This window comes from Mytilus trossulus, unplaced genomic scaffold (assembly GCF_036588685.1).
Source record: "Mytilus trossulus isolate FHL-02 unplaced genomic scaffold, PNRI_Mtr1.1.1.hap1 h1tg000457l__unscaffolded, whole genome shotgun sequence".
NCBI lineage: Eukaryota > Metazoa > Mollusca > Bivalvia > Mytilida > Mytilidae > Mytilus > Mytilus trossulus.
In genome coordinates this window covers 538213-826570 of record NW_026963370.1, presented here as the reverse complement: position 1 = coordinate 826570, position 288358 = coordinate 538213, and the positions used below count along the sequence as shown (strand labels likewise).

At 32.2% G+C, this 288358-nt stretch overlaps 10 protein-coding genes and 1 long non-coding RNA gene across 13 annotated transcripts; 7 read left to right on the top strand and 4 right to left on the bottom strand.

The window, feature by feature from the left end:
- The first annotated feature begins 55490 nt into the window (after positions 1-55490).
- On the top strand, positions 55491-64727 carry LOC134702411 (uncharacterized). The gene is made up of 5 exons (XM_063563314.1): positions 55491-55567; positions 58253-58341; positions 59582-59764; positions 63797-63887; positions 64388-64727. Exons 2-5 carry the CDS (start codon positions 58275-58277, stop codon positions 64584-64586), a joined length of 540 nt encoding a protein of 179 aa, XP_063419384.1. The 5' UTR covers positions 55491-55567; positions 58253-58274; the 3' UTR covers positions 64587-64727.
- Positions 64728-78049: 13322 nt separating this feature from the next.
- Positions 78050-83054, bottom strand: LOC134702418 (spondin-1-like). The gene is made up of 4 exons (XM_063563325.1): positions 82964-83054; positions 81232-81372; positions 80350-80490; positions 78050-79020 (listed from the first exon to the last, which is right to left on the bottom strand). The coding sequence occupies exons 1-4, from the start codon at positions 83034-83036 to the stop codon at positions 79010-79012; spliced, it is 366 nt and encodes a 121-aa protein (XP_063419395.1). The 5' UTR covers positions 83037-83054; the 3' UTR covers positions 78050-79009.
- A 10097-nt stretch (positions 83055-93151) lies between these two features.
- LOC134702404 (uncharacterized) lies at positions 93152-97536 on the top strand. The gene is made up of 3 exons (XM_063563306.1): positions 93152-93218; positions 95298-95333; positions 96269-97536. The coding sequence occupies exons 1-3, from the start codon at positions 93200-93202 to the stop codon at positions 97534-97536; spliced, it is 1323 nt and encodes a 440-aa protein (XP_063419376.1). The 5' UTR covers positions 93152-93199.
- A 2061-nt stretch (positions 97537-99597) lies between these two features.
- On the top strand, positions 99598-106747 carry LOC134702412 (uncharacterized). Its single transcript, XM_063563315.1, has 7 exons — positions 99598-99713; positions 100234-100310; positions 100927-100998; positions 102332-102428; positions 104499-104596; positions 105672-105737; positions 106382-106747. The coding sequence occupies exons 1-7, from the start codon at positions 99620-99622 to the stop codon at positions 106508-106510; spliced, it is 633 nt and encodes a 210-aa protein (XP_063419385.1). The 5' UTR covers positions 99598-99619; the 3' UTR covers positions 106511-106747.
- A 5797-nt stretch (positions 106748-112544) lies between these two features.
- On the top strand, positions 112545-118354 carry LOC134702403 (uncharacterized). Its single transcript, XM_063563305.1, has 4 exons — positions 112545-112636; positions 113226-113294; positions 113592-113840; positions 116303-118354. Exons 1-4 carry the CDS (start codon positions 112547-112549, stop codon positions 117536-117538), a joined length of 1644 nt encoding a protein of 547 aa, XP_063419375.1. The 5' UTR covers positions 112545-112546; the 3' UTR covers positions 117539-118354.
- A 19601-nt stretch (positions 118355-137955) lies between these two features.
- Positions 137956-204266, bottom strand: LOC134702424 (acetyl-CoA carboxylase-like). Its single transcript, XM_063563332.1, has 55 exons — positions 204130-204266; positions 194889-195077; positions 194138-194155; positions 191909-192038; positions 190930-191068; positions 190292-190483; positions 189092-189190; positions 185959-186170; positions 185146-185355; positions 184715-184888; positions 183939-184100; positions 183417-183580; positions 182192-182446; positions 181747-181828; positions 180911-180981; positions 180199-180339; positions 179086-179214; positions 178085-178391; positions 177357-177476; positions 176932-177032; positions 176326-176414; positions 175898-176022; positions 175401-175514; positions 174467-174580; positions 172581-172670; positions 170183-170301; positions 168931-168975; positions 165146-165295; positions 164756-164873; positions 160676-160789; positions 160160-160216; positions 156024-156065; positions 155418-155555; positions 154923-155000; positions 154365-154454; positions 153954-154025; positions 153565-153656; positions 153096-153207; positions 152779-152934; positions 149912-150058; positions 148724-148855; positions 148133-148270; positions 147474-147594; positions 146715-146812; positions 146058-146168; positions 145078-145221; positions 144592-144715; positions 143985-144081; positions 143511-143607; positions 143130-143265; positions 141506-141683; positions 140604-140871; positions 139893-140063; positions 139043-139173; positions 137956-138665 (listed from the first exon to the last, which is right to left on the bottom strand). The coding sequence occupies exons 2-55, from the start codon at positions 195065-195067 to the stop codon at positions 138551-138553; spliced, it is 7008 nt and encodes a 2335-aa protein (XP_063419402.1). The 5' UTR covers positions 195068-195077; positions 204130-204266; the 3' UTR covers positions 137956-138550.
- Positions 204267-206614: 2348 nt separating this feature from the next.
- On the top strand, positions 206615-216816 carry LOC134702420 (putative uncharacterized protein DDB_G0274405). Its single transcript, XM_063563327.1, has 6 exons — positions 206615-207205; positions 210255-210455; positions 212513-212556; positions 213220-213955; positions 214376-214480; positions 216621-216816. Exons 1-6 carry the CDS (start codon positions 206885-206887, stop codon positions 216711-216713), a joined length of 1500 nt encoding a protein of 499 aa, XP_063419397.1. The 5' UTR covers positions 206615-206884; the 3' UTR covers positions 216714-216816.
- A 10880-nt stretch (positions 216817-227696) lies between these two features.
- LOC134702423 (uncharacterized) lies at positions 227697-240791 on the bottom strand. The gene is made up of 5 exons (XM_063563331.1): positions 240702-240791; positions 237289-237423; positions 233183-233263; positions 230216-230317; positions 227697-228711 (listed from the first exon to the last, which is right to left on the bottom strand). Exons 1-5 carry the CDS (start codon positions 240711-240713, stop codon positions 228568-228570), a joined length of 474 nt encoding a protein of 157 aa, XP_063419401.1. The 5' UTR covers positions 240714-240791; the 3' UTR covers positions 227697-228567.
- A 2663-nt stretch (positions 240792-243454) lies between these two features.
- On the top strand, positions 243455-249399 carry LOC134702419 (dentin sialophosphoprotein-like). Its single transcript, XM_063563326.1, has 2 exons — positions 243455-244248; positions 246163-249399. Exons 1-2 carry the CDS (start codon positions 243697-243699, stop codon positions 248965-248967), a joined length of 3357 nt encoding a protein of 1118 aa, XP_063419396.1. The 5' UTR covers positions 243455-243696; the 3' UTR covers positions 248968-249399.
- A 5093-nt stretch (positions 249400-254492) lies between these two features.
- LOC134702422 (uncharacterized) lies at positions 254493-277232 on the top strand. 3 transcript variants are annotated; one of them, XM_063563329.1, is made up of 5 exons: positions 254493-254623; positions 264907-265002; positions 265727-265861; positions 269380-269445; positions 274837-277232. In XM_063563329.1, exons 1-5 carry the CDS (start codon positions 254596-254598, stop codon positions 275019-275021), a joined length of 510 nt encoding a protein of 169 aa, XP_063419399.1. In that variant the 5' UTR covers positions 254493-254595; the 3' UTR covers positions 275022-277232. The 3 variants fall into 3 exon arrangements, with proteins under 3 accessions (XP_063419399.1, XP_063419400.1, XP_063419398.1); XM_063563330.1 differs by lacking the exon at positions 254493-254623 and adding an exon at positions 258923-259199; XM_063563328.1 differs by lacking the exon at positions 254493-254623 and adding an exon at positions 263240-263340.
- Positions 277233-285492: 8260 nt separating this feature from the next.
- On the bottom strand, positions 285493-287093 carry LOC134702425 (uncharacterized). The gene is made up of 3 exons (XR_010104406.1): positions 286484-287093; positions 285975-286053; positions 285493-285602 (listed from the first exon to the last, which is right to left on the bottom strand). It is a non-coding gene; the product is annotated as an uncharacterized LOC134702425 (long non-coding RNA).
- Positions 287094-288358: the final 1265 nt, after the last annotated feature.

Sequence of the window (288358 nt, the reverse complement as noted above, 5' to 3'; positions counted from 1 at the left end):
AATTTTGCATGATCTGTAGGTAATAATGTAAAAATTTACCTAGAAAGTAGAAATTCATTATTTTTATGTAACTTGCACTACATTTTTAATTATAAATGCTCGCTTTGACTTTTCGCAGTGTCTGACACATGTGCAACCACTGAAATTTGAGACGCGACATTCTTTGGTTGCATGTACATCCTATTATTTTCACCGAAATAAATAAATTGCATAATTTCTTATTTTTTTCAACACAATTACAGCTATACTAGTTTTCTTGAGGTTTAATGTGTAGTTCTGATGTAACATGACACCAGTTGGAGCTTTTGGGGAACTAGTAAGTGGTTAAGGGGTCCTTACTTATTCATTAAGCTCTCATACTGGTCTGAAATAGAGATAGAAATAGGGGTTTCTTTACATTGAATAGACCTTATTTTTGACAAAGAATGTATTTATGATGTTATATCAGCAAGATTAAATGGTTTATTCATTTTCCATGCAAATACCATTAGTTGTTAAGATTTTCTGACAGTGAAAAAGGCACAATAAAGGCAAATTGATTATGTAAGGGGACATAATTTAACTTAATGCATACATGAGAAATAGACAAACAGTCAACTTAGAGATGTGTTCTAGTACATGTATTGTCAAACAGATTTTGGAATAATAGTTAACTGCAATCTAAAGACTCTTGTTGTACTATTCTCATAATCTGAAAATGTTTAAAGTAGTATAAGGCATGCTGTAAAATGTGGAATGGACTTTAATACCAGTTTTCATGATTTGGTGCTAAAACTGTTTCTTTCAGTCAGATTAACCATAAACAGAGTTGGCAATCCACTAATTGCTCCTGAATCATCATGTTTGACTTCTGTGTTGATTTGAAACATCATATATTTGGTTTTGTTCACTCCTTAAGTAAAAATGGTAAGATGAAAAAAAAGTGAAAATCTGCCAGATGGGGTAGGGATGTAATGATTCATTTTTTTTTGGTAAGAAATGAGTGCAGACAAGTATTCTTTATTGTAATATGTTCCAAAATAAAAAGTCTATGCATCATAGGTGTCATGACTGGTTTCAAGTTTGTTATGTCTTGGTTAAGGGGGATATTTATTTTTACACTAAATCAATAAAGGAACTTTTTTTACCTATGCAATTTGTAAGTTTATCAATACAAAGTTGATAAAGGGCAACTATAATAAAAACAAGCCTTAAATTCCACCCCTGAGAGTAAAAATTGCTGATTCAGCAAATTTTGCATGATCTGTAGGTAATAATGTAAAAATTTACCTAGAAAGTAGAAATTCATTATTTTTATGTAACTTGCACTACATTTTTAATTATAAATGCTCGCTTTGACTTTTCGCAGTGTCTGACACATGTGCAACCACTGAAATTTGAGACGCGACATTCTTTGGTTGCATGTACATCCTATTATTTTCACCGAAATAAATAAATTGCATAATTTCTTATTTTTTTCAACACAATTACAGCTATACTAGTTTTCTTGAGGTTTAATGTGTAGTTCTGATGTAACATGACACCAGTTGGAGCTTTTGGGGAACTAGTAAGTGGTTAAGGGGTCCTTACTTATTCATTAAGCTCTCATACTGGTCTGAAATAGAGATAGAAATAGGGGTTTCTTTACATTGAATAGACCTTATTTTTGACAAAGAATGTATTTATGATGTTATATCAGCAAGATTAAATGGTTTATTCATTTTCCATGCAAATACCATTAGTTGTTAAGATTTTCTGACAGTGAAAAAGGCACAATAAAGGCAAATTGATTATGTAAGGGGACATAATTTAACTTAATGCATACATGAGAAATAGACAAACAGTCAACTTAGAGATGTGTTCTAGTACATGTATTGTCAAACAGATTTTGGAATAATAGTTAACTGCAATCTAAAGACTCTTGTTGTACTATTCTCATAATCTGAAAATGTTTAAAGTAGTATAAGGCATGCTGTAAAATGTGGAATGGACTTTAATACCAGTTTTCATGATTTGGTGCTAAAACTGTTTCTTTCAGTCAGATTAACCATAAACAGAGTTGGCAATCCACTAATTGCTCCTGAATCATCATGTTTGACTTCTGTGTTGATTTGAAACATCATATATTTGGGTTTTGTTCACTCCTTAAGTAAAAATGGTAAGATGAAAAAAAAGTGAAAATCTGCCAGATGGGGTAGGGATGTAATGATTCATTTTTTTTTGGTAAGAAATGAGTGCAGACAAGTATTCTTTATTGTAATATGTTCCAAAATAAAAAGTCTATGCATCATAGGTGTCATGACTGGTTTCAAGTTTGTTATGTCTTGGTTAAGGGGGATATTTATTTTTACACTAAATCAATAAAGGAACTTTTTTTACCTATGCAATTTGTAAGTTTATCAATACAAAGTTGATAAAGGGCAACTATAATAAAAACAAGCCTTAAATTCCACCCCTGAGAGTAAAAATTGCTGATTCAGCAAATTTTGCATGATCTGTAGGTAATAATGTAAAAATTTACCTAGAAAGTAGAAATTCATTATTTTTATGTAACTTGCACTACATTTTTAATTATAAATGCTCGCTTTGACTTTTCGCAGTGTCTGACACATGTGCAACCACTGAAATTTGAGACGCGACATTCTTTGGTTGCATGTACATCCTATTATTTTCACCGAAATAAATAAATTGCATAATTTCTTATTTTTTTCAACACAATTACAGCTATACTAGTTTTCTTGAGGTTTAATGTGTAGTTCTGATGTAACATGACACCAGTTGGAGCTTTTGGGGAACTAGTAAGTGGTTAAGGGGTCCTTACTTATTCATTAAGCTCTCATACTGGTCTGAAATAGAGATAGAAATAGGGGTTTCTTTACATTGAATAGACCTTATTTTTGACAAAGAATGTATTTATGATGTTATATCAGCAAGATTAAATGGTTTATTCATTTTCCATGCAAATACCATTAGTTGTTAAGATTTTCTGACAGTGAAAAAGGCACAATAAAGGCAAATTGATTATGTAAGGGGACATAATTTAACTTAATGCATACATGAGAAATAGACAAACAGTCAACTTAGAGATGTGTTCTAGTACATGTATTGTTAAACAGATTTTGGAATAATAGTTAACTGCAATCTAAAGACTCTTGTTGTACTATTCTCATAATCTGAAAATGTTTAAAGTAGTATAAGGCATGCTGTAAAATGTGGAATGGACTTTAATACCAGTTTTCATGATTTGGTGCTAAAACTGTTTCTTTCAGTCAGATTAACCATAAACAGAGTTGGCAATCCACTAATTGCTCCTGAATCATCATGTTTGACTTCTGTGTTGATTTGAAACATCATATATTTGGGTTTTGTTCACTCCTTAAGTAAAAATGGTAAGATGAAAAAAAAGTGAAAATCTGCCAGATGGGGTAGGGATGTAATGATTCATTTTTTTTTGGTAAGAAATGAGTGCAGACAAGTATTCTTTATTGTAATATGTTCCAAAATAAAAAGTCTATGCATCATAGGTGTCATGACTGGTTTCAAGTTTGTTATGTCTTGGTTAAGGGGGATATTTATTTTTACACTAAATCAATAAAGGAACTTTTTTTACCTATGCAATTTGTAAGTTTATCAATACAAAGTTGATAAAGGGCAACTATAATAAAAACAAGCCTTAAATTCCACCCCTGAGAGTAAAAATTGCTGATTCAGCAAATTTTGCATGATCTGTAGGTAATAATGTAAAAATTTACCTAGAAAGTAGAAATTCATTATTTTTATGTAACTTGCACTACATTTTTAATTATAAATGCTCGCTTTGACTTTTCGCAGTGTCTGACACATGTGCAACCACTGAAATTTGAGACGCGACATTCTTTGGTTGCATGTACATCCTATTATTTTCACCGAAATAAATAAATTGCATAATTTCTTATTTTTTTCAACACAATTACAGCTATACTAGTTTTCTTGAGGTTTAATGTGTAGTTCTGATGTAACATGACACCAGTTGGAGCTTTTGGGGAACTAGTAAGTGGTTAAGGGGTCCTTACTTATTCATTAAGCTCTCATACTGGTCTGAAATAGAGATAGAAATAGGGGTTTCTTTACATTGAATAGACCTTATTTTTGACAAAGAATGTATTTATGATGTTATATCAGCAAGATTAAATGGTTTATTCATTTTCCATGCAAATACCATTAGTTGTTAAGATTTTCTGACAGTGAAAAAGGCACAATAAAGGCAAATTGATTATGTAAGGGGACATAATTTAACTTAATGCATACATGAGAAATAGACAAACAGTCAACTTAGAGATGTGTTCTAGTACATGTATTGTCAAACAGATTTTGGAATAATAGTTAACTGCAATCTAAAGACTCTTGTTGTACTATTCTCATAATCTGAAAATGTTTAAAGTAGTATAAGGCATGCTGTAAAATGTGGAATGGACTTTAATACCAGTTTTCATGATTTGGTGCTAAAACTGTTTCTTTCAGTCAGATTAACCATAAACAGAGTTGGCAATCCACTAATTGCTCCTGAATCATCATGTTTGACTTCTGTGTTGATTTGAAACATCATATATTTGGGTTTTGTTCACTCCTTAAGTAAAAATGGTAAGATGAAAAAAAAGTGAAAATCTGCCAGATGGGGTAGGGATGTAATGATTCATTTTTTTTTGGTAAGAAATGAGTGCAGACAAGTATTCTTTATTGTAATATGTTCCAAAATAAAAAGTCTATGCATCATAGGTGTCATGACTGGTTTCAAGTTTGTTATGTCTTGGTTAAGGGGGATATTTATTTTTACACTAAATCAATAAAGGAACTTTTTTTACCTATGCAATTTGTAAGTTTATCAATACAAAGTTGATAAAGGGCAACTATAATAAAAACAAGCCTTAAATTCCACCCCTGAGAGTAAAAATTGCTGATTCAGCAAATTTTGCATGATCTGTAGGTAATAATGTAAAAATTTACCTAGAAAGTAGAAATTCATTATTTTTATGTAACTTGCACTACATTTTTAATTATAAATGCTCGCTTTGACTTTTCGCAGTGTCTGACACATGTGCAACCACTGAAATTTGAGACGCGACATTCTTTGGTTGCATGTACATCCTATTATTTTCACCGAAATAAATAAATTGCATAATTTCTTATTTTTTTCAACACAATTACAGCTATACTAGTTTTCTTGAGGTTTAATGTGTAGTTCTGATGTAACATGACACCAGTTGGAGCTTTTGGGGAACTAGTAAGTGGTTAAGGGGTCCTTACTTATTCATTAAGCTCTCATACTGGTCTGAAATAGAGATAGAAATAGGGGTTTCTTTACATTGAATAGACCTTATTTTTGACAAAGAATGTATTTATGATGTTATATCAGCAAGATTAAATGGTTTATTCATTTTCCATGCAAATACCATTAGTTGTTAAGATTTTCTGACAGTGAAAAAGGCACAATAAAGGCAAATTGATTATGTAAGGGGACATAATTTAACTTAATGCATACATGAGAAATAGACAAACAGTCAACTTAGAGATGTGTTCTAGTACATGTATTGTCAAACAGATTTTGGAATAATAGTTAACTGCAATCTAAAGACTCTTGTTGTACTATTCTCATAATCTGAAAATGTTTAAAGTAGTATAAGGCATGCTGTAAAATGTGGAATGGACTTTAATACCAGTTTTCATGATTTGGTGCTAAAACTGTTTCTTTCAGTCAGATTAACCATAAACAGAGTTGGCAATCCACTAATTGCTCCTGAATCATCATGTTTGACTTCTGTGTTGATTTGAAACATCATATATTTGGGTTTTGTTCACTCCTTAAGTAAAAATGGTAAGATGAAAAAAAAGTGAAAATCTGCCAGATGGGGTAGGGATGTAATGATTCATTTTTTTTTGGTAAGAAATGAGTGCAGACAAGTATTCTTTATTGTAATATGTTCCAAAATAAAAAGTCTATGCATCATAGGTGTCATGACTGGTTTCAAGTTTGTTATGTCTTGGTTAAGGGGGATATTTATTTTTACACTAAATCAATAAAGGAACTTTTTTTACCTATGCAATTTGTAAGTTTATCAATACAAAGTTGATAAAGGGCAACTATAATAAAAACAAGCCTTAAATTCCACCCCTGAGAGTAAAAATTGCTGATTCAGCAAATTTTGCATGATCTGTAGGTAATAATGTAAAAATTTACCTAGAAAGTAGAAATTCATTATTTTTATGTAACTTGCACTACATTTTTAATTATAAATGCTCGCTTTGACTTTTCGCAGTGTCTGACACATGTGCAACCACTGAAATTTGAGACGCGACATTCTTTGGTTGCATGTACATCCTATTATTTTCACCGAAATAAATAAATTGCATAATTTCTTATTTTTTTCAACACAATTACAGCTATACTAGTTTTCTTGAGGTTTAATGTGTAGTTCTGATGTAACATGACACCAGTTGGAGCTTTTGGGGAACTAGTAAGTGGTTAAGGGGTCCTTACTTATTCATTAAGCTCTCATACTGGTCTGAAATAGAGATAGAAATAGGGGTTTCTTTACATTGAATAGACCTTATTTTTGACAAAGAATGTATTTATGATGTTATATCAGCAAGATTAAATGGTTTATTCATTTTCCATGCAAATACCATTAGTTGTTAAGATTTTCTGACAGTGAAAAAGGCACAATAAAGGCAAATTGATTATGTAAGGGGACATAATTTAACTTAATGCATACATGAGAAATAGACAAACAGTCAACTTAGAGATGTGTTCTAGTACATGTATTGTCAAACAGATTTTGGAATAATAGTTAACTGCAATCTAAAGACTCTTGTTGTACTATTCTCATAATCTGAAAATGTTTAAAGTAGTATAAGGCATGCTGTAAAATGTGGAATGGACTTTAATACCAGTTTTCATGATTTGGTGCTAAAACTGTTTCTTTCAGTCAGATTAACCATAAACAGAGTTGGCAATCCACTAATTGCTCCTGAATCATCATGTTTGACTTCTGTGTTGATTTGAAACATCATATATTTGGGTTTTGTTCACTCCTTAAGTAAAAATGGTAAGATGAAAAAAAAGTGAAAATCTGCCAGATGGGGTAGGGATGTAATGATTCATTTTTTTTTGGTAAGAAATGAGTGCAGACAAGTATTCTTTATTGTAATATGTTCCAAAATAAAAAGTCTATGCATCATAGGTGTCATGACTGGTTTCAAGTTTGTTATGTCTTGGTTAAGGGGGATATTTATTTTTACACTAAATCAATAAAGGAACTTTTTTTACCTATGCAATTTGTAAGTTTATCAATACAAAGTTGATAAAGGGCAACTATAATAAAAACAAGCCTTAAATTCCACCCCTGAGAGTAAAAATTGCTGATTCAGCAAATTTTGCATGATCTGTAGGTAATAATGTAAAAATTTACCTAGAAAGTAGAAATTCATTATTTTTATGTAACTTGCACTACATTTTTAATTATAAATGCTCGCTTTGACTTTTCGCAGTGTCTGACACATGTGCAACCACTGAAATTTGAGACGCGACATTCTTTGGTTGCATGTACATCCTATTATTTTCACCGAAATAAATAAATTGCATAATTTCTTATTTTTTTCAACACAATTACAGCTATACTAGTTTTCTTGAGGTTTAATGTGTAGTTCTGATGTAACATGACACCAGTTGGAGCTTTTGGGGAACTAGTAAGTGGTTAAGGGGTCCTTACTTATTCATTAAGCTCTCATACTGGTCTGAAATAGAGATAGAAATAGGGGTTTCTTTACATTGAATAGACCTTATTTTTGACAAAGAATGTATTTATGATGTTATATCAGCAAGATTAAATGGTTTATTCATTTTCCATGCAAATACCATTAGTTGTTAAGATTTTCTGACAGTGAAAAAGGCACAATAAAGGCAAATTGATTATGTAAGGGGACATAATTTAACTTAATGCATACATGAGAAATAGACAAACAGTCAACTTAGAGATGTGTTCTAGTACATGTATTGTCAAACAGATTTTGGAATAATAGTTAACTGCAATCTAAAGACTCTTGTTGTACTATTCTCATAATCTGAAAATGTTTAAAGTAGTATAAGGCATGCTGTAAAATGTGGAATGGACTTTAATACCAGTTTTCATGATTTGGTGCTAAAACTGTTTCTTTCAGTCAGATTAGCCATAAACATAGTTGGCAATCCACTAATTGCTCCTGAATCATCATGTTTGACTTCTGTGTTGATTTGAAACATCATATATTTGGGTTTTGTTCACTCCTTAAGTAAAAATGGTAAGATGAAAAAAAAGTGAAAATCTGCCAGATGGGGTAGGGATGTAATGATTCATTTTTTTTTGGTAAGAAATGAGTGCAGACAAGTATTCTTTATTGTAATATGTTCCAAAATAAAAAGTCTATGCATCATAGGTGTCATGACTGGTTTCAAGTTTGTTATGTCTTGGTTAAGGGGGATATTTATTTTTACACTAAATCAATAAAGGAACTTTTTTTACCTATGCAATTTGTAAGTTTATCAATACAAAGTTGATAAAGGGCAACTATAATAAAAACAAGCCTTAAATTCCACCCCTGAGAGTAAAAATTGCTGATTCAGCAAATTTTGCATGATCTGTAGGTAATAATGTAAAAATTTACCTAGAAAGTAGAAATTCATTATTTTTATGTAACTTGCACTACATTTTTAATTATAAATGCTCGCTTTGACTTTTCGCAGTGTCTGACACATGTGCAACCACTGAAATTTGAGACGCGACATTCTTTGGTTGCATGTACATCCTATTATTTTCACCGAAATAAATAAATTGCATAATTTCTTATTTTTTTCAACACAATTACAGCTATACTAGTTTTCTTGAGGTTTAATGTGTAGTTCTGATGTAACATGACACCAGTTGGAGCTTTTGGGGAACTAGTAAGTGGTTAAGGGGTCCTTACTTATTCATTAAGCTCTCATACTGGTCTGAAATAGAGATAGAAATAGGGGTTTCTTTACATTGAATAGACCTTATTTTTGACAAAGAATGTATTTATGATGTTATATCAGCAAGATTAAATGGTTTATTCATTTTCCATGCAAATACCATTAGTTGTTAAGATTTTCTGACAGTGAAAAAGGCACAATAAAGGCAAATTGATTATGTAAGGGGACATAATTTAACTTAATGCATACATGAGAAATAGACAAACAGTCAACTTAGAGATGTGTTCTAGTACATGTATTGTCAAACAGATTTTGGAATAATAGTTAACTGCAATCTAAAGACTCTTGTTGTACTATTCTCATAATCTGAAAATGTTTAAAGTAGTATAAGGCATGCTGTAAAATGTGGAATGGACTTTAATACCAGTTTTCATGATTTGGTGCTAAAACTGTTTCTTTCAGTCAGATTAACCATAAACAGAGTTGGCAATCCACTAATTGCTCCTGAATCATCATGTTTGACTTCTGTGTTGATTTGAAACATCATATATTTGGGTTTTGTTCACTCCTTAAGTAAAAATGGTAAGATGAAAAAAAAGTGAAAATCTGCCAGATGGGGTAGGGATGTAATGATTCATTTTTTTTTGGTAAGAAATGAGTGCAGACAAGTATTCTTTATTGTAATATGTTCCAAAATAAAAAGTCTATGCATCATAGGTGTCATGACTGGTTTCAAGTTTGTTATGTCTTGGTTAAGGGGGATATTTATTTTTACACTAAATCAATAAAGGAACTTTTTTTACCTATGCAATTTGTAAGTTTATCAATACAAAGTTGATAAAGGGCAACTATAATAAAAACAAGCCTTAAATTCCACCCCTGAGAGTAAAAATTGCTGATTCAGCAAATTTTGCATGATCTGTAGGTAATAATGTAAAAATTTACCTAGAAAGTAGAAATTCATTATTTTTATGTAACTTGCACTACATTTTTAATTATAAATGCTCGCTTTGACTTTTCGCAGTGTCTGACACATGTGCAACCACTGAAATTTGAGACGCGACATTCTTTGGTTGCATGTACATCCTATTATTTTCACCGAAATAAATAAATTGCATAATTTCTTATTTTTTTCAACACAATTACAGCTATACTAGTTTTCTTGAGGTTTAATGTGTAGTTCTGATGTAACATGACACCAGTTGGAGCTTTTGGGGAACTAGTAAGTGGTTAAGGGGTCCTTACTTATTCATTAAGCTCTCATACTGGTCTGAAATAGAGATAGAAATAGGGGTTTCTTTACATTGAATAGACCTTATTTTTGACAAAGAATGTATTTATGATGTTATATCAGCAAGATTAAATGGTTTATTCATTTTCCATGCAAATACCATTAGTTGTTAAGATTTTCTGACAGTGAAAAAGGCACAATAAAGGCAAATTGATTATGTAAGGGGACATAATTTAACTTAATGCATACATGAGAAATAGACAAACAGTCAACTTAGAGATGTGTTCTAGTACATGTATTGTCAAACAGATTTTGGAATAATAGTTAACTGCAATCTAAAGACTCTTGTTGTACTATTCTCATAATCTGAAAATGTTTAAAGTAGTATAAGGCATGCTGTAAAATGTGGAATGGACTTTAATACCAGTTTTCATGATTTGGTGCTAAAACTGTTTCTTTCAGTCAGATTAACCATAAACAGAGTTGGCAATCCACTAATTGCTCCTGAATCATCATGTTTGACTTCTGTGTTGATTTGAAACATCATATATTTGGGTTTTGTTCACTCCTTAAGTAAAAATGGTAAGATGAAAAAAAAGTGAAAATCTGCCAGATGGGGTAGGGATGTAATGATTCATTTTTTTTTGGTAAGAAATGAGTGCAGACAAGTATTCTTTATTGTAATATGTTCCAAAATAAAAAGTCTATGCATCATAGGTGTCATGACTGGTTTCAAGTTTGTTATGTCTTGGTTAAGGGGGATATTTATTTTTACACTAAATCAATAAAGGAACTTTTTTTACCTATGCAATTTGTAAGTTTATCAATACAAAGTTGATAAAGGGCAACTATAATAAAAACAAGCCTTAAATTCCACCCCTGAGAGTAAAAATTGCTGATTCAGCAAATTTTGCATGATCTGTAGGTAATAATGTAAAAATTTACCTAGAAAGTAGAAATTCATTATTTTTATGTAACTTGCACTACATTTTTAATTATAAATGCTCGCTTTGACTTTTCGCAGTGTCTGACACATGTGCAACCACTGAAATTTGAGACGCGACATTCTTTGGTTGCATGTACATCCTATTATTTTCACCGAAATAAATAAATTGCATAATTTCTTATTTTTTTCAACACAATTACAGCTATACTAGTTTTCTTGAGGTTTAATGTGTAGTTCTGATGTAACATGACACCAGTTGGAGCTTTTGGGGAACTAGTAAGTGGTTAAGGGGTCCTTACTTATTCATTAAGCTCTCATACTGGTCTGAAATAGAGATAGAAATAGGGGTTTCTTTACATTGAATAGACCTTATTTTTGACAAAGAATGTATTTATGATGTTATATCAGCAAGATTAAATGGTTTATTCATTTTCCATGCAAATACCATTAGTTGTTAAGATTTTCTGACAGTGAAAAAGGCACAATAAAGGCAAATTGATTATGTAAGGGGACATAATTTAACTTAATGCATACATGAGAAATAGACAAACAGTCAACTTAGAGATGTGTTCTAGTACATGTATTGTCAAACAGATTTTGGAATAATAGTTAACTGCAATCTAAAGACTCTTGTTGTACTATTCTCATAATCTGAAAATGTTTAAAGTAGTATAAGGCATGCTGTAAAATGTGGAATGAACTTTAATACCAGTTTTCATGATTTGGTGCTAAAACTGTTTCTTTCAGTCAGATTAACCATAAACAGAGTTGGCAATCCACTAATTGCTCCTGAATCATCATGTTTGACTTCTGTGTTGATTTGAAACATCATATATTTGGGTTTTGTTCACTCCTTAAGTAAAAATGGTAAGATGAAAAAAAAGTGAAAATCTGCCAGATGGGGTAGGGATGTAATGATTCATTTTTTTTTGGTAAGAAATGAGTGCAGACAAGTATTCTTTATTGTAATATGTTCCAAAATAAAAAGTCTATGCATCATAGGTGTCATGACTGGTTTCAAGTTTGTTATGTCTTGGTTAAGGGGGATATTTATTTTTACACTAAATCAATAAAGGAACTTTTTTTACCTATGCAATTTGTAAGTTTATCAATACAAAGTTGATAAAGGGCAACTATAATAAAAACAAGCCTTAAATTCCACCCCTGAGAGTAAAAATTGCTGATTCAGCAAATTTTGCATGATCTGTAGGTAATAATGTAAAAATTTACCTAGAAAGTAGAAATTCATTATTTTTATGTAACTTGCACTACATTTTTAATTATAAATGCTCGCTTTGACTTTTCGCAGTGTCTGACACATGTGCAACCACTGAAATTTGAGACGCGACATTCTTTGGTTGCATGTACATCCTATTATTTTCACCGAAATAAATAAATTGCATAATTTCTTATTTTTTTCAACACAATTACAGCTATACTAGTTTTCTTGAGGTTTAATGTGTAGTTCTGATGTAACATGACACCAGTTGGAGCTTTTGGGGAACTAGTAAGTGGTTAAGGGGTCCTTACTTATTCATTAAGCTCTCATACTGGTCTGAAATAGAGATAGAAATAGGGGTTTCTTTACATTGAATAGACCTTATTTTTGACAAAGAATGTATTTATGATGTTATATCAGCAAGATTAAATGGTTTATTCATTTTCCATGCAAATACCATTAGTTGTTAAGATTTTCTGACAGTGAAAAAGGCACAATAAAGGCAAATTGATTATGTAAGGGGACATAATTTAACTTAATGCATACATGAGAAATAGACAAACAGTCAACTTAGAGATGTGTTCTAGTACATGTATTGTCAAACAGATTTTGGAATAATAGTTAACTGCAATCTAAAGACTCTTGTTGTACTATTCTCATAATCTGAAAATGTTTAAAGTAGTATAAGGCATGCTGTAAAATGTGGAATGGACTTTAATACCAGTTTTCATGATTTGGTGCTAAAACTGTTTCTTTCAGTCAGATTAACCATAAACAGAGTTGGCAATCCACTAATTGCTCCTGAATCATCATGTTTGACTTCTGTGTTGATTTGAAACATCATATATTTTGGTTTTGTTCACTCCTTAAGTAAAAATGGTAAGATGAAAAAAAAGTGAAAATCTGCCAGATGGGGTAGGGATGTAATGATTCATTTTTTTTTGGTAAGAAATGAGTGCAGACAAGTATTCTTTATTGTAATATGTTCCAAAATAAAAAGTCTATGCATCATAGGTGTCATGACTGGTTTCAAGTTTGTTATGTCTTGGTTAAGGGGGATATTTATTTTTACACTAAATCAATAAAGGAACTTTTTTTACCTATGCAATTTGTAAGTTTATCAATACAAAGTTGATAAAGGGCAACTATAATAAAAACAAGCCTTAAATTCCACCCCTGAGAGTAAAAATTGCTGATTCAGCAAATTTTGCATGATCTGTAGGTAATAATGTAAAAATTTACCTAGAAAGTAGAAATTCATTATTTTTATGTAACTTGCACTACATTTTTAATTATAAATGCTCGCTTTGACTTTTCGCAGTGTCTGACACATGTGCAACCACTGAAATTTGAGACGCGACATTCTTTGGTTGCATGTACATCCTATTATTTTCACCGAAATAAATAAATTGCATAATTTCTTATTTTTTTCAACACAATTACAGCTATACTAGTTTTCTTGAGGTTTAATGTGTAGTTCTGATGTAACATGACACCAGTTGGAGCTTTTGGGGAACTAGTAAGTGGTTAAGGGGTCCTTACTTATTCATTAAGCTCTCATACTGGTCTGAAATAGAGATAGAAATAGGGGTTTCTTTACATTGAATAGACCTTATTTTTGACAAAGAATGTATTTATGATGTTATATCAGCAAGATTAAATGGTTTATTCATTTTCCATGCAAATACCATTAGTTGTTACGATTTTCTGACAGTGAAAAAGGCACAATAAAGGCAAATTGATTATGTAAGGGGACATAATTTAACTTAATGCATACATGAGAAATAGACAAACAGTCAACTTAGAGATGTGTTCTAGTACATGTATTGTCAAACAGATTTTGGAATAATAGTTAACTGCAATCTAAAGACTCTTGTTGTACTATTCTCATAATCTGAAAATGTTTAAAGTAGTATAAGGCATGCTGTAAAATGTGGAATGGACTTAAATACCAGTTTTCATGATTTGGTGCTAAAACTGTTTCTTTCAGTCAGATTAACCATAAACAGAGTTGGCAATCCACTAATTGCTCCTGAATCATCATGTTTGACTTCTGTGTTGATTTGAAACATCATATATTTGGGTTTTGTTCACTCCTTAAGTAAAAATGGTAAGATGAAAAAAAAGTGAAAATCTGCCAGATGGGGTAGGGATGTAATGATTCATTTTTTTTTGGTAAGAAATGAGTGCAGACAAGTATTCTTTATTGTAATATGTTCCAAAATAAAAAGTCTATGCATCATAGGTGTCATGACTGGTTTCAAGTTTGTTATGTCTTGGTTAAGGGGGATATTTATTTTTACACTAAATCAATAAAGGAACTTTTTTTACCTATGCAATTTGTAAGTTTATCAATACAAAGTTGATAAAGGGCAACTATAATAAAAACAAGCCTTAAATTCCACCCCTGAGAGTAAAAATTGCTGATTCAGCAAATTTTGCATGATCTGTAGGTAATAATGTAAAAATTTACCTAGAAAGTAGAAATTCATTATTTTTATGTAACTTGCACTACATTTTTAATTATAAATGCTCGCTTTGACTTTTCGCAGTGTCTGACACATGTGCAACCACTGAAATTTGAGACGCGACATTCTTTGGTTGCATGTACATCCTATTATTTTCACCGAAATAAATAAATTGCATAATTTCTTATTTTTTTCAACACAATTACAGCTATACTAGTTTTCTTGAGGTTTAATGTGTAGTTCTGATGTAACATGACACCAGTTGGAGCTTTTGGGGAACTAGTAAGTGGTTAAGGGGTCCTTACTTATTCATTAAGCTCTCATACTGGTCTGAAATAGAGATAGAAATAGGGGTTTCTTTACATTGAATAGACCTTATTTTTGACAAAGAATGTATTTATGATGTTATATCAGCAAGATTAAATGGTTTATTCATTTTCCATGCAAATACCATTAGTTGTTAAGATTTTCTGACAGTGAAAAAGGCACAATAAAGGCAAATTGATTATGTAAGGGGACATAATTTAACTTAATGCATACATGAGAAATAGACAAACAGTCAACTTAGAGATGTGTTCTAGTACATGTATTGTCAAACAGATTTTGGAATAATAGTTAACTGCAATCTAAAGACTCTTGTTGTACTATTCTCATAATCTGAAAATGTTTAAAGTAGTATAAGGCATGCTGTAAAATGTGGAATGGACTTTAATACCAGTTTTCATGATTTGGTGCTAAAACTGTTTCTTTCAGTCAGATTAACCATAAACAGAGTTGGCAATCCACTAATTGCTCCTGAATCATCATGTTTGACTTCTGTGTTGATTTGAAACATCATATATTTGGGTTTTGTTCACTCCTTAAGTAAAAATGGTAAGATGAAAAAAAAGTGAAAATCTGCCAGATGGGGTAGGGATGTAATGATTCATTTTTTTTTGGTAAGAAATGAGTGCAGACAAGTATTCTTTATTGTAATATGTTCCAAAATAAAAAGTCTATGCATCATAGGTGTCATGACTGGTTTCAAGTTTGTTATGTCTTGGTTAAGGGGGATATTTATTTTTACACTAAATCAATAAAGGAACTTTTTTTACCTATGCAATTTGTAAGTTTATCAATACAAAGTTGATAAAGGGCAACTATAATAAAAACAAGCCTTAAATTCCACCCCTGAGAGTAAAAATTGCTGATTCAGCAAATTTTGCATGATCTGTAGGTAATAATGTAAAAATTTACCTAGAAAGTAGAAATTCATTATTTTTATGTAACTTGCACTACATTTTTAATTATAAATGCTCGCTTTGACTTTTCGCAGTGTCTGACACATGTGCAACCACTGAAATTTGAGACGCGACATTCTTTGGTTGCATGTACATCCTATTATTTTCACCGAAATAAATAAATTGCATAATTTCTTATTTTTTTCAACACAATTACAGCTATACTAGTTTTCTTGAGGTTTAATGTGTAGTTCTGATGTAACATGACACCAGTTGGAGCTTTTGGGGAACTAGTAAGTGGTTAAGGGGTCCTTACTTATTCATTAAGCTCTCATACTGGTCTGAAATAGAGATAGAAATAGGGGTTTCTTTACATTGAATAGACCTTATTTTTGACAAAGAATGTATTTATGATGTTATATCAGCAAGATTAAATGGTTTATTCATTTTCCATGCAAATACCATTAGTTGTTAAGATTTTCTGACAGTGAAAAAGGCACAATAAAGGCAAATTGATTATGTAAGGGGACATAATTTAACTTAATGCATACATGAGAAATAGACAAACAGTCAACTTAGAGATGTGTTCTAGTACATGTATTGTCAAACAGATTTTGGAATAATAGTTAACTGCAATCTAAAGACTCTTGTTGTACTATTCTCATAATCTGAAAATGTTTAAAGTAGTATAAGGCATGCTGTAAAATGTGGAATGGACTTTAATACCAGTTTTCATGATTTGGTGCTAAAACTGTTTCTTTCAGTCAGATTAACCATAAACAGAGTTGGCAATCCACTAATTGCTCCTGAATCATCATGTTTGACTTCTGTGTTGATTTGAAACATCATATATTTGGGTTTTGTTCACTCCTTAAGTAAAAATGGTAAGATGAAAAAAAAGTGAAAATCTGCCAGATGGGGTAGGGATGTAATGATTCATTTTTTTTTGGTAAGAAATGAGTGCAGACAAGTATTCTTTATTGTAATATGTTCCGAAATAAAAAGTCTATGCATCATAGGTGTCATGACTGGTTTCAAGTTTGTTATGTCTTGGTTAAGGGGGATATTTATTTTTACACTAAATCAATAAAGGAACTTTTTTTACCTATGCAATTTGTAAGTTTATCAATACAAAGTTGATAAAGGGCAACTATAATAAAAACAAGCCTTAAATTCCACCCCTGAGAGTAAAAATTGCTGATTCAGCAAATTTTGCATGATCTGTAGGTAATAATGTAAAAATTTACCTAGAAAGTAGAAATTCATTATTTTTATGTAACTTGCACTACATTTTTAATTATAAATGCTCGCTTTGACTTTTCGCAGTGTCTGACACATGTGCAACCACTGAAATTTGAGACGCGACATTCTTTGGTTGCATGTACATCCTATTATTTTCACCGAAATAAATAAATTGCATAATTTCTTATTTTTTTCAACACAATTACAGCTATACTAGTTTTCTTGAGGTTTAATGTGTAGTTCTGATGTAACATGACACCAGTTGGAGCTTTTGGGGAACTAGTAAGTGGTTAAGGGGTCCTTACTTATTCATTAAGCTCTCATACTGGTCTGAAATAGAGATAGAAATAGGGGTTTCTTTACATTGAATAGACCTTATTTTTGACAAAGAATGTATTTATGATGTTATATCAGCAAGATTAAATGGTTTATTCATTTTCCATGCAAATACCATTAGTTGTTAAGATTTTCTGACAGTGAAAAAGGCACAATAAAGGCAAATTGATTATGTAAGGGGACATAATTTAACTTAATGCATACATGAGAAATAGACAAACAGTCAACTTAGAGATGTGTTCTAGTACATGTATTGTCAAACAGATTTTGGAATAATAGTTAACTGCAATCTAAAGACTCTTGTTGTACTATTCTCATAATCTGAAAATGTTTAAAGTAGTATAAGGCATGCTGTAAAATGTGGAATGGACTTTAATACCAGTTTTCATGATTTGGTGCTAAAACTGTTTCTTTCAGTCAGATTAACCATAAACAGAGTTGGCAATCCACTAATTGCTCCTGAATCATCATGTTTGACTTCTGTGTTGATTTGAAACATCATATATTTGGGTTTTGTTCACTCCTTAAGTAAAAATGGTAAGATGAAAAAAAAGTGAAAATCTGCCAGATGGGGTAGGGATGTAATGATTCATTTTTTTTTGGTAAGAAATGAGTGCAGACAAGTATTCTTTATTGTAATATGTTCCAAAATAAAAAGTCTATGCATCATAGGTGTCATGACTGGTTTCAAGTTTGTTATGTCTTGGTTAAGGGGGATATTTATTTTTACACTAAATCAATAAAGGAACTTTTTTTACCTATGCAATTTGTAAGTTTATCAATACAAAGTTGATAAAGGGCAACTATAATAAAAACAAGCCTTAAATTCCACCCCTGAGAGTAAAAATTGCTGATTCAGCAAATTTTGCATGATCTGTAGGTAATAATGTAAAAATTTACCTAGAAAGTAGAAATTCATTATTTTTATGTAACTTGCACTACATTTTTAATTATAAATGCTCGCTTTGACTTTTCGCAGTGTCTGACACATGTGCAACCACTGAAATTTGAGACGCGACATTCTTTGGTTGCATGTACATCCTATTATTTTCACCGAAATAAATAAATTGCATAATTTCTTATTTTTTTCAACACAATTACAGCTATACTAGTTTTCTTGAGGTTTAATGTGTAGTTCTGATGTAACATGACACCAGTTGGAGCTTTTGGGGAACTAGTAAGTGGTTAAGGGGTCCTTACTTATTCATTAAGCTCTCATACTGGTCTGAAATAGAGATAGAAATAGGGGTTTCTTTACATTGAATAGACCTTATTTTTGACAAAGAATGTATTTATGATGTTATATCAGCAAGATTAAATGGTTTATTCATTTTCCATGCAAATACCATTAGTTGTTAAGATTTTCTGACAGTGAAAAAGGCACAATAAAGGCAAATTGATTATGTAAGGGGACATAATTTAACTTAATGCATACATGAGAAATAGACAAACAGTCAACTTAGAGATGTGTTCTAGTACATGTATTGTCAAACAGATTTTGGAATAATAGTTAACTGCAATCTAAAGACTCTTGTTGTACTATTCTCATAATCTGAAAATGTTTAAAGTAGTATAAGGCATGCTGTAAAATGTGGAATGGACTTTAATACCAGTTTTCATGATTTGGTGCTAAAACTGTTTCTTTCAGTCAGATTAACCATAAACAGAGTTGGCAATCCACTAATTGCTCCTGAATCATCATGTTTGACTTCTGTGTTGATTTGAAACATCATATATTTGGGTTTTGTTCACTCCTTAAGTAAAAATGGTAAGATGAAAAAAAAGTGAAAATCTGCCAGATGGGGTAGGGATGTAATGATTCATTTTTTTTTGGTAAGAAATGAGTGCAGACAAGTATTCTTTATTGTAATATGTTCCAAAATAAAAAGTCTATGCATCATAGGTGTCATGACTGGTTTCAAGTTTGTTATGTCTTGGTTAAGGGGGATATTTATTTTTACACTAAATCAATAAAGGAACTTTTTTTACCTATGCAATTTGTAAGTTTATCAATACAAAGTTGATAAAGGGCAACTATAATAAAAACAAGCCTTAAATTCCACCCCTGAGAGTAAAAATTGCTGATTCAGCAAATTTTGCATGATCTGTAGGTAATAATGTAAAAATTTACCTAGAAAGTAGAAATTCATTATTTTTATGTAACTTGCACTACATTTTTAATTATAAATGCTCGCTTTGACTTTTCGCAGTGTCTGACACATGTGCAACCACTGAAATTTGAGACGCGACATTCTTTGGTTGCATGTACATCCTATTATTTTCACCGAAATAAATAAATTGCATAATTTCTTATTTTTTTCAACACAATTACAGCTATACTAGTTTTCTTGAGGTTTAATGTGTAGTTCTGATGTAACATGACACCAGTTGGAGCTTTTGGGGAACTAGTAAGTGGTTAAGGGGTCCTTACTTATTCATTAAGCTCTCATACTGGTCTGAAATAGAGATAGAAATAGGGGTTTCTTTACATTGAATAGACCTTATTTTTGACAAAGAATGTATTTATGATGTTATATCAGCAAGATTAAATGGTTTATTCATTTTCCATGCAAATACCATTAGTTGTTAAGATTTTCTGACAGTGAAAAAGGCACAATAAAGGCAAATTGATTATGTAAGGGGACATAATTTAACTTAATGCATACATGAGAAATAGACAAACAGTCAACTTAGAGATGTGTTCTAGTACATGTATTGTCAAACAGATTTTGGAATAATAGTTAACTGCAATCTAAAGACTCTTGTTGTACTATTCTCATAATCTGAAAATGTTTAAAGTAGTATAAGGCATGCTGTAAAATGTGGAATGGACTTTAATACCAGTTTTCATGATTTGGTGCTAAAACTGTTTCTTTCAGTCAGATTAACCATAAACAGAGTTGGCAATCCACTAATTGCTCCTGAATCATCATGTTTGACCTCTGTGTTGATTTGAAACATCATATATTTGGGTTTTGTTCACTCCTTAAGTAAAAATGGTAAGATGAAAAAAAAGTGAAAATCTGCCAGATGGGGTAGGGATGTAATGATTCATTTTTTTTGGGTAAGAAATGAGTGCAGACAAGTATTCTTTATTGTAATATGTTCCAAAATAAAAAGTCTATGCATCATAGGTGTCATGACTGGTTTCAAGTTTGTTATGTCTTGGTTAAGGGGGATATTTATTTTTACACTAAATCAATAAAGGAACTTTTTTTACCTATGCAATTTGTAAGTTTATCAATACAAAGTTGATAAAGGGCAACTATAATAAAAACAAGCCTTAAATTCCACCCCTGAGAGTAAAAATTGCTGATTCAGCAAATTTTGCATGATCTGTAGGTAATAATGTAAAAATTTACCTAGAAAGTAGAAATTCATTATTTTTATGTAACTTGCACTACATTTTTAATTATAAATGCTCGCTTTGACTTTTCGCAGTGTCTGACACATGTGCAACCACTGAAATTTGAGACGCGACATTCTTTGGTTGCATGTACATCCTATTATTTTCACCGAAATAAATAAATTGCATAATTTCTTATTTTTTTCAACACAATTACAGCTATACTAGTTTTCTTGAGGTTTAATGTGTAGTTCTGATGTAACATGACACCAGTTGGAGCTTTTGGGGAACTAGTAAGTGGTTAAGGGGTCCTTACTTATTCATTAAGCTCTCATACTGGTCTGAAATAGAGATAGAAATAGGGGTTTCTTTACATTGAATAGACCTTATTTTTGACAAAGAATGTATTTATGATGTTATATCAGCAAGATTAAATGGTTTATTCATTTTCCATGCAAATACCATTAGTTGTTAAGATTTTCTGACAGTGAAAAAGGCACAATAAAGGCAAATTGATTATGTAAGGGGACATAATTTAACTTAATGCATACATGAGAAATAGACAAACAGTCAACTTAGAGATGTGTTCTAGTACATGTATTGTCAAACAGATTTTGGAATAATAGTTAACTGCAATCTAAAGACTCTTGTTGTACTATTCTCATAATCTGAAAATGTTTAAAGTAGTATAAGGCATGCTGTAAAATGTGGAATGGACTTTAATACCAGTTTTCATGATTTGGTGCTAAAACTGTTTCTTTCAGTCAGATTAACCATAAACAGAGTTGGCAATCCACTAATTGCTCCTGAATCATCATGTTTGACTTCTGTGTTGATTTGAAACATCATATATTTGGGTTTTGTTCACTCCTTAAGTAAAAATGGTAAGATGAAAAAAAAGTGAAAATCTGCCAGATGGGGTAGGGATGTAATGATTCATTTTTTTTTGGTAAGAAATGAGTGCAGACAAGTATTCTTTATTGTAATATGTTCCAAAATAAAAAGTCTATGCATCATAGGTGTCATGACTGGTTTCAAGTTTGTTATGTCTTGGTTAAGGGGGATATTTATTTTTACACTAAATCAATAAAGGAACTTTTTTTACCTATGCAATTTGTAAGTTTATCAATACAAAGTTGATAAAGGGCAACTATAATAAAAACAAGCCTTAAATTCCACCCCTGAGAGTAAAAATTGCTGATTCAGCAAATTTTGCATGATCTGTAGGTAATAATGTAAAAATTTACCTAGAAAGTAGAAATTCATTATTTTTATGTAACTTGCACTACATTTTTAATTATAAATGCTCGCTTTGACTTTTCGCAGTGTCTGACACATGTGCAACCACTGAAATTTGAGACGCGACATTCTTTGGTTGCATGTACATCCTATTATTTTCACCGAAATAAATAAATTGCATAATTTCTTATTTTTTTCAACACAATTACAGCTATACTAGTTTTCTTGAGGTTTAATGTGTAGTTCTGATGTAACATGACACCAGTTGGAGCTTTTGGGGAACTAGTAAGTGGTTAAGGGGTCCTTACTTATTCATTAAGCTCTCATACTGGTCTGAAATAGAGATAGAAATAGGGGTTTCTTTACATTGAATAGACCTTATTTTTGACAAAGAATGTATTTATGATGTTATATCAGCAAGATTAAATGGTTTATTCATTTTCCATGCAAATACCATTAGTTGTTAAGATTTTCTGACAGTGAAAAAGGCACAATAAAGGCAAATTGATTATGTAAGGGGACATAATTTAACTTAATGCATACATGAGAAATAGACAAACAGTCAACTTAGAGATGTGTTCTAGTACATGTATTGTCAAACAGATTTTGGAATAATAGTTAACTGCAATCTAAAGACTCTTGTTGTACTATTCTCATAATCTGAAAATGTTTAAAGTAGTATAAGGCATGCTGTAAAATGTGGAATGGACTTTAATACCAGTTTTCATGATTTGGTGCTAAAACTGTTTCTTTCAGTCAGATTAACCATAAACAGAGTTGGCAATCCACTAATTGCTCCTGAATCATCATGTTTGACTTCTGTGTTGATTTGAAACATCATATATTTGGGTTTTGTTCACTCCTTAAGTAAAAATGGTAAGATGAAAAAAAAGTGAAAATCTGCCAGATGGGGTAGGGATGTAATGATTCATTTTTTTTTGGTAAGAAATGAGTGCAGACAAGTATTCTTTATTGTAATATGTTCCAAAATAAAAAGTCTATGCATCATAGGTGTCATGACTGGTTTCAAGTTTGTTATGTCTTGGTTAAGGGGGATATTTATTTTTACACTAAATCAATAAAGGAACTTTTTTTACCTATGCAATTTGTAAGTTTATCAATACAAAGTTGATAAAGGGCAACTATAATAAAAACAAGCCTTAAATTCCACCCCTGAGAGTAAAAATTGCTGATTCAGCAAATTTTGCATGATCTGTAGGTAATAATGTAAAAATTTACCTAGAAAGTAGAAATTCATTATTTTTATGTAACTTGCACTACATTTTTAATTATAAATGCTCGCTTTGACTTTTCGCAGTGTCTGACACATGTGCAACCACTGAAATTTGAGACGCGACATTCTTTGGTTGCATGTACATCCTATTATTTTCACCGAAATAAATAAATTGCATAATTTCTTATTTTTTTCAACACAATTACAGCTATACTAGTTTTCTTGAGGTTTAATGTGTAGTTCTGATGTAACATGACACCAGTTGGAGCTTTTGGGGAACTAGTAAGTGGTTAAGGGGTCCTTACTTATTCATTAAGCTCTCATACTGGTCTGAAATAGAGATAGAAATAGGGGTTTCTTTACATTGAATAGACCTTATTTTTGACAAAGAATGTATTTATGATGTTATATCAGCAAGATTAAATGGTTTATTCATTTTCCATGCAAATACCATTAGTTGTTAAGATTTTCTGACAGTGAAAAAGGCACAATAAAGGCAAATTGATTATGTAAGGGGACATAATTTAACTTAATGCATACATGAGAAATAGACAAACAGTCAACTTAGAGATGTGTTCTAGTACATGTATTGTCAAACAGATTTTGGAATAATAGTTAACTGCAATCTAAAGACTCTTGTTGTACTATTCTCATAATCTGAAAATGTTTAAAGTAGTATAAGGCATGCTGTAAAATGTGGAATGGACTTTAATACCAGTTTTCATGATTTGGTGCTAAAACTGTTTCTTTCAGTCAGATTAACCATAAACAGAGTTGGCAATCCACTAATTGCTCCTGAATCATCATGTTTGACTTCTGTGTTGATTTGAAACATCATATATTTGGGTTTTGTTCACTCCTTAAGTAAAAATGGTAAGATGAAAAAAAAGTGAAAATCTGCCAGATGGGGTAGGGATGTAATGATTCATTTTTTTTTGGTAAGAAATGAGTGCAGACAAGTATTCTTTATTGTAATATGTTCCAAAATAAAAAGTCTATGCATCATAGGTGTCATGACTGGTTTCAAGTTTGTTATGTCTTGGTTAAGGGGGATATTTATTTTTACACTAAATCAATAAAGGAACTTTTTTTACCTATGCAATTTGTAAGTTTATCAATACAAAGTTGATAAAGGGCAACTATAATAAAAACAAGCCTTAAATTCCACCCCTGAGAGTAAAAATTGCTGATTCAGCAAATTTTGCATGATCTGTAGGTAATAATGTAAAAATTTACCTAGAAAGTAGAAATTCATTATTTTTATGTAACTTGCACTACATTTTTAACTATAAATGCTCGCTTTGACTTTTCGCAGTGTCTGACACATGTGCAACCACTGAAATTTGAGACGCGACATTCTTTGGTTGCATGTACATCCTATTATTTTCACCGAAATAAATAAATTGCATAATTTCTTATTTTTTTCAACACAATTACAGCTATACTAGTTTTCTTGAGGTTTAATGTGTAGTTCTGATGTAACATGACACCAGTTGGAGCTTTTGGGGAACTAGTAAGTGGTTAAGGGGTCCTTACTTATTCATTAAGCTCTCATACTGGTCTGAAATAGAGATAGAAATAGGGGTTTCTTTACATTGAATAGACCTTATTTTTGACAAAGAATGTATTTATGATGTTATATCAGCAAGATTAAATGGTTTATTCATTTTCCATGCAAATACCATTAGTTGTTAAGATTTTCTGACAGTGAAAAAGGCACAATAAAGGCAAATTGATTATGTAAGGGGACATAATTTAACTTAATGCATACATGAGAAATAGACAAACAGTCAACTTAGAGATGTGTTCTAGTACATGTATTGTCAAACAGATTTTGGAATAATAGTTAACTGCAATCTAAAGACTCTTGTTGTACTATTCTCATAATCTGAAAATGTTTAAAGTAGTATAAGGCATGCTGTAAAATGTGGAATGAACTTTAATACCAGTTTTCATGATTTGGTGCTAAAACTGTTTCTTTCAGTCAGATTAACCATAAACAGAGTTGGCAATCCACTAATTGCTCCTGAATCATCATGTTTGACTTCTGTGTTGATTTGAAACATCATATATTTGGGTTTTGTTCACTCCTTAAGTAAAAATGGTAAGATGAAAAAAAAGTGAAAATCTGCCAGATGGGGTAGGGATGTAATGATTCATTTTTTTTTGGTAAGAAATGAGTGCAGACAAGTATTCTTTATTGTAATATGTTCCAAAATAAAAAGTCTATGCATCATAGGTGTCATGACTGGTTTCAAGTTTGTTATGTCTTGGTTAAGGGGGATATTTATTTTTACACTAAATCAATAAAGGAACTTTTTTTACCTATGCAATTTGTAAGTTTATCAATACAAAGTTGATAAAGGGCAACTATAATAAAAACAAGCCTTAAATTCCACCCCTGAGAGTAAAAATTGCTGATTCAGCAAATTTTGCATGATCTGTAGGTAATAATGTAAAAATTTACCTAGAAAGTAGAAATTCATTATTTTTATGTAACTTGCACTACATTTTTAATTATAAATGCTCGCTTTGACTTTTCGCAGTGTCTGACACATGTGCAACCACTGAAATTTGAGACGCGACATTCTTTGGTTGCATGTACATCCTATTATTTTCACCGAAATAAATAAATTGCATAATTTCTTATTTTTTTCAACACAATTACAGCTATACTAGTTTTCTTGAGGTTTAATGTGTAGTTCTGATGTAACATGACACCAGTTGGAGCTTTTGGGGAACTAGTAAGTGGTTAAGGGGTCCTTACTTATTCATTAAGCTCTCATACTGGTCTGAAATAGAGATAGAAATAGGGGTTTCTTTACATTGAATAGACCTTATTTTTGACAAAGAATGTATTTATGATGTTATATCAGCAAGATTAAATGGTTTATTCATTTTCCATGCAAATACCATTAGTTGTTAAGATTTTCTGACAGTGAAAAAGGCACAATAAAGGCAAATTGATTATGTAAGGGGACATAATTTAACTTAATGCATACATGAGAAATAGACAAACAGTCAACTTAGAGATGTGTTCTAGTACATGTATTGTCAAACAGATTTTGGAATAATAGTTAACTGCAATCTAAAGACTCTTGTTGTACTATTCTCATAATCTGAAAATGTTTAAAGTAGTATAAGGCATGCTGTAAAATGTGGAATGGACTTTAATACCAGTTTTCATGATTTGGTGCTAAAACTGTTTCTTTCAGTCAGATTAACCATAAACAGAGTTGGCAATCCACTAATTGCTCCTGAATCATCATGTTTGACTTCTGTGTTGATTTGAAACATCATATATTTGGGTTTTGTTCACTCCTTAAGTAAAAATGGTAAGATGAAAAAAAAGTGAAAATCTGCCAGATGGGGTAGGGATGTAATGATTCATTTTTTTTTGGTAAGAAATGAGTGCAGACAAGTATTCTTTATTGTAATATGTTCCAAAATAAAAAGTCTATGCATCATAGGTGTCATGACTGGTTTCAAGTTTGTTATGTCTTGGTTAAGGGGGATATTTATTTTTACACTAAATCAATAAAGGAACTTTTTTTACCTATGCAATTTGTAAGTTTATCAATACAAAGTTGATAAAGGGCAACTATAATAAAAACAAGCCTTAAATTCCACCCCTGAGAGTAAAAATTGCTGATTCAGCAAATTTTGCATGATCTGTAGGTAATAATGTAAAAATTTACCTAGAAAGTAGAAATTCATTATTTTTATGTAACTTGCACTACATTTTTAATTATAAATGCTCGCTTTGACTTTTCGCAGTGTCTGACACATGTGCAACCACTGAAATTTGAGACGCGACATTCTTTGGTTGAATGTACATCCTATTATTTTCACCGAAATAAATAAATTGCATAATTTCTTATTTTTTTCAACACAATTACAGCTATACTAGTTTTCTTGAGGTTTAATGTGTAGTTCTGATGTAACATGACACCAGTTGGAGCTTTTGGGGAACTAGTAAGTGGTTAAGGGGTCCTTACTTATTCATTAAGCTCTCATACTGGTCTGAAATAGAGATAGAAATAGGGGTTTCTTTACATTGAATAGACCTTATTTTTGACAAAGAATGTATTTATGATGTTATATCAGCAAGATTAAATGGTTTATTCATTTTCCATGCAAATACCATTAGTTGTTAAGATTTTCTGACAGTGAAAAAGGCACAATAAAGGCAAATTGATTATGTAAGGGGACATAATTTAACTTAATGCATACATGAGAAATAGACAAACAGTCAACTTAGAGATGTGTTCTAGTACATGTATTGTCAAACAGATTTTGGAATAATAGTTAACTGCAATCTAAAGACTCTTGTTGTACTATTCTCATAATCTGAAAATGTTTAAAGTAGTATAAGGCATGCTGTAAAATGTGGAATGGACTTTAATACCAGTTTTCATGATTTGGTGCTAAAACTGTTTCTTTCAGTCAGATTAACCATAAACAGAGTTGGCAATCCACTAATTGCTCCTGAATCATCATGTTTGACTTCTGTGTTGATTTGAAACATCATATATTTGGGTTTTGTTCACTCCTTAAGTAAAAATGGTAAGATGAAAAAAAAGTGAAAATCTGCCAGATGGGGTAGGGATGTAATGATTCATTTTTTTTTGGTAAGAAATGAGTGCAGACAAGTATTCTTTATTGTAATATGTTCCAAAATAAAAAGTCTATGCATCATAGGTGTCATGACTGGTTTCAAGTTTGTTATGTCTTGGTTAAGGGGGATATTTATTTTTACACTAAATCAATAAAGGAACTTTTTTTACCTATGCAATTTGTAAGTTTATCAATACAAAGTTGATAAAGGGCAACTATAATAAAAACAAGCCTTAAATTCCACCCCTGAGAGTAAAAATTGCTGATTCAGCAAATTTTGCATGATCTGTAGGTAATAATGTAAAAATTTACCTAGAAAGTAGAAATTCATTATTTTTATGTAACTTGCACTACATTTTTAATTATAAATGCTCGCTTTGACTTTTCGCAGTGTCTGACACATGTGCAACCACTGAAATTTGAGACGCGACATTCTTTGGTTGCATGTACATCCTATTATTTTCACCGAAATAAATAAATTGCATAATTTCTTATTTTTTTCAACACAATTACAGCTATACTAGTTTTCTTGAGGTTTAATGTGTAGTTCTGATGTAACATGACACCAGTTGGAGCTTTTGGGGAACTAGTAAGTGGTTAAGGGGTCCTTACTTATTCATTAAGCTCTCATACTGGTCTGAAATAGAGATAGAAATAGGGGTTTCTTTACATTGAATAGACCTTATTTTTGACAAAGAATGTATTTATGATGTTATATCAGCAAGATTAAATGGTTTATTCATTTTCCATGCAAATACCATTAGTTGTTAAGATTTTCTGACAGTGAAAAAGGCACAATAAAGGCAAATTGATTATGTAAGGGGACATAATTTAACTTAATGCATACATGAGAAATAGACAAACAGTCAACTTAGAGATGTGTTCTAGTACATGTATTGTCAAACAGATTTTGGAATAATAGTTAACTGCAATCTAAAGACTCTTGTTGTACTATTCTCATAATCTGAAAATGTTTAAAGTAGTATAAGGCATGCTGTAAAATGTGGAATGGACTTTAATACCAGTTTTCATGATTTGGTGCTAAAACTGTTTCTTTCAGTCAGATTAACCATAAACAGAGTTGGCAATCCACTAATTGCTCCTGAATCATCATGTTTGACTTCTGTGTTGATTTGAAACATCATATATTTGGGTTTTGTTCACTCCTTAAGTAAAAATGGTAAGATGAAAAAAAAGTGAAAATCTGCCAGATGGGGTAGGGATGTAATGATTCATTTTTTTTTGGTAAGAAATGAGTGCAGACAAGTATTCTTTATTGTAATATGTTCCAAAATAAAAAGTCTATGCATCATAGGTGTCATGACTGGTTTCAAGTTTGTTATGTCTTGGTTAAGGGGGATATTTATTTTTACACTAAATCAATAAAGGAACTTTTTTTACCTATGCAATTTGTAAGTTTATCAATACAAAGTTGATAAAGGGCAACTATAATAAAAACAAGCCTTAAATTCCACCCCTGAGAGTAAAAATTGCTGATTCAGCAAATTTTGCATGATCTGTAGGTAATAATGTAAAAATTTACCTAGAAAGTAGAAATTCATTATTTTTATGTAACTTGCACTACATTTTTAATTATAAATGCTCGCTTTGACTTTTCGCAGTGTCTGACACATGTGCAACCACTGAAATTTGAGACGCGACATTCTTTGGTTGAATGTACATCCTATTATTTTCACCGAAATAAATAAATTGCATAATTTCTTATTTTTTTCAACACAATTACAGCTATACTAGTTTTCTTGAGGTTTAATGTGTAGTTCTGATGTAACATGACACCAGTTGGAGCTTTTGGGGAACTAGTAAGTGGTTAAGGGGTCCTTACTTATTCATTAAGCTCTCATACTGGTCTGAAATAGAGATAGAAATAGGGGTTTCTTTACATTGAATAGACCTTATTTTTGACAAAGAATGTATTTATGATGTTATATCAGCAAGATTAAATGGTTTATTCATTTTCCATGCAAATACCATTAGTTGTTAAGATTTTCTGACAGTGAAAAAGGCACAATAAAGGCAAATTGATTATGTAAGGGGACATAATTTAACTTAATGCATACATGAGAAATAGACAAACAGTCAACTTAGAGATGTGTTCTAGTACATGTATTGTCAAACAGATTTTGGAATAATAGTTAACTGCAATCTAAAGACTCTTGTTGTACTATTCTCATAATCTGAAAATGTTTAAAGTAGTATAAGGCATGCTGTAAAATGTGGAATGGACTTTAATACCAGTTTTCATGATTTGGTGCTAAAACTGTTTCTTTCAGTCAGATTAACCATAAACAGAGTTGGCAATCCACTAATTGCTCCTGAATCATCATGTTTGACTTCTGTGTTGATTTGAAACATCATATATTTGGGTTTTGTTCACTCCTTAAGTAAAAATGGTAAGATGAAAAAAAAGTGAAAATCTGCCAGATGGGGTAGGGATGTAATGATTCATTTTTTTTTGGTAAGAAATGAGTGCAGACAAGTATTCTTTATTGTAATATGTTCCAAAATAAAAAGTCTATGCATCATAGGTGTCATGACTGGTTTCAAGTTTGTTATGTCTTGGTTAAGGGGGATATTTATTTTTACACTAAATCAATAAAGGAACTTTTTTTACCTATGCAATTTGTAAGTTTATCAATACAAAGTTGATAAAGGGCAACTATAATAAAAACAAGCCTTAAATTCCACCCCTGAGAGTAAAAATTGCTGATTCAGCAAATTTTGCATGATCTGTAGGTAATAATGTAAAAATTTACCTAGAAAGTAGAAATTCATTATTTTTATGTAACTTGCACTACATTTTTAATTATAAATGCTCGCTTTGACTTTTCGCAGTGTCTGACACATGTGCAACCACTGAAATTTGAGACGCGACATTCTTTGGTTGCATGTACATCCTATTATTTTCACCGAAATAAATAAATTGCATAATTTCTTATTTTTTTCAACACAATTACAGCTATACTAGTTTTCTTGAGGTTTAATGTGTAGTTCTGATGTAACATGACACCAGTTGGAGCTTTTGGGGAACTAGTAAGTGGTTAAGGGGTCCTTACTTATTCATTAAGCTCTCATACTGGTCTGAAATAGAGATAGAAATAGGGGTTTCTTTACATTGAATAGACCTTATTTTTGACAAAGAATGTATTTATGATGTTATATCAGCAAGATTAAATGGTTTATTCATTTTCCATGCAAATACCATTAGTTGTTAAGATTTTCTGACAGTGAAAAAGGCACAATAAAGGCAAATTGATTATGTAAGGGGACATAATTTAACTTAATGCATACATGAGAAATAGACAAACAGTCAACTTAGAGATGTGTTCTAGTACATGTATTGTCAAACAGATTTTGGAATAATAGTTAACTGCAATCTAAAGACTCTTGTTGTACTATTCTCATAATCTGAAAATGTTTAAAGTAGTATAAGGCATGCTGTAAAATGTGGAATGGACTTTAATACCAGTTTTCATGATTTGGTTCTAAAACTGTTTCTTTCAGTCAGATTAACCATAAACAGAGTTGGCAATCCACTAATTGCTCCTGAATCATCATGTTTGACTTCTGTGTTGATTTGAAACATCATATATTTGGGTTTTGTTCACTCCTTAAGTAAAAATGGTAAGATGAAAAAAAAGTGAAAATCTGCCAGATGGGGTAGGGATGTAATGATTCATTTTTTTTTGGTAAGAAATGAGTGCAGACAAGTATTCTTTATTGTAATATGTTCCAAAATAAAAAGTCTATGCATCATAGGTGTCATGACTGGTTTCAAGTTTGTTATGTCTTGGTTAAGGGGGATATTTATTTTTACACTAAATCAATAAAGGAACTTTTTTTACCTATGCAATTTGTAAGTTTATCAATACAAAGTTGATAAAGGGCAACTATAATAAAAACAAGCCTTAAATTCCACCCCTGAGAGTAAAAATTGCTGATTCAGCAAATTTTGCATGATCTGTAGGTAATAATGTAAAAATTTACCTAGAAAGTAGAAATTCATTATTTTTATGTAACTTGCACTACATTTTTAATTATAAATGCTCGCTTTGACTTTTCGCAGTGTCTGACACATGTGCAACCACTGAAATTTGAGACGCGACATTCTTTGGTTGCATGTACATCCTATTATTTTCACCGAAATAAATAAATTGCATAATTTCTTATTTTTTTCAACACAATTACAGCTATACTAGTTTTCTTGAGGTTTAATGTGTAGTTCTGATGTAACATGACACCAGTTGGAGCTTTTGGGGAACTAGTAAGTGGTTAAGGGGTCCTTACTTATTCATTAAGCTCTCATACTGGTCTGAAATAGAGATAGAAATAGGGGTTTCTTTACATTGAATAGACCTTATTTTTGACAAAGAATGTATTTATGATGTTATATCAGCAAGATTAAATGGTTTATTCATTTTCCATGCAAATACCATTAGTTGTTAAGATTTTTTGACAGTGAAAAAGGCACAATAAAGGCAAATTGATTATGTAAGGGGACATAATTTAACTTAATGCATACATGAGAAATAGACAAACAGTCAACTTAGAGATGTGTTCTAGTACATGTATTGTCAAACAGATTTTGGAATAATAGTTAACTGCAATCTAAAGACTCTTGTTGTACTATTCTCATAATCTGAAAATGTTTAAAGTAGTATAAGGCATGCTGTAAAATGTGGAATGGACTTTAATACCAGTTTTCATGATTTGGTGCTAAAACTGTTTCTTTCAGTCAGATTAACCATAAACAGAGTTGGCAATCCACTAATTGCTCCTGAATCATCATGTTTGACTTCTGTGTTGATTTGAAACATCATATATTTGGGTTTTGTTCACTCCTTAAGTAAAAATGGTAAGATGAAAAAAAAGTGAAAATCTGCCAGATGGGGTAGGGATGTAATGATTCATTTTTTTTTGGTAAGAAATGAGTGCAGACAAGTATTCTTTATTGTAATATGTTCCAAAATAAAAAGTCTATGCATCATAGGTGTCATGACTGGTTTCAAGTTTGTTATGTCTTGGTTAAGGGGGATATTTATTTTTACACTAAATCAATAAAGGAACTTTTTTTACCTATGCAATTTGTAAGTTTATCAATACAAAGTTGATAAAGGGCAACTTTAATAAAAACAAGCCTTAAATTCCACCCCTGAGAGTAAAAATTGCTGATTCAGCAAATTTTGCATGATCTGTAGGTAATAATGTAAAAATTTACCTAGAAAGTAGAAATTCATTATTTTTATGTAACTTGCACTACATTTTTAATTATAAATGCTCGCTTTGACTTTTCGCAGTGTCTGACACATGTGCAACCACTGAAATTTGAGACGCGACATTCTTTGGTTGCATGTACATCCTATTATTTTCACCGAAATAAATAAATTGCATAATTTCTTATTTTTTTCAACACAATTACAGCTATACTAGTTTTCTTGAGGTTTAATGTGTAGTTCTGATGTAACATGACACCAGTTGGAGCTTTTGGGGAACTAGTAAGTGGTTAAGGGGTCCTTACTTATTCATTAAGCTCTCATACTGGTCTGAAATAGAGATAGAAATAGGGGTTTCTTTACATTGAATAGACCTTATTTTTGACAAAGAATGTATTTATGATGTTATATCAGCAAGATTAAATGGTTTATTCATTTTCCATGCAAATACCATTAGTTGTTAAGATTTTCTGACAGTGAAAAAGGCACAATAAAGGCAAATTGATTATGTAAGGGGACATAATTTAACTTAATGCATACATGAGAAATAGACAAACAGTCAACTTAGAGATGTGTTCTAGTACATGTATTGTCAAACAGATTTTGGAATAATAGTTAACTGCAATCTAAAGACTCTTGTTGTACTATTCTCATAATCTGAAAATGTTTAAAGTAGTATAAGGCATGCTGTAAAATGTGGAATGGACTTTAATACCAGTTTTCATGATTTGGTGCTAAAACTGTTTCTTTCAGTCAGATTAACCATAAACAGAGTTGGCAATCCACTAATTGCTCCTGAATCATCATGTTTGACTTCTGTGTTGATTTGAAACATCATATATTTGGGTTTTGTTCACTCCTTAAGTAAAAATGGTAAGATGAAAAAAAAGTGAAAATCTGCCAGATGGGGTAGGGATGTAATGATTCATTTTTTTTTGGTAAGAAATGAGTGCAGACAAGTATTCTTTATTGTAATATGTTCCAAAATAAAAAGTCTATGCATCATAGGTGTCATGACTGGTTTCAAGTTTGTTATGTCTTGGTTAAGGGGGATATTTATTTTTACACTAAATCAATAAAGGAACTTTTTTTACCTATGCAATTTGTAAGTTTATCAATACAAAGTTGATAAAGGGCAACTTTAATAAAAACAAGCCTTAAATTCCACCCCTGAGAGTAAAAATTGCTGATTCAGCAAATTTTGCATGATCTGTAGGTAATAATGTAAAAATTTACCTAGAAAGTAGAAATTCATTATTTTTATGTAACTTGCACTACATTTTTAATTATAAATGCTCGCTTTGACTTTTCGCAGTGTCTGACACATGTGCAACCACTGAAATTTGAGACGCGACATTCTTTGGTTGCATGTACATCCTATTATTTTCACCGAAATAAATAAATTGCATAATTTCTTATTTTTTTCAACACAATTACAGCTATACTAGTTTTCTTGAGGTTTAATGTGTAGTTCTGATGTAACATGACACCAGTTGGAGCTTTTGGGGAACTAGTAAGTGGTTAAGGGGTCCTTACTTATTCATTAAGCTCTCATACTGGTCTGAAATAGAGATAGAAATAGGGGTTTCTTTACATTGAATAGACCTTATTTTTGACAAAGAATGTATTTATGATGTTATATCAGCAAGATTAAATGGTTTATTCATTTTCCATGCAAATACCATTAGTTGTTAAGATTTTCTGACAGTGAAAAAGGCACAATAAAGGCAAATTGATTATGTAAGGGGACATAATTTAACTTAATGCATACATGAGAAATAGACAAACAGTCAACTTAGAGATGTGTTCTAGTACATGTATTGTCAAACAGATTTTGGAATAATAGTTAACTGCAATCTAAAGACTCTTGTTGTACTATTCTCATAATCTGAAAATGTTTAAAGTAGTATAAGGCATGCTGTAAAATGTGGAATGGACTTTAATACCAGTTTTCATGATTTGGTGCTAAAACTGTTTCTTTCAGTCAGATTAACCATAAACAGAGTTGGCAATCCACTAATTGCTCCTGAATCATCATGTTTGACTTCTGTGTTGATTTGAAACATCATATATTTGGGTTTTGTTCACTCCTTAAGTAAAAATGGTAAGATGAAAAAAAAGTGAAAATCTGCCAGATGGGGTAGGGATGTAATGATTCATTTTTTTTTGGTAAGAAATGAGTGCAGACAAGTATTCTTTATTGTAATATGTTCCAAAATAAAAAGTCTATGCATCATAGGTGTCATGACCGGTTTCAAGTTTGTTATGTCTTGGTTAAGGGGGATATTTATTTTTACACTAAATCAATAAAGGAACTTTTTTTACCTATGCAATTTGTAAGTTTATCAATACAAAGTTGATAAAGGGCAACTATAATAAAAACAAGCCTTAAATTCCACCCCTGAGAGTAAAAATTGCTGATTCAGCAAATTTTGCATGATCTGTAGGTAATAATGTAAAAATTTACCTAGAAAGTAGAAATTCATTATTTTTATGTAACTTGCACTACATTTTTAATTATAAATGCTCGCTTTGACTTTTCGCAGTGTCTGACACATGTGCAACCACTGAAATTTGAGACGCGACATTCTTTGGTTGCATGTACATCCTATTATTTTCACCGAAATAAATAAATTGCATAATTTCTTTTTTTTTTCAACACAATTACAGCTATACTAGTTTTCTTGAGGTTTAATGTGTAGTTCTGATGTAACATGACACCAGTTGGAGCTTTTGGGGAACTAGTAAGTGGTTAAGGGGTCCTTACTTATTCATTAAGCTCTCATACTGGTCTGAAATAGAGATAGAAATAGGGGTTTCTTTACATTGAATAGACCTTATTTTTGACAAAGAATGTATTTATGATGTTATATCAGCAAGATTAAATGGTTTATTCATTTTCCATGCAAATACCATTAGTTGTTAAGATTTTCTGACAGTGAAAAAGGCACAATAAAGGCAAATTGATTATGTAAGGGGACATAATTTAACTTAATGCATACATGAGAAATAGACAAACAGTCAACTTAGAGATGTGTTCTAGTACATGTATTGTCAAACAGATTTTGGAATAATAGTTAACTGCAATCTAAAGACTCTTGTTGTACTATTCTCATAATCTGAAAATGTTTAAAGTAGTATAAGGCATGCTGTAAAATGTGGAATGGACTTTAATACCAGTTTTCATGATTTGGTGCTAAAACTGTTTCTTTCAGTCAGATTAACCATAAACAGAGTTGGCAATCCACTAATTGCTCCTGAATCATCATGTTTGACTTCTGTGTTGATTTGAAACATCATATATTTGGGTTTTGTTCACTCCTTAAGTAAAAATGGTAAGATGAAAAAAAAGTGAAAATCTGCCAGATGGGGTAGGGATGTAATGATTCATTTTTTTTTGGTAAGAAATGAGTGCAGACAAGTATTCTTTATTGTAATATGTTCCAAAATAAAAAGTCTATGCATCATAGGTGTCATGACTGGTTTCAAGTTTGTTATGTCTTGGTTAAGGGGGATATTTATTTTTACACTAAATCAATAAAGGAACTTTTTTTACCTATGCAATTTGTAAGTTTATCAATACAAAGTTGATAAAGGGCAACTATAATAAAAACAAGCCTTAAATTCCACCCCTGAGAGTAAAAATTGCTGATTCAGCAAATTTTGCATGATCTGTAGGTAATAATGTAAAAATTTACCTAGAAAGTAGAAATTCATTGTTTTTATGTAACTTGCACTACATTTTTAATTATAAATGCTCGCTTTGACTTTTCGCAGTGTCTGACACATGTGCAACCACTGAAATTTGAGACGCGACATTCTTTGGTTGCATGTACATCCTATTATTTTCACCGAAATAAATAAATTGCATAATTTCTTATTTTTTTCAACACAATTACAGCTATACTAGTTTTCTTGAGGTTTAATGTGTAGTTCTGATGTAACATGACACCAGTTGGAGCTTTTGGGGAACTAGTAAGTGGTTAAGGGGTCCTTACTTATTCATTAAGCTCTCATACTGGTCTGAAATAGAGATAGAAATAGGGGTTTCTTTACATTGAATAGACCTTATTTTTGACAAAGAATGTATTTATGATGTTATATCAGCAAGATTAAATGGTTTATTCATTTTCCATGCAAATACCATTAGTTGTTAAGATTTTCTGACAGTGAAAAAGGCACAATAAAGGCAAATTGATTATGTAAGGGGACATAATTTAACTTAATGCATACATGAGAAATAGACAAACAGTCAACTTAGAGATGTGTTCTAGTACATGTATTGTCAAACAGATTTTGGAATAATAGTTAACTGCAATCTAAAGACTCTTGTTGTACTATTCTCATAATCTGAAAATGTTTAAAGTAGTATAAGGCATGCTGTAAAATGTGGAATGGACTTTAATACCAGTTTTCATGATTTGGTGCTAAAACTGTTTCTTTCAGTCAGATTAACCATAAACAGAGTTGGCAATCCACTAATTGCTCCTGAATCATCATGTTTGACTTCTGTGTTGATTTGAAACATCATATATTTGGGTTTTGTTCACTCCTTAAGTAAAAATGGTAAGATGAAAAAAAAGTGAAAATCTGCCAGATGGGGTAGGGATGTAATGATTCATTTTTTTTTGGTAAGAAATGAGTGCAGACAAGTATTCTTTATTGTAATATGTTCCAAAATAAAAAGTCTATGCATCATAGGTGTCATGACTGGTTTCAAGTTTGTTATGTCTTGGTTAAGGGGGATATTTATTTTTACACTAAATCAATAAAGGAACTTTTTTTACCTATGCAATTTGTAAGTTTATCAATACAAAGTTGATAAAGGGCAACTATAATAAAAACAAGCCTTAAATTCCACCCCTGAGAGTAAAAATTGCTGATTCAGCAAATTTTGCATGATCTGTAGGTAATAATGTAAAAATTTACCTAGAAAGTAGAAATTCATTATTTTTATGTAACTTGCACTACATTTTTAATTATAAATGCTCGCTTTGACTTTTCGCAGTGTCTGACACATGTGCAACCACTGAAATTTGAGACGCGACATTCTTTGGTTGCATGTACATCCTATTATTTTCACCGAAATAAATAAATTGCATAATTTCTTATTTTTTTCAACACAATTACAGCTATACTAGTTTTCTTGAGGTTTAATGTGTAGTTCTGATGTAACATGACACCAGTTGGAGCTTTTGGGGAACTAGTAAGTGGTTAAGGGGTCCTTACTTATTCATTAAGCTCTCATACTGGTCTGAAATAGAGATAGAAATAGGGGTTTCTTTACATTGAATAGACCTTATTTTTGACAAAGAATGTATTTATGATGTTATATCAGCAAGATTAAATGGTTTATTCATTTTCCATGCAAATACCATTAGTTGTTAAGATTTTCTGACAGTGAAAAAGGCACAATAAAGGCAAATTGATTATGTAAGGGGACATAATTTAACTTAATGCATACATGAGAAATAGACAAACAGTCAACTTAGAGATGTGTTCTAGTACATGTATTGTCAAACAGATTTTGGAATAATAGTTAACTGCAATCTAAAGACTCTTGTTGTACTATTCTCATAATCTGAAAATGTTTAAAGTAGTATAAGGCATGCTGTAAAATGTGGAATGGACTTTAATACCAGTTTTCATGATTTGGTGCTAAAACTGTTTCTTTCAGTCAGATTAACCATAAACAGAGTTGGCAATCCACTAATTGCTCCTGAATCATCATGTTTGACTTCTGTGTTGATTTGAAACATCATATATTTGGGTTTTGTTCACTCCTTAAGTAAAAATGGTAAGATGAAAAAAAAGTGAAAATCTGCCAGATGGGGTAGGGATGTAATGATTCATTTTTTTTTGGTAAGAAATGAGTGCAGACAAGTATTCTTTATTGTAATATGTTCCAAAATAAAAAGTCTATGCATCATAGGTGTCATGACTGGTTTCAAGTTTGTTATGTCTTGGTTAAGGGGGATATTTATTTTTACACTAAATCAATAAAGGAACTTTTTTTACCTATGCAATTTGTAAGTTTATCAATACAAAGTTGATAAAGGGCAACTATAATAAAAACAAGCCTTAAATTCCACCCCTGAGAGTAAAAATTGCTGATTCAGCAAATTTTGCATGATCTGTAGGTAATAATGTAAAAATTTACCTAGAAAGTAGAAATTCATTATTTTTATGTAACTTGCACTACATTTTTAATTATAAATGCTCGCTTTGACTTTTCGCAGTGTCTGACACATGTGCAACCACTGAAATTTGAGACGCGACATTCTTTGGTTGCATGTACATCCTATTATTTTCACCGAAATAAATAAATTGCATAATTTCTTATTTTTTTCAACACAATTACAGCTATACTAGTTTTCTTGAGGTTTAATGTGTAGTTCTGATGTAACATGACACCAGTTGGAGCTTTTGGGGAACTAGTAAGTGGTTAAGGGGTCCTTACTTATTCATTAAGCTCTCATACTGGTCTGAAATAGAGATAGAAATAGGGGTTTCTTTACATTGAATAGACCTTATTTTTGACAAAGAATGTATTTATGATGTTATATCAGCAAGATTAAATGGTTTATTCATTTTCCATGCAAATACCATTAGTTGTTAAGATTTTCTGACAGTGAAAAAGGCACAATAAAGGCAAATTGATTATGTAAGGGGACATAATTTAACTTAATGCATACATGAGAAATAGACAAACAGTCAACTTAGAGATGTGTTCTAGTACATGTATTGTCAAACAGATTTTGGAATAATAGTTAACTGCAATCTAAAGACTCTTGTTGTACTATTCTCATAATCTGAAAATGTTTAAAGTAGTATAAGGCATGCTGTAAAATGTGGAATGGACTTTAATACCAGTTTTCATGATTTGGTGCTAAAACTGTTTCTTTCAGTCAGATTAACCATAAACAGAGTTGGCAATCCACTAATTGCTCCTGAATCATCATGTTTGACTTCTGTGTTGATTTGAAACATCATATATTTGGGTTTTGTTCACTCCTTAAGTAAAAATGGTAAGATGAAAAAAAAGTGAAAATCTGCCAGATGGGGTAGGGATGTAATGATTCATTTTTTTTTGGTAAGAAATGAGTGCAGACAAGTATTCTTTATTGTAATATGTTCCAAAATAAAAAGTCTATGCATCATAGGTGTCATGACTGGTTTCAAGTTTGTTATGTCTTGGTTAAGGGGGATATTTATTTTTACACTAAATCAATAAAGGAACTTTTTTTACCTATGCAATTTGTAAGTTTATCAATACAAAGTTGATAAAGGGCAACTATAATAAAAACAAGCCTTAAATTCCACCCCTGAGAGTAAAAATTGCTGATTCAGCAAATTTTGCATGATCTGTAGGTAATAATGTAAAAATTTACCTAGAAAGTAGAAATTCATTATTTTTATGTAACTTGCACTACATTTTTAATTATAAATGCTCGCTTTGACTTTTCGCAGTGTCTGACACATGTGCAACCACTGAAATTTGAGACGCGACATTCTTTGGTTGCATGTACATCCTATTATTTTCACCGAAATAAATAAATTGCATAATTTCTTATTTTTTTCAACACAATTACAGCTATACTAGTTTTCTTGAGGTTTAATGTGTAGTTCTGATGTAACATGACACCAGTTGGAGCTTTTGGGGAACTAGTAAGTGGTTAAGGGGTCCTTACTTATTCATTAAGCTCTCATACTGGTCTGAAATAGAGATAGAAATAGGGGTTTCTTTACATTGAATAGACCTTATTTTTGACAAAGAATGTATTTATGATGTTATATCAGCAAGATTAAATGGTTTATTCATTTTCCATGCAAATACCATTAGTTGTTAAGATTTTCTGACAGTGAAAAAGGCACAATAAAGGCAAATTGATTATGTAAGGGGACATAATTTAACTTAATGCATACATGAGAAATAGACAAACAGTCAACTTAGAGATGTGTTCTAGTACATGTATTGTCAAACAGATTTTGGAATAATAGTTAACTGCAATCTAAAGACTCTTGTTGTACTATTCTCATAATCTGAAAATGTTTAAAGTAGTATAAGGCATGCTGTAAAATGTGGAATGGACTTTAATACCAGTTTTCATGATTTGGTGCTAAAACTGTTTCTTTCAGTCAGATTAACCATAAACAGAGTTGGCAATCCACTAATTGCTCCTGAATCATCATGTTTGACTTCTGTGTTGATTTGAAACATCATATATTTGGGTTTTGTTCACTCCTTAAGTAAAAATGGTAAGATGAAAAAAAAGTGAAAATCTGCCAGATGGGGTAGGGATGTAATGATTCATTTTTTTTTGGTAAGAAATGAGTGCAGACAAGTATTCTTTATTGTAATATGTTCCAAAATAAAAAGTCTATGCATCATAGGTGTCATGACTGGTTTCAAGTTTGTTATGTCTTGGTTAAGGGGGATATTTATTTTTACACTAAATCAATAAAGGAACTTTTTTTACCTATGCAATTTGTAAGTTTATCAATACAAAGTTGATAAAGGGCAACTATAATAAAAACAAGCCTTAAATTCCACCCCTGAGAGTAAAAATTGCTGATTCAGCAAATTTTGCATGATCTGTAGGTAATAATGTAAAAATTTACCTAGAAAGTAGAAATTCATTATTTTTATGTAACTTGCACTACATTTTTAATTATAAATGCTCGCTTTGACTTTTCGCAGTGTCTGACACATGTGCAACCACTGAAATTTGAGACGCGACATTCTTTGGTTGCATGTACATCCTATTATTTTCACCGAAATAAATAAATTGCATAATTTCTTATTTTTTTCAACACAATTACAGCTATACTAGTTTTCTTGAGGTTTAATGTGTAGTTCTGATGTAACATGACACCAGTTGGAGCTTTTGGGGAACTAGTAAGTGGTTAAGGGGTCCTTACTTATTCATTAAGCTCTCATACTGGTCTGAAATAGAGATAGAAATAGGGGTTTCTTTACATTGAATAGACCTTATTTTTGACAAAGAATGTATTTATGATGTTATATCAGCAAGATTAAATGGTTTATTCATTTTCCATGCAAATACCATTAGTTGTTAAGATTTTCTGACAGTGAAAAAGGCACAATAAAGGCAAATTGATTATGTAAGGGGACATAATTTAACTTAATGCATACATGAGAAATAGACAAACAGTCAACTTAGAGATGTGTTCTAGTACATGTATTGTCAAACAGATTTTGGAATAATAGTTAACTGCAATCTAAAGACTCTTGTTGTAATATTCTCATAATCTGAAAATGTTTAAAGTAGTATAAGGCATGCTGTAAAATGTGGAATGGACTTTAATACCAGTTTTCATGATTTGGTGCTAAAACTGTTTCTTTCAGTCAGATTAACCATAAACAGAGTTGGCAATCCACTAATTGCTCCTGAATCATCATGTTTGACTTCTGTGCTGATTTGAAACATCATATATTTGGGTTTTGTTCACTCCTTAAGTAAAAATGGTAAGATGAAAAAAAAGTGAAAATCTGCCAGATGGGGTAGGGATGTAATGATTCATTTTTTTTTGGTAAGAAATGAGTGCAGACAAGTATTCTTTATTGTAATATGTTCCAAAATAAAAAGTCTATGCATCATAGGTGTCATGACTGGTTTCAAGTTTGTTATGTCTTGGTTAAGGGGGATATTTATTTTTACACTAAATCAATAAAGGAACTTTTTTTACCTATGCAATTTGTAAGTTTATCAATACAAAGTTGATAAAGGGCAACTATAATAAAAACAAGCCTTAAATTCCACCCCTGAGAGTAAAAATTGCTGATTCAGCAAATTTTGCATGATCTGTAGGTAATAATGTAAAAATTTACCTAGAAAGTAGAAATTCATTATTTTTATGTAACTTGCACTACATTTTTAATTATAAATGCTCGCTTTGACTTTTCGCAGTGTCTGACACATGTGCAACCACTGAAATTTGAGACGCGACATTCTTTGGTTGCATGTACATCCTATTATTTTCACCGAAATAAATAAATTGCATAATTTCTTATTTTTTTCAACACAATTACAGCTATACTAGTTTTCTTGAGGTTTAATGTGTAGTTCTGATGTAACATGACACCAGTTGGAGCTTTTGGGGAACTAGTAAGTGGTTAAGGGGTCCTTACTTATTCATTAAGCTCTCATACTGGTCTGAAATAGAGATAGAAATAGGGGTTTCTTTACATTGAATAGACCTTATTTTTGACAAAGAATGTATTTATGATGTTATATCAGCAAGATTAAATGGTTTATTCATTTTCCATGCAAATACCATTAGTTGTTAAGATTTTCTGACAGTGAAAAAGGCACAATAAAGGCAAATTGATTATGTAAGGGGACATAATTTAATTTAATGCATACATGAGAAATAGACAAACAGTCAACTTAGAGATGTGTTCTAGTACATGTATTGTCAAACAGATTTTGGAATAATAGTTAACTGCAATCTAAAGACTCTTGTTGTACTATTCTCATAATCTGAAAATGTTTAAAGTAGTATAAGGCATGCTGTAAAATGTGGAATGGACTTTAATACCAGTTTTCATGATTTGGTGCTAAAACTGTTTCTTTCAGTCAGATTAACCATAAACAGAGTTGGCAATCCACTAATTGCTCCTGAATCATCATGTTTGACTTCTGTGTTGATTTGAAACATCATATATTTGGGTTTTGTTCACTCCTTAAGTAAAAATGGTAAGATGAAAAAAAAGTGAAAATCTGCCAGATGGGGTAGGGATGTAATGATTCATTTTTTTTTGGTAAGAAATGAGTGCAGACAAGTATTCTTTATTGTAATATGTTCCAAAATAAAAAGTCTATGCATCATAGGTGTCATGACTGGTTTCAAGTTTGTTATGTCTTGGTTAAGGGGGATATTTATTTTTACACTAAATCAATAAAGGAACTTTTTTTACCTATGCAATTTGTAAGTTTATCAATACAAAGTTGATAAAGGGCAACTATAATAAAAACAAGCCTTAAATTCCACCCCTGAGAGTAAAAATTGCTGATTCAGCAAATTTTGCATGATCTGTAGGTAATAATGTAAAAATTTACCTAGAAAGTAGAAATTCATTATTTTTATGTAACTTGCACTACATTTTTAATTATAAATGCTCGCTTTGACTTTTCGCAGTGTCTGACACATGTGCAACCACTGAAATTTGAGACGCGACATTCTTTGGTTGCATGTACATCCTATTATTTTCACCGAAATAAATAAATTGCATAATTTCTTATTTTTTTCAACACAATTACAGCTATACTAGTTTTCTTGAGGTTTAATGTGTAGTTCTGATGTAACATGACACCAGTTGGAGCTTTTGGGGAACTAGTAAGTGGTTAAGGGGTCCTTACTTATTCATTAAGCTCTCATACTGGTCTGAAATAGAGATAGAAATAGGGGTTTCTTTACATTGAATAGACCTTATTTTTGACAAAGAATGTATTTATGATGTTATATCAGCAAGATTAAATGGTTTATTCATTTTCCATGCAAATACCATTAGTTGTTAAGATTTTCTGACAGTGAAAAAGGCACAATAAAGGCAAATTGATTATGTAAGGGGACATAATTTAACTTAATGCATACATGAGAAATAGACAAACAGTCAACTTAGAGATGTGTTCTAGTACATGTATTGTCAAACAGATTTTGGAATAATAGTTAACTGCAATCTAAAGACTCTTGTTGTACTATTCTCATAATCTGAAAATGTTTAAAGTAGTATAAGGCATGCTGTAAAATGTGGAATGGACTTTAATACCAGTTTTCATGATTTGGTGCTAAAACTGTTTCTTTCAGTCAGATTAACCATAAACAGAGTTGGCAATCCACTAATTGCTCCTGAATCATCATGTTTGACTTCTGTGCTGATTTGAAACATCATATATTTGGGTTTTGTTCACTCCTTAAGTAAAAATGGTAAGATGAAAAAAAAGTGAAAATCTGCCAGATGGGGTAGGGATGTAATGATTCATTTTTTTTTGGTAAGAAATGAGTGCAGACAAGTATTCTTTATTGTAATATGTTCCAAAATAAAAAGTCTATGCATCATAGGTGTCATGACTGGTTTCAAGTTTGTTATGTCTTGGTTAAGGGGGATATTTATTTTTACACTAAATCAATAAAGGAACTTTTTTTACCTATGCAATTTGTAAGTTTATCAATACAAAGTTGATAAAGGGCAACTATAATAAAAACAAGCCTTAAATTCCACCCCTGAGAGTAAAAATTGCTGATTCAGCAAATTTTGCATGATCTGTAGGTAATAATGTAAAAATTTACCTAGAAAGTAGAAATTCATTATTTTTATGTAACTTGCACTACATTTTTAATTATAAATGCTCGCTTTGACTTTTCGCAGTGTCTGACACATGTGCAACCACTGAAATTTGAGACGCGACATTCTTTGGTTGCATGTACATCCTATTATTTTCACCGAAATAAATAAATTGCATAATTTCTTATTTTTTTCAACACAATTACAGCTATACTAGTTTTCTTGAGGTTTAATGTGTAGTTCTGATGTAACATGACACCAGTTGGAGCTTTTGGGGAACTAGTAAGTGGTTAAGGGGTCCTTACTTATTCATTAAGCTCTCATACTGGTCTGAAATAGAGATAGAAATAGGGGTTTCTTTACATTGAATAGACCTTATTTTTGACAAAGAATGTATTTATGATGTTATATCAGCAAGATTAAATGGTTTATTCATTTTCCATGCAAATACCATTAGTTGTTAAGATTTTCTGACAGTGAAAAAGGCACAATAAAGGCAAATTGATTATGTAAGGGGACATAATTTAACTTAATGCATACATGAGAAATAGACAAACAGTCAACTTAGAGATGTGTTCTAGTACATGTATTGTCAAACAGATTTTGGAATAATAGTTAACTGCAATCTAAAGACTCTTGTTGTACTATTCTCATAATCTGAAAATGTTTAAAGTAGTATAAGGCATGCTGTAAAATGTGGGATGGACTTTAATACCAGTTTTCATGATTTGGTGCTAAAACTGTTTCTTTCAGTCAGATTAACCATAAACAGAGTTGGCAATCCACTAATTGCTCCTGAATCATCATGTTTGACTTCTGTGTTGATTTGAAACATCATATATTTGGGTTTTGTTCACTCCTTAAGTAAAAATGGTAAGATGAAAAAAAAGTGAAAATCTGCCAGATGGGGTAGGGATGTAATGATTCATTTTTTTTTGGTAAGAAATGAGTGCAGACAAGTATTCTTTATTGTAATATGTTCCAAAATAAAAAGTCTATGCATCATAGGTGTCATGACTAGTTTCAAGTTTGTTATGTCTTGGTTAAGGGGGATATTTATTTTTACACTAAATCAATAAAGGAACTTTTTTTACCTATGCAATTTGTAAGTTTATCAATACAAAGTTGATAAAGGGCAACTATAATAAAAACAAGCCTTAAATTCCACCCCTGAGAGTAAAAATTGCTGATTCAGCAAATTTTGCATGATCTGTAGGTAATAATGTAAAAATTTACCTAGAAAGTAGAAATTCATTATTTTTATGTAACTTGCACTACATTTTTAATTATAAATGCTCGCTTTGACTTTTCGCAGTGTCTGACACATGTGCAACCACTGAAATTTGAGACGCGACATTCTTTGGTTGCATGAACATCCTATTATTTTCACCGAAATAAATAAATTGCATAATTTCTTATTTTTTTCAACACAATTACAGCTATACTAGTTTTCTTGAGGTTTAATGTGTAGTTCTGATGTAACATGACACCAGTTGGAGCTTTTGGGGAACTAGTAAGTGGTTAAGGGGTCCTTACTTATTCATTAAGCTCTCATACTGGTCTGAAATAGAGATAGAAATAGGGGTTTCTTTACATTGAATAGACCTTATTTTTGACAAAGAATGTATTTATGATGTTATATCAGCAAGATTAAATGGTTTATTCATTTTCCATGCAAAAACCATTAGTTGTTAAGATTTTCTGACAGTGAAAAAGGCACAATAAAGGCAAATTGATTATGTAAGGGGACATAATTTAACTTAATGCATACATGAGAAATAGACAAACAGTCAACTTAGAGATGTGTTCTAGTACATGTATTGTCAAACAGATTTTGGAATAATAGTTAACTGCAATCTAAAGACTCTTGTTGTACTATTCTCATAATCTGAAAATGTTTAAAGTAGTATAAGGCATGCTGTAAAATGTGGAATGGACTTTAATACCAGTTTTCATGATTTGGTGCTAAAACTGTTTCTTTCAGTCAGATTAACCATAAACAGAGTTGGCAATCCACTAATTGCTCCTGAATCATCATGTTTGACTTCTGTGTTGATTTGAAACATCATATATTTGGGTTTTGTTCACTCCTTAAGTAAAAATGGTAAGATGAAAAAAAAGTGAAAATCTGCCAGATGGGGTAGGGATGTAATGATTCATTTTTTTTTGGTAAGAAATGAGTGCAGACAAGTATTCTTTATTGTAATATGTTCCAAAATAAAAAGTCTATGCATCATAGGTGTCATGACTGGTTTCAAGTTTGTTATGTCTTGGTTAAGGGGGATATTTATTTTTACACTAAATCAATAAAGGAACTTTTTTTACCTATGCAATTTGTAAGTTTATCAATACAAAGTTGATAAAGGGCAACTATAATAAAAACAAGCCTTAAATTCCACCCCTGAGAGTAAAAATTGCTGATTCAGCAAATTTTGCATGATCTGTAGGTAATAATGTAAAAATTTACCTAGAAAGTAGAAATTCATTATTTTTATGTAACTTGCACTACATTTTTAATTATAAATGCTCGCTTTGACTTTTCGCAGTGTCTGACACATGTGCAACCACTGAAATTTGAGACGCGACATTCTTTGGTTGCATGTACATCCTATTATTTTCACCGAAATAAATAAATTGCATAATTTCTTATTTTTTTCAACACAATTACAGCTATACTAGTTTTCTTGAGGTTTAATGTGTAGTTCTGATGTAACATGACACCAGTTGGAGCTTTTGGGGAACTAGTAAGTGGTTAAGGGGTCCTTACTTATTCATTAAGCTCTCATACTGGTCTGAAATAGAGATAGAAATAGGGGTTTCTTTACATTGAATAGACCTTATTTTTGACAAAGAATGTATTTATGATGTTATATCAGCAAGATTAAATGGTTTATTCATTTTCCATGCAAATACCATTAGTTGTTAAGATTTTCTGACAGTGAAAAAGGCACAATAAAGGCAAATTGATTATGTAAGGGGACATAATTTAACTTAATGCATACATGAGAAATAGACAAACAGTCAACTTAGAGATGTGTTCTAGTACATGTATTGTCAAACAGATTTTGGAATAATAGTTAACTGCAATCTAAAGACTCTTGTTGTACTATTCTCATAATCTGAAAATGTTTAAAGTAGTATAAGGCATGCTGTAAAATGTGGAATGGACTTTAATACCAGTTTTCATGATTTGGTGCTAAAACTGTTTCTTTCAGTCAGATTAACCATAAACAGAGTTGGCAATCCACTAATTGCTCCTGAATCATCATGTTTGACTTCTGTGTTGATTTGAAACATCATATATTTGGGTTTTGTTCACTCCTTAAGTAAAAATGGTAAGATGAAAAAAAAGTGAAAATCTGCCAGATGGGGTAGGGATGTAATGATTCATTTTTTTTTGGTAAGAAATGAGTGCAGACAAGTATTCTTTATTGTAATATGTTCCAAAATAAAAAGTCTATGCATCATAGGTGTCATGACTGGTTTCAAGTTTGTTATGTCTTGGTTAAGGGGGATATTTATTTTTACACTAAATCAATAAAGGAACTTTTTTTACCTATGCAATTTGTAAGTTTATCAATACAAAGTTGATAAAGGGCAACTATAATAAAAACAAGCCTTAAATTCCACCCCTGAGAGTAAAAATTGCTGATTCAGCAAATTTTGCATGATCTGTAGGTAATAATGTAAAAATTTACCTAGAAAGTAGAAATTCATTATTTTTATGTAACTTGCACTACATTTTTAATTATAAATGCTCGCTTTGACTTTTCGCAGTGTCTGACACATGTGCAACCACTGAAATTTGAGACGCGACATTCTTTGGTTGCATGTACATCCTATTATTTTCACCGAAATAAATAAATTGCATAATTTCTTATTTTTTTCAACACAATTACAGCTATACTAGTTTTCTTGAGGTTTAATGTGTAGTTCTGATGTAACATGACACCAGTTGGAGCTTTTGGGGAACTAGTAAGTGGTTAAGGGGTCCTTACTTATTCATTAAGCTCTCATACTGGTCTGAAATAGAGATAGAAATAGGGGTTTCTTTACATTGAATAGACCTTATTTTTGACAAAGAATGTATTTATGATGTTATATCAGCAAGATTAAATGGTTTATTCATTTTCCATGCAAATACCATTAGTTGTTAAGATTTTCTGACAGTGAAAAAGGCACAATAAAGGCAAATTGATTATGTAAGGGGACATAATTTAACTTAATGCATACATGAGAAATAGACAAACAGTCAACTTAGAGATGTGTTCTAGTACATGTATTGTCAAACAGATTTTGGAATAATAGTTAACTGCAATCTAAAGACTCTTGTTGTACTATTCTCATAATCTGAAAATGTTTAAAGTAGTATAAGGCATGCTGTAAAATGTGGAATGGACTTTAATACCAGTTTTCATGATTTGGTGCTAAAACTGTTTCTTTCAGTCAGATTAACCATAAACAGAGTTGGCAATCCACTAATTGCTCCTGAATCATCATGTTTGACTTCTGTGTTGATTTGAAACATCATATATTTGGGTTTTGTTCACTCCTTAAGTAAAAATGGTAAGATGAAAAAAAAGTGAAAATCTGCCAGATGGGGTAGGGATGTAATGATTCATTTTTTTTTGGTAAGAAATGAGTGCAGACAAGTATTCTTTATTGTAATATGTTCCAAAATAAAAAGTCTATGCATCATAGGTGTCATGACTGGTTTCAAGTTTGTTATGTCTTGGTTAAGGGGGATATTTATTTTTACACTAAATCAATAAAGGAACTTTTTTTACCTATGCAATTTGTAAGTTTATCAATACAAAGTTGATAAAGGGCAACTATAATAAAAACAAGCCTTAAATTCCACCCCTGAGAGTAAAAATTGCTGATTCAGCAAATTTTGCATGATCTGTAGGTAATAATGTAAAAATTTACCTAGAAAGTAGAAATTCATTATTTTTATGTAACTTGCACTACATTTTTAATTATAAATGCTCGCTTTGACTTTTCGCAGTGTCTGACACATGTGCAACCACTGAAATTTGAGACGCGACATTCTTTGGTTGCATGTACATCCTATTATTTTCACCGAAATAAATAAATTGCATAATTTCTTATTTTTTTCAACACAATTACAGCTATACTAGTTTTCTTGAGGTTTAATGTGTAGTTCTGATGTAACATGACACCAGTTGGAGCTTTTGGGGAACTAGTAAGTGGTTAAGGGGTCCTTACTTATTCATTAAGCTCTCATACTGGTCTGAAATAGAGATAGAAATAGGGGTTTCTTTACATTGAATAGACCTTATTTTTGACAAAGAATGTATTTATGATGTTATATCAGCAAGATTAAATGGTTTATTCATTTTCCATGCAAATACCATTAGTTGTTAAGATTTTCTGACAGTGAAAAAGGCACAATAAAGGCAAATTGATTATGTAAGGGGACATAATTTAACTTAATGCATACATGAGAAATAGACAAACAGTCAACTTAGAGATGTGTTCTAGTACATGTATTGTCAAACAGATTTTGGAATAATAGTTAACTGCAATCTAAAGACTCTTGTTGTACTATTCTCATAATCTGAAAATGTTTAAAGTAGTATAAGGCATGCTGTAAAATGTGGAATGGACTTTAATACCAGTTTTCATGATTTGGTGCTAAAACTGTTTCTTTCAGTCAGATTAACCATAAACAGAGTTGGCAATCCACTAATTGCTCCTGAATCATCATGTTTGACTTCTGTGTTGATTTGAAACATCATATATTTGGGTTTTGTTCACTCCTTAAGTAAAAATGGTAAGATGAAAAAAAAGTGAAAATCTGCCAGATGGGGTAGGGATGTAATGATTCATTTTTTTTTGGTAAGAAATGAGTGCAGACAAGTATTCTTTATTGTAATATGTTCCAAAATAAAAAGTCTATGCATCATAGGTGTCATGACTGGTTTCAAGTTTGTTATGTCTTGGTTAAGGGGGATATTTATTTTTACACTAAATCAATAAAGGAACTTTTTTTACCTATGCAATTTGTAAGTTTATCAATACAAAGTTGATAAAGGGCAACTATAATAAAAACAAGCCTTAAATTCCACCCCTGAGAGTAAAAATTGCTGATTCAGCAAATTTTGCATGATCTGTAGGTAATAATGTAAAAATTTACCTAGAAAGTAGAAATTCATTATTTTTATGTAACTTGCACTACATTTTTAATTATAAATGCTCGCTTTGACTTTTCGCAGTGTCTGACACATGTGCAACCACTGAAATTTGAGACGCGACATTCTTTGGTTGCATGTACATCCTATTATTTTCACCGAAATAAATAAATTGCATAATTTCTTATTTTTTTCAACACAATTACAGCTATACTAGTTTTCTTGAGGTTTAATGTGTAGTTCTGATGTAACATGACACCAGTTGGAGCTTTTGGGGAACTAGTAAGTGGTTAAGGGGTCCTTACTTATTCATTAAGCTCTCATACTGGTCTGAAATAGAGATAGAAATAGGGGTTTCTTTACATTGAATAGACCTTATTTTTGACAAAGAATGTATTTATGATGTTATATCAGCAAGATTAAATGGTTTATTCATTTTCCATGCAAATACCATTAGTTGTTAAGATTTTCTGACAGTGAAAAAGGCACAATAAAGGCAAATTGATTATGTAAGGGGACATAATTTAACTTAATGCATACATGAGAAATAGACAAACAGTCAACTTAGAGATGTGTTCTAGTACATGTATTGTCAAACAGATTTTGGAATAATAGTTAACTGCAATCTAAAGACTCTTGTTGTACTATTCTCATAATCTGAAAATGTTTAAAGTAGTATAAGGCATGCTGTAAAATGTGGAATGGACTTTAATACCAGTTTTCATGATTTGGTGCTAAAACTGTTTCTTTCAGTCAGATTAACCATAAACAGAGTTGGCAATCCACTAATTGCTCCTGAATCATCATGTTTGACTTCTGTGTTGATTTGAAACATCATATATTTGGGTTTTGTTCACTCCTTAAGTAAAAATGGTAAGATGAAAAAAAAGTGAAAATCTGCCAGATGGGGTAGGGATGTAATGATTCATTTTTTTTGGGTAAGAAATGAGTGCAGACAAGTATTCTTTATTGTAATATGTTCCAAAATAAAAAGTCTATGCATCATAGGTGTCATGACTGGTTTCAAGTTTGTTATGTCTTGGTTAAGGGGGATATTTATTTTTACACTAAATCAATAAAGGAACTTTTTTTACCTATGCAATTTGTAAGTTTATCAATACAAAGTTGATAAAGGGCAACTATAATAAAAACAAGCCTTAAATTCCACCCCTGAGAGTAAAAATTGCTGATTCAGCAAATTTTGCATGATCTGTAGGTAATAATGTAAAAATTTACCTAGAAAGTAGAAATTCATTATTTTTATGTAACTTGCACTACATTTTTAATTATAAATGCTCGCTTTGACTTTTCGCAGTGTCTGACACATGTGCAACCACTGAAATTTGAGACGCGACATTCTTTGGTTGCATGTACATCCTATTATTTTCACCGAAATAAATAAATTGCATAATTTCTTATTTTTTTCAACACAATTACAGCTATACTAGTTTTCTTGAGGTTTAATGTGTAGTTCTGATGTAACATGACACCAGTTGGAGCTTTTGGGGAACTAGTAAGTGGTTAAGGGGTCCTTACTTATTCATTAAGCTCTCATACTGGTCTGAAATAGAGATAGAAATAGGGGTTTCTTTACATTGAATAGACCTTATTTTTGACAAAGAATGTATTTATGATGTTATATCAGCAAGATTAAATGGTTTATTCATTTTCCATGCAAAAACCATTAGTTGTTAAGATTTTCTGACAGTGAAAAAGGCACAATAAAGGCAAATTGATTATGTAAGGGGACATAATTTAACTTAATGCATACATGAGAAATAGACAAACAGTCAACTTAGAGATGTGTTCTAGTACATGTATTGTCAAACAGATTTTGGAATAATAGTTAACTGCAATCTAAAGACTCTTGTTGTACTATTCTCATAATCTGAAAATGTTTAAAGTAGTATAAGGCATGCTGTAAAATGTGGAATGGACTTTAATACCAGTTTTCATGATTTGGTGCTAAAACTGTTTCTTTCAGTCAGATTAACCATAAACAGAGTTGGCAATCCACTAATTGCTCCTGAATCATCATGTTTGACTTCTGTGTTGATTTGAAACATCATATATTTGGGTTTTGTTCACTCCTTAAGTAAAAATGGTAAGATGAAAAAAAAGTGAAAATCTGCCAGATGGGGTAGGGATGTAATGATTCATTTTTTTTTGGTAAGAAATGAGTGCAGACAAGTATTCTTTATTGTAATATGTTCCAAAATAAAAAGTCTATGCATCATAGGTGTCATGACTGGTTTCAAGTTTGTTATGTCTTGGTTAAGGGGGATATTTATTTTTACACTAAATCAATAAAGGAACTTTTTTTACCTATGCAATTTGTAAGTTTATCAATACAAAGTTGATAAAGGGCAACTATAATAAAAACAAGCCTTAAATTCCACCCCTGAGAGTAAAAATTGCTGATTCAGCAAATTTTGCATGATCTGTAGGTAATAATGTAAAAATTTACCTAGAAAGTAGAAATTCATTATTTTTATGTAACTTGCACTACATTTTTAATTATAAATGCTCGCTTTGACTTTTCGCAGTGTCTGACACATGTGCAACCACTGAAATTTGAGACGCGACATTCTTTGGTTGCATGTACATCCTATTATTTTCACCGAAATAAATAAATTGCATAATTTCTTATTTTTTTCAACACAATTACAGCTATACTAGTTTTCTTGAGGTTTAATGTGTAGTTCTGATGTAACATGACACCAGTTGGAGCTTTTGGGGAACTAGTAAGTGGTTAAGGGGTCCTTACTTATTCATTAAGCTCTCATACTGGTCTGAAATAGAGATAGAAATAGGGGTTTCTTTACATTGAATAGACCTTATTTTTGACAAAGAATGTATTTATGATGTTATATCAGCAAGATTAAATGGTTTATTCATTTTCCATGCAAATACCATTAGTTGTTAAGATTTTCTGACAGTGAAAAAGGCACAATAAAGGCAAATTGATTATGTAAGGGGACATAATTTAACTTAATGCATACATGAGAAATAGACAAACAGTCAACTTAGAGATGTGTTCTAGTACATGTATTGTCAAACAGATTTTGGAATAATAGTTAACTGCAATCTAAAGACTCTTGTTGTACTATTCTCATAATCTGAAAATGTTTAAAGTAGTATAAGGCATGCTGTAAAATGTGGAATGGACTTTAATACCAGTTTTCATGATTTGGTGCTAAAACTGTTTCTTTCAGTCAGATTAACCATAAACAGAGTTGGCAATCCACTAATTGCTCCTGAATCATCATGTTTGACTTCTGTGTTGATTTGAAACATCATATATTTGGGTTTTGTTCACTCCTTAAGTAAAAATGGTAAGATGAAAAAAAAGTGAAAATCTGCCAGATGGGGTAGGGATGTAATGATTCTTTTTTTTTTGGTAAGAAATGAGTGCAGACAAGTATTCTTTATTGTAATATGTTCCAAAATAAAAAGTCTATGCATCATAGGTGTCATGACTGGTTTCAAGTTTGTTATGTCTTGGTTAAATGACCGACCTCTATTTATAGGGACAACCTGTGAAAAAAAATCTGTATCCGCCTATGATAATTCTATTTCCTTTTTTTGTTTAGAATACTAGACTTTATGCCTGATACGTATTTTGTATGTTTACAAATGTTTATGTTAGATATTGAACAGCAAGTGGTCAATTTACTAATTTTTAAATGAATTTACTTAAGTCTTTTTACCGTGTCGACTTTAAAATATATAAAGACCAGCTTATAAGGGATTAATTTTAAATTATGTAAACACAACTAATATCTAAAGAAATAACGTTTAAAATATACCAACTCCATTAAACAGAAATATGGTAAGTGTTTTACATTTTATCATAAATATAATATTCATAATAATACTTCAGTCCAAAGACTTGCTAATAGATATAATAATTGCTAGCAGAGTTAGAGGAAAGACTGTAAGTCAGTTTAGAGTTAAACATGTTTTCTTATGGTCTGTTACTTTCTTAACTACATATACATGTAGCATATTAAATATCCGTATTGTCTAGCATATAAACAAGAGTCCATCAAGAGTCTGAATCGCTCGTCTGTTATATTTTATGCAACTTCTTACCACAATGATAATTTTGCTTTTCAATATATATTAAATTTAATGAGTGTCTTACATTTTGCATTCCCACCCCCCCCCCCCCCCCCCCCCCCCCCCCCCCCCGGGCCAGTGTTCCATTTTAGTCATAGTGGCTATGTTTCTTGACGTATAAGGGAAAGAAATACAAAATTTATACTAGATATTCTGAAACTAATTCAGCCTAAGTTTTGCTGAAATTGATTCAGCAGTTTTAAAGCAAACAAACTAGATGAACAAATTCAGAATAATTATCTTTAAAGGGCGGTAACTCCTTAACGGGTCGATTGACCATTTTGATCATATCAACTTTTTTGTAGATCCGACTTTGCTGAACATTATTGCTTTTTACAGTTTATCTTTGTCATTATTAATATTCAAAACAATAACTAAAAACTTCAAATTTACATTAAAATTACCACTTTAGTGGCAGCAACCCAACAATGGGTTGTTATATTCATCTGAAAATTTCAGGGCTGATAGAACTTTACCTAATGAACAATTTTACCTCAATCAGATTTCATCTAAATGCTTCAGTGTTTGAGATATAAGCCTGCATTTTATCCCTATGTTCTATTTAAGCCATGTTTTTTGACGAAACAGAAAATAAAACACAAATTTTGTTCTAGATACATTAAGGAGCATCCAGGTGAACTTTTGTTTGGAGTTGGTTTAGTAGTTTCAGAGGAGAAGATTTTTTAAAGTTAGATAAAATGATAAACACATTGTGAAAAATTGTCCTTAAAATGCAACAACTCCTTAAGGGGTCAATTGAAATTTGCTGAACATTTTTCGCTGTTTACAGTTTATCTATATCATTAATAGTATTCAAAATAATAACCAAAAACTGCAAAATTTCCTTAAAATTGCCAATTTATTGGCAGCAACCCAACAATGGGTTATCAAAATCATTTGAAAATTTCGGGGCTGATAGATATTTACCTAATGAACTCTTTTACCCATGTAAGATTTGCCGTAAATGCTTTGGTTTTTGAGATATAAGCCAAACACTACATTTTATCCATATGTTCTATGTTTAGCCATGGTGGCCATGATTTTAGACGAAATAGAAAATAAAACGCAACCTTTATTCTAGATACCCTAAGGATCATTCAGCTAAAGTTTGGTAGGAATTAGATCAGCAGTTTCAGAGTAGAAAAAAGTTTAAAATAGTTTACACCAGACGGACGACGACAGACGACGACGGACGCCAAGTGATGGCAACAGCTCACCGAACTAAAAAGCGGAGTTTATATTTATTTCATTTTAAATGTTCTCGTCCTAATATTTGAAATTGAACGGCACAAAAACCAAATCGACAAATCGATTTTCAAGAGTATTTTCACGCAATATATATTTTTAATTAACTCACTTCAAATTAAACGACAAAAAGAATGGGTTTGAATGTACACACAAGGACTCGGTTGGCACTGAGATTAAAATGTTGTAAATCAATGTGTTTTCATTGTTTAGTACTTCCTGTCTAGTTGTATTCTATAATTGTTAATGTAGTAAATTCTGGCATTGTTTTTTGTACTTCTGTCTAATTTTACTCTATAATTAACGTATTTAACGCTGGCATCAATATCTCTTTGTTTAAGTTCAATATGTTAGGGAGTATCGTTGTAATAAACGTATCACCCGGGAAGTTTCCCCAATGACAGAGTTATCTCCCATTTCGTCTTTGTTGTTGAATGACGACAAAACAGGTTTGCCAGTTATTCTGCTTACAGGGAATTGTTTTACCTGAATGAAACGATAGCTGATTATGGGTTGATAAAAATCAGTTATACATAGTCTGACAGAAGAGTAATTTAAGACAAGAGTGCCTTTGTGAGCTAACTATTTTTTTAATTACTTTTTATTCAAAGAAGAATTAGCTATACAAAATGGCGATTTAGACTTTAAACAAATTTAAACAGCATTGATAAACAACATTTCAATCTGATAACCGCGGCGTCCATGTGAAATCACCTTTATAAGTGTGGTTAACCCCCTCCTCCGTCCCCGACCCCGACGATTGTTTAAGACACTGTTAATTGAGAACTTAAACGATACATCTTATTACATTATTGCAGTATATACCATGAGTAAAAATACTTTTGAGGAAACCTGGTATATCTTTGATGTGCTTAAACACTATGGGATACTTAACGATCCTATTTTCAGGGACTTTAAAAAAAATGTTTCGATATAACGCATATTGGTTTTGTCATATATTGGCTAAGCTGTAAACCTTTTTTATAATGAAAACAGTTGACCATAAATAACAACTCACAGCTCCATATATATATATTTAGGACCATGCATGGTTATTTTTTATCATAATCTAAACATAAGTTGAATTATCCCGCCATCTCGAAGCATCAAGGTATTCCACATTTTTAACTAAATGATTTTTCTTTTTCAGGAATGATGGAGGGTTAGACAAAATGTTGGATAATTTGAAAATAGTCTTGCTTTGTGCTGTTCTTAGTGTCAGTATCACAGCTACCTCTGGTAAATAACTATATGCACCGGATCTATATGCCTATATATAGAGTTTTTAATTTATAGAGATATATTAGATATCAGAAGAAGTGGTACCGTATAAGTGCCAATGAGAAAACTTTCCATCCAAGTCACAATTTGTAAAAGTAAACAATTATACGTCATAGTACGGCTTTCAACACGGAGCACTGGCTCATATCGAACAGCAAGCTATAAAGGGCCCCCTAGATATGCAAAACAGAAAACTGAAAAGCCAACGACCTAATCTCTATATATACATACAAAAATTAGAAACAACAAACACTTATGAACCACATCAACAAACGATAACCACTGACCACCAGGTTCCTTATAACTTAGGATAGGTGCAAACAAATGCATCAGATTTGAAGTCTTTGATAGGCGCCAATCATCAACGCACCTTAAACATTGTTTCACATCACAACATAGAAATAAACTCATCATAGATACCAACACTAAATTTAGTATATACGCCAGTGACGCTTGAATCAAAAAAAGTTAAAAAGGCCAAATAAAGTACGAAATTGAAGAGCATTGAGGACTAAAATTCCTAAAAGTTTTGCCAAATACAGCTAAGGTAATCTATGCCTGAGGTAGACACACTTTAAGATATCAACTGCTATGGCTTAACTCAATCAAATGACACATTAACAAACACAAGATGATATACAATTGTTATCGTCAAATATCCATAGTTCCTTTTTGCGCCAGGAATAATTTCAAAGGGTACTCCAATATTAAAGAGCATTCACAGTTTGACAGCTACATATAGATGTAATACACTACTGATTTTTCTCAATTATTCGCACTTTTTATAAAATTGTGCAGAATTTACCAAAAACAAAAACTAAACAGAAGCAAATGTTTAAAAAAAAGTGTAACGGTTTGATGATGTAAACTCTTTCATAGTTTCATTCTAGTAGGATTTAAAATTTTATATTATAGTTTGACACTTTCAGTGGGAAAAAAAAAAAAAAAAAAATGTCCCTTACTCTTTTTCACCATCTCCAACTTTCCACTCAATTCTGATTATTTGGTGCCGTAGTTCTATTTGTATCAATCTCTTGGTTCAGATAACTCAGTATTTTCACATGGTTCAATACTTTGTATTTTAATGGTGCTATTAATATTGTTTAAGGTCTATGTAGTGAACTCTCGCAACCTGAACATGCGTACACGCTAATGAGTCAAGACTTTGTACTTATTAATGGTATCTATATTGTTTAAGGTCAATGTAGTGAACCAACGCCACCTGAACATGCGTACACGTTAACAGTTTCACAAGTCTTGTACACATCAGGAGAAATCTACGAGTTTCTATGTATACCTGGTTATAAGTTAGATGGGAGCGGTAACCTGACATGCTCTGGTACCAGTTGGACTCCGGGTCTACCATCCTGTATTTCAGCAGGTATTGTAATCACTTATTCATATATGTAATTGAAGTCTGTTTTGTAGTGTTAAATTTAAATCGACTTAAAACAATGCAGTCGCATCTTTAGGACAATATGGGTGTTGTAAAATGTGTAGGTATTGTGCAATGTATGGGCGTGGTACTGGTATAATGTGCATGGTAGCATATTCGGACAATGCATACGTGTGGCACAATATAAGACTGTAGTACAATGTATGCTTGTGGTACAATACATGCGTTTGGCACAATGTATAGGTGTGGTACAATGCATACATGTGGCATAATGTATGACTGCAGTAAAATATAAAAAAGAAGATGTGGTATGATTGCCAATGAGACAACTACCCACAAAAAAACCAAAATGACACAAACATTAACAAGTTAAGGTCACCGTACGGCCTTAAACAATGAGCAAAGCCCATACCGCATAGTCAGCTATAAAAGGCCCCGATAAGATAATGTAAAACAATTCAAACGAGAAACCTAACGGCCTTATTTATGTAAAAAAAATGAACGAAAAACAAATATGTACTAAACCCCTAACGGGAGGGATTGTACTTTGTACCTGATATTCATATGATGAAGACATAATCTTTCAATCAGTTTAATTGAGGTCTGGAGCTGGCATGTAAGTTAACTGCTAGTAGTCTGTTGTTATTTATGTATTATTGTCATTTTATTTATTTTCTTTTGTTACATCTTTTGACATCGGACTCGGACTTCTCTTGAACTGAATTTTAATGTGCGTATTGTTATTCCTTTACTTTTCTACATTGGCTAGATGTATAGGGGGAGGGTTGAGATCTCTTAAACATGTTTAACCCCGCCGCAATTTTGCGCCTGTCCCAAGTCAGGAGCCTCTGGCCTTTGTTAGTCTTGTATGATTTTAAATTTTAGTTTCTTGTGTATAATTCGGAGTTTAGTATGACGTCCATTATCACTGTACTATTATGCATATTTTAGGGGCCAGCTGAAGGACACCTACGGGTGCGGGAATTCTCGCTACATTGAAGACCCATTGGTTGCCTTCGGCTGTTGTTTGCTCTATGGTCGGGTGGTTGTCGCTTTGACATATTCACCATTTCCTTTCTCAATTTTATGTAACACATTAACAAACGACAACCACTGAATTACAGGCGCCAGACTTGGGACAGGCACATACATAAATAATGTGGCGGGGTAAAACGTTTAAGCGGAATCCCCCTAACCTGGGACAGTAGTATAGCAGTACAACATAAGAACGAACTATAAACATCAGTTGAAAAAGGCTTAACTTAACAGATAGACAAAATAGGTGGACGTGGCCGGGAACTTATACATCCCGACACAAAAAGACACAATGAACTGATCTGAGAGTACTCACATTTATTTGACAGCTAGTTCAAAGCCACTAACAACTAATAAAAAAATCATGTTTCTAAGACTAAACAATCAATCCATACACATCCAACATACAATGGATTTAGTGTAAAGATGTCATAAACAGCCAGAGAAAAACATGACCTTGTGCAATGCCAAGTTACAGGTATCGACAGATGGTAGATCAATGTATGCATGTGGTACAATGCATGCGTTTGGTAATTATATAGGTGTGGTACAACGCATGCGTGTTGTCATTGTATAGTTGTGGTACAAAGCATGCGTATGGCACAATGTATTCGTGTGAAACAATGTATGGGTGTAGTACAATGTATGGTGTGGTACAATGCATGCGTGTGGTACAATATATGCGTGTGGTACAATATATGTGTGTGGTCATTGTATAGGTGCGATACAATGTTTGCGTATGCTACTATACAGTTGTGTGGTCATTGTATAGGTGTGGTACAATACATGTGTGTGTCACAACGGATGCGTATGGTATAATGCGTGCGTGTGGACATTGTATAGGTGTGGTACAATGCATGCGTGTGGCACAATGTATGACTGTAGTACAATGTGTATGCCTGTGGTACAGTGCATGCGTGTGGCACAATGAATAGGTGTGGTACAATGCATAAGTGTCGCACAATTTATAACTGTAGTACAAAGTATGTGTGTATGGTACAATGCATGAGTGTGGCACAATGCATATGTGAGGTACAATGCATACGTGTGGCATTTTGTATGCCTATAGTACAATGTATGCGTGTTGTTCAATACATGCGTGTGGTCATTGTATAGGTGTGGTACATTGCATACGTGTGGCACAATGCATGCATGTGGTCTTTGGATAGGTGTGGTAGAAAGCATGAGTGTGGTACAATGTATGAGTGTGAAACAATGTATGGGTGTAGTACAATGCATGTTTGTGACACAATGTATGCGTGTGGTACAATGTATGTGTGTGGTCATTGTATAGGTGTGGTACAATGTTTGCATGTGCTACTATACATGCGTGTGGTCATTGAATATGTGTGGTACAATACATGTGTGTAGCACAACGGATGTGTGTTGTACAATGCGTGTGGTCACTGTGTTGGTGTGGTACAATGTTTGCGTGTGCTACTATACATGCGTGTGGTCGTTGTATAGGTGTAGGACAATACATGTGTGTGGCACAACGGATGCGTGTGGTATAATGCGTGCGTGTGGTCATTGTATAGGTTTGGTACAATGCATGCGTGTGGCAAAATGTATGACTGTAATACAATGTGTATGCCTGTGGTAAAGTGCATGTGTGTGGCACAATGTATAGGTGTGGTACAATGCATAAGTGTCACACAATGTATGACTAGTACAAAGTACGTGTTTGGTACAACGCATCCGTGTGGCACAATGTATAGGTGAGGTTCAATGCATACGTGTGGCATATTGTATGCCTATAGTACAATGTATGCGTGTGGTCATTGTATAGGTGTGGTATAATGCATACGTGTGGCACAATGAATGTGTGTGTCCATTGGATAGGTGTGGTATAAAACATGAGTGTGGTACAATGTTTGCGTGTTGCACAATGTAGTGGTGTGGTACAATGCATGCGTGTTGCACCATGTATGGATGTGGTACAATGTTTGTTTGTGGTCATTGTAAAGGGATGGTACAATGTATGCGTGTGGTACAATAAATGAGTGTGGTCATTGTTTATACAAAGCATGCGTGTGGTTATTGTATATACATAGTATGCGTGTGGTACAATAATATGAGTGTGGTCATTGTATATACAAAGCATGCGTGTGGTCCTTGTATATACATAGTATGCGTGTGGTACAATAATATGAGTGTGGTCATTGTATATACAAAGCATGCATGTGGTCATTGTATAGGTGTGGTATAAAGAATACGTGTGGCACATTGTATGCGTGTGATACAATGTGTGGGTTTGGTACAGTGCATGCGTGTGGTTCTTGTATAGGTGTGGTACGATGCATGCGTTAGGTCCTTGTATACTAGTATGTGTGGTACAATGCATGCGTGTGGTAATGTATCATGAATGTAGTACAATGTATGCGCGTGGTTCAATGTATGCTAGTGATACAATGTATAACATGAAAGTTATGTTTTGTTGTGAGTGGCCTCTTTTGTTTATAAAAAAGAAATTTTGGTATGATTGCCAATGAGACAACTCTCTACATGAGACCAAAACGACACAGAAATTAACAACTATCGGTCGCCGTACGACCTTTAACAATGAGATTTGTTTGTTAATTTGTTAATTAAATTTCTATCATTTTGTTTACACGAATTAAACATTCGGAAACATTCTAATGATTCGGTTGATTCTAACCAAATAAAAGCGATAAAATACATAAATTTGAGAATATTTGATTCTTGCCAGATTTTGGTGTGATCTCTCTCTCTTGACATTGGCTTTAATTACATTTTGCTTATCTGAATATAAAATACCCAAAGTGTCACGTTCCAGTCACAAGTGTTTAAAGTGGCGTTAAACACCAATTAATCATTCAATAAATCCCATAAAACATATGTACAGCGCGAGTGACAAATAGTTTTTTTTCTCCATTAACATTGACACTAACTTGTTGACAATATAAATCTCCATGTTAAAGTTAACATGCTTATAATTTAAAATTTGATATTTCTTTACAGAGATATTAAAGTGGTGGGTATATCTTGTTTGTGTTGTTGCTGCAATTATTCTGGTTCCCTGTATCCTACCAAGGATATATGCTTGTATATGGTACGTACATAAACATTGTCTGTATCCTACAAATGTAAATGATTGTATAAGGTACGTATTCTGATTCCCTAGCTGTATCCTACTAAGGATGTTTGCTTGTATATGGTACGTATAAACGTATATACTGATAATCTGTATCATACCAAATTTATATGATTGTATATGGTATCGTTATACTAATTCCCTGAATTGTACTATAGGTAAATGATTGTATATGGTACGTATATACTGAATTTCTTTATTCTACGGTACCAGCCGCAGAGCACGTGTATTTTCTTCAAGTGGAACCTTTTTATAAGTATTATGGAAGTGACAAAAAAGCAATAAAGCTTTAAATTTGTGCACATTAGATTATCATATTGAGCACACGATATCATAAAGTTTAAAACAATTTTATATGTACTTCTGAAGAACGTTTCTATAAAGTTCGAAGGTTTTTTCTGTATAGTTCCATAACGAGGCTCCATCGGAGTGTTATCAACTACATTCATTTATTTCAGTAAAAGAAAAAGCAAATCTGATGACCGTAAACCTCTGACAAAGGAAAAAGGTGGTTACCATGGTAAAGGAGGTGAACCACCAGGAGTATGGAGGAAGAATAAACCTATTACACCAGTAACTGATAAAGGAAAACATAAACTTAGCTCACTTAAAGATAATTACTCAGGTTATCCTCACTCAAAGAACACTTATTACTGAACGTTGATTGGCTTATACATTATAATCCTGGTACATTTGATAACTATATACATTTATCAGTATTTATCAGTATTTATATACATGTATCATAAAATGTTCAACTAAGTTTGTTTGATTACAATTACATTAGTAGAGTCTGTCTGTCTGTCTGTCTGTCTGTCTGTTGATTTAATAATTTGTATATAGTTTTATCACGACTAGTACTAGCAAATTTACCTGACGATATCGGGATAGTGGTATTTAGTCGGATCTTAACTTGTACTTGTGATTTGTTTAAAACTGGTTTTGATAAAAAAAAAAAAAAACAAAAAAAAACGAAGAAATGACGAAATGTTCAGGACTTAATTAAATATGTATTTGGGTAAAATGGTGCAAGCATACGGTTTTTACTGCGTCTTACACTTGAGAAGCGAAAAATCTTTAACTACTTTATTAAAATATTGTGTAAAAACGTTAATTATGAGCTATGAAAGTCAAGTGGCTTGTTCATTTTTCTGAGGAAGTCTTAAAAAATTGCAAAGAAATATTTTTACAGTGGGTTAACTTTCAATAGTTTCACTATACTATAGATTAACAACTTTTGGTTTTATCTATAATTTAGAATCATCATTGAAGGTGGAGCCCGAATGCACAGTTAATTAATTATATTGATGTGCAAATTGTATGCAAGAGTGACATTCCTTTGTATTATGTGCCGATTCGAAAAAGTTATGCCAGTATTGTCTCCCTTTAACAGGTTCATTATGTTATAATTAAGTTTAGGTTATGAATTTTTATTACAATAGATTAATATGCTACTCGGACTAGTCGCATAACAAGTTCGAATTTTGTATCAGTCTGATGATTTAAAAGAGTTATGGTCCTTCGACTTAGAAAATTCACTCAAATAAGCAGTTTGTTTTCCACACCATTTTTGTTATGCTTGAATATATTGACTTCATAGTTGGTATACAGTTTCACAATGACAAGTTATAGATCAAGTTGTATTTAACGGGTAGGGGATTATGTATTGACTTGCATTACTCTCATAATGCTTGTTTTATTAATAAAGTAATAAAGTAGTATGTTTTCATTATCATTGGTGAATCTACCATGATAATGTACGGATGTTCAACCACACACATAGATTTCAGCAACATTAAATTCGTAAACACCACTTGAGATCAAAATACGGTCCTTATCATCAGATAAGTTTCAATACAACGTGTAAAGATCTTCATCGGTCCATTAAAAAGACGAAAAATTTAAACTCCAAATAATAAAAATTCTGCAACCAACACAAAATGGTCCCATTGGAAGAAGACATATCACACATTAAAAACATGAATTTGACCCTGAAACACGTAAAACATGTAAAAAGATGTGAACACATCAAATGACAAAGCCAAACTTTACGTCGAAAAAAGACAAACAGCAAGGTAAAAGACATCAATCAATACCGACTGATTTCACTTTTAGTGTTCAAATCAAACTGTAAAACGAAAGTGTACGTAAAATATTTAGATAGCAATTATATTTTAATTACATTAAATACATTCTTGATAACAAAAAAGATGAAAAAGAATTTTGTATTATATCAATGTTTAACCAGACATTCAATCGTAGTTTTTTAATCACAATTGGTGTTTTTTAATGTTAGATATTCGCAGTTAGTGTCTTATCACTTTACCTTTATTAATGTAAGGCAAGATGCTCGGGGAGTATTTTGAATAAAAAAATTATCTTCCGTCTGCACCCAGATTTCATCATTCCTTCAGGTCTATTACAACAACAGCCGTTGCAGCTGCATTACTACCCGCAGATGCGGACATGTATCCAGTTGCAATCATCTCTCCGTTTTTGCGAATTGAAAAATGATTTGTAACATGGGTAAAAATCCAAGCTGAAATTAAATACATTCCTTCAACTTCAAACTTTCCACCATTTCTGAATGTTTATAGGTTATGTATATTGGACGACGTTGATACATCAGCAAACTTGACTACGTATCCATTTGATTTAGAACCATGTTCTTTTCTTGTCGTACAAGCAGTCATTGAAACTATAAAACAAAAACACACAATTCAGACAAATTATTTATGATACTACTTTTGAGAGGAGAATACAAAGAATAAGCTGCAAAATTACATTATAGATTATTTTGTAGATTATTTTGTACAATTAATGTTTTTTTAAAGCAACAAAATATATAGATTTCCGTATCAATTCCTCTTTGTTATAAATTAAACATGAAAAATGAGACATGCCATTTGTTTCATTCATAATCTTGTGTGTTCAAATCCTACTAATCTCCCTTTTTAATCGGTCTAGTTTCGCTCGTTAACTTACATGTTATTTTTCTGTGAGTGATATACTTTCCCTCTTCGTGTATTAACCTACCTTTTTCTGTTAATCCGGCAACATTTAGTTTTATCTCATCTCAAATAAAAGCCTTCATTTCTGTTTTGAATGATTTTGACATAGTTTCCAATTTTACATCAATTTGATCCTTTGTATCTGCAATTGTAGCATTGTATGTCGAATTTATCTCTTTCTGAATAAATTCCTGCAGCTGTTCGTTCATAATTGATACATCCATTTCTGCAAACAAGTACGCTTTCTGATTATCCAAGAGTGGCAACTTTACAGAATTACAGTTTGCACCATTACATGGCTTACTTAAAACTATATTGTGCTGTGTAACAAAAATCAACACAAGTAAATTACTCGAAATCATTTTTCTATAATACATTGTTTCAAACAATGACTAGAATAATAAATGATACTATATAAGCAATGCGCATCTTTTAAAAGTATTTATCTAGACTTTGGCGACCCCACATCATAAAATATCTATGTAGGATTGATTACAAATATACCAAATATGATTATCTAATTTAATTTACGAGGAAGATGGTGTCAGAGAAATACTGATAATATACTGTAAATAATTGCTATTATCTATTATCGATTATCGAATATCTAAGCTGGTTCAATTCATTAGCCGATTTAATATTTCAAGATTAACAGTATTGTAGTAAATTGTACTTTTTTTGTTTTTGCAAGGTTAGGGTTTCAAACCTATCAGACAAGGTATCTATACTTTACATTCAGATGACTGATTCGTGATTTTAGGCGTTTTAGATTATAATTAGGTGAATAACATAAATTTGCCTAAAAAAATTGCAGATTGCACAATGTTGAGCTGATACATAGAATACCTTTATATCTTAATTTATCGCTCCTTATTCCCTCAAGCTCTAAGTGTACGCTCTTTTTAATAGGGTTTCAAGATTCATATGAGCCCAAACATCTTAAAATAGGTTTTGCATATTTCGTTTATACGTATTTTGTAGACTACACGAAACAACAGGAATCTTTCCTCTTAAATTGTTTCCATTAGATCGTCTATAATATGAATTTGAGTATCTTTTTGATTGTGAGAACAATCATTCATTATCAGTTGACTATCTTCATAGTGTAAACATTGACAATAATTGGATTGGGTCCACTATCCCTTGTTTGTATTCGATGAGCATTAACAATCGGAATGGTTTTTGCTTTTCTTTGTTTAATGTCTAGATGTTAGCTAAAAAACTGACTAAAAACTAAAAAGATGTTCTCACGTCTCATTGACACTCATACCATCCCATCTATTTTAAATTGTTAAGTAGGATTCCTAAAAGATACGATAACAAATGATGCAGGTATCACTCAGTCGTTTTCGGCAAAAAGTCAAAACGGAAATTTACTAATCAAATGGCAAATCAAAAGCTCAAACACATCAAACGAATGGAAAACAACTGTCACATTCCTGACTTGCTACACGCATTTTTCTATTTAGATAATGGTGAAATAAACCTGGTTTTATAGCTAGCAAACATTTTACTTGTATGACAGTAGCATAAAATTCCATTATATAGACGACGTTTTGTGAACAAAACAAGCCGTGGTGTAGTGGTTAGTGCATCGGACTACTTACACAAAGGTGGGATGAACATTTCAGGAACTGAATTTTCGGATCTCCCTTGATACCATTTGCGAGTATGGTCTCGAGGAAACGATGATAGTCCGTCGGAAGGGGACGATGAATGGATGACCCGTGTTAAGAGAGAGAGCCATATCCCTTGCACGTTAAAGACACCCTTGTAGATTTCGAAAAATAGCAGGCTAATGCCGCTACAAGGCAGCACTCGCACCCGCAAAGTAGAAAGGGATTAATTTAAGTTGCAAAATTTGTTTCCCAATCCACTATAAATAAATATGTTTAAACTAACAAAACAAGCAAACAATAATAGATAAAATATCAAAATAAGGTTACAACAAGCAACATTGTGTTATGTTCTTAATCACTATTAAACAAACAAATATGTAACGAAGAAACACAAGAGGGCATATTGACAAAGCACATCAGCAAAAATGAATGACATAAATACCAAAAAATACCATAGTGCAATAACACAATGACGGAATGTACAAGGACGGAGCAACGTCAAATGGATATCCCAAAAATATTCTAAACAGTAAAATTGGTATTCAAAACGACAAATAACAAGCACTAATAGATATGACCAGGATATTGACGAACGAACCTATCTCGACGAACGAACGTATAAGGAGCGGTAATTGTATGTTTACAAACGTACCTAAAACCAAAAGGTGTTGTTATGTAATGATTTATATGTTTGAATTGTATTCGGATGCAATCAAGATAATAGAGAGAAATGCCTTATATATTCCAAATGGTTTAAATGGTTTTCATGATTTATCGATAAAAGACGTATAAAAGTGTTACGTACATGTATGTTACGATATCAAATACGTATATTTTTCTGCGTTTCGTAGTATAGTAGAAAAATAATGTATTGCACGGTTCATCAAGACTAAGTGTAGTCACGTGTTCAGAATGACCAATGGTCAAGGTTTTTTTATGGTTTGGCGCCAAATGAATTGTCCGTGTTAAGGTCTTCATTCTAGCCGTGGAAGTTCGATAGTAAACAACACAATGAACGAGCCGGCGATTAAACAGTTAATAGCAAACGAGGTTCATAACGCTGTCCAGAGTTCTCAGAATTCCATGCTGTCCAGAATCGACAACCTGATGAATAACAAGCTAGGTTCTTTTGAAAGTTCCATGAAAGAATCCCAGAGGCAGCTGTCCGATAGCCAAATTGCAAAGATAGAAGAATTGACAACAGATAATTACGAGTTTAAACGGAAGGGTAATAAAAAAACCCAGCACAAGATCAACACCAAAATCATCAAGAAGATGAAAGAAGCCCAATCCAACCTTCAAGACAGTCCAATGCGGAACGATCAGATAGATTCAGCAACTCAAAGAATTGGTGAAGGTATTGATTTGCTAACACATAGGCAAAAACTTGTGAAGATGGCTGATCAATCAGAAAGCGGGTGGAAGACGGTAGAGGAATACCAGACGAACAGTCTAGCAGACAATTCTGAAGACGAGAAAAGAATACGCAGAGCTGATGTTAGAGCTGCACAGAAAATGAAGGCAGAGAGAAAGACAAAGAAGAGTAGATTTACCCCCATTTCGCACCCCACATCAAACAGATCGAGTGCACTCATACCTGTTCAGACATCATTACCTGTACACAGACCAGGGAAATGCTACGAATGTGGAAAATCAGGTCATTGGCGTAAAGATCATGCTGCAATAAAGCAGAACTTTGATAAGATAAGTATTGACTTTGAATATTTATCAGATTGTCAAGATTTTGAAGAATTCGGTATTTCCGATTCTGAAAATATAAAGTATGATTGTTTAAATCAGTCTAGTTTTCTAAACGAAAACAACATGTTGATAAGTAAACAAGTAGATACTAGATCGCCAATGGGCATGCTTAAAAAGGCGTTTAATCATTGGACAAAATCAGGGGCTAATGATCAAGTATTAGAAGTGATCAAGTACGGGTATAAACTACCTTTTTACACTGTACCAAGCATTTGTTTTTTTTTTAAAAACAACAGATCGGCATTAGATAATCCTGAATTTGTACAGAGTGAGATAGAAAAATTAATTAATTTAGGTTGTGTGTCAAAAGTAAGTCTCATACCAAAAGTAGTAAATCCTTTAACAGTAGCTAAAAACAAGGATAAGTTGAGATTAGACGCCAGGCACGTAAATCCGCACTTGCATACATTTAGTTTTAAGTATGAAGATGCAAGTGATGCAGCAACTTTGTTTAACAAGCAGGATTATCTGTTTTCATATGATTTAAAATCTGCATACCATCATATTAAGATATTTTCTGAACATAAAACATATCTTGGATTTGCGTGGGAAATTTCAGGAAAGATTTCCTATTATGTTTTTAATGTATTGCCATTTGGTATTTCAACAGCTGGTTACATTTTCACTAAAGTTACTAGACCGGTAGTACAGTATTTTAGACAAAAAGGTATAAAAATCATCATGTATTTAGATGATGGCATAGGTGGAGAGGACAATTATGAGAAAGCATTAGAAATAAGTAATCAAGTACACACAGAATTGCAAATGTTTGGGTTTCTTATAGCAGAACAAAAATGCAATTGGCAACCTTCTCAGACAGTTAAATGGTTGGGTTTAATATGGGACATGTGTGTTGGTAAGATTTATGCGTCACCTGAACGTTTAGATAAACTGAAAAAAAAATTAAAACACTTTTTCGAGAAAATTTCTTCAGGAAACTGTTTATTTAAAGCGAAGCTAGTGGCTTCATTAGTAGGTCAGATAATTTCTATGCAAGCAGCTATGGGTAGTGTTGTTAGATTGAGAACTAGGAGTCTTTATGAATGCAGAAAGTGCTGCTGAGGCATGGAGTACAAATGTATGTCATTCGTAAATTGTAAACTTGGTTATCACTTTGGAGTTTCGTCTAGAGAAAAAAAACGTATTTCGCTTCTTCCCAATAATAAGCCTTTCAAGTCTATAGGTTATTGTTTTTGACGTTTGAAATGTGGAAGGATTCCGTTTAGTAATAAATCCATTGCTTTAGTGTAGAAAAATAGGTACAAAATAACTTAATTTCCGGTAATTGCATGTTTACTGTAATTAAAATAAGAGCTTTGTCCTAAATTGTTGATTTTCACATGAAGCCATATAGCAATCGGACAAATGTCACACAAAACAAATGTATTTGTCTCAAGAATGTCTAAACCAACATTTCAAAATGATGTTTGAACTATATTGTCTGATTGTCTGATTTTTTAATTTTTTTTTATGTCATAATGTGATACTCAGCCAGTTGAAATGTACGTTAGGTCCACCTGTGTGCTTGGGTTGGATGATCTGGTCCAATTTTTCTAGGGCTATATCCTTAAGTACTCAAAGATTGGACCCTCACCCGTATGCGCCTCCTATGACGTGGTAAATTGAATAATAGTATTCGTATATGTTGCAATTATAATGAATAAGCTAATTGAATGAGCGGAAAATATAATAACCATAAGAGATGCAACTGCACTTTGATTAGCAAAAGTATCAATACACTAGTAATAAACTTTGATATCTATTTTTGTAGCATCCCCTTTTACGACATGCAAAATATTTAAAAAAAAAAAATAATTTGGGAACTTATTTCTTTGATTTGATCAGGGTTCCTTGTAATCAACTTTATCTGGCTTGTCTGGGGGCTTAAGCCAACGAAGATAGACAAATTTCGGAATAGAAAACAAGATTAAAATTAAAAATAAATTATACCAATATGGTAAAATTTGATATCTATGCTTTCACCATTTTATACCCCCCAAAAACACTTTTGAGACCTCAAATTTTATAACAGAGTATTTAATATCGAGTGCACCCTTTTCTATTGTAGCAAACATTTAAACTATTTATGATTGAAGTAAGCTTATAAATAGGTAATATTTCTTTAAACTACATGCAGAACCATGCAATTTCTTTCACTTAGACGATTTTATGCTGGATTAATTCATTAATATGTATAAACTACCGCTCCCGCTTCGTACGATTCGTCAAGTTACGCTTTCGTACTTTCGTTCGTCATTATCCTGGCCATTTCTATTATAACATTGAACCAAGATAATGAACAACGTCAGTGCTGGAAAAACACTTCAGTGTTTTCTGTCTGTTCAGTTTTATTGATGTCAGCATTGTTGTTTGGGTTTTTTAAATTTCTCTACATGTGTCAAATCGTCTGCCTTTTTTAAATTCTCGTTCTGTTCACCACCCCTCTCAATCGCTGCCATTTTAATCATGAATTTATTAATATCTAGTTATCATTAGATTATAAATTACAATCTCATCTTATAAAAATATTGAGTCACAGTCCTAATTGTGAACTTTCAATTGTAAACTTGCAACATTCCAGCAGTGCCTGCATACGGAGTATACATTATATCTCCCGCTGACAACGATATTCCTGTGCTTGTACTTCCTATCATGATTTCCTTGATAGAGAGTTGCTGCCCACAAGAAAGCTATTAATCCAAGAGTTCCAAATGATGAAGTTGCAATCATCTTTTGGTAAATTTTACGGACGCAATCACGAGTTGGTTGACCGTTATTAAATAACTGTTTCACAGATGATATCGAATATGTTCATTTTAAAAGTCGCAACTTCACCTTTCTTTCATGAATGTACTAGTTACCTACAGAATTAGACTATTTGCTGGGTTTGTTATAATATGAACACAACGACGGGTGCCACATGTGGAGCAGAATCTGCTTACCCTTCCGGAGCACCTGCTATCACCCCCGTATTTGATGGGGTTCGTGTTACTTAGTCTTAGTCTGATACAATAGTAATTTCAAGGTTTGTATGTATTTGACAGAATATCAGACATAATCTGCTGGTGTCTGATGAATATAATCAGATATCCAGTAGTCAGCATGATAACGTCTTCAAGAGAATAGTTGTGACGTCAGTCGGTTACAGGTTCTTTAAGGCATAATGTAAGGTGTGGGCCGTATCTTCCAAGTAAACACCATCGACACCGCAGAAATAAGGGTCCCAAGCGGAAAAGGTGAAGTCATCTTTGTGAATGTTGTGCAGGATAAACTTGATAAATTGTTTGTTCTGTAGGGAATTAATCGCGATTGATCATTCCCTAATGACATCATTATGAGCTTTCGACTTGCCAAATAGTTCGTGAATCATAGCATCATATTATTTTCAACCACTCGCTCATCCTAGGAATAAAGTGACAGTGCCTCTAAACACACGAATGATGTTCAAAACAAAAAAGGTTTTTGACTGAAACACTACAAACTAGAGAGTGTTCTTAGCAACAATGACATTCTCTCTCCCTTAATACACCTTATCGCTATTTGTCCGCCATTACTGGATATCACACAGGTTCCCGTAAAATTTTGACGTCATAAAACAAAATATCTGACGCCACAATGGAAAAGTGATTGTTGTTTGCGTCAAACGTTCCAGCAGCCGGGATTAGTGATAAGGTGAATTGTGGTGACATCAGCTAACACGTACTTATCATGCCCCACGTACTCCTATAATTTTGAGAATTGACGTACAATGTCATTTTTTTCTCTGACCTTTTTTGACGTCTTTACACTATACACTAAATCCATTGGATGTTGGATATGTACTGATTGATAATTTAGTCACAGATGCATGATTTGTTTTTATTGGTTGTTAGTGGCTCTGAACTAGCTGTCAATAACTGCAATTACTGTCAGACCAGTACTTGGTGTCTGTCTCATTTGTAGTATTTGTATTTTTATCTATCTGATGAGTTCAGCCTTTCCAAGTGATTTTTATAGTTCGTTCTGATGTTGTACTGCAACACCGCTGTCACAGTTTAGAGAGAGGGTTGGGATGTTTTGCCTCTTCAAAGTTAGGAGCCTGTATTTTGGTGGTTGTTGCAAGAAATGAAATAACATATAAAAGGGCAGAGGACAATAAGGTATATGCAAGAAATGTAATAAGTATTATATAAAACAGATTGGAGGAGGTTTTACTGGGGTCGCAACGGTTAATACATTACATTGAAAGGAAGTACGAAGATTAGATGAAATTCGGGTGAATGCGGTCATCAGGTAATCTTTGTGATTATGTGCTGTTACACCACTGTCCCAGGTTAGAGGAGAGTTTTGATCTCGCTAACATGTTTAATCCGGCCATATTCTGTATGGAGGTGTCTGTCCCAAATCAGGAGCCTTTAATTCAGTGGTTGTCGTTTGTTTCTGTGTTACATATTTGTTTTTCGTTCATTTTTTGTACCTAAATTCGGCCGTTAGTTTTATCGTGTTAAATGTTTTACTTTGTTATTTTTGGGGCCTTTTAAAGCTGACTATGTGGTATGGGCTTTGTTCATTGTTGAAGGCCGTACGGTAACATACAGTTTTTAATTGCTGTGTGATTTTTAGTTTCTTGTGGCGAGTTGATTCATTGGTCATCACACCACATCTTTTTTACAGTGTAATCCTTCAAGTTTGCTACCTGTATATAATTCTGAAGTTGCAAATCAAAGAAATTTCCAAACAAATATGATTGACTCATATTTAGACGACACTGGTATATTTTGTAGCCGACGGGAGACATACATTTTGTAGCTATTCTTATTTCAGTTGTTTACCTATTGGTCTGCAGTTAAATTGTTTAGACAGCAATTTCATTGGCCATTTTATTTGTGATACTTTGTCAGAAGCGTTTTTATATGACTATGACATCATGTCCAAATCCAAATTTCGAAAAATATATTTGTAATTTCTTTAATTTTAAAGAATTATAATTAGATGAAATCCCTTATATCTTTTGGTTATGATACTTTTGCTCATGAGAGAGCTGTCTACAAATAAAAAGAAATAAATATTTGTTATTTTTTTAAACTTTGGTGAATAGTTGTATCATCTTCAATCAAACCACCTTTTTTATGTGAATTCTCCTTACAATTTACATAAGCCTTCTATTATATTTTAAAAATCAATAAATTTTATTAAACCTTCAATGAATGTTTTGAAATTTGAAATTTAGCTTCTTCAAAATCAGAAAGAAACATCTACAGACAAGAGTTAGAAGTTCGATTTTTTAGGATTTATTCTTGTATTTTACTGATATATTGGCCTAGTCTTTGACGATCAGCACTAACTATTATCTGTGTAATTGCCAGTGGTAAGTATTTCACTCATATTCGTTCACTTGGACCAAAGATTAAATGAACAACACGGATACAATGTGTTGTATTCAATATTCGTCTGGTATTCATGATAAGAGAAAGAAACATGCATGTTAAGGCAGTATATTCATATATATTAGAAATAAACGGTCGCTTTAATAATATTTCATAGAACTGTCAATTATTAATATCAACACCAATTTCCTTATGACAAAATGTAACCCTTAATTCATAAGGAGAAAAGTGGCAAAAGAGGGACGAAAGATTCCAGAGGGACAGTCAAATTTACAACGTCATGTCTTAATACGAAAAAGACGAACAATAGTACACATGACACATCATAGAAATCTGCAGAATAAGCAACACGAACCCCATGCACCCAAAACTAGGGGGATATCAGGTGCTCCGGAAGAGTAAGCAGATCCTTCAAAATGCACTGTTCCTTTTGTCTTCTGTGTTATTATGTGTATGAAGGTTACATTTTGTCCTGAATGAAATCCTTTTTATCTATATCTTATACTTCGGTTTTATTTAACTGATTCTCGATTAGTTCAAACATACTTTTGCGTTCTTTTCTCAGAGAGCTGCATTTGTCTCGATAATTTTACATTCTTCTATTCTCAGTTGCTTAATGGCTATGCTCACTTTATAAGACTAAGACTAAGACTAAGTATGCATTTTTTTCTCTTCAAGAGGGATTTGCTACGAGATATAAACATAAAATATGAATTTTTTTCAATCGTTCGTAAAATTTAAATGGATAAATAATAATTCGCTACTGATGGTAGGTTGAATTTTCCTATAGTAAACTTTCCATGTTTGTGTAGGCAACAGCATATGGAGTATATGTTGCTTAAAGTACGTTGATTTTGTTGAACGAGGAACACTGCTTTCCCAAAATTTGCTAAGACAGGACTATGAATCAATCAAATTAAAGTCATCAGTCAAGAAAATTTTACCGTCGCCACCATGAAATGATTGGCCAATATGACAAAAGTGTGTCAGAAATCGTTTTTGATATTCTTTCCTCAGTCAATATAACATTCCATCATTCCCGAACTGAACAAAGAAGTAATTGACCTTTGGTTTTGTGAGTCTTTGTTTACTCCTTGGATTTGAATGTTATTGTCTTAGCACGACGTTTTTGTTCAATTTTGAGCAAATAAAATAAGAAACATCGCGATGAATTGTTCACTTGCATAATTTCCACCATTTATTTGGCGTGTTCAATTATTAAAAGGAAAAGAGTGTCAACATTAAAACAAGTGTAAACTATTTTAAAAGTCCATTCGATCCACACAAACCCTTTTTTATTCAGGTAAAGCGATGATTGGCATATATCTTAAACCTATAATATGAAATAAAACAGACTTAGAAAAAAACCAATTTGCACGAGTTTGCTTTCTAACATCTAACATTGTTGGGTTGATGTTTAGACGAGTTGTATATACATTATGTACACAGCCATGTAACACCATCATTGATGGCGATCCGATGGATACATCTGTTGTCGAGTTGTCACTGACTCAGACGTACTTATAAATATGATTATTTTCTGTGACTGCATCTTACATTAATTTGTAGGATCCTTTACTATAGATAATTTAGCTGATCTGTAACAATTACATCTTTATGCCTAAAATATCATGTACAGAAGTACGCCGCTAGATTAAAACTGACGTGGAAAGGTAACACACGGCCAGCGAAAGCCGTTGTAGGGTTGTCACTTACTCAGACGTACTTATATACATATATATATAGAGAGAGAGAGCGATCCGATGGATACATCTGTTGTAGGGTTGTCACTGACACAGACGTACTTATGCATATAATTATTTTCTGTGACTGTATCTTACATTAATTTGTAGGATCCTTTACTATAGATAATTTAGCTGATCTGTAACAATAACATCTTCATGCCTTATATATCATGTACTGTAGTACGCCGCTAGATTAAAACTGACGTGGAAAGGTAACACATGCCCACCGAAAGCTCTTTTTTTGATAGCCCAGGTGGTCGTGTGGTCTAGCCGGACGGCTGCAGTGCAGGCGATTTGGTGTCACGATATCACAGTAGCATGGGTTCGAATCCCGGCGAGGGAAGAACCAAAAATTTATATGCAACTCGTCTAAACATCAACCCAACAATGTTAGATCTGTAAATTTGCTTTCGCAAATTTTTGGTTCTTCCCTCGCCGGGATTCGAACCCATGCTACTGTGATATCGTGACACCAAATCGCCTATACTGCAGCCGTCCCGCTAGACCACACGACCACCTGGGCTCTATATTTATACTGATATCGGGTAATATGACCATCGACATACTTTGGAGGTCACCTCGATGATTAACAAGATGGCTTCTAGACAACAATACACACGTCATGCTGATATATTATTATATCGAACTTATGCATTGATAATTATTTAGTTTAGATTTATTCTGATTTGAATATGCATTTTAGTATGTTATAAATAAAAAATAAGAATTTAAGTCAAATCGGTGATCATGGATTTGGCATCTAATGAATCATTATTACAAAGAAAACATATAACAGGTTTTTCACCTAATTATCTTTGTGATTTTTTTTATTATTCATTTTATGAAAAAAAATCTGTAATCCAATTTTTCTTTAGCAATTTTGATTTCAGTTTCGTATTCACATACGTCTACTTGTTTTCGCTAAAATGATAAATCTATGTTAAATTGTACAAAAAAAGAATTTATAAAACATAATTAATACGAAATTACATCAACTAAAATAATATCGAGAAAAGATGCAGTTTTCACATAATTTTTATTGATTTAACTTGAAAACGAGTTGATGAACCCTCTTTTTTAAAGGAAAATTTTATTTGATTACGTATGAAGATTTTGTATACCAATTTTCATGAATATCAAAGTCAATAGTGCATTTGTTTGAATTTGATAAATATACAGCCAAACATGACGTTATTTTTTGTACATTTATTAACATTTGATAAAGATAAGTTATATGTAAAAATAAAATGTACATATTTATTTAACATTTATGGAAAAAAAAATACAAATAATTTATCTTTTATTCCAAAACGGGATCAAAACTGCATCGTATGCCCTTTAACACAATCTTGTATAGTTATATATTCATATATTCATTTATTTTCAATGTACAAGTTATATATAAAAATAATGAAATAACTGTAAAATTTAGATTATATATGTATATGTATATACTCGGAAGTCTGTCCTATAATATGATTTATCAAAATATTCTGATTATATATGCTTCTTCTTTACATCTTCTCCTCAATCAGCTGTGTATGGTGATGTTATCAGCCAAAATTGTCTTGTTGTCTTTCATTTGTTTCCTAAATATTGAAAATAAATCATAACATGTTTACTATTTGTCTGATTTGATATTTTGCTGACTTTTCTTTTACTATGACTTAAATCTTTGTTGTATTGTTTTTGTTTAAAGGTAAATATTCACTCAGTCAATTCAAGTATATCGTTTTCATTTTATATATATTTCCCCGTCTTTCATTTATCTTTGATTTTTGTATTTTTAGAAATATTGTTTTTATTTGCACTGCTGGTGATGCATTCCTATTAGGAGGCGAGTACCTGCTGACGCCCTCAGGTCTAGCTTGTTTCTTGATATATTTATCGAATTAAGTCATATAAGCTTCTCTTGTCTTAATTTACATATCATAGATATATTTGAAATAATACCTTTTTATGCAGAAACAACTACAGAAGGTAATCCAGAAAATTGCTTCGGACGTGATCTTTCACATCTGTAAATTCTATTTTCAGACTTGAAATAATATGCCGATGTTTTATTCAAATATTCATGGAAAAACAAGAAAATTGCAAGATATGTAATGGCTTTTAATTGCAGTTGTAATGTGTTGAGCACCAGTTTGTCCGCTGACGGTTAAGTTAAGGTTTATTTTTAAAGTTAGCTGTTTGACCAAAACCAGGGGCTGTTATACAGTGGTTGTCTTTGGTTGTTATTTGGTATCTATTTGCATGACAATTTGTCATCCCGAGAATTATGTTCTTGCAATATGGTATAGGAAGGTCTCGTTGTCTGTACTGGTATATGAATTTCTGGTAGGTTTAGTGTCTGTCTGTAATGCATGATTTGGCATATACGATGTATGCTGTCACAATTTTTGCTGCATGATCCCAACTGAGCTGCATGATCCCAACTGATGTCACGTTAATCTATTATTACTGTTGCCATTTTAACGAAACAATAAACAGTCCAAAAACATTTTTTCCCGCAGAATATGCCTGTATCAAGTTAGGAAAATAGAGTTCGGTTGTTTTGATAATATTTGTTTTCTATGCAGGAGATTCATCCTCTTTTGACGCATCCGGTCTCGTTCTTTGTTGAGTCAATTTACCCCTCCTTTCGTTTTTATATCGTTCTATCGCATCTGTATCATGTTTATCGGCCTATTGTCTTAATCAACAAAACATATATATGTTTGATAGAACTCCCTCTTATACAGGAACAGTTAAGGTTTCATTTTTTTTTAAAGATATGAAGTACCGTGCAAATCATTCTCTTTATTTGATTAGCATACTATAAGATTACAAAACATTCTGTTCATTAGGAGGAGATCTTCGAATACTTTGCCTACGTGAAAGTAATAGGTATCTATTGATATATTCATAATTGAACAAACCTGTCCTTATCTGCAAAAGCTCTCCACATTCTTCCCCATTATTAAGAGCAGGTCTAATCACTTGTCTATGTCTGAAAGCTGTTCCAGATGCATCTGGTGCACTCCATTTTGTCCAAACACTCAGGACACATGGTAGTGGTTCTTAGTGAGAAACAAAATATAATTTATTATCACTGGATACCATCAGTACAACCAATACTCACCAGATGTAATTCCCTAAACAAATCCATGTTTAAATGCCTTTCAGGTGCATTGGGATAAGATTTGTATCCACTTTTAGGATAAGTCAGTAAATGTGTAATGTCTTTTGATATAAATTGTCATGAGTAGTGCCTTTTTTAATGAGTAAGACTTTTTTTAAATTACTGTTTTGGTGTTTTGCTAGGTTAAGCTGTAACATTCTTTATGTGCTTGTCCTATGCAAAGCAACTTGTTGTATAATAATTTTCGTTTGTTGTGATGTGACATGTATTGAATCGGTTTGTTTTCTTCATAAATATGGTTCTTGGCTATACACGTGATTGGTTCCTATCAGGAGATAAATACCATGTTGACGCACCCGATATCGTTCTTTAAAGTGTCTATTCACTGCTACTTGTCTTTATTATATTGATTTGTTGCTTCTTTATCGATATATTATATTTGATCAGCAATAAACCTCTATTGTCTTAATGTTCGAATCATCATAGATACGTTTGAAGAAAACGTCCTTTTAGACAAAAAATCTTTTTTTCATTGCTATACTAGTATTGAATATGAAATATCATGTTACCGGTTCTAACAAAGAATACTAAAGGATACACTTAACGTTGGAAAAAAATTCTTATAATACTTTGGCAATGTCAGAACAAATCATATTGATATATGCATAATTGAACAAACCTTTCTTTAATTGCCGAAGCTCTCCACATTCCTCGTCATTATCAGTAGCAGGAGTTATAACATTTCTGCGTCTGGAAACAGTTCCAGGGACACCTGTTGAACTCCAGTTAGTCCATTCACTTAGAACACATGGTAGTGGCTCTTAAGGAAATAACCATATAACTTATAACAAATATTGCTCTTTAGTGCGACCAATACTAAACAGATATAATAATATAAACTCTACCATAAACATACATGTACTAGCGATGTATCCCGAGAAGAATCAATCTGATGGTTGATAAAAGTTGATTTTGTTTTTATTACTTCCCCTCTTTAAGTTCGATACTTTTTTTATAATAAGCATAGTATAAATAAAGGCAACAGTAGTATACCGCTGTTCAAAAGTCATCAATCGATTTAGAGAAAACAAATCCGGGATATAAACTTAAGCCTGGGGAAACATATCAACTATGAGAAGAAACCAACGCAAACAACATAAACACCGAAGTGCAAAAACGCATCAATGCAACAACTATAGAAACGAAATATTTGACATTAAAGGAAAAAAATGAATGGACCTGGTTTGATAATTAGCAAAATTACTATTTAAAATACTGCTGAAATGACAACATTACGTGACAGGAGTTCAGTACAAATGAAAATACAAGAACACTCAATTAAACAATAATAGATTATTTTAATTACACAAAACGTTCAAGCTTGTTTTGTTGATAGTGTGAAATAGTTTTAACTTGAAGTGTTGTAGTATTAAAGCATTCAAACGTGTAGTTTTTATAGTAAATAGCGTTTTAACTTGCTGGGTGTATAGTATGAAAGCATTTAATCTTTTTATACTCATTATGGCTTTGGGTTGGATGTTGCCAATAGGCAACGGTATTGATAAAACTATTTATATTGTCTCCTCTCAAAATTGCAATTTGTTCAGGTTTGCCCCAGGAGAAATAAAATGCAAGCAAAACTTTAACAATCTATATATATAAAGAAGATGTGATATGATTGCCTATGAGACAACTCCCCACAAGATACCAAAACGACACAGAAATTTACAATTATAGGTCAGCGTACGGCCTTCAACAATAATCAATGTCCATACCGTATAGTCAGCTATAAAAGGCCCTGAAATGGCAGTGTTAAACAATAGACCACTTTCGAGTTCATCCGTCACCGGAAAAAAACTCGTCAATTATACGCGCCTTTATGACGTCATTTACCAGATAGAGGGGATAACCTGTATTCCTGCACTATTAACGTTCATCAAGCGTCTGAGTGATCGTCATTGTGCAGGATAAACTAGAAATAGTTGTTGTTCTGTAGGTACTCAGTGACAATTCCCTAATGAGAGCAGTGCTGATTGTCAATTTTGAAAATTCAATTTGCCGAATAATTCGTACAGTATAGAATTATTGTTTTCCAACCACTCGCTCAACATTGGAACGGAAGTGACGACGCCCCTAAACGCACAAATGACGTTCACTAAAACCAAAGTTTTTGACGGAAATCCATCGTACTCGAAAGTTGTCTATTGAAATGAGAAAACTAACGGCCTTATTTATGTTAAAAAAAATAAGAACAAAAATATATGTAACGCAGAAACAAACGACAAACAAGTTTTTTTGTTTTTGATTATTTTTTTAAATTTATGATTAATTTTCTTTAAAAAACTCATACTTTGTTTAGCAAAATTAACTACAACTGCAATCTATATGTGCTTTAATATAAACCACCTTACCTGCAACTTTGAATAAGAGAACCATAAAACATATCGCATATAAAATCCACTGAACATAGAAGGATTGCTGCATCTTGGTTTGTTTTGGGCCGTAAATGGCTCGTTCGTTTCCCGCTAATCGACATATATACCAACACAGGAAAAAAAATTGGGGCGTTGCTTGAGAAACCCGAGAAATCAACATTGGAGTTTTCATTTGATTTTCAGTAACTTGTTTTCTTAAATTCAAAAATAGTAAATTCAATTTGCTGATGATATGATAGACAGATACAGTGAACCGTATAAATCTGGGGTTAAAGTGAAAGAAAGAAGGTACCCATAAAATGAAATAAAAAGACACACGATACAGACAAGATAATAAGTAGATGACTTTAAAAAAATATTGTAAGAATATCATGCATCCAAAGAAATAAATGAAGACAGATATCTAGTTTTATTTTTATTTATTTTTTGATTTAGTTTATTTACAAGACATTGTCTTTTTTTGTCTGTTATGATTTACTATTTTGCTAACACATCTTTGTCAATAAAATGAAATTCTATACGACTGTCAAACAAGTTAGCAGTTTAGCTTGCTATAAAACCACCATTTTCAACTAAAGAAAATGCCTGTGCTCCGTAATGAATATGACAGTTATTGAAATGTTCGAGCTTTTGATTTTGCCATAAGATAAAAGATTTTTCTTTTTGAATTTTCGAAGAAACTCGGTATTTTTGTTATTTTAATTTTTACCAATCATGGTTCTCCGTTAGTCCATAAGGGTTTCTTTTGTGCATGTAGCTAATTTATTTCGCACATAATTTAGATTGTTTTTTCTTTACATGTATTGGTTTTCCCTGGCGAAGATTAATCCAGAAAAGGGTACCGAAAGCTTGAATTCACGTTGCTATTTTGATTAATTATAAAGGTCATTTTATAGCTATATAGATTAAGTAGGTTAGTATATGAATTGTTGTGTTTGTGGAGGATTATACGATATCTGTATTTTTTCATGCCTCTCTTTTTGTTTTGTTAAGTCACAAATGTGTTGAAAAAAATCAAAAATGTCGGCATGAAACCAAATTTTTTTGAAAAGAATAGTTTTTACAGTTCTAGCAAGACCATAGTAATATTAAGATGAAGATATGATAATAGATGTGTATTTATTGTCCAGTGATAATTATACTATTTACCGGATTTGTTATCTCATAAGCAACACGACGAGTGCCACATGTAGCTCAGGAATGGGCTTACCCTTCCGGAGCACATGAGATCACCCCTAGTTTTTGGTGGGGTTCGTGTTGTTTGTTCTTTAGTTTTCTATGTTGTTCCATGTGTACTATTGTTTGTCTGTTTGTTCTTTTCATTTTTATCCAAGACGTTGTCAGTTTATTTTCGATTTATAAGTTTGACTGTAACTCTGGTATCTTTCGTTTCTTTTTTCTAACATGAGCAGAAAACCAGCTTCCATGCGTTGAGGTGGATCTTTCTGTATATTTTCGGGCTTTATGAGATCAACCCAGTTTTCGGTGAGGTTCGCGTTGCTGTTGTACCCCTATTTGTGACTTTTTACCTATTCTGTATGTTTGTTTTGTTCACAAATCGTTGTCAATATAATAGAGTTTAATGCAACTTTTATACAAGTGAAAGGTTAAGCACTTCAACACACATTTTAATCCGTTTTCTACATACGAAAATGACTGTACCTAGTCAGAAATATGACAGTTGTGATCCATTCGTTTGATGTGTTTGAGCTTTTGAATTTGCCATTTGATTAGGGACCGTTTTTGATTTCCCTCGGAGCTTGGTACTTCTGGATTTTACCTCTCGATAGCTTCTTCCCCTCTTTGTGAATTTTAACAGTGGTGATAAAAATCTAGGAGTCAATGTCTCCAAGCTACCAAAAAATATTTACTCAACATTAAACAAAATGATGTACCATCCAGTTTAGACATTTGAGATAAACCCATTCAAAACATCTGAAAACGAACTCTCTCAAGAAGCTTCATTATACATTATAAACAACAGAAAAATAAGAAATAAATACATCCTACTCAAGCATACATGAAAATGTAAAAATGAGAATTTTATCAATGCTAAATATAAGGTGAATATTGAAAATTACGAGGGAAATTTAAAAGGAAAGTCCCCAATCAAATGGCAAAATGAAAATAATAAAATACATCAAACGAATGGATTAATGTCATATTCCGGACTTGGTACAGGAAATTTCTAATTAAAAAATGGTGTTTTAAACCTGTCTGGCTAAATCCCTTACTAGTAAACATATTTGATCAATTTACCCTAGTTGTCTCATAATATGGTAAAAACCTGTATCAGCCTTTCCTAGCTATTTTAAAAAAAAATCAAATATCTTAAAAATTAAAAAACAGTTCCATCAATTATTTTCGCTTACTTGATTCCTTAAGGTTTATGACCCCTTCTGTAGACATTTTTGTACGAACTTTTCAAACATCAATTGTATCAAAACTACAGACATAATGAATAAAAGAGACACGCCATATTGTACATAAACTAGGGGGAAATATGATGGAAAGCATTAAAATTTACTGTTTCCTTGCATTTAAAAGAAAAAGAGTACTTTGTGTCAAATAAACCAAACATTTTATAGAAAATCAACAGTTTTTAATACAGAGATATTTGTTATAAAATTTGAAACATAGATTTCCCACCTGCTTTTCTATGATATGCTAGTGTTTATTTTTTACAAACAGTTCTAACCAACTAGTAAATTCAAAAATACCTCGTGCTGAGTCACTAAGGTCGAGCGCACCCTAAAAGGTGTACTTGATTTGGTCCATATTTTTATTTGTTTTAACCAATAACTACATTAATAAACTTGTTTTAAGGAAAACCAATGCTAGCACTGCATGCAATAATCCAATATCTGTCAGTCATCAAATTGCAAAATATGATAGTACAAGGACAAAGGCTGTGGATTTTCTATAAAATTTCCATATGTTTAGCATTGAATTAATTCAAGGGTACATTATCCTTTACAAATTCTTTCTGATTCATTGTTTCAATTTTTAATCCAGATTTTTTTGTTTAATTTACCTGACACTACATACACCTGTTAATTTTATGTACGGTCCTTGACAGGTGAAAAAATGTAACAATTGCATGGACTTTTAGATGAATGAAACGGAAAACAAATGACTGTATTTTTAGTTCAATAATATATTTTTTATTCTAAAAAAGGTATGCTGCTGAAAAATTTAACAAATACGCAGCGTAAACAAACGATATTTTGCAATGCATATATTATGGTTAGAATCACTAGAGAAGTTATCATATCAGCAGGATAAAACGAACTGATGTTTATGTAAAACGCCATTAAACACAAAATATGCAAAAGTTATGTTAATTCTAATTCCAGATAAAATGACTACGTAATAGTTAAAAAATATTATCTAACTTTTGCTCTTCATTCTTTTGTTAATTTTTGTAATTTAAAACTCCGTAATTTAAATGCACATTTTGTAGGTTATAAATATATCATATCAATAGAAGGAAAGGACTATATAAATTTTCAACAGGCCTTGAAATAAAAATTATGGCAAAAGTATGCTAATTATCATCCTAGATAAATTGACTCTGTAATATCTGACTGTGCAAACACCAATGAATTATCTAATACTTAGTTATTAATATTTGTTTATTTACAATTTTAAATGCACTTTTTATGAATGATCAATTTACAATATTAATGAATAACAGCACGATAAAATGATCTTATGAATAAGTATTAAATAGGACATTACAACACAGTTTTCATTCCAGTTAAAATGACTATGTAATACCTAATAGTGCAAACTGTTATGAAATGACGATTTCACGGATGATAGCGGATACATGTCAATTTTCGATACTACAATCCCATGCCCCTTTCCTCAGATGCATCAGACGAAAATGACTTATTATTGGGTTTGTCTTTTTACATGAGCAACATGTTAGGTTCCAGATGTTTAGAATAAGTTGGTTCTGCTTACCCTTTCTGAGCACTTGAGATACTACCCATTGTTGGCGGGTTTGTGTTGCTAAGTTTTTAATTTTGTTATGTTGTGTTTTGAGGACTGGTATTTTAGTGTTGGTCTTTTTTTTTCCCTTTTTTGTGGTGGACTTATTAGCTTATTTTTGAATTATCCATTTAAATAACCATTTTATATCTTCTCCCTCTATTGTTAAGCTTAACAGTGGTTATACAACCTAAAAGTCAATTTATGTCAGCTACAAGAAATATGTGCCATCTAGTAAGACATTTTAAAAATATCTAATTAAAAGATCTGAAAATTAAATAATCAGAGCAAATCCTCGTTAGTGTTAAATTTTATCTGCTTGGCGTATCAACGATATATTCAGAAGATATTGAACAGACTAGCGTAAAAACAACTTCAAATGGTACCTACAAAAATATGCACATTTTTGAAAAGACAAAAAGCAGAATGTTTGGACAAACACCAAATCAGACGAAAAGCATCGGATAATTTTATAAAAGATGTCAAGTTAAAATTTAAAAGATAAAATAATGCCACGTTATCATATCATGATAAAAAAAAACACTGCAATATCAAACATACTGACATTCATTCATGTGTAAAAACAATGTTCTTCAAAATCCAAATTAAATGTTCCAGTTAATCAAAGTTAAATAATTAAAATATCTTTTTAAATAACGAACTTTCATTACATGTTATAAACAACATAGTAATACAAATAATTAAAAAAGAATTCTATCAAATCATTTACAGTGCACTGAAGTTGAAATACATGAACAAAGAAGCAGACATTTAAAAACATATATCTCTAAATGAAACTATATAAAGCTAACATCTTATTAAATAATATTGATTTATTTTCTGATTTTACAACTCGTTAATCCACTTTTATTAAGATTTCATCAATTTTCACTTGGGTGAATCCATTTCTAAAAATGCATAAAATAACTTATACCCATTTTAAGAAACGTCATCACTATATCGCATGTTAATCTAGTGTATTGGTCGGTGTAATAAACACTCTCTTACAGTTTACTTTTAATATTTCTAAACTCTTCATATAACATGACCGTTCACTAAAAAGGCGCTAGCATATAGGTTATATTATAATAATATAATAAAAAAAAACGATTAGCTAAATAAAAATTAGAAGTTTGACACAGTTATTTTTACTTACTTGTCAAAACTATAATAATCACATTTTATACCGATGGTCATTACCGTGTTATTACAAGTGAATGACAATATGTCGACTTAGAAAAATAAATTCTAAAAATTTCTTAATGAACTGTTACAGAAGAAGTCACTTGATAGTAACATAGTTTATCTAAGTTATCTTGTGGGTATGGTGTATTGAAGTCATGCTACAATATTGGAGATCTAGAGCTTCATAAAAACATCGTAGACATATCGGAATGCCCAAGACCTCGGTATCACTATACGCAGCCATAAAAAGGCTAGCTTTTCACTCTCAAACAAAAGGTGTAAATGAAATGGATCTTGCACAACCAAGACTTGCAAATGCAAAAAAGCTATGATACCGTGTGTTAGTTAATGTTTCTTCAAACCTACATGCAAGAATCTAATTAGCGATAAAAACTAACTATGGCATCAATATCTAATTTTTACGTAGTATTTGAATTTACATTGTCCTGAAACCATTCCATTGTTTTTTAAGATAAAGTGTTTGTATTATTGAAACTTTTTTAATGTAACTTAAAAAAATAGTCCAAATATTCATATGGTCCAGTCCGTTAATAACCAAACGAGGAGTATACTCATATGGTCCGACCATACGCGTACGGTTGGACCATACGCGTATTGTCGGACCATATGAGTATAACATATGGTCATGACTATACGCATATGGTCCAAATACTCATATGACTCAGAACAGATACACAGTTTGATAATAAAACAATGTCATGCTAATCACAAGCTAAGTTAATACATAACTCCGAGAAAACTTCAGAACGGAAAGTCGCTAAGCAAATGACAAAATCAGAAGCCCAAACAAATAGATAACAATATTCAAATTTCTTAATAGGTAGGGGCATTTTCCTACGTAGAAAAGGGTTTATAAAACCTTGCATTATAGCTTTCACTTGTATGACAGTAGCATCAAATTCCATGATATTGACAACGATGTGTGAACAAAAACAAACAAACATAATAGGTAAAAATGCCACTAGTATGAATATTTATCAATTTGTCGTAGTTTTGAAAATATAGGGTTTAAGATTCAAGATTAAAAGTTTTATTTATAGTCTATATTCAATAAACTACATAAACACAAGCTTTTCAAATCGACTAAATAACATAATACCATACACACGGCAAAAGTCTGAGTCTATCTTATCCCGCGTTTCTTAAACAATCGAAAAGAAAATAAAACAAAATACCAGTTCAATCAATAATTTTAGCTTACTTTGTTCCATATCTAATGATTTTTATGATTTATAATTTCAATTTTCAATCCAGATAATGTTTAATTTACCTGACACAACATTTATCCCTTAATTTAATAAACGGTCCTGAACTGGTTAACTGTATTCTTAGAAATTAAAGTTTAACTTCAATAGATATAAGGTTTTTTTAAACAAATATCTGTTGCTGATAAATTGAACGAAATTGCATTAACAAACGATGTGTTGCTTTGCAGATATGAAGGTTGGAATGACCACGCAATTTATTGTAACAGCAGGATAAAACGAAATTGTATTTATTTTTATACGCCATTACGTAAACAATATGCAAAAATAATTCTAATTCCAGATAATAAGACTACATAATAGCTAAAAGTGCAAACATCAAAACATTATCTAATACTTTGGTTGTTCATTTTTTTTTTGTAATTAAAAACTCTGTAATTTTAATGCACATTTTATAGGTTATAAATTTATCATATCAGCTGAATGAAAGGACCATATAATTTTTAACAGGCCATTGAAATAAGAAAATGCAAAAGTATGCTAATTTTCATTCTAGATAAATTGACTCTGTAATACCTGACTGTGCGAACACCAATGAATTATCTAATACTTTATTATTGATATTTGTTCTTTACAACTCTGTAATTTTAAATGCACATTTTCTGAATGATGGATTTATGATATCAGCGCGATTAAAGGAACATGTATATAATTATTAAATAGGGTATAAAAACATATGCGAAAATTATGTTAATTCTCGTTCCATATAAAATTACTATATGATACCTAAAAGTGCAAATATAAATGCATTATTTAGTACGTCCGTGCTCATGTTAGTTATTTCACAAATGCATAATGTTATCAATTTAATTTTTTTTTACTTCTCATTTATGTTGTTCTTATCAAATGGAAATTGTGCATTATAAACATGATAAAGAAGAGAAGAAAAAAAAACAGAAAATAAAAATTATCTTTTTCATTATAAATATGTAGTTAATATGTTAAAGAAGTGTCTGCAGATGGAGTACATTTCTCCTACTTTTTGATATTTTAGCAATGTCAAAGGCGTATATTTCCTATTTTGATTTCCTGAATGGAGGATTACATAACGAGTTGTTATAGACTACCCATTCCACAGATAATTGAGGAAATGGTAAAATTGTCGTAACTGCAATCACATTGAGGTTATCTCCCGATTGATTTGATATTCTCGTGCTTGCATTTCCTATCATGATTTTCTTGAAAGAGAGTTGTTTTACAAGGAATTTATTAAACCAAGAGTTGCAAATGGTGAAGTTGAAATCTCCCGATCGTAAATTAAACGGACGCCATCACGAGTTGGTTGAACGTTATGGAATAACCGTTTCACAAATGATATCGTTCCTTACGTCGTAACTGCAATCCCCTTGCCTTTCATGAATGTGATCTACCGGATTTGTTATCACATTAGCAACACGACGGGTGTGACATTAAGAGCAGGATCTGCCTACCCTTTCCGGAACACTCTAAGATCACCCCTAGTTTTTGATGGGGTAATTGTTGCATATTCTTTAGTTGTCTATGTTGCGTCATGTGTACTATTGTTTGTCTGTTTGTCTTTTTCATTTTTAGCCATGGCGTTGTCATTTTATTTTCAATTTATGAGTTTGACTGTCACTCTGGTATCTTTCGTTTCTTTTTTTCTAACATGAGCAGAAAACCAGGTTCCATGCGTTGAGGTGGATCTTTCTTTATCTTTCCGGGCTATATGAGATCAACCCAGTTTTCGGTGAGGTTCCCGTTGCTGTTGTACCCCTATTTGTGACATTTTACCTATTCTGTATGTTTGTTTTGTTCACAAATCGTTGTCAATATAATAGAGTTTAATGCAACTTTTATACAAGTGAAAGGTTAAGCACTTCAACACAAATTTTAATCCGTTTTCTACATACGAAAATGACTGTACCTAGTCAGAAATATGACAGTTTTGATCCATTCGTTTGATGTGTTTGAGCTTTTGATTTTGCCATTTGATTAGGGATCGTTTTTGATTTCCCTCGGAGCTTGGTACTTTTGTGATTTTACCTCTCGATAGCTTCTTCCCCTCTTTGTGAATTTTAACAGTGGTGATAAAAATCTAGGAGTCAATGTCTCCAAGCTACCAAAAAATATTTACTCAACATTAAACAAAATGATGTACCATCCAGTTTAGACATTTAAGATAAACCCATTCAAAACATCTGAAAACGAACTCTCTCAAGAAGCTTCATTATACATTATAAACAACAGAAAAATAAGAAATAAATACATCCTGCGCCAGGTACTCAGGTTCAATTACATGAAGAGTCTAGCAGACATGATTTTAAAACATAAAATTTGAATAACAGTAAGTAAAGCTAACATCTGTCACTATTTTGGCAGTGTTTAACATTTTATTTTAAATTATACACATTTTTTATTATTTTACACTTCAATAATTCTCTTATATTAAAATTTCAAAAATTTTACACTTGGATAAATTCATTTCTAAAAATAATTTAAATGCCTAATAACCATTTTTAGAAATGTCATCACTATTGAGTGTGATGGTAAACCTTTTCTTTTCATTATTTAATGAAACCATTTTGTCTTGATTTAAGACTGAGGGTATTAAAAAGACTGAAAAATCATCAACAAAATCCATTAGAAAAAAGTAAAATCACAAAAAATACTGAATTCTTAGAAAAATTGGGGAAGTCCCTTATCAAATGGCCAAATTAAAAGCTCAAACACATCAAACGAATGGTCGAAAACTGTCATATTCCTGACTTGGTATAGCCATTTACTTAAGTAGAAACATAATACAAGAGAGCGGCGAACTATACTTGAGGGACATTCAAACTCGTTGATCAAAAACAAACTGACAACGCCATAATTAAAGAAGAAATGAAAGACATATATAATATAGAAAACTACAGATTGAGCAACACAAACCCTACCTAAACTGCAAAGGCTTATATATATAAGAGGTAGATGACCATTCTTACAGGGAGTGTTTACAACAAAACACCCCAACGCCATATGTAAACCAAAATTACGTCATTTACGAATACTCAGAAACTCAGAACTTTCAATTAGTCGATTCAGCACCAAATCAAGAACTAATATTCTTGTTTGACCAAGAACTCTATTATCGTTTCGGAGATTCGTGTGTTTAAAGCTAATTGGTGGAACTCATGATTCGGAAGTATCTTACTTTGTATCGTAGTATCTGAGCAAGTAGAGCAAACTCCGTTCGAGACTGTACACTGGGAGAACTTTTTACTAGATAAAATCACTTACAAAAGTTTTTATAAGGAGGAAAACGTTCTATACAATAAAAAACAATTTTTCCCTAAATATGTTCAACCTTCGCACGTGTAATACAAAGAAGATTAAAGACATTGGTATATATCTCAAGCAGACAGCACCTATATGTTTAGATCGTATTTTATGCTGATAATGGGATAGTTCTGTTTCAAGATTACCCTTATAGATAATTAGGACCGGTTAAGATAAATACATTTAATTTCGATCTTTTACTTCAACTTGAACGATTGTATTATTTCAAGACTAGTTCGGGTTTTAATTTTTTTTTTTTTTTTTTTTTCATTTTTGGTTCACAATACCTGTTTTTATTTAAGATGATATTCAGTCTTAAGATCTACAAAGTGTTTATATGACATATAATTATTTTGACATCTATTCTATATGAATTGTTGAACTTTACACACATATATACGAATTATTGATAAGAATAGTTTAAGTTAGTCACACACATATTGAATGTTCTTAGTCATTGTTGAAAATGATGTTTGTTTTGCACTGTAAGTAATCTTTTTAAATGAAAATAAGAAGCAGGCGGTTTATGCTTAACCGTGGTTTAATTTAAGTTATTAGTTTAAAGTTATATATTTAATGTAATGTAAAACATAAAAAACTTGTTTCACATTAAATAAGGATTATTTCAACGAACATTCTCTAACAAATGTAAAATTCAAATAAAATAATATAAAAAGTTATATAAAAAAAAAAGGATTATTTCAACAACAATTTTCGTTGTCGTTTTTCAGCAAAGCTTTTGGTTTGATGGAAAGTTTTCCTATGTTTATTCCAAAATTTTCGTATTTTATTGTTATTCTTACTACTGACAGATAAGTCAAAAACCAGTAAATAAATAATTCTCTGTTTATTTGGATATTGATTATGATATTGGACTTTCGATAAAAAGTCAGCATTTTACAAAATGAATCGAACACATTATGTTCTCGTACCACAGTCGACTACGAGAACTATCTTTCTTTTATTTAGAGGAAAACAATACAAAATGTATCAAATTCACGAGTTTGATAGATATATCTTCTTTTTTTTAGTTATTTACATATTGAAGCCCCATTGAAAATTATTGAATATCATTGCGTTTTATATTTTGGATTTTCTGGGTGTATATTAACTTCGCATCTTGTTTAAATGTAACTTTACCTAACACAATTTTTGAGGAATACGATTCCGACCTTCAAATGAAATCATCAAATTGACTGTTATGTGCCAAAAAAAGAAAATCGGTTATTATTTTACTTTATTGGCTCACTCAAATGTTAGATATTTTTCAAGGTTTTTGGTCACGTTGATAACTTTTTGAAAGACTGGACACGCATGATTTGGGAAGTTTCTCAGATTGTCAAGAATATGACATTACTATAAATATACAAATTATATGCATCACGAAACGTTTTAAAAAAAAACGTCAGCCGATTAGAACCTTTCATACTTTTGTTTCATTGATAAAGATACCACTTAGTGGTATAGTGTCCTGTTTGATGGTTAATCTATGTAATAAAAGTAAAATTACAAATATAATGAACTTCGAGAAAAATTCAAAATGGAAAGTCCCGAATCAGATGTCAAAATCAAATGATAAAACACATCAAACGAATGGACAACAACTGTCATATTCCTGAAATTCTCTCGTGTAGAAAGTGGTGAATTAAACCTGATTTTATGGCGATAAACCTCTCACTTATATTGACAACGGTGCATAAAAAAAATATCACAAATAGGGGTACAAAAAACTACTCGGACCCCATCGAAAGCTAGGGATGATTTCAGGTGCTACGGAAGGGGAACCATATCCCGTTCTAAACACTTGTGTTAAATAAATGCAAATTAAACCGTTTTAAAGAATACGATTGTATTTTAAAGGCAATTCAGATGATTTATCAATAAGTATTCCTATTCAAATCAAGTTGAAAAATGTAGTTCCATCATAAATATTAGATAACGATAAAAACCATGGTCAATTGGGTAGGGAGAATTGACAGTTTTTTTTTCATAAATCACTTGAGAATACAACAAAAAATTCATCATCCGAACTCTTGTTAAAAATTCAAATACATATATGTCAGTTTTGACATAGTTTTTATATCTCTTATATTGACTTAACGCAAAACTCAGCCTTTTAAAATTTACAATTTATCAATATATATAATAAACCAATTCACATTTTTGTTTTTATATGCTTGAAAAGAGCAAAACAAATAAATTTGATTACTTTAGTGCTATTGTTATTATGTATTTTCAGTGAACTATTTGAATTCCTTGACAGAGTCGCTATAAAGATTATAGTCATATAGATACCCTTTTATGATTGTATGTTATTTTGATATTTATTTTTTCTTATCCTTGTTAATTTTCTGTATCCATTTGTGTGTCAGATGTATAAAACTGCACTCTTTCTTTATGCGTGTCTAAAAATGTTGTATATTGTATGTTGAGTGATTATGATTTTTTTTTTTAGTTCGATCGTCACTGATGATTCTTTTGTAGACGAAACGCGCGTCTGGCGTATACACTTATTTAAGTCCTGGTATCTTTGATGAGTTTTTGATATGCATTCTTTATTGCAGTGCTATGTTTCGTATGTTATGTTGGTGCAGCCAATGGTAAGTTGCTTTGTTCTGACAAAAACTGTTGTGCATCACCTATCATCTTGAAACAGCCAATCTTCCCGTATAGTTGTTTTATGAACAAAAATGATTTTATATACGTCTTAATTATAGAACATTCATTCCGAATTATTGCACAACTAAACATTAATATTTGATATGAAAACACGTTTCTACGACACATGTTACATTATTGGCCTTCATGGTTAGAATTTGATGAATAAAACAACCGTAAGTAAACATAAAACGAGTGACAATAGAATGTCTTAATTGAATGACCCACGCAGAATCATCTCTAACTACGCTGAGTTGGACCATTTGGTCTGTTGTTATCTAAAAGGCACGAAATAGTTGGTATTTATCCACACACAAGCTGTATGTTGAAGTAGGGGATATGTTGGTGCTTCATGTGCTTATATCGTACGGACCTAACCAACAAATTAAACATCAGTTTCATATGTTAGCAATTGTATTGTTTTCATTGGCATCTACAGATGACTCAATTGGTTTACATACTTCCAATTATTGTCCCATACGAGCTGGCTGAAAGAATTAATTTTAGAATTTAATGATATGTTTTACGGTTTTGTATAATTTGTATAACTTAACGAAGGAAATAAAGAAAAAGGGACTCTTATATGACTTAGAAGCATGGTTTTATTCACTAGTATTTTCATTTAAGTTTCAGTTTTCTTAAATACGTGTATAAACATGTATACATGTATGTTGAATATTAAAATCTAAGTATTCAATAAAGTCATGTTTTGTATGGTATGTTTTGTTTCGAAGCAATAATCAAACTGTAATACTATGCTGTCTTAATTATAGCAATTTGAATAGCACGTTGTATACAATATGAATTTGGGAATTCAACTGTCTTTAGTTAAAGTCATTACATTAGCATATTTTATGACTGCTTGTATATATTTCAGATAATCGTGTATATGATAACCCAGCACCATGGATGGACTTTTATTTAGGATTTTTAGACAACAACGGCCCAAATGGTTATGTCCAATTAAATATAGTCGCAAACGATTCCGGATCATGTAACATAAATATTCCATTTTTCAATATCAGCGAATCAATAGCAATTAATGACAGTAGTAAAAATATTTACAATATCAGCAAAGATATTGAAATGAATATCACTGGAATAGAAAGGAAAGGTGTCAAAGTTAGCTGTGATATCGATGTGTCAATATATGCAATGAATTACTACATGGCATATTCTGAAGGGTACCTGGCGATACCATACAACAGTTTAGGACGAAGATACATCGCAGCCACGTATAGTAATATTAACTTCACAATAATAATGCTTAATAACGTAAGTGTTGGGGTAATATGCACAGAAGACAACACCACAGTAACGTTGTTTCTGAAAATTAAAAATGGTGTTCTGTATTTTGGTGGACATGCGTATCAATCGAATGATTCTCTAACTGTCAATCTGAATGCCTATGAAACATTTTATTTTTCAAATACACATGATCTCAGTGGTACAATTATTACATCAACCAAACCAGTTGCGGTCGTTTCTGGTGGCGATATCAGCATAAACAGATCATCCCAATATACAGACTACACTACAGAAATGATTCTCCCTAGTGAACAGCTTGGGAAAGACTTTGTTGTTCCATTGTTATACGATTCTTTTTGTCTTTACAGAGTACTAGCCGATGACGACGCAACTGTAACCATTCAAAACGCAACAAGTAGAAATACTAAAACGCTTGTGAAAGGGGAGTTTCTGGAAATTTCAAACTTTACTGCATCAACCGTTGAGTCTTCTACAGGAGTTCTTGTGCAGTTATATTGTGCCAAACTTTACAGCACGTGTAATCATGCCATGACTACAATCCCAAGTATTCAACATTTTAAAACTAGTTATCAATTTGCCGTAGTTTCGAACTATCCACTTGACAGGTTTCCGCCAGATAACTTTTTTATCACAATTATAATCACAGCAGACGACAAACATGATCTGATTTTAGACGGGAAAACAGGAATCATGTTTAATGAAAAATCAAAAATTAAATTGGCTGGAAAGAAATACTCTATCCTTTCGCATGAATTAGTTGTTGGAATTCATGAAATGCATCATGCCGATAGCGTTCCATTCGGACTTATCGTGTATGGACGAAATCCATTAGATGGTTATGCTTACCCTGCAGGACTTAAACTGAATCCACAATAAAAGTCTTGGAAAGAAAGTTTTCAGTATTAACAAAAAGTAAAATTAGCTCCATCACAATTATTCTTTGACTCGTAAAGTAGACTTTAGGAGCCTGAATCACCTTATATTTGCATTTCCTTAACATGTTATTTCTTTTATTTGGTTAGTTATGTCGTTGTGGAATCAAAATTATCAGACTTGTTATAATTCTAACAGAATGCGACGACTGAATAAGTAAAACTATCCAGACATAACCCATCATGATAAATTAACACCTTGCAGTAGATGTTAAACACAGTAACAAGACTGAACCTTCAGATTTTCAGATTGTCGTTTTCACAATACTGTTCACCCTTTTATCGATTGTAACATCAACTGCATTTGTGCCTGCATGATCAACATAAGGAGAAGGAACTGTCTATCCTTTCGAAAAACCTGCGTTCACCTTCAATTTTATATGGAGTTTTTACTGCTAAATCTTTCGTTTTCTTTAAATTGATTTGCGGACTGGTTTGTCTTATTGTCGTCTTTTCGTGAGGTTTTGTTTGCAATGACCCTCCTCCTACAAATTTAGAAATTAACCACCAATTTATCCTCGAATTGAAAGTTCATATGCACTACAACTGTTTTAAATATCAAATATAGGGCATGCGGCATCTTTTCAACGTTTGTACTTTATAACTATTTTGATATGAGCTTCACTGATGAGTCTTATGAAGGCGAAACGAAAGTCTCGCGTACTAAATTATAATCATGTAATATTTGATAACTATTTACACCACTGGGTCGATCCCACTGCTGGTGGACGGTTAGTCCTCGAGGGTATCACTAGCCCAGTAGTCATCACCGCGGTGTTGACTTGAGTTATCATTGATGTACATAATTATGTAAATGAACTGGTCATAGATACCAGGATTGGAACATCATATTAACTCCAGACGTGCGTTTCGTCTACAAAAAGACTCATCTTTGACGCTCGAATAACAAAATGTTAAAAAGGCCAAACAAAGTACGAAGTTGGAGAGCATTGAATTTCTTGATGTTGGGATATGTTGTTGGCAGATCTTTGATTTTTCTGTTTCATTCATTTATGGATGATGTAGATATTGACATATTTTGCATGAACGCCTGTCTATTGTTGTCCACTAGATTTCTTTTGTTGTTACGGTACTGTATCATTGATATAAATCCCATATCTCTTTTAACTTAATAACGATACAAAGCTACGTCCCATATTTGACTAAGTGGTATATTAAAATATAAAAAATGAAAATATCATGATTATATTTACAGTTGATTACAAAGTGCAATATCTTATCACAAATGTTTATTTATTTTTATGGAATTTATTAAATAAATCTTAGAATTGATGAAATATATATTTCTCAAATTCAAATTGCGTAAATAAAATATAGATGCATTGGGAAATCTATTAAGTCCTACCAGTGATAACAATAATAACACTAAATGAACCTGTTTCAGTGGTTATCGTTCGTTGATGTGGTTCTTCAATGTTTCTAGATTCTCGTTTTCTTATCTAGGTTAAAACTGTGGGTTGCCTGTTTGAATTGCTTTTTTCGGGTAATTTGGAAACCATGTATGCCTTGCTGGGCGGTGGGTGTCGAGGCTCCGTGTTGAAGGCCATACGTTGACTTGTAGCTATTTTTTTATTTTCACATGCTGTGACTTGCATTGGGAGTTGTTTCATTGGCATTCATGCAACACTTTTTTATTTTCTATAAACATGATAAACTTATTACTGTGTGATTTATTAGAGCAATTAATCTGTATAACAAAAAATGATTTATTTACAAAGTAAAAACATGAGATAACTGCGTTTATTTACTACGCATAAACTTGTGGTGATCCAAAGGAAACATGGGAAGGTCAGACACAATCTTTTCCTGATCATAATCAGAAATAACATTAACATTAGAAGTACCTGCCTGTCAATCCAGAACACCCAATGATGTTACTACAAACTGCATGTAAGTTATAAAAATAAGTTTTTACCAAATTCAAATACATGTGAATTTTAAATGTGCCACTAATGTTGGTTATAGACGATAGGTGTATGAAACAATTTGTAAGAATATCTTTGATTATGGCATATATTCTTTTTGGTAAATGCATTGATAGTTTTTGGATTATTTTTTTTTTAGATCTTCTTTCAGTGATGCAAGTACAAACAATTTTAGGTAAGTCACATGCACATTTTTTGTAAGACTCGTATGATCAAACGATACATTGACTATATCATGTGGTCTAATATTTCATAGTGAACATCCATATATATTACTGTAGATTAATTATGACCTTTTCTAAATTTGCCAAAATCATTATAATTTACTTACGTTATTTCAATTTTTTTTTCTTCAAATATTTGTTTATGATTCAGAACAGTAAATGAACAAATTCTATCGATATGATTAAATTGTTCATTATTTTACGCATGTATTTATAAGTTTGTGAATATACTAGTACCTATCCGGATTGTACTTTAACAAGGAAATGTCGTTTGTGAATTCGTGACAATAGTTATAATAATGTTTAATTTTCATAGTACACACGTACGGTACAATGGTTTTGTTTAGTTTCAGATTTTGATTAAAATTCGATTTTTGTAGGTTGATGTAAAAGCCTTTTCATGATATCTTGGTCGTAAATATTTTACGAATACTTAAACTTTATAAATTTATAACATTTTAATTTTTATAGGATTGACATGTTTTGCATGTAGTGGACTTCATGATCCGTGGTATTGCAATAAAGTTGAACAGTGTTCACAAGGACAGGTTAGAAAGATATTTTTGATCGAGTAGAATATGTCATAGTTCTGATTTAGATATAGGAAGATGTGGTGTAGTGCCAATGAGACCATTCTCTATTATATTTATTATAAGCTAAAATTTTAGCTAACTTATGTTAGAGCAAATAGTCATATTGGTCGATCTCGGTGTGTCCAACGTTTTTCTAAATTAACACTTCAGATAAAAACAAATCTAGGAAAAACTATCGAACATTGCTTGTTCAAAACACGCGGAAATCATAATGTGATTCGTGATAATTATCAAAGGATTATAATATAATATGCAAGACGCACGTTTCGTCTACATAAAACTCATCAGTGACGTTAACATCAAGATAGTTATTAAGCCAAAGACATGTGTTGAAACAGTTCCTTGACCCATAATGGTTTACTTTAATAAATTTTTACTTTGATTGGGAGTTGTCACATTGGTACTTATACCACATCTTCCTATATCAAAGAACAAAGTTGAAGAGCATTCCATATCGATAAATGTTCCAAGAAAAATATCTTATAAGTATGACCACTTGGTTCGAGTATACAAATGAAACTTCGCACTCAATTGCCAACAACGTATGTTTTAGTTTTAATTTTTTTTCTAGACGTGTGGTATGACAGAGTTTGTGACCAAGTCGGGAGAGTCTAACGTATATCTTGGATGTGTTAACAGCACGGTTAGCATTAATAAATTTATGAAATTAATACAAAATACAGATAAGTGCGAAATAGCGATCACAATATCTTCACATCACAATAAAAAGATTAAAATGAGTAAACAGAAAAACCAAACAGACTATCATCAACACCGTTTACTCTGCAACGACAACTGACAATACACGGTACAGATTGACTTATTACATGTATATACATTAAAGGAGATAAGTAAAAAGTACCCTCAAATTTGTTTATAGTACTTAGTCTATCTAATTATAAATATCAATTCTCTATATGGAAATAAAACAAGTGTTTGGTAATTGAACCGAAAAACCCAGCACTACATATATTTCAACGAAAGATTCAGACCCTGGTGGATAAACGCAGTTGCCACGAAATGGTCAGTATTTTCTGCTGTACTGGTGGTATTCGCTTTATTACTCACATTAAAATACATTTAGAACTTATATCAACATGATCATGAGCGTAGGCAAATGTGTAAGCATATCTTGCCTTTCATTGGGTTTGGCCACTCACATTTATTTTAAAGAAAGGCAAATATGTTGCCGATCTTTCTTTCTTTTGAGTTATACCGATTAACATAAGTTTCCGTATTATGCGTTTGGTAAGGGACTTCGTTACATCCGAACCTTCCCCTTGATATTCCAATGGAATAAATGAAAACAACACGTTATTTAATTCGTGCATCCGAAGAGCTTTTATAGACTTAACCTTCATCAGGAACGCTTAAAGCTCAAAATCTTAATTACTTTATAATTTCTGAATTTATAAACGGACAATTTTAGAAAGGTTTGTTATAAATCATGTCAGTATCGAATTTATAAATGTTGGAACGAGCTTCCCAATTACAGTATGAAAATCAATAGGGTAAAAAATGATATTTAAGGAATGACTATAATATTTTTTCTGTCTATGAAGAAATAACATAAAAAATGTGGTGCACACTAAATAATTATGTCATTTTGGACGGACTGACAAAATATTACAGTTATTTCTTATAATTTAATTCTAAGGTCCATCTTAAAAGGGTGTAAATCATGGAAAAAAATCATGACGTCATGGTCACATGACAAAATTGTATCTATGATATTATATTCAAAACGACGTCCAGCCAATCAGAAGACGCGTTACATCCAAAAAAAATTATATATAAATATATACTTATAAATGAAAAAAAAAAAGATTCTAAAGTTAAAATATGCTGAATTCAAAAACAAAATTGTTCGGAACTCGTTTCCTTTTACAGGTAACATCTTCCTCATACTATTTTGAAAGCTTATACAATTTGCGGTAAGTAATTGACACGAAGGTAAACATTTCTGTTTTATTCAGGATTGTCAAAGCAGACAACGCAGATCTGATATCCACTCGTATTGTCATAGCTGTTGTACTACAGATGTCTGCAATAAAAATGGATGTGGCCATAATGGTATATGAATGAGTATAACAATTAGAAATGTTTAAATAGTTTTTTTTATTTTTGTCCCGGTTGATTTTTTTTCGAACAAATCCTTAATGTAACTATTCTTTACTTTGTCTTTCGTCTCATATTATAGGTAAATTTGGTCATTGTATGCATTGTAAATCTTAGTTTAAAGACAGTCTTTTTTAATTGTCATTGTGTGTTAAATGCAAAGGTTTACTACCACTGGGTCGATGCCTCTGCTGGTGGACTATTTGTCCCCGAGAGTATCACCACCCCAGTAGCCAGTACTTCGGTACTGGCACGAAAATACGGATTTTTTGTGTTATTAAAATTTGCTGTTACAAAATGATAGAAATTATTATAAATTAAGGAATGTATCTCCCTCATGCAAAGCTTTGATTCCTTTCACGGATTTGGCTATACTTTTGTTTGGGCCTTTTGGATTATAGCTCTTCATCTTTATATAAGCTTTGGATTTCAAATAGTTTGACCACGAGCATCACTGAAGAGACATGTCGAAATGCGCATCTGGTGCAAGAAAATTGGTACCATTAATTTTATTATATAATTAAGTCTTTTGTAGACGAAACGCGCGTCTGGCGTACATGCTAAATTTGGTCCTTGTATCTGTGATGAGTTTATTTACTTGTCTAGACCTTACTATAGTAAAATCGGTAAAATGTGATAAGATTCCTAGTATAATATTAATATAATAATAATAATAATAATGAAAATTTATAGAGCGCCCTATATAAAAAATAAAAATTACTCTAAGGCGCTGTACATTAAGCATAATAATAAAATATAACATTTTATACTGTTGGAGCATCGAACGAACTTTTCGGTTTATCGTCATAAAATAGGATGATAAAATAAATGAAATTTGAAAACATCATATGAATTTATAGACGTGCTTTAGTACGTATTGAGCTAAAAGGGAAAGACACAGAATAGCATTATCCACTTTTATCTACTGTACATGAGAGAGGGTGAACCTTAGATTATTTGTGATGTTTAGAAATATATGTCATTAATCATATCGGCGCTTCCTGTCGATGTTTTGACTACTGTACTGTGTCGACATGAAATATCAACGATATGGTCATATTTATAAATCAACTGTTAACAAAACCAGAAGGATTTTCTGACACATGGATAGATCACATTAGCTGTATTACTGGGTTATTTTGGTTGTTTTTTTTCCTGTTTTAAATGCTCCTTAATTTCGTCCTTTATATGTCGTTTTTCGCTTTTTAGTTCGAGCATCACTGATAGGGTTTTTTTTAATGTTAAACGAGCGTATTACGTATATAACTTTAATTATGGTATATATATAATGCTGCAAATGATGAAGAAACCAATGAAGTATAGTCAGCTATAAAACAAAAAATGTAAGACGAAAGATAAACATGATAAATGAGCGTCACTGGTGTCTTATGTAGACGAAACGCACTTCTGGCATACTAAATTGAAATCCAGGTACCTAGATTTATTTGTAACTATTTACACCACTGGGTCGATGCCACTGCTGGTGAACGTTTCTCCCCCGAGGGTATCACCAGCCCAATAGTCAGCACTTCGGTGTTGGCATTAATATCAACAATGTGGTCATTTTGTAAATTTCCTGTTTACAAAACTTAGATTTTTTTTTCGAAAAACTAAGGACTTTTAAATCCCAGGCAAATATTACCTTAGCAGTATTTGGCGCAATCTTTTGGAATTTGGAGCGTCACTGATAAGTCTTATGTAGATGAAACGCGCGTCTGGCGTCCTAAATCAAAATCCTTGTACCTTTGATAACTATGGCCTTATTAATACTTAAAATAAATACGGCACAGCCAAACCATCGACAGTTACTGTATTTTAGGCTCCTCGTTTTGGACAAGCACATGTTAAACTTATATTCAAGCTTTACTAATTTTTCTTGACCATGAAAGCGCTGTTATAGTCATGTACGAATTATAATCACCTGTGATTGTTCATACTTGTGTAGAACTTCATCAATGCTTCTTTGGATCGTCTTTCTGGAAACGCTTATTTTAAATGTTAGAACATATTATTTGTACCCTTTAGGGATACCAATAAATCAAGTTGGTCCAATATGCTACCAGTGTACAGCTATACCAAACCATGCAGATTGTAAAACGGTGACATTGTGTCAGGCGAATGAGGTAATGATTTAACACAGGTTCTATTGATGGGCAAGCTAGTATTCTCAAGAGATTAAGTTGTAAAAAGTTAAATAATTGAGGCAGATATTAATCATATCTAGCTTAAATATTTCATGACAGGGGCTTAAACTTATCTTAGATAAAAATTGTTTTCAAAATTTATCTTATAAATACACAAAAGAGAAAAAACAATGTCAATAACACTTATATATTGAAGGGAGCACACAAAAGAAAATATGCGTCGCTTCCTAGACAGTTTCTGACAATACACCTTATGAGTCCCAAAACAATAGATAAAACATTTTCATTCAATTGAATCCTTCGTATTTTGCGTAGTTTGTTGGCAAATTTCATGATTTCGTAGACAATTTTGAAACTAAGCATGTTACTTAATAAGTAGTTGTCTTATGCAATTGTGTGTTTTACGTAATCTGACAGTTATAAATGTTAAGAAAAAGAAGAAGACTTTTAAAGTTAATTGTATCTGAAAGTCTAATAATGCAGACAGGTGCGATGTACAGCGATACTATACTATCTTATATAATGCGAAAATTTCTGTGTCTCGACTGCTGTACGTATGACAAAAGTAAAATCTCAAAAATACTGAACTCCGAGGAAAATTCAAAACGGAAAGTCCGGAATTAAATGGCAAAATAAAATGCCCAAACACATTAAACGAATGGTTAACAAATTTTTAATTCCTGACTTGGTACAGGCATTTTCTTATGTAGAAAATCGTGGATTGAACCTGGTTTTATAGATCTCTCACTTGTATGACAGTCGCATCAAATTCCATTATATTGTCAACGATGCGTGAACAAACCCGACACATCGATTTAAATGCGAAATAGATATATAATTGTTAATAGAATTCAGAAAAATCACATATAGGATTAAAAGTTACGTTATAGGGTTTTGCTCATTCTTGAAGGCCGTACGGTGACCAATAGTTGTCAATTTCTGTGTCATTTTGGCTCTTATGGAGAGTTGTCTCATTGGCAATCCTACCACATCTTTTTTATACTGTACGATGATATAAACTTTTCATTAAAATCATAATATGTTTGTTTTATAGATTTGCTTTATTTATTCGTTTGGTGGTGATATAAAGATGTACATGAGTGGCTGTAGAACACGAATTGTAAGTTATTTATATCAAACTTATAATTCTGTAATTATGTATGTGTTTTACTTCATTTTAAAAATTTTGTGATCTTGAATTGAAAAAACGTTAAGACATTTAATTTTACAAAAATAATATTTACAGTTCCAAAAAGCTAAGGTTCTTTTGAGTTACATATGATATCATTTGTTACTTATCAAACTATTTTCATTAATAGAGTGCGGTATTAAAGCTAAAAAAAATAGGACAAGGAAACCTAACTGAAATTAATTTACATAACCAAACACCTTCAATTAAAAGAGGAATATAACAACCAATCATGTTTCTCTTACCACAAAATGCATCCAAGAACATATATGTAAAAGTAAAAGACAAAAATGCAAGCAGCCGAGGAAAATTCAAAACGGTAAATCCCTAATCAAATGGCAAAATCAAAATATGAAACACATCAAATGAATGAATAACAACTTTCATTTTCCTGACTGAGACAGGCATTGTCCAAATGGTAGATTAAACCTGGTTTTATAGCTAGTTAAATTTCTCACTTGTATGCTTGAAACTAAAAGCAAAAATACGTCTAGAACATCATTATTATGCTGCGACATTAAGTACCAATAAGACAATTCGTATGATCAATGTTTGTATCAATTATTATGTTTCAGTCTTGTCAAAAGTATAGCGGATTTAACAACATAATTGGGAGACGTCGTAAGGAGACACGAAGAGAACAAGGATGTAACCAATGCTGTGATAACAACCTGTGCAATTTGAATTGTACAGATTACAAATAAACAATCTTCCGGCTTTTGTTTTGCTTATTTTAGATTGTTTTCTTAAATTGTGTGAGTGTTGTTGTTTTTGTGGAGGGGGAGGGGTTCTCGTTCTTTTCAGCAACAGATGGAGTATCTTCATAGCATTTACGACACATTGTTAGTGACATAAAATGTTCGAAACGTAATGTAGCGGAAGCTAAGTTTTTTGTAAACATATGACAAATCTTCCAAAATAGAATACGATTAAAAGCTCTTTATTATTACAATTTTACTATCAATAACGACTTCCGATAATAAATATTAAAACCTTTTTGTTTTGGTGTTTTCAAGGTAGATTACTTAGACGGTTGTTGTACCCAAATTTTTGACATTTTTACCTATTATGTCTGTTTGTTTTGTTCACACATTGTTATCAATATAATGGAATTGTATGCGCCTGCCAGAAGTTTAGCTAGCTATAAAACCCAGTTTTACTTCACCATTTTCTACATTAGGGAATTCATATACCGATTCAGGAATACGACAGTTATTTTTGTCTTAATGACTTTTTGTGTTCAGATACTAGTGACATGACATTGTACTTATACATCCCGTTATTATGTTATTATTCTACGATAAGTGTTGTGTTCTTGTCTTTCATTTTTACTTATATGTTTTCTCTATTTGCCCCTATGGTGTTTCTATGCTCTGTTTTAGAAGAAATTCACAATAAGCATATAGACAAGTGGCAAGAAGAACATGGCAAACTTTTAAAATCGTATAATAAAAATCCGACGAAAGAGATTGTTAAATTTGATATACGCCTTTTTGTGCTTCCTTGCTAAACATTGGTTCGTTTTATAATGATTAAGGTAGATGATTGGTATACCGCCAACTAGGATTGTACATTCACAGTACAAAATCGGTCTAGTTATTTGCCTTCAAATTTGGAGACACATTTGAAATTTATTGGTAAGACCATTTATTTAGGTTAAGAAAACTTGGTGATTTATTGTATTTTACAAAATATTTAAACAAAAATCACATTCTGTGTTTGAGAATATTTTTTTTTTATATAAGCCATTTAAGGGGAACTAATTCTTTTATTGACACCATTTTTCCTTTTTATTTTCTTAAAACATTTTATAAAACCTATCTTCTCAAAATTTATTTTAATATTCTATCTCATACATTTTTTTCTATGCATACAAATGTGATATTTCATAAACAATCTTACCTTTTGCTTCATGTTTTTTTTAATTTACCTATTATGTATGATTGTTTTGTTTACGCGTCGTTGTCATTATAAAGTAATTTAATGCAACTCTCATACAGGTTACATGTTTAGCCAGCTATAAATCCAGGTTCAATCCACACTTTACTACATGATACAATGCCGCCTTTATCAAGTCCGGAATATGACATTTTTCTTTATATATGTTTTGTCTATATGCCTTTTTGTGCATCTTTGTTGCATATTTGTTTGTGTTTGATAGCGTTTAAGTTTATAACACAATGTTGTATGATGTAGGCTTTTTTTTTCTTTTTACATTTTAACCTGTTATGCATGTTTGTTGTCAATCTAATGGAATTTGATGCAACTCTCATACAATTGAGAGACTTGGTTAGCAATCAATCCAGGTTTTAATCCTCAATTTTCTACATAAGAAAATGTATTGTCCAAGTCAGGAATATAACAGTTGTTATCAAAGTGTCAAGCTTTTGATTGTGCCATTTTAATAGGACCTTTCCTTTTTGAATATTCTTTGGAGTTCAGTATTTTGTGATTTTACTCTTCTTTTATTCGTTTGATGTATTTGATCTTTCGATTTTAACAATGGACTGGACTTTTTCTTTTTAATTTTCTCTGGAGTTTGGTTTTTTGTTATGTTACATTTTAGTCTGTATGCTTTAACAATTAAAATATTACACAATGAATACCTTAAGTGAAGCAGGCACTGATTGCCCTTCCGGAGCAGCCGAGTTCTCAAGTATTGTAATTTCATTATCTTTAACTCTCAAAGTTTTACTTGACAATATTTTTATTTTCTTGTTTTTTCAATTGTGTTGTATCTTTCGTCGGTTATAAAACTATAAACTCCACTTGGGCGTTTTTGTATATCAAATCAAAACAAAGGCTTTTGTTTATTATTTCATACTCATAGTTATAAGATTTCCTAAACAAAAATATCAATTTAGGAAATAACTTCAAGTATCATTTAATGAAAATAATAACATGTTTTTGAAACATATAAGCGTAATAAGCATAATACTTACATATAGAAATTGTTCTTCATATAGAAGAATATAGGTTAGAGTCTCTGATTGACATATAAAGAAGGACGAAAGATACCAGGGACAGGCAAACTCATTAAGGTGATTTTTTATAAAGATGATGACTAAGCATGTGCGAAAACTCTTCGCCGCCAAATATTTTTAACAAATATTTAATACGTAGACATTCTGCTCTCGGTACAAAAAGCTTTACAGAATTTGTATAAACCAATGTGTGCAAAGTCTGAATTCAATTCAAAGTAAACCACACAATATGATTCAAAACTAAATGTACGCTTTACGTTCGTTCTTTCCTTCTTTTCTTCAAATAATCGTCTTTATATCATGTGTCTAACAGGCGTGGTTGATAGGTCGCATTATTCTGCCTTTATGGCAAGGAAATTCAGGTTACTAAGTATATCATCACAAATCAATTTACTGACTGTATTTTAAAAGTAGTTTCTAAAATTACAAAACAATAGTTGTAAAAGTTATAGCAAGACAACTTTATTAATTAGTATAGCGCCTCAGATGAACGCTGGTATGTGATGAGTCAGGAATTCAATAGATAATGTAGCATTGATTTCAAGTTCTGTGTGACAGATCAAGTGAAAATAAACACTTTTCAATTACAAACACTCTTTAGTAATATTAATTTCAGTACTACTTTAACTATTGCATTGTAATGTGTTTTATCTACTTATGGACCACTGTGTAAAGTTATGTGTACATTGTTCTGTCAATTTATAAAAGTGACACAAATTTCATAGACTTAATTCAAGATAGATAAAGAAAAATTATATTATAAATATTGTTTTTGAAATCTCTTACTGGAATGATAGCAATACAGTTATGTAAGTTGACATTATTTTCCTTCTACTGTCGTTTCTTATATTAAATGAAATCAAAGCCTATGAAAACATATTGTTCCAAATGAAAGAAAAGCCAAATATCGAATGTTTGTAGTTTAGAATTGCAAGCAATAATAAATCAGTAACCGAAAACTTCCAATGGTATTAAAACTCATTAACTCATTGTGTTTTTAAGCGGTAAACTTGATTTTTCTTGCCTACTTCTACTTATTTCTTAGACGTGCTGCTTTAAGAATATTAAGTATAAGACGGAGATCATAATTTCTATGGAACTTGGGACTTGTAGTTGTCATTTTTGTTATCTTTCTCTTTAAGAATTTAACAGACCCTAAACAAAGACAAATGATTGAATCAATTAGCAATATGCATAACATGATAAACAATCAAGTTCACAATATACCGTACATATATATCATATCTGAATTATAATCAGCATTTTATTCAAGTAGTCACTGTTTTGAATAATCAGACTAAAAGAATGACACAATTTAATGATATAGATTAAACATATATAGGATTGTTTTCATCAGATATTAAAAAAAAAAGAATGAATAAATACTTTTTTCTCTTCGAGCAATTGTTACAGAGAACAATCTACAAACTTATAAAGCATATGGGAATTATATAAACATGTATGAAGTAATACTAAGAAGTAATAGCTCAAAAATACCAAATTCCGAGGAAAACTCTTTCATTGCCAGATAGTGAATTCGTTTTTTTTTTAAATTTAATTCTTATTTCTTTATTTTTTGTAGTGTGCGTTTTGACAGTTTATTTCAAAGGAATAGTTGGTACGTTAAATTAAGATGAAATTCAAAATTTTATTTCTTGCAGTTTGGCTTCAATTCTGTATTACATTATAAGCTTATTACATTTGAAAACTATTTTATAACTTTTAAAAAGGTATTCATATCTATGTATTGCTATTTCCAAAAAAGTAAATCTCTGCTAATCATGTTTATAAAGAGTTATTTCAATTTTCGGAAATTGAGTAATCTCTATGTTACAATGATTCAGAACTTACATATCTAATATCATTATTCAAATAAATACCTTTTACTTGCAGGTTTAACATGCTTCAGTTGTAACGATATTACACATCCGCGATTTTGTGATTATGTAGAGACCTGTGAGGATTGGGAGGTAAATTATGTCTATCTTAAAAGAGGGGAGATTGATACCAGCGTGACAGTGCAACCCATAGATCGCAAATAAACTAACAACACCATGGCTAAATAAGAAAAGACAAACAGACAAATAATAGTACATAAGACACAACATAGAAAACTACATCTAAGCAACATGAATTTCATCAAATACTTGGAGTGGTCTCTGGTGCTAAGGAAGTGTAAGTAGATCCTGCTTCACATGTGTCACCCGTTATTACAAACCCGGGAACTAGTCTAATTCCGTTAGTCAAATTACCTGAAAAGGGAAAGGGATTGTTAAAGTTCAAAATAATGATAATCTCTTTTATTTATCAACTCTTATTGTTAGATTTTTTTTTTGCAAGGTAAACGACAGTCTACCTTTTTATCGGTTTACTTACAGAAACGAAAAAGAAGTTTATTCAATGTCTATTTACATAGTACAGCCATTGAGTTTCAAATTTAGATTCAATGCCTTCAATCTATCAATGTAAAGTGTTAACAAAATGGCTACCAGTTTCTAATACAGTTTTTATCATAAATAAAAAAAAACATCTTCACAAGAAAACCTTAGTTAAATAAACTATTTTACAGTGTCAAAAAACAACTGAAAATTTTCGTTGATTAGTTTTATTGTTCTTCAATGCAGTAACATATTTTGTTTTAGTATTGTAGCGTAACAAAGTACTTGAAGACATCGGGCGAGGTCACTTACAATCTTGGTTGCGCTTCAAACACAGTAAGCATTTGTCTTTTTTTTTATTTTGTAGGCCTCCCCTTAACACATGAACAGGTAAATTTCACTGAAAGGTTAAACTATTGAAGTTAATGATAGTCACTAATTTGGAAGAAGAGCTACAAGTATAAGTATAATCTAAAAGACTTTGTGTCTGCAAGTTAGGTCAACAACTTCCAAGGAGTTATAACTTTAAAATAGTAGACACATTTTACTTGAAGTAAAGTATTTCAAAATACATATATTGCAAATTTGATAAATTGTCAAATACTGTGGCGTTCGTCTGGCCATATATGCATATCGAATAGGTTTTTGTTTCTTACTGTTACAGTTTTGCTTGACATGTTGTTATAATAATTCACGGTTCTAAACTATTCATAGATTGGAACCTAAAAATATCTTCTATTTGTTTATATGTCCATTTATTTATATTTCACTATATCAGATTGTTTGTACATAAAATTGAAGGCCAACAAACATGTTATGTAAAAGTCTTGTAAATATTTGTAAAGCATTATAAGAACAATTTCAAACCTGGACTGGCTACTAACAGGTTACCTTACAAGAATTCAATTGGAACAAAATGTGTTCTCTTATTTTTTTATATTATTTTCGTTATCAGACATGTACAAAGAGATCTTTGGGGCACGAGGAGTGTCATACATGTTGCCCACTCAATATATGTAATGATGCTGGTTGTGGAGAACTAGGCAAGTAGAGTAAATAAACATCTTAACTATTTCTGTTTGCACGAAACATGTGTCTAATTTTATTGAAAAGATTAGGCTTAAATATGTTATTTTAATTTTAGCGTGTCAATATAAAAAATTCAAGAAAATTAAAAAAAAAACAGCCAAAACCTGATGTTTCCGGGAACACGTTGTTGAGAAATCTTTATGATATCTCTGTTAACTATTTTAAACTATGAATTAACGATTCAACAGTTCACATTCAAAACTTTAGACGACGAATCGAATTAATCATAACTGGAAATACGTTTCCTTAGTTGACTTGTCACCATTATTGTTTTACAAATTTAGGAATTATGCGCAACAGTGGTCCTATATGTTATAAGTGTTCTGGGGTTTCGAGTATGACTGTGTGTAAAACAATAACCACGTGTCCATTAAATGAGGTAAGATGTACATACTCTTTGTTTGTAAGCTGTTTGTCAATAAAATCAACCGAGGAAAGGTTATCTACAATGACACTGTCAACCAAACACGAACAGTTTTATAGATACAAAACTTCAAATTATTCAACGACGAATACGAACTACACAGGTAAATGATGACAAATTGCATTTTAATTTACTTCATAGCAAAATTTTGTTTTCTTATTTTTATTGAATTTATCATAGCTTATTTCTTTAATAGATTTTACCTGATCGAGTTGCGCAATGGGAAAACACCTTCAAACACTTGACAAACCTGATGCGAAAGATCAGTAACTCCACTATTTTGCAAAATCAAAGAGTCATAAGAAGGTCTTTAACACAAAACAAAAGGTGACACTTCACATTAAGTTGAAGACTGTCAAAAGATAATTCTTCGAATATGACCTTCTAGATCTTTATATATTTTTATAAAAGAGTATGATGCGTTGACTGTTAAAATCATAGTTGTCGGTCTTTTAACTTATTTTGTAAAATTTTGCTTTACTACTGTGCTTTTTATCTTTTTAAATAAAGTTGATTTTCATTTTTGATACTTTTTATATTTTAGCTTTGTATCATTGAATCAAATGACAGGAATGGTGAAATATATTTCAATAGTGGATGTCAGACAAAATATGTAAGTTATGGGGAACTGCACTTTACTTAATATTTAATATGATAATGTTGAAACATTGTTTATTGGGAACGAATAAAAATTCCAATACTATTATCTTATTACAGAAAGTAAATCTCTAATTACCGTTATCATGGCTTGGACAGCTTTAGTGTGCAAATAGAACGTAAAATAGCATGTTTTAATCACAAGCTAAATATTAAGATTGCGAATAATTGCATTTGCGAAAACAATTGTATATTTACATTTGATACTTTTGGATCAAAACTATGTTTACTTAAAATAACTTATAAATATTAGGCTTGTGACATGTTAGCCGGAACGGGTAACATTTTGGGGAAACGAGAGATAAACGGCCCAAGACCAGGCTACTGCAAGAGATGTTGTGCCGGAGATTTATGTAATACTGAATGTAGTATAGATTTGAAGACAACATCATCAGTTACAACAACTAAGACGATAGCATCTATCACACCACCAAGGACAACCACAGTAGTCACAACACCAATGACGACAGGTATTATGTTTATTGGGGTGGGGAATATCATGGTAATTTCATTGTCATGAACCATATAAATCATGAAAAAATAATATAAAAGACATATTATAATCGTAGAAAATAGATGATGCATTGACACTTTCCTTTTTAATTCTACTTTAAAAAGAGACAAAAGACAAGAAGGGAACAAAGGAAAATGTAGCATATATATTATATGAATGCATATTGTATTTGTATATTTCTAAAGTCAAACAACTTAAATGCGAGGACCATCCAACCTGAGTAAACTTGGTGTTTGTAATGATCAGCATGGTATAGATATTTGTCCTGTATCCTGCGGAAGATGTATCCCCGATACGATAATACCCTTACAGTGTATAGATACATCCACTGAATGTGATTATCTAAACAAGACTTTCAGCATTTGTCAGGATCCAGATGCAGTGAAAAATTCCGGTTGTAAAAAAACATGTGATTACTGTGGTGAGTTAAAAATGAACACTCACATAATTTTTGATGGCATTATTCTCATGTAAAAACAACAATCAGATAGCGCAGGAAAATTTATTCTAAGGAAACACATAATCAGATAGCTTGGAAACCGCTATAAGAATGATATGCATTGGCCTAATAATTAAAAGTGTTGTGACTATTCTGCACACATCTATACCATAAAATTTCAAATAAAGTTTAATCTGTTCAAAATCTTGACTCAATAATTGACAATGCTGGTCGGTTTGGAACTTGACGTTACGACAAAAAAGAAAATTTCTATTTCCTATTGCGAACTTTCAATTATATGAAGCAACCAACCTACAGTGCCTGCATATGGAACATATATAAATATGTATCCCAGTTATAACAATATTCCTACGCCTTTGTTTTCTATCATAATTTCCTTATGGAGTCTACTCCTTACAAAGAAACTATATATAAGCCAACAGTTATAATATTGACGTGAGTGACTTCATAAAGTAAAACTTATCGACGAATTAAATATCTGAACTTGCTAAAAGCAACACGATGAAGCTCGAGGCCATATGCGGAACAGGATCTGATTACCTTTCCAAATGATATCGACTTCGGGTTTTTGGTGGGGTTCGTGTTGCTCAATCTGCCTTTAACGCGATATAATACATGTGTGTTTTTTTAGACATCTGTTAAAAAACCCATAGACCTTATCTTTGTTTAACCTACTGCCATATCAACTGGTGACTTTATCTTTCTAGACCGCTGTAAGGGCTAACTAAAGACTTTATCTTTATACCGATGTATAGATATCTGAGGACTTTTCTTTGTTCCGTAGAACGCTTAATGTGATAATTGTATACCTCATCTTGTTCTTGTGACCACTGTAAAGATATCTCATGAATGTATCTTTGATTGTGTAGCCCGCTGAAAGTGATTATTGAATACTAAGTAGAATCCATTTTGTTTTTCTGACCGCTGTATCAAAGTTCTGTACATCACTGTAGAAATATGTCTGAAACCCTTTAATACTGTAGATTTTATTACACTTATAAATATATTATAATCATTCCGTCGTATGTGTTGGATCTATGAGTTTGAATGTCACCCTTATATCTTCCATCCATCGGTGGAAAACTTGTGTATTTTGCAGACCTTTGTGGTACATCGAACCCCTGTCGAAATAGTGGTGTATGTGAAAAAGACGGATTTTGGTTCAAATGTAAATGTTTGTATAGCTATTACGGAAAATACTGTGAACAGCAGCATTCAGGTATGAACTTGATTGGTTTTATTTTTACTCAATTCTTTTACAAATTTAAGATTTCAGAATTGATATTAAAGTCGATGGTGCCAATGAAGATGAAAGTACAAATGACAATGAAATAAATGATGAATAATTGATAATGAGGTATAAAATTCTTAAACCTGTAGAAAACTTGAAAAGATATATTAATTTCATAGGCAAATGCAGATATCAAACGCTTACAGACAGGCATAATTCCCCTCTTTTACCGGTTTAAACGATAGAGGGTTTTTTTCTAAAATATATCTTACAAAAGAGGGACGAAAGATACCAGAGAGACAGTCAAATTCACGGTACAACTAAAGCTGTAACTATAAACATTCATAATTAGATTGTTAATAGCATTAGTCAATATATAATTGAGAATAGAAATTGGGAATATGTCAAAGAGACAATAACCCGAACAAAGAGCAGATAACAGCCAGCAATTAGTCATCAACACAGGCAGACAATTTTGCACCCGTAGGCTTGCCTCAACTCGTCCCTAAACAAAAATGAGTACTAGTTCCGTAATATTACTTAACTCCGAAATATATAAATGAACTATGATTAAAAATCATAAAAGACTAACAAAGGTCACTTGCTCCTGATTTGGGATAGGCGAAAAAAAAATGAGGCAGGATTAAACATGTTTAAAAGATATCCCAGTCCAATGTCAAAATAGGTATCAAAAGAAACTAACGGTTGAATTAACATATAATGAACAAAAACTATCTCAATCACCTTTTAACATTATAGATTCATTGGGAACGAAATTTTAACCTGGCTTTCCTGGCGAGCTTTGGTACTCCTCCTGCATATGCACAGCTGTATATTATTTCTGATCATAACGGAACATGCATGATACGTATTCCGTACCTACATATAAACACATCAATGCCTGTTATATTCAACGATGTGAGTCAATATCGTATAAACAGCAGCATTCTGATGACGACGCTAGGAATACAACACAAAGCAATAATAGTTAGTTGTGACGTTCCAGTATCTATATACGGAATGAACTATAGGAATGTAGTCACCGAGGGCTATCTTGGTATTCCCCAGAATGGACTTAGAAGCAAATACATAGTGTCATCTTTCTCTCAAGATAAGTCAGAGTTTGGAATTATTGCTCCTAGTAATGATACTTTTATTTCGATTAACTTAAGATTGGAGTCTGGTGACTTGAAGTATAATGGAAACACGTACCGTCCAGGTGATTTATTAAATATAACAATGTTCAAAGATGAAACATTTTATTTATCATCCGACAATGATCTGAGTGGTACAATAATTTCTTCAACCAAACCCGTTGCTGTTGTTTCCGGAGTCAAATTAAGTTTCATGAACGACGAATACTCAAACCACATGACAGAAATGATTTTGCCCCACAAACATCTTGGCAGAAATTTTATAGTTCCTGTGTTGTATAATTCACAATGTAGGTATAGGATATTCGCGGACAGTCCCTCCAGTTTAACGATCCAGCAGGGTAATTACACTATATCTGGATTCAAGAAAAATATAACTGCAGGACAGTATCTGGAGGTTAATTCTGACAAACCAACAACCCTCAGATCATCCTCTGGTATCCTTGTTCAACTTTACTGTGACTCACATGGTCTATCCTACGACTCTGTGATGGTTACTCTGCCTGCCATTAGTCATTTCAAAGCAGGCTACCAGTTTGTAGCCGTCTCCGACTTTCCACCAGGTTACCAACCAAATAATTATTATATGACAGTTATCATACCAACAAATGCTGTCGACGGACTAAAATATGACGGATATTTGTGGGTGTCTTTCATACAAAAGTTTTCCATTGTCGTGTCAGGACATTCATATAGCATCTTGATTAAGGAGATATCGAGTGGGTTACACACACTCACGCAAGTGAATAACGTTACATTTGGATTAATTGTAAATGGAAAGACAACACACCAGGGCTATGCGTACCCAGCAGGTTTCCACTTTAATAATGGTGCTCAATAGCACCAAGTGATAACGTTTGTGTTGACCAGTCAGTGCTGAACTATTATCAAATCTTGTTTTTAAATACTTCCTCACTTAAGAATCTGAACTGTTTGCAGTATAACCACAATTATATATCCATTAAATCCATATGTATAAGTAATAAGTAATAATTGTGTAACCTAGTGGTAGTTTAAGACTTTGACACTATATTTGCGAGACACAATTCTTCATATGTGAACTTTCGTTATACTTTAATCGCTTAAAGCTACTTCCACATCAAATTATCTTCAAATTAAGTAGTGAAATCAGTGGCAAAACCTTTCTGCACAGTGTTTGACAATACTTTATTATTTTAACTTATTGTTAAAATGAATAGTTACATTTCAATTTTCACTTGAAGCAGTGTATCAACAACAAAAACACACTTACAGATACGAATAAGAAAAGTTTATGAAAAAAATATGTAAATGAGCAGAATATGAAATTTAAACTAGTTTTGTATGTACTCAACTTCTGATCTAACCCGTGTGAATAGCATGTCAGAAAAGAATAGAAAGGTATGAAAAATATTTTTAAAAAAGACTCTTTTAAAAGCAGGATAAGTTAACTTGGTGCTGCTGGTATTTAGCTACGACGGTGATAGCTGCCTAAAGCTACCACTGAGAAAAACTACAAAATATAAACAATATGTCTAACAACATCTATGAAGAATCGGCACAGATTTTGTTTAAATAGAAACGGAAGATTCCAAGAGGCCATTTGAACTCGTATTCGAGATAACTGACACACCCTGGCAAAAAAAAGACGACGAAAAGAAAACAAAAGATGTAAACACAGAACAACAGGAAACCCATTATAATTTTGATGTGATTTTAGGTGGTTTGAATTTGTTAGATGATCCTGCTCTACTAGTTCCCCTCGTCGTGTTGCTTATTGTAAATACAATAGTGGTGAGGGTTGATATTCAGTGATATCAAAGTCGAGAAAATAGGACTAAAGCTGTTAAGTTCTGTGTCATTTGGTCTAACCTCAATCTGAATCAATAAAAATACAAGTTTGGTCAATGAATGTTTAATGAGTTTTATCAGACTTGTATATCTCATCTTTTACTTATAAAAATTGAAATATACTTATTTAAAAAAAACTTTGTTCAATAAACTGTGGATCACAATCGGGTCAGTTTCCAAAAATTACTAACGTTTACACTTTAAAATAATTATATGGATCAAATAATTTTTAAACATTTTTTGTCGATTTAAAAAAATAAGGAAAAACATTGCCAAGATTGTTTTAAAATATTAATATAACTCTGATCTAGAACGATGTCACGATTTAGTTTTTGCATATCACCTATAAAATCAGCAAGAATATCTTTACTGTAATTTTCAGTATAGTCTTTATCAACTACCAAATATCTCTGAAAGCGTGAAATATTTTTTGTGATGCATTGTAACAATCTATATATAAATTTTGTGTACCTATCTAGTTGCAGGGAAATTGTATCATCAATGTCGTTGTCATGATTTGAAACACAAAGTCTTAGAGTATTCTGCACATGACGTGGTAATATCTCTACCATCAGGAGCAATATTCTGCCCACCTGATGGGGCAATTTCTTTGTCCGTTTCTTCATGTCCATTTGAAATGACAGTTTAAGAAACGAACTTTCCGAAAAGAGGTAGAAATATTAATACGAGTATCCACGGTTTCTTTGACACTTGTAATATTTGCTCTCGGTTCACTTTAACACGGTTAATTGTCAACATTGCCATCGCTTCATCTGACACTTCTTAAGCATTCGTGCTGCAAGCCATAAAAAATTTATTGAAGAAGTTTCTCGTCGTCTTTTAGCGACTTCCGGTCTGTTTGACTGACGACCTCTCATTGAGAGCAAAAGGATGTAGCTAGAGTGAAGATTTAATTCTCTACTTGCAGAATATATAGGCTTGCCACTATTAAAAGTCTTAGCCATGTTATCTTTAAATCTAGAAATCATGGGAACACTTTTCGCCAAAGAAGAAATTTGGAATCACGCTTGGTTGGTGTGAGTTGTTAAACATTGGCACTTTTTGCATGGTTTAAAGTCCAATTGACGGTTTTAATGCTTATGAGGGGGAAATAATCCTTCTGTTATTTCCAATCACGTGAGTATCTTGCATTTTTACTTATTAATCAAGGTTTAAAATTGATCAAAGCTGTTCTCCTACTTTAATTCTCTACACATTTATCAGAAGTTTTGATTATCATTTCTTCTTAACGAGAAGGAAAACCTAGTTTTTATTTTTAAAATCATTTACAATATACTGTGAACTTTTAATGAGTCAAGTATCTGCACAACTGTTCTTATCGCGCAAACATATCGTAAATTAATTGTGAACGTGAGGTTAAACTAAACTAAACGCTGTCAAATTGCAAAGTTCAATCATTTTATAGTTCAAAAAAGGCTTGTGTACTTCTAGTTACTGTAAAACTGACCTAAAAATGAAAATGTGAACTAAGGAGCAGAAAAAATAATCCTAGACAGTTTGTACTGCTTATGGTTAAGATAATAAGACAATGTTGACTGCTGTGTCTCAATTTTTGACATTTTACCTATTTTGTCTGTTTGTTTTGCTCATAATTGGTGTCAATATAATGGAATATTGTATGCGACTGTCAAACAAGTCAGAAATTCAGCTAGCTATAAAACCATCATTTTCTACATAAGAAAATGTCTGTACTAAGCAAATGATATGACGGTTGTTTTACCGTTCGTTTGATATGTTTGAGCTTTGATTTTGCCTTTTGATAAGGATCTCTGTTTTATATTTCTCTTGGACTTTGGTATCTTTCGTATTTTACTTTTAACAGTGATTGTTCAGACCAACTTTGAATAATGTATTTATAATTAGAAACTAAACAGATCACTAATCAGAAAAGACTTGTGTTGGTCATTGTAAAGTCTATTGAAGATATCCCCTGTCAGACGAATATGTGCACCTTTCAATGATTTTTTCAACATAATAAAGTTGTTTTCAGTAAACTGTAATCAAGCGGTGAAGCATGAAAATAAAGTCAGGGGCAACTAATATATGTAACATTAAAATGTTAGGCCAAAAAAAATATGCCATCTGCACTTCAGATGTTGCCCGTCTGAAATATAAAACTTCGTACAAATATTTTACCCACAATAGACAGAATAGCATATACAAAATACCCTTCTCCAAGTTGGTGCTGTTCCCCAGGACTTGCTATTCCTTTCATGATTTCGTTCATGATGATGATGGATTGCTGCTTACCGTCCAGTGGCAAAATATACATATTCAGGACGAGAACATGTCAATTTAGTATGAATATTAATCCTGCTTTTAATAGACCCATACGCTAAGCCAGTTCTGTCTGTACCAAGTCATTAATATGACAGTTGTTATCCATTCGTTTGATGTGTTTGAGGTTTTGATTTTACCATTTGATTAAGGACTTTCCATTTCCTCAGCGTTCGGGGATTTTTTTTAATTTAACTTTTTCAGTAATGTTTCTAACGGTGAAGTTGAACCAAAAAACTCGCCCACAGTTTTATGAATGTTGTCATGAGTTGGTTTACCGTTGTGGAATATCTGTGTTACAGATTAACATGTACATTGTATATGTCTCGTTTTCCACAGCAAAAATACCTTCATCGACGTCATAGCCGAATGTGATCTATTACCGGAATGGCTTCGTTAGGAGTAACACAGTTGGTGTCACTTTTTGAACAATTATCTGCGAACCGATCGGAACATTTGAGAATTATCCCGGGTTTTTATGATGTTTGGTTGCATAATCTACTTGAATGTGCAACGTTTAAATTTTTTTCATTTTAGGTATTTGTCTTATTTCGGTTTGGTAGTAAAGAACATCAAATGTGGAACAAATAATTGGCAGCTATATAATCATTTGGATTTTTTTCACTTTTAGATAGATTTTTGTGATTGGACCAATTTTTGTGTTTTGCCTATTTTCTTTATCGTTTCATGATATTTCAAATATAAGTATATATTAACTTGATTCATTCTGAAATAAAACAATACTCCCCGAATCCATGAAATGTATTCGAAAGAAACTGTTAAAGTAAAAAAAAATCTAGATTCTCTCTGTTTGGAATCATTCGGCTGAACTTTCCGGAACAGGCATTCTCATTGGTGGATTTTCAATAGTACTGTTAAATCAAATTTTGTTAAACGAATTTGTAACATAACTATAGAGTCTATATGCATTGGACTATAAGAGATAGGGAAGATACCAGAGGGACATTCAAAATCATCAACGCCACGGCTAAAAAAAATTTTTCGACCCAGAAAGATAATCAAAGTAATGGATATCACTCATGGAAAGATTAGAACAGTAGTTTGAATTATTTCATATTAAGGTATGGTGGGGGAAAATTAACATTCATAAAGCACTATTGCTCAAAATTGCATTTGTCTTTAGAACGAAACTTGCATTTTCAGTATGAGGATAAAATGAGCTCAAGTAAATATAGGTCTCTAAATTTGCACAATTTTATTTAAACTGCAGTTTATATTTCATGAAAATTATGTTGCCAGTTCTGTACATGTTTTAAAATAAAAAAATAAAAATTCTTCTAGTAAAATATTACCAACTATCCTTGTAAGACATAAATTTAGACCAACAGCTAAAAACTTTTAAGTGCCAGCAAAAAAATCGAAAAATATTGTTTTGGGGCATTTTGTAAGTTGAAACAGAGGTTATATGGCATTGAAGATAAAAAGTTATAAAGTGCCTTTTGATCTATTTTTAAAGTATTTTTCAACACAGGGCATTGAAAATGTACTTTTTCAACGTATAAATCTAATTAAAAAACTTATTTTATTGAAATGTGGATTCTTTATTGAGTGCAAATATATATATTTACTTTTAACAAAAATTCAAATGACTAAAATAGACATAATGCATGTAATGATTGATGGGAAATAAACAATAGTTTGTTATAATTAAAAGTTTTAAAATTTTAAAACTGTTTCAAGCCAATTCCTGATTAAAAAAAAAGTGAACTAATCTAAATTGTTGATTAATTACAGATGATTATTGGCTATTTATCAAGTAAATTATAGGCCATACTTGAATACCTTTTATATATTCATATTATCTTTTTTAAGATCTTATTAATCCATTAATCATTTGTCTTTCAGATATAATTTACAGAATCACTTTATGTAATGTAGATCAAAAGTAATTTGCAATAAATAAATCTATCAGCCTTATAAATATCAAATATATAATATACACATTTGTGTATTCAATTATGAGGTCAAGTACTTGTTTATTAAGAATTAGATGCATATTGGAGTAGTCTGTGTAATTATGTAGGACTGAGGTTGATAGGTAATGTGGTAAATTTGATTGGCAGTTTAGGAGGTGGGGCATTGTAATTAAAGGTCCACCTTGTCTCTGATTGTTTAGTGATAATGACAGTTGTCAATCATACTAGTTGAATCAATACCCACTAAACTAATCAAAATGTTTTTAAAAAAGCCTGCACATCAACACACCTTAATAACATACATTCTTGAATGAACTGCTCCAATAATATACCCAGTTTTTTCAGTTTATATGTGTATTATGTGCAAATACATGAGAACCATAGGGAACTATATTTTAGTGTGAATACATTTAGTAACAGTAGGTAACCAGTCCTGTTGTTAGGGAGGGTGGTGCCTAAGTAAAGATTTAGAACAAGTTCTAATCTTTCCAAAAATGACAAGACTGGTGTTTAGACGAAAACAAAATGTCTCTTATTACTTGTAATATACTCATACCTATGCCTTTGGTTTCAACCAATTAAGTTGTGTCCATCAAAGAGATAGCATTTTCTAAACTCAGATATGAAAATGTGTTGGTATCTTTTTGTTTTAATAACTCACTCTAGATACCACGATTAGCATTTTGTGCACCAGACGCATGGTTTGGAAGTGTTTATTATCTGATATTGGATTCCACTTTCTAAAGTTCATTGTTTGTCACCAACATGACCAAATAATATCAGTTTTTCAAGGGCTAAAGGTTTTTTTTTTTAATTAGGAAAGGTAGATACATTATATGAACCTTTCAAAACCTCAATTATATCTAAATTACATCTATAATGAACTTTAATCTAGGATTATTAAAAAGACTAATTAAATGAACCAAAAAGATATGCAATTACATACTATATCAATGAATTACATTATGTTATCAGCATTGCACTGGCGCCAGTTTCTCCGTAAAAACATGTATCTGCATAAATTGATACACTTATCATTTATGTTAAAACGTCTGACTAATTAGAGAAAACATAGTTCGTGACTTAATACATGGCATTGGATGTTTGAATGTGCCGTTCAAAAAATGGATCGCAATAAACTGTTTTCCAAAGTTTTGTTACTATCATTGTTACTCATACAGCGAAATGTTGTTCTGTGTGAAACATGTAAGGCTCCCGAATGTAATTCTGTAAAGTTTCCTCTCCTGGATAATCATAAAGCTTACCTGTTTGCAGAAATGGATGTTTCGTCAATGAACGAACAATTAAAAGAATTTATTCAGAATGAAATTAATGTGACGTGTAATAATAGAATTGAAGAATTCGAAACGAAACAACGTATTTTGGGAAATTCAATATCGGAGATGTATAATAAAAATCTAAGATTGTCACAGGATACTTTAAATCAGCAATTAGAAAATTTAACAATCAGTTTCAAAATGTCACAAACGACGAATGATGAAACAATTGAAAGGTTTGTCAACAATTCAATGGCTCAAATTGACAGGGAATTTGACAAAAAGCTGGAAGAGATGAAAAAGAAAATACTTGCTGAGCATACAGCTAAATTGCACAATTTTAACCAATTGTATGAAGAGAAATTTGAGAACTTTACACGTGACACTAGTTATAAGATTGAGATGCTGTCTAAATCTGTGATACAAGAAAAACACACTTTGATTCCAAAGGAGAAAGAATTTAACAATACAGAAACAACAACTGGTAAGTTATCGAATGGATATAGAATGTAAAATTACAGAACAGCAGCAGGAAAAGTAACGCGATTAGAGAAAAAGTGACATGAATACCGAAAACAGCATCATTACGAGGTCTTTTTAAGCTTATTATATGGATTCTACTTATAGTTGAAGGACGAACGGTTGATGAGTTGTCTGTTGACAATCTTATCAAATCTTCTTATTCATGTTTACGCAATAATCCAGAACAGCAACACATGAGATAAAAATAGCGGAGATGGTGCAAAATTATAAAAATGATAACATATTAAACGTAATATTCATGTAAATAATTAGGTAAAACAAGTGTAGCGCGATCAATATTACATATAAATATTGCAACATGTACACTTTTTAAAATGAAAGAGAATAGATTAATGGACAGAAAGAGAATGCAACTTTACAAACATTGAGACAGAGGGCAGATAGAGAAAGAAAAAATGAAACATTACAGGCATTGTGAGAAAAATTGTATAGACGAGAGAGAGAAATCTGAATCAGAACATGTACGTAAATGAGAGGATGTAACATAAAACAGCACAGAAAATCAAAATGATTATATTTTTATCCAAATTGCATCCAATAAGATTTTCAACATTAGATTTAGATTCAAAAAGGGGGACGAAAGATACCAGAGGAATAGTCAAACTCACAGATCAAAAACAAACTGACAACGCCATGGCTAAAAATAAAAAGACAAACAGAAAAACAATAGTACAGAAGAAAAACTATAGTAAATTATAGACTAAGCAACACGAACCCCACCAAAAACACTGGGGGTGATCTCAGGTGCTCCGGAAGGGTAAGCAGATCCTGCTCCACATGTTGCACCCGTCGAGTTGCTTAAGTTATTACAAATCCGGTAAGAGTTCACCAAAGTCTCATCGAACGCAACAAATATACGACAAACATTCATAAACATACATATAACTAAGTCACTTGGTCCAGGTTGAGAGTTCTCTCATTGGCAATCATACCACATCTTATTTTTACATGTACTAGTTCAATCTAATTAGATTTAAATCCTTGAATTACTCTTGTGCTAATATGTCGCGCGTCAAGGTCTTTGATGCGCGACGTATCAGAAAAATAGCGATTCAAGGATTAAATTCTAATTAGATTCCGACAAGTCTCCATGGCAATCATACCAAATCCAATTGTACATGTAAAACGTATTTATTAAAGTACCATTTTTAAAAGAATTATTTTGGATTATATATATAAAGTACAATTATAATTTCATATAAACTTGTATCTGGACTCCTTGTTAAGATCGATGGTATGGCAGGTTTGGGCTACAATGTTACATGTTATATATTAATATTATGAAACATTTGAACATAACGACCAGTTTCAAATTTGAAAATATGCTACACCACAAGTAGTCATACATAATGTCAACATGTAAATATGTATTCTAGAAAATTGATGAATAAACGGAACAAAACTTTCAAAAATTTGTTAACAACATTTAAATATTTTTAAAAACACAATCGATCTATTACTTATCCCTTATTTACTGTTAATCTACTATTATAACAAACAGGTAGTGAATCATGACGATATATTGTAAGGATGTATTATTATTATGTTTTACAGACTCAGCTGGTAAAGAGTTTTACCTGATATTTCTCGACAACCCCCACGGCCGGACAGAAGTACGACTTTATATGGTTTCCAGGCAAACTGGAACATGTAACATTTATATTCCTTATCTTTCCACAAATAAGTCAGTTGCTGTTTCTAATATCAGCACAAGTTCTTACATAATTAACCGAAATATTCGAATGCAAAAAATAGGAATTGAAAACAAAAGTGTATTCATAAAATGTAATGTGGATGTAAGTATATTTGGAATGAATTATGCCACCCGAAATTCAGACGGATATATAGCATTACCGTTTAATCGTTTGGGTAAACGACACGTGGTACCAACATTCGTAGTACATCAGGGGCCAGCTCATATTGGCGTTGTCGCACCATTAGATGATACAGTCATAACAGTATTACTGAAAACAGCAGGTGGATCAGTAAGTTATGGAGGAAATACTTACTCTTCTGGTGAATCTTTTTATATCACATTATTACAGTATCAAACAGTTTACATTTCACATAATCATGATCTCAGTGGGACAATTATATCATCTTCCAATCCAGTAGCGGTAGTTTCTGGACTTCGATACAGTGTCATGAACGGTGAATGCTGTAACCATATGACAGAAATGATTTTACCTGCCAGGCAACTTGGGAAGGATTTTATTGTTCCAGTTCTTTATAACTCCCAATGCAATGTCAGAATGTTATCTGATAGGTCGTCTGAAATATCAATACATGGATCAAAAATACAAAACAAAACACTTCAAGCAGGAGAGTTTCTTGAGTTGACCAATTATGTCACGACAACAGTTAACTCAAACCATGGTATTCTTGTACAAATTTATTGTGACACAACTTCGCAGACAAGTACTTATGATTCTATAATGGTTACACTTCCGAGCATTCAACATTACAAATCAGAATATCAGTTCGTCGTGGTTTCTGACTTTCCTGATGATCAACCACCTGACCATTTTTATATTACTATAATGATACGGTCAGATGATATTGGTGGGATACGATTAGATGGTAAATCTAAAATACAGTATATGTATACATCTAATAACATTTCGATGCTAGCTCAATCATATCTAGTTCTCATTCATGAAATTCAACCAGGAATGCATATAATTGAGCAGATAGACGACGTACCCTTTGGACTTATTGTAAATGGGAAAACAACACGTGAAGGATATGGATATCCTGCAGGTTTTAGACTTAATCCATAAATTATGGGACAAGAAAAACAACTTTAACAATGGATTCAGATGTGTTCTCAGAAGCATATATTAGTTTTGTTTTAAGGATCTAAATAAATAAAATACATGTCTAATTACTAGTTTTTTGTATTTTACGCTTCACTTTAATCAATAAAATATATACCCTCTTTATTATAGGATAAAATCGAAATATAACAAAGTGATATTCAAACTCAAAACTCGAAAACGAACTTACAGTGCCGTTAGAAAAGAAATAAAAAATAATTCTGCACATAATTTTTTTTCGAATGGTCCAATTTGCTGTAGGTAAACTACTAAATAAAGAACCTGTCAACACAGAGGTTGGGGATCAAAATCCCTCGAGTGCGTTAGACTACAATCTCATTTAATAAGGATTGTAGATTTTTCTGCCAAAATTCGGTGGTTCACTCTGGGCACACGTAGTCTCCTTCATCCAACAATAAAAACTCACCGCAACGAAATAACTAATAGTGCTGGAGTTTTTGAGTATGTCGCTTTGTTTACAAGCAATACAATTGATAAATATATACTTAGATATAAGAAGATGTGGTACGTGTACCAATGAGACAACTCTCCATCTAAGTCACAATTTGTAAAAGAAAAATCAGTATAGGTCAAAGGACGGTCTTCAACATGTAGAATTGGCCCGCTCCGAACATGAAGCTATAAAGGGTCCCACAGATGACTAGTGTAAAACAATTCAAACGGGTAAACCAGCTGTCTTATCTATATAAAACACTAGAAACGAGAAACAGTCATAAACCACAATAATCGTTTAACATCACAACACAGAAAGACTCACTCAATAAACAAGTAAGATCAATGTACTGAACTTCGAGGAAAATTCAAACGAAAAGTCCCTACTCAAATGGCAAAATCAAAATATCAAACACATTAAAAAAATGGATAACAACTGTCATATTCCTGACTTGGTACACGCATTTTCTTATGTAGAAAAGGATACATTGGAGTCGGTTTTAAAGTAAGCTAGACCTTTCAAAAATAGCAAACTTAAATTCCAAAGCAATATAGAATAGACCTATGATTATCCAGGAATTCCTCTTTGGTAAGTGTCATGAGAGTATACGTTGAGTTTCCAAGTAAATTGTCAATACCTAATTCGTTTATCAAGCAGTTAATGTAATAAGTTTAACACACAAAAACGATGTTGTTTGGGGCTTTATCTGAGAGGACAACACCATATTCGTCATGGAGGTAGGATAAGTGTTTTGCAACATTTAGGTTTTTTAACGATTGACGTAGCATGGGCATTGATAGACTAATTCAGTTCTGTATCTGTATCTGTATATATACGTTGAAGATACCAATTCTGGCTTTTACTCAACGGGAGAGAGACACACCTATTTGCGGTGTTGGAGAGCAGCATTGAAGCTCTCAACTGTATCTGCGCATACAATACGATCCTCCAGTTGGTTCCAATGTAGTACACTCTTGACGAAGAAAGAGTTCTTATATGGATCGGTGTTGCTAGGAATAGTATCTAGTGCCTTAGAATTGTTCTTGACTGAATTTGTCACTTTATTGGCACTTACAAAATTGTCAAATGTTTTGGGTTTGATTTTCCTCCTAGGTTTACTTTTAACAAGAAAATCGTCGGGATTAATAGCTGGGACCAACCCCTCAACCACTTTGTACACAAATACCAGCCGTTGACTTGTTCTTCTTGTTTGTAGGTTGTCTAGTTCTAACTCGGCTAGCATTTTGGTGACCGGCGACCCCTCTTCTCTAGACCTATAGTTGCCTGTAATGAATCTAGCTGCTCTGCGCTTTATTCTTTCCAATTGATTTATATCATGTTGTGTATATGGGTCCCATATTATGGCACCATATTCCATAGTTGATCATACTAATGATATATATGCGGTCTTTTTGCAATCTTTTGGGCAGAAGCGTAGATGTCTTCTTAGAAAGTCGCGTGTCGAATTGGCTTTCTTGGCAACATTTGAGATGTGCGTGGTCCATTTTAGGTCTTCTGGTATTTGTAAGCCTAGATATGGGTTGTGTTGAACTTGTTGTAGTACATGTCCGTCTAGGCTGTACATCTTCTGGCTTTTATTCTTAATGCTAAGTATATAGCACTTCTTTGCATTGAAGCGCATGCCCCATTTTGTGGCCCATACTTCTAGGTTTTGGAGGTCTCGCTGTAGGAGTGTATGGTCATGTTGAATATTTATGTTCCTGTACAGGAGGCAGTCATCTGCGAAAAGTCTGACAGATGATTGTACTGAATCTGGAAGATCGTTTATGTGGCAGAGGAAGAGAAGGGATCCTAGTACTGTACCTTGTGGTACACCGGAGTCAACTGAAGCTTCTTCTGATTCCTCCCCATCTACGACAGCTTTCATTTTCCTTTGGGTTAGGAACATCTCCAACCATTTGTTTAGTGGTCCTCTTATACCGTATTCGTTCATTTTGTGCAGTAGTTTGTTGTGTGGCACAGTGTCAAATGCTTTGGAGAAGTCCAGGATAGCGACATCAATTTGTTTTCCTGCGTCGAAGGCTTTCATGAAGTCGTGTAATGTGACTTGCAGTTGGGTTTCACAGGAATAGCCTGACCTGAAGCCATGGTTTAGTGATTTAAGTACTCTGTGCTTCTCTAGATGTTTAAGTATATGTCTACAGATCGGTCCTACTAAAAAGCGCCCGGGAGCGCCCGAGAGCGCCCGGGAAAAGAAAAAGCGCCCGGAGGAGAAAATTATAAATAAGAATAAAATTTTATACCAATATTTTTTTCTTTAAATATAGATTAAGAGTATTTAGAAGAATCATGCGGAACGATATTGTCCTCGATCAAAATGTATATTTGGTATTTAAAAATAATCAGTGCCTGAGGTGTAATATTTTCGCAACTGCATGATGAACACTTTTTTATTCAGATACTGATACAGATTTATTATATCTTTTTATCAAGCTAAAACTGTTCCAATGGCTATGCTTATCAGGGTTTTAATGCAAGTTTTAAATTTATTCCAAACCCCTGCTCTTTATCCCCGTGTTTTAACTACGGTACATGCATATAGTACTGCTTTGTTTGCTGATTTATTATGTGTAACTCTTTTAATTTTGATTAAATTAATATTTATCTGTGACTTGAATTTAAGTGGTTTTTTCACATTTTTCATGTTGATATCGTTTTTTAAAAACATGTTTTTTGACGTCTTACCTGTATCTGTATTAGAAAATCCCTCCTTCAAAGGAGCACTTCACAATGAATATGTTATCGAGAAGTCTATATGTCTATATATGTTCCGGACCATATGAGTATTTGGACCATACGCGTATGGTCATGACCGTATGCGTATACTCATATGGTCAGACCATACGCGTATGGTCCGACCGTACGCGTATGGTCGGACCATATCAGTATAATACTCGTTTGGTTATTAACGGGCCGGACCATATGAGTATTTGGACCATATAGGTATATGTATTTTTTCAAATTACATTATTTATAAACGTTTCAATAATACAAAAACGTTATCTAAAAAAACAGTGATGGTTTAAAACATGACAATTTTTTTAAATTTTATAATCCAAAAAACTACGTAAAAAAAGTATTGATGCCATAGTTAGTTTTCATCGCTAGTTACATTCGTGCATATAGGTTTGGATGACATTCACTTCCACACGGTATCATAGCTTTTTTGCATTTGCAAGAAATTTGTGCACGATCTTTTTCATTTACACATTTTGTTTGCGAGTGAAAAACAAGCCTTTTTGCAGCTGCGTTCAGTGATACCAAGGTCTTTGGCAATTCTGATGTCTACGGTGTTTTTAAGAAGCTCTAGATCTCAAATATCGTAAAATGACTGCAATACACCATCTTCACAACACAACTTAAATAACTAATAGTATGCTACTTTCCAGTGACTTCTTATGTAACAGTTCATTAAGAATTTTTTGGAATTTAATTTTTAGTCGACATATTGCCAATTACTCGTAATAACTAATCGGTAATGACCATCGGTATAAAATGTGTTTACTTTAAATTTGACAATTACGTAAAATTAACTATGTGAAACTTCTTATTTTTATTTAGCTTATCTTTTTATTATAATATAATGATAGAATTACCTATATGATAGCGTATTTTGAATGAACGGTCATAACATATGAAGAGTTTAGAAGTATTAAAAGTAAACTGTAACAGAGTGTTAATTACCCCGACCATATGAGTATATACCCATATGGTCATGACCATACGCGTATGGTCTAAATACTCATATGGTCCGGAACATATACACTTAGTTTGAAAATATAAAGAATAAAAATATATAAATGTACGCCCCGTGGGGTGTACGTTGGCTACAGTCTTTGACTCTTGCTCTTGCTAGACGGTAAAGTCTTTAAGAGTTCGTTTCTCTTGGCATGTAGAGCATAGCATAATTTTCTGGTTATGTATTCTACCATAAAACAATTGTCAGTGCATTTGCATCTGCAACCATAAGCACATAAGTGACTCGGATCTAAAATGAGCTGTGCGTCTATTACAACGTTGGTAAGATTAAAGCATTTGGTACAGTTTCTAAAGCTACAGAGAAAGCTTTCAAGTTCATGCAGGTATGGCATGCGGATTTCACATGCAAAGTCTTACATTTAAGAAGGAAGTGATCTACCGTTTCTGCGGATTGTTTGCATAGTTAGCAGGTTGGATCTACACTATTTTGATTAATTGAAGCTTTGTTGCTTTGAAGATAGTAGGTACATGTAAGAAGCTTTAGTTTTGTTTGAAGACGACTTATATCCTGGGATGATGTGCCAACACTTGCAAGACAAGGATGAGTGTTTCGCCAGAGTATATTGTTAGTGGATAGATAATTGAGAGAACTATATAGGGATACTTTTGTTCTCAATTGATCATTCCAGACACTGTCAACTGCTTTTTTTACTTGTGTTTTCCATCGATTTGTGTTGATCGGATTGAGCATTATATCATGAGCTGAGGGTAGATTATACTGGGCTAGAATGCATCTTGCTTTTGAGAACCAATTTTGAGAGTTGAAACCAGACATAAGTAGTTGCCGTTCAGCTAGATCCTTTTCTATTGAGGATTTCATTCCACATATTTTGTTATAGATATTTATGACAGCTTTATGTATTGTTCCTTGTATTGGAGTTACTCCTGTCATAATATACACAGCTGCATCTGCAGTATTATTTGGTAGTGATAGGATTTGTTTGATTGCTTTCCTATAGAATACTTCTAATGGCTCTATGTGTTTTTTGTCTGGAAGTAATATATCTAGTCCATAAATAAGGACTGGTAGGATATATATTTGAAAGATATGTAGACAAGTAATTGGGTTGAGCCCATTCTTTCCGTGAAGACCAGCCCCCATCAGGCTATACATTGTCCGTCTGGCTTTAGAAATATTTCCTTCAATATGAATGTTGATTGTTTTCTTTAAGTCAGAGCTGTGTTTAATTCCTATATGAGGAGCCGAGCTTGGCTGAAGCATAGCTGTATTATTGATCTCAAATTCAAAGTCTGTATTTCTTGTGGATGGCACATTTTTCAGTACACGGCTCTTGGTGGGTTGGAGTTTGTATTTTTCATGAATACTGTAGTTTTCAACTGTACTTATCATTGACTGGAGATCCGATGGTGAATTTGCAACAAGGGCAACATCATCAGCGCGGGTCGGCGAACCACAATATATATTCCCAATGTAGAAACCCAGACCGCTATTTTCCAGTTGGTCTAGAATGTCGTTTATATATACTTTGTAGAGTTCGGTACTGAGAATTCCACCTTGTCGTACTCCTTGGTGAACAGGGAATGGATTTGATATTAAACCATTCCCTTTGATGGAAGTTATGGCATAAGTACTTCTCTTGAACTGAATTTTAATGTGCGTATTGTTATGCGTTTATTTTTCTACATTGGTTGGAGATATAGGGGGAGGGTTGAGATCTCACAAACATGTTTAACCCCGCCGCATTTTTGCGCCTGTCCCAAGTCAGGAGCCTCTGGCCTTTGTTAGTCTTGTATTATTTTTATATTAGTTTCTTGTGTACAATTTGGAAATTATATGGCGTTCATTATTACTGAACTAGTATATATTTGTTTAGGGGCCAGCTGAAGGACGGACGCCTCCGGGTGCGGGAATTTCTCGCTACATTGAAGACCTGTTGGTGACCTTCTGCTGTTGTTTTTTATTTGGTCGGGTTGTTGTCTCTTTGACACATTCCCCATTTCCATTCTCAATTTTAAGTTGGCGTATTAAGAGCCAGAGTGTTCCACCTACTCCTGATAAGAAGAGTTTACGATGCAAGCTATCATGGTTGACGACATCGAAAGCAGCCTTCGCATCCAGAAGAGCAACAAAAATAGGTAGTTTTTGGTCAATGGATTCTGCAATTGATTCTAATAGTATGAGAGCACTGTATAGTGGAGAAACTCCGTCTTAACATTTTATAAATCTTCCGCATTAACTGTGATCCAGTATTGTTTGTCTCTCGAAACAGTATTCATATATTATTGTTAAAATTGAAACATTCATATTTGTTTTTTGTGCTGTATTACAAATAAATGTCTATTATCTGAATTTGCAAATAACTTGTCTAAAATTTTAAAAAAATCAATGTTCTTAACTAATTTCATCGACACAAAGTTGTCTCATGCCAATAAAATATTTTTTATATATTCCCCGGGCGCTATTTTTTCTTCTCCGGGCGCTTTTTCTTTTCTACGGGTGCTTTTTCTTCACCCGGGCGCATTTTAGTAGGACCCCTACAGATTATATGTTCCAGTAGCTTGCATGGTACAGATGTTAAGGATACTGGTCTGTAGTTTTCTGGTGCATGTTTGTCTCCCTTTTTGAAGACACTTGATATATTTGCATTTAGCCAGTCTCTTGGTAATGTACCAGTGTTGATGGATTTTTGGAATATCATTGTAAGTCCAGGTGCTAGTTGTTTTGAGCATTCTTTCACTATACGATTTGGTATGCCGTCTGGTCCTGATGCCTTAGATGTAATCCAGCTTTTCGACTCCATCTGTTTTTATGTCTAAAGGAGGTATTGTGCTTTTTATGTGCTTTGATGTTGTTGGCAGAGTTTTGTCTTTGTCTCTTGTAAATACTGAACTGAATTGTTTGATCAGTAATTCTGCCTTCCCTTTCCTGTCATTGATTAGATTTCTTAATTCTGATTTGTATCAACGACCTCACTGCCTTATTCCATTCTGGAAGAGTGTCTACGTCTTCCTTCTTGCGTTTAGCATACTGCCTGACATAATCCTCTACTGAATCCATCAAAATTTGTTGTAATTCCAATTGATGGCTTTAGGTTCACGATATTTCGGAACTTTAGATAACACATTTCGTAGGGAAGTGTTATTAACAATGTTGAGGTCACAGGTAATAACGTGGCCAGTCTGATTGTATGTGAATTGGGAACTAGTACAAGTACAATCAGGAGGTTTAGACCTCAATATTGAGATCCTTCAAAATCTGTTAGTAATTAAAAATTTAAGTCGCAAGAGGTTTGGTATAGGTATAAGAAATGATCTTTTAAATAAGGAGGTAGTTTTGATTAAACTAATTTATGATGAATGATATTGCCTAAGTTGACGCCATCGAGACCTTTGTATGCAAAGGAACGATCTTTTCTCTTTTTCATCTTTCCCATGGGGACTGGCTTGAAAAGTCTGTGACTTGTAATATCCAAAATTATAGCTGAATAAAGTGTCGTGCCAATGTGATGAATACCTAACTTATTCCTTTCAAACTATGGTAATTATTTAAAGTTTATTCTTGTGTTATGTTGTTATACATGAATAACTGTCTCCAAGTTGAGCGAATTAACTCATTAACATTCTCTATGTGCATGTCACATAAATGAAAATTAATGTTTCAAAAAGGAAGATTGAAATAACACATTGGAGTTTCATAACGTCATGGCACACAGATTTGAGACAGGACAAAGGATCACATATTTGAATGACATGGCGTCATGGGACATAGATCTGAGGAAATTACAGATTTGAGGCTGAACATAGATTTGACTCCTCCTTACATACAACGGTTTTAATAATCAAACCAAAAAGGGTAAAAGAAGGGCAAAAAGGTGGGAAATTCGAACATCTAAACATGTCAGACAGATAAAACTAAAAAGCAAAGAGTGAGGCAAACCAGAGACATATATACACATGTCTCTGGGCAAACAGACCACACAAATCTACTTCAGACATTAAAACCCTTTGTGAGACATCTAAGAACACCATGGCAACCATAAAAACACTTTTTAAAACTGAACATCAAGAACCTCACAAAACTATGGTGATTCCTGATGATACCGAATGGGTAACAAATCTTTCTCAATCTATTATATTTGTCAGCCTTGTTGCAATGGTCGTTATAAGTTTGAAAATAAAGATATAATCATTCTGTGATATATCACTATCACAGAGAGAGGGTGGGATGGTGGTCCCAACAATTAAATGATGGGTGCCACATATGGTGCAGGATCTGCTTACTCTTCAATTAATACATTAATAATAGTTCCATTCTAAATCAACATTTATATTAAAATATCTAATTATGAATTGATGTGAACATTTTATAAAATTGAAGCAGTTTATAATGGAAGTATTTTATCAGTATCTGTTGCTTTTTATAGAATTATAAGTGGATAAGTTTCTGTAAGCAAGAAAAACTCATAGTTAGCTTTGACATGTGTCTTCAACTTAGAATTCTTCAAAATCTACAATCAGAAGTGATCACATAGATCAACAAGAGTGCACACACTGAAATGTCTCGCCTTCTATACTAACCATGGATATTATGTTGATAGTACTAAGTATAAAGCTTTATTAAAAACTGTCACATGAACTTAACATTAACCATGAAAACTAAACAAAGACTAATGAACCATGAAAATGAGGTCAAGGTCAGTCCAACCATGCCAGGCAGACATGTACAGCTAACAATGCTTACAAACAACAAATATAGTTGACCAATTACTTATAGTTTAAGAAAAATAGACAAAAACACAAAAACTTAACACTGTGCAATGAACCGTGAAAATGAGGTCACGGTCAAATAAAACCTGTGCGACTGATATAAAGATCATAAATATTTCCATACACCAAATATAGTTGACCTATGGCATATAGTATAAGATAAAAAGACCAAAACTCAAAAACTTAACTTTGACCACTGAACCATGAAAATGAGGTCATGGTCACATGACATCTGCCCACTAGACATGTACACCTTACAATCATTCCATACAACAAATATAGTAGACCTATTGCATTTAGTATAAGTAAAACTCACCAAAACACAAAAACTTAACTATAACCACTGAACCATGAAAATGAGGTCAAGGTCAGATGACACCTGCCAGTTGGACATGTACACCTTACAGTCCTTCCATACACCGAATATACAAGCCCTATTGCTTATAGTATCTAAGATATGGACTTGACCACCAAAACTTAACCTTGTTCACTGATCCATGAAATGAGGTCGAGGTCAACTGAAAACTGGCTGACAGACATGAGGACCATGCAAGGTACGCACATATCAAATATAGTTATCCTATTACTTATAATAAGAGAGAATTCAACACTACAAAAAATCTGAACTTTTTTTCGAAGTGGTCACTGAACCATGAAAATGAGGTCAAGGACATTGGACATGTGACTGACGGAAACTTCGTAACATGAAGCATCTATATACAAAGTATGAAGCATCCAAGTCTTCCACCTTCTAAAATATAAAGCTTTTAAGAAGTGAGCTAACACCGCCGCCGCCGCCGCTGGATCACTATCCCTATGTCGAGCTTTCTGCAACAAAAGTTGCAGGCTCGACAAAAATTAGTTATCCCCTATGTGTACTTCTTAAAAAGGTCAAATTTAGGAGAAGAAAAATATACATTGCCCAAATTTCGTTTTTAACACAAAAGTAGGATGCTGTTTAAAAGTGATATTTGATTATCTAAATTCCATTTAATAATTTTGCATACTTGTTGTGCAAAATTGATTGACAATAATAGCAACATTGACAATGCATATTGTTATAGAGTGTCAAAACTATAAGTGTGACAAAACATAAGATATTCCAATGAAATTTTATTGTTTCATTTCCATAGATACAAAAGATCTTACTAAATGGAGATTGGTGTGAAAGAGGCAGTCACTTTAAACAGTAATATAACTATAACATCTTTGAATAATATAAATAATAATTAGCTGCTTCCTAGAAATTAACAATAATAGAGATAAATACTAGTTTATAAATAATAAATAAGGCATGAATAGAAATATAGATTTATAAAACATGTAAATATTGATGACATTATCTCATTGATAAACGTAGCACTAAATATTTATTATATGAAAAAATAGACTTAGCACTAAATATTTTGACTTTGGTAAGAGATTGATGTAACTACAAGAATTAAATTATTTTTTTGTAGTTTTCCACCATTTAAAAATGAGGACTTAAGTACAATCTGAAGTGTTACCCCACTTTATGTGCTTTCATTCATATTACATTTAAATACACACTCACTTCTTGTAAGAACAAAAGGAGATGTTGGGTTAATTATAAAATAGCCTTCCAAACATTCATAGAAGCTTCTTGTTTCCTATACAATAAAATTGAATTTATTCAAAACAAAAGTGAGTCCTGAAAATTAACACAAAAACAAAAATTTACACATAATTACTCTCGTACAAAAAACAATAACAAACCATACATATATAAAAAGTATTCATTGGTCATGGTGGCTTTTATCACAATACTGATACAAAATATAATTCAAAATTACAAAGGAGGTATGATGACAAAGTTATTTACAATGTTTCTATTTATAAAATGTTATTGAAAGTGATTGAAAATTAATTTTCTGAATTTAAATGCCCATATCTAACACATTGCATGCTTTATACTATAATATAAATATCTGATCTGTACAACCTTATTTGATAGCACTGTTAGTTATAAGCAGCATTTTAGCACTGTAAGATTCAATGTTAAATGCATAATCTGATTTGTTACTATTTATCACAGACCAGCAGTATCACTGATATAACACAGCTTACTGCTAAGAATGGTATAATTAAGTACTGGCAACATATTTAATTCTTTTTCATAATTAATAAATATAAATCATAGAATTAAGTGTCTAAGTTTTTTGTCCCTGGTCAAGAGTCCATACTGGCTAAAATTCTAGACACTTCTGTCCGTTGGCTTGCTGTCATGTGTTGAGTTATATGTACTATTGAATCCATGGCAACCTCTGGATAATCTTGTAACAAACTGTAATAATCAGAGTAAGATATTCAATTAAATATGTGGTTATAAATAGTTTTCAAGTAAACAAAGGTGTCTATATATGTTAAGTTATAAGAAGTAATGGTGTAATTTGGTTACTTGTATCCTTGTATTGCTGTCATATAGGTATACAATAACATGTCCCTTTATTTTCATAAATAGAATTGCTAACTCTCCTTTACTCTAAAAATGTCATCTACTCAAGACACATTCCACAATTTCTACTTAAAGCTTCATTTACTTTAAAAAGATCATATTGGAACTATCATGCCCAATTGAAATTTCTGTCTGTTAAAAAGTTACCATCTAACTTCTAGTGCATAATACATATACATTTTTATGTTGTCTTTTGTCTTACTGACCTTCTAACTTTCTGTAACACATGTTCTCTATGTAAACATCTGATGTTGTCATCTATTGAATTGTCAGCTCCTTCTTTCTTTTGTTCTAGTAACCATTCTACAGCTGCTTTGTCATCCTCCCATTTATAAGCCTGTAATTCAAAATTATTTTATTCAGTAAATTTATTCCTCAAACATAAACATAACATTTGCGTATTCATACATCGTTTGAAGAAATTTTAATAGAAATATGGTTTGCTAAGACCATGAAAGTGTATCCCTTTCCTGTCTCTTGCAAAATAATAGGTTTGATGGTCTGAAAGTTTTTAAATTTATTTTCACTTCATCTTTTTTTTCTTTCTTATTGACAGTCAAAACTCAAACATAATGTCAATCAGAAGGCAAGAAATATATATATATTCATCAATCATAACGTAAGTGGAAAAAATATTTAGATATAAATTATGCACTACTTTGTTTATATTACCTTCCCTTTGTATTTATAACATTCAGTTAAATAGACCTTATTGCTATTTATTCTAATCAGGATAAGTTCTGAATTATGCAACTCTATAATGGTGTCATTAACCAGTGGAAGCTAAATTGGGTCCCTTTTTTAACTATGTAATGTGCATAAAACATTTCATAGAGGCATGCTTCAAGCGTCATAAACACTTTTAACAAGGCATATTTATGACTTTAATTTGTCTTTAAAAAACTGGTTCATCAACTTTCAAATTTTTTTAAATATTTGCTTTCTGAACATGTTTTTGTCTAAAAGTCAGCAAATGGAAACCTAAGTGTCCAATATTATATTTTCATAGCTGTTCTGTACGGAACTTTATGATGCGACAAACATTTATTAACCTACATTAATAGCTCCCTGATCCTCCACAAACCATCGGCCAATCATAGACTTCAACTGTCCTTCACTCTGACTGTCTGTGATCTGACGAATCCTGTTCTTAACTTCATTCTCTAATAATCTTCGTCTTACATGCCAGTAGAAGAACTCTCTACTTCTCGGCCATTCTAAAACATCCTACAAATACAAGGGAACATATAAAAAGCTAGTTCTTGGGTGTAATTCTGAATTCAAATAGCAAATTATATTGGGTTCATTTTACAGCAAATTGCATTGAGCATGAAGGTAAAGGTAATATGTTTGGTTAGCTTGCTTGCAAGCTTAACTGTGAAGTCATTTTTAAGTTAGGTAAACTACCCTTCTTTAAGAGTAGACTAGTTTGACATATAACTAATCTATCTGTCTGTAGGACTAGACTTCTCCAAAAGGAGGGAAGTATACCGGACCTAATAATTAGCCAGCAAGTGAACAAAAGATTTAACCTAAGGCAAAAGTCTGCAGAGCAGAACCAAACATAAATTTGATCTGTAACTCATCATAGTAGACTTGCATACTAAGAATCAGCTCAATATCTGAAAGTGTTTACATCAAAGGTCATTATAACTACTATATTCATGAAACTGCATAACTAGTTGTTGCAGAATAAGGGATAAAGGAAAACATATGGCCCCAACAACTTCCTTGCAGAGCCATATCAATAAAAATCATTTAACGTACACTAATAACTCCCTTCTCATCCATACGACCAGGTGTATCATGGAGGTCAGCAAACAATACTGCCACCTGGTGGTACATAGGTAGTAATAAATCCTTTCTCTTTTTCATCTGATCTTCCAAAGTTTTTATTTCTTCCTCTGATAATTCAGGACTGTTTAAGTTCTCTACAATTTTCCTTGTTACAGAATCTATACGTTTCATTGTTGTCAGTAAATCTTTCTCTCGGTATTTAATTTCAACAGTGCCTTCTGGTTCAAGGACACCACCCCTACAAATATATAATCAAACAATAAAATTGAGAATGGAAATGGGCAATGTGTCAAAGAGACAAGAACACCACAAAAAAGCAGATAACAATTATGGAATTTCACAAATTCTTCAAACAGAAATTTTTACATTTTATCTTACTGCCTTATATTTTTAAGATGATGGATAGAACCTAGTACTTGAAAATATTTTTCATTACAAAGGAATATCCTGTTGTGTAAAGTTTAAATTTATTATTTTCATGATGGACAATGTTTCCATTTAATTCTATTTTATATTACATTGTACCTGTAATATATTTTCTGCAAATATGACATTCATGTGCCATTCTCATTATGTCAACCCAGATGTTTTGAGTAGAAATTCATTTGACAGCTGATTATCAAGCGTTATAATATGTTTAAGATGCAATTATTTACCTTTTCAGATATTTATTATATATGCTTTTTGTACAGAGCTGTTGATTTGTCCAGATCAACTACAACCCAAGCTCCACCTCTTTATTTGATATTGACAAACAGAAACATACCTTGACAACTGATTAGCAAACATTTCCATGTGGGTAGGCATGATTGATTGATCTACTTCAACCCAAGCTCCTCCCCTTTATTTGCTATTGACAATCAGATACATACCTTGACAACTGATCAGCAAACATTTCCATGTGGGTAGGATTGATTGATGGATCTACTACAACCCAAGCTCCGCCCCTCAACTCTCCATTTGGTGGAATATAAATCATGATTGGCTGTTTGTATTCTACTAAAGCATCAACAATATAGGATCCAAACTTTAACACTTGGTCATACATGTCTGAAAACAAAAATTGTTAAATAATCAATAAAATAGACATTCTATTTGTTGTTATCATACTTCTTCACGAAATTATTTGTCTGCTGATCTACTGTTTTTAACATCATTTAATTTGGAAAACTCGCTCACTCAGCAATGGGTCTCTCTCACAACTACTGACATTTAATCTTTCATCTGGCATACATCAAAATATAATTTCAACGAGTTCAATCAAAATCAATTTGAAATAAATGATACTGATGTTCAAACCTTCCAGTTTTCCGGCTTTATGGGGGTATCCCTAATGAGAGGTGTTGACTTGACCCTTGAATAACTCAATAATCTTGACCCTTGAATAACTCAATAATCTTGACTAAATATATTTTAATAAAAATCATTGAAAGGAGTAAAAAATACAGTTGAATATAGGGTCTTTGCATCTGAACTAAACACATTTATTCAAAAACCAGTTGTTGGCATCACACAGGTTATGTTCTTCTCATATATGTTATGATGGTATGATACTAAACCCCTAACGGGAAGGATTGTGCCTGATATTCATATGATGAAATCATAATCTTTCAATCAGTTTAATTGAAGTCTGGAGCTGGCATGTCAGTTAACTGCTAGTAGTCTGTTGTCATTTATGTATAATTGTCATTTTGTTTATTTTCTTTGGTTTCATCTTCTGACATCAGACTCAGACTTCTCTTGAATTGAATTTTAAATGTACGTATTGTTATGCTTTTACTTTTCTACATTGGCTAGAGGTATAGGGGGGGTTGAGATCTCATAAACATGTTTAACCCAGCCACATTTTTGCGCCTGTCCCAAGTCAGGAGCCTCTGGTCTTTGTTAGTCTTGTAGCATTTTAATTTTAGTTTCTTGTGTACAATTTGGAAATTAGTATGGCGTTCATTATCACTGAACTAGTATATATTTGTTTAGGGGCCAGCTGAAGGACGCCTCCGGGTGCGGGAATTTCTCGTTACATTGAAGACCTGTTGGTGACATTCTGCTGTTGTTTTTTCTATGGTCGGGTTGTTGTCTCTTTGATACATTCCCCATTTCCATTTTCAATTTTATGTAAACTCATACAAAACCATAGGCCAAGTTCGGATGGATATCTAGAGTAGATGGGATTGACATGGTCATATATAACACCTGTTATGATTGGATATAGATTACTGCCATTAGAACTCAGGGAGCCCTGGGTTGTGGCAGGGTTCCTTGAGGTTATGACATTAATCCAATCAATTTGGTCTCTTGTAGAGTTGTCTCATTGTTACATCATCTTTTTTATATCTCCATCCAAGTCACAATTTATAAAAGCAAACTGTTATAGGTCAAAGTACAGTCTTCAACAGGGAGCCTTGGCTCACATCAAACAGCAAGCTATAAAGGGACCCAAAAATGTGCTTGAATTTCCCATGGTATTTTAGAAAAGTTTGTAAGTATGTTTGTTACCTTTCATTCCCCCAGAAAATCCTCTCCAGTTAGCAAAGATCATTATTGGTAATTCCTCTCTGTTAAAATCTTTAAGTGCCTGAGCTGTTTTATAGGCTGAGTCTGGGAACCATACCTGACCAGCTTGCTGTAAAATCTACAATGACAAAAACAGGATTGAATAATTCAGTTACAGTATGTTACACAATGTAATATGGATGAGAAATCTTTAGTCAGAAAATTAAAAAAAAGATATATTCTGCCTTGAAACAGCAAAGCAAGCAATGAACATGATGAAGAAAACTCATTATTCATATCCAATATATGAAACTAAATGATTTGGCTATCATAAACTGAATATCTGTCATAGAAGGGCATTATTTCAAAAGTTGAATGAGTTACCTTGAGTTCTGAATCTAAATTGGCAGGATCTGCTGGTGTAGAAGTTTCCACAGTTCTTGTTTCTACGGCAACAACTCCCATAGGTATACCTCCTAGCCTGCAAACAAAAATATTTTAATCAATGTATAATGAGTGGATTTTTTTCTTGTACTGATTAACTTTCCCTCATTTTTTTGGTTTTGGGGAATAAGCCTGATGCAAGATTGCATTTATTTAGCTGAGCCCAGTTTGTCTATTATTAAAGAAAAATAGACATAAATACAATATGAAGATGACTAAATATTCTGTTGTATGTGATGAATTTGGTTCCCTGACAGTAAATCCACAGTAAACATGCTATTTCAAATTGATCACAATTTATCATAAATGTTAAATTAGTGGTTGCTAAATTATATCTACAGCAAATGTATCCTATGATGGTTGTTCCTGTCTACATTGATTCATATTATTTATGTACTGTCATATGGATCATACCTTGCCCTGCCGACAACCACTGTTTGTGCCCATCCAGCCATGATCTCACTGAATGATCCTTGGTCAAAGAAACCAGACTGCCAAACTGTCTTTCTATCTATAATGCATAATAAATTAAAACATTAACTCATAATTCATCAACATAAACAGTCATATAAACAGAATACAAACTAAATTGACATCTCTACTTTATCATCCATCTGAAAGCATAAACCACATTACTTGACAGTCTGTGAGCTTTTAGAAATAACAGAAACACACAGGGAAACAAGAATGAAAATGAGCATGTGTACTAAGTTTCAATATGGTGTGACTACAACTTCATGGTAAACTTTCTTGACCACTTAAACCTGATACAGAAAAGATGAACAGAGTTTTGAACAGATCTACAGACAAGGAAAAACATTGCTCGACAGATTTAGTCCATACTTATATCATCTTAGGGTTACACAATGGTATGGTTCTATCTATATAAACATACCAGGATGAGGCCTTCCAGCTAACATCCACCTAGGATCATAGGGTGCCTTTGTAGGTACAAACTCTATATTCCTATCTACAGGGTCGTGTAATAAACTCATTAATGGTACAATCTAATAATACATACCTGGATGAGGCCTTCCAGCTAACATCCACCTAGGATCATAGGGTGCCTTTGTAGGTACAAACTCTATATTCCTATCTACAGGGTCATGTAATAAACTCATTAATGGTAAAGGACTGCCATGTTTCTGTAAACAGAACAATGTATTAGCATATGATATCAGGATTACTGCTAGAAAATAGTTACTCACATTTTTTCTTGTGATTTCTGTATAAAGCATATCTATAAATCTATCATTTTCTCTATTCATTATTTTTAGAGAAAAAACATTGATACAAGTAATGTAAACTTTTTATAGCTTATAAACACGCCTACACTTACAAGTACTTATCAGTTTCAAGAGCTTTGGGGAGCAAAACAATGAAAATTAAACAACAATTACTAAATTCTATATTATCAGGTGGAAAGACTCATTGGCAATCATACCACATCTTCTTATCTTATAATAATAAATTTAATGGGGATACAATTTGCTATTTGTTATATTACCTCTGGCATGTAAGATAAGTACTGTAATATTTGGACAACTCCATCAAAGTCATTAGCTACCACGTCATGTGACACTCCATTATTATACATGATCTGTACTCCACCTAGTTGGTTATTACTAGTGTATACCTCTTTCCCAAGAACCTGTAAAGCACATCAAAGTAAAAAATGCTACTGTTTCAAGTGACATTCTTAAAAAAGTGAAATTTGATTAGAATTTTTTAAATTTTTGAACAAATTCTGTACAAGTGAACAGCTATGCTGATGCGAAATTTTGTAATTGAAAACTAATTCTTATTTAAATGTTGTTTTAACTGATGGCAAAGTTGTTATTATACAAATCCATAGTAAATCTATGCTTTATTATACTTGTTCTGTCTGATATGTAAAAACTGGTATGTCTATATAGAAAAAATCATAAACAGCTGTGCCATGAGCGCATGATACACCTGTTGTCTTGTGTGCAATAATCATAAATAGTTTCTGAGATACAGCTTGACATTGTGAAAACCTACATTTTTTAACAAAAACCTCAATACCTCTAAAATAAATTTTTGAATCATCACCAAAAAGTAAACAAATCTTTAGCATGTTTAGATAAATAAAACTAAAAAGTGTGTAAAGTTTATAGCCATTATCATAACTGTTTACACTTAACAGACATTTGTATATCATAATACATCCCGTCAAAATTTTTACTAGCGTATAAATGTTTTATTTCCTATAGATCAGAGCTGAAGATTTATTCAGATCACAATTACCATCACTGTTTCCACTTTAATCAATACTTTATGTTGAAGGGGCATATGTGTAACACTTCCCATGTTTAAATCTAACAATATTTATATAATGCATTGTTAAAATAAGCCCAAGAACTCTAGACAACTAAAGTTAATGTCAACTATTTTATTGTGTTGTTAAGTTGCTGTCTCATTGATGTTAATTCACCAACTAATTTTATTGATGTCTAAATATCTTACCTTATTGAGGGCACTAGCACCAGTCAGTATAATGTTAGAATTTTCTACTTGGATTGTTCTCTGCCCTAGCCTCACTAAATATGCACCGATACCAATAGCTCTACAAGTCACCTATAAAACATACACATATATATAATTTAAGAATAGTGTAAAGTAGTCAGAATATATAAATATTATAAGGCGTATAACTACAGATTATAGTCACTTTTAAAATATTTCATTTTCCATCATGAGGAATCAATATATATTCTTTCAAATTACATGAAAACAATAATTCCATACATGTCTATCCTCTAAAAAATAAATGTTAAAGATTTATACATCATATAATTGAATAATACATATAAAATACAAAAATTTTAAAACTACATAAATGTAACCAAAACCCATAAAACTTTATTTTTAACAAACCTGAAGTGACGTAAGAATTGTTAATGCAAGGTAAGAGTACTATGCTCTTAGAACCAGACACATGGAACCAAATTGGTGACTTAAAATCTGAAAAATTGTTGTTTTTATTCCATATTAAAAATAAGATATCATACAGGAAAAAGAGATCTCAAAACATTCAGATTAGCCTATAAAAGGGACATTTCAGACTCTAATATAAGATACACTAAAATAAGGATATGCCTTTCTGTTTATAGATAATCTTACCAGATTAATGGTAACAATTTCATCATAAGCTTTAGACGTCTCTCCAGCTATCATACCAGAACCTTTTAAATTCTCTACACCAAGTCCATCATCTCTTCCTGTTAAACATCAATAATATACTTATTACATCTATGTTATATATATTAGAAATGCTATCATGTTAACAGTAATGTAATACATTAGAGAATTGTTTAACAAATGACAAACTAGTCAAACCAATAAAACAAAACAAAACTAGTGGGATTGTAATAATAATTTAAGAATTCCAGACAAAGATATCTCCCTTTTACATCATAAGTGCCTACTAAGACTATTTATGTAGTCTAAGGTATAACCACAACAACAGTGTCAAAAAAATTGTAACTAAAAAACATTGTATCCTTCAATGTACCATGTATATAAATTACAAACAAGAATGTGTCCATATTACACAGATGCCCCACTCGCACTTTCATTTTCTATGTTTAGTGAAATTGGGGTCAAAACTCTAATTTGGAAGATCATATCATAGGACACATGTGTACTAAGTTTTAAGTTGATTGGACTTCTATTTCATCAAAAACTACATTGACCAAAAACTTTAACCTGAAACGTGACAGACGGACGAGCGTGCGGTACGACAAACAAACAGAAGGACAAACGAACAGACAGACGAATGGACACACAGACCAGAAAACATAATGCCTCTCTACTATCATAGGTGAGGCATAATAAAAAGCAGTATCAGGTTCAAGCCAATATTTATGTGTACTAACTGACCTATAATATCTGTTATTTTGTATCTAGATTCTCCTCCATCTTGTATTAATTCAGCCCTGACAGAGTTCATAGCACTCACTTTCTTAAAATCTTCTGGACTTAAGTACAAATATTTAAAACCCTGCAAAAAATAATGTTCTACTTTATAATGAGTAAGAGGTCAAAATTAGACAGAACGCACATAAAATTGTAAATAAGTGTTCCAGTTGATTGTTACTACCAGTTGAATGTGTTTGTATTAGACTAGTTTTGACTTTCGGAAATAGTATCAGTTATTTCCATGCACATATTTCTATGCAAGGTTAAAGAGATTTCTTATATTGACAGTCTTAAGATCTATATGAAAAAATTGATACAGAATATTTCAATACCTTCTGTGATGGATATTTTTTTTCAAAATATTTTTATAGATTAATGGTTTATGAAACATGATCGATAGCAACAAGTTTAAATTAATTTATCTTTTATGTTAGTATTAAATCGAAAAAGATAAATGTTCAAATAGTTATTTGCCTTTCCTTATGAATGTGTGTATAACTCATGCAGACTTTCCCTCAAACAGAAGTTTAACCTACTCTCCCACAATCCTGACCTATCAGGATAAATATTAAGTGCAAAGGTCATTTTAAAGATGTGTAACCTTACTATGACCAATGTACCTTATCTGGGTCAGAGTTATCCTCCCACGCTACTTTAAACAGATGTTTGACTTCTTCAGCCAGGCCTATTCTGGCTCCACTGTTAGCTGATATATAAATCCTGGGATATCCATGTCTTCTTGAATGCTCAGATGCTCTCTGTCCAACAAAAGAACAATTTATAGATAACTTTAAGATCCATTAGTTGAAAAATGGTAATTTTTTTCTGCAATAAGTACCTATCTTGAAGCACATTTGTTTTAAATGTGTCTAGTTTCTGATTCATTTTAATCATTTCATGCATACAATAAAAATGGTATAATATTGAGTTGAATGGAATTACCACAAAGACAAGCCTCATTCAGAAATAAGGTTTGTTTTTTTTGTCTAATACTACTATCCAGTAAAACAAGACTGATTCAAAGAGTGAATTTGTAACAAATGAAAAGTACTTTTAAAATAATCATACTATTTACCACAAAAATTTGTTTAAGAATAGTTTGAATAAAAAATGAATCCAACGCACGTCTGGCGTACTAAATTATAATCCTGGTACCTTTGATAACTACTATCATTTGTTGAATCAAGATAAGAAAAGATAAGTTAATTTACCTTAAACAATACATCTTCTTGTGGTCCAAAAGATCCAATCTTATATGTGATATCATTACAAATAACAATAATGGTTCTACCATTGGGGTATAATGGGGTCTTCAAGGTCAACTGCCAGGCTACCATACCAACCTGAAACAAATAAAATATCAATGTTTACTGTGAACCACAGTAATTTGATTTCATTTTTTATGTTTAAATGCCACTTTATAAAAACGCTTTTTGGCTATTAAGTGGCAGTCAGTTTTATTAGTTGCAGAAGCTGGAGAGCCAAGAGAATACCACTGACCTTAGACAGAAAAAACTGACAATCCAAGTCAATTAAGATTGGAGTCAAGTGCACCTGTTCGAGCCTGGTTCAAACTCAACCGCACCATTGACTGGCTAGTGATTACAGTAGTAACTGCTTTGACCACTCGGCTAGTGAGGCCACGTGAACCACAATAGGAAATGACATCTGTAGATTTCATCACCACACAATTTCTACTTGCTACTTAAACTTTATTGAACATATTTCACATTCAATTTTGTTTTCTTTTCATCAACCCCAGGATTTAATAAAAGTGGGACAAATATTGACTTTTGTGGTTTGCGGATACATATTTGGTCCTTGTTGAAGGCCTTACAGTAAAAAATTGAAAACAACACATTTAATAATTTCATGTGTCTGAAGCGCTTTTCTGGATTCACCTTCATCAGGAACGCTCAAAGTTAAATGGCCGACCCGTGTTAAGAGAAAGCCATATCTCTTGCATGTTAAAGACACTCTTGTAGATTTCGAAAAAGAGTAGGCTAATGCCGCTACAAGGCAGCACTCGCACCCGCAAAGTGGAGAGGGATTAATATAAGTTGCAAAACTTGTTTCCCAATCCACTCTAAATAAATATTTTTAAACTAAACTAAGCTCAAAGTTTAACATTTGAAATCCAAGGATGTATAAGTACTGAAACCGTTGAAGAGCTCTATGACAAAAATACCTAAAGTTAATAGCCAAATTCATCTTAAGTCAACTTATAGTTGTTAGCCTCTTTCTCATTGATCTCTTGTGGAGAGTTATCGCATTTACATGCATAGCACATCTCTTATTTTTATATATGAGTATTCTACTAATATGAACTTATATGACTGCGATCACATTCTTTTTTTATCCATGTGGACTGTTAAAATATCTACTGGTATCTCACTTACCTCATTTTGACCTGGTAGCCTGTTTTGCATCAGTAGGTTGCCTCTGTTATCTAGTACCAGTTCTGTACAGGAGTAAGGATCTTCTGGTATATCACTCTCCTTTAACTTATGTAGAACAATATACTCTTTCCACTGCTTCAGTAATGCCTGTTAAGAGAAAATATTGATTTAAATAGTAGTACTTTTTAATTGGTTTAGTACTGTTGAGTACATTTCTTACGGTAGACCAGGAATACTGACTATGAACTTAATGAAATTCATCTGTTTGATATTTTTTATCCTACAAAATTCAGTGGAATATTTATTGTTAATACACCATTTTTCTAAATTTGTACACAGAAAAATTAATCACCACGAAACCATTTTAAAAGCAAACCATAAAATTTCAACCTATCAAATACTTCTGCAAATACATAGAAATATTAAGTTTAAATATGCAGTCAAATTTTTGTTCAAGCTTTATTGTATTACAGCAACTGAATATTAGGAAAATCAAAGAGCTGAAAGCTCTGAAGAAAAATGATGCCACTGTCTCTAATATTGGGATAGTTTTTATGCAAGTCTTGATTTTCACATACCGTAATTAGTTTAACAATGCAACATGTATCGTAAGCATATAATTGATATTCGTATATGTGTGTGTGTGTGAAGTGAAGGTGACAACTGGCTGGTTTTTTAAGACAAATGAATAGGTCAAGACTAGCTGAATTGTACAAATAAATACCGTAGAAAGGCTTGTATATTTCTCACTGGTACATAGTCTGAATCTGAGTCCGTTCGCTTCCATTCACGTTTGCGCCCACTCATTTTCACCCCTTTCACTTTCACACCCTACATGTTCGCACCCAATCTTAATTGGTTTTGTGTTTAATAACTATGTAAGCAAGTGTTTTCTTATAAGTATAATTGTTGTCATTGTCTCAAAATAAAGTGAGACAGCAATTTTTTTTTTGTGTTGAATAAATCTTAATTATGTTTTGGATAAGGTATTGCTAAAAATAATAATAATCCTTTCTAAATAAAGTGGTATTTTGTCAACGTTTTATTTTGTGTTGAATAACTCTTAATCATGTTTTGGTTAGTGTATTGCTATAACTTGTTTCATTGACTTGTTTCAAAATGAAGTGAGATTCTGACTATGTTTGTTTCTGCGTGTTGAATAAATTTTATCATGTTTTGGTTATATTAGTGGATTGCTATATTTTGGTTTCTATGTTTTATTGTTTCGTTGTTTCAGATCAATGGGACCAAGCTGTTAAAAACAATTATCTTTTGTGTTTTTTCCTTTAAAATCTTCAATGTTTTACTCATACCAAGCTATAAATACATTCAGTATTTACACCAAAGCAATTTAAAACAACAACCATAATTTTCCAATTATTCAACTTGAATTTGAATTAAAATTGGGCGTGAATGAGTAGAGTGTGAATGTGCGAACGTGTAGGGTGCGAAAATGTATTGGGCACAAACAGACCTGATGCCACACAGTCTAAACCCCCTTCTCCCACAAAATATTAAGTAAATAATCTTTTTGTTACTGCTATCAAAGGTCTAATGAAACTCAGATAGTTTCAAACATTTGTCAAAGAATTCTAGTCAAACTGGCACCTAGTTAAATTGGCACCTGAACATTGTAGGAAGGCGTCCCAGAAAAATAATAAAATAGCCTTGCCAGACGTCATAATTATTTGGACTAATACATGAGATATTGTGTATTTTTCTGCATTATTTTAACCAGTTGAGCATTTTACAGGATTGTTGGTTTAATGCTGTTTAAACTTTACTGAAAAACAAACACCTTAAATTTGCTAATTATTTGGCATGAAAGTTTGATTTATTGAAAGGGACTCATAGTTTTCCATTTTATTTTAATAATTGACTTTTTTTTTACAATTACACAAATTGTCTAATTGTTAAAACAACAGCTTTGGTAAGGGCTTCGTTGTTTACCTTTATACACTACATATTCACTTTCGTTTCGTGGTTTACCAAAATACACAACAACATATTCACTATGTACTTGGTAACAGTAATTAATTAATTGAATAGAAAATATTATATCAAATATTATTGGATGCCGAATTGACGTCGAATAGGTGCCGATTTGACTAGATGCCAATTTAACCAGGTGCCGACTTGACTTGTACGTTTCAATTCCTCTGCGATCGTTTGCGGTATTTTCCTGAGAAAACCTATTTTCCATCATCAAAGAGAAGAAGAAACTGCTTTAAAATGATTCTGGAACGCTTCATGATTGTTAAAATAAGTTTAATTCACTCAAAAACAATTTTAAAACTTGCGATTAAACAGGAAGTTTCCAAAGCACGTGTCAAAGAAGAAATTAACCGGTGAGAGTGGAAATCCGTATATGACAGATATCCCTATAGTACGACTTTGAAAGTAAAACAGTTCAATCCTTTTGTAAAACAATCTTTAATATACCTATCACATTAATGTTTGAATGGTCTTAAGCTTATTCAAACCATATAAGTCGGTATGAAACACCAAAACGGAATGAACAATAACCGATTACGTTTTGTAGTTTACAAATTCTAAAACTGGTTCCCGTCAAACTACAACACTTTGTTCGAGTGTAGTGGAATACAAGCAAAAACCAGTGTAAACTGGGTCCTGGCTGGTTTAATACTACACAATGATGCATAATGATAACACAAGCAGATTCCAGTTTGTTTGGAAAATAGGAAATACGAAACCAAGCGCGGTAGGCAGAGCAATGTAATGAAGTTCAGGTCGGCAGTTATGGAACAATGACTGCGTCATTTTCCAAAAATTATGAGCATTATATATCTGTTTTATCTTAATAGTTATTTTAAATAAATCGTAGAAAGTTAATGACTGATCCTTGCCTGTTTGAACATTTCTGGGAAATCATATACATATGTAGTCCCTGACTGCTGGGCCTGAAATCTCTTTAGTTGTAAATGGTCCTTTGTAACATATGGTGCACTGACTAACAGTCCATGTAGTGGGCCCTGCTTGGTCCCGTAGGCCTTAAACATAATCTGTAAACATAAATAAATTTAAATAATATATACTTTATTTAACTGTTTTAACTTTTCAACAGAAACCATTACTGTGTAAACTCATTTTGTCCAATTAAAAGGTAAAGTTGTAACAAAATAAACTGATAGCTATGACTAGACTGATTTTAACTGGTACCTACCTGTCCTGTCCTAGAATCTGTTTCCTCTCTGTATAGACTGATGTCTAAGTAGTATCCACTTTCATTTGTAAGGAACAATCTGATTGGTAGTCTAGGTGCTCCAGGTGAAAGTCTACAAAGGATGTAACAGTACTGTATGTTCTCTTGAAAGTCACTTCCTCAAAATGTTCAGTATACTCTTACTATGAAAGCTTCAAACACTAAGTTGTAAATAATGTGAAAACAGAATGGTTTAAAATAGGGTTAAAGTTAGCGGTCAAATAATATTCAATGGACTGTTAGAATATCTGTCTAAATAACTCCCTTAGCCAATACTTTATTTCATAAGTTACCTAATTACAAATTTAAGTTTAGTGTGATACAATACCGGATGTTAAATTTATATTTAGTATAATATTAAAAGATACCACTTTAACTTTAGTGTGATATGATACTAGAAGGTTAATTTAACTTTAAAGTAATAGCATACCTTATGACAAATTTAAGTTCTGCATGTAAAACTCTCATCTTCCAGAGCCTGGTACCATATCTCATTACCATACTTCTTACAGTCTCCTCTAACTGTGAAGGGAAATAATTATATCTCATTTATATCTATTTTAATATGAAAACTTTTATGTATAAAAAAAATATAAGAGTAAAATAGTTCAGAACATATTCTAATAAATAAAATTAAAGTACAAAAAATTTCACAGTTGTGGAAAAATTCAAGTAAAGATTTGCCTTAATGATTTGTCTGTATTTATTATTATGATTTTTTACTCATCTATTTTTTTATACCATTTAAAACATTTTGCCATCTAAAGGATTATCTCCCCCTTTAAAGTGACATATCACATTCACTTTGAATTAAATTACCTTTCCTGGCTCTGTCAACGTCAATGTTGGAGCAAAGTTCAAAAACACATGATTACAATCCGTCTTCCTTGACTGAAATCAAAAAGAATTATTTGATGTCAACATCTTGAAAAATTAATCTTTATACGCAATCTTATGTGGAAAACTGTTGAAATTAACTACAAGATATATTACTATTACAACAGTTTTAAAAAATATGAATATTCTCATGGGTATAGATGTACCATTAATCTAATTTTCAATAAGCTTGCATCCAGCTGGCTGACACAACCTCAAAAATACAACTGCTCCCCAAACAAGGAAAAATTAGTACCCATGAAAATGAATGAATCCCAGTTATCAACCAGACAACAAATTGTGTTAATTTTACTACTTACTGTGAGAAAATCATGTAATAAGATGTATACTTACAGCAGGATGAGAGAATGCCACTTCCAGTGAATCCATGGCCTCTAACAAAGTTCTCTCTGCTTCATTCTGTAGAAACTCAAAGGAGGCTTCCTGTAATAGGTTATGTTTATCATTAGTTACATTTATCAAAAACAGGAATATGTGGACTTAGGTCACCATGTCATCCTCATGCTAGCACATTTATATAGTTGGTGAACCACAAAATCTGAGTCAAAACCCTAATTTAGCATATTTTTTTTAGAAAGTTAACATTTGCACTAAATTTCGAATTGATGTGACAAGTTAATGATAATCTTCTCTTAACCAAACTGTTTACCTAATGAACAGACACATAGGCTGGAAAATATAATAGCTCAGACTATCATATGAATGACATAAATATCTGCATTTTGATGTAAATAAAATATTAAATGATTTGTATGTATGATGTGTGCAAATAAGCAAAGTTTTATTCATATCATATGCCTCTTCTTTTAAGTCAGCTACAACCTACTCAACTAATTTTATCTATCTTTAATACTGTTTGATGCTCATAACAAATATTAAGAAGAAAATTACCTTAGTAACAAGATCAGAATGACGTATTATAGCTCTCACAAAAAATCTGTAGTCTGTGACCTCCTGACCTTTAGCAACCTTGAAAATATTGAAAAATGTTCTGTATAAGAAAACTACAATATTTCTGAAATTTAAAATGGCACACATGTTAAATGAATATTAAATATCTCTTTTCACAATGTAAACTTTTCTATCGTGTTCAATATTCTGGCAATTATCATAAGAGAAAAATTTACATTAACACAAGGATTTTTTTTGCAATTAAAAATACTTAGTTTAATGTTTGACAAGTACTGTAGTTAACAACTGAATAGTTGGCAATATATTACTTCTCTGCTCTCAATATGCAATTCCATGGCAATGATTATCTTTTTAAACAGAAAATATCAACTTTCTCTTGTATAAAAATATTGTTTCTTAAATATTTACAGACAAACAGTTCAATACCAACATTGTGCCTATAAATAAAGTAAAACTTCAAATATAATATCATACCTTAGCTTTACCAAGATATAAATGCATCTTGTGATTTGAAACAGGAATAGCCTCTAAATCAAAGTTTCTCATTCTGTTAATCTCTAACTGAAAAGCTAAAGCTGGTTCTAAGTGGCGGTAAATTGAATCTTCTGAAAACTGAAAAAATAATAGGTTAAAATTCATGTTTTGTTGTTCTTGTCAATTATATTTTCTCAACATGATATTTAATATTAGTAATAACATTTTTAAAAAAATAATTGAAATATATTATTAATTTACTTTGAAATGGTTTAAATAGTTTGTAACAAGTGAAACTGTGTGTTAATGCTGACTGATAATACCCCAACTCAAATATAAGTTGTTGTCGAGTGATGAATCCGAAAACCTAAAAACCCTGAAAACCAAATTACAGAAATCCTTATAATGTAGCTCACGAGAAAGATGTGATGAGAAATATTAATGAGACAGATGGATGGACAGACAGATAGAGGTAAAACAGTATACCCCCACTTTCTTTTTTAAAGCAGGGATATAAAATAATTTCTAAAAAATTGAAGGTAGTTAGAATATTCCACTCCATTTGATTAACCTGGTTAAAAAATATCTTAGAATTAATATACTTACGTTGAATTTGGCTCTGTAGGTGAAATATTTTGGAAATTTTTTCTGAAAGCAAAGAGAAAAAATCTTTAAATAATTATAGGTTTCATAACGAGTGAGAATTAGATATCGCTTGATATCAACTCGAGTTATTTAATTTCAATATAATAATAAACGAGCCTGTGGCGAGTTTGTTATTACTATTTAAATTAAATAAAGAGAGTTGATATCAAACGATATCTAATTCTCCCGAGTTGTGAAACCTATTTCTCTTATGGTAAACATGCTTTTTGTGCTTAATAAAAAAAATCCGCGAAACGTCGACCCAGTCGCTTGAACATAACTGCATTGTGACGTCATATGTCCTGTTCGTCGTCAATCTTCAACATAAGACTTTTTTAAACATTTTGTACGCTTCAGAATGTAATAATATTTGAATAAGAATATATAATAAGGTGAAAAGTGTGCGTATTTTCTATATTATTGAAGAAATCGCTTATCTCCGTTGCAATGGAGGAAATGTACATCATTGTGACCTTTAACTGTCAACAATGACCTAAAGAATAGCCAATGAAAATGCTGCAATATCGTTTCAGGAGGTTTCGTTGGCCAATCAAATTAACGCATTTTTCGTATCACTTTTTCGTATCACACTCCGGACAGTGTGATACGAGAATTATCTATTCATGCGAGAATAGATAACAGGCCCCAACCATAAGAGAATATATGATACAACAGAAATCTTTAAAATGAAATTGTTGATATTTTTGTTAAGTCTATTCTGTTGTTAAAATCTCTTGGATGGCTGATGACCCCCAAATTTTATTTCAATTTAAAAAAAAAGAGACATCAAGCATTACAGTATGAAATAATTATCAACTTCTGTCATTTATTTTGCTCTGAAAATTCAATCAAAAAGATTTTATGTCAGTTTTCCCTATATTTAGCCTATTTGCACTCATTTTCAAAAAATCTCTTGGATGGCTGGTGACCCCCAAATTTTATTTAAATTTTTAACAAGAGGCTGTCACAACGACAGCAAACCGGATTTATTAACATTTATTTGTGTCCTGGCAATATCACAAGAACCATTTAATACTGATGAATGGTAAAAGTGAAAATCGTCAATATCAAATTTGACCTCCATTTTATCATCAGTAACAACATCTTAAAATTTGAAAAGCTTAGATTGAATGATTCATGAGTAAATGCAACAACTTGAATGGAAACGCATTTTTACTATCTTTCAAGAACCATAACTTCTGAACGGTAAAAGTCAAAATCGTCATTATTGAACTTGACCTCTATTTTGTCATCAGTAACAACATATTAAAATTTGAAAAGCTTTGATTGAATGGTTAATGAGAAAATGCACGGACACGACTGGAAACACCATTTTTCAATCTTTCAAGAACCGTAACTCCTGAACGGTAAAAGTCAAAATCGTCATAATTAAATTTGACCTCCATTCTGTCATCAGTAACAACATCTTAAAATTTGGGAAGATTTGGTAGAACAGTTCATGCGTAAATGCACGGACACAACTGGAAACTCCATTTTTCAATCTTTCAACAACCATAACTCCTGAACAGTAAAAGTCAAAATCGCCATTATTGACCTTGACCTCTATTTTGTCATTATTAACAACATATTAAAATTTGGGAAGCTTTGGTGGAACAGTTCTGGCTTAAATGCTCGGACACGACTGGAAACTACATTTTTCAATCTTTCAAGAACCATAACTCCTGAACGGTAAAAGTCAAAATCGTCATTATTGAACTTGACCTCTATTTTGTCATCAGTAACAACATATTAAAATTTGAAAAGCTTTTGTTGAATGGTTAATGAGAAAATGCAAGGACACGACTGGAAACACCATTTTTCAATCTTTCAAGAACCATAACTCCTGAACGGTAAAAGTCAAAATCATCATAATTAAATTTGACCTCCATTCTGTCATCAGTAACAACATCTTAAAATTTGGGGAGATTTGGTAGAACAGTTCATGCGTAAATGCACGGACACAACTGGAAACTCCATTTTTCAATCTTTCAACAACCATAACTCCTGAACAGTAAAAGTCAAAATCGCTATTATTGACCTTGACCTCTATTTTGTCATTATTAACAACATATTAAAATTTGGGAAGCTTTGGTGGAACAGTTCTGGCTTAAATGCTCGGACACAACTGGAAACTACATTTTTCAATCTTTCAAGAACCATAACTCCTGAACGGTAAAAGTCAAAATCGTCATTATTGAACTTGACCTCTTTTTTGTCATCAGTAACAACATATTAAAATTTGAAAAGCTTTGGTTGAATGGTTAATGAGAAAATGCACGGACACGACTGGAAACACCATTTTTCAATCTTTCAAGAACCATAACTCCTGAACGGTAAAAGTCAAAATCGTCATAATTAAATTTGACCTCCATTCTGTCATCAGTAACAACATCTTAAAATTTGGGAAGATTTGGTAGAACAGTTCATGCGTAAATGCACGGACACAACTGGAAACTCCATTTTTCAATCTTTCAACAACCATAACTCCTGAACAGTAAAAGTCAAAATCGCCATTATTGACCTTGACCTCTATTTTGTCATTATTAACAACATATTAAAATTTGGGAAGCTTTGGTGGAACAGTTCTGGCTTAAATGCTCGGACACGACTGGAAACTACATTTTTCAATCTTTCAAGAACCATAACTCCTGAACGGTAAAAGTCAAAATCGTCATTATTAAACTTGACCTCTTTTTTGTCATCAGTAACAACATATTAAAATTTGAAAAGCTTTGGTTGAATGGTTAATGAGAAAATGCACGGACACGACTGGAAACACCATTTTTCAATCTTTCAAGAACCATAACTCCTGAACGGTAAAAGTCAAAATCGTCATAATTAAATTTGACCTCCATTCTGTCATCAGTAACAACATCTTAAAATTTGGGAAGATTTGGTAGAACAGTTCATGCGTAAATGCACGGACACAACTGGAAACTCCATTTTTCAATCTTTCAACAACCATAACTCCTGAACAGTAAAAGTCAAAATCGCCATTATTGACCTTGACCTCTATTTTGTCATTATTAACAACATATTAAAATTTGGGAAGCTTTGGTGGAACAGTTCTGGCTTAAATGCTCGGACACGACTGGAAACTACATTTTTCAATCTTTCAAGAACCATAACTCCTGAACGGTAAAAGTCAAAATCGCCATTATTGAACTTGACCTTTATTTAGTTGTCAGTAAAAACATATTAAAATTTTAAAAGCTTTGGTTGAACGGTTCATGGTTCATGAGTTAATGCAGGGACAAGATTTGATTGCCGCCCGACCGCCCGCCCGCACGCTGCACAGCCCCAAATCAATAACCGACATTTTTGTCACAAAAATCCAGTTTAAAAAAGAGACATCAAGCATTACAGTATGAAATAAAGAGCATCTTCTGTCATTTATTTTGCTCTGAAAATTCAATCAAAAAGATTTTATGTCAGTTTTCCCTATAATTAGCCTATTTGCACTCATTTCCAGAGGTCAAAAAATCTCTTGGATGGCTGGTGACCCGCAAATTTTATTCCAATTTTAGAAAATCAAGACATCAAGCCTTACAGTATGAAATAATGAGCAACTTCTGTCATTTATTTTGCTTTGAAAATCCAATCAAAGTGTTGTTTTGTCAAATTTCCCTATATTTCCATATAACCTATTTGCACTCATTTTCAGTTCAAAATATCTCTTAGATGGCAGGTGACCCCCACTTTTTTTGGCATTTTTTCATTTACAATACTTCAAAGTTAAATTTCACAAAGTATAAGAAAATTCTGTCATTTTTTTCTATACCCCTGAACTACCTTAAATGCTATTAAATGAATATCTTACAATATCCTGCATAGTTGCTCATATCATTTAAACAATCAATTAACCTACGTACTTGATCTGACAATGAAAGAAAGACTTAAACATTACAACTCAATATATAAATTACCTAGATCCTTAACAAATAATGATCATTTAGTATATCATGTATATAAAAGCATAGCAAAGGTGGATACCCCATGGCATGTTCAATGAGCAAATGAAATTCCAAATACAAAAAAGTTTTAAACACCAAATTTTCTACTTGTGCCATAATAACACAATATGTTTGTTCCTTTACCTTAGATGCTATGAAAAATGTAATCCTTCTAATGCCTCTCTCATTCATCATTTCTCTCTAAAAATAGAAAAATGCATATTAACATATTCATTTTCTTTTAAAATATCTAAATAAATAGCATAACTAAATCTGTCAGAGATTCAACAATGAGAATGATTTTAACATGTATCCATATCTTTAATTTGATCTACTTTACCCTGGACATATTTACATATCTTACCACTTGTTTTTTTGAATTCTAGTAATACTTTGTGCTCTGACTTACCTGACTGTATGTCTCATTTTATCTTTTTAAACTTGATATACTTTGTCATTAGTGAACTTCAGTTCCCTTCAACAGGTGTTTCAGCAAGATACATGCAATATTTTCCTATACAATGTTAAATATAACATAAATTGTGTTAAATCAGTGATAGTATTTACCTTTGATTTACAGAAGTTCTCAAACATGGTAGACAGAACATTATCTTCATACACCTCTGATGATCTGATGGCCACATTAATGATAGTATTTACCTTTGATTTACAGAAGTTCTCAAACATGGTAGACAGAACATTATCTTCATACACCTCTGACGATCTTATGGCCACATTAATGATATGTATAGGTTCATCTACATCTGACAGACTCTGGAAATATGTCAAATATAACATTGTCTTATATTTAGTATACCATTTATTTCATATAAAAAAGAAGATGTGGTATGATTACCAATGAGACAACTGTCCACAAGAGACTAAAATGACACAGACATTAACAACTATAGGTCACCGTACAGACTTCAACAATGAGCAAAGCCCATACCGCATAGTCAGCCATGAAAGGCCCCCGATAAGACAATGTGAAACAATTCAAACGAGAAAACTAACGGCCTTATTTATATAAAAACTAGAGGCTCTAAAGAGCCTGTGTCGCTCACCTTGGTCTATGTGAATATTAAACTAGAGGCTCTAAAGAGCCTGTGTCGCTCACCTTGGTCTATGTGCATATTAAACAAAGGACACAAATGGATTCATGACAAAATTGTATTTTGGTGATGGTGATGTGTTTGAAGTTCTTACTTTACTGAACGATTTTGCTTCTTACAATTATATCTATAATGAACTTTGCCCATTAGTAACAGAGAACTATATTTGGTAAAAATTTAAATTACCAATTGGAGGGCAGCAACCCAACAACCAGTTGTCCAATTCATCTGAAAAATTCAGGGCAGATAGATATTGACTTGATTAACACTTTAACTTCTTGTCAGATTTGCTCTAAATGCTTTGGTTTCATAGTTATAAGCCAAAAACTGCATTTTACCCCTATGTTCTATTTTTAGCCGTGGCGGCCATCTTGGTTGAATGGCCAGGTCATCGGACACATTTTTCAAACAAGATACCCCAAAGATGATTGTGGCCTTGTAGTTTCAGTGGAGATTTTGTAAAAGATTACTTAGATTTATGAAAAATGGTTAAAAATTGACTATAAAGGGCAATAACTCCTAAAGGGGTCAACTGACCATTTCGGTCATGTTGACTTATTTGTAAATCTAATTTTGCTGAACATTATTGATGTTTACAGTTTATCTCTATTTATAATAATATTCAAGATAATAACCAAAAACAGCAAAATTTCCTCAAAATTACCAATTCAGGGGCAGCAACCCAACAACGGGTTGACTGTTTCAACTGAAAATTTCAGGGCAGATAGATCTTGTCCTAATAAACCTTTCTTATCCCATGTCAGATTTCCTCAAAATGCTTTGGTTTTTGAGTTATAAGCCAAAAACTGCATTTTACCCCTATGTTCTATTTTTAGCCGTGGCGGCCATCTTAGTTGGTTGACTGGGTCACGCCACACATTTTTTAAACAAGATACCCCAAAGATGATTGTAGCCAAGTTTGGATTAATTTGGCCCAGTAGTTTCAGAGGAGAAGATTTTTGTAAAAGATTACTTTAATTTACGAAAAATGGTTAAAAATTGACTATAAAGGGCAATAACTCCTAAAGGGGTCAACTGACCATTTTGGTCATGTTGACTTATTTGTAGATCTTACTTTGCTGAACATTATTGCTGTTTACAGTTTATCTTTATCTATAATAATATTCAAGATAATAACCAAAAACAGCAAAATTTCCTCAAAATTACCAATTCAGGGGCAGCAACCCAACAACCGATTGACCGATTCATCTGAAAATTTCAGGGCAGATAGATCTTGTCCTGATAAACCTTTCTTATCCCATGTCAGATTTGCTCTAAATGCTTTGGTTTTTGAGTTATAAGCTAAAAACTGCATTTTACCCTATGTTCTATTTTTAGCCGTGGTGGCCATCTTGGTTGGTTGCCCATTAGTAACAGAGAAAAATATTTGGTAAAAATTTACATAAATTTACCGAATTAATGAAAATTGTTAAAAATTGACTATAAAGGGCAATAACTCCTTAAGGGGTCAATTGACCATTTAGGTCATGTTGACTTATTTGTAGATCTTACTTTGCTGAACATTATTGCTCTTTACAGTTTATCTCTATCTATAATAGTATTCAAGATAATAACCAAAAACGGCAAAATTTCTTTAAAAATTACCAATTGGAGGGCAGCAAGCCAACAACCGATTGTCCAATTCATCTGAAAATTTCAGGGCAGATAGATATTGACCTGATAAACATTTTTATCCCATGTCAAATTTCCTCAAAATGCTTTGGTTTTTGAGTTATAAGCCAAAAACTGCATTTTACCCCTATGTTCTATTTTTAGCCGTGGCGGCCATCTTGGTTGGATGACCAGGTCACGCCACACATTTTTTAAACTAGATACCCCAATGATGATTGTGGCCAAGTTTGATTTGATTTGGCCCAGAAGATTTTTGTAAAAGCTAACGCCGGACGACGACGGACGACGGATGCCGGACGCCAAGTGATGTGAAAAGCTCACTTGGCCCTTTGGGCCAGGTGAGCTAAAAAAGGAATAAGATGGATTCATGAAAAAATTGTGTTTTGGTGATGGTGATATGTTTGAACATCTTACTTTACTGAACATTCTTGCTGCTTACAATTATCACTATCTATAATGAACTTGGCCCAGTATTTTCTGTAGTAAAAATTTACAAATTTATGAAAATTGTTTAAAATTGACTATTAAGGACAATAACTCCTTAGGGACCCAATTGACCATTTTGGTCATGTTGACTTATTTGTAAATCTTACTTTGCTGAACATTATTGCTGTTTACAGTTTATCTCTATCTATAATAATATTCAAGATAATAACCAAAAACTGCAAAATTTCCTTAAAATTACCAATCCAGGGACAGCAACCCAACAACAGATTCTCTGATTGATCTAAAAATAACAGGGCAGATAGATCTTGAACTGATAATCAATTTTACCTCATGTCAGATTTTCTCTAAATGCTTTGGTTTTTGAGTTATAAGCCAAAAGCTGCATTTCACCCTATTTTTCTATTTTTAGCCATGGCGGCCATCTTAGTTGGTTTGGCGGGTCATGCCACACATTTTTTAAACTAGATACCCCAATGATGATTGTGGCCAAGTTTGGTCTAATTTGGCCCAGTAGTTTCAGAGGAGAAGAGTTTTGTAAAAGTTAACGACGACGACGATGACGACGACGACAACGACGGACAACGGACGCCAAGTGATGAGAAAAGCTCACTTGGCCCTTCAGGCCAGGTGAGCTAAAAATGAACAAAAAACAAAAATGTAACACACAAACAAATGACAACCACTGAATTACAGGCTCCTGACTTGGGACAGGCACATACATAAATAATGTGACAGGGTTAAACATGTTAGGGGGATCCAAACCCTCCCCTTACCTGAGACAGTGGTATAACAGTACAACATAAGAAATTCATGTTCAGTATCATACAAAAAATAAACTAGATTTTATTGAGAAGGAAGCCATCTCTGTGGGCCATGCTGTAAATAATATGTGGTAAAAATTTGGTATTTGTCAACCTTGACCTCAGACCTAGGAGGTTGTACATGCATTATGACACACCCTCTGGTGTTAAGTTAATATTCAAGTCAAGTGTAAACTTTGAAATCATTACGGTTCTCAAGATATGGAGCAGACACAATATTTACCATAGGACATGGGGTTGTCAATATTATAACCAACAAGAACGTGTTCATAGTACAAGGATGCCCCACTTGCATTATCATTTTCTATGTTCAGTGGACAACTGTGGTCAAAACTCTAATTTGGCATTAAAATTGTAAAGATCATATTATAGGGAACATGAGAACTAAGTTTCAATTTGATTGAACTTAAACTTCATCAAAAACGACCTTGTCTTAAAACTTTAACCTGAATCAGGACAGACAAACAGACGAACAGACGGACAAACCAAGGAATGAACAGATAGAGGAACCAAAGGATGCATAGACTGCAAAACATTATGCACCTAAGTGTGGCATAAAAATAAAGCACAATATTGGCAATAAAGTACGGGTACATCATAATGGTTGGCATCTATGATAGCAAAACAGCAGCAATAATTGGATTTAAGAAACAGTCACATAAAACATTTGTAATATGAAAAAGTATTTCATTGATAAAATTTTTCTCACATTACCAGGGACTACCTACATGTATTGAAATTGTATCTTCTCCTTTAGTTGGAGGAGATCCTATATCTGTGAACAAGTTAGGACTGTCTGACGGGCTACCATCCATGGAAAATCTCTCCATTATCTTGTCAAATTTACTGGAAAAAGATTCATTAAAACATCATTCATGTTTTTTAATTATAAGTCATACATGATAATCAATAACTGTTTACATATTACATGAGTTAAGGATGTTCGCTCAGCTTATTATTGAATTTTTAGCCAGATTTTTATAGATTTTCAAACAAAACAATGGATTATATTTAGAAAACAGGCACATGGACCCTTAATTTTTTCACCTTTTTTAGTTCCTTTATATATTGTTGGCATGAAATAATAGAATAACGCTTGATGAAACAAGCCATCATACTTATCAAAAGCCTCTAGAGAGTTAAAAGATGCCATGATCCCTGTCCTCTGACATACTGGTGTATCATGTAACTGGTCAATGTGGGCTGCTGTAGGGTCATCCTTTATCTCAGTCATCTTATCTGAACTATCAAACCTCATCACCATCATTCTGAAACATTACAACACTAACAATGACAAGGTACTCTACTCGATTAAAGTAATTAATAAGGATAAAATATAACATCAATAAAATCAAGAAGAAATTCTTATGTCAATATTATCAACATTTTCTGTAAAAGAAACATTCAAATACCAGCAAAGAATTATTTGAATGCAGAATAATTTAAAAGTCTGAAAAACGGATAAGAAATGTTTATGAAAACTAACCCAATTTAGTGGGTAAGTCATGCATGCATGGCAAAAGTTCAAATTACTGTCACTGATATGATATTTCAGTGTTGACTAACTAACACCCCCTAGCAATGCACACAAGTCTAACCCTATCTAGTTGGGTAAGTTTTCATCTAACATTTATATCAATTTTTCAGCATACAAAAATACTCCAGATTGTTGTTTACACATAAAGATCACTAATTAATTGATATTTAATTTTGTCAATCAAAAATATAGAAAGTTCGTCAGTAAAGAAGAAGGCAGTGTAAGGAAGCGATTGTAAATTCTGTTATTTTGTTATTATTAAAATAAGCCAACCCTTTTTTGTATTTACAAAAAGGTCATTAGCAAAGCAGAGTGTTGCAAGTGACCAAGTAAGGTCTTTACCTGAAACCACACAAGATAAGAAATGTAGCTTAAACTCAGCTTACACTTTGATGAGCAACTTAATATAAATATAACACATTCTTTATAATGCTTTCCTATAATGTGTTTAGTTCAGTAGAATTCTTAAATTATCCAAATTAAAAATATCAGAACAGTTTCATAATACTACATGACTGTTCAAAGAGCTTCATGATGTCAAATATATAATAAGACCATTTGAATCTGTGTATAGGTAACTAATACCTGGTAGGCTTCTATAAGTACATACTCTCTCCTCTAAACAATGTTCACTCAAGTTTATGCAATAAGTCAACACCTTCACTATATCCTAAATGTATTACTATACAACTAACTTAAGATAATCCATCTTATAAGTTTTTATATGATATAACTATTAAACAGGGGGAAAATAATGAATAGGAGTTGTTAATATTAAGAGGAAGTTCGTTTTTCACAATTTAGTAAAAGTAATTCCAATCACCAATATAATGCCAAAAGAATAATGTTAGTTTTAATGCAAGTTTCAAGAAAAGAATGAATAGCAGACCAATTCTCTTAGTCCTATCTATGTATAATTTATAATATTTATGAAATGATCAGAACAAGTTTCTTTCTTTCAACATATGAAATATATATATAATTTCTACAGAAGATATATGAGAAACTATAAGATACTTATATCAAAATCACTCAAATAAAAAAGCTAATAAGAACTAATCTTAGATAACAGCTGCAAATAATTAGCTGATGCACAGAGTAAACTGTTGATTTTCATCTCAATAACAGCAACAAACAACTTAGCAGTGCATATGAGAATAAAGTGTTGATAATCCTCCACAATGCTCTCCTTACCTTGATAATGCAGCCATGTCTCTATTAAAAGTAGCGTGTCATTAACATTTATATGCCAAATAGATTTACTTAAAATATTTATGTTTATATGGTTACCATCAAAACATCAACTTTGGTTACACTTATAAAATAAGGAGATTTGGTAAGATTGCAATGGAACAGCTATCCAAATGACATGAACTTTTCAAGAGATTGATTTAGTTCCTCTTATTGATTAATTGAGTACCAACTATCTAACATTTCCATCCTGTAAACTTCCTGTACACATACACATTGTAATATCAAAATTTACTAATAAATATCAACAACTTTTCTCACAGATTTTCTTACATACAATTCTGTCTTCTAGCATTTTAAAACTAGTTAACTGGTGGCAAAATCGAATCTTCACATCTGATAGATTTTCCTTCATTGTGAGATATAAATAAATACAAATACTCAGATATACAAAATGTCTGTACTTAAATGTGACATATGTTCTTCCAATTTTTATTAATTAGTTTTACTATTACAGCAGTACATATCACACAGATTAAAAGCTGATATAAATTCTTAACTAAATTAATAAGTTAACTGAGCATGCAAATAAACAAGAGAACATCCACTGTATAAATACAACAAGTTTCCAAACTAATGAGTAGTCTGTATAGCCACATCATGCAGGTTACTCTGTACTACATGCATAGGTCTGATGAGTGATTATGATAACATTATAGACAGACGATAGATGGCAAGAAATGGCTCTATATCATTACTCTGGTAATCATTATAGACAGACTAGAACACAAAGTCAAGATGGTTTGGCTGGGAAATTGAATCATATTTCATAAAAGACAGACTGAGGATTACAAGGTCATGATAAACTATCTTTTACTAAATTATTTGTTTTCAATTGTCAAGCTACACAGCTATGATAGACTGATCCTACATCAGGCAATTATTGCCAGGATGCAACTTAAACTATTTCAACAAGTTGGTTGTATGTAACCTCCCAAGATAGATTGACTGTGGATTAGACTTGCATTAGAGACTGATAGTTGATCTGACTGTTATGATATAATTTCTCTATATTCCATTGACTGTAGATTTGACAGTCACACTTCACTGATTATAAAGAATCAAATTCATAAATTGAAAATCAAGAAAAATACAATTTTGTTAAAATTCTATAGTAGAATTTTTTTTTTCTATTTTTGTTTGATTTCTTTTTATAGACTGAAAATATATTTAAGCATTGTTTTACCTGTTTTTCTTTACAATCATGACATTCTTTTCTTTTGTATGAAGAACACACCCAATACATGCTGAACACATGTGCCCAAATGTTTAAATTAAAGGTTAGATAAATATGAATTCAAAAGAGGTAGAAATTATTGACTTCAAAGTCAAAACAGTATCGGCGATGTTTTTAAGCTTATTATGAGGAGATTGAACTAAAATTTCCAATTCAAATGTTATTTTGAGGTGCCATATGATTTGAGCTTAGTTTTATTTAACTTAAAGTCATTATTTGTTTAATTTTTTAAAATCAGGAATCGAAATGAAAATGAAATTGATGAAATTAGTTTAGCAATTTACAAAGCAATATAGGATCTACTCATGCAAGACCATTTTCCTTTAAGCTTACAAATAACTAAATGTCATTAATTTAAGCTTTATACAGTATTTAAAACTTTAAAGTATATATTATGGATCATGTGGACTATAATATACAACTTTACAATACTTGTATATATCTAAGACATATCTTATTTCTGCTTCAAGATAAGCATTGTATGTATTATATTCTTATCAGAAAGTTCCCTAGTTCCTATTTACTTTCAAATTACAGTTCCCTAGTTCCTATTTACTTTTCAAACTACCCCTTTTGTCCCACCTTTTTCAACAGTTCAGGATATAAATTACAGATACAAAGAAAAAGAATTACTGTAGTTAATACACAGACTTTTTTTAATAAAAGTATCAAACTGGACTGGGTTTGAATCAAAATCACAAGTAAAGATGAGGTAACAGAATAAATTTTGTTGAAAACTAGAAAATAAGTTTTTAAAACAAGATTGATCAGATAAAGAACAAACCAAGTGGAATATTGCTTCAAAGAAATAACATATAAAGCAGCCATGCTAAGGAAAAGTGGTCTGCCTGAACAAACCCTGACAGAGAAGTACAAACCTAGCTGGTGGATAAAAATATCCCTCAAATAGACAACTGTCATGTCTGAAATAGTTTAGTAAAGTTAGTTGGAGACATTTTAATGCAACATGCTGTATCTCCATATAAAAAATCTTGTAGATATTGCTCTTGTTTATAATCAGCCATATAATTTTGTATGATAACACAGATTTTTGGGGGAATTTGAAAGCACCTAAATAAAAAGCAAGGTAAAAAAGTTCTTGTACATATCAGCTACAGGAGAACTTAAATATATTATGACTTTAAACTTCCTGAGTATAGAATAGCTAAAGGGAGGCATTATAGAAATAACAAGTTTCTTCTGAGCATTAGTATAAAATGTGCATACTGATAAGATTATATAATATTAAAAAAAAAATATCTTAGAACTTCAGTTTGCTGAATTTAAAATAAATCAAGGCTGTGTTTTCAGCAATTTCCTTCTAAAGATAAAACTTTTTTTTAAAATCATTTTTTGTTTGGAATATAATGCCTTTGGATTTTTGTATAATTATAAAGAACTCAATATAAATTGTAGAAAAAATAACTAACAAGAATGTGTCCAAAGTACATGAATGCCCCACTCACACTATCATTCTTCATGTTCCATGGACCATGAAATTGGGTAAAAATCTAATTTGACATTAAAATTAGAAAGATTATACTACAGGGAATATGTGTACTAAGTTTCAAGTTGATTGGACTTCAATTTCATCAAAAACTACCTTAACCAAAAACTTTAACCTGAAACTCCCTCTTACATTTTCTATGTTAAGTTGACCATGAAATTGGGGTCAAAAAGCTAATTTGGTTATAAAACTAGAAAGATCATATCATAAGCAACAAGTGTACTAAGTTTCAAGTTGATTGGACTTCAGTTTCATCAAAAACTACCTTGACCAAAAACTTTAGCCTGAAGTGGGACGGACGGACAAACAGAGCCACAGACTAGAAAACATAATGCCCCTCTACTATCCTAGGTGGGGCATCGTAGGTGGGTCATTAAAATATCAAAACTAGTTAGTCTGATTTGTTCTTTCGATGCATGTGTCTCAAAATATAAATTTACTAAACAGAGAAGAGATTGGAGAGATGAAACTGTAAATGTTGATGAAATGTCACAGTAAAAGAAAGTGTGAGAAGCTACTTGTGTACAAACTGAAGTTCTAAAACATTATGTAAATATTTAAAATTGACTATGCTTTAACAAATGAGTGCAATGTGCTAGTACCACTACTTCAGAACTACTAACCTGTTAGGATGAGATCTGGGAAGTAAAAACTTAAACTCCACTATACATAAATCTTCATCTATTTCACAATGCTGTACACAATTCACATCATAGGCTATGTAAGCTCTTCTTATATATACCTAAAATATACACATCACATCATAAGGAATGTAAGCTCTTCTTATATATACCTAAAATATACATATCACATCATAAGGAATGTATATAAATTTAACATATACACATGTCACCCATTCATATAATCTTATATATGCCTATAACATACACAGCACACCATAAGGAGTGTAAGCTCTTCTTATATACACCTAAATATACCCATGTCACATCATAAGGATTGTAAGCTTTCTTATATACACATGTCACATCAAAACCATTGTATACCAATTAAAAATATATGTCACATCGTAGACAATTTATAAAAACATAAAATATATGCATATCCCATCATAGGCAATGTATGTACACCTAAAATATTTAAATGACTCATTATAAACAATGTAAAAACCATATACACCTAAACATATGGAACATTGTAATACTCTGGGTTTTATCAAACTACTCTAGTTTAAAAGTTTGTATTCAGGCAAAATTATGTAACAGCTTCAAATGTAACTATATAAACAAATTACACAAACCCCCCTATGAAAAGTTCAAGAATCAGTAACAAAAGATAGTTGAAAACAAAATTTTCTGCGCATTTGCATTGATTTTAGACAAATTAACTAGAAGTCTCACAAAGATGCATATCCCTTACCCAAGGATCCGGAAATTTTTTCACCTAATTTCGGTCATTTTCATACAACTTAAAAGTTGATGCCCCTTTTCAAAAAATTATTGTCAAAATCACATTACTGCACGAGACTCATTCCAGTATGCTCATACTCGGTCGTCATGTTCGTAGCATCAACAAACTTGTTTCACTGTTGCATCGCAATTACTTCATGATTTGACCTACCATTTTCCAAAAATCGTTTAAGAGCAATCAAGGGAAGGCAACAGTTTAAAAATAAAATGATTTTAATGACTCAAAACGATAGTATTCTCAGTTATCGCTTACGTTTCCTTTGATTCTGAAGTCAAAATTCAAACCCGGATGTACTGCGACAATAGTAAAACGAACAATTCCGGACTCATTTCCGGGATTAGTTTTGTTTATCTAAATCACAGGAAATCATCGGATTTTTAATATTTAACCTTTAATAGTGTAAGAATATTAATTAAAATAGTTGTACTAGCTTTATTTAGAATGAAATTATTTCAAATTTACAATTAATTGTCTAAATCTGTGGAAGAGAATTTCAAGCATGCGTATTACATAGTAAACAAAGCACGTGTGTTAGAAGTAAAAAAAAAAAAAATTCTACGTAAATTAAACCAAGTTTTAATTTAATTTTAAATCATAATTGACATTTGTCTGACCTGTTGAATAATTAAATAATGAAGCCAGTTGGTATGAACTTTTTATTTCTTTATAATAATAGTTTGGAGCTTGTGATTAATTGCCAGGTGTGAATTAAAAACACAGGTAAAGAGATTAGCAATCATTAGCCAATAGCTCCCTGAGGCATTAATACAGTTATTAGGAGGGCCCTCAGGTTTATAACACTTTATTGAAGTGGCAGTTTAATTACAGGAAATAGATAACATAACAAAAATATATTCAAAATGGCGATTTTGAAAGTAGATCTCAACGTAATGACCGAAATTATTTCGGTTGAAAAATAAAATTTGACCTAAATCCAAATTAAAAGTTTAGGACATTATAGTTTCAGTTTAGGACATGACTGGCAAATATGACCGTTTCCGGACCCTTGCCCTTACCTCTTGTTTTAAAGATTCACGTAATGCTTAAAGTGGAGCAAGTGCTTTTATAACACAGTTTGGACATTGTTATGATTGCACAGGGAGTATATGATTCATACATTAATAGGGCTTACATAGGTTATGCCTGTTGTCCAATCCAATTCAATTTATTTGAATAAAATATTGTTTAAACTAATCAAACTACATTTATAGAGTCAATTTATACTTAGCTGGGGAGTATGAGGACAAGTTCATGTATGTACAATTTCTTTATTTGATCATCTTCACAACTTTGTACTTCATTTATATCTATGTTTACCCTTATATCAAACTGGTCTTACTATATTGAACAAGTTTTTTTAATTATTTGGATCAGAAAATCCTGAATATCCATGTAAACTTTATTTTCACTACTGGATATTGGACAATCTACTTTTCTGAATGTTTTTTTCTGGTACTAGTTAGTTTTACCTTATATTTTGATTATATATACTGTGATGTTTGTCTATATAATCAATGAGGAATGAGTCAATCATGATGAAGCAACACTGTATGCCAGCAGTAAAATTATTGTCATTGTCTACTTTTCACTTACTTCTAAAGCTGCCATTCTGACAAGGGAGTTAGAATGCCAGAAAAAATCCTGTAGAACATCATAGATTGCAGTCTCAGCATAAATAATTTTCTGAAATAAAAACATTTCTATATCATTCACTTATCTCTCATTGTATCACCATGTATAAGACCTAAATATCTGACCAGCTGAAACATTACAGTATGCCTTTCATTTTGTGTAGTAAAAATACACATAAATATCATGTTGGTAATTTTTATAATATAAATATTATAAACATTATAAAACTTAAACTTATATCATATTTAATCAAGATCTTTTAGAGAGCTAGCTTATGTATCCACATATTAAAGCCCTTTTCCATTATTACAGTTTCTATGGTTTTACATCTTCAATCCAAAAATGACTCTAAAATTGCCTTAAACTTAGATATATATCCTTCCTAAATTCTTTGTCTAAGCTTTACTTAAGACAATTCTATTTATAAATGGGTTATGACTATTTTAGTACAGTAGCCTGAACAATTATAGGGAATAATCAAGTTTTACATATATGGCATGTAAAATAAATGGTTCCTTCGATCCAATACATTTATTTCTGTAATAGCCCATAAAAAAATAACAAATAACGAAAACACAACTATTTTTAAAAGATAAAAAAAAAAAATCTGTAAGAACTATTCAAATATACAGTAAAACTTCATCACAATTATTTTCGATAAATAATTCTTATGATAAATTATATAATCCTAGCTTAGAATTGAAACTGTTGTCATTGTTTTAATAACAAATGATAGATATACAAGATTAGAGCAGCTAACTATATAAACTTGAACAGTTTAATATTTTACTCGTAATTTGATCTGTATACTATGTATTTGATATAAAAGGAGAAAAAAGTAGGCAGAAAAAAACATTCTGATAATTTTGTTTTACTGTATATATATCAAGAATGTGTCCAAAGTACACGGATGCAACTTGCACTATCATTTTCCATGTTCAATGGACCATGAAATTGGATAAAAAATATAATTAGGCATTAGAATTAGAAAGATGATATCATAAGGAACATGTGTACTAAGTTTCAAGTTGATTGGACTTCAACTTCATCAAAAAATACCTTGACCAAAAACTTTAACCTGAAACATGCACTTTCAATTTCTATGTTCAGTGGACCATGAAATTGGGGTCAAAAGTTTAATTAGGTTTTAAAATTAGAAAGATCATGTCATAAGGAACATGTGTACTAAGTTTCAAGTTGATTGGACTTCAACTTCATCAAAAACTACCTTGACCAAAAACTTTAACCTGAAGCGGGACAGACGGACGAACAGACAGACGAACGAACAGACAGACGGACAAACGGACGCACAGACCAGAAAACATAATGCCCCTCTACTATCGTAGGTGGGGCATAAAAAGTGAACAAATTAATTGATTACATCATATATGTCATTGTTTTGTTGTAGATTCATAAACTGAAAGTGAAAATAAGAAGTAGAATAACATCTTTAATAGAAACCTATAGTACGTATAATGTACTAGAAGTAGAGTAACATCTGTAATAGAAACCTATAGTAAGTATAATGTACTAAGTATATGGTTATATTTTTAAGTTGTCATCAAATTGATTTATGTTAACTTAACATTTATTTTTGATATATACATTTAAACAGTACTCAGAGCTAATTTTTGTTTTATTTTTTTTACAATGGAGACTTAAAAGCTATTGGAAAATAAATCTAATGTTTAAAGGATTAATTTCAACTCTTTTCCGCACCTTTCAAAATCAACATTATTTGTATGCAAATACCTACTTGCTACCTTTTTCATCAGAACCAGTCTACTACTAGTCCACATAAAATTAAAGAAATCTTTATATATGAATGTAATGTATGAACAGTTTACCTGTAAATTATCAGGATTGTATTCTGGTCCATACATGTCTATAGCAGACAGGAAAATAGATTCCATCTGGTTGTGTCTAAGTTCATATGGTGGAAGATGTGCTGCTATCAGAACCTATAAAATACAATATATCTATATGTAGATTTCATCAATTGCAGAATTAGGGAATCACTGAAGCATGACTGGAGAGGGTTCCCTCTTGTGGTAGTGAATGGGCTCTGCCTTATGACAATTCTGGATCCACCACTGGATTCAATTGTTTCTCAGTTTAAGTTCATGAGGGAAGAAGTACCGCTATTTATAACTATAAAATACAGACTTCAGGACTTCTTTTTTTTAAACAAGAACTATTTATTTAACATTTAGTCTCATAAATATTTGGGGTTCAATAAACAACTATCTGCTTTTTTGGCAGAAATACGGTATAAATTATCAAAGTATGAAGTTTGTTTAACAACACAAAAACATGTGACCCATTGTCTAGCTGGCATATACAAATTCTATTAAGCTACCAAGAGTAGTTTTAACAGTAACGAAATATCCACACAATAAAACGGGGTTCCTTTTCATTTAACTAAACTGCAATAGATTTTCTTCATGAATAAGCATTAACGTTTGATATGCATACATACATTTGAAAAGAAGAAATTTGTTCCACTCAAAAGAAAGCTGTAATTTTGTAGGTACCAATTTTCCCTGAATTCAGGGAAAATTGTAACTTAGTGAATATTTGTTTTGTTGTACTGTCAATCTGCATACAAGCCTACAGAAATTTTAACTTTGTAGTGTGTAAAATGCATCTAATGAGTTTCATTTTCTTCAATAAGCTATTAGCTTAAAAAAAACCATTTAACTATTGCATATCTACCTCACAACTATCACCTATTGTATCTGTTAAAGTATTTCACAGACAACAAATCTAAATTACATATACCTGTCTGGCTCTCAATGCTACACTGCTATTATCTTGTCTGTTAAGGGTGGTCAGTTCTGTCAAGATAGAAGCCAAGTCATCGGTCAAGCCTGGTTCTTTGCCAAATAAATGTTCCTAAAAATCAAATTTAAATAATGTTTAAATTCTTCATAGGCATCCAAATACATGTAAAAGCATGGTTTTTAAAACTCGTGTAGTGATGTGTTAAAGAATAGTTTGTCTTTAAAATACTTGAAATAACAACATATTAATCAAGCTGTCCTTTCTTTGTGATAACTTTGCATATCATGCTACTCACTGAAGATGGAAAATTATTGCAAGAATCTAACAGCGCATGTGCAAACATAAATGACATCATATGCAAATTAGTAAGGAGGTTTCTCAGCCACAACTCAACTTCAGGCTCTTGCCCCTCAATGTGAATATAGCTCAGAAACACCTTTTATTTAAAAAAAAAAACCAATTGTTTATCTGTAATTCATAAAGTGTTGACTTACAATCAGTAAGATGATGAGTTTATTTTTAGGTTTGACAGCCAGGTGAGATATAATACTAGCAGCTACGGCAGACATGTCATCAGTTTTCTTCTCCATTAACTTAGTGATACATTTATCATAATGACCTACAAATATAAAAACATGTTTTATAATAATTATTCTAGTCTAGAATTGCATGGAATAATCTGTCTAATAGAAATTTGAGTAACAGTAATTTTGAATATTCTATAAATGACCAGTGGGATAAAAAAATACTCACACCAATTTTTAAACAAATCATTCTAAAAATAGTCTGGAAAATCGGCTAGCAAACGGATGATTTTTTTAAAGAGCAAATTTCCCCATCTCTTGTCCCTTGCTCATTTCTTCTTTAAGGTAATTTCCATTTATACATTTGTTACTTATACATTATATATGTCAATACAAACCTTGTTGGAACTGTTGTTCTACTCTCAGATACTGTTTCAGTAAATCCTGAACCACTGTCTTCATGTGTCCACGGATACCATTTCTGTATCTGTTATGATAAAAATAAACGTATAAGTTATTCTTGAACAACTTTTCAGAAAAAATTATGGTACTAAAATTAAAGATACAATTCCTAAATTTCATGTGGGTGATTGTAATTCTTTCTTTATAGAAAAAAAATAGAATACAGTTGGTGTAAAAATGTTTTGGCATCCTACTTTGTAAATAATCTACAACAGCATTTACTTCTTTAATTTATATCATCAAAATTTTATTCTAAATTTTTTAAAATTAATATTTTCAACATTGTTCAGTTACTAAAGAATAATGGTTAATTTTAAGATTTTCTACACCCTACATAATTACATGAAATAAAAGATAACTGCTTACATGACTAAGTCAATTCATGTTTATCAAATCTACAGACTTCTATTGTCTTTTCTCTCAATAATAAATTATGATCAATCTATAAAGGACTATGTTTATTCATTCCATATACAATATTTTTCGACCCAATGTAGAAGCCAGTGATCCAACAGTCTTCTCATGGACATATTAATAATTACCTTTGTACTAGCTGTACAATGCCCTGGGTTGTCATGAAGAAGTTTTCTCGTTCTGTTTTCTTTGTAAGCGTAGCAGCATGGCCATCAATCACAGTAGCTATCTATGAAACAGTAGACAACAAAGATTGAAATATTGACTGAAGCAGGAAAATCATAACACACGCTAATTTTTGTTGTTTATAAGTGCTGCCTAGAACAAACATAAACTTGCAGTCAGGGGAGGTTTTTTTTGCTCTGTGTTGAAGGCCTTGTTGTGATTTTGAGATGAAGATTGAGAGTTCCTTTGCTTTTTGTGGGATTTTTGTGCATGATCTGATTTTGTGTCAAGGATAGATACCTTAATATATTCTTTCTTCTCAATATTATACTGTTGACTGTATAGGTAACTGATTAAAAACTGATGAAATAGAACATATAATTAATACCTGTTGACTTGGGAATTGATTCAGTACAGATGTAATATTACTGGCATATGTCTGGAGTAACTTCTTTATTGATCTCTCTACATGTGTTGGTACTCGTCCAGAGATAATTGAAATCAATTCCTGTGGAGTACAAAATCATATATGCAAATTTTAAATATATTGTGTTTGCCTACAAATCATTTTAATTATAGCATTAACATATGATTGGTATTGGTGCTTTCATTATAAGTTTAAAAGATATAAGAACTTCTCATGATCATATCTTTTTCAATATTTTAAAATGTTGTATGAGCAGTCAAAGTTACAAATGTTTACAGAGGTTTAAATTCAGGTTTAACCCAATATTATCTTCAGAAAAAGTCTGTACCTAGTCAGGAATATGACTGTTGATTTCCAATTTTATGTTGGTTGATAACATTTGATTTTGTAAGTTTTTATGGACTTTCAATTTTTCAATTAACGTTGGATTTCAGTATTTATGTTATACTTTATTTCATTTGTAGTCACTAAAATGCTTAAATTCTTAACATAACTGTATCTAAACCGACTTTTTGATTGATTTCCACAGATTTTCTTCACAAAAGGTAATTTTTATATCAAAATATTGCTCATAGCTCCTGACTTCACATATGACAACAAACATGAAACAAAATATAAGCATCTGAATTTCAACTAAAGGCAACAAAGGATCCCCTTGTTATTTTCTTTAAATTTAGAATTACAAGTACCTGCATTTCAAGTAATGGCAATGAAGGATCCCTCAGACATTTCATTAAAGTTTCTACTGATTTCTTCACCCTGGTACTAAAGAAAGGCTCTGGCAGTACATATCCTGCTAATAAGTTCTCTAACTCGGTTCTTGTTCTTTGGAAGACTTGATGCATCCTTTCTCCATGGTTCAGTGGGTTTTGTAATGTAGGTAATGACCCCATGAACAGTTCAGCCTGTTGTACACGACTAGGATCATCCAGATCTAACCTTGCTACATAACTACCAGTATCTAGTACAGCTCCTGGTCGCTTGACAAAGTGGACACTGTAATGGTCAAGATGTTTATCATGATTATAAAAGTACTGGTTACATAAATATTTAAAATTTATCACTATTTCTTGTCCAATAACAAATAATCATTCTTCACAAATTAAATTCTTAAAAGAGAATGTAAAAATAAAAAAATCTAATTGTGGCCTGCCTACTTTAAGTCCGTAGCAAAGGCAGCCACAAGAAGATAACATATTTAATATTACTGTCAAAAGCCTGTGGTATGACGCTTACTACAATGTCAATATACATTCATTTAAGAATAAGATGCCTGTCTGGTCTCAAATCAACTACCTTGTTTTCAATCTGATGTCATTATATTTTCTGATAGATGTCTGAATAAAATCATTAAATGAAGACCTTATTTAGGTGATTTTTGTCTTCCATGCTTAGAAAATAAAAGCTTATTCACCTTAAAAAATACTATGTATTCCATGATAAATACAACAGTCTAATTATTTTATGTGATTCAAATACTATAAATTCTGAAAATTTTTAACATTTTTATATAAATGTGAAAATACTTGCAGGAAAGGTTTCACAGACATTACAACACACATTGACTTTTACTGGTTTACTCATAAGCAGCATTTCCATTCCTTGCAACAAATAATTATTGTAAATTACAATAATAAATACATGAACTAGTTTCTGAATATACAGTATATATGTGATGGATGACACTTACCATCCATTTTCTGACACCCGTAATTCCATGACCATTTTCATCACCTCCATCTCAGCATAGGTAGCACCAGCAAATACATGTCCACCATCGTCTACAGTGTAGTTCAGTAACTTTCCTGCTGAGGGGGACCTGGACAAATAAAAACAAAATGTAAATGAGTACAAGTAAAAAAACATTGTTCCAAAGTCACCTTTCATATGGTTTAGTTATTAAATGTACAGATGATGTGGGTACAAGTCTACTTGATTAATGCAGAAAGTGTTTCTTGTTTCAAAGTTAAAACCTCAAATGATTTTTGTTGGTTATAAATTAAACATTTTCATTTTGTAATTTGTAATATACAAGAATAAAGAGATATGTTATGATTGACAACTTTCCACAAGATATCAAATGACAGACTTAGAAGTTAGCAACTATAGCTCACTGTACGGCCTTCAATAATGAGCATCACCAATACCACACTGAAAGCTTTAGAAGACCCTTCATTGCATGACAGCAGTTAAAAGGAAATTTTCACATATTTACAAATTTCTTACAATTCTTTAATATGTATCATATAAATATGACCAGAACTGTTGGCTCATTTTCTTTACGTAGAACACAATATAAAAAAGAAGTGGAATGACAGGCCCGTAGCCAGGAATTTCCAAAGGGGGGTTCGTTGGACTCACAAACTCGACTTTAACAGTCACAATTCGAACCGAACATTGACTTTAACAGTGCTTATTTGTTTTCAAGGGGGGGGGTCGTCCAAACCCCCCGAACACTCCCTGGCTACGGGTATGAATGATTGCCAATGAGACAGCACTCCACAAGAGACCAAATGACACAGAAATTAACAACTATAGGTCACCATATGGCCTTCAACAATGAGCAAACCCCATACTGTATAGTCAGCTATAAAAGGTAAAGACAAGTCTAGTTACCAATAGTTACCTGAGGACTGTTGGGTCATTTTCTTTATGTAGAACACATGTTCTGTTACCAATAGTTACCTGAGGACTGTTGGATCATTTTCTTTATGTAGAACACATGTTCTGTTACCAATAGTTACCTGAGGACTGTTGGGTCATTTTCTTTATGTAGAACACATGTTCTGTTACCAATAGTTACCTGAGGACTGTTGGGTCATTTTCTTTATGTAGAACACATGTTCTGTTACCAATAGTTATCCTGTAACTATCAACCTCCTCTTTCATATAAGTGGTGTGACTGGATCCGTCAAATGATATCAACAACCCTCCATCACTTAGTCTGTAAGACAATCAAAGAATATTCAAAGGTTGGTCAAGCTTATCATGAAAAGGTCAATTTCAAATTCAAATTAAATTGTCAGTATCGAAGTGTCAGCTTATATTAAATAATTCTAATTCTGCAGATTTGTATTGTTGATAAACACATAACTGTATGGTAAATCAGTCAGACATCAGGAAGTATGAATTACGCAAACATTTTCAAGCAAACCTGAACGGGTTTACACATTTTCTTAAATATGGTAGTTTCTGTGAAGAACTGTTTAAAACAATATTGGTTAGTTAAAATATTTTTTTTTTAAATCAAAATTGCAAAATTTGCATGCTGAACTATCACAAAAATAGAGGTTCCTTCTTTATAAAAGTTCCAAGTGGAATAAATATTCTGTAATATTATTTCTACTGAAACAAATATAACAGCATTGTTCTTTATGGAATAAAGGGTATAGAGTATATGTTCCAACAGGAACAGATATTTTGAAAGCGTTTATAACAAATTTTCCAGGGGAACTTTTGTTAGACGGAACAAATCCACGTTAACATAAATCTGTGACAGCTTGTTATAATCATACCTGTGAGCTTCAATATCAATAAATGATTTATTCATACTGATGAAATAAGTACTAACTCCTGTTTTCACAACCTGAAAAATATAACAGAAGGTCACTTTCCCATCCTTTCTGTAAAATTAAAGGTTTGATAAGCAATTCTTATAAATTTGAAATTGTTCTAAAGTATCAAAACTTTATGGAATTTTGAACGTAATTTGACTATTTGATTATATTTATCATGCTGTGGAATCATTATTATTTGTTGGATACCAATTTTTGTGGTTTTTGTGGGTACAATAAATAAACTCATCATAGATACCAGGATTCAAATTTTATATTTACGCCAGACATGAGTTTTGTCTTCTAAAGACTTGTAAGTGATGCTCGAATCAATAAATGTTTAAAAGAAATAAAGTATGAAGTTGAAGAGCATTGAGGACCAAAAATTCCTAAAAGTTTTGCCAAATACAACTAAGGTAATCTATTCCTGAGGTAGAAAAGCCTTAGTATTTCAAAAATGGGAACAACAAATTCAAATGTTCAATGAAATACACTTTTCCGTAGGCCATGTATGCAGAGATGTGCAAAGCCACAAAATAAAATACCCATAAAAATGCTGGTTTTCCTCAATCCACAAAAATTGATATCTACGAAAATAAATGAATTCACAGTACATAGTTACAAGTATATTCAGGTTAATTTGACCAAGGACTAGCAACAGTGAATTCTGTTCAGTATTATTATTACATAATCAAATCAAATTATTGGATTTGTCTACCTCACAAAATGTAATAAGGCATAATTGGTAGATTAACTTTATAGATAAATATTTACTGTCCAACAACTAATTACCATACCTGTGTACGATATTTGATAAAGTCATAGTTGAATTCTACATCCACCTTGTTGTTCAGAGAATGTGTTGGTAAGATCTGTCCTCTGTAATGGACAATAAATATCATATACAGGATTCAAAAATTTCTGTTGGCAAAATGATTCATTCTTATTCTAAATTAATATTTTTGCTCTTTAAAAATTGAACTACAATTTCCATTATTTTATTCAATTTGTTTCAAAATACAAGAACACTCAAACTAAATAAAACATTAAACACACAAATTTAGAATAAAATTGCACTTGTATTTTTCTACAATCTTTATGATTACTATAAATTAATGGCATCTTATTTTATTTTTCACATTAGAATCATCTTTCCTTTTTACATTTTAAGTCCTATCCACCTTTATATTCTAAAAAATAATTTGAAGGACAAAAGCAAAATAGTATAAAAAGTGCACTAACTTTTCTAGAGAAGCCTGGAAGTTCTGGAAGCTAGTGGTTATGGTTTGATCACCTATATGTAATGCCCCACAGATGACCCCTAACATGGTAGGGGGTTTCTCAGCCTGGACTTTCTCAGAGATCAGTTTGTCTAACCAGGCTGTAGATATACGATTGTTCTGATATTCCTCAGTCTCTAAGAGTTTGATCAAATATTCAACGGTTGTCCTGAAATCACCTCTAATGGACAGTTCCTTCAATGCTACAACCAAGTTTCTGAAATGAAGAAAATATTTTTCATAAATACGAATGAACATCATGTGTCTGGTCCTGTGAAACCCAAGGAAAATTCTGGGCTGTGGTTCAGGAACAGCTATGGATGCAAAAATAGGACAGTATGGCTAATAAATGATGGTCCAAGAAAGAAAGACAAATTAAGGAATAGATTCCCCTCCCCATTACTACATGAAAGAAACAAAACAAATAGCCATGGACAGCAAGAAATTGAGAGAAACTGTAGTCGTCCTATGTCCCCCTTGGGACGAAGTGGATTAAGTCAAGTTAAGTCAGCCCATTACTACATAGTGAACACATTAAAAAGCAAGGGGAATAACGACAAAATATATAGTTTTTCCTGTATTTATTGCAACAATTAATTAAGGTCAAGAGCAAAAAACACATTCCTAAAAAAGTTTCGACTGTGCAAATTCAAGAATATTATGCTTAATATGAAAATTCAGATTACCATTCTTATATCATTTTTTCTATCTGCAGGGCATTCAAAAATTACAAGCAACCTTCTTGTAGAAATAGAAAACACACTTTTCAAGTTAAAAGATTTCCTGTTGCCTCAATGGAAAAATATCACACTGAGAAACAGAAACCTCTTGTCTCACTAAGCAGCCTCCCCATTCTCATTATAACTTAATTTTTAGTGCCTTTCCTGTCCTCTCATAAAGAGAAACAATGTCCAAACTGTGAGTCAGCAAACTCATGGAGCCCTCCTGATGCTACCACACTGAAATATCTCCCTAGGTAACAGAAACCTCTTGTCTAACTTACTGGTTTCCCCCTTCCCATTACTTACTCTCTAGCGTCATGTCTGTCCTCTCCCCAAGAGAAACAATGTCCAAACTGTGAGTCAGCAAACTCATGGAGCCCTCCTGATGCTACCACACTGAAATATCTCCCTAGGTAACAGAAACCTCTTGTCTAACTTACTGGTTTCCCCCTTCCCATTACTTACTCTCTAGCGTCATGTCTGTCCTCTCCCCAAGAGAAACAATGTCCAAACTGTGAGTCAGCAAACTCATGGAGCCCTCCTGATGCTACCACACTGAAGTATCCCCAGACATTCTTACTGCTTCTAAAATTCAATTCTTGCACAGTTCCAGAGCTTGGTTTAAATCCCTGAAATAAAATAAAGATATGTAATTCAAATTTACATTTCACATCATCCAAGTGAATTAAAACTTGCTAAACATTCCAGCCAATAGACCATACTGATTTTTTTTAGTTTTGGTTCTGAAACATTCTAACCTGAGATTTTGTGATATTGACCTTTTGTTATATGTGTTAATGGGATACAGATGATACTCACGCTGGCATATAACATGATAAATGGACATAACTCTAGATAAAAGAATTAAATTTGAAAAAGTAACACTAAAATAAATTCTAAAATATTTTTTAATAATTTCAATTCTCTTGGTATAATCATACTTTTTTTATAGTCTAAATAACAGCCAATTGTTCTTTTTTGGCATACCTCATCTGGATTTTCACTTGTTATCCTAGCTGCTATCACATGACCCCTTGGGCTTGGTTTAAAGGTAGGTTGCTCAAAATCTATTATAGTAGGTTCCCATGGATCCAAGCCATACAAACTTCTGATGTCTTTCAATCTGTACAGTGGTAAACCCATAGCAATCTGTAAAAATATAGGCATTCAATGTTTACAACTATAAACAACAATTAAACTTTTCTGCCACCATTGCTATGCAGGGACATTTTATCTGAAGCCATCTTACCTATAACTAAGTAGTAGGAAGGTTGATATCTACCACCATTTCTATGCAGGGACATTCTATCTGAAGCCTGGACTTAGCAACAAGGAGTTTAATATCAATCATCTTTTCTAAGCAGCAATATTTTTATCTGAAGACTTATTTACCTGTAACTGAGCAGCAAGGAGGTTGATATCTGCCACCATTTCTGTACAGGGACATTCTATCTGAAGCCTGACTTACCTGTAATTGAGCAGCAGGGAGGTTGATATCTGCCACCATTACTATACAGGGACATTCTATCTGAAGCCTGGACTTATCAGCAAGGAGTTTGATATCAATCATCATTTCTATGCAGCAATATTTTTATCTGAAGACTTATTTACCTGTAACTGAGCAGCAGGGAGGTTGATATTGGCTACCATTACTATGCAGGAACATTCTATCTGAAGCCTGACTTACCTGTAACTGAGCAGCAGGGAGGTTGATATCGGCCACCATTACTATGCAGGAACATTTTGTCTGAAGCCTGACTTACCTGAAGCTGAGCAGCAGGAAGGTTGATATCGGCCACCATTTCTGTACAAGGATGTTCCACCTGTAATCTTGGATTTAATTCAAGGAAATGGAAAGTGTCATCTTCTGAGTTGTAGAGATATTCTACTGTCCCAGCACTGACATAACCAACCATCTTAGCTAAAGTGACAGCTGCCTGAAATATACATAAAATATATCATATTTCTACATGTTTAGCTTGGAACTACATCTTTAATAGATACTGAAAAAAAAGGAAACATAAATGGAATATACACAATGATCCTACCGTGCGAGGGCTATATAGCCAGTCAATATTGTTAAAATCTTCCATCGTCAATAATCTCAATATGCACATACTTTCTGCAGGTTCAGCTAGAAAATTTCCATTGTTTTGATTTTTAAAATCTAAATCTTATATTTTGTAATTTATACCTTTTCCATCATTTCAAACACATCAGGACTAGCAATAGCTGTTGGTGCCTCTTCTATAATCTTCTGATGTCTTCTCTGTATGGAACAATCACGACCAAACAGGGATACAGCATTCCCATAATTATCTGCTAAAATCTGTACTTCTAAATGTCTGGCTGATAACGCCATCTTCATGATAAAGATGGGAGAACCTGGAATTTCTGTCTGTACCTGAAATAAGAGAACAAATCTGCTATTGTAAAACTTTTGTGTGAGATAACATTTAAATATTGGACATTATAGGGATTTTTTTTGGTATTTATGTTGTAAATTGCTTTCTCACTGAAGTATACCACATCTCTCATTATGATCCTTTTACCATTGAGGTCACAAAAAGCTGATAACCATGTAGCATAAAAAATGAATACATTTCATTTTTAGTCTTTATGATAGATCAAATGGCCTTATATCTCTTATATGGTTTAAAACAATTAAAAAAACTGTTTCTTTCCTAGTTTTCTGATGTTTCTAATTGGAATATTCACATTTTTGAATATTCATCTGAATTTACTTGAATGACCCTAAATCTGTTTCTAAAATAATCTTCATGCAACACTTCCTTATTTTAATTAGGATTTCAAATGTTTAAACTATAACAAAGCATTTCGCAGGAAATTGTTTGACTTTAAGGTTTACATACAAGTGTAAATATGTCCATAGGTTATAACATAACTTATAATTACCTGTCTAAACAAGTTATGGAAATCTACTTCACTCTCAGCCTTCCTTATACCCTTCCCTCCTCCTCCCTCCAAGGCTTTGATCATAACTCACCTGTCTAAACAAGTTATGGAAATCTACTTCACTCTCAGCCTTCCTTATACCCTTCCCTCCTCCTCCCTCCGAGGCTTTGATCATAACAGGGAATCCAATCTTCTTAGCAGCCTTTAATCCTTCATCCCCATCTTTTACACAAGCTTTCTTAAAGACATCATTAGGCACTGTCACACGGTGACCTTTCTTCTCATCCCATTCTACTGTCAAACCTGAAACATACAGTAAATAACTTTAGGATTGATTGTAGTTTGTCAAGTAACAAATATTAAACATACATTCAGAATGATGTAAATGATAATTCTAATGCAACATCTCTTGTAACGTTCATTTTGATTGGATAATGTCACTAATTTTTATGGCATGAATTGACAATTGATGCTATGAAAGTTTACGTGCAAGCGCAGACAACGTATTGCATATTTTAAAAGTATGATGTATTTTAAGCTTAGACGGCATCAATTGGTGATTTGATGGTCGCAAATACTTGTTTACTGTCTTTCCTAACGTGTCCCCAATAAATTTAATTTGCGACCATCAAATCACAAATTGATGCCGTCAGAGTTTAAATACAATACAGTATCTTTTAAACATGTTAAATGATCTATATTATGTGAGTTAACAGGTGCTTGTTAAACTTTAGAAAAGTAATAAAATTTACTACTTTTGGTATATGATGTAAAAGGGAGAAGCAACCACTTGTATTATAAATAGAAATAAATTCATTTACTGGCTGATATAAATAGAAATATATATATATATATATCTATCTGGGCTATTATTCTGTACAAACCTGAACCACTCCATGGTAGTGTAGGTATGTTAGCAGTCTGGGCCACTATTGTATATACAAACCTGAACCACTCCATGGTAGTGTAGGTACGTTAGCTGTCTGGGCCACTATTGTATATACAAACCTGAACCACTCCATGGTAGTGTAGGTACACTAGCTGTCTGGGCCACTAATGTATATACAAACCTGAACCACTCCATGGTAGAGTAGGTACGTTAGCTGTCTGAGCCACTATTGTATATACAAACCTGAACCACTCCATGGTAGTGTAGGTACACAAACTGTCTGGGCCACTATTGTATATACAAACCTGAACCACTCCATGGTAGAGTAGGTACGTTAGCCGTCTGGGCCACTATTGTATATACAAACCTGAACCACTCCATGGTAGTGTAAGTACACTAACTGTCTGGGCCACTATTGTATATACAAACCTGAACCACTCCATGGTAGTGTAGGTACATTAGCTGTCTGGGCAACTATTGTATATACAAACCTGAACCACTCCATGGTAGTGTAGGTACACTAACTGTCTGGGCCACTATTGTATATACAAACCTGAACCACTCCATGGTAGTGTAGGTACATTAGCTGTCTGGGCCACTATTGTATATACAAACCTGAACCACTCCATGGTAGTGTAGGTACACAAACTGTCTGGGCCACTATTGTATATACAAACCTGAACCACTCCATGGTAGTGTAGGTACATTGGCTGTCTGGGCCACTATTGTATATACAAACCTGAACCACTCCATGGTAGTGCAGGTACACAAACTGTCTGGGCCACTATTGTATATACAAACCTGAACCACTCCATGGTAGTGTAGGTACATTAGCTGTCTGGGCAACTATTGTATATACAAACCTGAACCACTACATGGTACTGTAGGTACATGGGCTGTCTGGGCCACTATTGTATATACAAACCTGAACCAATCCATGGTAGTGTAGGTACATTAGCTGTCTGGGCCACTATTGTATATACAAACCTGAACCACTCCATGGTAGAGTAGGTACACTAGCTGTCTGGGCCACTATTGTATATACAAACCTGAACCACTCCATGGTAGTGTAGGTACGTTAGCTGTCTGGGCCACTATTGTATATACAAACCTGAACCACTCCATGGTAGAGTAGGTACGTTAGCTGTCTGGGCCATTATTGTATATACAAACCTGAACCACTCTATGGTAGTGTAGGTAAGTTAGCTGTCTGGGCCACTATTGTATATACAAACCTGAACCACTCCATGGTAGAGTACATTAGCTGTCTGGGTCACTATTGTATATACAAACCTGAACCACTACATGGTAGTGTAGGTACATTAGCTGTCTGGGCCACTATTGTATATACAAACCTGAACCACTCCATGGTAGAGTAGGTACACTAGCTGTCTGGGCCACTATTGTATATACAAACCTGAACCACTCCATGGTAGTGTAGGTACGTTAGCTGTCTGGGCCACTATTGTATATACAAACCTGAACCACTCCATGGTAGAGTAGGTACGTTAGCTGTCTGGGCCATTATTGTATATACAAACCTGAACCACTCTATGGTAGTGTAGGTAAGTTAGCTGTCTGGGCCACTATTGTATATACAAACCTGAACCACTCCATGGTAGAGTACATTAGCTGTCTGGGTCACTATTGTATATACAAACCTGAACCACTACATGCTAGTGTAGGTACATTGGCTGTCTGGGCCACTATTGTATATACAAACCTGAACCACTCCATGGTAGAGTACATTAGCTGTCTGGGTCACTATTGTATATACAAACCTGAACCACTACATGGTAGTGTAGGTACATTAGCTGTCTGGGCCACTATTGTATATACAAACCTGTACCACTCCATGGTAGTGTAGGTACATTAGCTGTCTGGGCAACTATTGTATAAACAAACCTGAACCACTCTATGGTAGTGTAGGTAAGTTAGCTGTCTGGGCCACTATTGTATATACAAACCTGAACCACTACATGGTAGTGTAGGTACATTAGCTGTCTGGGCCACTATTGTATATACAAACCCGAACCACTCCATGGTAGAGTACATTAGCTGTCTGGGTCACTATTGTATATACAAACCTGAACCACTCCATGGTAGAGTAGGTACGTTAGCTGTCTGGGCCACTATTGTATATACAAACCTGAACCACTCTATGGTAGTGTAGGTAAGTTAGCTGTCTGGGCCACTATTGTATATACAAACCTGAACCACTACATGGTAGTGTAGGTACATTGGCTGTCTGGGCCACTATTGTATATACAAACCTGAACCAATCCATGGTAGTGTAGGTACATTAGCTGTCTGGGCCACTATTGTATATACAAACCTGAACCACTCCATGGTAGTGTTGGTACGTTAGCTGTCTGAGCCACTATTGATGAAGCTATCTTATCTCCTAATGCCCACATAGCATACTCTGGTGGTCCTGTATAGTAAATAAAGCATATTTTAGTATACAGATATATATTTTAATTTTTTTATCCCTCCAAGTTCAACTAATTTTTCTAGTTTCATGTCTAAAAAATAGCCTTCAGTAACAGTTAAGCATGATTATCTAAAAGGCTGAAAATTTTACTTGTTTGATTTGTCAGTCTCACACACCAAAATTAAGAATTCAACGAAATTACTTAATTCCCTTACAACATCATTATCTTGCTGAGTTCGTCTATTTCTTTAGGTTATTTTTGGTTATATAGCTCTTTAATTGTTTTGGACAATGGTTCTTATAAATCCTTGGCTTTTACTATTGGTCTTTGAGAGTTCATAATGAAGGTAAATCTAGAAAAGTGCTTCAGATACATGAAATCTATGAAATGTGCTGCTTTCAATCTTTAAACATTTCAACCCACTTCAACCAATAATTCATTTGGCAATGGAGTAGTTATGGAACATATGTAAGATAAAATCCTCAAAAAACTTAGCTGGCAATTCATAATTATTCTGTAAAACCTAAACATATCAAGGAGGTTACCCTCATTTTTTCTTTTTATTTCCTGAAAGGGTGTTGAAACTAATATCAATATCTATTGTTAAGCTTATGTCTTTTTCAGGTAGGAATATTTTTATCCTTTGACCTCAGCATTTAATTTTGAATGCTTGAACATTTAAGAAAAAAATATTGTATGAAATTGAACAAATCTTCTTTACTTATGTTAACAGAAAACTTTTAACCAAATGTCATGATTGTGGGGTTAAAGGAAATATGTCATTTCATATTAAAGTAATTTCATGGTTTTGTTATTTCCGACTGATTTTTATCTGGACATTTAAACTTGTGGTTCAACATGTTCCAATAGGTTTACTCAATAAAATTCACTAAAACTATTTCAACGTTTTAAGCCATAATTACAAATAATATATGAAATTTATTTTTATTATCAACATGTACTTTAACTGAACATTAATGCATTTCAGTGATGCTTTATGATACATATATAAACACTTATCTTTGAATTATCCATTGACATGCTAAGTGTTTAACCAAGTTGTTCAATTCCTTCTGAGATATTGTTGAACCATAACTTACCAATAAATATAATATTGTTTTTATGTAGTAGTTCTGGTAGTTTAGGATTTTCTGATGAATGTCCCCATCCTGCCCATACAGCCTGTACTTGTGTTCGTTTAGCTATGTCCAGAATCAGGTCCACATTAGCATAGTTATTATTATTAGATCCTCCTGGAACTTGTGCATACTGGTCTGCCATCCTGATATATTCTGGAAAACGAGAAATAAAAACTTAAGATTTTCTGTGAAATTTTGAAACTATGGAGTAATTACTGATCTTGACACCAAATTTCAGGAAGCTGTGATATTAACTCCGGCTAAAAATGAGATGAAAATTTCATACATGGAAATGATGTCTAAGAATATATAAGTATTCAGTAAACAGAAAGTTATTAACATGGAAATACACCATAGGATAAAGCATACTCACATAAAACGTTTCAAATTAAAGAAGGCACTTATTAATAAATGAATGCTACAAAAAAATCATTAAAAAACAAACAGAAACATGAACAGTCAGACTGACAGAGGATAACCAGTTTACTGCCTCCTTTGGAGGAAGGGTATTATTATTCAGATGCAAACCAGCTTATATCATATCATATTTCAAGGGTAGAGCTGAAACCCACTGATTTTAAGTACACTAAAACATTTACCAGCATTTGCTTTTAAATCTTCTGGTGTAACCATGACAACAAATCTGACAGCCTTCTCATTACGGAACATCTCATAAGACCATCTTCTGATTGATCTCATACATTTTACTGCAGCTATACCATTGTTGGCTATCAATACCTATACAAATAAGATATTTTAATACATTTAAAAACCAAAAGGTATTGTTTAATGTTCAATAATAGTATACTTAATCATATGTTACAGTCAATATGTTTCAAACTGTATCTTCTTTTAAAACATCCAGTCATATTTCTCACAAGGCAAAATTAACATTTTGTAAAACTTACAAGCTTTTTGTTTTGCCCAATTTAATTCCCCTTTTGTGTTATTTATATCTGTGCTATATTTAGAAAATATCACCTGAATATATTTTGCTCAAAGAGTACTGTTCTACAAATGATGATTTAGATTAAACTAAAATTACAATGTAATTGTAATATTACAGTCATGACAGTGTAGTTGTAGTATTACTGTGTAATTGTATTATTACAGTGTAGTTGTAATTTTACAGTGCAATTGTAGTATTACAGTGTAGTTATAGTATTACAGTGTAGTTATAGTATTACAGTGTAGTTATAGTATTACAGTGTAGATATAGTATTACAGTGTAGTTGTAGTATTATGGTGTAAATGATGGCCTTTTGCTGTTTTCTGCTATTAAGTTGGGTTGTTGTCTCTTTGGCATGTTCACCATTTTTCATTATAAATAGTATCTTTGATACAAATTTGATAAAAACCTGGATACCATTGTACATTTGAGAGAACTTATAATGCATTTTCCTTATAAGAGTCAACACTGATTTTCTAATTTGCTACATTGTGGATAATAACCTTTAATATGGCAAGAATTGTACTGGATAGAGAGCCTACAAGACATGACAGACGGATGCACTATTCATATCATGACATCCTCCAAATATGTTAACAAATTCATATGATGTTGCTATGACAACTTACCTTATTTATAACATGATTTCCACCAAACCTCTTGACAAATTCCTCTGGTGTTGCTACTACACAATCTTTAGGTGACAGACTTAACTTTTTCCCTTTGGTGTCTAGGTTGGTAGCTCCCGACATTGAGTGCCTGTTTATAAAATGAATTAAATTATATTTTTACAATATTAAAGTACATAAATTTATTGATATTAGGTTATTATTATTAAAGAAAAATAATTAATAGCATAACAAATTTTGTTACTAAAATGAAACAAATGTAATACTAGTCACTGTTCATTCAACAATGGTTTAAGACACAAATGATTTAAGATCCATCTTTAAAAAAATAATTTTAAAAACAATGTTTATTTCTGAACAGATCTGTTGCTTAAAATTCTGCTGGCATTCAATACAATAAATTTCTATCTATATTTATACATTTGCAGTAAAATAAAGTACAATTAACACTAGACATATAGTGGAGTCCCTGGTGTTTGTGTGGCCCATGTTATCGTGCATTAGCTGATATCATCATATCAACACAGTAACACATACAAAATCTTTATTGTTATTATTAAAAAAAAGTCTTTTTGGAAGGCATGCACGAAATCACCAGACAATGGAGGAACTCTTAGAACAGAGGTTTCCCTAATTTTGGACACACATTACACAATATCTAGAGGATGAAACCAAACAAACAGAAGATTTTATGAAATAAAGTATATTATGAATGTGTTCACACAAAATTATCCAATTATTAGTTTTACCAGTCAAATGAAGTGAAGTCATCAGTCTTAGGAGCACGGATACACTGGACTGCTCCGTAAGTGCTAAAATATTACTTCATGTAAACTTAAAATAATCCACTAAGGGCATGATGGGCACTTTGTGGAAAGAATACTTACTAAAGGGTCAGATGACATGTATTCTGGATAATGTAACATACAGTTTAAGGTGAGATTGTTTTTATATAATTTTTTTCTGTTATTATTTCAGATTTGCTGCATTTACTGACTAGCCATATGCAGAAATAAAATGTAAAATGTGATACCAGCTACTCTATAAAAGGACATCATCACAACACATACAAAATCACTGTCAAACAAAAACCTGTAAATAAATGAACAAAAACAATGTCAAAACCAACAAGCAAAGTGCAAAGTATTTAAACTAATTAAGCCAAAGAGGAAAATAACAATATTTGTCTGACATGAACATTCTCCTTGTGACTTATATACATTGCTATTGTACTTTAATCCTTTTCAGTTCTCATACACATTATCATAATGTTAAAGATAGGAAATAGTTCATTAAATCATTGAGGCTTGTTCATGTCAGTAACGTTAGCAAATATTAAAAGAAAGATAACTTTCATGCAAGTTTAAGATCAACAAAGCTTGATATTGATGAAGGTTTTCTACACAAATACTGCAAAAACTCTCTACTCATTAACTGTACAAATGTGACTACGAATGTGACTATTAACATCTACCTTCGTGCCTTTGAAGATGTATGTAATTCTAGTTATGTTTTTAATATAGTACCTTAAACTTAAGCAAGTTATGAAATTAAATAGTTAGGAATATATATTTGTGTTTATCTGTTAAAAGCTATTATAATAATAATGTTTTTAAGTATCACAATTTTAACCAAAACTAATTTTGATAAATATTTAGGTTTTAGTTTCTTCAATGTTGATCAATGTAGATCATATAACCTGTTTCTTCTCTTTTTCATAAAGTAAACACATTTTGAATAAGGATTGAATCAGACAATCAAGATTTAACTGTGAGCCCTAAATGGTAAAACGCATCACACATTTATAGCATGGTCAAATGAAGCTGGAAACTTAATTTTAGAAAGCCACAGAAAAATAAGACATGTCATATGAGACAGACAGACAGGGATAAAACAGTAAACCTCTCATCCTTTTGAGCAGAGTTTAATCATGTCATGTAAACTTGCATTTCAATGTAATTGTCACAATCAAGATTAATTTAGAGTATCTTTAAACTTTTAATCGTTCTCAGAACTTGAACTTAAAATCAACTTTACAAATAAATATTGATTTAATAAAGTCAAGGCTGTTTACTTGATTTACCTTTAGTATTTTACTTCCTGTTCAAACACTGATTATGAATATAAACATTAAAGTGACTATCAAGATGCAGCAAGCAAGATAGGTCTTAATATATATTTATACAGTTATTATCTACAAGCATATCACAGCAAAATGATAAAACTCACTGCTTGTTCATGTAGATCCTAAAATGAATTATAATTCACAAAGTATATCAAGATCTTACTTTTAGATCAAGGGATAATAAGAACTTTAATGTGTTATGATTAAAAATCAAAAGGACATTATCAAGTATTAGCATAGGTGAATTTAACAAAAAATCAATTTCAATCCTATTTAGCAATATTTGACTCTCAGTTATATAGTAAAAATAAGTCTAAAGTGTCTATCTTCAATTCTTTTTAAGCATTAAGCAATCATTGATCAATCTTAACTTTTTATCAATGCATTGTGGGAAATATGTAACCTTTGTTTACAATTGGAAATGAATTATTCTATAATATCATCAAAACATGTCCCAAACAAGTATATACTGTATATTTATGTAATAAAAGAAATAAGGGTTAGGGACCATTCCTATTTTTGTCAATTATTCAATTGTTCAGCATGTTCAGTCATATAATTCTTTCCCTTTTAAACAAGTAAAAAAGTGTAGGATTAAGCCCTATCTTTAAGTCTAACATTTATAGGACATTTTTTTAGGTTTGTTTATAAAACCTTCATCAATAATTAATTGCAAAACCAACAAACATCCCAATTAAACCAATGCATCATATGAAACAGAATTTGATGACTTGCACTATGCTTTCTGAGAACTGGGTTTGTGAGTTTCTCTTGGTGGACATGCTGTACATCAGACGGGGCTGAAACAACTGTCGCTTAGGAGACAGACAATGGTCGCTCAGACTTGAGCCATACTTTAATCTGGCTGGTGACTGCTGACGATTGTCTCGTGCCATTGGGGAGTTGATTGGAGTCTTCTCTTCATCACCGTCTAATCGACTTTCTGACTGCTTGGTTTCCATCCTCTCAGACTCAGATTTATCCTCGTCATCACCAACCTCAAACTTCACTTTGTTTTTTTCACTGTTCGCCATACTGCTTAATCTGGGAAAATAAATAAAAATAATATGACTATTGTAAAAGATGAAACCTTTTTAACTAAAAAAACTCCTTTCAAAAGTTTTAAGATCCTTAAATTTAAAGGAAAAGAAATGAAAATTGATGGATATAAAAGTCAAACACACTTGCATTGCTTCCTTCCACTTTCCAACTTCACCCAATACAAAATCTTCATTGATAAACATCTTTATAAATCATATGGTTCGCAACTGACCCTCTGCAGATCCATAGAAGGTTAGTAAAATCCATATCCCCTACGGATTTTATTCACCCTCTATGTTTTATAGGGGGTCAGTAGTTAACCGTAAAACAAATTTATCATGTTTATTGCACGCTCAACTATTTCGGCTGAATTTTTTTGAAAAATAAACAATGAAACACAACAACATTAACAGATGAGTAGACGTGACATCATGAACCCCTATGATATTCATTACCTCCCTATGGATGCATAGAGGGTCACCATGTGCTAATTTACCAGCGATGCGATAAGATGCATGCTGTCTATACTATGATCTGTAATAAAATTGGATAGTTGTTTTAAGTTTTCTCGAAATAATAATAACAATACAAGTCCAGTTTACAAAAAAAAAAATATTATTAGGGCTCAGCAATAGTCATTATTGTTTGTGGAACCGAGTCAGTTTACATCAAAATAGAGAAAATAGAAGAAAAAAATCTTTATTTGACCAAAGAGAAACAAGCTACCAAATGTATTTGAAAATAGTGAAATACATGTATAAAGAGCATTCATTATGAGCCTGATGCTTTTGTCGTAGGCAAATGAAAAATTAAAAAAAAAGAAATAATAGTTTAACTCCCAAAATACATACCCTCAAGTTGAGGGCCCTCAACAGCTCTATCTTAACACACTTCCTTGAATAAGCTCAAACATTCAATAGTAAATAATGTATATCTTAAACTATGACAAATCAAATTTATATATGAATATAATTTATTACTCAAACCTTTAAACATTTGTTTGACAATACCAAAGAAAACAAAACAAAAGGTAACCTTCATTTATTAAAAAGTATTTGAGGCACACTTCCTTTTCCGAAAAAATTTATTGTGCAATGGCTATTGAAATATTGTGGTTTAAAACAAGAGTGCACACGCTGAAATGTCTCGCCTTCTTTACTAATCATTGATATTATGTTGATAGTCCTAAGTATAAAGCTTTACTAAAGACTTTTACATAAACTAAACATTAACCAAGATAACTAAACAAAGACCAATGAACCATGCAAATGAGGTCAAGGTCAGATGAACAATGCCAGGCAGACATGTACAGCTAACAATGCTTCGGTACAACAAATATAGTTGATCTTATTTATAGTTTAAGAAAAATAGACCAAAACACAAAAACTTAACACTAAGCAATGAACCATGAAAATGAGGTTGAGGTCAAATAAAACCTGCGCAACTGACATATAGATCATAAAATATTTCCATACACCAAATATAGTTGACCTATGGCATATAGTATTAGATAAAAAGACCAAAACTCAAAAACTTAACTTTGACCACTGAACCATGAAAATGAGGTCAAGGTCAGATGACATCTGCCCACTAGACATGTACACCTTACAATCATTCCATACAACAAATATAGAAGATCTATTGCATAAAAGAGGGACGAAAGACACCAAAGGGACAGTCAAACTCGTAAATCTAAAACAAACTGACAACGCCATGGCTAAAAATGAAAAAGACAAACAGAAAAACAATAGTACACATGACACAACATGTATAAAGTATGAGAAAAACAGACCAAAACGCAAAAATCTAACTATAACCACTAAACCATGAAAATGAGGTCAAGGTCAGATGACATCTGCCAGTTGGACATGTACACCTTACAGTCCTTCCATACACCTAATATACTAGCCCTATTGCTTATAGCATCTGAGATATGGACTTGACCACCAAAACTTAACCTTGTTCACTGATCCATGAAATGATGTCGAGGTCAAGTGAAAACTATCTGACGGGCATGAGGACCTTGCAAGGTACGCACATACCAAATATAGTTCTCCAATTAGTTATAATAAGAGAGAATTAAACATTACAAAAAATATTAACTTTTTATTCAAGTGGTCACTGAACCATGAAAATGAGGTCAAGGACATTGGACATGTGACTGACAGAAACTTCGTAACATGAGGCATCTATATACAAAGTATGAAGCATCCAGGTCTTCTACCTTCTAACATATAAAGCTTTTAAGAAGTGAGCTAACGCCGCCGCCACCGCCGGATCACTATCCCTATGTCGAGCTTTCTGCAACAAAAGTTGCAGGCCTGACAAAAATGAATTAAAAGTTAAGAATACATTCATGACATTGATTTAATAATATATATTTGAACATCAACTCTTCAGCAACATTTAGTTCATCCATTATACTCTTGCGATTTACAGATTTTAAAGTTTTGCATTATTGTGAATAGATTAAGGTTATAATTGAGATTTTAAGAAAGGCTGGGGAAGTGAATAAATCAGGGTGTCAATCTCATGGTTCAGGAAATAAACCTCAAGCCTATTGGTCTTTTTCTTGCCCCTTATAAACAGTATGTATTTTCTATATATCATTTAAAAAGTAAGGTCATAATTAAAGGAACTTATAAATTTGTAAAGGAATTCTATTTACTCATATCAGTATAGACTTCTGTCTGAGCAATCTTACTTCATTGTTTAACTATAACTTTAGTAGAGTAAGTTTGAAAAATATCATATAAAAATAACATATTATACCTTTTCTGAAATTTCCTTCAATCAACAAAAACAAGTTTTTGAGATGAAAAAAAACTAATAGGCTTTCATCATGTACAGCAGGTTAATGAAGGATAAATATGTGTACATGGTGTTGATAATAATGTTAATACTGACCTTCTAAATCATACAAAGTCCATTTACCACACATGTATAAATATAACCACAAAAAAGGACATACATGTATATATCACATGTATATCACAATTCGTAAATATTACACTTTTAAATCAATCACACTTACTAAGATACATGTCATATATCTATATGTTTATATATCTTCATGTTTATATCAAATTTTACCTTTTTAAATCAAACAACACTACTTATATATATATAACTTTTTTAGTTTAAAATTTTCATATTTTAAAAACCCTTTTAACATGTTTAAAGCAAACCTCATCCAAATACTTAAATAATTATAAACATGATTTACATTAATATTACCTTTATCAAAATCCCCCAAACAGTATGAATATCACATACATATAAACATGATAAATATTGATTTTCAGTTGCATATACCATGAAATACAGTTCAATTTAATATCAAATACTTACAAATTTTACCCTTCTAAATTCACAACAATCCATATGCCACAAACTTATACTTATATAAGTCCACATGCATTCTTAATATATAACTATTTTGTATTTGCTTATGTAAAAAGGTAAATAGTAATAACTGTCAGTCTGAAGGATTTATGCCTTTATAATGTCTTTGGTAAAAATATATATTATAGAATGGGATATGTCATTGTATGTGTACCATTAACATGATTAATATAAAATTAACAGAATAAAAATTAGTAAAAACAAAATTGTTTTTAGTGTTTAGATGCTGTATTTCATAGACGAAAGAAAAATAAATAAATCTTAAATTCTGTCAATTAATCACTATTTTGAAGAGATATAAGTATTTATATTGGAAAAAAATAATTATCTATTAAAGAGAGTTGTCTCATTTTATACCACATCTTCTTTTTTATCTGGGAAATAACTACTAAAGGATTTAATTGAAAAAGTTTTCCATAGATACAAAAAAGTTTAAAAGCCTGGCTTTATTTCAAAGGAAGTAGCACATCATCATAATTTTATAATGGTGATGGTGTTTTACCTAAATAATCTTATTCTAAAAGGTTACCAATTCATAATATTTTATCATAGCACTTGGCCATGTTTTCGCTGTTTTTGATGTCTTTTTAAAAAAGAAGATGTGGTATGATTGCCAATGAGACAACTATCCACAAAAGACCAAAATGACACAAACATTAACAACTATAGGTCACTGTACGGCCTTCAACAATGAGTAAAGCCCATACCGCATAGTCAGCTATAAAAGGCCCCAATAAGACAATGTTAAACAATTCAAACGAGAAAACTAACGGCCTTATTTATGTAAAACTAGAGGCTCTCAAGAGCCTGTATCGTTCACCTGATTCTACTTGGGTTTTGAAATCACATAAAAAAAATTGGGCTAAAAGTAACAAAACAACCTCATAAGGAAAGGAACATTCAGGCTATGTTTGATTTCATTCAATTCAGTGGTTCTCTAGAAGAAGACTTTTGTATGCATTTCCCATTACTTAAGGTCCTATGTTAAACTAAGTCCCCCCCACTGGCGGCCATCTTAGATGATGGATCAGCTACAAAGTAACAACACTTGGTCAGCACCTCATAAGGACTAATTATGTTACTAAACTTTTCAGAACCAACATCTGTACTGTCTAGGATGACCAGGTCATTTCAGGTGATGATCTTGTACTGAATCTAGGATAATGACATAACAAGAGGCTGTCACAACGACAGCAAACTGGATTTATTAACATTTACTTGTGTCCTGCCAATATCACAAGAATCATAACTGATGAACGGTGAAAGTGAAAATTGTCAATATCAAATTAGACCTCAGTTTTGTCATCAGTATCAACATATTAAAATTAGAAATGCTTAGGTTGAATGGTTCATGAGTAAATGCAACAACATGAATGGAAACGCCTTTATCGATCTTTCATGAACCATAACTCTTCAACGGTAAAAGTCAAAATCGACATTATTGAATTGACCTCCATTTTGTCATCAGTAACAACATATCAAAATTTGGGAAGCTTTGGTAGAACAGTTCATGTGTAAATGCACGGACACGACTAGAAATGCCATTTTTCAATCTTCTAAGAACCATAACTCCTGAACGGTAAAAGTCAAAATCGTCATTATTGATCTTGACCTTCATTTTGTTGTCAGTAACAACATATTAAAATTTTAAAAGCTTTGATTGAACAGTTCATGCGTAAATGCATGGACACGACTGGAAATGCCATTTTTCAATCTTCTAAGAACCATAACTCCTGAACGGTAAAAGTCAAAATCGTCATTATTGAACATGACCTTCATTTTGTTGTCAGTAACAACATATTAAAATTTTGAAGCTTTGGTTGAACAGATCATGAGTAAATGTATGGACAACATTTGCTTGCCGCCAGGCCGCTGTACATCCCCAAATCAATAACCGACATTTTTGTCACAAAAAATCCGGTTAAAAATCGCCGTACATCCCCAAATCAATAACAAACATTTTTGTCACTTAAAATCCGGTTAAAAATTGCCGTACATCCCCAAATCAATAACCGACATTTTTGTCACAAAAATCCGGTTAAAAATCACTTGTTTAAGTATCAGACCTTAATTTTCTTCCCAAAAATCACTTCTTAAGTTCTTTAAGTATCATTCTTTTAATAACCTCCGCTAATTTCAACACCCCCGAACAGTGAAATTTTTATCTTTTGATCACAAATTGTAGAATTTTAATACATATTCTGAAAGATGAAACCTTGAACTTCACAGGAAAAATACTCCCACTGCTGGGAAAAATCTTTTAAGAAAGTATCAGTTCAAACTCTTAAATCAGGTAATTTTTAAACGAGATAATTGACACCAAACAATCAATTTCGGATAAGAGTATTATATGGGCGTTATTTAATTTGATTACATGTATAGAAGGAAAATATATCATTTATTTCAGATCAGAGTATTGAATTGTATTACATTATTATTGAACACTGTATTTAATAGTAATATACTAATATAAAATTTAAGAAAAACATACTTATCTATATGAAACCCTGTTCTTATAGATACTAACTATTTCAGGGTACCTTACAGTTAAAGCTGTAGCGGTAAGGTCATTGTTAACAGCTTTAGTGCAAGAAATTTATATTCAAGTGTTAAAAAAAAAAAAAAAAAGAAAGTATCAGTTCATTATGTAAAGCCATTATTATAGCATTTTTTCAACTAAAATAGAATTTTCTGCTAAATAATAGCGTCAAAGGCATAAACCTTGCTACTTAAAAGAAACAAAATGTTTTTTATTTTTTTATTTTACTAATTAAAAGATATTTAAACCTATGTAAGTAAGTCCCCTGATTTTAGATTGAAGAACACATAGATATCACGTGAACAAAACAAAGATTTTCTTTACTGTGTGAGGTCGAAATTAAAATAGATCACGCCCGCTTGGTTAGTACCTATATCCTCTGTACAGATGATACACAGTGAATGAGGGACTGTCCCTGAGACAAGGGGTCATTTTTCTATGTTGTAAAAAAGAAAAACTTTCAGAATATTTAACTTAAAAAGGGGGGAAAATCCATTATATTTGGAACAACTTTTCTAAAAGAGGGTACAGCACCATTTATTTCTTATATAATAATAATACAGAAGATAATAGTAAGTCCAGGAATATTACAAAATTCTTATACATGTTTTGATCATAAAAAAAATTATACCGGATAGATTTTTAGTTCTTAATGTTTCTTCAAATAATATATTGATTGATTTTTGGTTGCTTAATGTCCAGCGGCAAATATTTTGCATGCTCAGGACGAGAAAAGGTTAACAATAAATACCATAGGTAGGTTTTGTAATAAGAGAGGCCATCCAGGATGATGGTCGGGGAATTTTAGACTGCCACAGGAAAATGAGTGTATATTGGATAGGGGCAGAAGCTTTGACTTGCAACAGGCCACCTACAGAGCTGATAAAGAGTTGTTGCAATGGTTCTTAACGTGCAAAGAGCGTGGCAATCTCTTTAAATGAGGCATCAGATTTAACATCCCCATTCTGACCGTATGTGGCTACAAATTTGATACATCCCACACAACCAAACGAAAGCCACACTTTGGCAAAATGACCAAAAGACCATATTTTGTTTCCCCAGTCACCCTTGGCTTTGGGCAAGGAGGGCAACTAATATTTTTTTTAAATCATGTGACCTTTTGTACTTTAAAACGTGGTTTACCAAAAAATATGAAAGGGATAGTCATTACTTTGAGGTGTTACACCTCATTTTGGGGGTTGTTCCCAACCCTATGAACCTTAACAACACAGTGTTCTCCCCAGGCCGATATGACGCTGCGGTGCCGCAGCGCCTTCATAATATTTTCGTAGATCCCGCAGCGTCTTAATTGGCCGTTGTCCCTTAATACTTGATCCCGCAGCGTGTTAATTTTCACATTTTCATTATAAATATTGGTTAAAATTGACAAGTTGCTGATCACCGCTGAGAGGTCAGTCAGTGTTGCGCAATAACTGATACTGAAGTCTGAACAAGTTTTACCTGAGCCACGCTCATCTCAGCCTTATCGGATTATGTTATCATGTAATAGCGTAAATGATTATTAAAACGATAGATATGTGTAGAATAATATTAAATCAAATAAAAACTGCAGTGCAGAAATTAAAGAAATAGATCGCAAATACATTGTATTTTCGCATCGTGTGTGTGTGATCACTTGACCATTTACATAACGGATTCTTTCATTGGTCGAGAAGAAGAATCTATTTTAACACGACCAATGAACGCGCTGATTACACGTGATTAATTTGAATACACATGGATAAAGATATTTACGATGAAAATTATGAATGAGAGTATTTGTAGATGAAAAAAAAAAAACTTTGATTTAAGATAACTAGGAGTTATTTATTTAAATAGTAAGTGATAAAAAGTTGCTTGCAAGGTAAATTCGTCTCAAACTCGTGTTCTTAGAAATAAAATGATCATTGAACATCGATCGTAAATCCGTGCGTCGGGATATATGTGACAATCAACATGACCGGGTACGGATTCGCTGCAGCTTCTGTATAATGTCACTAGTAAATAATTTCAATGCTTATAGCTTTATCGAATTTGTAAAGTTTCGTTTATATCTACCTGCCAATGATAGGTTTTAAGAATAATACACACGGAAGGGAGTAATGTCAAACTACGGAAACTAGTCAGCTGTTCATTAAAACATTTTTGTTTTAAAAAGTTGACTGTTGTATACCAAGTATCTTAACCGTAATTGATTTTTATTAATTCTGAAAGAACATGTTCTCTGCTAATAACAAAGGGTTGACTTCTAAGCTAAAGGCAGATGATGGAAGTAGATTTTTTTCTCTCAACCAAATGACTTCTAATAAAAGGGGGAATATAACTTTCTCTACACTGACAGTATAAGCAGATGTCATTGCTTCTCCTACCAACAGCGCTAAAGATTTAGCAAGTGATAACAGCAAGCACCTGTCTCTGGTTTCAATGACATGGCTTCCTGAGTTTTTCATAGCTTATAAATGTTAAAGGGGGTATAGGCAAAAGTTATTGTACATTAGTTGTAAGAGGGGGTTTTCAACCCTAATAAAAGAGGATAAAGACAAAATTGAGGAACAGACTGTCCAACAAATAACACTATCTTGAAACAATATAATCCCTAAAAGGAGCAGAGAGTATAGAGATGAATATTTATATTTTGACTTCTTTTTAAATTGACTGAATATGAAAAACTTTTGTGTTTAAAATCATTTTATTTCATATACATTCTTATACTTTATACTCTGCATTATTAAACACATAACACAAAACATTATTATTCATATAGCATGTCATGATTTATAACTGATTGCTTCAGATCACACAAGTTCATCCTAAAAAAAAGAGTTACGCGCCCTTGAATTTTGCGCCTTCAAAAAATCCTGGGGAGAACACTGCAACAGTGTCATGCCAAGATATAGTCCAAATAATTATGACGTCTTGAAAGGCTATTATAATTTTTTTCTTTGACGCCTTACATCAACGTCGATGTAAGGCGTCAAAGAAAAAAAATATAATAGCCTTTCAAGACGTCATAATTATTATTTGGACTAGCCAAGATATAAAAGTAGGAAGACATGCATGTCATCATTCTTGTATTGAAAAGGGACCCATAATGTCTTATAGTTTACCTACCAATATGAGCTGTCCTTCTCTTGTATATGAATGATAGTTATTCTAAAGGAAATTGTGTTTTACAATAAAGTTTCATTGCATCGGCTGATCGGTGGCGTGAGTTGTTATTTTCGGATTCCTTCAAAATTTCAAAGTAAAGTCAAGAGAATTCCAAAAGATAAAACCTGCTAAATTAAGCTTGTCTCTTCCGTATTCAGTCCCGTTTTGTCAACCGATAATGCATTTTTGAAAAAACAACCAAAGACTCTCTATTCACTCGTAATAATTAAACTGCAGTCTGTTGATAAGATGTAAATGGAATATTTGTCCGTTTACAAAGAAAAATGACTTGCATAAACTGGAAAATTCAGTGTGTATTGCAAAAAAAAACAAACACACCTAGGAATCTGTTGATCAGATTAGTTTTTTTTTCATTTCAAGGATTATAAATAGTATTCTTTTTGTAAGATATATCTATTTCAAACATTTAGAATGCGTCTTCGGTAATTGATTATTTAATAAAGAATTTATTTCAATATTGTTATCGTTGAATAAAAAGTTATTTTGAAACCACAATGACTGTTTTACTTTATCTATAATGTACAATCAAAAGACATCCTTTTATGTATGAACATTCATTGTATCTTGCGTACTTTTGAAAATGCCTTTAATTAGTAAACGTTTATTAGTCTTATAACTGATGTTTCAATTAGATTTTAATAGTGTTGCATTTATCAGTAATAAAAAAATCATATTCCATAAAATTTCACACAAAGTTTTTCTTGTCGAGGTCTCGAAAGGAAGATATAATTTTATTAGAACAGTTTTTGATAGTTTCTTTGATAGTAGCTAGTTATAGAATTCTTGTTTCCGAATCCCTATTTTTTTCTATTGTATGATTATATTTTGTGCAATTTTGAAAACAAAATATTGTTTAAACGAAGCACTAAAAGATTAATTGTAGAACTGCATATTGGAAAATGTAGAACTTGACATAGAACTGTTTGTATCTCCATTATAGATTGAGAGAAACACCAAACCAAGAAAAACAGATGTCATAGACAAGGTCGGCAACTCACTGACTGACATAAAATATCAAGTAAACTGACAAGACTTATATATATAAACCAACATGTCCGAAATCGTCAGCAGGCTTATTGTATACTATGATGTTCAAAGAGGCATTTTTTTTTATTATAATTAATACATCCGAATGTATTAGTCTTTGTTTAACTTTTTATGTTTTTTCTTTTTCTTTCTTTAATATAACACAATAGATATAAGTTGATATAAATCATAAACTGACACTAAGACCCCGTTCACACTAGGACATTTTTATCGATTTAAACTAGACCGGTTCACTTTAGATCGGTTTAAGAGCTAATGTGAACGTATTGAATCGATCTTCAATCGGTCTAAACTAAAACACCAAAAGAGGTAGTTTAGTTTGAATCGATCTAAAGTAAACCGATCTTATTTTAGATGTGAACGCAGAGATCGGTTTGAACTAGTACGATTGAATCGAAAATAACGTATGCACATGTATAGCGGCAAAACTATCTCAGAGGTTAGTTGTTTAACCCATATTTCTCTGTTAAAAGACCTTTAAAACAAACTGTAAAGATGTTGTCTTCGTCATAGCAGAGATTTGCGAAATCTGTGTCTTTTTTTATTAAGTTGATTTTTTTCTATGTAGGAACCGCAGAATTTCCGACGTCGTGTTGTAACTTCGTTGCTACAGTTGTTTTTTCAAAATTAAAGAAAACTGCAATAACACCAGTATCAAAATTTTAACTTGTGATTCAAGAGAAACAATAAGTTTTTTTCCAAGTGTGTGTATCAGTGTATCAACACATGAATTTGATAAATTAGGGCAAAAAGGTTAGACCGATTGCGTTTTTAATTGTAGTGTGAACGCAGTGGTTCAGATTAGACCGATAGAGATCGATATGATTAAAGATAATGTGAACGCTAACTGGTTTTATTTAGATCGATTCAAATTAGATCGATAAAACAAAAAGGCTAGTGTGAAGATGTACAAAGGATTTGACTATACAAATCCTTGAATATACAAAATATCTTTTTAATCAATGAAGGATTTTTTTTTAATAATTGATATTCAAGAACTTTTAACGGAATTTGTAATAAAGATGGGAATACTGACATTATGAATGACATCCCAGTGAAACACCCGATGAAAATTCTCAACCGAGACATAGACAGTTTTTTTTTGTTTTTTTTATTAGTTTTTTTTCTTTTCTGTTTTGTTGCTGTTTCTGTTTATCTGTACAGTAGGGTAGGATGCATATTTAGTTTGTTTATTACGAAACACATTATAATTCAAAGTGTTTATTGTATAATTAATTAGAAGTTTCCAATGCGTGTCTATAAAATAAACTTGTGAATGAAAATGGCTAAAAATAATTACTATGTCACAGTTTGTGGAACGATGTGTCATCCTCCCCCGCAGTAGCTGGTATGGGTTTATTGATTATTGATCAATAAAAATGTTAATACGCAAACAGTGTCGGGATTTTAAACGATTGTGGGATTATCAACAAAGAATTTGTGTATTTCACTTTTAATATACATGTATATGTTGTTATGACGTAATTGTGCTGTCACATTACAGGTGTAATTTACCCAAAACGAGGCATGCAATACACAGCATGGGGGAAGGAGTTTAATTAGAAGGTACCCGGTCATTTGGAAAACGTAATACACAGTGAAAATGTTAGTGTATCGGACATAAGTAGTGACAGTTTGTTTACATAAAATGGCTTCGAGTTCGGTCAGTCAGGAAAGTCTGGACACAGTCGACTATGAACAGAGTGCTCGGAAAAGTAAAATCCGGTCTCTGCGGGCGAAAGGTGTCCTTCCACGAAGCAGTGAAAGAGAAGCTGATCCAAACGATAAGGAGAATGGAGATGAAGGTTTCAGTGGGGAACATGAATCTCCCTCTCGTGGTGGGGTGGGTCGGGCAAAAGACAAAAGGACAAGACCCAGTCATTTGAAAGGAAAGATGGGTCTAAAAGACAAAAGGAAATTACGTGAAAAGAGAAGAAGTACAGGTGTTGTACACCTCCAATCAACAGAGGTAAGGTTACAGGTAGGATCCAACAGGTGTCAATGAAATTAGGGTAATTTAAATGGGATGCAAACATAAATATTTCGTTGACCAGCATGTTTTTGCACAGATAATTTTTCTGATCTTAGAGGGGGAGGGGCACTTTGATCCAGATCAAACCAATATTATGCTCAATTATCTCTTGCCTTGTCTTCTGTTTGGTTTTCATGGTTTTGTACAATGTATTTTAAATATGTAGATATGAATAGTCAGACATGAGGGGGCATAACATTTGAAGCCTCTACATATATTCTAGTAGAGACTATGCCACTTTCTCTACACTTTTAAAACCCTTACAACATTTACAGTAATTATAGCTATTCAAATATATTGTAGAGGGGGGGATAGAACCTTTATCGGGACTCCAGGATTGGGTGTTTTTAAGCTCGGGATTTCGGGATTGACCCTTTCGGGATCCGGGAATTCTTGTTTTCAAATTTTGGGACGTCAGGATTTACTTTATTTAAATAAGGGACCTCGGGATTTCGTGATTTTAAGACCGGGATTTCGGGATCAGGACCCCTCCTATCCCCCCTCATTGTAGACATGGTAGGTGGATTATTGCACCTGCTACAGGAGTAGGTCCGGTAAGAGGCGATTGTGGCCTCAACATGCTCAAATTTCAAGTCCATCTGACGAAAGATTTAGTACACTTTTTAAACACTAGTGTCTATTTCAGTTGATTCAATTAGTTTATGTGAAAGATTTGAATTGATGTAGTTATTAAAAACGCTCTGATTCAAGCTTAAACATGAAAAATCTATCAAAGATGCCAAAAAACGTCACTTTTCAGATATTTTATGTCAACTATGAAAGTGGCAGCATCCGTGTCCATCCTCAACCTTCAGGGGCGGATGCAGGAATTTTCGAAAGGGGGGGTGCTAACCCAGGGCAAAGGAGGGGTGCAAAACATATGTCCGATACAAATGCATTGATCGGCCCAAATAAAAGGGGGGTTCGCACCCCCGGAACCCCCCCCCCCCCTGGATCCGCCACTGACCTTTATACATGTTGTGTATTATCATCAAATACAACTTAGATTTCAATATTAAGAATGAACACAGATGCGGCCACTTTCATTTAAGACGGAAATCTTCTAAAATTTTACTAAAATGCTTGAATTGTGAAGATTTCAGTAATTTTACATGACTTAATGATGCTAGTACTTGATATATGTCCATTGTATTGTTAAAAAACACCCCATATTTATGTAGCAGAGGCATTCTAATTTTTCCTATAACATGTATAAATAACTAAAAGTTTACATTTTAACAATTTGTATAACTGCTATATTTTGGGGCCTAAAAGGGGTCTTACTGGACCTACTCCTTTCTATCTCTATCCAACATGCTCAATATACAATCATATGCTAATAGCAGTCCAAATTTCCTAACCTTAATTCTTAACATGCATGAAATATTTGCTACTGGACTGAAGCAAACAATAACCAATGAACTTTTGACCTGATTTCAGCCTTTGGTCCTAATTCTCTGCATTCTGATTTTGTTATTTTTAATTTGTATAGCTGATGTTTGGTTGTCTTATATAATTTTAAAAGAACATAAGAACATATATTGCAAATCATTCAATTTCATTCTGCTTTTTAATATATACTGATATATTGTCTTTAGACCAAAAGTCAGTTTATAGGACCAGTGGCAGATTCAGAAATTTTCACAAGTGGGGCACCGTGACTGCCTAAGAGGAGACCAGATCCCGTCATGCTACAGTGATTCCTTATATAACCAACCAAAATTTTCAGAAAAAGGGGGGACAGGGCCTGCCCCCTCCCCCCCAAATAAATCCAACTCTGAGGATCATTGAATGTGATTTTATATAAACATGACAAATGAATATTAAAACAAGCAGTATATATATATATATATACATGTAGAAAAGCTATGTTATACATTTATAATGTTAATTGTTAATGTTAATGAAAAATCTGTGTCTGCAAGACTTGACAGAGATATCTGAAACAGACTTATTTATCAGGTTTATAATAATATTTTTAAAACACATTCAGATGTCATATATTTAGATATTTTAACATGGATGGTAGATTTGTAGTTTGTTCCATAGTTGTGATAGTAATGGTCAACTGTATAACCAAAATATTTTGTACTTTTTTTTAAATATTCGGCCAGATCAAATTGTTTTCAGATATGTCAGAGAGGGCCCTTGAATTTCTTTTATTATTATAATTTAAAGCATTTGTAGAGCAGCTCTCTCAATACACCACATTTTCTGATCATCCATTATTGAATATTATACTGATCCATGGCCAACATTTTTACTCTTGGGAAATGAATTCTTATTAGAATTGATGGCCATTTATTGTCTTTATATTATAATCATCTTTGATCATAGAATGTACAATTAATTGAATTACAGATCTATACTAATAAGTTGATTTACTAATATTTCTTAAGAATGTTGGGGTTTATCATACATGTTCATGCTATATGAATTAGGTTCAACATGTAATGTGATATAGTAACCTGGTAACATCAGATACTTTCAGTTTGGAAATGATGCTGTCAAAAAAATATCTATAAATCCTTTTCTTATAATCATATTTATGATAGAATTTAGTCATTTGGTAGTAATGTCTGAAGAAAAGACTCTTTATATTTGCCCTATGGTCCTGCTTGAATGGAAATTTAACTGTAGAAAACATTATGCACCTAGTCTAATTAATACGTCTCATTCTCCTAAACTTGCATATGTATAGACATAAAGCTAAGCAGTTCATTGACCAGCAAAACTTTACTCAGTTTGACCATGTTGACACTGTTTATGCTTTATCAGATGTGTTTTATTTGTTTATGTTATTGTTTTTATAGGGTTTGAAATTAGCAGGAGCTCACAAGCCAATGACCCCTAAACAATGGTGTGAGCTACTAAAATTTCTGCGTTTCTTGTATATGTTCAGAACTATATGATATAATATTGGGTACAAAACATAAGATGTGGGCTACATTATGATGAAATTTTAACTTGAATACCTGTTTTACAGAGCACGGATGATACATTAGACGATGAGGATATAGTGGAAGAGGGAACGGAACTGAAAACGGTATCAGAAACAAAGAAAAATACTTCATATAATGAGGCTTTCTCTGTTGAGGGAAGACGACACAGGACCAATGATGTGGCTCGTAAGGCAGCATTGTACAATGAACGAGTAGATGATAATCAGCCTCAATCTCCTTCTGATGTAAGTTGCTTTGGAGATAGTTATCATGGTTATTACTTATTAGATAGAAAAAGATAGGGGTATGAGTGTCAATGAGACAACTCTCCATCCAAGTCTTAATAAAAGTTAAAATTAGTATTTATGGACATATTTGAGTGTGTTGTCCTTATTAACTTACTTTATAAATGACTTATCTCCCTTTTACACAGGTTTAATTCCTATCAAATAATTGTACACATGTATTGACCATGATTGACAGCAAACTATATACATTGAAATAAGAAGATGTGGTATGAGTGCCAATGAGAAAACTTAATCTGTATGTCTGTCCATGTCACAATGTCATGAATGTGTAAAAAGTAAACAATAATAGGTCAAAGTACAGCCTTTAACAGAAAGCATTTGGCTCACAAGGAACATCATTGTACACTTTGTATGTACATGGTAAAAATAATAAAAGCATGCATACAGAATTTAGTATAGCATCTAGAAACATTTTCAGATAAAAATTATTAAGATTATTTTGCTCTAGAATAACTTGGTTAATATTATTTAGTTTTTAAAAAATGAGAAGGGCATATATACAAAACATTAAAGGGGGAAAATTCTAAAAATCCAAATTAAACTTGTTGTTTTACTGATGCTACCAAAGATCAGTATACAAAATGCAATGCACATTAATGAACTTCTAGGTCATCAAGTCGGTTAACAGTTCATGTCAGAATAAGAAAGCATTAATTGCAAGGAAATTAAGTTTTTTGTATGTTGAAACACATTTAACTGATAGCTACTTATTGGGGAGGCATGCAAGTTGTAGTAAAGAGGACATTCACAATGTAAAATTAATCAAGAAAACCCTTACTGATCATACCAGTATAAAATATGACAACCCATTAAATCCAAAAGTATCATTTGCATGCTATATATATATTATAATTAGGACAAATTGTATGAAAGAATGTGTTTCAAAACTGTTGACATGACCTTTTTTCAATAACTTTTTGTTGATGTCTTTAAATGTTAGTTATACTTTAAATGGCCCTAAATTGATGAATTTAAATGTGAAACAAGTGTGACTAATACTATTATCTAAGTGAAACAACAGATGAAGGTGTGTTTACCTATACCAGTCTACCTGTAACGAACTAATCATTGAAAAACTAGCCATATGTAAAACATGTTAAATGGTCATTGATAAAATCAGGTCAGAAGTGTTAAATTATAAGTACATCTGGATCTTAAAGTAAAGGTGTTCACCACCATTGTGAATACAAGGCTGTCCTAGTCACTTATTGTGTACATTATAAGGGATATTTTAAACTCAAATGTCACCAAGGTGTGACTTGTATGGTAGCAAACAATTTTATTGAAAAATAAAATGTCCTGTAAGTAAGTTGTAAGTGAGTAGAGTTATAATGAAGTATTCATGTGTAATTGATATCAAGGCAGATTCAGTCATTTTCAAAGAGGGAGTACTAAGGGGAGGTTCCAACCCCTTGAACACAAACGTTTGCAAAATTTGAAAATAAGATAAATAATAAAATAAAATAAAATTGGAAAAAAGGAAGTGGAGGTTCCAACACCCTGAACACCCCCTGGATCTACCATTGGCTATATCATGTATGATTTTAATTCTATCTAAACTAAACTGAAGTGAAGCCAATGGGAACAATCTGCTTATCACCTTTCTGTCAAAATTGTCTCTTAAAATTTTGTATTGAAAGTCAAACAAGATAGATTTCAGGTACCTTAAACACAGGCCATTAGAAAGAAACTAGAGTGAAGAAAGACGATCTTTGAAAAAGGGCCACATTTGAGTTAATTGTCTTTAACATGTTTAAAGTTAAATCTGGCTTTTTAATGTGAAGCAATTCCAGAGTGAGAACAGCTGCATCCAGGAATTATTCTTTTTTTTACAATTATTTAAATCAGTCTATTTCCATTATTTCAGTACCTGTTTTCAGTTTTGTCACAAAGGCAGATGACACTAACATCAATTTATTATTATATGTTGGGTAAAATTAGATTCAGGTTTTTGATTGTATGTCATATTTGAACATATGAACTTGTTTTTACAGAGATTTGGTGGCAGAAGTGCATATAATGCTGTCAGAAATAAGAGGTATAGTTTCTTTACTAAAGAATTCTTATTGTTATTCTAGTTTTATTCATAATTAGATGTGACTGTGACTGGCTATATAGTGACTAAGTAGGGCAACATGACCTGATTACACACATAAGTGACTTATTCAAATATTTTAAAGATTTGGCTAATATAATCTAAACAGTGAGATATTTTCAACTTGATGAACAACTACTTGAAAGTAGAACACTATGATCTACTTGTTAAGTTTCATTAATACATATGAGAATAATTTACACTTGGTCAGGGCACTGATAGAGAATTTTACATTTGGTCAGCAGTCTGAAAAAAGATTTTAACCTTAGTCAACTGCCTGATGAAGAATCTTGTAGGGTACTACGTTTTTAATCTGATTACATAAATAACATTTGTTTAGTCATAGGATACAGATTTTTTGCCATGCAAACATGAAAATAATTGATACATGTACAATTACAAAACAATAGCTTTTCAATTATTAAAAATATAATGTCAGTTAATAAAAAAATAAAAAAGCATCCAGTTTTATCATTATACATCAATGATGCTTAAATAATAATTCGCTAGTTCATTGAATTAACTGTTGACCTTGTTGCAGGTTAGCAGTTTGACAGATCCATGATATTATTTTGATATATAGTTTGAATTACTTTGTATTTTCAGTCCTTCTGATCTTGAGGCAGATTTAGAGGATAACCAGGATTATGACAGTACAGTCAGTCATTCAGAAACCAACTTATCTGTCATTGGAAAATCTGAATCAACTGATTCTAACACCTATAGTCCAAAAACCTCTCGGCCTCCAAATTCTGTATATTCTAGGATTTCCCCCTCTGATCCCACCTTGTCGACGTATAAACCAAGTTCACCAAGAAACAATCTTCTATGGGAGTCACCACGCACAAATAAACAATCCTCTCCTTCAAGTGATCATGACACTAAAACAACTCATACTGTGTTAAATCGATTCCCTTTTGCGGCTAATCAAAACCAGAACAAAGATTCTGACCAATCAAATAAACCAAAATCATTTCCCTCGGTGCTTTCACGATTTCCACAGTCAAATCATGACCAAGAGAACAAGTCACAGTCAAATATAGAAAAAGACAGTCAAAAACAGTCATATCATGATTCCAGTCAGTTTAGATCCACTTATCGTGACCTTGATAGCAAATCAAGGACACATGATGTGGAGACTAAAACTAAATCTCCACCTTCATATCGTAGTAACCATGGTAACACAGAAAACCAAACAGGATCTCATCATCGTGAAAAGTTCATTGAGAATTTGAACAGTTCTAATCAACGACGATATCCTCGACATAATTTTGAGGACTCTTCTTCAAAATTGGACGAGGAAAGAGCAAAGTTCAAAGAGGAAAAGACTAAGTTAGAAAAGGTTGGTGTGCTTTAAAACACTATTTTTTAAATGAAAAAATGGGGAAAATGCCTGTTCCAAGTCAGGAGTATTACAATTGTTATCCATTCGTTTAATGTATTTTAGCTTTTGATTTTGCCGTTTGCCTAGGGACTTTTCATTTTAAATTCTCCCCTATGTTTAGTATATTTGTTATTTTGATTTTTCAAAGATTACATTAACCTAAAGTTGATATTTTGTTAAGCATTATTTACAGAAGCAATTTTCTAGTCTATTCAAAATATATCTTTAATGTTTTATCATGTTAATCTATTTAAAAATATTTATATGTATTCAGTGTGATCTACTTAAAATTTATCCATACAGTTTAATCCATTGAAAATATATCTAATTATTATTAAAGTTTTAAACTGAATGTTAACTTAAGCCAACACTTTTTAGAAACTTGATGAAGAGAGAGAAGAAAACAGACAGTTGAAATCTATGTTAGAAACCAGAGATCAGAAAATAGTGGAGTTAGAACGAGAAATTTATTGTCTGAACAAGGTAAAATATATTTAAATCACACTTTATTATGCTAAATATTTGCCACCATTTATAAATTTATGATTGTCAAAAAAAATTAATAATAATAGGAAGCACAGTACATACAAAATTCAAAAGTCAGCACACCATTGGCTTTGACTAATTGGGAATAAAATTGGAGCAGGACTTAAAACATCATAATTAATCTCTAAATACAAATTTGATTAAATCAAAAAGAGGAAAAACTTTCATAGTTTGTGATAATCAATATTCTCTCCAAACTAGGTCTAGTTTTGCTTTGAAATTCCAGCAGATGTGAACTGGTAAGAAAACCTGTTGTCGTCAGCTTCAGCATGACTATTATCATTTGAATTATCTCCCCTTTGTTTTATTTGATTGCAAGAGGAACTTTTCTAAATTATTTGAATTTTTGGTTTATCAGGCTGCACCCATATATTAGAAATTAATGTATGTATCAGGAATTATCAAAGAATATTTTAATGAGTTCATATTTTTCTTTAAAAATATAATAACCAAAAGTTTGAAAACCATGAATGAAAAAAAAAAAAAACGACATTGTTTGGAGTGTTCAGGTTAAAAGGTTGATAAACTTACAGTGGTGAACTTGCGTGTGTAATTAAGCCTCTTGTCAGCGGCGGATTCAAGATTTGAGGTTGGGAGGGAGCAAACATAAATGTTAGCACAGCAGAGCGCCGAGAAATTTTTTTTTTTTTAAGATTATAGAAATATCCCTTATTAGGGTGGGGACAACCCATGCTTTGCAAATAAAAAAGGGAGGCAGGACCGCCACACATCCACTTGAATCTGCCTGCCCCTGCATGTGGAGAGTTGTCTCATTAACAATCATACCACATCTTCTGATTTTTATATTGACACAAATAAGATCATTCCTTAAGTGGACACCTTTTGTCATGGATTTTATTATTAAAGTAAACATCATTTGTCATGGATTTGAATACTGATCCTGTATTTTAGTGGCAACGGATATCACGGAAATATAAATACTAAACCAACACATTTAAAAAAAAAAAAGCTTTGCAACCAAAGTTTCTTTAAATGAGCTGAATTTATCTTATTATTTGAAGAATTTTATTTTAATAATATTTTATTTTATGTATATATTATTGTTTAATCTTCAGTTTGTTCCTCAGTTTATTAATTAAAATGCTTATTTTCATGAATGAGGATTTATTATCTAACCATTTACTTTTGTAAACATCAATGTGCATCTTGATTTGCCTGTAACATTTTTACCCAGTACCCAGCATGTAATTTGTGTGTATCATATTCTGTAATGAAGTTCAAACTATACTGACATTTCTGAAAAAAGGATCAGTTTAATTGGTAAAAGGATAAGATTGAAATAACTATAAATTAATGTAATTTTATTAAATTTCTAAACAAAGAGTTGTTTAGATTAGTATAGATGTTGTAATTTTAATGGAGACATCTGAGGCACACAAAAGTGTCATATAAGAATGAAAAATGAAAAGTAATACAGACAACAAAATATTAATTAAGAAGGTGATAGATTAAGAATGAGAATGAGAACTGTCCACCAGAGATGTAAGGATGAGGACATTAACAACTGTAGGTTATAATGCACAGCCTTCAACAATGAGCAAAACATACCATTTAACTAGCTATAAAAGCATAAAAAAATGAAAAACAAATCAAAAGATATATATATATAGCAAATGTCTGAACAGAAGATAAATTAATATTTTTATTTCTCTCATGAGAAAACCGGAATGACCAACAACAAAAATACAACCAAATAAACCTGTGACAATTCTGATTCTATTGATACCAAGTTGCTCAAGGTCAATCCAGAAATGACCCTTAAATAATTTGGTGAAAAAATATAGTTTTATATGAACTATACACTGAAAAATCTCAAGTCAGGAATACTTATGGCCACACTCTGTACTTCATTGATAATGATACATTTCTTTGGGATATATTACTAATAACTGTTCTTATGAATTATATATGTGGTCAGTTCCACATATGACGGTTAAAGCCTTTAACTTAAAGGTAGTCACTCGTAAGCTCAGTTGTTGATTCAGGAAAAATGATTGATTATTTATTTATTATTTATCTATTGATCAACATATTAAATTAAAAACATTTTATTTAGGATCTTGAGGACTTAGACGAGGACTATCAGAAACTACAAGTAGAGAACCATGCATTGATTAGAACAGTATCACAGCTTAGCACCAGAGTTTGATACAAGTTGAGGGACCAGTAGATATATACCAGTTGAGGGACCAGTATATATATACCAGTTGAGGGACCAGTAGATAAATACCAGTTGAGGGACCAATAGATATTCCCATTTATTATGAATCATTTTTGATTATCTATTTTAAGATATTTGCTTTTAATGAATAGTTATACATGTATCAAATGTAAATCATGTTACCAAACTATTGTTTGTCTGTTTCAAATACAGCTCCACAGCCTCAGCCAAATAATTTAAATATTTTAAGCATGAGCAAAATAGCTCCAAACGACCTAAAAGGTTAAACTACTTCCATGAAGAAATGGAAGATAGATTATCAAGCTTTTTGCAAATATGATAACTGAATCAATCGATTCAATTTTGAATGATATTTCTTGCAACCCTTTTAATCTCTATCATGAATCTCCATTTTGCTTTTTATTGATGTTTTTAAAATATTGGTTGATATTTTATGGCAGTAGCTTATAAATGCATTTTTAAGGTATGACCTTATGAATGTCTGTCAGAGACTAAGGGTTCATCTGACTTTGACCTTATTATATGATGGTTGAGAGGTGTTATTGATATCCCGCTTAAAAGTGATCATGATTTATCCTGGTTCTTTGTTTAATGGAAGGTTTTTTGTGATAATGTTGGCTGTTCAGGTTCTAAAAGTAAAAGGCAACTATATTTGGTGTAATGAATACTGGTTATTTGTAATGGTAATAAGCCATCTGACTGAGTCAAATTGACCTTTTTTAATGCCCAATTTATGCCCCATTATGTTTACTGATCTGTGCATTCGTCCGTTCATCCCGCATCAGGTTAAAGTTTTTGTTCAAGGTATTTTTTGATGAATTTAAAGTCCAATCAACTTGAAACTTAGTAAAAGATGTTCCCTATGATAAGATCTTTCTAATTTTAATGCCTAATTAGAGATTTTATCCTATTTTCATGGTCCACTGAACATAGAAAATGATAGTGCGAATGGGGCATCAGTGTACTGGGGACACATTCTTGTCTATTGATCATTTTGTTTTTGTATAATCTGTAAAAAGAAATTGATCTTAAAACTTTTGAAAATAAAATTTATTGCTTTTTGAAAGTTTCTTGCGAGCCAGTTCATTTTGTTTGTGCTTTTATAAAATGATATTAGGATTCATCAATATTTTTTAATACATTGTCATTAAAACCAAGGACTTATATATACATCCCTGTTAAAACCTAAAAAAAAGTATGTTTGTTTTTATTAATCAAAATTTGAGTGAAGGAGCAGTATGAATTTAGTTGTTTGTGTAGTCAGAAGATAATTTTGTACACACTGACTGAACCCTTATATTGTAACCTTTGACTAGTCACTGCAACTGTCTCTTATACTGTCAGAATAAAGCCTCTTCTGATGATATTAAACTTTCTCATATTATAAAATATTTTTACTGTTGTTTGTATTTTTATTTTAAGAGTCCATTTGATAGATATATTTGTTAAAACGTAGAAATGGAAAATGCATTTAACCTTTTTTTATTTATTTTAAAACAGTCATATGTTCATTTTATTGTAAACCAATCAGGTGGTTCTTTACACATTCCAATAATATAGATATTAAAATACTTATGGATTCATTTATCAATTTTGTGGATTTGAGGGGTAATAGGGGAAACTGTAAATTAAAATACTCAACAAAATATAAATATTCGTATACTTTATTGGAAAATGATTTTACCCTTTATTGAAAACCTTCCTAAACACAAACTTTTATACTACAAAAAATAAATGAATACACAGTGATATTTTTTAGGTTTGTTCATTGGATCCATAAATATTCATAATACTGGTCAATTGACAAACATATCTTCCAACAGTCGGCATTGGCACAATACAGCTTATTGATTGCATTTATCATATTTGATAATGATAGAGTCCATACAAAAGTATTTCACCTTTTAATCAAAATACTGTAAATTCAGAAATTATTGCGAGGTTTTTATTATTGCAAATAATGCGACTGAGTTGTAAACGCAATAATTAAAAGTCGCATTTTGTGATATTTTAACTGAATTAAACATGACTTTTCTCAAAATCGTAAAAATTAAAATCGCATTCAAGTGAAAAATGACAAAATCGCAATAATAAATGCACGCAATAATTTCTGAATTTACAGTATGATATTTAAGAGGAAGCTCAATAAACACCTGTAGAATGGAAAGTTTTATAGAGGAAGCTCTGTAACATTCACTTTGTGGATTACACAGGCATTAAATAGTTTAGTATATAGAAAATGTTTGTTTATATTTATCTGCAAATGTCTTACAAATAAAATGTCATCTTTCCTTAGGTCTATCTACAAAAAAAGTTATAAAACTCAGCATATTCATTTATGTTGTTGGCATTTCAAAATACCTAAAACATTTTCCCACAAACATTCAGAGCATTATTTTTGTTTGTTTTCATTCTGATTTGTAGTTTATTGTAGATTGTTTTCATTATTTGGCTTTAAGCCTTAGATACCATTACATATCAAGGGGACATTACTCCTGTAGGGTTATTAGCTCTAGAACTGCCTGTAGAGTGTCTGCTACCTAGTAGCTTTCAGGGTTTATAATCTGCTCATCAGACGCTTAGCAATTTTTCATTTAATAGCAGTAGGAACTAGATATTTAATCAGTGTTTCATATTTTTGTTTACTTTGATTTTACGTATAAGATTTGTTCCAAATTGAGTGCTATTTTGTTTTGTTTGCTTGTTTAATTAAACCTTCTTAGTATTAAATAGTATTTTATGTTGTATCTTTTTGTGAAACTGGGAGAATGAATCAATAATGCTTATTTTTGAACTGCTTTTTAACAAAATATGGAAGTATTTATACCTGTTTACTTGTATGATTGCACTTGAGTTTTTTCTTAAATATGTTTACATGGTAGGACCATTTCAAGAATGATATATAAAAAGTATAAAATATCTACCTGTTGACGAAACAATGGAGAGAAGTTCCAAATTATGTTCACAGATTTAAGTTCAAATACAAATTTTAAATTTTCAAAAGAAAAAGTTTTGGTGTTAATCTGAGACTTTAATTAAAGATGTTACAAATTAATGTAAGAAACCTGAACTTGTCTAATTCTGATTGGATTTATCATTTGGCTTTTTGAGTGTCATTATGCTGTGAAAGTCTTTTTCTGTAAACTTTATTTGTGTTGTAATTTCTTTGAAAAATCCTACACATTGTTTTTCATAGCTTGCACAAAATTTCAAGGAATAACAAAAGTAATTAGCTTTTGACAAATAATAAAACCTCCACAGTTAAGTGTAAGCCATAATTTTAGATGATACTTTTTAATCTAAAATGTCCATTTAACCAGGAAATAAAAAAACACAAGTACTGTAAATTCAGAAATTATTTCGTGCATTTATTGTTGTGTTTTTGACATTTTGACTTAATGCAATTTTAATTTTATGATGATTTTGAAAAAAATCCTATATAAATCATATAAAATAGTTTAAATTTTTGCGTTTACAACTCTGTCGCATTTTTCACAATAATAAAAACCTCACAATAATTTCTGAATTTACAGTATTATGTGTTCTTGAATGATGCAATCTATATTAATTATTATTGTTTATATGTTAAGTTTGCATGTTTCTGTAGAACATTAGATATACAGATATACCAGATGTACAAGCACTGTGATTTTAATAGTTGTGATAATCTGTAAGACGTCTTATATCAAATCAAACTCACTTTATATCTACTTATTATAACATAGAGTTCTGTAAAAACACTTTTATTGAGGATATAATTTTGTTTACCTTGTAATTCTTTTTTTAATGGCCTAATTATTTTGTCAGAATCAATGAAAGATGGTACATTGTGTACCTCTGGAACGACATATGTGTAGCTAAGTTTGTACAATGTGTAACTCTAAAATGACATATATGTAGCTAAGTTTGTACATTGTGTACCTCTGGAATGACATATGTGTAACTAAGTTTGTAGATTGTGTACCTCTGGAATGACATATGTGTAACTAAGTTTGTACATTGTGTACCTCTGGAATGAGGTATGTGTAGCTAGAAAACAAATGATCTTTTATTATAAAGAATCTTTTGAGATGAACAAATTTCAGTGTGATATACAGTCAATAAGTTCCTCTAATATTTATGTTTAATATGATATTTATATCCATCTGTTTTGGCATACAAATTTGAAAATAAATTTGGCTGACAAATGTTTAAATATATGACCTTAAAATGGTGTATATGTAATCAACCAGATTATAGGATTTTTGGATTCACTTCTTATATCTATGATTTAAAACAATATCTGATTGAACAGACTGTATTAGACCAACACAAATCAATAAATCAATAAGTAATATAAATAAGAATTGATCTCCGACAGTGATTTATTTGTGCAGAGAATTAATTGGTTTAGAAATTTGACCGAATCAATCCATTAATAACCAGTAAGAATGTGTTATGTAATCAGAACTATATTTATAGGGTCATCAATGTTGGTATTATTTATCCATGACTTGTTAAATCTCAGTATTTAAAATTTTGTACCTCAATAATTTAAGCCTGCTGTTTCTCATTTATTTATAATGATTTTAGATAAACTCCTTTTATAACAGAAAATATCAAAATTTCATTGTCAGTTAAATGAAATATTTGTTATATATAATTCTTTTCTGTGGTTTAACAATTTTTAAATTAGAATTTTCCAAAACTTAAATAATTTGACTTGACAACAGTCTTGTTGTACACAACATTTTAATCTCAGATATTTCAGGAAACACAAGGTTTTAATCATTTAGCTTCATATGCTAACAGCTGTGGGCAATTAGTGTATTAATGGCATAAATGTAGTATATGATACATGTGAAAAAAGGAGTTTATAACAATGTTTAGTTGTGTTCAAACAATGAATGTGAATCACTATATATAGATATATAGACGATGTTGTGTAGCACTTTATGTTTGTGATAAATGATGGTTGTGATACAGAATGTGTTCAGGTTGTAAAACAGCTGTAATAACACAATAAAACTCATTTTATCTTCTTTTGATTTTATTGATCGATAAACTCCCTAAAAAAGCTTTAATAACATATTAAAATTCATTTTATCTTCTCTTGTTTTTATTGGTCGATAAACTAAAACAGCTGTTATAGCACAAACTAAAAAAAAGTATTGTGTTTCTAGCAGCGATGTCATCAACTATGTATTAGTTTGTAGTTATCCTGGGATTATCTAATATAAAAAGTAGATGTGGTATGATTTCCAATGAGACATCTCCCCACAAGAGACCAAATGACACAGAAATTAATTAACAGCTATAGGTCACTGTACAGCCTTCAACCATGAGCAAAGCCCACACTGCACAGTCAGCTATAAAAGGCATTGAAATCCCAAATGTAAAACAATTCAAAGGAGAAAAAACAACACCCTAATTAACTTCCATTTTTATACGACCACAAAAATTGAAAAAAATTTCGTGGTATATTGCTATCACGTTTGCGTCGTCATCTGTGGCGTCCGAATACTTTTAGTTTTCGCACTCTTAACTTTAGTAAAAATGAATAGAAATCTATGAAATTTTAACACAAGGTTTATGACCACAAAAGGAAGGTTGGGATTGGTTTTGGGAGATTTGGTCCCAACGTTTTATTTTTGTTTAGATTATGGTGAACCATTTGTGGTAGGTCAATGACTTGGTATGCAGTTGTATTAGCATTGGCAGATATCAATTTCCATTGAGAATATTTGGCCCTGCTCCCTCAGTCATGGTCTATTGACTTTGATGTTTTTGCTTAGTTTGTGATGTGGTCTTGTTTATGGGGAACAACTAGTGGCACATCAATTATAGTTCATAATCAGCTGTATAAGCATTGGTATATCTCATTTCCATTGAGATGATCTGGCTCAGCATCCTGGGTAATAGTCTATTGACTTCGAAACTTGCTTAATTTACATGTATGCATTTGGAACTAGATACCATTGAGATGGTAGCCATCTCTGTGGCCCCACTGTCAATAACGTGACGGTCAAGTATAAAGTATGAAATATTAATGGTTCTCCAGAGGTAGAGCGGACACAATTTGTCAAGAACAACGAACGGATGGACAGACCAATGGACTGACCTTTGACCTAGGATGCATACATTATGACACATTCTCTGGTGTTGGTTAATATATATGTCAAGTTGAAAATGTTTGTCAGGTATAAAGTATGAAATAACAGCTGTCCTCTCAAAATATAGTGTGGATCAAATTTGTTAGCGATGGACAGACCGACAGACAGATAGACCTTTGACCTAGGAAGTTGTACATACATCATGACACGCCCTCTGGTGGTGGTTAAAATGGATGTCAAGTATAAACTTTGAAATCATAACGGTTATCTAGATATGGAGTGGACACGATCTTCACCACAGGACACGGGGGTAGTCAACTGAAACCAAAGTTTTTGACCTTGATCTTTGACCTAGGAAGTTGTGCATACATCATGACACACCCTCTGGTGTTGGTTAATAAACATGTTAAGTATTAAGTATAAAATCATATTAACGGTTATCTAGATATGGAGCGGACACGATGTTCACCACAGGACACAGGGTTGTCAACTGAAACCAAAGTTTTTTTACCTTGACCTTTGACCTAGGAAGTTGTACATACATCATGACACGCCCTCTGGTGGTGGTTAATAAACATGTAAAGTATAAAGCATGAAATCATAATGGTTCTCTAAATATGGAGCGGACACAAAGTGTTACGGACGGACACACTGATCACTATAGGGCGACAAAAAAATTCTTGCAATAAGATATTTCTTGCTTACTATTCTGGACAAAGAAAGATAACTCTAATTAAAAAAAAAATTTGCTATTTCACAATATTGTGAAATTAGATATTTCTTGCCATTGCACAATACTGTGCAATTGAAAAGACTTGCTATTGCACAATACTTAATATAATAATTTTAGATCCTGATTTGGACTAACTTGAAAACTGGGCCCATAATCAAAAATCTAAGTACATGTTTAGATTCAGCATATCAAAGAGGCCCAAGAATTTAATTTTTGTTAAAATCAAACTTAGTTTAATTATGGACCCTTTGGACCTTAATGTAGGCCAATTTGAAAACGGGACCAAAAATGAAGAATCTACATACACAGTTAGATTTGGCATATCAACGAACCCCATTTATTCAATTTTTGATGAAATCAAATAAAGTTTAATTTTGGACCCAGATTTGGACCAACTTGAAAACTGGGCCAATAATCAAGAATCTAAGTACATTTTTAGATTCAACATATCAAAGAACCCAACCGATTCATTTTTTGTCAAAATCAAACTAAGTTTAATTTTGGACCCTTTGGACCTTAATGTAGACCAATTTGAAAACATGACTAAAAGTTAAGAATCTACATACACAGTTAGATTCGGCATATCAAAGAACCCCAATTATTCAATTTTGATGAAATCAAACGTTTTATTTTGGACCCTTTGAGCCCCTTTTTCCTAAACTGTTGGGCCCAAAACTCCCAAAATCAATACCAACCTTCCTTTTATGGTCATATACCTTGTGTTAAAATTTCATAGATTTCTATTCACTTTTACTTAAGTTAGAGTGCGAAAACTAAAAGTATTCGGACGCCGCCGCCGACGACGACGACGCAGACAACGACGCCAACGTGATAGCAATATACGACGAAATTTTTTTCAAAATTTGCGGTCGTATAAAAAGGAAATCAGTAGTTTATCAATAAAAAGAGAACAGAAGCATTTAAACTTACTTTTAGAATGTTTTTATTTAATTTCCTAGCGAGCAACACCAACAAAAATGTTTATTTATGATCTCTGGCGTTGTTCAAAATTCATCTGACGTTGCAATTTCAATTGTGACGTCAATCACATGCAGCCCATGTTCTATTTGAATTAGAACACGGCTGTGTTTACAAAGCGTAATAAGGACGTCATATTAGAATTGACTTCAAATATATGCATAAATTGCATGTTAAAGTATTGCTATTTAATTTCAACATTTGCATTTTCAAAATTACAAAAAGTTGCTTCATATATTGGTCTTTTAACTCCCTATAACAGCTCTAAAACAATAAAACTCAATTTATCTTCTCTTGTTTTATTGGCAATACCATGATGGTTTGTATTTTTTGTTTAAGGAAGTCTGAATGTCCAGATAGAACCAATGAACTTCTGCTTGATAACTGGAGATCCTAATTAAACACATTCCAAGTGTAGGGTTTGAACTCTTATCCCTTAGGTTGACAGGCTAGTGACACATGACATCAACTACAAAGACAACTCAGTCACCTACACAACCATTCTATAAACCAAATATAGTTTACCTGTTCTCAAAGTGAATGAAGAACTGTCTGGAGCACAAAAACTAAACCATGTTTTAACATTGATGAATGAACCTTGAGGCCCCTCATGGGGGGGTCCTAGTAATCACATAATCACCATTTTTTGGCCAATATAATCACATAATCATTAAATATTTGCTTATCTTTAGTAATCAAATAATCATAAACTAAAAATACAGTTCCTAGGTAATCAAATAATCATGAAATATTTGGCTTAATAATCAAATAATCATTAAAAAAACGGCAAAGTAATCACATATAAATCAAAAACCCCATGAGGGCCCTCAACCTTTAAGAGTTCAAGGTCAGGTCATCCTTATGAGGTGGACAATGACATGTTATGACAGTACTAAAGACCTTATAAGTTAACAAGATAACTGACCTTAAGATTAAAAATAACAATCATTCAAAAGATGTCAAGGTCAAGTGACTTCAGTCAGACAGACATGGACACCTTTTATCAATTTACTAACCTAATTAGTAGTGTTGTCAACGGTTAACCGGTTAACCGCTTAACCGGTCGAACGACCGAATACCGAAAATACCAGAAACGCTAACCGGTTAACCGGACTTTTTTCAATTTTGATAAATTTGATATAAATTTGAATAAAAATCATTAAATAGTTCTGTTTTATATAAAAATTGTCGTCATTGTTATTAATTTGACAGATCAATTGTTCAGTATATTGATTGCTATTGTTGATCCTAAATAAATAAAATTAATTAGAGCTCGGGGCAGGACCTTACAGAAACATGATTAGTAAACATGTTTTTTTTACAATAACTTTAAATCAGAAATGCGATTAAATTTTACTAATTAGTTCATTATTGATCAGTTTTTGATCTAATATTGTGTAAACCAGCATCTAAATGTATAACCTCCGTAGTGCAAGGTTTAGTGTTACTTTAAACGAAATTCTACCTCAAAAATTGTGAAATGTAAACCAATGTGGATGTACTCAAGGATACGTGATAGTACGAGTAACATGCTTAAAGAATCAAGCAAACAAAGTAAAGACACAGGTCGTATGGTGACTTATAGTTATTATTTCTGTGTCATTTTGTTCTCTTGTGGAGAATTTTTTCATTGGCAATCATACCATATCTTCTTTTTTTATAATTAATCATTTCAAATTGAAACACTCCACATTATTTTCGAAGACAACAAGAGAAAATTAAACAATGATCGGTTTCAGACATATTCAATTCTACGAGATCAAGACTTTTTTTTTTATATTTTTCAATTTGAAGTTGGTACAAATGCTATAGTTGAGACGGTGTATTTGTTTATTAAAAAGCCAAACTTCTCCAGGAATCCTCACAGACAAGCCTCATAACGCCAAAGGACAAACTTCAATTCTTTAATCGGAATATTATGACTTGGATGAAAGGTTGTCAAATTGACACCCTAACCACATCTTATAAAATGTGTACATTTAGGGTACTATTGATAAGGCTTTCAAACATCAACTTTTAAAAAAGTACCGGTTAACCGGTTAATCGGTCGAACGATTATCCGAGTAACCGGTTAGGCAAAAGTGTACGATTTGACAACACTACTAATTAGTTAAAAAACATTTTATCTAAGAATTGAGGTAACTGACTCTTAGAGCAAACACATCATTATATGAAGTCAATATAGTATAAATGAGGGTCAAGTTTTATTAAATATTTACCACCCCTAATCATCTATATAAAAAAAATAGCTAGTCTACCTTTTAAAGTGTTTTATACCATGGCTACAGCTGTTGTTAGATTAGCAAACATATAATCTATGTATTTTGCGGGAGAGAACTAGTTGATCCATCTTCATTTTTACTTCAATATTACAAATGGGTTGTACATTTTAAGGAGATATAGTAGTTAATTTGAAATAATTATGTTCTACAATTTCAATACACCAAATTTTATTTGACCAACTGCTTATGGTAATTGAAAAGCAGACCAAAACCCCAAAACATAACATTGACGAATGAACCAAAAAATTAAGGTCAATGTCATATGAAACCTGACATGTACACCTTGCAATCATTATATACAAGATATGCAGTTGACCTATTGCTTAAAGTATATGAGATACAATATACAAGATATGCAGTTGACCTTTAAAGTATATGAGATACAGACTAGACAACCATACTATGATCTTGATCACTTATCCATGAATAAGGTGGAAGTCAGATGAAACCTGTCTGGTGGTCATGTAGACCTTGCAAGCATCTCATATACAAACTATAGTTATTCCATTACTTATAATTGAGTAATTCAAATGACCAAAAAAAAAATTAAGCAATTGCTGAACCAAGAAAATGAGGTCAAGAATAATGGACATATAACAGACAGAAACTTCCTACCATGACATCTGCAAAGAAGATGTGAAGCATTCAGGTCTTCTACTTTCTTAAATACATGTATAAGCTTTCCACAAATTGTTAACACTGTTGTATCGCTGGATTGTAATCACTATGGCTTGCATTCTGCTTCATTCAGGGCAGATGAGACAAAAAAAAGTATAGAAAAGAGACTACCATCAACACCAAATTTCCTATAAAGGATACACATACACTGATTCTATGAACAAAGGAGTCAAAAATAGCATTCAAATAATAAACAAACATTTTTATTTTAATCTCATTTAAAGCATATAAAAAACGATAAACTTGAAAAACACATAAAATACATAAAACTTTTCAAAAAGATTGTCTTGTCCTTTTACTGAACACATACATACATAAACATATAAAAATATATAGATAAATGCATAGAATAGAAATTTAAAGTTACTATTAGTTTTAACTTGTGAAAGCTATAAAAACAAAATATTGCTGTGCAAAACTCATGTGACTAGAAGAATGATGAAACATATATTGCAAGCAAGATTTAAGATAAAATGTAAGGTTTTCTTTGCTTTAGACAGTATGTTGAATGAATATCTAACATTGAACCCTGCCACTATGATAGTACAATTTTAACAGTTCATTACATTAGAGATTTAAATTTCATACCATTAAATATTGTCAATGAAAGAAAATAATTTCTTTAAAGGATGCACTTAGGTGAGGTTAGGTGAAAATTATTAAATTAAGAAGTTAAAATTTATACTATAAGCTAGTAGAGCATCAATTATGGATAAAAATAAGCTAAAAATATTGATAGGTCATGGACCTCTTTTTCTTCATATTTGAGATTTAAAATATGACGGGAAACGGCTGACTTTTACCTTATATTTGCATTGGTATTATTGGGTCTCAAAACAAAAAAAAATCAAGAATTTTCTATAATTTTGTTAAATAACCTTTCATGAGCTATTAAATCTTATATGAAAAAATAAATGGGTGTTATGGGGCAAAATTATTTATATTGTATTGTATGGAAAAACACCAAGGAGTCCGAACATTTGACACAAATTCCAAAACATCACCTAAGTACATCCTTAAAGACAATGGTTTGAATATCTCAAAATAAGAAAATATTATCACAAGCAAAAGTCAAGGTCAACTGACTGTCCTTTGTCCACATGCACTACATGTTTTCGTTGTTGATGTTGACCCCAACATCCTGCAGTGACAGAGTATGTCCCAGGCTGAACAACTACATGTACATCTTCTGTTCTTTGTAGCTGAAATATAAAATCAAATTCATTCATTTGGTCTTCAACATAATATATGTATCCCTCATAACTGTAAACAGAAAACAAAATAATACCTGACTTCAATGTGTAAATATTTGTAAGGGTTCCAATAATGAGGAAAAAAATCAATAAAAATATTCCTCGTTACTATTTTATGATTGTAAGAAAATCTAAGTCCATTTAAAAGTAAATTACAGAAAAAACGGAGTAATCTTTTTACAAACTTTACTTCTGGATACAATCTTATGATTATAAAAAAGCTTCTGTCCAAATTTGGTACAAACCGAGGATAGTTTAAGAAAGTTATTAAAATTCTAAAAACTTTAGCCACAGAGTGAATGTAATGGATCCCCGCAGAAAAACTAAGTCCATTTAAAAGTAAAATATGGAAAAATGGATTTATTTATTTACAAAATTTACTTCTGGATACTATCTTATGATCATAAACAAGCTTCTGTCCAAGTTTGGTACAAACCGAGGATAGTTTAAGAAAGTGATTAAAATTCTAAAAACTTTAACCACAGAGTGAATGTAATGGTTCCCTGCAGAAAAACTTAGTTCATTTAAAAGTAAAATATGGAAAAATGGATTTATTTATTTACAAAATTTACTTCTGGATACTATCTTATGATCATAAACAAGCTTCTGTCCAAGTTTGGTATAAACCGAGGATAGTTTAAGAAAGTAATTGAAATTCTAAAAACTTTAACCACAGAGTGAATGTTTTGTTTCCCCGCAGAAAAAACTAAGTCCATTTATAGTAAAATACGGAAAAAATGGAATTTTATTTTTACAAAATTTACTTCTGGATACTATCTTATGATCATAAACAAGCTTCTGTTCAAGTTTGGTACAAACCCAGGATAGTTGGAGAAAGTTATTAAAATTCTAAAAACTTTAACCACAGAGTGAATGTTTTGTTTCCCCGCAGAAAAAACTAAGACCATTTATAGTAAAATATGGAAAAAATGGAATTTTATTTTTACAAAATTTACTTCTGGATACTTTCTTATGATCATAAACAAGCTTCTATCAAAGTTTGGTAAAAATCCAGTATAGTTCAAGAAAATTATTAAAATTTCAAAAACTTTAACCACAGAGTCCGATGAGAGTGAATATTTGTTGACGCTGCCAACAGAATGTAGGATCGCTTAGTCTCGCTTTTTCAAAGGCTCGACAAAAATTGGTGCCATAAGTAATGATTAGTGGAATACAAACTGCTTAGCCTTCAAAACAAGTTTTCAGATTCATGTAGTTTTTTGGTGTTTCTAATTTTATTTTTTAAAACGGTTGGGTTTATATTGATCAAGTCCAAATGTCCTCCTGACAAACTGTTTGGATTCAATTAAAAAATTTAAGTTATAAATAAACAAAATGCATGATCTTTGATGATCTGGACTAAGAAAAAGATCTGATTACACAAAATTGGTTGAATCTTTTCAGATTTACAAACTTTTTATATTTGACTATTAAACCTATAAGGACTACATACAGGGCTACTGTTCTGTATTTCACTATATGCTGGATTATGGAATCTTCTACAGTGCTGTGAATCACAATGGTCTCTGTTTGTTTTGTTAGTATCATAGTATTTCTGAAAATAAAATAAACATAGTTTAGTACATGTAGCATTTATATAGATTATCATGTATCTCTAAAAATGAAATAACAAATAATCTATCATATACATGTAGAGGTTGACCATTGTTAGTCACAATGATACAACCTGTATGAATGGTAAGTATATTGGTTGAGTTGTTGAAATTATCTTTTCTTTTGTTACTTATAAACAATTTTTGATTAATTCTTCTAGGCCTAGAAAAAGTTGTCAACTCAAATTTTTACTAACATTTTCCACTGAAACTACACGGACAAGTTCATTACAGATAGAGATAATTGTGAGCAGCAAGAATGTTCAGTAAAGGAAGATGTACAAACACATCACAATCACCTAAACACAAATTTACAAATTTTATGAAAATTGTTAAAAATTGATTATAAAGGACAATAACTTCTTAGGGGGTCAATTGACCATTTTGGTCATTTTGACTTATTTTTTACTCTTAAATTGCTGTACATTATTGCTGTTTACAGTTTATCTCTATCTATAATAATATTCAAGATAATAACCCAAAACAGCAAAATTTTCTTAAAATTACCAATTCAGGGGCAGCAACCTAACAACAAATTGTTGGATTCATCTAAATATTTTAGGGTAGATAGATCTTGACCAGATAAACAATTTTACCCCTTGTCAGATTTGCTCTAAATGCTTTGGTTTTTGAGTTATAAGCCAAAAACTGCATTTTACCCCTATGTTCTATTTTTAGCTGTAGCAGCCATCTTGGTTGGTTTGCCCAGTCACAAAACACAATTTTTAAACTAGATAGGCTAATAATGATTCTGGCTATGTTTGGTACAATTTGGCCCAGTAGTTTCAGAGTAGAAGATTTTTGTAAAAGTTAACTAAGATTTACGAAAAATGACTATAGGCACTAACTCCTAAAGGGGTCAACTGACCATTTTGGTCCTGTTGACTTATTTGTAAATCTTACTTTGCTGAACATTTTTGCTGTTTACAGTTTATCTCTATCCATAATAAATTTCCTTAAAATTACCAATTCAGGGGCAGCAACCCAAAAATGGGTTGTCCCATTCATCTTAAAATTTCAGGGCAGATAGATCTTGACCTGATCAACAATTTTACCCCTTGTCAGATTTGCTCTAAATGCTTTGGTTTTTGAGTAATAACCAAAAACTGCATTTAACCTCCATGTTCTATTTTTAGCCGTGATGGCCATCTTGGTTGGTTGACCGGGTCAAAAAACACAACTTTTAAACTAGATACATCAATGATGATTGTGGCCATTAGTTTGGATTAATTTGGCCCAGTAGTTTCAGAGGAGAAGATTTTTGTAAAAGATCATGGAGATTTACGAAAAATGGTTAAAAATTGACTATAAAGGGCAATAACTCCGAAAGGGGTCAACTGACCATTTTGGTCATGTTGACTTATTTGTAAATCTTACTTTGCTGAACATTACTGCTGTTTACAGTTTATCTCCATCTATGGGTTGTCTGATCAAGGTTGGGCGGTAAATACCATCCCCGGTATTTACCAGTGGTATTTACCGCCCCGGACATTATACTCCCCAAGTGGTCAATACTGGCAAATACTGGTCAATTGAAATTTTCATGGTTGTTTCTACTATTAATTGAAGTAAACATGGTAAAATCTTGATAAAAAGTCAAATATAATGTGTCAGCTTATAAAATTAATGAATTTGATATGTTTTATTCATTAATAACACTTATTCTTACTGATATAAATTTTAGTTTTTATGATATTGCATACTTAAGATATACATGATATATGTATATACAAATTTATATTTAATTTCAACATGTTTAAATAAATATATTTTTATTAAAAAAATGTATGATTTTAAAGGTAATTAAAAGTAAAAGTAAATAAAACTACAGGTAAATGAAGTAAAATGGGTCTTTTTACGTATCACCTGGCATTGTTAGGTGTGAAAATTTAATTACTTAAACAACAGCCCCCAATAAAAGTTGACAGTACATGGGTTGAAAGTAATAAAAATAAATTATTTCCTGTATATAGATATAGGAAGATGTGGTGTGAGTGCCAATGAGACAACTCTCCATCCAAATAACAATTTAAAAAGTAAACCATTATAGGTTAAAGTACGGCCTTCAACACGGAGCCTTGGCTCACACCGAACAACAAGCTATAAAGGGCAATTTAACTGTCAGATAAAAACCTCCTTCATGATGAAAATAAAAAGTTGAAGCAGGGACAAAAAGATATTTTTTTTCCTATAATATTATTTACATATTAATCAATGTAGATCCCTGTTTGAATTTACAATAGAATAAGAAATGAAAGCATTAAAAATGATTTGAACACTTTCTATATAAATTAATTATTAATTGTAAGTTTATAATTGACCAAGTAGATAGTGGTTTTATAGTAATGACCACTCAAAATTTCAATTGACCAGTATTTCCCAGTATATACCGGTATTTACCACTGGCATGGTCAATACAAGTATTGACCGCTTTTTTGCCAACCTTGTGTCTGATTCATCTGAAAATTTCAGGGCAGATAGATCTTGACCTGATCAACAATTTTACCCCATGCCAGATTTGTTCTAAATGCTTTGGTTTTTGAGTTATAAGCCAAAAACTGCATTTTACTCCTATGTTCTATTTTTAGCTGTAGCAGCCATCTTGGTTGGTTGGTCGGGTCAAAAAAACTTTTTTTTAAACTTTATACATCAATGATGATTGTGGCCAAGTTTGGTTAAATTTGGCCCAGTAGTTTCAGAGGAGAAGATTTTTGTAAAAGTTAACGCCGGACGCTAAGTGATGAGAAAAGCTCACTTGGCCCTTCGGGCCAGGCGAGCTAAAAAGGAAATCAAACACTAGGACTCACCTTACACTGCCTTGAGGTTTGTGACATGAACTGTATTATAGTACTAAAAGCGTCATCTATACTGGTGTATGAGTCGGATTCCTACAAAATCAAGTCAATAAAGGATACACTTAGTTTTGACAAATTTCTTTGAAACATGTCATGCATCATGTTATCAATTATTTCAGTTGTTAATTAGAATGCGTTTTTAACCCTTAAATTTAGCCTAATCAGCAATAGCATCTTTTGAAACAAGAATTCTAAGAAGAAAATGTCCATAATTTTATTTTGTCATGTGTTTGGTTGTACAATTAGGAACAGAACCAGGGTTTCCGCTGGCAGTCGCCATTTTCGCAATTTGCGAAAAAATAATAATTGTGGCGATTAAAATTCGTCATTAGCAAAAGAATTTGGCGAAAGAAATATATATAACGATTTATTTTCAGCCATCTTGTTTATTTACTTTTTTCGGTTTTCTCTGACTTTACCGACTCGGAATTCACCTTGACCTCGTTAAGATTTTGACAGAAAATCAATAATCAGCTGATTGCATTTATAGCTATGGTCAGCTATCGACATCAAAGGACTAATTAATAAAGGTGTTGATTGTATGATATGGTTAAATGGCTTCTGTCACATATCACAAAAGGGATTTATTAACCACGTTGCTACGCACGTGTTTGAAGCAAATTTTTTACGCTTCCTCTCCTCCTTTTAATGATAGTCCAGAAAAGAAAACTGTTGTTATGACGAAAAATGTTCAAAAGCAAGGAAGGTCTCTGATAAAAAATTCTGTCATTTAACTTTCACATAGATCATTGATTTGAGTGGGTACTTTAAAGTCGTTTCAGAGACACACGTGTTTCAAACATATAGTTTTACTTATTTACGATGGTCTAGAAGTAGAAAAGAAAACTGTCATTATGGAGAAATCTATTCAATAGGTTGGCATGAGAGTAACCCTTCAATGCAATGACTACACCTTGCACTAGGGATCAATTTCAAGTGAATAGATGTTTTGTTTTGTTGTAAAAACCACTTCTTATTTAGGGAGGGGGCTGGGAAAAAAAGTAAAATTGTAAAAGAAAAATATATTTGTGTAACTTGGCGAAAAAAATAATAAAGTGGCGAAAAAAATATTGTTTTGGCAAAAGAGGTGGCGAAAAAAATAATTGACCCAGGGGAAACCCTGAACAGAACTTTAATATTTTTTGTTAAAATGTCAAATGTTCTTTTTTCAATTTAAAAGATTTTCCAACTAGAGGCTATAAAGAGCCTGTGTCGCTCACCTTAGTCTACATGTATGTGAATATTAAAGAAAGGATGCAGATGGATTCATGACAAAATTGTGTTTTGGTGATGGTGATGTGTTTGTACATCTTAATTTACTGAACAATATTCTAGCTGCTTACAATTATCTCTATCTATGATTAACTTGGCCCAGTAGTTTCAGAGGAGAAGATTTTTGTAAAAAAATTACTAAGATTTACAAAAAAATGGTTAAAACATGACTATAAAGGGCAATAACTCCTAAAGGGGTCAACTGAAAATTTAGGTCATGTTGACTTATTTGTAGATGTTACTTTGCTAACATTTATTGTTTTAACAGTTTATCTCTATCTATAATAATATTCAAGATAAGGCCACACCAATTTAATTTCTTGTTCTACGGATTTTTGGACTCCAAAAATTGGGGCGAGCGAGCGATTTGAAAATTTTAATAAAAAAGTATTTAATTTGCAAATTTTTGAGGCGAAGCTTAAAAAGTAAAGGCGAGCGATTTTAATTTTTTTTTGTAAACATAAAATAGTAGGTTTTGACTATATTAAAACTTGGTTTATCACTTGTACCTTGACATTTCTTTAATTTATGAAGTATTTTTTCCCTGTTCAATAAGAAATAATTGAATAATTAAATCTGGTCTATGTATGTGTGACTGACAATGAGACAATTCTCCATCCAAGTCATAATCAGGTTCAGAACAACCCCTTAATGCTATGAATATCCCTTTTATGAGAGGTCAAAATATTAAAGTTATAATATATTTTTTTTGTAAAAACACTTTAAGTACAAAAGGGCTTATATTTTCCCAAAGAACTATAATATTTGGTATTAAATGGTCAAAACATGTCCAAGAATTTTGTGATATTCCTGGACTTTAACCATGTTAACACATTTACTTTAACAGTCTAATATTATTCAAAATAAGTGGACCCATCCCTCTTTTAGAAAAGTTGTTTAAAATATAATGTATTTCTCCTATTTTTGAGTAAAAATTCTAAGTTGTCAAAGGTTTTGTATAGTAGCTCTGTACACATCCTGAGTATTTCTATTTTCTTTTCTACAACAGACTGAATAGTAAATATGGTAAAATGACCCCTTCAAGGCCCTTGTCTGAGGGAGGGTTGGTCCCAACCGATAATAACAAACATAGGTCAAAGTACAGCCTTTTACACACTGCTTTGATCAAGACCAACCAGCAAGCTATAAGGGACCACAACTTAGTATTTTACACAATTCGAACAGGAAAACCAACGATCTAAAGTATATTTCCAAAAGGAAAAATACCAATGAACCACATCAACAAACGATAACTGCTGAACGACAGGTCTCTGAATCAACCAGGACAGGTGCACAAACCTGCAGCGGGTATGACCGTCACCATACATTATAATTGCAGTTGAAGGTTATCCTTCAGAAGTTCTTTGTACTTTATTTTAACAACGAACATTTTGTTTTATAGGGAATATAAGTTAGGGGACAGAAACCAACGTTTTGTTCTATGCTGGTATTTCTATTTATATCGGAGCACTCCCGCTTGGAATTAATTGGTTTCATGCTGAAACACATATTCTCGCAGATATTTACAGTGTTGTGGGTTGCTGATAGGTTTAAAATCGTTATATAAAGGCTAGACTGTGATTTTAAAAAACATATATAATATTTACCAAAAAAACGGTGCGGGAATTGGACATGACTTCATTTCCGGATGCGGGAAGCGGAAATATAATAAAAATAAAAAAAATCTGTTTTAAAAAGAATAGGTGCGGGCGGGTCCGTCGAACAAGCAATCAAATTGGTGTGGCCTAATAACCAAAAACAGCAAAATTTCCTTAAAATTACCAGTTCAGGGGCAGCAACCCAACAATGAGTTGTCAAATTCATCTGAAAATTTCAGGGCAGATAGACTTGACCCAATAAACAATATTACCCCATGTCAGATTTGCTCCAAATGCTTTGGTTTTTGAGTTATAAGCCAAACACTGCATTTTACCCCTATGTTCTATATTTAGCCGTGGCGGCCATCTTGGTTGGTTGACCGGGTCACGCCACACATTTTTTAAACTAGATACCCCAATGGTAGTTGTGGCCAAGTTTGGTTTAATTTGGCCAGGTTGTTTCAGAGGAGAAGATTTTTGTAAAAGATTACTAAGTTTTACGAAAAATGGTTAAAAATTGACTATAAAGGGCAATATAACTCCTAATGGGGTCAACTGACCATTTTGGTCATGTTGACTTATTTGTAAATCTTACTTTGCTGAACATTATTGCTGTGTACAGTTTATCTCTATCTATAATAATATTCAAGATGATAACCAAAAACAGCAAAATTTCATTAAAATTACCAATTCAGGGGCAGCAACCCAACAATGAGTTGTCCGATTCATTTTTCAAGGCAGATAGATCTTGACCTGATGAACAATATTACCCGTTGTCAGATTTGCTCTAAATGCTTCGGTTTTTGAGTTATAAGCCAAAAACTGCATTTTACCCCTATGTTCTATTTTCAAGGTTGGTTGGCCGGGTCACCGGACACATTTTTAAACAAGATACCCCAATGATGATTGTGGCCAAGTTTTGTTAAATTTGGCCCAGTAGTTTCAGAGGAGAAGATTTTGTAAAAGTTAACGACGACGGACGCAAAGTGATGGGAAAAGCTCACTTGGCCCTTTGGGCCAGGTGAGCTAAAAAGGTATTGTTCATGATGAAATATTGGACGGCTTAATATTTAATACATTCTGAATATATGTAAGGCTAACTTGATTCGATATATCCTTTACACGAAACCAATTTTCACATTTACTCGGTAACAATAACATGCAAACCAATATTTTCACAGTGTTTACCTCAATTGGTCTTTGACCTCTTGGTTTATATTCTGGCCAATTAACTTTCCTTGAAGCAGCTCTGAGATAAACATTCTGACCTACTGTTACAGCTCTATGTAATGCATTCTGAGCCCATACATCTCCAACAGGGTCCTAAATGTAAATGTGTAATATAAAAAAACAAATGAAAATTGTGCTCAAATTTGTAATCATAGATGCAAAATAACAAATGTAAATGTATTACAGCAAAAGTTTGACAGGATTGCTTTCCTTATAAAATGTGGTCGATACTTAGTCAGCTGTAAGCAGTTGAGCTAAGGAAGTATGTCTTTCGACTCAGTCGGTATACACACTGCCTCGTAGCACAGAGGGCACTGATTCGAGTTCCAGTGGAGACAAAGATTATTTTGTGTGAAGAATCGTGGCCTCCAGTTAGACAAGAATTATAATGTAAATTGACAATCTGTCTCCTTTTGTAGCCAGAATTGGTACATTTTTTTTACGTATTTACAATACAAATATATGGATACAGACAATTATAAATGTGTTTAGATATATAATGTCAGAATGTAAAATGACAATTGTAAAAGTGTTAAGATTTATAATGCAAAATGACAAGCTTTAAAGAAGTATTGGGCCATGAAACTGTTTGGCAGTATGTTGTTTCGGTTGTTCACTGCTGTCACCAGTCCAGCCTTGATCGTTTTTCTATCTTCTTCTTTATAGTTCAGCACTCCATTAACATACTGATAACGTGCTGGGCACTGCTGTCACTATGCCACGAATGTGTGTGATATTTAGTTTTTATTTACCATGTTTACAGTTAAATATATATATATCTAAATAAAAGTTCAGTCATTTTCTCTGTCTTCCATAGGCGGATCCAGGCCCCCCCCTTTTTTGTGGGATTTTTTTTTTTTATTATATCATGTATATATAGGGAATCACTGAAGCATGACTGGAGTGGCCACATGTGTGCACACAAAAAATAAACAAAAAGTAGCCAAATGTCATTTCATATTTTCTTTTAAGCTAACCTGGCCCAAAGGGTCAAGTGAGTTTTTCCCATCACTTTGCATCCGTCATCTAGTTTAAAAAATGTGTCCGGTGACCCATCCAACCAAGATGGCCGCCATGGCTAAAATTAGAACATAGGGGTAAAATGCAGTTTTTGGCTTAAAACTCAAAAACCAAAGCATTTAGAGCAAATCTGACAGGGGTAAAATTGTTAATCAGGTCAAAATCTATATGCCCTGAAATTTTTAGATGAATCTGACAAACCGTTGTTGGGTTGCTGCCCCTGAATTGGTAATTTTAAGGAAGTTTTGCTGTTTTTGGTTATTATCTTGAATATTATTATAGATAGAGATGAACTGTAAACAGCAATAATGTTCAGCAAAGTAAGATTTACAAATAAGTCAACATGACCGAAATGGTCAATTGACCCCTTAAGGATTTATTGCCCTTTATGGTCAATTTTTTACAATTTTCATAAAATTTGTAAATTTTTACTAACATTTACCTATGAAACTAATGGGCCAAGTGAATTATAGATAGAGATAATTGTAAGCAGCAAGAATGTTTAGTTACATAAAATGTAAAAACACCTCACTATCACCAAAACACAATTTTGCCATGAGTCCATCTGCTTCCTTTATTTAATATTCACATACATGACATAGACCAAGGTGAGCGACACAGGCTTTTTAGAGCCTCTATAGTTATCATTTGGCTAAAAAAAAATTGTGGACACAAGTGCATATGGAGACAAAAAAATTAAATAAATAGCCAAATGTTTAAAAGAAAATATGAAATGACAAATGTAGCCACACAAGAGACAGATTAATAATTTCGGTCTAGACAAACATGTCATTTGCATGTTTCCAATACAGTTAATTTATTGCTATTCATCCCCAATAACTAAATCACAGAGGTTCCAGTAAAATTTTGACATCATAAAACAAAATATCTGACGCCACATTATGGAAAAGTGACCGGGTCAGCCGGGATACACCTTATCACTAATCCCTGCTGACCCAGCCGCTTGAACTTTTGATGCATACAACAATCACTTTTCCATTGTGGCGTCAGGTATTTTGTTTTATGACGTCAAAATTTTACTGGAACCTTTGTGATATCCAGTAATGGCGGACGAACAGCGATATTAAGTACCGATTATCAGGTTATCTGCATGTTGATAATGTAAAATATCAGCTGCGAGACATAATATGAAGCTTTTTGTCGAGTGAGCCTAGGGAACAAGATCAAAAAGTCTTCATATAATGTCAAGCAGCTGATATTTTACAATATCAATATGCAGATAATCTGATAATCGATTTGTCGGGCTATATTTGTGTGTTTTTCGGAAGTATTTTCTTTGTTTTACCAGCACACAAAAGACATCTTCGCTAGCCAAGGGTTACGATCCACTCCCGCTCTCTTCACCCTTGGCGGATTGAGCCAACATTTGTGATAACAATGTTGCGCCATCTATCGGAAGATAAAAATCACGCCAATTCTGAATACATTAGTCTTGACCAATGGTAGCACTTGAACTCTTCAATTTGGAGGTAAAACACGGTAGTGTCTAGATTCTACACACTTGGTAAAGCCGGAAATAGAAGCATACGTCAACATTCATGCATGTGTGCATGAAACATACACAGGAACTTCTATTTGTTGATTAAAAACATTCAAGATTTCACTAAATATAGTCGTATGTTTAGGGATGTAAAGGCTTGTTGCACAAAAAACACGTGGCAATTGTTTACAAACACTTTCTACATTTACACGTGATCATGTTATAGGCGCATTTTGATTGGATGCAGTGAGTTTTGACTGCAACCAATAAAAATTCTTACCTTGTGTCTCCGAAATGTTATCTCAATCCGCCAAGGGTGAAGTGAGCGGGAGTGGATCGTAACCCTTGGCTAGCGAAGATGACAAAAGATGACTTGATAAGTTCGGGTCAAAGTTATTAACGTCGGTTCAAACATTATGATGTCGCTGATATGTCCGGGTCAAAGTTATTAAGGCCGGGTCAACGTATTTGACGTCACAAAGCCATGATACGGAATAATATTAAGAGCTGAACAGAGTGATATAGACAGAGGGACGACCGATAAGGTGTATTAGCGATAAGGTGTATTGTTTGACCTGTGATTTTTTTCTGTGTCTTTTGATTTCTGAAATATGTTTTCAGACAAATTATCATTTTTGTTCATTATAGTTTTATCAATGTTTTGAATGCAAAAATTATGGGTAATACTATTTTAATTATTTATCAGCGCCTCCCCCTTTTTCTCAAAAATCTCTTCTGACACAATTTTTTTCTAGGTATTAAAGGACGAGTCGGATTCTCATTTAGAGTAAAAGTGTTTAAAAATTTGATTATTTGTGTGTAAGCTTTGTATTAGATTATATGTGTTTACCTGCTCCGCCATGTGATGTTTAAAAGTTAAAAAAACATGATGTTTTTGTTTTCAAATTGCAGGAAGTGAAAATGAGGCGTTTCTGTCATGCGCATGAAATAGTAATTTTGGCGGTATTTTTAAAAGTTCATTGACAAAATATGGCCTCCTTTTTTTCTGGCACTATGATATCATAGGTGGATCCAAGTGGGCCCTGGGGGTCACGGCCGCCCTTTTGTGGGATAAAATTAAGTTGGTAAATAATCTTATTTCCGTTGCAGTTGATCCCAATGCATATTTTAATTATCGAAGTTGGCATTATTTCTAGGTTTCCGGCGGACGAAATTTTTAGCCTGTAAAAATATTTACACCAGAAATTCGTTTCTCTCATATTTAACGGTAGCACTATTCAAAAGCTATTCATAAGAGCAGCGTTCCTAGCTATACAGAATTGCTGAGGTAGTGGGTTTGAAAGTAGGTGATCCTAAGGGAGCTATACCATTTAATTTTAAGGGGGGGGGGGGGGGGGGGGGGGGCTCGGATGAAATTTGAAAAAAATAGGCAGGACAGGAGTTTTGAGTTATAAAGAAAAGGCAGGATGAGACACTTGCAAAAAAAAGTCTTTATGTAAAAAAAGTCAGGATAAACTAAAAAAAAAAACAGGACCGGACAGAGTGAAAAATAAAAAGGCAGGACAGAGATTACAACTAAAAAAGTGCAGGACATCCTAGCCCCCCCCCCCCCCCCCCCCCCCCATAAAAATCAAATGGTAGCTCCCTAATGCGTATTTGATCGAATTTGGCTTTATTTCCATTTTTCGGACGAAATTTCGGCCTTTAAGAATGCTTATCCCAGAAATTATTTGCCCTCAAATTGTAGTACCTGTCCAATAGCTATAGATAAGGACAGCCTCCATACTCCCTGGCTATCAAAGAACTGCCCAGACAATTGGTCGGAAAGAGGGTGTCCCAATGCGTATTTGATCGAATTTGGCTTTATTTCCATATTTCGGACGAAATTTTGGCCTATACGAATGCCTCAAGTTACCCAAGAATTCACCACCCTACCGCTATGGTTCTATCAAATAGCTATTCAGTAGAGCAGAGTCTATAACTCCTAACTGGGGGCCCTCTCCCCACTTTTTGAGAAAATAATTTGGTTGATTATATCGGGAATTTATCATTGTAGCGGTACCCCTCTTCTAGATCTGCCACTGGTTAATATGAGTTGTGAAAATCTCAAATAAAGGTTAAAATATATATATGCGTTAGGTAGCAACAATTTGATTTTCGGGGGGGGGGGGGGGGGGGGGGGGGGGGAGGGGCTATGGATATTTTTGGAGAAAAAAGTTTGTTTCCAGTTTTTGGAGAAAAAAATAATTTGTTTTTGACCCTGAGAAAAAAAACTTGTTTGTTTCACCCTCAGCTGCCACTATATGTAATGCTAAAATTGAAAGAAAAAAATTGTTTTTGACTTGTCGCCAAAAAAGAGATTGTCTTTCGCCAAAGGCGAAAAAAAATTTTGTCCAGAAAAAAAAATCTAAATCCCCCCTCCCTCTTCCCAGAAAATCAAATGGTTGCTGCCTTAATCCGAATGACATCCTAGACTTTTCTATATAAATTTTTTTCAAAGAAAATAAAATTGTCGCTCAAGTAGTTTTCCAAATGCAATTGCAGGATAGCTTTTTATAAAGAGATTTGCAGGATGAGAATTGCCGGATAGCTTGAATGACACTAGTCTGTAAGACCGAGAGAAATAACAACACCTTGTTATGTTTTACAGGATGATTGTGGAAATAACAGAACAAGTCAAAATATTTTAGTTACTACTGAAGCTAAAACATTGAAGAACGACAAGAAACAAAATCGAAGGTTTTAATATCAAACTAAGCAGTATACCACAATGAAACAAAGAAACAGGAGGTCGGAGGGGTCCTGATCTAAATCCCGGACTTAAAAACATGAAATCCCACGGTCACGAATTAAAAAAAAATCCCAGATCCCGAAAGAATCAATTCCCAATTCCGGAGCTGAAAAACACCCGATCCCGACGTACCGAAAAAGGTCCTACCAAACCCCCCCCCCCCCCCCCCCAAAGCACCAAAGAAACACTCGTTTACAAGAATTATAATAGATTTGAAACCACCTGGATAGTATTCTTATAAAGAAAGTAACGGGGTTCGCTGTAAGTCACCTATTACATGCAGTTGGACTATAAGTATACTGCTGCTCTGCTTTCAAACCTGCTCTGCGTAAATATAAAATAAAAAGCTGTTGTATGATTGCCAATGTGACACCTATAAGAGACCAAAATGACACCGAAATTAACAACGATAGGTCACCGTACTGCGTAACCATGCAAATACAGATATACCAAATTACTGATAAAGGCGCTCATTTTGACTGGGTGGATATACATACAAATCCGCAGCCATGACCCGTCCAAAGTGAAACGGTGACACTTAATTCGACACCTTGTGTAGTGAGGCGATTGCTAAAATTTCCTTGCAAGTAAAGTTTATCGGTTACCTTGCATAGTTCCGTAGTGTGCACCAACATGTTGTAATGCAAAATACACACCGCCCTTTCATGATCTTTCATTTTCTAGTTTAATCATTGCTTGCTAAACAAAATTTAGTCTGACCCAGCATGTTTAAAACTAAATATAGTAAAAATAATTTATTATCGTAATTAGTCTACATGACAAATAACACAAAAATAACAATATGATTCGATTTACCGGCAATATGTTAACCGATGACGGGACAACCAGATGTCTAAGAGAAAAACAGAGAAAATCCCACAAAGGTTGTAGAAAAAAGTGCCATATGTACTTGAGATGTTACTTATATTGCTTCCGGATGCATGTGCGTGAACACATATAAGTAAATGTAAAATGTGGTCTTAATTGATAATAAAATTAATATTATCATTAAACATGATATCATTCGAACTTTACACTTCTCGTCAGCACATACTGTACATAGGATGGTTAATGAATTGGATGGACCTCAAACATGAACCCGAAATGGTTGTTTCTTCTGTTTCTAAAAACTTTAGTTATATCTGAAATCCATGGACGTAAAGATCATTTCAGTTTTCAATGCATGAATAAAAATATTACCAGGAATAAAATTACAGATAATTGCTCATGCATAACTTCAAATGAAATTAAAACGACTAAAATATTTAAATGCAAATGTGAAAGTGCTGGAACTGATCGCAATGTTTGGATGGAATTTTTTTGCACACATTCCTCCAGTAAAGACAGAAGTTTAAAAACCATTCCTTTGGAAAAATTTAAAAGCACGAACGAAGTCTATTTAAATCGTTCTTGCATCTCTGTGGTTTTCAGTAAGGGAGTACCACAGTATAGAATTGAATTGTTCTGTAGGGGATATGGACTTGGAGTTGTATGTAAGTGTAATGTGCCAGTGGACAATGAACTTGGTCAATCAGTGAGTTCTAATGATTTGACATTGAGTGACAATGGAAACCCGGAATCTCCATTGATGTCCTGGAATGACAGAGAAAAGAGAGATGTTGATGATGTTGTTAATACCACTCAGGTAAATATTGATTACATATATGTGCTAATTATCTTATCCATTATCGTGGAAATTGATTGCTGGTGCAGGAATAATATGCTTTCTATAAAGAATACGTAATGGGGATTGTATACGTCTTGACCCTACCCCCAGCGACCGGTATTTTTTTCTTCCATCAAACCTGTCCAGTGCCACTCAGTTAAGTGGGTTTTTTTTCTTTTGCTTTGACGAAGCTAGGTAAAATAAATAGCTTCGGATAAAATAAATCCGTCATCATAACATGTTTTATATCATTACAATTTTTGAAACAACACGAAAAACATTTAATATGCATTAACCTGACAAAACAAATTATATTTTGACATTTCAAGTGATGATGCTTAGTCCAACATTGTTAGTTATGTCATAATTAATAATTTAATCCTAAATATCTGTATATTGCAGTATATAATATAGTTTTCAATGAGACAGCAACCCATCAACACAAAAAAAGCAAGACACACATGTCTAAATATGGTCTTTGACAACAGACAGATGTCGTCCATGCTGGACTTTAATTTGCTCTTTTAAAGTCTATCTATTATTTATGTTGTTGGATTGCTATCTTAAAATCCATATTGAATTCAGTTAACAAGAATGGGCATATTCTAATTTAATAAGATATACTTATAAGGGAGCAATCAGTTCGTGTTTGATATGAAAGATAGCAGGCAGATATCTATGATTGATACGCCTATCTCTATTTGTTATGTCGGTAGTAAAGAGATTTACAGATAAATCATAAACGTGCAATATATATTCATCGTATAAATATATATTTGTGTAATGCAGTTATAGGAAATTTAGTACATGTACTTCGATCAGTGACATAAACTTGTTAATATGAAGGAAATGAAATCACAAACACCTAGTACGAAAAAGCGAGTCAGCAAACAGGGGCGGATCTATGATTTTTGAAAGATGCGTAATTCTAGAAAGAAAAAAATGTGTACAGATAGATAGATACATTATATAGATATATATATTTTATTTCCAATAGTGGACCAATCATAGGCGTAATCAGTACCTTGATTTTTTATCACACAATTGCAACAGACAATACACAAAAATAAAGATAGAAATACGTTTGACAAATAACATGAAATATAAATTGAGTTTATAATACATGTAGTCACATATCAAAACCAGTATGTTTAGTGTTTATTGACCATGCATGCACCAAAAGCAGCATCACATCCATTAATTTATAGTAAAAGCTTTTGAGTTAATTCCTTCCTCGTGGCTGATGCATATGAGCAAATAGTATTGTTGTTCATATATATGCAGGAGTCACCAAGTGCAGGTGCTTAAAGGACACTCAAGCCTATATATATATATACAGAAATCTAAAAAAAAAAACCCCACCATTTTACAACATAAGCATAAACTTATACTTAAAAACAAATCGATATTATATTGTATTGTATATATACCGCTCGACCGAATTATTTTAAGGACTATTTTATACTCAAAATCGTATATATATATTCATGTGTATACTGACAGAAACCTCGACAGAACATACAGAAGAGAGACTCTTTTTAAAAAAAGAATAAAGATTTTAAAATCTTTTCATGCCGTGAGCTTGACAAATTTCTTTCTATTCCTAAAGCAATGTCATCTATTATAAATTGACAATAAAGCTTGTAAAAGATAAATAGAAAATTAAGGTAAAAGGGAGTTTTCTCCAGTTGTATTGTAGAAAAACTTGGTCATAAACCATTGCATTGCCTATTGGCGGCATAGTATAAATGTCATTTCTATGAATTTAGGATCAACTAAAACTATAGATCATTGCATTAACCAACCAATACTATGTTAATGCTTTCTAACAGCAAGAAGCTATAAACTTATAGAACATTTCATGTATACTAAATTTTCTATTTTGTTTTCAAGATTTCAGTTGAAACCACAGCACAAAATAATAAAATGACAACAAAGCTGATGACCTCCATACTCTCAAAGGGTTCAACCGATACGACAACTGTTAGGAAAACACAAACGACTAAACAGGGACGTAATACGACTAAGCAGGGACGTAATACGACTAAGCAGGGACGTACATTATCACATATCACAGCAAAAACTAGTCAATATGTGGCAACTACAACCAATGAATTAGCCGTAACCAGTCAGAAAGCTCAAGCAAGTCATCAAAACACAATAATTACAACAAATAGTCGCCAGGTGTTATCGACAGAGTCAGAATTTACAAGTGAAACAGAAAACACAACGAAGCAGATTGGCGTCGCACTACCGAAAAGTAAGAAAGGTGGTTCTGCAGTCGCCATTGCTGTAGGAGTAATCGTTCCTATTCTAATTCTGACAATAATTGGAGTTGTAGTTTATAAATGGTACAGACGAAAATATCCCGTTCGTATGGTCCTTGGTAAAAACTTTTCAAAATTTCAAAATCCTGTTTATAACAAAAAGACATCGACCTTATCATTAGTCAGGAGTGTTCCATATGATGCTCCGTATTCAGGTACTGATAAAAATGGTGGCCATGACAATCCAGCGTTAGATATGGAATATAGAGATTTACAACCCGTAAGTTTCAGTACAAATTATGATGATGCCGAGTCTATAACGGAAATAGACGAAGTCCCAAAGAAACCTCCACGATCGAAGAAAAGAGTTTCCGTGATGTCAACGGAGTCTACCGACGGTAGAGTCATGTCTGCATTTTTACAAGAAGCAATAAATGAAGCCGATTCAGAGAGTGATACTACAAATGAAAGCAATAAAATTAAGAAGAAAATAACTGTTGATGTTGATATGAGAAAGAATGTTTCTCGAGTTTCTGTAGAAAGTATTGAAAGTGAAAACGATTTGCATACCAGTGACGAAGAAAGCAACGATGAACAAACTTATGAAAACATTACAATTTCCAGTAAAAAAGAAATAAAAAATTCAGTACCGGACGAATCTTATGTGGAAACGAAATCAAGCGATGACGAAGACAATTATGAGGAAGTGGAATCAGTAAGAACAGAAAAAAACTTGTCAGATGAAAATGAAGATTACGATATTGTTAATGTAGATGAATCGGAAACAAATACTGCATCTCAGATCATCGATAAAACAACAGATCAGGTTGAAAATTCTGACAATTCGGATGCTGATTACGAAAATTTTGAAATGAGATCAGAAAACCATGAAGAGGGCATATCTATCGGGGTGATACAGTTAGACGAAACTGATGGTAATGAAATTCACAGTCCATTTGTTGAAGGAGGAAAAATGAAAAAGGTGAAGGTTACGTTTGAGGAAAACGAAATACTTGCGTCAGATGAGGAGAGCATTGCCAGCATTGATTTGTCTGCCGTCAAAGATGAAACTGATATTGAAACAAACAATTCTGGAAGTGGTCGTTCGGAAAATAATCAAAATGATTTTATTGAAACTCCGAAAGTCATAAAAGTAAGTGAAATGCCTTTATTGCTCCAACCATTGGCCAAATCTGAATCACGTCCTGTGCCTAAGGCTATCTCAAAGAAAGAAAAAAGAACAATTGCTCCTGATCAATCGGACGTGCGCGAGAAAATTGCCGTGAATCAAAATAATCCTGGTGTCGTTTCCGATGATAGTGAATCAGAAAATGATACAGATAGTCACAATTCAGACGACGCGGGTATAAATCAAACATATTTGTATACTCATGAAGATTCCACGGAGCCCATTGTAAAATCAGTTGGTACTTCTGATTCATCGGAAAACGGTTCTATGGATGAATTTGAAAATATGAACGAAACGATTGGAAAACATGAGAGCAAAGAAAATGACAATAATGAACTAGCATCTATACCGCCATTGCCAAATATTCCACCTCCAGATATACAAAATTTTCAATCGAGGATTTCTTCAGATTATGTTATTACAGAGACACCGAATGACGTAGCAGATGCCAGTTCAGGCGACGAATCTGCGTCATTTTCTTATAAAAGGCAAGAACAAATAAATGCTGATTCAAGGATTTTTGAAACCACCTCTATACCTTCATTACCTTTAACAAAACCTCCCCCAACATTTGAACAAAATTCAGCGTCCAGTGACTCGTTCGAAATATTAAATGGAACGAACATTTTGACAACTGAATATATTACTGTGTTCGAAGACTCGATCTTAAACGTTGACAGCGACAACAAATCGGACCTGAGCGAAAATCCCCCGACCCCTCCGATACCAGGATCCCCACCGCCAATATTCCAGCAGAACCAACCAGAATTTCCGTACGATTCGTTCACAGTTATGGCAAAGCCAGGTGACATCCATACTGATGACCAATCTCAAACCAAGCACTTAGGCTCGCCCATGGATGAGACGGATGATGAATATGATGTTCTAACTAACGATGACTTGATACCAGTATCATCAGATCCAGATGAACTCATGCCTGGGTCGTCCTACGTTACATCTGTTAATCCTCAGCTGGTTACAAAAAATGAAGAGGGATCCGATGTCATTTCAGATACTAATAGCGAACCTGGTGAATATGAAAAGCCGACAGATACAGCGTTATCTAGTTCTACCATGAATGCAGAGGTGGAACAAAGATTTTCTAAAGTTATTAGTAGTCCCAAAATAAACTTTTATGACGCTGAAACAAGCACTAAAGTTATCGCTAGTCCCAAAATTAACTTTGACGACTCTGATTCAGACAGCGGAAAGAGTGATACTAACAGCGAATCTTCAGTGTAAATTTTACAATTTCAGATGTCAATTATACTTCAAGTTGTTAATTATTTAAACTCGTTTTGTTAATAACGCATCCAAACTTGTGGTGAATGCAACCATTAAACTCATGTCCATGTATAGTGCATTGGTAACACTAATGGAAACATGCAGGATAAGCTCACTTATTTTAAATACTGAAGACGTTCACTGACCACTTACACATCAGCATTTTAAATATTTGACTCATCTTTATGACATACAATCCTTAACTCGCTTAATAGAAAAATTTACTCCCTATTTTTCAACTAAATGACATAAGACGAGAAAAATAGAGTAGTACACAATGAAAGAATGTGCTTAAAACTGGTACTGAAAAGTGTTCGCTGCCCTGTTGATCCACTGCTGACATATTGAATTATATAGTGTAATGGAAGAGTAAAAAAGTACCTGTTGTTATTAGTTGCTCAGTACATTTTCAATGTTCATACCTGTATAGTACAAGCTGTCGTGTCATCAGCGTCATAATTATAACACATAACGCCACGAGACTAAGTCTCTATATAGCAGTCCTATAGAGGTTGAACCTAATTTAATTTTCTGTATATCACATTGACGGGTGTGTAGTTTGCATGACTAAATGGGAGCAAGAGTGGATGATTGGTACGTTATAAAAATTCAAAAATTAAGGAGATGTGGTATGATTGCCAATGAGAAAACTATCCACCAAAGTTGAAACGAAGTGGATGTAAGCAATTATAGACAACTGTATGGCCTTCAACAACGAGAAAAACACGTACCGTATGGTCGGCTTGTATAAAAAAAAAACCACCGACTTGAAAAGTATGAAACAATTATATTGAGAATTTCCTTTTTGGAATGAAATATAAGGTTGTTCGGAAGTATTGGTATGTTAAATAATGGACGCGGCATCCAATAAAATTGAGAATGGAAATGGGGAATGTATCAAAGAGACAACAACCCGACCATAGAAAAAACAACAGTAGAAGGTCACCAACAGGTCTTTAGCATGTTAGACTACCTCAGCACTGGTCTTATTGGAAAATAAATTTATCTATGCGGCATCATTGTCAAGGAAACAACTCTCAACAACACACAACATAAAAATTAACAGCTATATACGGCCTTCAACAATGACCACATGGTCAGCTAAGTAAAATGCTCCGAAATGATTATGATGACAAATGAAGAACAATTTAAACGAGAAAACTAATTTAGTATGAAATAAAAGAATGAACGAAAAAGAAATATGATATACATATAGAAACAAACGACAGCCACTGAATTATAGGCTCTGGACAGGTATGTATCATGAGAATTCAGCGGGGTTAAACTAGTTTGAAGGCTTTAAACCAAGCTTTACCTGGGACAGGGTGTTACAGTAAAACATAAGAACACACCATAAAAATCAGTAGAAAAGGACTTACCTCATAAGATCTATAGAAAGCAGAAATACAGCTATCAAAAACATACACCGGACGTGGAATCGCACATCCATTTACGAAAAGACGAACAGATCTGAGAGTACTAGCAGTTACTGACCTCTAGTTCAAAGAAAATAAAAACAAACAAAAAATCATGCATCATAGACTTAAACAAGTGAAACTGCGAGCTACTGCTCACTGATGATACCCCCGCCGCATGTGGATAATATTAATAGTGTTAACATATGCAAGTGTTCGGTAAACAGGAAGTTGTCGAGTGATGAATCTGAAAACGCATCACACGCCGGTATAACTGACTTATATAAATCCCGAAACCAAATTTCAGAAATCCTTGTATTGTAGTTCCTGAGAAAAATGTGACGAAAATTTTCAACTTGGCTACCATGTGTAAAATCATACAAGTGTTCGGTAAACAGGAAGTTGTCGAGTGATGAATCTGAAAACGCATCACACGGTAGAGCTGACTTATATAAATCCCGAAACCAAATTTCAGAAATCCTTGTATTGTAGTTCCTGAGAAAAATGTGACGAAAATTTTCAACTTGGCTATCATGTGTAAAATCATACAAGTGTTCGGTAAACAGGAAGTTGTCAAGTGATCAATCTGAAAACGCATCACACGGTATAGCTGACTTAGATAAACCCTGAAACCAAATTTCAGAAATCATTGTATGATTGTAGTTCCTGAGAAAAATGCGACGAAAAATATTCATGGGACTGACGGACTGACGGAAGGACAGACAGAGGTAAAACAGTATACCTCCCTTTTTTAAAGCGGGGGTATAAATATCAATCAGAACACATAGTTTAGTCTTAGATGCATGTTTTTTTTTTATTTGTTGTTATTGGCTTTGAACTAGCTGTCAGATAACTGGGAGTACTCTCATATCTGTTCATTGTGTCTTTTTGTGTCGGAATGTATAAGTACCCAGCCACGTCCACGTGTATTTTTGTCCATCTGATGAGTTAAGCCTTTTTCAACTGATTTTTATAGTTCGTTCTTAAGTTGTACTGTTATACCACTGTCCCAGGTTAAGGGGAGGGTTGGGATCCCGCTAACATGTTTAAATCCGCCATATTATTTATGTATGTGCCAGTCCCAAGTCAGGAGCCTGTAATTCAGTGGTTGTCGTGTGTTTATGTGTTACATATTTGTTTTTCGTTCATTTTTTTTTTTTAAATAAATAAGGCCGTTAGTTTTCTCGTTTGAATTGTTTTACATTGTCTTATCGGGGCCTTTTATGGGGGTCGTTTATAGCTGACTATGCGGTATGGTCTTTGATCATTGTTGAAGGCCGTACAGTGACATATACATGTAGTTGTTAATGTCAAGTTGTGTCATTTTGGTTTTTTGTGGATAGTTGTCTCATTGGCAATCGAACCACATCTTCTTGTTTTATACAATAAAAAAATGTACACCCAATGAAATTAGCGTAAAGACGTGTACATTCATTAGGGAACATTATTCGATCCCCTGTTTGCCGACTTATCCATTTAGCCAGTTTATTTTTATCTATGAGTTTGACTTTCCCTTTGGTATAGTTTGCTCCTCTTATCGTTAATTGAATCTATCCCATTTAACTTGAAATAGAAGTTTCAGTCAGAGACATGTATACATGTATGTCTCTGTTTCAGTCAAGATACAACCAATATAGAGTGTGTATGCGTCATACCTCGACTTAAAAAGTTTAAGTGTCGATGAAGAATTAAACATCGGATGTGTGATCCATATAATCAGACAGAGACATATAATACAATTGTATTATATGTCTCTTGAATGAGATAAATCGGTCAGAACACAGTCAGTAAATGCAGACATTTCACCCTTAGAAGATAAACATATATGACCCATACACCTTATCACTTATCTCGGCTGACCCGACCGCTTGAACTCTTGACGCATACAACAATCACTTTTCCATTGTGGTGCCAGATATTTTGTTTTATGACGTCAAAATTTTACGGGAACCTGTGTGAGACTCAGTAATGGCGGACAAGTACTATATATACCATGTTTTTTACGAGTTAACATATTTAAACAAACGAATCCGAAGGATGAGTTTGTTTAAATATGTTAATGAGTAAGACACATGGTATATAAAATTTGTAATATAAATAAAATGATTGACAGCTTCAAGACCTTCAACTAATATTGGAAATTGATCACGTTACAGTTTTATCCAATGAAATGGAAGCTCGCGCAAGTCACTTTTGCGCCTCGTGTATGATCTTTTGTGTATTTCATGTAATAGAACCCCTGAATTTGCAAAAAAAGAAAGAAAATGTCAGATTATCCCGATTTTTATCAGACTGAGGTAAACAAAAATATCGGATTCCAACGTCGAACAAGGATTAAATTATTATTCTAATGGCGGTAAGAATTGTTTTTTGTTTTGTTTTCAAGTATCATACAAATTAATCATATTTTACAGAATTTTCATCTCATTGAAAAATGCATATTTATACATTTCTAGTTTTCGTACAAACTGCTTTCTTCCATTATTTTATTAATTCGATTATTAGATTATTTATTAAAACACAATTTTAATGATAAAACACTGTATTTAAACAGTAGCTGATCCAGGGAGCGTAGATAGTGTACGTTCCCCTAATTGATCGCAAAAAAAATCCTATATTTTCAGATATTTGTAGCCGATATTTATTCACTTTTATATATTTACCCCCTTTTTAAAATCGAAACTTAATTGGATCTTTGCAAAGGAAATGACAGTTTCACATTTAATTTTTTTCACAACTTAAAGAAGAAACATTTAGTAATTGTTTCCAAAATTAGGGGAATTCGTAACAATCCTTTTATAGCTGACTATATGCGGGATGGGCTTTGCTCATTGTTGAAGGCCGTACGGTGACCTATAATTGTTAATGTTTGTGTCATTTTGGTCTTTTGTGGATAGTTGTCTCATTGGCAATCATACCACATCTTCTTTTCTATACTATATAGTTTGAAAAAGGTTTCTTAAGATTTGGGTACACATAATTTTTTGCTTTTTGTTATGAAATGAAAACAAATGAAGATCTTGACCTTTTAGTACGTTTAACAGTTTCCTAAATATTCAAGAGGCGGATACATTCAAAACTGAAAAGGTGGAGCCTCAGCCATGCGGAATAACATGAACATGAATATGTTATACCATGGCTGAAGCTCCGCCTTTTTCCCTTTGAATTCTAGTTGAGTTGCATATTTAATTAGCAAAGTATGGTACAACATTAATTTGCATATAATATACCATGGTTTTCCCTCACCACACTTTTTAAGTAAATTATTTCATAAAAACATCAAAGGAAAAAAATCCAATTTATGTTACAAATAGCGATAAGATATAAATTTCTACCGATATATTACTAAAATTATACCTCATTGACATAATTATACCCCCGCTTTAAAAAAAAAGGGGGGTATACTGTTTCACCTCTGTCTGTCTGTCCGTCCGTCCGTCAGCCCGTCCGTCCGTCCGTCCGCCAGTCAGTCCGTCCCATGAATATTTTTCGTCGCATTTTTCTCAGGAACTACAATACAAGGATTTCTGAAATTTGGTTTCAGGGTTTATCTAAGTCAGCTATACCGTATGATGCGTTTTCAGATTGATCACTTGAAAACTTCCTGTTTACCGAACACTTGTACGTATGATTTTACACATAATAGCCAAGTTGAAAATTTTCGTCACACTTTTCTCAGGAATTACAATACAAGGATTTCTGTAGTTTGGTTTCAGGATATATATAAGTCAGCTATACCGTGTGATGCGTTTTCAGATCATCATCACTCGACAACTTCCTGTTTACCGAACACTTGCATATTCTTACACTATTAATATTATCCACTTGCGGGCGGGGGTATCATCAGTGAGCAGCAGCTCGCAGTTTCACTTGTTGACATTACAATAAGTTACCCATACCGATTGGAAGTCTGTAAACCTTTTTATAGGAAGAGACCTCTTTGACTTCTTTGACGTATCATTTGGCTTTCTCTTGGTTTTGTACGTTATAGTCTGGTGATATGATTATTACAATGTTGGTAATTAGTTTGCGCAGTTTCCCGCGATTACTGAAAGGTAGGTAACTCTATTTGCCTCGTTCTCATGGCAAGGACAGATTTCTTGGCAGACGATTGGAATATATTGTTGATAATGTCAAATTAACAGATTAACGAAATACTTGTATACCATAAATGAGGAACGACGGCAATCCCTCGTATAGTATGATCTATTTACGATTTTTTTTGTCACATTGAAACACTACACACCACATATTTAGTCAGGCACCTGTTTCTTTAAAAACAGAGGGGGTCATCATTAAAGACATTATGATTTTTCTTTTAAAAATATGTTGATTCTGATATTATTCAGGCTGCAAATACTACTCAAAATGAGGGATATCCCTAAGATTATAGAAAGACCCTCCAATGTGGGGTTGTATTACTGTTTCAGAAAAGAAAAGGAAACTTTTTTTTATTTTAACTTTATTGGTGAAATTTATTATAGTAGAGTACTCAGTGACAGTGGCAGAGACAGTGGCAGTGTCTGAGCAGCCTTTGAAGTTGTGCATTAGCTGATATTGTTTTATCCGCACAGTAACACAAATAAAATTGTTCCTATAATAGACCACTTTCGAGTTCATCTGTCACCGGCAAAAACTCGTCAATTATGCACGCCTTTATGACGTCATTTACCAGATAGAGGGGCTCGCCTGTATCCCTGCACTATTTACTTTCATCAAGCGTCTTAGTGATCGTCTTTGTGCAGGATAAACTAGAAATAATGGTTGCTCTGTAGGTACTTACTGACAATTCCCTAGTGACAGCAGTGTTGATTGTCTATTTTCAGAATTCAATTTGCTGAATAATTCGTACAATATAGAATTATAATTTTCCAACCACTCGCTCAACATTGTAGGGAAGTGACGACGCCCCTAAACGCACAGATGACGGTGATAAAGGCGCGTATAATTGACGAGTTTTTTCCGGTGATGGATGAACTCGAAAGTGGTCTATTGTTTTAGCCTTTTGAAGCCAAAGATCTCAGTGAAGGGAATCACAGAAAAGAATAAACTTGATAAGTTCAAGAATTTATTTATAACTGCAACCCCACGATTTATCATATATAGCCACATTCCATTAAAATCACATCATCAGATAAAACTTGTTTTATTAAGTTCAAATTTTAAATAAATTTTGCTCTGCATCATTGGCATGATTGGTAGTGGGTCTCGTTGGGGCCTAAGCGTCATGTGGGATTGCTGATTTTTTGTAAGCATGACATGTGAAAGTCAAATTATTATGCCTTAAAAACGAGAAATGATGTCTTACAGGACATTACAAAAAATTGAGAATTGCTTCATACACTAAGACTAGTGTAAGCGGGATACAGGAATCTGACAAAACAGTAAGCAGGATCTGGGATCAGAAACACCCTAATAAAGTACGTTATGAATGTCTTCACACAATATTGAATTATATCATTCATTTATTAGTTTTATATAATCAGTTGAATGAAGTGAAGTTATAAGTCCTAGGTGCGGGGATACACTAGGCTGCACGTATAAATATATAAATGTTATAAAAGAGCAGTCCTTTTATTTCCAATAATCATTAAAGAAAATTGACAACCCTAAGTATACTAAATTCATGAACATATTTTGTCATAATGATACCACAGTCATGATCGACACTTTGTTCAGTTTTTCTTCTAAATACTGCCCACACAATGGTGGATCTAGGGGGAGGGGGGTTCCTGGGGTCGGAACCCCCCTTTCTTTTGCTGATCAATGCATTTAAGCTACATGTATTCCAAAATATCAGCGAGTGTAACTGTTCCTCATGTTCCTTGTTCAAGATGCACATAGACTTAGGTGAATGACACAGGTTCCTCTAGGTTTTTCTAGCTTTTGAATTTTCTTATTTATGCACATGGGGGAGTGCTTTATCTCAGTGTGCAATTCTGAGTCATTTCATTAGCCTTTTTCATCACAATCTTTTTAGAGTAATTTGATGCACCTCTTAGTGATGTAATAAAAATTAGTATATATATAGTATGAACTTAAAAGTTTGAACTGTGTTAAAACCCTATGGCGTATCTAATACATGTACAAATGTATATAATGATTTTGACATCTAATGCATATTTACATGAATTAAAGAGGATAGTGTGGTTTAGTTTAAATGACCATTAAGTTTTAAATGAAGATTTGTAAACAGATAGGTCTGTTAATCAAACACAATTATTCCTGTCATTTAAAAAGAACCATTTAATCATGTTAATGTTACAGATTTAAATTGATATTTTTTTGTATTCAATCTGATTGAATTTCCGACTAGACCTGATGTAATTCAACTGACAAGTTCTTATCAGAAAGATGTATCTAACACTAGAATTTAACACTATTATTTAATGCAACAATAATATACCTCACAGTTTATAGTCTAATGTGTTATATAAGTTTTGAATTTTATTCCTGTACTTTGGACTAGACCTTATTTATTTTTGTAATTTTAAAATACATTGTAATAATTTAATTTACTGTAAAAATAAATAAATAAATGAATGTTGAAATATATGCAATATTCATTGTTATGCAAGGAATAAAATTATTATTTCCAATTGAATTTCACCAAATCTTTCTATAAATGTGACACATAGCAATTTATACTTGAATGGTTTTGCTGATAAACCTTATCACCATTTTGGAATCTGTTACATTTGAACTATTGATGTCATACTACAATCACTTTTGTATTGTTGGGTCAAACATTTTGTCTTTAATATGACGTCATGAAATAACAGGAATATCTGTGATGGTCAATGATAATACTAACAGATAGAAATAAGGTGTATTTTATTGTTGAAGGAGAAATAAGGTGTATTTTATTGTTGAAGGAGAAATAAGGTGTATTTTATTGTTGAAGGAGAAATAAGGTGTATTTTATTGTTGAAGGCCTAACAGTCACATAAACTAACAGATAACAATAAGGTATATTCTATTGTTGAAGTCCTAATTAGTTATCAAAAGTACCAGGATTATAATTTTATACGCCAGACGCGCATTTCGTCTACATAAGACTCATCAGTGACGCTCAGATCAAAATAGTTAAAAAGCCAAAACAAATACAAAGTTGAGGAGCATTGAGGACCCAAAATTCCAAAAAAGTTTTGCCAAATATGGCTAAGGTAATCTACTCCTGGGGTAAGAAAATCCTTAGTTTTTCGAAAAATTCAAAGTTTTGTAAACAGAAAATTTATAAAAAATGACCATATAATTGATATTCATGTCAACACCATAGTGCTGACTACTGGGTTGGTGGTACCCTCGGGGACGAAACCTCCACCAGCAGTGGCATCGACCCAGTGGTGTAAATAGTTATCAAAAGTACCAGGATTATAATTTTATACGCCAGACACGCGTTTCGTCTACATAAGACTCATCAGTGACGCCTAACAGTCACATAAACTAAGAGGTAGCAATAAGGTGTATTCTATTGTTGAAGGCCAAACAGTCACATATAGTTTCTTCTATGCCGTATGGTGGAAAGTTGTCTCATTACAGTTTTGGCACATCCTCTTATATTATTATGAAAATCTTTAAAACTTGTATCTTCAAATAGAATAATAAAATGTGAAAGTTAAAAAAAGTTATTAAAAGACAAAAGGACGACATGTCAACAATGTAATTTTTGGCTTGTTGACATATTTTTTTTTTTTATTTAAAAAGTCTGAAAAAGATTGTTAAAGCATATATCATTGGACAGGCAAAAGGTCAGGGTAATCTTTATCTTACTTTAATATACTATTGCTACTTACCAAACAAGAGGCTAGATAAGAGTCTGTGTTGCTCACCTTGGTCTATGATTTCAATCTAACTCATTAGAATTTGTTGTGCCCCCCCCCTCCCCATTTTGTTCGGTTGTTTATGTGTTGCATGACATAAACAACTGAAAGATATGAGTAGTAAAAGTTGGGAATTTTATTGGCTTTCAATTAATTACATGTACGTTGAAATTTTATTGACAAAATGAAAATTTTCTCAGGAAAACCAGGGAATATGAAAAAGATGTGGTATAATTGCCAATGAGAAAACTCTCCTCAAGTGAACAAATGACAAAGAAATTAACAACTATAGGTCGCAGTAGGGCCTTCAACAATGAACAAAGCCCATACCTCATAGTCAGCTATAAAAGGGGAAGCCATGATCACATATAATTAAGAAATCACTAAAAAATCAAACAATCTATTCAACATCAATGAATAATTGATCAATATTAAAACATTGAAGACTGAGTGTAAGGATGAACTTTGACATCCTGTTTTCCCTGTTATTGAACTATCCAAAGTTTAAAGATCTCCTTGTGCAATAATGTTGTAATTTAATTACACAAATTTCAAAGCAACATGTTGAAATAGTCCATTTGATCATTTTACCTGTAGGAAATTTAAATGTTATAAATTCTCTAAAGTTGTTGATATAAATGGTCTATTTATCTATATACTTATATATATCACAAAAGTAAACGTGATCACGTTTATTGATCGGAACAGGAACGTCATAGTGTGTCCATCCATTTGTGCTTCACTGATTAGAAGAAACTCGGAAGCATTTGAACACCTGGATTAATACGGAATTGTGTATTTCGTGTCATATTAATCATATTAAATCTGGTACAGCGTAATGTGTTAAATGAAAATAGATAGTTGTCACAAAGGATATATATATATATACATAATTGGAGAAAAAGGGAATACTTTTAACATGTTTAAACTCATCTTGTGATGGAGCCTGAAGGTATAGTTAACAATTTCTTACTTTAATTGATATAATTATAATGTCAGTATTTTTATTGATCAATTTTAATGTGAAAATCAGTTTCTGATTGATTACTTCAACAGGAAGGCACATTATTTCATTTGTTCTTCAATCTAAGATTTGAGTATAGCCTTTTGAAAAGAATAAAAAGTTTTGAGGTTAATAACAAGTAACTTGCTTTTTATGAATTTGGTGTACTAATGTTCCATTAAAAAAAACTGGCTTCACAATAAATATTATGATGTGTTTTTGGAAGAGATTTATATAATAGTTCAAATTGTTTAGGGTCTGATATAGCCAATATATCTATAAATAGTAATAGAAAACTAATGATTTTATATTTAAGTGGAAAAATATTAATATGGAATGTTCATATCAATTTTAGGAAAAAAACACTAAAAATTGAACTATAGCTTTTAGCGTTTATAATTATCACGATTATAAAAATGCAACATCATGAATTGACGACTTATTATTGTATAACTAGAATTCTAAAATAACGTTTGTCCTGAAACGATTTAAGGCTTAAATGTTGAGATTTAATACCATTAAAATATTTAAACTTAAATGGTATTAACATGATTAATGCAAGTATAAGTACGGTAATTTACTAGAAAATAATGTGGGTGAGGAATTCAGCCCTCTCCACTAGCCCTAACACGGTTGACAATTTGTTCAGTATATATAATATAGCATAGATGTTATCATGTATACATAGTATCTTTATAAAGTATAGGTTTTGATCATAAAATAGGAGTCGAAGGAGAGAAAGTGTTTGGAGCAAATTGTAAACTGTTACATCTTTGGTCTATAGTGGATAGTTGTCTCGTTCATGACTTTTGCTAAATAGGAACAAAACAATATGCTTGTAATGATGTGGTCATGGTTATAGTAAAAGTTGTCTGAAATCAATTGTACATGTAATGTTAAGGTCAAGTGACAGTAATTGGGCTATGTCACAGATTTCAGTAAAATTTGGCATACAACTCTGGCTCGATGAACTTCAACTGCAAATCGAAAAAATAATGTATTTATCTCAATTATCATTTGAAATATTACTGTTTGAATTCTTACAAAATGGGTGAACATTTGTATAGAAAGCACATAAAATCGGCGAAAACCCTTCTAAAATTTGTCTTAAAATCGCCCAATCTCTAATTCTACTCCATAGATTTTTCTTAAAAAACTATATGTTGTTGATAGATAAATTCCCGTTATAATGATGCAAAATAAAGATAGGGTCACCGACTTCGTTTTTACGGTATACATTATTCAAAGTTGCGTTCTTTGTGAAAAAATCCAACAAAACGTCGAAATGATCGTAACGTTATCGCGTTGCAGGCTGTAAAACGTTGTTTTTTGACGTTTTTCACTGCCAACAAGGTATCAAATTGATTATTAGACAAAAAACGAATTCGGTGACCCTATGATTATTTTATATCATTAAAAAAGAAATTTATGTGTCAACAATATATAGTTTTTTAAGAAAAATCTATGGAGTAGAATTAGAGATTTGGCGATTTTAAGACAAATTTTAGAAGGTTTTTCGCCGATTTTATGTGCTTTCTATACAAATATTCACCCATATTAAAGGAAATCAATCTGCAATTTTTCAGATAATAAAAGAGATAAATGTATTATTTTTTCGATTTTCAGTTGTAGTTCAACGAGCCAAGGTTGTATGCAAATTTATAGAAAAATCTGCGACATAGCCCATTTACTGTTCCTTGACCTTAATATAATATGTTGACAACAAAGTTAATTTCAATGAGAACACATGAATTTTTTGAGTATATTTGTCTGTACTATGAATTCTATCTCTACTCTAGTATTGTTGTGAAACCATTACAATTATTAACAATAGCCTGAAATTTAGTGCATATTGACATTCTACACAATGTTCTAGAATAGTAAACACTGTAATATATATATACAACAATCAGCTGACAATGTAATAAATTCAACTGAAATTAAAATGAAAATAGATATGTATGACTATATCCTGTGTCAAATATTACACATGATATTTGTACTTTAAATTCAAAATGACTGCAATTGAAATTCTAAACATGATAACCTTTATCAACTTTCTATATATGCAAGTATGTAAATTACCATAAATTTGATGCTCATTTCTCAAATTCAGTAAATGATGTTATTGTAAAATGGTTCCAGTCAGTATTAGGAATTCTCCCTTAACACTCGACTAATCTGACACAGTTTAGAAAAAAAGGAATCAGTTTAGAGTAGGGTAAGTTAGTTTAAGGCTTCTAAGTGTCTTAAGATATCTAATAACATTAATAGATACTTTTGTTGAAAGAGAAAATTAAGCTACATGTATTAATGGTCTATTTTTTGTCCTTAAAATTCATAAAACCATGCAGGCATGTTTATGTTGAATGCACAGTTCCTCAGTACAGAGCTCTTGGGATTACAGTCTTCACTAAATCTACAGGCCGGAGCTCAATTTTTTAACATTTTAAGTTAGATTCTGTAGACATGATTTTTACAGGCCCAAGAGCAATTTTACAAGCCTAGGCTGCCTGGGCTGCTGTTCAGCATGCAGACTGGGATTATATTGGTGACTCCTTTGATACCAATGTGATACTGAACAAGCCATATTATATTCTCTCTCTCCATATCTATAATACTAAAATTACAAGGTCCAATTTGTCAGCCGTCATCACGTAAAAACTACTAATCAAATAATTCAACTTTATATATAACTAATATAGTACAAAGGTGTAGATTAAAAATTACACCACTCCAGGCCCTTTTGATTTCCACGTAATTAATATTGTTAATAATTAAGAAGTTCCGGGTCAAGTCCGATACCGATACCAATAGTATATTCACCTGTTGCCTATTACCTTATCTGTACGTTCCGCATCTGACAGGCGCACCACCAAACGGTGTATTCAGGATTAATATGCTTATTCAGGATTGATATGCTATATACACGGGTCATAATCACAGGGTTGACACTACTAAATTGTCAAATTGTTACAGGTCTATTGTAGTATTTTAATCAGTAAGACTTTCTAAGATAACAATAAGAATACTAAAAATCTGGACTAAAAATTAAGGCGTATAGGTACAGTTTTTAATTTGTTAACATGCATGACGTAAAACAGCGAATCAAAAAATTCAAGTTTATTTATAACTAATATAGGACAATGCTGTTGATTAAAAAATACTCCATTCCAGGACCTTTTGTTTTCCAAATAATTAATATTATTACCAATAATTGATAAGTTCCAGTACGACGGGTTCAAACAGAAAGATTTGAAAGCAGAGAAAACTGTATCATATAATCTGCATGACTTTATCAGATGACAATACTAATACTAAAATACGGCCTGCGCATCGTTATATACTTCAATTCAGTCACGGACCCGCGACATCACGATAGTGTTCTAGTATATATATATGTATGTACACTTTTTAGGCGTTTATGTATATATACAAGTCTAAATTGAAAACTATATATATGTATATATATGTATATAACTCCTGCAAAGGTGTGGCTTTTGAAAAAGCTGTATTTACAATAGTTTACTGTGGGCATAATTCCTGCACTCTTGCAAAATGAACTTCAAGATCTGGACCTACAAATTTGAGATAAAAGTTTACCCAGTAATCAAGTATAAGATTTGTGCTCTAAACTCATCCAACATTTTGATTGGTTGAATTTTTAGTTATGACTTATGATAATCGTATTCCAAATTGTTATGACTACAAGGCCTTGCATGTGTCCTACTCCTAGTGAAAAAAATGAGAAAGTTGTATTAGAGACATGTCATATGTACCATCAGCTTTCAACAAATTTTATTGGATAAACTGTAAAGGAAGTTTAGCTGCACTTGATCCTTCAGGTTCATGTTTGAAGACAACAGGCTTTGTTAAATGTTTTTGGCAATATTTGTAATTGTTTAGTCACAGGTTATAGGTATTAAATTGATTTTAATCCATAAACATTTAAATGTTGAGAAGGAATTATAAATAGTGTTTTGTTATAAAGTTTGAAGTAATAATTATAAAACACGGACATGGTTAAGCAAAATAGTTCCTGTTAAACTCGTTATGTCGATAATGACTGTTAGCTCAGGATATAATAAAGGTAAATTGATTTCTTAAAACTCATTATCGAAAAAAGTTACCATTGTTATAGTTCTCATTATCAGTCCAAGATTTTTATCATGAAATTACTGTTGCTAATTTCCTTTTTATGAGCTTCAGTATATACAAAGGCCATTTCCTATTTGTATTGAAGATCTTTACTTTACCAAACAATGCTTTCATAGTCAGAAATTAAAAACCAATATATGTACTTCATGTTAATATATTTTTAATTAAAACAAAAAAATTGTATTTGTTTCCCTTTAAAAGTGCTTGAGCATAACAGAGTATTTCATGAACATTTAAAAGTCTTAATTGGCTTTGAAATTCCAGGACCTTCAATCCAACCTCATTTGAATCAAAATGTTGAGAGAATATGGTGTATAAACTTATGACGTCATTTCAAAATGAAGGTTTTATATCAAGCCTTTGTGATATTTCAAAAGAAGCAAGCACCCTTCCTTTTGTTAAACCCATAATTTGTGTATGTAGAACAAATTATGCTTAGCTTTCATATATAAAAGGTTTATCATATATAAATCTGCAAATGTGCAGACTCAAATTTTTGTTCTCCCCTCACTGGGATTTGAACACATGCTTTTGCACACAGGGCCACTTGGCCACCTAGACTGCACTAAATTTTCAGCTTTTGGTGGCCTATAGCTAGTGCTTAACTTATCTTTCTTGGTCAGTAGAATCACCAGTTGTATTTGGTATACATTGCTGTACTCTAAATTTGGGAAGTTTTATAGAATATATTGATTTACATTTGACTTCAACATGTATTTAGGAAAAGAATAATACTAATTATTGTTTTTCTAGTTGTTTTTCTAGTCAAAGAAAGAATGTAGATATTTGAAGTGAGTGTTTTCATAACCACTCAATAACAACTTTATAAAGTATAGAATATAGATTTTATGTCAAGAGGAAAAATCAATGATGAACCAAAATAATGTTATCAGTTTTATATAAGGAAAACAAGAACTGATATTGATTCACTGACAAAGCATACAATTATATTCTGTTCATGTTGTTAAATTAGCTTTAGCTACATTTATAATCAAACAAATAGGGCCAATATATTTATTTATGTGTTTGCTTAGCCTGTTTTGAGAACTTTGGTCAAGTTTCTTTTCCATTCTTTTAATGTGAAAATATAAATCTTCACAGACTTATAATAGAATATTTTTTGTATATATTTGGTATTGCAATTTTTTAAATACAATATTGTTATTCCAAGTTTGTCTTTAAAAAACCCAGAAAGAGTTGTCTTCCTTGCAGACAGCTTTTCAAATAATGTTTTCTTCACATCATTTTGTTAATTGATGATAGTGGATACACATTCTAACTCAGTTTCCTTTCATGTTTAGTCTCTAATTATTTTTATGTTGTCTGCTTTGCAGCACCCATGCGAGACCCTCTTGGGTAGTCAAGGTTGTTACAAAAAACCCTCTTGGAGTATTATTTAATTCCTATCGACTGTTTGAAGGGTATATGTATAATGGCAAATGGTTATTCATGTGGTCAGAAGTTCCAGATCTTTAAAATTTGAATTGTTTTTTTGCAGGTAATACAAAGAAGTTTCTGTACAGTGGTCCAAAGAAAGACGACCAAGAAGAACAATGGACATTTTCTCCACGTAAACAACAGGCCTCTCCTAGAGGTACTTTAATTAATATGTCATACTTTGATAGTTGAAATACTTATTTACATAGAAATAAATAAAATATGGAGTTATTTTAATGAGACAGATATTTCGTGATGATCTCTTTTAAGTCATTAGACGTGATTAGTAGGCATTATAAAGCCAGCTCAGCTCTTCATGTCCCTTACATTACCCCATAAGTTATAGAAGTGATAAGCTGGTTAAAATACCCATAATCGCAGAAGATCAGTATTTGAAATTAATGAAAAATGAGATGTAGATAAAAAAAAAACGAGTAACCCACCTACACAAGTTTACCCAGAACTGATAATTAACCTTTAACACTTTATTCAACACACATATATCACAAATATGTGATAAAACAACAAAAAGAGAAGGCATATTTCAAATAACAAAAAAATACCAATGACACTGCATCATTACCATGATTACTTCAACAACGCTTAAGATAGCTACTTATCCTATGGATTTTGTCTTCCAGTTCAATATCTGTAAAGGATTTCATTTAGCAGCAAATAAACTTTTTGAAAACAATGGGAGAAAAAAAGATCAGCTAGATTCTGTTCACTTAGACCATATACTTTCCAAAACCTTGGGTCTTGGGTTGATTCAATCCCAGCACGGTTAAACCAAAGACTTCATCTTTATTAAGATTTTGTTCAGTTTTTTAAATTTCAGCATAAGGAACAATACATTTTATGTATAAACTCATGTATTTCAGAAACACAGTTTGGTGTTGACGATGTATGGAGTATACAGAAAAACGTTTCTTTAGGAAAAAATATAAAACCTTCTACAGATGGACTTAATCTGAAAGCAAACAATACTTATTACTCTAGATATGGGAATGTAAAAGGTAGGAATTTTCACTCTGGTTATTTCTTAAAATAACCATATGCGGAAATTTAGTAACACATGAGTTCAAGATTTTATTTTCGGTTTGGTCCATCTGTTTTCTGTCTTATTGTTGGGAATGTGCTGTGGTAAAGGGACGTTGAAGAACCCATTGATCAACTCAATGCATGGTCTTTAGGTGCTTGCATCTTTTAATGCAAATTTCTACCCTACCCAATGTTTCATCTTACAATTTCACCTCAGGTTTTAATGTTCAGGTAAAAGTCGTTCAAAACAGTTTTGTTAAGCAAAGGTTCATCTGCCTGAAAATTTTGGGAAATATCTTGACAGATGCTGGGGAGAGGTTCTCACAATCAGATAGAACGTTCAAAAGACTAAAACTGCCTCTTCCATTTCTCTAGTTGGAAATCACTTTCTAAAGTTCCTGGATTGGTGCATGTTAAAAGGCAAGTCATTACTGTACAAACATATACCATTTCTTTTGTTGTATATATCAAAGGTATATCATAGTCTTTATTGGACTCTGTTGGAACAATTATGTAAAGAGTCCTTGAAAAGATCAATTTGACTGATTTTCTTTATGTGAGAACAATATTTGTATATGATTTCCCTTTCAAATTACTTCAAATGTTTAAAGCAAACATTTGGACATTTATGTGTTGAATTATTTCTTATCTTTAATCTGTAATATACAAGATACAAATCATTTAAAGACAACTTCAAAGTTTGTACAAATATTATTGGCTGAATGTTTTATTTAAATCAAAAGTAAAATATATTTTCTCTGCTTATTACATGTTTTAAAGGTTATCGTTTGTCACCTTTACTTTCATACTACAAGCCATACATTATCCTTAGAACAGAGTGACATAAAGATTCACTGTCCTAAATCTCAATATTTACCAAACTATAGACTGAGATTTAAATTCTGAACATTAACATGAACTTATTGATCAAACAAGGTGTGAATATCAGATCTACCGATCTAAAGAAGAGGTTTATTTTAATTTTATCATGTGAATTATAGTACTGTCATGACACCTAGATAAGTAAAAGCTTATTGCAATAGAACAGATTATTTTTGTTTGGTATCAAAATAAAACAATGAAACCAGAAAGGGGATTCCCAGTAACAGAAATATACACTTCACCATCATGCAAAGGTTAAAGAACTCCACTTTGATAATATATGTAAAGGGAAGAATGGAAATGAAGTATTAATTCATACTGATTGAAATCCTATGCAAAGGAAAGTGAAAGAATGAAGGGTCCTTTAGTTAACTCTTGTCTTAAATTTGGGGTATAAACTTCAGTTGTTTTATTTTAATTTAAGATTTTAAGAAACAAGTTTTTGTGGTAAGAATAGAATATCAATGAAAATAGTTAATGAGGTTAAATATGCAATTCTAAATTGATTCCCAGTATAAGATTGTATCTGTTGGCCACCATTTTTGAAAATTTGAGATTAATTAACAGTTCACAAATGCTGAGAAACATCTTTACGTGAAATGATTTTAGCATATATATTCTATTGATGTATAAATATTTCTTAGCTGATTCATCCTTCTTTTCCTAACCTGTTGAACATTATTTTTTTGTCAAAGTGTGGTTTGTTTGAGATCAGTTCTTTATAGGTCAAAATTTGCTTGTACCATCAAAATTTTTCTGTGTCTACTGAATCTTCTATTGCCATGTCACAGAAAGCTGAATGAGGTCTCTTTGCAGATCATTGGAAAAGAAGGATGAACTTGTCTGAAAAGTCTTTAGAAGAACATATTCCACCACCAAATTTTGTCCTACATAATATGTCTCTTCTCATAATACATGTAATAGTTTAAGTTAAAACTCAGTGAGCCTTGTGTTTTTAATTTGAAAATTTAACTGTCTTGAGCATGTTGAGCTGAGAATAATTGTATCACACTAAAAGCAATGGTAGAATCATATATGGGAGTAATATGTTATACATATTTATGTGTTTTCCAAATTTATTCATTGTGTCATACAAACTGATAAATCATCTGTTGGCTGCCATCTTTGAAATGGGCGCCAAATACATAAAAAATAAGTTCATAGAACTAGAATTTTAAGAAATCTGATAACTGCATAGAACAATATACTGTGAATTACTTGGGTGTCATAATTTATTCTTCTGCCAACATTTTCAAAATGTCTGCCAAAAATAGCTATCAGATTTTAGGCAAATTTAAAATCTAAATAGAATATGAAATCATGAAATGATTTCTGATGTAAACAAATATCCATCAGCTTTTGGCAGACATTTCCAAAATTATATTTGGAGAAACAGCACTACTTGAAAATGATATTAAAATCTATGTTATTTTTAGAACTAGGATGAAATTTTGATAACTTCATATTTTGCTAGTTATGTACTATTTCAACTGATCATAGTTTAACTACCAACAATGACTTGGTTGTGCCAGTCATGATGTTTTGCTGGTGGACATATTCTATGTAGGATATTTGATATATTGCTTTGTTTGCATCAGTATTACTTATTTGTTTATTAGTCTCATACAATAATAGTTAACAGTTGTAATGTTGAATAACATTTCTTTTAAAAGTGTTTTCACTTCATACAATGTGAAGAAACATTCTACTTCATTGATGTGTGTGAAAGAAATTCAGTAGAAAGGATTAGTCTCAAATAAAATTTAATCTGCATTATTGGCCTGCATTTTTAGAGCAAAATAATCCTTAATAAACTATGGTATTACAATTTTATAAGAAATCCATTTTTATTGATCCCTGCTGGGTAGTATTTATCCTTTAATTAGATTTTAATTTGATTACAAAATGTTAAGAAGAAAATAGGTTTTATAGTAAGTAGTTTGTGAAAAGACAGGTGTCGTAAATATAGAAAGTTGAACTAATATTACATACATGAGAAATGAGCTTTAGACTTTTCTGTTAATGACTATCCGTTTATTTAGTATGTCTTCTACAGGCAGACCTCTGAATTGTTAATGACCAAAGTGAATGGGACCTCTTAAGTTGCCAAAAAAATATCTATTTACCCTGAAATTTTAGAAAGTCAACCTGTTTTGAATTTATTGCCCCATAAATTATATTTTTTCAGTGATTATTTTTTTTACTACATGTATCTATTTTTAAAACTAGAGGAGCTAGGTGAAAAGTCTGAACTTTAAAAATGATCAGCATGACAAAATCCTCTGATTTGACAATCTGTTTTGGAGTTATTTTCCCTGAAATGTTAATTTTTAAACCTTTCAGTCTTGACTAGCAACAGTAGAGTTAGGTAAAACATGTAATCTATATATTGCAAAGAAAATCATCAACACAAAGAATGACCATGAAGGTCTTCATTATCAGACTGGTGTTGATTTCACTAGGTGGGTGGTACTAGCATAGGAGTATACCTCTTACAAGTTATATAATATTTATGAGGTATGAAGAGAAAGTATCAGCTTATGCTGAAGTTGCAAATATGTTATAAGACTGACCTTTTCAATCCTATTAATAATTCATTATTTTTTTTCAGGTAAAGATGACTTGACGTCAAACTTTGGAGGATCAAACTTTAAGGTTGGAAATGAAAACCAATTTGGTGAGTGAAATGATACAACTGTGTGATTTATAATTTATATGATCTATTGTGCTTCATTAGACATGAAAGAAAATATAAATAATGAAACAGAAATAAAAGAAAAAGAAAGCTTGTATCAGGTGTTTTTGTTACATTTATTTGCTATTCTACTGGAGATATAAAACCATAATGCTATGATATAAGATAAGATATAAAGTCAGCTAATTACAGGTAAATGATAGACCTTGAATGGTGTTAGGAATATACCTGGCTAATTTGTATCTGTAAGTGATATACATTTATATGTATAGGTTCTTCATAATCAATATGGAATAGAAATACATGTATTGAACTTCAAGGTACAGTTCAACCTGTAAAAACCAAATCCAAACAATAAGTTTACTTCAATATATAGATTCCCACTTTTTTTTTTTTTATTTAGCCTTATACAGGCATGAGGAATATTACAATTCAAAGTTTATCTGTTCTTTATCTAAACAAGTACTGTGGAGTCATTATTATGCATTGAGTACCAAATTTTGTGGGTTTCATTGGTAAAGGTGAACCACAAGTTCAAATGCTGAAGAACTACAAATTTTACATGGAGAGATTGGCAAAACCATGAAATCAAATATTCACGAAAATGTAAGCTTTCCTCAATCAACAAAAAATGATACCCAAGAGGAACAGAATCCACAGTATTATGTCCTCTTTTATAGCTAAATATTAAAATTCCCTCCTTTTCACTGTTAAGCAATAAATAAAATGAAAGTTCAATGAAGATTATATGTGCTTCATGTGATTAAACCATTGTATTTGTCATGCACAGTAGTTTCATTTTAGTGAACAGGATATTATATAATCTTCTATGTATTGCATTTAAGATCCCCATTGAAATTTTTATGTTAAAGTCTGGATTAAAAATTTAAAATTGATAATATGTCAAGTATAAACAATACCTGTAGTTATTGATTTTATATCTGTGTTTTGGAGAGAACCTAGGACAGTTACATGTGATGTCTTGAGGATATTAAAACAATACAGAGGTTTATCTTGGTTCAGTAAATGGTGCACTGTGTTAATTAGTCTAGTCTGTCTACGGCAAATAATGCATAAATCTAAACAAATTGCAACAGAAATGGTTTCAACAGTTTTATAATACCAAAGCATGACACAATCATATAATAAAAGTCTAGAAAAATCGTACGATCGGAAATCCCCATTTTGGGGTAAAAACATTAATTTTAACCAAAAATCGATGAAAATTGTGAAAAAAAATTAAAAATCGGAACAAATGTAAAAACCGAATTAAGATGACTAAAATAACTACAAAGAACATTTCCGAAGTAAAATTTACAATCCAGAGTTAGAACTTATTGGTAGAATAAACCCTTTTAATGATAAAATCACAAAAAAATGCCAAAAAATCGATATATTTGAGATTCATATATGGCTGTTTTCAAACGTTTTATTTTGAAGGCAGCTTTAAAATAAAAACATTAAACACAATTATTTACAATTATTAGCGAATAGGAAAAAGAAAACAAACAGTAGTTTTAATGAAAATCTATTTATCTGTCATCGAAATTAGCCCAAAATTACCCCTCCCCCAAAATAAAAATGAAATAAATTTCTAAATAAAATGTATTAATGTTAGATTTGTTACAACATTCATTGAATTATTATTATGAATTGCCTAAACTGTTCAATAACTGATTACTTTGTTTAAACTTGGTTACTTTTGTTATCATCAAAAAGTATTAGAATGGTAAATACAATTTCTGAAAAATTCATCTTTGAAAATATTTGATTTTGTTTTGATTTAACAAAAAAAAAAGACAATTTTGATACAAGTCTTTCTAATGTATGGTTAAATGTCTCTGCAATGTACATGCATATTGATGCATTCACATATCGTCAAGTTCATCGGCTTCTGTAATATTACTTGTATTGGAACAATTCATTCCCCGACATTCCCCACATGCTGGGGAACAGTCTATTCCGTGTTTACGACATGAGCATCGTTTTGTATCACAATTCAATTTGCAATTACATCGGATTATCCTAAGAAGCTTTTCGGGAGCCAGTGGTAGTAATGCTCTAATTGGAAGCAATTTATTGTCCTCAACATGCCAACCCCAGTCCTTTGGATCTAATTTATCACCTTTCCCAATCCAAACTTGCGTTTGATGGTAAACTCTCATACACTGTAGCTTAGCAGCGTCTGATGTTGGTGGGAGAGTGTGCACTTGTACATATATATTTCCAACGCAAACTTTAGAAGCAAATATTCTATAACGCAGCATATCTAATATTTCAACATCTTGTAACCATCCATATAATGCAACAAATATTTGTTCTCCTGCTTTATAAATGCTCTCAACATTGGACTCCTGGCAAAAGACAGCGGCATGATCTTGTAGTTTAATGTTAGTACTAATTTTCTTGAAAACAGTGCCCTTGCCTTGACCAAAAATACGAGATGTTGTGTCGCATCCGCTAAAGGCGTGAATGAATGGCAAAATATTGCAAACAAGTGGTCCAATTTTTCTCCTTGTCTCTGTTATGTCCCAATCTTTATTTTGTGAGTGTTTTGCTTGGCTTCTGATTTGAAGTAAATCTTGTTTATGGCATCTTTTGAATGATAACAGAGCAGTATGAGTAGGTCAGTGTCTTCTCCTATGACGGTAGTTGTATGTTGTTTCGACTTTTCTGTTTTCGTGTACAGATTATGTCCAGATGCTGTCAAAAAAGGCAACATTTCTTGGATGCTTTGCAAATGAAGAGGCCAGTTAACGGTTCTCTCTGCTTTAATAAATTGTCTTAAAACCTGGACCATTTCTGAATATTGCAGCCACAACTTTGCTGTACGACTTTGCTTTAAAATTTCCTGTTTTCTCTGGACCGTTGCTTCTAGGTTTTTCAAGACATCTGATTCACCCGCTTCTGAAGCTGACAGCTCTCCAGAGGATAATTGAGAATATAATTCATCAATTTCCTTCATTTCAGTTGTTTCAAGGGTTGAATTGGGTTCTTCCAAAAGTTAAGATACGTCAATATATCTGCAATCATATATTGTTGTGTTCAGTGTTGTTGTGTGGTCATCTTTTAGGCACACAATACATTTCTCCATAGTATAGATGTAGCTGAAAAGAAATAGTACACAAATCATTTGTTGTTACATATTTAATCATTATATATGTCATATTACATATCAATACAAATTAAAATATTATTCAGAACAACAAGAATAAACAACATCGACTTTTAATGAATAATGTTTTCTTGTCCGTGTGATGTTTCTTTTTTAGTGTGTCTATATACGCTGTAATTCATTTGTCCATTTCTCAACTTCTTATGAGTTCTAGCACTACTGAAGATAATGAATTATTTGAAAAGTGTCAAAAGGGTGACAAGAAAAGTTGAATCAATAGGCTTAAATCACGTCCGAGAAAACGAAAAGGACATTAAGACAAACAAGACAAACTATACTAAGTACACACAAAAACGAGCATCTTGAACTTAAGTACAATTTTATTGTAAAGCATTAAAAAAAAGTATACTATGTTCGATGTTTTCCCTACTTGGAAATTTTTCAATTGTGTTTTATTGTAACCTATTTTGTACATTTGTTTAGTTGACCATTCATTTTGAATTTGAATTTGAATTTGGTTTGAATTGACTTTTGCTAAAACAAGGTACGCAATCAAATATTTTTGACTCGACTGTTATAAAATATTTTTAATGAAATAGGCAATGCAGAATAATATAATATAGTACCTGATTTAGAAATTATCCCTGTGCTTAACAATTAGCACAGTGACTGTGGTTAGCTCCAGTAAAATCATGACGCTAAATCGGACATAGGTTTCTTCAAGTGAAAGCTGAAATAAAATTAAAAAATAGTTATTTTCGACAATAATTCATTAAAAAAGGAAGGAAACAATTATTTAAAATCATCTATTTGAAGAAAATGTAATAGAAGATAATTATAAATGCTTTGGCTATAGTAATTAGTTCAAAATCGACAAAATTGCAATGTTTTCTGTCCATTTTTGTTAATTTGGCGTTCCATACTTTTTTTCATTTTCGTTAGGGACGAGTCTTACTACGTCCCTTTAAATTATTTTTATTGCTATATTTTGGACTTTATTAGTTTAAATTTAATTGATTTAATGTAAAGGTAGTTGATTTTATTTATTATCTTTGAAATAAACAAAAATATAGTGATCTTTGTCGTTTGACCTGCGTCAAGAACTTTCGTATGTCTAATTCATTTCTTGACGCATTTTCGAATGTCTAAATACATGTAAAACATAAGTGTATGTTAAAAAAACCACTTACCAGCATGCTTTTATTATAACATAAATTTATGTAAGCGATTCTTTCAGTGATATCAGCTTCTCAGTTGGTTTCTATAAATTCACATATGTAAGAGTCTTTTCCCTTTGTCAATATGGCGGACCATTTCTGACATGAATCGGCAGGCACAACACCGATATTTTTATTTTCAATTTTCACCGATTTCCGACCGTACGATTTTGTTAGACTTTTTTAACAGTAATGTGCTATGATAATCTCATATGATATATAAAAAATCTTTTCTGTTGCAATTTGTTTAGATTGATTCTGTAGACAGACTAGACTAAATATGACATCATGTTTTCCTTAATATTTCTTTGTGTATATTTCATATTTGAATAAATGTAAGAATATTCATGACCTAAATGATTAAAGGACATTGTTCCTGTTATGAAATTTTCAAAACATCATATTTCCTTCATGCAAAGCTCTGATTCCCTGCAAATTGTCTTCAAAAATGGCTATTGATTAATTTTTATTTTTTTGGTTTAATGAGCTCTTGAACAATTTTCATGACATGCATGAGGATTAGGATTTTTCGAATATTCAGGCTTTTAATATCATTGAAGAGACAAACATTGTCAAAATGCGGCTCTGGTGTTATAAAAATTATAATACATGGGAAAATATATGAACCATGATCTTAATTTTCTTAGATTAATGATGAATGTCAAATAACCACACTCCCATAACAGGGTACATTTATACAAATAACCTTATTGTCCAAAGACATTTTAGGTCCTCCTGAGCCGAGTGGATTAAATAGTAGTTACTACTGTAATCACTAGCCAGTCAACACTGAGTTTGTGAGTTCCAACCCCACTCATGTTGGTGCACTGGACTGCAATCTTAATTGACTAGATATATTGTCAGTTTTCTTATTGAAGGTCAGTGGCTTTCTCCATGCACTCTGGCTTAAATTCCTCCACCAATAAAAAAACGGGATGCCATGAAATAGCCCAAAAGCGGTGCTTAAAAGTGGCGTTAAAACACCAAAAATCAAATCAAATCCAAAGACATTTTGCAATAATTATGTTTTTATATTTACAGGATCTACAGCAAATTCTACAAACAAATCCTGGAATTATGAGAAGAGAGGATTTAGTTATTCTTCATTTGGAACAGCAAACAATGGAATGAACTCTTATAATGGTTCACCAAACAGTACGAAAAACTCTCCACCATTTAGTCCCTTTGGCAATGCTAGGGGCAACCAAGATAGTTCATTATGGTGAACCATGCATGTAGTAGCTTTAATATTGTCAGATAATCATTTCTGTTCACTTAAACATACTTCAGTGTAGTTCTGATGCCTAGTGAACCAAGTCGTTTAGGCAGTTTTCTGCCTTGACATTACAAATACTATTCACTATATGCTAGCTGTAGAAAAGGAAAGTGTTTTACATGTGCTACTTAAAGAACTGGCTTAATGACTGGAGAAAAAATGTATAGAATAGACAAATGGGCATTGGCTTGAAAGGCAATATGTTAACATTTTCCTCATTTGTCATTAAATATGATAGATAACTGTCTTACATGATAATACTATTTTTATACAGATAAAAACTTGCAAGAAATTGATTTCCAGTTATTTTACACATTCAATTTTTATTCAAGAAAATGTTGAGCTGCAATTTATCAATGAGTTAATGGACTAATATACAGAATGTAAACTCTAATTTGTTTACATTGTATTGAAAAGTTTCAACATCCATTCAGATATTGCCAGTATTAATCAGTTTGTCTGAGACAAAAATGCCGACTCCATAATGTAATATCCCTTTTTGATATGCTTCATTTTCATCTATTTGAATATATTAAAGGGAACTTATTTTTGTGAGTTCCACGATAAAAAGGCAATCCACAAATTTATTTCCTATGAAAAACATTTTATGTGGTTACATGAGTTAAGATGCTAAAATGTTTTTTTTTGATAAGCAAGAAATTTTGCCTGAACCATGACTTAATGTTTCTTATCATATGAATCATCATCTATTTATTTATCTATCCTTAATTGGATTAAAGTTCTTATTTGCTCTATCATTTGCTTTTCATTTAGTTAAGCTTCAATTGTTTATTACCTGGGTTATGCTTAAATAATGATTATAATTTTCATGTGTTTTGATAAAATTACTATTTTTAATTGAGGATTGATATAATCATAGATATTAGGAAAGAGATCTGATTGTTTTATCTGATGTTTGTTAAATGTAGTTTTAATATTTTACAAAGGTGAATTTTAATGTCTTTCAACATTAAGTACCCACCCCTTGCCAAAACTTCTTTAAAAGTGCTATGCTCAAGACATAGGACTGTTTCTTTAAAAAATAATAATTTGAAACTGAGAATGGCTGGTTCATTTTGTTTCAAAAGGCATGTTTTACAAACATAGCCATCACTGGTTCATCAAATGGAAATATTTCAAAGTGTGAGAACTCAGTATTTAATGTTACTTGTTGACATGTATGTTTTAATGTTGAAGTGCTCCATAAATAGAAATTATTTTCCAGATATGTTTTCTCTTTGTCGTGTATGACAAGATTTTGAAACAATGTTAAAACTTAGTCATAATTGTTCAAAGTTTGCAAGTTAAGTTTTAAATTTGTTTTCAATAGTCATTCGAAATCTGGTTTAATAATGAATAAAAAGTATTATATTTGATATGATGATAGTTGTAGGTACAGCATGTGGATGATTATTTTTATTGTTATGATGAATAAATTATAGACTACTAAAGTGCATTTATTTTTCTTCTTGGTAGACATTCACTTGATGTGAAATATACTACTCATGACTTGCAATTATCTGTAATAGTTGCTATTATTTTACATGCATAATGTTGTTATTTCTGCCTTTTTTGCATTTATTTCTTGTCTCCCAGAATTAAAGTTGTAATTTAATTATTTAGAATATTTTCTTATGATTTTTTATAATTAAATCTATTTATTTCAGAAAGGTGAATATTTAAATCTTTAAAATTTTTGTGTTTTGATCTTGACAATTTCAAATGTATTCAAATAAAAGAAATGAGATGTGTTAAGAATATTGCTGAATGATTTTAAATCTATTATATTAACTGATCAGATATTTAGAAAAAAAGATATCCAAATTTAGGCAATTGTGTAAAATAAAAAAAAACAAAAAATGACCTAAAAATTATTTTCTTCTTGTCAAAAATGTCAAACTTATGTACTTTTACATTAGTTTGTGTAAAGGTGTTTTATTTCATGATATATATTTACAATTTAGAAGTTCCTTTCACACGAAAAAAACTGACAAGTCTTTCTTAATTTTTTATGACTTGAGAGTAATTTTTACTTTTCAGATGTTTTGCATAATTTAGTTGCATTTGTTGAATCTTTATTTGTTGTATTTAATTTAATTTAAGTTCTGTTGAAATTTTTGCATGAATAGAAGAAAGAAAATAAAACAGAATTTCAAGTTAACTTTTAGTTATTTTATTTTTTTTGCATTGAGTTCTCATTATGACACTATTTTCTTTTATTATTATTTTTTTTATGATTATTTCTTGTTTCATGCACTGCAACCAACATAATAAATTAATATGTATAAATTAGTTTTAAAGATGAAAATGGTCTTAAAGAAGTAGAGAAAAGAAATTTATTAGAACAGACATTCATATGATCCATGTTATGAATTGAGCTTGTAGGTTTGCAAATGTAATGGGCACTTTTTATCAACATTGGTTTTATACAAATTTAGCTAGAAAATTTGTTAAAAATGATTTATTATGGGCTGGATATAAGAAATTCAATGACCAGGCCAAAACAGTTTAAAAGTTCTTATTTGATAGCACATTCCTTGTAAAATTCAACAGTGAGGGAGAGATAATTCATTTGAATAAAATTCAAATAGCTTTAAAAAGGTAAAACATATGAAAGTAATGAGCAGTTGCTTGTAAAAGTTTGTTTAAATACAAACAAACAAACATTGGAATGAAAACACCTTACCTTGTATGAAGCAGGAGTATGGATAGTGTACACAAATCATTCAGTTATGAAGTGTTATAGATACAATCTTGCCAATATTGAATGGTTGGTTGTGGCAAATGATATGGATCTTTTACAAAGTAGTTTCCATTTAGTTCAGAGTAAATATTAATATAAATTCAAAATTATTTTGACTGCATTTTAGTGTTTTGATGGACCAGGGGACAAAAATGTGTTATGTTGCAATTTGAAAACTAAATTTGTTGATCATTGTCGAGCTGTAACATGTAATCAGCTTTATTAGAAAGGTTTGAACTGTTTCTATTCTTACCTGAGTAGTCACCAAACAAACTGGTATGTTGATATGTTCGAATGCCTCTGAAGAAAGTTTACAATGTGCACAATGTGCATAAAATATGCACATAATGGAAGGAATAAAAAAACAGGGTAATATCTGTTGAACTTTTGTACTCCAGAATGTATGCCATTAGTTTGTCAATTTGCCTGTGAGTTTCGTTGATGTTTAATATTGTTTAGAAAGAGAAGTAAGCAATACAATTTGTATTGTAAACTGTCATCACACCACAATTGAAAAAAAGAGGGACACAGGATATCTATGAAAATATATGAAAAATAAAGTGACAACACCATGACTAAAACATTTTTAGCTCACCTAGCCCGAAGGGCCAAGTGAACTTATGCAATCACTTGGCGTCCGTTGTCGTCTGTCGTAAACTATTTCAAGAATCTTCTCCTCTGAAACTACTATGCCAAATACTTCCAAACTTTAACTGAATGTTCCTTAGGGTATCTAGTTTATAAATTGTATCCGAAGTTTTGATCTATCAACAAACATGGTCGCCATTGCTAAAAATAGAACATAGGATCAAATGCAGTTTTTGGCTTATATCTCAAAAACGAAAGCATTTAGAGCAAATCTGACATGGGGGTAAAAATGCTCCTTAGGTCAAAATCTATCAGCCCTGAAATTTTCAGATGAATCAAACAACCTATTGTTGGGTTGCTGCCACTTAATTGGTAATTTTAAGGAAATTTTGCAGTGTTTGGTCATTATCTTGAATATTATTATAGATAAAGATAAACTGTAAACAGCAAAGTAAGATCTACAAATAAGTCTGCAAATATCCCAGATCTAAATTTAGACGAAATTTTACATACTTTAGATAATATAATTATAACGCAAGAGCAAGTTTATGACCAACTGCTCTTGTTAGATGTGTCTAAGGCAACCGGCCCCGATAGCATTAGTCCAAGATTTCTCAAATATGCGGCTTTAGAATTAAGCTATCCCCTAGCTCTGTTGTTCAATAAATCACTTCAGTTATGCATTTATCCTTATGAATGGAAAATAGCAAATGTAATACCAGTTTTCAAGAGTGGTTCTCAAGAAATTTTATCAAACTATAGACCAATCTCTCTGTTATCTATTATTGGTAAAACGATGGAAAAATGTGTTTTTAAATATTTATTTAATTTTCTTTCTCGCTATAAAATAATTACAAACTTGCAGTCAGGTTTTATGCCTGGAGATAGTACTGTTAATCAACTTTTTTATATTACCACCGATATTGCTAAAGCCCTTGATTTTGGAAAAGAAATAAGAGTTGTGTTTTGTGATATCAGTAAAGCATTTGACCGGGCCTGGCATGAAGGCCTCCTTCACAAACTAGAAAAATATGGAATAAGGGGGGACTTATTAAAATGGTTTAAAAGTTACTTATCCGAGAGAAGACAAAGAGTTGTCATAGGAGGACAGACATCTGATGTGTATATCATTAAAGCAGGTGTCCCCCAGGGCTCAATTTTAGGCCCTGTATTATTTTTATTATTCATAAACGATATTGTCTGTGACATATCATGCAATATCCGACTTTTTGCTGACGATACATCATTATATATAGTTGTTGAGAACGAGTATGCTACAGCTGAATTAATGAACTTTGATATAGAAAAAATTCACGTATGGTCTCAACAATGGCTCGTTAATTTTAATAAAAAAAAAACTGAAACCATGACTATATCTAGAAAAAGAGCAAAACCCCATAATCCACCAATATACATTAATGATACACTGATACAAGAGGTTGAAGAACATAAACATTTAGGGTTAATTTTTCAAGAAAACGGTTGTTGGGAAAGTCATGTAAACTATATTATTGATAAAGCTACGCCTCGCTTAAATCTTATGAGGAGTTTAAAGTTTAAGCTATCGCGTAATAATCTACAAGTTATATATATCAGCTTCATCAGGCCCATTCTCGAATATGCAGACACTGTGTGGGATAACATACCAATTTACTTAAAGGACAAGCTAGAGAGCATTCAAATAGAAGCGGCTCGTATAGTCACAGGTGCCACTAAGCTTTGCTCTAAATCTAATCTTTATACTGATACTGGTTGGGTTTCTCTGAGTGAAAGAAGATCCAGACATAAAATTATTAAATTTCACGAAATGTTTCACGATCAAGCTCCTAATTATCTTTGTAGTATCGTACCTCAACAACTATATCAGGTCTATAACTATAATACTAGAAGTGCATTTAATGTTCAAAATATGAACTGTAGAACTACTTTTTATCAAAATTCTTTCCTACCATCTGTAATTCGTGATTGGAACAGGCTTCCAAAAGATGTTAGATGTAATCCTTCAAAATTTACACTTAAAAATTATATAAATCGAGATACTAAGAAAGTCCCCACATATTATAATGCTGGTTGTAGAAAAGGCCAAATACTTCACGCCAGACTCCGGTTGAACTGCAGTGGCTTAAATGAACACCTTTTCCAGAAAAATATTGTTATTTCCAGTCTCTGTATATGTGGGCAAGTTGAGAGCAGCAAACACTATTTGCTAGAATGTCATAATTATCGACTCATCAGAACACAAACCATTTCTACACTACCAATATATAATATACAAACATTATTATCAGGTAGTGAACTAATCAGTGATGAGGAAAACGAAAATATTTTTAAAATTGTACAAAGATTTATTTTAGAAACGGGGAGATTTGGTCCGTAACAATTATTTTTATGTCGATGTCGATTAAGATTTCGAAACTTTATTTGATGTAACCTTATTTTCGAAACATTAACATATTTCTCAGTTACATGCACTATAATTATTTAAATACGAGTTGATCACATTTTTCGATCAAACTGACTTCTGAGTAACGGGCAAACCACAGAATAAACATGTTAGCTAATAACTGAAAATTACGTTATACGAGTTTCTAATACTATGTTCCTAATTTTGTCATTTTTTTTTTAAAGGGAGACGGATTTATATAAGTTTTTCTTGTTTCCGAATCCCTGTATTTCATATTGTATAATTATATTTTGTGCACTTCTTGAAATAAAATATTGTTTAAACTAAATAAGTCAATATGACCAAAAATGTCAATTGACCCCTTTAGGAGTTATTGCTCTTTAAAGACTTTTTTCACAATTTATTCATCATGTTGACTTACTTTAAAAAATCTTCTCCTTTGAAACTGCTGTATCAATTTCAGCCAAACTTAGGCTAAATGAGTTACAGAGTATCTAGTATAAATTTTATATTTTATTTCCTTGTATGTCAAGAAACATAGCTCCTATGGCTAAAATAGAACATAGGAGAAAATGATTTTTTTTTGCTTTTGAAGAAAATAGGACGATTCAAAGAAAATTTAAATAAATTGAAAAGCCAAAATAATCATTGATGAGAGATTTAACCAAAAAAATTAAGGTGAGCGATTCAGACTCTTGAGAGCCTCTTGTTTTTTAATCTACCTCCCCGTAAATAGACAGCATCACAAGCTTATTCAAGTAAAGTATAAGCAAAAGTTTCAAAGTTTAAAGACTGGGAGCAGGGTCAAATAATATTCATGGGAATGAAATGTCCCAATGTCAAGTCACTGGTTCACCATAAACTAGAAAAAAAGATAGAGGGTAGTCCTAGCAAGGGCAAGTTGATCCTGCTCCACATTAGACAACAGCGTAGTTGCTCATGCTCGTACAGACAGGGTCTAATTCGGTAAGTCACATTCGGGGAAAAGGGTGCGGGATGGTAGTTAAGACATATCTCTCTTCATTTGTGAATCAAACATTTTATAACGGTCAACAAAATCGTGACTTCAACACTTGGTGGAGTTAGTAACTTGAAAACTGACCCCAAAATATGAATGACCTGACCAGGTATCGTTATTACATACCTTCTGAATAAATCTGTTCAAAGGTTTGGTTAGCGTTTGAGGTGAATGCCGACATTTATGTGTTTTGTAAAAAAATATTACCTTAAAAGATTGGATGTGAAATACATGAACGTATAATATGTCGGCATGTTGATCTATATTTACGAATGATGTTCTTGAACCGATGATACAATTTAGTAAATGTTTTCACTAGTTTGTGATATCTAAAACCTTTATTCATCATTTTGTTTTACAAATGATTTCGATTTATCTTTACTTTGTTTAAAAGTTGACTTTTTAAATCTGTTATGTGAACCATGAAATTATCTTATAAATGTGGGTTGATACCAATTGAAATACTATATTTAATAATTATATTTCAATTATATTTCAATGATAGAGGTGATATGGAAGTAAACCCTTTTCAATATTGGTAGATTGGGAAATTCAGATTTATAAAAGAGGGATTCCATTGACTACTCAATTTTATTTAGAAAGGTTTCAGATCGTATTTTATTCATGAATGTTTTCAATTAACAAATGACCAAAAGCAAGAACTTTCTGTACTATAGGTACTTTTGGATACTATCATATGTGCTAATTTCCCCCAAAAACATGAAAATACCCAAAAATATGGCATTTATTGAAATGGTATTTGGCATAAAGTACAACTTAATCTTTAACTATATTACAGTCATCCTGCGCTAATTTTTCTCCCATAGGAGATATCTCGCATTATACCAAAATCTTGTAACCAGTTAAGTTAAGAGATATCGTCAAAATGAGTTTTTTTAATTGTTGAATTTATAATGAAAGTTTGTTTTCGCACTAATTAGTTTGAGAAACACAATCAACACAGTCTTTAATTATCCAATATTAGAGATTATAATACTTGACTCTTTATTACTCTAATTAAACAACAACAAATAATTTAAAATGTTTTGGTCAGCTGATAGTTTCTTATTAAAATACTAGTATATTCTGGTTAAAAGTTTTAAGATTTAGTTCCAGTATTGTTTTCGCAATGACAACACTATTTTGCAACCTGTGTTGTGTTCTATGTTTTTTCTTTATATTTAATGGTAAGTTTAGATAAATCTAATTCAAAAGATATAATCAAATATAAGCATATTCTTGTGAATTAATGCTCGAAAAGACTTTAACTTTGACTGAGGGAGTTGGAACTTTAGGTTTACTAATTTATGATTTGGTTTAGATCTTTCAGCGAAAACGTTTTGTGATATACTGAGTGCCAATGAAAACGCAACACTTTTGTTTTTCAAAAAAATCTTATAATTTTTATTTCATTTATATGAGAACTTTGTACAGTTGGTTTAAAATGACTTTTAAGACAATTGACGACAACTTTACGGTTGAGTGATTTTTGGAACAAATGCGAAGTAAGGATTATTTTGAACGGACATAAACCGAGTTCACCGCTTTTCAACATACGCACCATTTTCACGATTTTGTCATTTAAAGATTGGCTAATGTCATGAATTTTCCCGCCCTTATTTTAAGGAAACTGCAATAAACATCTGAGTAAATCCCAGGACTGTCTGACAACCAGCGACATGCAGTTTTGGGCATGATCCAATGAAGCCTTCACTGCATACAATTACGAGAGGACTGAAGTTGTAGCCTCTACAATAACCCAAATCATCCACAAATTCAACCAAAATGGATCATTTAATGATAAGCGACATCCCGGGTACAAAAAGCAAGAAACGCTCAGCCAGACCGATACATTTGGTCTTAAACATATTCGATATTGACTCTGATGGGTGTACAAAGGTCACGAGAGTTCAATGGTGGTCACAGTAGATTCTTTCGAGCAATTTCAGTAAAGCACCATTAGCGTAGAAATTGTTAAAGAGCACCAAAGTCTTTCCTTAGTGACATCTAAACGGCCGTAAGACGTAAATATCGAATTCTGTAGACCAAAAATTATTCAATGTGTACCAAAAACCGTCGGTGGCGGTAACATAGACATTTGGCACCCATCTTGGCCAAAAGTCATGTGTTTCGCCCGATTTTGGTCCGACCGAGCAAATTTCGCATCAGGTTGGACATGGTTTAGACGATGAAAACCACCACCAATATCATAAAGTCAGATTGAGTTTGATATGCGGGACAAGTGGAACAACATTCCTCGAGATCACATTAAACGTCTGGGATGATTAATTCCACGGCGCTGTCGAGATTGCGCTGCACAACGGTGTTGTAACTTGTTTTGTTAGGACTGTAAGTTGATGATTCGACATTGAATAGTTCGTTTACCTATGGCGTCTAAAAGATGACAATGCAACATTTTTGTTTGATATCGATCTATTGTTAGGATAGTTAATTTTCAAAAACAATTTATTTTGAAAGATTATCATTACTAATATAAATTTTATTTTTGAAAAACCAAGTGTTGCGTTTTCATTGGCACTCAGTATTATATTATTAGTTATCTTGGTGTAATCAGGGGTGTACAGAATTTTACACCGTTGTTGAAAATTCATACACCCTGAGGCGCAGCCGAATGGGTGTATGAATTTTATACTTTTTTACTTTATTTTTTGGAAAAATCTTTTGAGTAAAAAAAAAAAAAAAATAATAAAAAAAAAAAAAAAAAATTTCCTCTGCATTTTCTTCTTATTATTTATTTTCTTAATTTTTTTTCTTTTTTCTTTATTTTGGCAAAATTTTATATTTTATTTTTTTATGGCAAAATTTCATTTTATTTTTAAATTTGGCAAAATTTTATTTATTCCATGGTGAACCAGGGTGGAGTGTTATTTACACCGGGGTAGTCTACCAATCAGATTGCAGATTTTTTGCTGCATAAGAAATAAATCGACGTATCAGGTCTTGTTGTTTGGAGTCCGAGGTTCTCGCAGTTTTTTTTTGTTATCTTGATTTGTCTAATCGTAATAAATTTCCGATATTTGAACACAGATAAACTACTGTTTGATGTGATTGAGCTTTTGAATTTCCATATGTTGAGGGACTTTCCGCTTTGAATTTTCCATGTGGAGTTCTGTATTTTTGTTATTTTACTTCTCTATGACGAGGCACCTACTACTTGACCAACGCAACCCGCGATTTTTACAGTATCGTTGTACTAACTGTGTGTTCGTACAACACATGTGGGTCCGATCTGCTTGCCTGAATTTATTTTTAAAAGGAACACTGAAAAATATAATCAAAATCAAAATTAATAAAAAAAAATAAAACCATAAAAACAAGTATTTATAGATGTTATGTGTGACCAGAAATGAACGTTTTAGGAATAAGTTGCAAGCTTAATATACATAAATATTAAAGCAGGATAAAAATGTTAGAGGCATATACCGATATTATTCGATGTAAAGATTTTAAAAGTCAAACGAGTTGAAATGGCGGCCTTCACATAGTATGCTTAGCGAAAGTCTCTCCGAGTTATCATAAAAGTCTACGAGGTATAGAATTAACATTTACTTTATCTAAGTGAATCTTGATGAATTTTACTTTAATGCGAGGGTTAAAAGTACGGGTTGCCATTGTCAAGTTTTTAATTTTAAGTTCTTAGACCACATTTGTAGTAGCACTTTCTAGGGCTTAAATAAACACAATACTTTCTTTAAGATGGTTCCTTTTATTTCTGGACTAGTTTTCAGGATAATAACAAATATACATAAAACGTACCCTAAAAAATAAATACAATAGTAAGACTCTGACCGTTCATCAAATAATAATCTGGTACATAGGTTTCTATCCATGTAATATGATAAACAAATGTTTTACTATCAGAAAATATAAATAAAACTGTTCTGCATGTATTTACAACAATATGCTTATATTGTTGAGCGTAACTGACAAAGTCTAGTACAAATGCACTTAACGACTCGTATTAAATAAACAAGTCAAATATACGAAAATTAACTAAAGCGGTTAACTCAAACTTTAACAAAGCAAATTAAGAAAACTAAAAGCAATAGCTGCATGCTGTATGAATGCCGTAAGCATAAAATAACAACAAACAAAAATACGAACATTACAAAAATAACACTTAGCTTACCTCGCATGAGGTGCAAAGGCCTCCTGATTTATATCTATGGAAATTGATTTACATCATCCCAGGATTACATTAAATATACCTGTATAACAAATAAACAAATTGTAATCCATGTTTTACTGTATTAAACCACCTGTTTACGATTTGTACTCTTAGCTAAAATAATCAATCAATACACGTAACTAATATTATGTTTCTATCTTTACCTTTAAAAGTATTTAACACATTCATTCCGGAACACTCGAATTCTCATACAATGTGTATTAGATTAATAATTTACCAAATTAGTTAAAAGTACTTTATTTATGAAAATATGAAAATAACGTCTCTTAAACAATTTAAGAAAACAAATACTACTTTACTGCAATTTATCTATTTTATATCGTTTTAAAGCATTCATCTCGCATTCAACATTTACACATCGGCCTTTTCATTCTAAACAGTCATTCTAGGTAAAATAATAAATATCTGGACTATTAACGTGTAATTAGTAGTAGAGAAATATAACTGACCTGAATATAGAATATAGAGAAAACTAAAAATGAATATAGGTTCAAACTTAGAATTTCTTCAAGCATGTATCAATATGTCCACCAGTATATAGAAAAGTGATGACCAGCATAAAAGAACAAAAGAAATATAGCGCCAAAATATAATGACCAATAGAAATAAAGAAAGTGTGCGGTCCACCGAAGCATAAAAAGAAAACCTTTGAAGTAAACTACAGTCAAACCAAAGTTACCCAAACCAGTAGAAAATGTCGTATGTCAATAAGTCCAACTGTCAAATACGTAAATAAAATGAATAAAGCATATATATAGACTAATCAACTAATTACAATCTGTAATTAGTATACTATACCCAATATAAGTCATATAATATACAAAATATAACACAATAAACTAAATATAAAAATATACACAATTACTGTAAAACCTATAAAATACAGTCTACCACATACTCCCCCCAGCTGTCAAATGACGTCTCGTCATTTCTTGGCTGACGGTGTCTTGACAATGTCGAGTATGGTCTTTGCTGCTTCTGACTGCAAATCCCGGAATAGATGTGTTCCAGCCAACGAAGTAATAAACTGGACCTTCTTGTACCACTCGCTGTCACTAACTGGTGTACCAACCGACTTGGATAAGTCGAATTTTCCAGATCTCATCCAGGCTGGTTGCTGTCTCTCTCTAGTAGACCGCCTAACTGGTTCAGGTGAAGATGATGTAGAAGCTTCATCAGGACTATCCTCCTGCTGACTTTCTTCACTACTGACTGTCGAAGCGCTTCTAATAACAGACTCTGTTTCCGTCCCTTCTGCTTCCGTATCTGTAGCTTCCTGGGAATGGGCGTCCCCGTCAGAATCAGAATCCTCTGTTGTTTCGGTCACAGTAGAGTCATCGTGCTGTTCCTCAGTGATGGTAGTGTCACTGCTAGCATCATGCTCCACTATTACAAGCTCAAGTGGCTCCTCATCAGATGATTCATCCGAATGTACTACTTGGCTCTCCAGTCTAGTAGATGTGACAGGTGTGGTTTGTTTCTTCTTTAATCTTGGTTTCGGTACGGGTTTTTCTCTCTGTACTGGTGGTTCAGTGTCTGTCAGATATCCGATGGGTAGTAAGAGATTCCTATGTAGGTTTCTTTTCCTTCCCTCACCATTTTCCTTCTGTACAGTAAACACTGGTATATCCGCATTAGGCTGAGCAAGTACGATGTAAGGGTCATGCTCCCATTTGTCTGCTAGCTTATGTTTTCCTTCTCCAAATGCAACTATCTTGACTAGAACACGGTCGCCTTTCTGTATTGTAGCTCCACGGACTTTGGTGTCATAACCTTCCTTCTGTCTAAGTTGAGACTTCTTGGAGGCTTCCGAAGCAACTGTGTAGGCGTGGTCTAGTCTCTGTTTCAGGTCCTTGATGTAGTTGGATCCTGTTGTATCTTTCCTCAAACCAAATGCAATGTCCACTGGTAGTCTTGGGTTGCGGCCGAACATCAAATAGTATGGCGAATAGCCGGTGGAATCATGCCTGATGCAGTTGTACGCATGGACGAGTGGTCCAACGTAGGATTTCCAGTTCCTCTTTTGCTGTGGTTCTAATGTTCCTAGCATTCCAAGTAGTGTGCGGTTAAACCTCTCGCACATACCATTACCCTGCGGATGGTAGCTAGTGGTGCGAGTCTTCTTCATTCCTGTCAAGTTACAGAGTTCCCTTATGACTTTTGACTCGAAATTCGCTCCCTGATCTGTGTGTATCCTCTCAGGTATCCCGTAATGAACAATGTAGTGGTTCAAGAATGCCTCGGCTGTTGTTCTTGCCGTCTGGTTTCTGGTTGGAATAGCTTGGGCGTATCTGGTGAAATGGTCAGTGATCACAAGGATGTGT

Bases quoted from the DNA above. Each gene is read 5' to 3' on its own strand.
- LOC134702420 (XM_063563327.1), top strand. From the start codon at position 206,885: ATGGCTTCGAGTTCGGTCAGTCAGGAAAGTCTGGACACAGTCGACTAT. The intron at 210,456-212,512 runs GTAAGTTGCTTT...TTGTTTTTACAG, and splicing joins AGCCTCAATCTCCTTCTGAT to AGATTTGGTGGCAGAAGTGC. The intron at 212,557-213,219 runs GTATAGTTTCTT...TTGTATTTTCAG, and splicing joins AATGCTGTCAGAAATAAGAG to TCCTTCTGATCTTGAGGCAG.
- LOC134702411 (XM_063563314.1), top strand. From the start codon at position 58,275: ATGTTGGATAATTTGAAAATAGTCTTGCTTTGTGCTGTTCTTAGTGTC. The intron at 58,342-59,581 runs GTAAATAACTAT...ATATTGTTTAAG, and splicing joins CAGTATCACAGCTACCTCTG to GTCAATGTAGTGAACCAACG. The intron at 59,765-63,796 runs GTATTGTAATCA...ATTTCTTTACAG, and splicing joins ACCATCCTGTATTTCAGCAG to AGATATTAAAGTGGTGGGTA.
- LOC134702422 (XM_063563328.1), top strand. From the start codon at position 263,304: ATGTCGATAATGACTGTTAGCTCAGGATATAATAAAG. The intron at 263,341-264,906 runs GTAAATTGATTT...GTTTTTTTGCAG, and splicing joins TAGCTCAGGATATAATAAAG to GTAATACAAAGAAGTTTCTG. The intron at 265,003-265,726 runs GTACTTTAATTA...CATGTATTTCAG, and splicing joins ACAACAGGCCTCTCCTAGAG to AAACACAGTTTGGTGTTGAC.
- LOC134702412 (XM_063563315.1), top strand. From the start codon at position 99,620: ATGGCATATATTCTTTTTGGTAAATGCATTGATAGTTTTTGGATTATT. The intron at 100,311-100,926 runs GTTAGAAAGATA...TTTTTTTTCTAG, and splicing joins AACAGTGTTCACAAGGACAG to ACGTGTGGTATGACAGAGTT. The intron at 102,429-104,498 runs GTATATGAATGA...TGTACCCTTTAG, and splicing joins AAATGGATGTGGCCATAATG to GGATACCAATAAATCAAGTT.
- LOC134702403 (XM_063563305.1), top strand. From the start codon at position 112,547: ATGCGCAACAGTGGTCCTATATGTTATAAGTGTTCTGGGGTTTCGAGT. The intron at 113,295-113,591 runs GTAAGTTATGGG...TATAAATATTAG, and splicing joins GTGGATGTCAGACAAAATAT to GCTTGTGACATGTTAGCCGG. The intron at 113,841-116,302 runs GTAATTTCATTG...TTAACATTATAG, and splicing joins TTGGGGTGGGGAATATCATG to ATTCATTGGGAACGAAATTT.
- LOC134702423 (XM_063563331.1), bottom strand. The intron at 233,264-237,288 runs GTAAACACTGTG...TTGATTTTGTAG, and splicing joins GAGGTCAAAGACCAATTGAG to GAATCCGACTCATACACCAG. The intron at 228,712-230,215 runs GTATGTAGTCCT...TTTATATTTCAG, and splicing joins AAATACAGAACAGTAGCCCT to CTACAAAGAACAGAAGATGT.
- LOC134702418 (XM_063563325.1), bottom strand. From the start codon at position 83,036: ATGCAGCAATCCTTCTATGTTCAGTGGATTTTATATGCGATATGTTTT. The intron at 81,373-82,963 runs GTAAGGTGGTTT...TATTTCCTTAAG, and splicing joins TCTCTTATTCAAAGTTGCAG to AGCCACTACCATGTGTTCTA. The intron at 80,491-81,231 runs GTTTGTTCAATT...TTTCTCACTAAG, and splicing joins GCTTCGGCAATTAAAGAAAG to AACCACTACCATGTGTCCTG.
- LOC134702424 (XM_063563332.1), bottom strand. From the start codon at position 195,067: ATGGCGAACAGTGAAAAAAACAAAGTGAAGTTTGAGGTTGGTGATGAC. The intron at 182,447-183,416 runs GTAAGTAATGGG...TCTTCATTTCAG, and splicing joins GACAGACATGACGCTAGAGA to AAACTTGGTTGTAGCATTGA. The intron at 152,935-153,095 runs GTAGGTACCAGT...TTATGTTTACAG, and splicing joins CAGATTCTAGGACAGGACAG to ATTATGTTTAAGGCCTACGG.
- LOC134702404 (XM_063563306.1), top strand. The intron at 95,334-96,268 runs GTAAGTTGCTTT...TATATATTTCAG, and splicing joins TTATGTTGGTGCAGCCAATG to ATAATCGTGTATATGATAAC.
- LOC134702419 (XM_063563326.1), top strand. From the start codon at position 243,697: ATGAACCCGAAATGGTTGTTTCTTCTGTTTCTAAAAACTTTAGTTATA. The intron at 244,249-246,162 runs GTAAATATTGAT...TTTGTTTTCAAG, and splicing joins ATGTTGTTAATACCACTCAG to ATTTCAGTTGAAACCACAGC.